Source organism: Myiozetetes cayanensis, unplaced genomic scaffold (genome assembly GCF_022539395.1).
Source record: "Myiozetetes cayanensis isolate MyiCay16 unplaced genomic scaffold, myiCay2020 scf19, whole genome shotgun sequence".
Lineage (NCBI taxonomy): Eukaryota > Metazoa > Chordata > Aves > Passeriformes > Tyrannidae > Myiozetetes > Myiozetetes cayanensis.
The window spans coordinates 4,797,007-5,085,364 of NW_026087400.1; the positions used below are offsets into that span (position 1 = coordinate 4,797,007).

The 288,358-nt window shown below is 44.8% G+C and overlaps 2 protein-coding genes and 2 long non-coding RNA genes across 6 annotated transcripts in view; 3 read left to right on the forward strand and 1 right to left on the reverse strand.

Moving 5' to 3' along the window:
• The first annotated feature begins 391 nt into the window (after positions 1-391).
• Positions 392-187,057, forward strand: LOC126639125 (uncharacterized). Of its 2 annotated transcripts, XR_007628754.1 has the most exons (6): positions 392-445; positions 49,657-49,734; positions 121,744-121,810; positions 166,563-166,765; positions 177,273-177,386; positions 186,669-187,057. It is a non-coding gene; the product is annotated as an uncharacterized LOC126639125 (long non-coding RNA). The 2 variants fall into 2 exon arrangements; XR_007628755.1 differs by lacking the exons at positions 392-445; positions 49,657-49,734 and adding an exon at positions 108,368-108,672.
• LOC126639128 (uncharacterized) lies at positions 143,960-146,749 on the forward strand. 2 transcript variants are annotated; one of them, XR_007628758.1, is made up of 3 exons: positions 143,960-144,094; positions 144,412-144,926; positions 146,588-146,749. It is a non-coding gene; the product is annotated as an uncharacterized LOC126639128 (long non-coding RNA). The 2 variants fall into 2 exon arrangements; XR_007628757.1 differs by having other exon boundaries at positions 144,819-144,926.
• A 43,822-nt stretch (positions 187,058-230,879) lies between the features above and the next one.
• BHLHE23 (basic helix-loop-helix family member e23) lies at positions 230,880-232,482 on the forward strand. The gene has a single exon (XM_050313668.1). The coding sequence runs from the start codon at positions 230,949-230,951 to the stop codon at positions 231,621-231,623; it is 675 nt and encodes a 224-aa protein (XP_050169625.1). The 5' UTR covers positions 230,880-230,948; the 3' UTR covers positions 231,624-232,482.
• Positions 232,483-271,692: 39,210 nt separating this feature from the next.
• SLC17A9 (solute carrier family 17 member 9) overlaps positions 271,693-288,358 on the reverse strand; it is a 19,315-nt gene continuing 2,649 nt past the window's right edge. Inside the window, exons 2-13 of the mRNA XM_050313653.1 lie at positions 282,565-282,762; positions 281,558-281,697; positions 280,823-280,922; positions 279,717-279,847; positions 278,805-278,901; positions 277,850-277,946; positions 275,848-275,935; positions 275,495-275,529; positions 274,795-274,910; positions 274,311-274,366; positions 273,779-273,808; positions 271,693-273,669 (exon numbers count right to left, since the gene is read on the reverse strand). Of these exons, the coding sequence (XP_050169610.1) occupies positions 273,506-273,669; positions 273,779-273,808; positions 274,311-274,366; positions 274,795-274,910; positions 275,495-275,529; positions 275,848-275,935; positions 277,850-277,946; positions 278,805-278,901; positions 279,717-279,847; positions 280,823-280,922; positions 281,558-281,697; positions 282,565-282,762 (1,252 nt within the window). The 3' untranslated portion in view covers positions 271,693-273,505. The remainder of the gene's footprint in view (positions 273,670-273,778; positions 273,809-274,310; positions 274,367-274,794; positions 274,911-275,494; positions 275,530-275,847; positions 275,936-277,849; positions 277,947-278,804; positions 278,902-279,716; positions 279,848-280,822; positions 280,923-281,557; positions 281,698-282,564; positions 282,763-288,358) is intronic.

The window sequence follows — 288,358 nt, forward strand, 5'->3', positions numbered from 1 at the left end:
TGCAAATCTGGACAAAAACAAAATGGTAATAAGGGTTGAATCCCTCACTGGTCAAAGCAGTGGGCAGCAACTGGTCTCTTTAACTCCCCCCACCCCCTCCTTCTCCCAAATCAGACCCCAAACAAGAGGAACTCTCCTCCTCTTTAACTTTATTTCCTTGATTAGCTCTAAAAAAATAATCACCCGAGAGGACTTCAGGGAAATTTTTTAGGGCCGTTTGAAAGGACAGGGCTCCTCTTCTGCAGGTGGTGAGGGGACGTGCCTCGCTGCGGGCAGGTAAGCACCGAGGGGCTTCTCTTTCTTAGCACGGGATTTCCGAGGCAGAAGCTGGGATGCAGCTCCGTAGGGCCCTTCCCATCGGCGCAGGCTGCACGTACGGATGCTCCGCAGAGACGCTCTTGCCTCCCTGCCTGCCCTCCCTCCAGATGTTGCATCATTTCGTGGGGTCAGTTCATTTTATAACACTGCTTGCAGCTTCCTCATCTCGGAGCCAATTAAACCCTCGCATTTGAAGGGGGGATGTGGGGGGAATTAATAATTACAGTGCTGTGCTTAAATACTGCTTGCCACTTGTTTAATGGGGATTCTGCAAAATATTGGTAAACGGCTCTGGAAAACCAAGGGCCATGGGAGGGGGTTCTGGCTGTGAACGGGCCCTGAATGCTGGGAAAGGGGGTGAGAGGGCTGGAGGCATCTGTGGCTGATGCTGTCCCCCACCATGGGTCCCCATGATTCCCTCCCTCCCCATTCCCACCCCTCCAGCTTTGCTTTCCCCTGCAAACCCCACTGCTCAGCCCAGCTGTGGATGTTCATTCTGGGTTGGGGAGGGAGCGCTCAGGGCTCCCCTCATCCCTCAGCAGAGCCCTCAACCTCTCAGGCCTGGCACCCCTGCCCTGCTCCCCGCTGCTTGTTTGAGGCACCCTGTGGCCATGCAGGGATCTGCCTCACAGAGCTGGAAAAGAGGAGCAAATGCCCCCACGGCACCGGTGGGTGCAGCCACAGCCCCTGTCCTACACATGCAGCACTGCCCGTGTGTTGGGGCAGCTTTGTAGCTCCATCTGTGTGGCTGTACTGAATGCACTGGGGTTTATTTATATATATAATATATAACATATAATATATAATGGGAGTGGCACATGTATCTGTATGCCCAGGCTGCGTGTGAGTTCATGCACCGTGTGTGCTGTGACGCCCTGCGTGCTCCACGTCCTCCCAGCCGTGTTTGTGCAACTTGCACCACTCACCCAGAGCCTGCAGTACAGATCTACTTTATGGAGATATTTCTCAGATCGTGCCTTTAAATTCCTACAGCTCCTGGGGGTTCTGAGCGGGGCTGGCTGAGCCGCTGTCCATCTGTCCAGATGCGTGTCCAGGACGTGTCTTGCCCTCAGAGGTGTTCGTAGCTGTGTTTCCCCATTTCATGTGTGAATTCTGGTGTTGTACTCTCGGCTTCCCCTGTAGAAGTTGAGCAGCAGTTTCAGCTGGGTCATTCCTGCACTCAGAAGTGGTGAAGGAGCAGGGGATGAGCCAGGGCTGAGCCAGAGGGCCCTGTTCCATGGGCTGGAACCTCCATCCAAACCCACACCCACTCCCTCAGGTATCTTCAACACCCTGTTTGGGGGAGCAGGCTGACATTAGGGAGTGCCCCCAGGTAGGCTATGGGAAGCCCTTTTGCTTATACAAAAAAAGGGAAACACACTGCATTTCTGATTTTTATTTAGGTTTTTTTTTGTGTCTAGGAAATATATTTATCCTGAGCCATTCCTAGGAATGTGCTCCAGACCGTGAAGGCTCTGGAGAGATTGTTTTACTCTAAGGAATGGGTGAAAAACATTATTGGCATTGTGAGTTTATCCCCCTCACTCACTGAATCAGTCCATCTCACTAGTAAAGGTCCCAGTAGAGGGGACAGGCACCTTCCTGTGCCTGATGCCACTCACCAAACAACTGCTGAGGGGACAAATACCCATTTGTGCTTTACTGGGCATCACTGTCATCCCCCTTTCCACGTTCTGTATTTACCAGAAGTGCTTTGAGAAGCAAAATACGTCTCCCACCCATCACAAGTTTCACCCCTTCCTTAAATATTTGCCCAAAACATACAAGACCCTAATGGAGGCAGGAGCCTGTCTGATCCAGGGGAGTTTCCCAAACACATCCAGCTCTTGTGAGCAGCCCAGCAGGATCCGTGCTGGCTCCCGGCGCTGCTCTGAGCCACTGCAGCAGCTCCTGAGCTGCAGCATCCTGTGCTGGGGCCACGGTGGGGAAAAACCACTGCAGATACCTGCAGATACCACCCTGGCAGGCATCTCTGCCTTGAGTTCCTCTGTGACAGGCATGACAATCCCCAAAATGAAGGCACCTCAGAGTTGATGGTGATGGGGTAAAACTCCTGTATCTTTGCTGCTGCAGCGTCACCTCAGTGTTTCCTCCAGCGGAGTTTTAGGGGGGCAGAACGTACGTTTAGTGTGCATTGAGCTGATGCTTTGTTGATATCTCAAACCATCAGCCCTGTCTGTTTGGGATTCTGGGTAGAGGTTTCTGTCTGGGGGCTTGGTTGTGCTAAGTTGGATGCTGTTGTTTCTAGAGGGAAAAGTGTGTATGTAAACACAAGCTCTGGTGGTGCAGGCAGGGCGGTGGGACACTGGGTGATACATGAGCCTGGGGGTTTGTCCCTCCTCCCCCCCGTGAAATGCGCTGATAATCTCACTTTAATGCTGAGATTTAAGGTGGGGGAATAATGCAAAATAATTCTTTGCACGGGGAGAGTTTGTATAATGGGAAATGCAAACTCCAGTATTCCTCGTTCAGACAAAACAAGACCATATTTAACAATGCCTTGTTAAAAATAAAGAGGATATCTATTAATGTAATAACTAAATTGCTATTATAGGCATCAAAGCACCCTGATGCTTTGAGGTAACTTTATTTCCATCAGTCTTTTTAAAGAGCGCAACATTAAAAAAAAAATAAAATTCTCCACCATCCCGCCTCACCCAAACGCTGCCATTTTACTCATTAATTTTGTAATTAATCAGTTAAGAAGTTCTGACTTATTGGATTAAAGGGACGGGAAAATGCAATTCCGCCCAGCCTCATTTTAATAGGCGATTGTGAAATTGCTCTTTTGAGTCTCCAGCCTCAGCTCCGCGCCGGGGTGAGGGGGCGGCTGCCGCGGGAGCCCCGGGGCCGGGGGGACCCTCGGGGGGACCGGGTGCTGCGCCCCCCTCTCCCTGCTCCGGGGATGCCTCGGGGTGAGCAGAGGGAAGGTGTTTTCTCCCCTTTGCAGCTGGGGAACAGCAGTCCGGGGAGGGGGAAACAAGGGGGTCTTCTGTCCCCGCGGTTCCCCCTCGCCACCCCTCCCAGTCCCACGCGACCGGCTCCGGGATGTCTCTGCCACCCCTCTCCGACACGGACACGGCCCTTGTCCCAAAGTACAGGGACAGAGACACTATTCACTGTCCGGCCTGTCTCTGCTCTTTCTGCTCTGTCTGTTCCTGCCCTGCCTATTCCCGCCTGTCCTTCCCTGCCCTTGCTCTGCACATTTCTGCCCTGCCTGTCCCTGCCCTGTCCTTGCTCTGCCTGTCCCTGTCCTGCCTGTTTCTGTCCTTGTCCTGCCTGTCCCTGCCTTGTTTGCTGCTGCCCTGGCTGTCCCAGCCTACACCGGCCCCTGCCCTGCTCCTGTCCCCTCCCCAGCCCCCAAATATCCTCTCCAGCTACAATCCTGTGCCCTCTCTGGTCCCCGGGGCAGTGGGGACAGCAGAAGGTGGATTTGGAAGGAGATCGGGTGCAGTTTGGGGTGGATAAACCGCAGAGCCCACCCAGCCATGGAGCATTTCGGGGAAGGAGGTGTCCTTCAAGGGGATCTGGCCTTTCCCCATCATCCATCCATCGAAGGGCACTTGGGCGTTTGCACGCCAGAGGCTTTTTCCTCTGAGTGGAACTGGCTGATGTGCCCTCAGAGTCACAGCCCTGGGTGTCACAGCCCGGTGACCCGCTCCGAGCTCTCTCCTCCCGAGCGCTCCGGGGCTGTCGGTTGTCGAAGGGAACGCAGCAGCCTCGGCTGCGGCCGCTCCCGGGTGAGTCCCTGCACAGCCCGAGCGCCGGGCAGAGGCAGGAGACAAGCGAAAAGAGCCAAGGATTTTTTTATTATTATTATTTTCCCCCCCCCACAATATACACTTTGCAATTAGACACGTCCAATGGATTATTTCTCTACCTCTGCCTTTGATCTTTTCAAAACCAGGCAGCTTTATAAATACCATTCCCTCTGTTTTCAGCCATTTTGCAGTTCTTGTACAATTAATGTGCCACAGTGATCCACTTCTTTTCCTCCTCTTCTTCCAGTTCTTTCCAGAACAAACAGGCACTCCTGTCCACCCTGCCCCAGTGAGGTTTACTAGAATAAAAAAAATACATATTTTGATGAAATTATGGTCAAAGTGTAACCCCAGTGCTCAAAAACTACTACACAAGATCCGTTAGCACCATTGATATGTAAACCCCACAAAACTTGCATTCAGAAATGGATGCTTTAAGCTAAATATTTAGTAAAGATTATTTTTCTAGCAGTGCAGCAAATCTCTGGAGTTTCTGCATCCGTTTTACACTTAAAAGAATTTGGTGCAAATGTAATCAGCACATTAAAGTGCATTGTAGGACAGGGATCAGGGAGGAAGTCGGTCCTACCTGTCTCCATGCCATCTACCAGGTGGCCTTGGAACAGTTCATTCATGTGCAATTCTGTGTTTGGATATTTTAATTATTACTATTGTTATTATTATTATTATCCCCTCTTTTCCCATTTTCATTGCCAAAATTCGCAGCCTCTCCCAAGGTACTCAGAGAAAATCTTCAGGGTAAGAGCACTTTCCTTGGCTTTGCTGCTAGAGATATAGCCCAGTGTCTCGAGAGCTGGACATGGTAGGGGATGGTGGGGAGATGGGTGGGGATCCACACCAGGCTCTCCTGGCCCGAGGGAAATTCTGCTTCTCATTTGGTGGAGGTAGCAAAAAGCAAAGGCAAGAGTTTTTCTAGGAGAGGAGATGGGGTGGGGTGTTTGGAGGTATTGAGTGGTTTCTGTCCAAGCCACTCTTTCCTTACATAAAAGTAAACCACAGTAAATGCTGTCCCTTCTCTTGCTCTGCACACAGACATGACAGGAAGGGAGAGCTGGGGAGGTGGCCATGGCAGGGAGCCCTTATAGGATCTGCCTGTGGAGATGTCAGGTCCAGGCTCAGCTCAGTGCCAGCAGGGAAAGATTAGTTGAATGTCACCCTCTTTGGCAGTCAAACCTTTCTTTATCACTTCCAGCCCTGCCTCTTACTCTGCTGGTTTTCTCCCACTGTGTCTCCCTGCCCATCTATGCCCTGCCTGTCCCCCTAAAGCATCTCTCTATTCTCCCTCGAAAAGAGACAAGCAGAGATCTTGTCTTGCCTCTTTCTCTTCTTGTTCTCTCTTCCCCTTGCATTGGTTCTCTGCTCCTCTTTTACTTCATTCTGGCAGTCCTTGTCCTCTCTCCCTCTGCAAACCCTTTCCATGAGCAAGCTACTCTCAGTGAGCATAGAGGTGAAAATCCAGCTGGAGACCATAAAATCCACTGGCTTGGTTCTTTCTACCCCTGAAGATCTTTCCTCAGTGAGACACAAGAGAGACAGGCATCATAAAGGCATTTTCTCACTCAGCCTAAGCCATGATTTTTAAGTCCTCAGGACAGAGACTATTTCAAATGGTCTATTTCATATGGCATGTGTTTGTGCAGATTCAGCAAAAGGCAGGGACCACACTATTATTTTCCCAGTATTTCCACTTCCCTGACTCCTACAGTGCCACTGTTTCATCTTTACTAGAGACACATACATTTTTACATCCCTCTTTTTCTTCCCATGCGTCTGTCTGGCTTGCTCTTCGGGGCTTATAGTTTAAGACATATTGTTTATTATTTATAGTATTAATAACAGGTATCATCCTGACACAGCAATTAAATAATTAGAGAACTCATTCTGGTTTGGTCAGCCAGAATGCCCCATATGGCAGGAATATACCTTATAACGAAGAGCTAAGCATGTACATAGCTGGGCACTAAGCATTGGGTTTAGCTTCCCATAAACTTAAATATGTGCATTTCTTACCCAGTCGGATCCTCCATAGACCCATAAAGCAAGCAGCACAGTGATCTGCTCTTAAGATGCTCTAAGAGCTTGGAGAAATTTGTTAAGAGTGCTACTTCTGTAGCCACTTGTTACCATGAATTGGTGATGAGATTCATTGTTTGCCTTTATATCCACTTCTCAGGGCTTTCCCAAGCCTGGTGTAGCCTCTCGTTGGAAACAGAGGCCATCCATTTGTGATACTGTTTTTTGTGAGATAGTGCCTGAAAGGATCGTAACCCTCACTCTCTGACAGCTGATCCATTGCAAAATGGTCCTCCTGCCACCCTCATCCACCCCCTCACCTGCCCAAAAGTCACCGTAACTGGGGCAGATGCCTGGGCCAACACACACCCCAGATGGTGCAGCACATGGATGTTAAACTCGGGAAGTAGTGGAGCCCAGCCTGCCTGAGAAAGCATCTCCCCACTCATCCATCCTTCACTGACTCCCCACTCGGCAGCAGATGTGATTTCATTATGGCACAAGGAGTTCCCAAGGCTCAGGGAGGCTGGCGGCGGCAGAGACCCTTCGCTGCATTGAATCACAGCCATTTGCAAATGCCAACTGGATTTTTCTCCCCCTCAAATCAAGAAGAGAGGCTGAAGATTGTGAGAAGAAAGCCAAAGATGTGGAGGGTCTGAAGGGTGTTTTCCATGCCTGAAGGTCTGCGTTAGGTTTAGCTGGGACACGCAAAGCTCTGAATTCCTGCACCCTCACCGCCCTTCTGATGAAGGGAGATGAGCTGAATTTTCAGCCTCTTCAGTTTGCTCCTTTCCCATGACGTGACAGTTCTAGTCCAGCAGAAAATTCATTATTTTGTGTCCTGATTTCATTCTTGGACTTTTTCTTCCCATCAGATTCTGTTTTCTCTGCATGTGTGATAATTCGCTTGCATATTAGCAGAGCCAAATCCTGCGTAGTGCAGAGCTGACCATGGCCATCACTCAGGAACCCTCAGAGTGAGGGGCTCAACGCAGGCACCGCTGAAAACAATATTAATAACTCCCTTTCACCTTGCTGCCACTTAGCTGAGATCATAGTTAGAGCCAACCTAAGGGTGAGATTAAAAACCTCACGTAAGTAAACGAAGATACCAATGAAGTCTGCAGAGCTTCTGCAAATCGGGGACAAAAGGTGACACCTGGGCCACTCCGATATCTCTGGGGTGTTTGATCCAAAGTCTGAAAGCTCCCAGACAAGCCACAAATGGAAAAGTGATGGTTATCCATACTTTAAACATCTTTTTCTGTCTTGGTGATATAAACCTTTAAAAGATTAAAAAATAAGTGATTCACTGGAGTCAGATTAAATAGTAAAAGGAAAGAGAAATTCACTCACAAAAAGGTGATTTCCCCCCCCCCCCCCTTCACTTTTGTTCTCCACTCTGTGTCTGAAGGACAAAGTTTACCCAGACTCCAAAGTTTAGTAAAACTTGACTTAGCTCTATGGAAGCCTAAAAATGTCAACTACACCTTCGTTTTTTAAAAAAGGGAAAACGTTATTTTGTTGTGTGTGATTTCAACAACTCTAATTTCTACACTTGAATACGCAACCCCAAATTTCAGTGAGGTGTCTGTTCCCAGAAAAGATCAAGACTTGAATATTTTTCAGAATTCTTCTGCAGGAATCTGTATGACCTCGTCAAACAGTTTTATAAGCCAGTGCTGGGAAAATGAAAACAAACTGTTGATGGCCTAGAACATGTATATAGAGAGAATCAGATAATACAGCTACAAGGTCATAAATACTTGGAATATTAAAATTAATAGCAGAGCTCTCAAGTTAATGAAAAGCCAGTCAGGCCAATAAGCATCTAAAAGAATGCATATGAACAAACATCCATCGGAGTTCATCGAAGGAAGGCTGTTTGCAGTTTTACCAGATTTTAGGGCCAGTTCCTGTTGGAGTGGGCAGTAAACAAGTGGATCAGATGGTTGTGGCACTGGCTGAGTCCAGCAACTGGTATCACTGGCCAAAGGCTGAGCATCCATGAAAAGCCAGAGATGCCGAACTCTCCTGCGGATCCAGCGTGTGTGTGGCTCTATTCAGACACCTGACAGCCTATGCACAGCCTCAGCTAATGGGTTGCATACAAAGGAGATATGAATATATGACAAAAGGGAGTCCAGCTCCAACCCTGAAGGCAGAGCTTGAAATCTCCTCTGCACAGTTAATATCCAGCGCTGGCCTAGGGGCTGGAACCTCTCTGCACAGAGTAAGTCTGAGTCTCTGGATTCAAGTAATAGCAGGTCAGTCAAGAATATCTCTCATCCCTGCTTTTATTTCTCTCCAGCCTCTCTGTGCATGTGTTTTTTATTCAACAAGAAAGCTCATGCCCAAATTCAGTATTCACCTCTGTGATGTGATGTCCACCTTGGCCACTCTGGGATCCATCTAGGGATGATCCGTGAGTCCCCCAGAGCACTGAATTTCACCCCCAGTACATGTGGGGAAGGGAAGAAGGCTGCAGTTTGCATTTTAAATCCTGAAAACATATTTTGAGGGCTCTGCTGCTGTCTGTTCTCTACTTTCTGAGAAAAATTCAGCTAAGGGAAGATTTTGGTAGAAACCCAAAACTGACATTCGCCTGCCTTTTCCAGGTAATGCATATGCATGCATGCAAAACTCAGGCATTGGTTGTTTCTGCCTCAGGATTAAAAGCTATGGCATGCACAGAAATAGAAGCCCATCTTTACAAAATTGCTTTTAAAAATTCCATATGCCAGTTGCATACTCTGCAAAGATGGAGAGCTTGAATAGTGGTATGGAGATGGAGCTGCCAGCCAGGAGCATGAGCAGTAAGCTCAGCTTTTCTGCAGGTCTGTTCTTTGTCTTTGGGTCATTTTTCCTTCCCCAGCCTGCTTTTCCATCTCTGAAATGGAAAAGGATAATGTGAAGTGTTTATTTGTGTCCCAGAATAGTCCTCAGCAGCAACACTTCGTTTGTGATCGTGAGATTGACCCCACATTTAACAAAATAACCTGAATTCCTATGAATGGACCTTTATGTTTGGCATGTACAAGAAATACAGGGGTGGCTCTGAAAGCTGCTGCTTAAAACCCAGTGGGTTTTAAAGGGGTAAATGGCACATGAGAGTACCAGGAGTTGTGTCAGATGATTTGTAGGAAATACAGAAAAAAAAAGTGAGGTTATTTTGGAAGAGAAATAAAAGTGCCCCAAAGCCCTCTGCAATTCAGCCCAAAGGCAGCCCTGGCTTTGGCTGTTGTTAGGAAAACAGCAAACCAAGTCCTGGTTGTTCTCCATCCCACTCTGAATGACTTCTGGGTAGAATAAATCTTTCCTGCTTTTAAAATAAATGAGAGAGCTTCACAATGCCAGGGCCATTTAAATTTACAGTGAAATAACGCCAGGAAATGATTCGGCCTCCAATTTGTATTCCCAGTGTTTTCCTCCAGCTGAGGAACACAAAGTTACGCTTTGCCTCGTGGCTTGGGGTGAGTGTCCAGCCCCGTGCCCCGCGAAGCTGATTTGAATGTAAAAGCAGAGAGCGAAGGAGCGGTCCGGAGCAGGGAATGGCACCTCGCTTTCCCGGGAAGCTGCGAAGGGAATGTCCTCACCGAGGTCGGACCCTGCGAGGGGTTTGTCCCTTCCCCTGGGCGCTGGATGGGGGAGCAGGGATGGGCGGCTGCTCCCATCTGCCTCCCCCGACGCTTTGTTTACCACAAAAGATGAACCTTCCCGGGAATGCTGCGAGCAGTGCTACGGAGCAGGGAGGATTCAGCAGCTGAAAGGTTTATGATTTTTATCAAACGCAATTGAAAAAAAAAAAAAAACAACGACAAACAAATCCAACCAAACAAGAAACAAGATCCCCGCCTGAACTAAACAAGCCACAGGAACCTTGCAGATAAAACACGAAATCATTTAGGTTGAATTTACAGTCAGGAGATTGGAAATAGTGGAATGGTTTTCTCTTGCCCTTCCCCGAGTGGTGTTGCAGTGTTTTGGAATATGCATTTTCCCTTTTTCCTGGCTTCTATCACAGAAAGGATTTCTTTGGGTTTGTTTCAGAAGGTCTGGGAATTGCCATTTTCTTTCCCTTCAAAGCTCCTATTGGAAATGTCAGGACCCTTCCTGTCAATTTTCCTGGCCATTCATTAATCCATTTGATTCAGTTTTGTTTGAAGGAAAACTGAGGTGTTCCCTCCTTATTTCTAGCAAAATTCTCCAGCCTGCTTTTGTAGCTGCTACAGCTTTATTTTTGAAAACTCGGCTTTTAATCTGAGAAAGCATTTTGAAGCAGCATGTTTTTAGCATGGAGATTTGCATTTGCTTTAAATTAGCTTTAAATGTGTTTGTGTGAGCCTTCTCATGGAAGTTTTCTATTTCCCAGAACTTTCATGATGTTTAAAGCCAATCAAAGGAGACGGTCTTAAGGAAGGGCGACAGAGAATAAATACCCTCTGTAGAAACAATTTGAAACAAGTTTAGTCTTTTTCAAAAGATTTCAGCTTTCTGAGATCTGGGTTGGAGCCTCCTTCTCCTGTGATTAACTGGGGCATCACTGTTGTCTCGATGGAAATATGAACTAGTGCCTTGTTGTTAAAATCTTTTGAAGTGAGTTTGGAGGATGAATGCCCAGACTCAAATTGCTAATGTGGGGCTGCACAATCCTGGAAAAAAATTAAAACTTGTGCTAGCAGGCAGCTAAGAGAGGGACTGCCTGCTCAGGATGGTCTTGGAGCAGAGATATGTGACTGGTACAGAAATGTGACCGCCTGTAAATCGAGCATGAGGTTATGATATTTTTTGCAATATTTATGTTTTCAGATTTGGAGAGCAAAAAAATAATGGTTTGAAGTTTTTGTGTCAATTGTGACCAGACTTAGAGATCCCCCAGGTTCCAGCAGGGTATGGTCTTATCCTTTGGGTAGATAAAATGGTAAATATAAAAGAGTGGCTAAGGAAGTGAAATGCACAAAATGAAAATGCAGATAAAACGTATTTTTCACTCTTTTCCCTCTCTCCTTCCTTGCTTTGGGATGGTTTGTATTTTATTTATGGATGTTGTACCAAACAGCCTCCTTTTTTTCCTCTAACAAAAAAACCAAACCAAACCAAACCAAAAAAATAACACCCCTAAAAGTCCACCAAAAAAATGAAACAGAAATTAGAGCTGATTTCAGCTAAGAAATCAACGTTTGAAAACTCAGCTGAACTTGCCCATTTCCCCTCCTGTCATTATTCTGCATAAGCTGGATCCATTTTCCCCCACTGCAATCAGCTGTGAAAGAGAACTTCCATCGATTTCAGTAGGAACAAGCTAGAACACGCTAGATTTAAATATTTGAATCCTCAGCTGTGCTACCCAGGCATGTCAATCTGTCTTAATACTTTATTTCAGGTTATTATATTAACAAAATTCAATGATATGCTATAACAAAATTGCATTACATGCTCTCTCTGTGTTTTGAGCTATCATACTCCATAAGCACTGGCATTCCTCCTCTGTGTGTGTGACTGTATGTGAGCTCTGCCTCTAAATACACTTTGAATATGTTACATTTTTAATTCTTCAAGGAAAAAAAATCCTGGAACAACAACCAACCAAACACACACATTTCTTAGATTGTGAAAACAGATTCTCTCGTGTTTGTGTCTCAAATCACCCAGAGAAAGAGCAAAAGCTCTGGGGTTGGATATAGGCTGTCAGACATCACAGCGAACACCACTAAGGGATCCTTCAGCCAAAAGAGAATCCAAATTAGTGACCTATATTGGGGATAAACTGGTCGTGCACCACAAACATGATTCTGCAATTGAAACCTTCCCTGGTACAAACACAATTGCTGCACAGTGTGTGCGTCGAGGCATACAAAGGAAAACAACTTCACTGGGAGAGTTAACTTTTTAAATCTAGTTCTGATGAAATGTGGGAAATACAAGCTGGAAGGTGCAGGGCAGCGTCAGGTCTTTACAGCCCTGAGATGCAGGCTCGGATGTTCGGCTGCAGGGGAGGGGAAGCAAGCAAGGGAACAAATACAAACCAGATCCAAATGTGAAGCTTAGTCTCTCCATTATTTAGAGACAGAGAGTCCATTCTGCGTGCCAGCCTCTCCCGGTGTTAGATACGTACCCCAGCTCAGAAATCCTCGTTTTCTAAACTTGGGCTAATTCTGCAGAGCGTGTTTTTGTTTTGGGTGCAGCTTGCCCCGGGCTTTGCTCGCCTCTGCTGGGGTGAATTCCAGCACCGGTGGGGCTGCTCTGACATCAGGAGCCTTTGCTGAGTCAGGTTGAGCTGCCGCCCCAACCTCGCAGCTCCGCATCTGCTGGGAAAGGGGGGAAAAAGTGCATTTTTAACTGTTTAATGCGCGAGGTTCAGCCTGCAGCGAGCGGCCGCGCTGCGATGGAGCCAGCACTGCCTGCGCCGGGGCTGCGTCCCCGAGCTGGGGACGGTCACTCAGAGCTGCCTCTCTGAGGCTTTCTTCTCCAACAGACCATTTAACCCTTTCAGCTTTCTGACAGCTGAATAAATAGGCAAATGAAGCAGGGCTTAATCTAGTGTCCACCCCCTCCAAAGGCCCTGCACTAAAGAACTTAAAGAACTAATTGCTTCTGTAGTGCTATTGCTGCCCTGCGACGGCTGAAAGCCTCCTGGAGGTTTGCCTTCGGTCTGTGCTCTCCGTGCCAGTCTGATTTTGTTAGAATTTACTATATTTCCATATTAAAACAGCCAGGCCGGAGGGGGGGAGAAAAAATGGAAGAAGAAAAGGAAAAGAAAAAGAGAGACTCATTAAAACTGCATCATGTCACCCGGCTGAACTTCCCATCCCTCCACTTCCCCGCTCAATCAGCAGCAAGGATAACAATTAGATGTGATAGCTATTCCTAATAGGCAGCAGTTAGCGCTCGCTGCTCCAGCTCTGGCTAGAGCAGGAGAACCCTGGATCATCCCCTGCGAGTTTACAGCTGATGAGGCTCCGACTGCCAAATAAACCTCTCCCGAGCAGGGCAGGAACCGTAGGGCTTTACCCCCTCCATCTTCCTGGCTCTGGATTCTCTTCCTGCTCAGCACAGCAGCATCACCGAGGCACAGCCCATCCCGAGGCCGGGCTGCAGCTCCCAATCCTGCCCCTGGAGCCCAGGGACCCCCGGCCAGGGCGGCAGCGGCGCTCAGCGTCACTCAGCCAGAAAATTTGGTATTAGGAGTGGGAGAAAAGGTCACCTTGGAGGATCACAGATAGAGAGTTAAAAAGAAAGGGGTTGGGAGTGGGAGAGAGGGGGTGGGAGGATGTGTGGGGAGGCTGAGGAGGGAAGGGGGGAAGGGGATGTAGGATTTCTAAGCAGGCCTGACCCGGGAGGATAAAATATCCTGTTTTCATTGGTTCAAATGAACCATTAGGGAGAGAGTAATTTGTTGACCTTTTTGCTGCCTTATCATGAGATGAACAGCCTTAACATGGACTTCACGTCTGCCTTAACCCCACCGTAAATCATAGAAGAATCGATTTTTTCTTTCTCCTTCTTTCCCCCCCCCACCCCAAAAAATATATAAATAAATAACAACAACCAGGAAACCAGCCTGTATTTTGAGATGATTTAGCAAAGCAAGGCCAGGTGGATATGTGTGCTGGTTAGGCTCTGGGGATGGCGTCACCTGGTTTCTTGTTTGTTTTTGTTCTCTTTTGGGTAAGCAAGTGGGAACCAGGGTTGTGGAAAGGCTCTGTTTCCTTTGGGAATTCAAACTGGAGGACGGTGATTTTCCTCTTATTTCCATCAGCCTGGCTTGGCAGTAGTTCCAGTGAAGTCAGTTTACACTCTCCTACAGCCAGTCTCCTTCCCCAGCTCCTGCAGATAGTCTGGCATGATTTTGGCCTAAGAGAGGCAGGACCGACATGAGGGTTTGGTTGAAATGACAGTTTTAGAGTTCACTGTGGACCTTCCATGCAAGGTTGCCATCTGTGCAAGGAAATGGAGCTCGCAGAGTTTGGAATATGTCAGCTTGCTGGGGGTGTACCCAGAGGCTGCTCGTCGCTGAGCCCAAACCAGGCTCAGATCCTGTGTGGGATTGACTTTCCTTGCTTTTCATTCTGAACCTTGATTTTCAAGCTCTGGAGGCTTCAGGACAGTTCGAACACCAACAACAGATACCCCCAATATATTAAAGCAGAACCAAACATTTCTAAAAAGCATTGGGAGTTGTCTGATTTGGCATAGGAAGAGCCCACCTGAAAGCTTGCCCTGTGTGCAGGATGGTTTTGGATTAGCAGTCCTAAGGTATCCTGTGTTTGCTGTGAAGTAGCTGCTGAGGATCAGACTGGATCCTGCCAGACAATTCCTGCCCTTGAGGAGATTCAGACTCACCTGCAGCTCCTCAGCCAGAGCTCCTGTCCAGCTGAGCCAATTCAGTGGTTCCAATCTGTCCGTAGTGTTTTGCACAACTCCACTCGTGATATTTTGTTGTCTCTCCCTGGCACAGCAGGCAAAAAATTCCACTTTCACACTGAAAAAAATTGACCAACTCCAAATAGAAAATTACTTGAAATTGCAGGTTAGCCAGGATTCTTTGCTTTGTGACGCAGGTATGTTTAGTGCTTCCATTGAGTCTCCCATTGTAGGAAATTTAGATATGGAGCAGAAGCATCTGGCCTTCAAAGAACTCTGAAATTGCCATGGGATGTTATGATAATGCTGCTTTTATGTGACTGATCTTTTCCATTTGTCCTTTGCTCTCTAGGTAACAGCTTGGAAAATGTCACCTTTTCGTAGGTAAAGAGAATGCTGTTCTGTGTAGGGTTTGTGATACCAACTTTTATTATAATCATTCCACTACATGAGATGCAGATCTTCGAGCAGCCAGCAAATTCTTGTCAAATGAACCCAAATCAGGAAGGTCAAATGTTCTCATGGAGAATGCGAGATAAGGGTGACTTCTGTGCCTGTTCTTGAATACGGCATCTTCTTTGATTGTTCAGAAAGATATTTAAAATTACTTCTAGCAGCAGGCTGGGTAACAATATACCCGTGTGTGCCAGGCTAAAAATAACCCTTGGAACTGCATTTGTACTACACTGTGAAGTATGTGATTGCTGGGAGAGATTTCAGAACTTACTTTCTTTTTCGCTTTCCGTCTTACATTAATTACACTTTCCATGCGTATCTTTAGCATGTTGGATGTCAGAATTTCTCCCTCAGTTGCATGATCACCTTGGGTTTTGGAAGGTGTTGTTAGATTTTCAGTGGTAGCATAGCTATTAGGAAGGAGGATTTAATTACACTGAGAGCTTAAAGAAGTTACTGTTAAAATAAATTCTAATGCAGAGAACAAACACATAACAATAGTGTTTTGTAAAACCCCATAGCAATGGCATAGGTCCTGTAGTTTAACCAAAAATCAATGAAAAATCAATTACAGAGCTCTATTTTAAGGCTTTTCCTATGCAGTGCTTGCAAAGTAAACTTTCCAACATGCTCTTATATGAGAGTAAAAAAGTATTAATAAATTCAGCTTCTAAACCAAAATAGAAAGTGAATGAAATGTGTGTTTAAAGTAAACAACAACAAACAAACAAACAAACCAACAATAAAGAAATTGCAGAGGAACTTAAGGGGGGGAAATCCCTTCTGAAAAGCTTTCTTTTCTGTTTTTAATTTATTTATTTGTTTAGAGCTGATAAAATCCTTGTATTAAGCTCTGAAGTAAGAGAGTGTTTGTGTGTGTGGTGGGGAAGGAGCAGGGGCTGGAGGGCTCCCTGATGACTTTGACCATCTCTATGATGATGTTTGATCTTCATCCCCATTCACACCCAGCTCCAAGCTCAGCTCATGTCTTCACTCTTCGCAGAGAATTCTCTGGGGTGGAAATTTGGGCTTTCCAAGTACCTTCCTAGGGCCTTTCATCCTTCTTCATGCAGTCCCAGTACACCAGGACTCCTGCTAAGGCACAGGGACATCCAGAGCTCAAGATATTGCCGTGGTAAAAGCCACCAACATTTCCAGGAATGTGTAGGTTGTAGGATCAAGGCTCTGGACATTTCTCCTCGTGGTGCAGATGAAATAGGAGGGACTCTGGATCTGTGCAAACATGGGGTATGATGGGGATGAGAACCTGTATGTCCCAAGTCCCAGGGTATTTTGTATCCCATCCCACTTGGTTGCTGTCCATGAAGCACAGACATCCCAAAAGAAATCAGGATGGAAGCTTTTGTAAAGATGCAGCTAAAGCTCTGAGGAAGCTGGGGCAGTTGGTGCCTTTGAAAGTTCTCCAGGCAGCATAATCCCCCCACATTTGTGTCTGTGTGCCTGCTGTCTACTCTTAACCCTCAGTGAGTGCACAAAGGTACTTCCTGTTGTGGGGGCAGTTTTTTTGCCTTTGTTCCCCCTGTATTTCTTAAACAAAATCTCAGTAACATGCCCATATAGGGAGAATTTTCTTTCCAGAAGGTTGTGAAATTCACTGTTGAGAATTTTTATTAAGCACCTTGAAATTTGGGCAGTAAATACAGACTGTAGCAGCCAAAAGAGAGCAGGAGGCAGTGCTTATAGGGCCAACAGGGATCTCTGGGAGTGTCCAAGGCAGGGGATGAGGTGTTGCTGTCTGCATTTGATCCTCAGCAAACTGAGGCATAAACTGTGGTGGCACAGGGAGAAACCCTAAATTGGGATGAAGGAAGGACTGGGAAGTTGTGGAGGAACCTGAGGTGCTGCAGGCTCTGCCACAGCCCCAAGCACTGCAGATGATCCATGATCCATGCCCAGCACCCACATCCACACAGCATCCACAATCCTTCCTGACAGGACTGCCTGGATCACAGGATCACCTTCCCTTCTGGACGTTAACAAATACCTGAAGCACAGCAGGTGGCTGCTCACACCTTTCTTCCTAAAACGGAGCTTAAAAAAAAAATGAATTCCAGATGTCACCAAAGAGGACAGTGAAGAGACTGGGACCCATCCACCCCCTTCCCAGTTTCCTGTATTTATCTGCCAGTGGAAAATGCTCAGAGGTGGCTGGCAGGAGCTATATTTCGATAACAAGAATGAAATGAACATGTGTACACAGTTGTTTTCCCTGACTGGGGTCTGTGTAGTTCTTCCGGAAGGTTAATAAATGGTATGCAAATCCTCTTAAATGGCCGTGTTTACACCAGAGCTTAGTGGCTCCAGCCATGTCCTCTACTTTTAACTCCCCAAGTTTTAGTGCAAAAAGAATTTGCTTCCCCACGCTCTTTAGAGCTCTCCCAGGTTTTGTCCGTGCTTTTGTTCAGCTATATCTGCTCTTGGGATCATAAAGGACATCGTCAGAGGAAACAAAAGAAAAAAAACAAAAGTTAAATTTGCCTTATTGAAAGAAAGAAAAAAAAAAGGAAAAAAAAAAAAAAAAAGAAAAAAAAAGAAGGAAAAAAAAAGATGTTTTGCTCAAAGACAGGAGGCTACTGTAGTGCAAAATGAATGATTAATAAGGATAAGAAAAACCTAGTTCAACAGGGCAAATTCTCAATAACAGCTCGTTTGATCATTGGCAGATTAGCTGCAAATGCAAAGTGTCTGTGCAGCACTGTGTTAACTCATGCTGCAAAGTGTTGGCTATTCCTTTAATGACAGCATCACCTTTCATTGTGCATTTATTTTAAAAATCTCTCCTTAAACGTTGGAGTGTTTGGATTTCTTTTTTTTTTTTTTTTTTTTTTTTGGCTTCTCCTGCCCTCAATGAATTTTACAACACGGGAATATGCTGTGAGTTGTGTCACCTCTGCGAATATTGCCGGGCTGGAGTTGTGTCTTTGGGGCAGAATCAGATTTCATAAGGTACAGGCTCAGCTTTGGCAACCACTGCCTTCTCCCTTGATTTCATTTTCTGGCAGCATTGATGCTGTCCTTGCGTAATTGTCCTGATGAGAACCAAGTACACCATAACAAGTGCATTTATTTGTTGCCATGAGGAGAGTGGTACAGCTTGGAGAAGCACACTGATTCAAGATCTCCTCTTGAGCAGTATAATCATTGCAAACAGAGGATCTGATTCATGAAGGTGCTTTTTAAAAATGTAGTTATTGCTCTTGCTGAGTGCCCAAAGGATCATTTGTTGTTTACAGATTGCATTTATTATTTGAGTTCGTGGTGGACATAGCAGTCTCTTCCTAATGGGCAGTGGTGCTTTGAGGGAAGGTCTAAGAAGCTTTCTGAGGTGATTGTGTGTTTGCAGTTTCCAAACCAGGGGATAGAGTCAGTGTCACCACCCCTGGCCTCGTATTTTCAAGGCCAAACAAACCTTGGTCTCCCACTCCCTTTTTTCACAGAAGGGTCTGTTTCCTCACATCATCCATGTAGCCCTTCTCTGAGACTCCTTCAGCTTCAGTTTACCTGGTTTAAACCTGCACTGCCACATCTGGGTTAATGTGGGACATGAACAAAACTACTGGCATCAAAAAGCAGGAGGTTTTGGCCAAGTAAAGGGGCAGAATCAGTGCAGAACAGGCGAATGAATTAGTGCTAAAATTGATATAGGGAGTTGTGCTGGGCTGGGAAAGGATCTACCCGTAATTCACAGTTGCCCCTGTCAGCAAGTCCTGGTGCACAGGAACACCGTGGATGCTGCTTGTCACGTCTTTTGCGGGCTACTGCAGCCTCACGGTGTCTCTCCCCACGTGCTGTGATAACAGGATAAGCAAGAGGCAATTTTCCTGATAACACATAAATGTTTGGTTTCTGCTCAAATTCCTAGCCTAAAGAAAAACACCGTTTGAGAAAGACTGGGTGAGCAGCAGTGCAAATGCTGTAAATACCAGTCCACGGCCGTGTTAATAGCGATTCCATTCTGCATTAGAATTTTTGTTTATCATCATCCAGAGTTTCCAAACAGCAAGGATTGTTTAGCACTAAAGTGCACTTTTTAACCATGCTCCCTGTTCTTTCCCTCCTCAAACATGTCTGACCAGCTCTCTTGGCAGTCCCGCTTTCTGTCGCATTGTAATTCTGGAGATCACACTGCTGAAGAGATAGAAACAAAGTCCTGTGTATAGGAATTTGATCATTTGAGTTGGTTTTAAGCTCATTTCAATTAACTTGGTACACTGCTGGAGATAAGCTGCCCCTGCCTGGAGTCACCTTTACTGATAGTCAGTAAAGGATGTGAGATACATGAAGTTCACCGTGGATTCAAATTTGTCACCAATAACTCCACGGCGATGAGAGGCTGATAATGCACACTCTGTCATTATCTTTAGCACTTTATATATATATTTGGCTTCCGTGGCAGAAATGTTCTCGTGGCTGTTGTAAGTGAAGCATCACCTGTGTAACAGATTTTTCTGACGCTTCCACTTGCTTCTCAAATTCAGAGGAAGAGGTGTGAGCGCGACGGGCTCCGAAGGTGGTGGGAAGACTGAGGAAGACACGGGAGGATTGAGGTAGCTATCAGAAGGTCTTGTGCAGACTGGAAGTGTTTTGCATTCCCCTCGTTTGCAGGTGGGACTGTATCACAAAAATCTGCTGGTAGGTGCACAACAGCACTACTGCCCTGTGGGGGACAGAGCTTGTCAAAGCCTTAGGAGCAGCAGTGCATCATCTGTGGCCTCTGGTACCTGCAGAAACCTTTTCCTGGCAGCCACCTGGGGCTGAAGAGACATCAGCATAGGCAACTCCACAGAACTCAAACCCACTGTGAACAAGGGTGTCAGGAGGTTCACGGATGTGCTGTTTCCCAAAGCTCGTTTGCAAGTCCCAAATAAAAGGTTGAAGTGCCTTACAGCCCAGCACAGCCTGATTCCTGCTGTTTAAAACCATTCTGTGAGGAACCTCTGCTACAGCACGTGTTAACCAGGCACAGGCCCCCAAGCATTGGCAATTTTAGAGATGATCTCTATTTTAGAGATCAAAGCTCGTGACAGGATGCAATTATGTTTAGCAGAGACAGGTGATCAGGGACTGAAACTTTGCATAGGAAAGACGGGCTTGGCATAGGAAATTTGGAGCAATGCTGAGACTTCTTCTTTAGCTGTTGGTCATCAGAGAACGAGTAATATCATTAAGATATTAACTGAGTACCCAGAGAGGGAACGTTCCTATAGGTTGTTCAGCTGTACTGTGCACACTGAGCTCTTGTTAAATTTCCCACCTCATTAAGGACTTGTTAAAACCAAAAATATTTTACCAAACTGCCAGAATTTGGTGAATGTGAGATTAATTTTTTTTCCTGGCACAATATTTTTGCTTTTGTTTGTTTGTTTGTTTTATTTATTTGAAAGAGAGTATAAAAATCCAGGTATGTGCTGTTTGTTTCCCTTGGACTGGTGTTTGTTTCAGTAGAAGGTGGCACAGATATTTGGATTTTCTGGCTTTCAAAGGAGCAGTGATAAGCAGGGCTGTTTTGAGCAGGGAGCAAGGAGTGTTGCTGGGCTCTGGGAAAAGCAGCTTTGCTTTCCCTGCAGCTGATGTGCTCTCTCTGTGGGGAGTGTAGCCCAGCTGTACAGAAACCATGAAAAAATGCTATGGATGGTGCCACTGAGTTTTGATGTGTATGTTCTGATCTCCCCCATGAAGCACTTTCACTGTGCCCTCTTCTGTGCATGTTTTCTGTGTTTCTCTGACACCAGACCAATGCTATTAACCGTTGGGTTCTCTCTGGTGAGGGATGGGGAGAGCGATCAATAACCAATATGTATTTCATAAACACTCGGCCAAGGTCAGTAAAACAAACACAGGGACGGATGCACAGTACCCTCTTGCTAAGTCCATGTGTCTCTAGGGGATATTCATTGCTATTGGGGTGCAGGTGTTATTTCTGCTTCTCTGTTTTAATTCAGTTGGTCCCTGAAGAATCCTTATGGGCTTTGGAGACCTTCTGGCTGCACCTTTTATCAGCTAACACTATCCATCTGTGGCATGGTGCTGGCCTTTCCTGTGACCTATCTTCTGTGTGACCTTGGTTTTGCCCCACCACTAATCTGTAAGAGTCAGTTCTGGCCCCTCAACTATTTAACCCTTCAGTATTGTAGATCTGATTGTTCTTGCAGTGCAGTGGAAGTAGAAAACCAGCTGTACAAGCAGCTCCTGCTGCTACAGAGATGTCCATAACCAAGGGGGGGCAGGTGGACACATTAAACTAATGAGTTTTGCTGGAGCATTTGGGTCAGTCATTGCAAAGAGCCACTGGAGGTCACTGGAAACACTGGGTGGGATGTTGGGTGCCCTTACCTGGGGGGGACCACTCTGGTTGAGTGGTGCAGCCAAATTTATAAAGTCAGTAAGAGGAGCTGTTGCTTTTCTCTGATCTTTGAACCAGGAGGTCTGAGTGCTTATGAAGCCAGAAGGTCACAACTCCATCTTTAATTGTTTTCATCATAAACTGTTCTTTAGAGAAATTGTTTGTGGGACTAGTTCACTGGGCGTTGGAATTGCCAAAATATGGATTGAATATTTGGATAAGTTTGGACATTTGAAAAACTGCCATCCTAAATAAGAGAGAGTGCATCTGCATGTTGGTGATTAGGCCCTGGTGCTGCTCTGCTCAGATTAAAAGCCCTGTTTCTCTCCCTGTCAAACACTGTAAGGAGGGAACTTCATCTCGGTAAACCATCCAGTTTAAGTATTTGAACACTAAGTGGAAGTTTCTGGTGATCAAAGTAATTTCCTTGAATAATGTATTCATACATAAACCTGAAAGAAATGTCATAATTGCAATAAGGTGTCTCTGGGGAGTTTGGTTATCATGATATAATCACATCCCTGGAGAGTGAGAGGCACGAGGCATAGCCTTGTGCTTAATAACACCCCAAGGGTGTGATTATCTCATAGCAATCGCACCCTCATTGTGCCATGTGGCCTCAAGAGCTGCAACGGGGATGGAAAGCCACAAAACCTAAATGGAGGCAACAAAAACATGGAGGCCTTGGGCATTTGGACACCAATCTCTGCATTCTTTTAGACAGAAAGGAAAAAAAAAGCTAGGAGCAGCATGACAAACAGCAGAGAGGGAAGCTCTTTCCTTGCAGAGCAAGAAAGAATGGGATGCAGTATCTGTCCTCAGCCATCTGCTGTGCCTTGTCCTGCCTTCCCTCTATTTTTTTTTTTTTTTTTTTTTTTAATCCACCAAGTTGAATTAACGTGGCGGGGCTCGTTCTGACGCAGCACAGATCTGACAGTGCGTTGGCAAAGTGGCACTGCCTGCAGTACCTGGGCACAGGAGGCAGATTGCTGCCTGCCACGGAGAGCAGGGAAGGACAACGCGGGAGGGAGGATGGGGGAGCGGAGAGGCTCTGCACAACCTCCCCCCTCCCCACATCCTCCTCTCTTCTCCCAGGCTCCTCCTGCTCCAGGGCAGTGGGAGAAGGGAGGGTGCGAGGCAGGTGGGCTGCTGCCTCGGGTGGTGGCCGTGCTGTTTGTGTAGGAGGCTCAGAAACACGGGGATCTTGCTCGTCTGGAAGTTGGATACAGAGGAGAGGCTTCCTTGCAACAGCTGACGGGGCTTAAAGTTGCATTATCTTCTGAGCAGCCTGTGTTGGTTTCCATGGGGTTTGTGATGAGAAGGAAGGGTGTTAACAAGGTATTCATTCCATGCCCTGCTGCAGATGCAGAGAGTGTTACCTTCGGACAGCACTGCCAAGCCTGTTCTGAACTGTCTCGCCTACGCAATGTGGATGGGACAACTGGGGGCAATATTAAATGAAAATCATGAGGGTTTGGTTGTGCTTAACCATAAGGGCAAGAGGAAAGAGGAATGAATTCCCAGCCCAGCCATATTGCTTTGGGGGGAGTCTACTCATGCTGCTTATGAAGGTGATTTCTGGGATCCATTCCCACATCTTTTCCTGAAATGGAGCCCTGTAGGAGTGCTGTGTTTATCAGCAAAAGGGACAGTTGGTAGATAGTTCTCCTAATTCTTGGGCACAGCCCATTTAATATCCAACTATTTTGACCCAGAGCTGTAGAATTTGACTGGGAACACACACTATTCATCAGGGAGAGTCAACATCTTGCTTCTTTGCATTTTTTTTTCTACCTGTGATTACAGGGAGCCACAGTTTGACTCTTTCTTGATAATGTAGGAATAAAGTGGCTGCCAGAAAAACAGGAGGTTTATAGCTTTACTCTTGCTCTCTCTGCCCCAGCTCAACATGCATAACCTTTATGTGCAAAAAAGAGGCACCTCCACTATTCACAGGATGCTGCAGGAAATATATCACATTTATAGCTGTTGAAAAAAAAAAAAAGGCTGTTGTTTAAATCTATTGTGTGCTCTCTAAGGTTTGCAAAATCAGAGTTGTTTGGAGAGAAACCATTTTTTTTTTTTTTAATACTGAAAGCTGGATGGTTGTTATGTATGTAGAGGGGAAAAAGAAGATATTTTACTGTGTTCTTTGTGGTTTCCAATAGCTTGTAGATGTGGGTAGGAAGGAAGAGAAGGGCCAAAATTCCAGCAGTGCCACAGTGCAGCATTTCTGGGCCATTTCTGACTGTGGCCCTAAGGGTTTTGTAGAAAATCATTGTTGTTTTCTGTAGCACAGTCCTTCCCTAACAGTGTGTCCTTTCATTGCTTTACTCTGCATTTAATGGCTGCAGAAGATGAGGGAGGGTTTTGGTAGCTGGGGAAGTGCTCTGTGAATCATCTGGGATGGCAAGTTTGTGTTTTTGAAGCCACACTGAGGACTGTTCTGGTGTTGGGGTCAGTCAGGACTTGTTTTGGGCACTTGAGTCAGAGAGGGGAGAAGTCCTTGAGCAGGGTGGCTGTGCTCTCCTCCACATCCTGAGTTTATACTTCACTGCCCTTCTCCATGACTCTGAGCTTGGGGAATTTATCAGACACTTCTCCTTAGTTTGTGAAACTTTTCACATATTTCACAGGGTTGACAAAATATTGGTGACAAACTCGGTGGAACCTCAGGATACCTGACCAGACCTCTCATGGTGGGCAGAGAAGTGTTTATATTATTTATCTTCTGAATAGCTGCTCCTGTATTCTGGGTACGAGGGAACATTATTTAGAGACTCTCTTTTAATCTGGCTTTGGGAAAAAAACCTCTGTGAAAAAAATCTAGTGAAAAATCCTGGTGAGAGAAGAGAATCGACTCAAACAAATTAGAGAGGTTGGGTGCTTATTGCCTAGTCAGCTTATTAGATTTCTTCTACAATGTTTTTGTTTTTTTTTTTAAATCCGAAAGCCCCAAGGTATAACTAGCATGCTTTATGTTTTTATAGAGTCTAGGCAATTTCCACAAATTGAAAAATCATTTTAAGCTTTCAGAACATGTCAGGATGATGAAATGAGTAAATTCTGTCTATTTTTTTGATGACATTTTCTCATTCTTGCACATGGTAGGCTTGTTTTTGTTTACTGTTAGATGATGTCAATGAGTCCTGAGATGGTTTGTTCACTGCTAAAATAACATGCATAGTTGATCTGAGGGGAAAAGTGCATGAGGATGCAGATCCAGCAGACAAGGGGAAGCGAGGGAATGGCTGGTCAGGCTGACCGCTCTTGACAATGTCTCTTTAAGAAAGCTCTGTACTCCCTTGCAATGTTAAAGTTGCTAAGGTAACTGTGCATTTTTTTAGAGCACAGCAAAGTAAATAGGTACATGACCTGTATAAATTCTCAGTGCATAAATTACTAGAGCCCTCAAGCTAGAGTAACTTATACACTTCCTTATTTCCAAATGACTTTTTGGCTTCTCTGCATGTCTAATGCACAAGAATCTGACGTGCACGGTTCACGCTGCAAAACATCCACGAGCAAACCTGGGGCACTGCTTTCCCCTGTGGTTTTGGTGCAAAGAGGAGCCACTAATGGGTTGTAATGGGCCCTCAGGGAGAGGGAGAGTGGCTGCATTGTCTTTGCCCCTCCAGACTTGCACCCCAGCGAGTCTCCCCAACTCATTTCTGTGTTGGGGGATGTAATTCCTTCTGTTGGTATCAACCTTGTGTGGGGTAGGCAAGGAAGCTTGGGCTTTCACTGGAATCCTGTGTCTCTGCCTGTGGCTTTACCTGATCATGTACTTGGGTGCAATTCAAGTAGCTGTTTGAAATAGGTTGGCTGGGTCTAGAAATGTAAGTTCAAGGTCCCCAGTGAGTCCTACAGGGGTCTAGTCTGCATCATCCCCAGCAGCCTTGTTCAGTGCCAGCTCTGCACGGTACCTCTGGTGTGCTCCTTGGGTTGCTGGAGGCCAGGCTGTCTTAGAAAACCTGAAGCTGAACAGCTCCTGCTTTGATGCCAAATTCTACAACCCACATCTTTGTCCTTTGTCCTCTTTTGCTATTGTATTTTTGCAGCATCCCTGAATGCAGAGTTGCTGGAGGGGATAACGCAGCTCAGTTAATTTTATGCCTGTGCACACTGTTGCTGTGTCTGCACACAAATTGTGTGCGTGGCTTCAGAGCAGTGCTGGATGTTTGGGTCCTGCTGCCTTATGATAAAAGGTGTCACGCTCCTGATGGAGGCTTCTCGTGCAGAAATGTCTGTGTGTACACCGGGTAACACATGTACAGTGATTTTTCAAGCTGTGTTTGGCCTACTGCACATATGCTGCAAAAATAGCTTGACCACTTGCAGCAAGACCCAAATACGCCGAGATGATCTGTGTGTGTCCAAGGGCTGTTTCTCTGGGATTCCTGGGTGCCCTCACAGCCAAAATTTTCATCCTCCATCCAGACACAACGTTCTGGAAGAGGGCACGGATCGGGGTGTCCAGGGGCAAGCAAGCCTTAGCTTGGTGGTACTTCCTGCTGGGATCAGTTCGGAGGAGATATAATCTTATTTCTGGAAATATCTGCCTGTGAACATCAGACTACCCACATGTGCCTAGCAACATCCAGAACAGCTCTGCGGTGAGGTCATGGACCACCGCGGGGAAGGCAGGACTGGCAGTGCCAGTTTCACAGGCTCCTTGTCAACAATACCATCTGCTGGATGGATCACTGCTTGGAAAGGGATGGCAGGACGTGGCATCTCACCATGACATGCAAGGCTTATTTCCATACTTACCTGTGCATGCAGAGGGGCCTCTGTGTAAAGAAATGCTTTGGCAAGGTGGCAGTGTACCCCCCCACCCTATTCCAGTTACTGGAGGTCTGGCTGGGACTGCTTGGATCTCCAAAGCTGAATCAACTTGTGCTGAAACAATCCCAGGGGACTTCAGGTTGAAGAAATACTTTAAATTGGTCCTTTCCTTTGGTTCCCGAGTCCTTTATTCTTTCTTAGCCAGAGAAGCATCTCTGGAGACTTCTCATATGGCACAGGAGGATGTGAGCAGCCCAGTGCTGGCAGACCTGAATGGTGTCTGAAGGCAGGGGACTTCTTGGGAGCCAGTTTGGAGGGCTGCCCCTCCCCAAGCACCAGAGCTCAATGTACGGGCAGGTTCACTCTTTCTCATGACACACAAGTCCCAAATCAGGTCTTTCATTCTCAGGCTACTGGTTTTCCTCACATACTGTGGTTTACAACCATAATGGTCACTGGGAGCACATCCCAGCAGAGAAGCTGGGAGAACAAGTTAGTCTAGACATTGAAGTAGAAACCAGTTTGGGAACAGAAGTTTGAAGGAAGTGCTGTGGGGAGAAGTTTGATACCACAACTGGACTGACTGAATGTTTGCTCACGTTGTACATTGTCTTGTTTTTTGAGAGAAAAAAGTTGATCTGAAAAAGTTCCACCTGCTGTAGCAGAGATGGAGCTGGTGAGTTCTGGTACAGTGCTGAGACTTAATGGAAAATACTGGAGAAGATCTGCAGAGATTTTTTTTTCAAGCAAACCAACAGGAGGTGGGAACGTTCCTTCCCTTAGCTCTCAAGGAGAGTTGCTGTCTTAAGGACTCCTTGCTGCAATGAGAAGTTATTTCCTTTCTTCAGGGCAGGAGCTTTGCAACCAGAATACTCTAAGCCAAGCAGGGAAACTCAGCAGTCGATGCTTTGTGTTCTCCCCAAACCCTCTGGGGCGGTTCCTGGTCCTGTGGTAGCACCCCTGGGGCTCCCACTGGTGGGGGGGTGGGTGACAAAGCTGTCCCTGGCTCTGTGCAGGCAGGGTTGGGGGTTGTGCAGATTTTTGGTGTGGGTGGTTTTTTTTTTTTTTAGACGGTGCACTATTTTCAGGAGGAGATGGACTGTGCTGGCGAGGGGCCAGAGGCAGCCCTCTCCTTGCCAGGAAGCCAGATGCATGGTCACATTGCCTGGCTCTCCCTGGCAAGGCTGGGAAAGCTTCAGCAGGTGTGATCAAACAGCATGCGGAGCCGCAGGTCCAGAGCAGGCTGCCTCCGAGGTACCACTAGACTTGTTGTCACGCCGAGAGAGCCCCTGGACAGCAAATATCGCCGCCTTAAACCAAAAAAAACCAAACCCCACCTCGGTGGGTGCTTCTCCTCCCTGGTGGGCCTGGTGCATCTTCCCCTGGGCTTTCACGCTACGGCTTTAAGGGATGGCTTTGGAGCAAGGAGCAGCAGCAGGATGAAAAGGCTCCTTCCCCTGCCCTCCTCCCCCGCCGGAGCCTTCCACCTCCTCAGCAATGTTGCGGAGAGAGCAGAGCCTCACAGTCAGCAGACTGCAGTGACAGATGGCAGGTCATAAGCCCTCTCGCTAATCTAACACTGGAAAAGAAAATAGGGCTGGGGGTGATTCAGCTGCTAGGCCTCAAAGCGAGGGGCTGACGGGATAGCATGCTCCTCTGACATGTCCTTGAAGGATGCTGCATCCCAGAGGACCGCGGGAACAAAAGTAAAGTGACGATGAAGCAAAAATCTGTTTGCAGAATAAGGCAAATTTTGCTAAAAATGGATAATGTGCTCAGAGTCATTCTGAGTAATTGGATTTCTATTAGCAAGATGCAAATATTACTAATAGAATTCTCTAGCAGGAATAATTTGTGCTCTGGATCCGAAGCTACCCGGGCATTGTCGCCTTCCCATCCTTAATTGTCCACTGACCAGAGCTGTCTGCACCCTAAATGTATTTATCTATCAACCTGTCTCTTTGTATGTGGGGATCTGAAAGCGAGCTGAATCCATTTAATTCAGCACAGCGTTCTGGAAACGTTCACGTGGCAAGAGGAATTTCTTGGCATTTATAAGCTACGACTCGCATTTAAAACTAATATATTTTATTTTCAAGGAAGAATCCAGGCTGCATTCTGAGCCGCCTGCTCCTCCTGGCAAGCACCCATCTTGCTGAAGTGGCAAAGCTTGTGACACTGTGTTGGAGGCCAATGTCAGAGGCTGTGGGTTGCCTCCATCCTACCATGAAATCGGTTTAAGGTCTGGAGATGAGTGTTACTGATTCGCAGGGAAAAACCTTGCAGGGGGCACAGGGGATGCTAATGCTGCCAATGCTTCTGGGCTGGATGATCCCAGTGAAACCAGTGGGGCTCTTTGCTATGGGAGGCCACTTGTTAGGAAAAAATCAGACCTTTAAATATCTGGGAGTAAGGACTGTGGGTGAGGTTTGCAGCTATAATGCCAAAATGGAGAGACCTGGATATTGAGGTCCTGTCAGCTGAATCTGCGGTGGAAGTCATGCCCTGGTATTGCTGCCCCTGCTCAGTCACTGCTGATGTCACCCTGAAAGAAAAAACAACCCCAAAAATTGGTTCGTTTTTAAAACTGATTCCTGAAGACAGTATATTTTAGGAATTTTTAAAATGAAAATGTCTTTTCAGTGGAACAAGCACCTGTACATGATGTTCTTCATATTTCCTGGGGAGGAAAACCTCCCACTTCTGAAAGCAGCTTTTGCAAAAAGTGTTAAGGGGTTTTTCAAGCAAGAGTTCAAGTTTTTTTTTAACTGAAATGTTACACTTGTTGCCCCAAAATATTTTGTTAAAAGTTTTTGGGCTTGAAAACATTTTAAAGTGATTGGAAATCACAAAGTTCTAAAAAATCATTTGGCTGGAGGAGAAACACTTGTGGGCTGGTACCACCAGTCTTGACATCAGTTCTGATTTTTAACTTAGTAACAAGCTTGAACTAGCAGACTGCAGGGTAAATTCTTCTGGTCGTTCCTGGCTCCTGTTGAGTTTCTGCTTGGAGGAGGAAGGAAAAAATAAAGACTTTAGAGAGAAGACACCTCCTTTTTGCACACTTCTGTATCCTGGTATATTGTTACAATGGGGGAAAAGGGACATGGAGAAGGAAAATTTCCTTGTGCGAGTGTACTGCTAGAAAATACCAGAACATAATACTGCAAAACAAAACATGATCTTGAAATCATATTGGCTCTTGAAACCCTTAGAAATAGTGCTGAAGTGGCCCAAGTTCATGGCATTTTTAAGGCCTCTCCTGAAGTTTGTCTTCATGCAGAGTTAAGCTTGATTGGCACAAAGAAAGTGATATTTAAAAAGTTCCAGGAAACTGGATGCTTCTATTTTGCTGATGTTGAAACAAAAACATAAATGTTGGCATGGAGGAAACAAAAGTCATGAGGCATGTGAGAGCAATATATCAGGAGGTCTAATGAGGTTTGTTTTGTCCTGGAAGTTAAACTCTGTGGGAAGTTCACCAAGCCAAAACTAGAGCAAGGAGTTACGAACTCTGCCAAGGACCAGACTCTGTAATTTGGGTGCAAATGAGTGGTGTGACCATCTGACCAGTGACTGACGTGACTGGAGGGAGAGGTCTAAGAGGGACACACTGTCTTCTCCTGGCTCCTGGAAGGCTTGCAAGTCGTGCAACCCCGTTTCATATCCGTGATCAATCCCTTCCAAGGATCCCACAGTATATTGCTAACGACCTGCTCATTGATCTGATGGGAAAGGTCCATTTAAAAGTACAAAACCCCCAACAGATGACTAAAGGCAACAATTCTCATAACTGCTTCTCAGAGAAGATTTAGCCTTTCTGAAATCCAATATAGATCAACCTTTGCACCAGGGAGCTATAGAATACAGGCCTTTACTAAACGCTCTGGCCTTTGCATCAGACTTTGATCTCTAAGAGGAGATACCTTAGAAAAGGGTTTCATTACCCTCTTTTTTTTTTGTCTAGACAGAGAGCAGTAAAGATGGTTGAGATGGTAAAGGAGGGATTTTTTTGCTCGGTAAAGACATGTTTGCAAGAAGGTATAATTTTTAGGAATAAATGTTATAAAGTAACATTTTCTTAATGTTAGTGAGGTGGGACAGGGTCTCACTGTGACCTGTTGTGCTGTTTGAGCTTCATAGGAGAGTGGGCACAAACTGTGTCCATCTGCTCAGAAATCCACAGGATTGGTTTCGGTTATGGCTTGTCTCATTCTTGGAAGATCAGATGCTTCCCACCATCATCACCACTGAAAATCTGATCTGGGAAAATAAGTGCAGATGCAGTAGATAAACCTGTACTCAGACATGCCCACCCTGCTGTTGAAATACCAAAATAAATAGGATAATATGTATAACTTTACTGGAAAACCAAGCAAATATAGAAGGGAGATGAGCAAAAAAAAAAGGGTATAAATGCCAGGTCCCACTTTTAGAGTCCTCTAGTGTAAGAGTAGCTGAGGTGCTGGAGAAAGAGCTGCTGCCTCCAGTTATGTGATGATAATAATAAGTAGTAGAAGTAGTGGCAGAGCTGAAGGCTGGAGCTCGAGCGGGGGAACTCTCCCTGTGTAAGTTAGCCTGTGTAATTCCCACAGCTCTCCTTATCTCCCCGTGCCTCTGGTTGGCATATCAGCCAGACAAAGAGCTTAACTCAACTTGGCATGGAGACTGGGGAAATTGTTTAAAATTTCCAGCAACCGGAACAATTAAGCAAGCTTTCGAACGAGGGAGAATAGTTGTTCCCCTTAGGATTCCTATCACCGAAGGATAACATTTCCAGGCTTTGTCCAGCAAGAGATGTCACTTCATTTACAGAGATCTTCACAATGTTGAGGTATATTGGATATTGGTTATTATATGAGAAAGACTATCAGGAGTCATCTCAGCTGGGCTAATTGTTCCCGGGTTTAGGGCCGATGGAATTTTAATTTAAGTGCTGGTGAAGTTTCCCAGAATTATAAAAGATGATGGAAAAGCCGTGGTTTTTAGGAGTAATAATAATATCCTGGATTCAGGGAACGTATGAAGATCTCAGCCAAATGCATCCTTGAATAAGAGAAATTCCTGAACTGGGACTTACTGCTGTCATCTGCCTCTTTTGGGATGGAAACAGGATGGGGAACAAGCATCTTCTGCAAGAGATGGTTGTGGCAAGGGCTTGATTCCCTAAGTCATGTTGACGTCACATTCTTCAGTGTTTGTTTTTATAGCTTGCAAGAACAAGAAGTGTTTGCCCTATTTTGTGTCACTGCTTTTTCTAGGGTGCTTCTCTTCCCTTCCACCCCTTTCCTTCCCTGAACCTGTGCTGAGGATGTGTCATGCCTTCACAACCCACTCCCTTTGGATGGGGAGGAGGGAAAGGGAGAGAGGGGTGGGGGGGTGGGAGGAGCAACGACTCTGTGGTGCTGTATAAATAGTTGCTTTATTATCATTAAAAAAAAAAAAATCGCACTCTAAAGATTATTAGGATCAAAACGCACCAAAGAAAATGTAAAACAAAATTAAAATGAAGTCAGTATTCACATTGTCAGCAGTTACTTTGTCACTGCAAAGCATCTCCTCAAAGGAATATTGTGCAGCACAGCAGCAGCCGAATGAAGCAAATGGCTCCGGCGTTTACTTAAAAGGGAAGTGCAGGGACATCTTCAAACCACAGTAATGGATCCCTGGGGTTTCTCTAAAGTCTGATAGTGGCACTGACATTTCCTGTGAAGTTGGAGGCTGGCAGGTTGTTAAAACTTCCCCCCCCTTTTTTTTTTTTTTTTTTTTTTTAACTGCATCAAGTGTTGCTGTAGTTTGTTGAACGTATAAAATCGCTTCTCCACCTCCTCCTTTAAAAAAAAAAAAAATCCAGATATCAATAAAGAACTTGAGAGAGGAAAACACTATAATTATAGCCAAAAAGCTGGCACAATGCCTGCTGTATAAACCCGTTATTTTGGTAGCATAGAATTCGGTACTGGAATAATTCTCTGGGTGGAAACTTGGCAAACATGATCTCAGCCTGTGAGCTAATCTTTTCTTTTTCCTCCTGTAATAACATTTTTTTCTTCTCTACAGATTTAGCCATTTTAAAATTGTGCATCCTATTACCGAGATTGTGTATGCACAAATGACCTATGTTATGGGTCTCTGGGGTGACGTGAATGTAGACAAGAGATCTGCATGTTAGATTAAAACCCCTTCGCTGGAAAATTGGTACCCTGTAGATTCAAATACAATTAGCCTTGATCTGAACTGCTGCCACGATGGGAGTTGGCTATGGCTGAGGGTGGGATGGGAGAAGAGGGGCCCAGGAGAGCCTGGGCAGTGTTTGGGATCAGGATTTTGGTTTGTTATGTGATGAGGAATGTTTCTGGTTCTGTCTCAGTCTTTGAGTAATTTGTGTACTAGAGTTTGCTGGCCTGGAGGGGCAAAAGCCTAAATATTTGCATGGGTTTGTGGATCCACATCCATTGTGAAATGGAGATGGTTTTATCTCCATAGCACTGTGAGAGGTGTCATGAGGTGTGCACAAAGACCAGGTTTTACAGTTAGCCCTTCTTTTTAAGAGAGCCGAGGCCACAGAACACCTCTGTGGAACTGTAAAGGAGCTCAGATAACACAGGGCTCTCACAACAATTTTTTTTCATTTTGACCTACATATTCAGTTTTTAGAGAACAGTGTGTTTGACTACACTTGCTGGTTCTGGGAGCTGCAGATGCCACGGGAACAGAGTGAGGCTTGGATTTAAATTCATGTCAGTCTGCCATAAACATCTTTCTAAAAGAACATAATAAGACCAAATCTATCACTGCTGTTGTCCCTTCATTGGAGTGCTTTGGTAGCAGAGACTATCCAATGTGTTGAGACTGCCTGTGTGGGAGCCCAGGGGGCAAAACTGGCCCAGTGGTGTTTCAGAACTGCAGGGTAATTAGTTCCACTTCCCTGCAGCAGAAGGGGGGACTGCAGCAGCCTTTGAAATCTTCTTTCCAGCAAGTGAGATGTGCAGTTTGCTGATGTGCTAATTCTCAGAGGAATCAGTCTCTTGAAGTGAGATTTTGTTTGGGGTCCTGGGACAAAGCAAAAGGTGCTGTTGGAGTTGAAGCATGTTGAGACCAGACGTGCTCTGTGGGTGCTGGTGCTTGCCTTGGGTGGGCAGCAACCTGCCTTTAGCTTTTAACCTTTCCACTTGGAGGCACAAATGTTTTCCTCCAGCCTAAGCCTGGGATTGACTTTGGGTTTTTTTGCTCCCAAGGTGGTGTTGAGTACAATTTGGAGCAGCCTGCAAGAAACAGGGCCCCTTGGTGGGTAGGTGTGAGCAGCATCGGTGCTACCAATCAACCCCCTGTCTCTTACCCTGCTCTGTATTATAGCTAAGTGTGATTCAGGATGAAGAACCAAACATGGAAAGGCACATATCTACTCAAGGGATGTGCTTAAAATATGGTGCTTTTTAGATAATATTGATTACTATGGCACTTCTTGATTAAATGATCCTTTGGCACTTTGTATCAGCCAGAGATTGTAACTCTTGAATCTTGCTGAGTGCTGAAGGCAAGGCTCTGTGTGCTTGGGCTGAAGCTGGTGGATAATCCATACTAGATTTTGAAGCAGGACCAGAAATTTAAGCAAGTTACCTGTTTGAGTTTTTCCTGGGCAGTTCTGACTGGTAAGGGAGAAAAGACTGCAAAGGAAAAGACAGCACTGAGGATTGTGGTGACACAGGAGTTACAAGGCAGATCCAAAGCATCAGTGAGACCACAGAAAAGCTGGTGTTCCTTCGGTGGTGGTCTTTGGGTCAGGCTGGCTCCTGCCCCCAAGATGTGACCACCAACTGAGTCCTGAGCTCAGCTTGGCCCCAAGGGAGCAGCCACTGAAAGGTATTTGAAAACACGAGGCAGATCATCTTGTGCCTGGGTGGAGTGGCCTCTGCAAGGATTCACGAATCATGTTAACCATGAAGTGTGCCACAAATATATCATTTTAGAAAACAAAAAAAAAAGAAAAGAGGGCTCAAGGAGCAGGCAACCTTGTGTGCTGCTTTCTTTTGCCTTTTTCAGAGTTTGTTTTTAGCCTTTGGAGAATTCCTGTTCACGCTACAAAATGTCTCGGGAGCAGGGAAGAGTGCATCATGAAAACAAAACCAGACCAGCTTCCCTTTGCAAACCCAAGTCTGGTCTTCCAGGAGGGGAAGGGGTTTTGGTGGGCTCTTGGTCCCTGGGAAATGGATTTACATCTTTCATCTCTGCTATCCCCACAGATAAGAAGGAAAAAAAAAAAATCCCAGCCCTCAAATATTTTATCTTGTTCTGCAGGACCCTAGCAGATCTCTCCCCAGGGACCATAAATTCTTTCCTGACTGTCACCACTGCTCCCAGACTCTGGTGAGGCACATTGGGAGAGTGAGCTTTGTTCCTCCACAGCACAGAGGACACGCCACAAATAATTTAAGGGACCATTTTTCTTGTTATATGACGTTAAATATTCTTTACTTAAAAAAAAAAAAAAAAATCCACACCACTTGGCATAAAGTAATACATCCAGTAGAAGGGCAGATGCTGTTTAATAAAAGACACAGCACTTGCCTCTGCTCTGTGTCCAACCTCCTGAATCTATTCCTTGGCAGGAGCAGCGAGCCAGCTTGCTCACACCTCGCTGTGAGGTGATGAGATGGGCCAAGAACAAGCTCTGTGCTGGGCCAAAACTTTTAAAGGACGTTGTTTGTATCTGCAATTCAGCTGCAGGAAAAAGGAAATTGTGGTTTCATTCCAGATAACTGGAAATATGTGGGGTTTTTCTAAACCCAACTTAAATTTGGGCATCTTCCCCATTATGCATTCAGGTCCCAAGTGATGTTTGTGCTGTGGGAGGCTGGGCTGCAGCCCTTCAGACTGTAGAGTCATGGAATCATTAAAGTTGGAAAAGACCTCTAAGATCACTAAGTCCAAACATCAAAGATCAAAGGATGTGTCCTCTGGGGCTTGTGCTGGTTTCTGTTTGGAGAGTATGAGTAAGTCTGGAGAGGGGACTCAATAGTAGTGGAGATCTGGTGGCTGGTGGGGAAAGTCCTCTTGCATGTAAAGAACTCTGACCAATAGACCAGTAAAAGAGCAAACTTAAAACTCCTCTGGGTCCAGAGACTCCACTGAGTCTCTGTGCAAGGGAGAAGCAGTTGGTAAACTGTCCTCAAATCACAATTACAGCAGAGAAAAGTAGATGTAAAAGGAAAAATCTGATTTCTGATTCACTGTCTCCCTTCCAGTTTTGGGGCAATGGTGGTAGTTTGTCTCTCCACTCTATTTCTTTCTTTTCTTTCCCTCATATAGAAACAGAATTGGAAAAAAAAAATACATAGGGAAATGGCAATCCCAAACCAACCCTTTTGAAAAGCTGTTCCTCTAACCTTTCTGTTTCTTTAATGGACTTTTTTAAGTTTGCCACCTGCTTATCTCATTCCTCCTTTGAGCCTGTGAAAGGCACCTTCACGTGTTTCTAAAACTTTACTCCAGTGCTAAGGTAAATATGCATTTTTCTGTGTGACTAGAGAGTTTTGGAAATGAGGCTTTAATGGACAAATCTTATGATTTCAAGGTAAAATAGGAGATATTTTCTTATAAATTTAACTACCGTATTGACACTTGATTTTATGGCTTTTTCTCCCCTTCATAATATATTCTGATTTCCTTGATGTTATCCTTGGGTTTTGCCTAACCCTTTATTTATAATTTCCAAGTAATTCAGCTTGGGTATCTGAACCTGTGTATTTGTGGAGAAGGACTGGATGATGACTTTCAGATTCCAAGTTTTGTTTGACAGTTTCTTATTCCTTGTAACAATTTCATTTCTAACAGCCAGGAAGCCAATTTTAGAGCAGCACAAAAAGAATTTCATAGGTGACATGAACACAGTCAATGCAAACCCATCTCTGCCCCTGTTATGTAAACACTGAAGCGTGCCCATAAATTTAACTATGACTGTTCCAAAGAGGTGCTGGTGCTGTTAGCAGGGCTGGGGCCTCAAAATTATCAAACTGCTGCTTTTTTACCTCATTTTCCCTCACTTTCAGATGAATTTTTAGGAATGACATGGTATGTGTTTGTGTGTTTTTAGACTTAGGTCCTAGTGTGTTTGATCTGGGTGCATTAGGCATCTGCCTTGCCTAGTTCCCATCTATACCATGTTAATTATATTGCTCTGCTCTGACATAATAAACACTGAGCGAGTTGTGAATAGATTATTTACGATGCCACCTGAACTCTAAGTAATTATAGCTGTGTAATTTAGCTTCCCCCCTATTTCATTTTATATATAAGGCAATATTTCAAAATATTCCAGCTCACATCTATCTTTAGTTCTGTGTTTGAATGAATAAATTGTGATTCTCTTTCAAAGGTAATATATCAGCAATGCCCTTAAGGGAGGGCGCTGTAGCTCTGTCAAGAACAATCCATAAACTAATTCACACATAAACAGAGACAATGGATACGTGGAATGAACACACACCTTCATTCACAGAAAATAATACAGTACTTACCTGTCTGGGTGTATTTAAGTCTAATTTTCTGCTGTCAAAGCACTAAAGGAAGGTATACAATATATCCCAACCTAATGGCTTTTAATACAGGACTTTTCTTGCAACTTAAGCTGTTGGGACAAAATTAGTATCAGGCAACAAATATCTTGCAGTAAACAAAATGAAAGTATTAATGTTTACAGCTGGAGGAGTAAAACTATTTCTGTGGCAGTGTTGTTTGAGGCTGAGTGTTGGTATTTGTTTATGGGCTGCAAAGATTCAACTTGAATACCTGCTACAGCAGCCTTGGTACTTGGGAAACCAGACCTTTGCATTATTTAACAGCTATTCAAGGAGGCAGAACAAGTGCTGCTGGAGCGTGAGAGACCCTGGCAAACCTGGTGTGAGCAGGGATGCTGGGGGACTCTGGGTGCTTCCTGGAGGATTAGCAATGCTTGGAAATTGCCAGCAGCACCTGAGGGTGCTGGTGTCTCTTCCACTTGGCTCTCACCGGTCAGCACAAGCACGTGTTGGAACATCTCAGCTCTGTTCCTTGCTCTGGCACTCAACAGCCATTGACTTTTGGACCACTGGCCCCGCCCTCCCTTTGCCTCAGTTTCCTCAAGTGTAAACCCTGTAAAATACCACTTGCTCTTCAAAGGGATGAGGCTACATTGCTCAGTGTTTGAACCAGGGCAGGTTGCCTCTCTAGAACAGGCTGAACAAGAAGCTGTACACTTAAATGATCTTTCATACTGATTTAGAAGTCAGAAAATCATACAAGCACAGAATGGTGTGGGTTGGAAGGGACCTCAAAAACCATCTTGTTCCAACTCCTGGTCATGGGCAAGGACACTTTCCACTATCCCAGGTTGCACCTGGCCTTGAAAACACTCCCAGGGATGGGGCAGCCACAGCTTCTCTGGGCAACCTGTGCCAGGGCCTCACCACCCTCACAGGGAAAAATGTCACCCTAATATCTAATCTAAACCTACTGTCTTTCAGTTTAAAGCCATTCCTCCCTTGTCTTGTCATTATGTGCCTGTGTTAAATCAAACTCCAATGTTTGCATTTTTGTTTTGCAAAGTGCTTTGAAATACTAAGGGCTTTTTGATACCAAAAGTAATGCAAATGCAGTGTATGTCTTGTTATACCCTTGAAAACCTGTCCAGTATGATTTTGCCCTCTTTTTATCTCCACAGAGCCTTGTGGGCTCATTCTTCTGGTTCTTTCACACAGAGCTCTTATTGGTGACAGTGGCCTTGAAAGGGTAGGCAGTGCCACTGGGCCCCTGTTCTGCAGGAGCCATCCCACCCATGGCTCCTGCAGCACCAAAGATGTGCACACATTTACGTCAATTAAAAGGTACTTAAGAGAGTCAGAATCTTTCTTTCTTTCTTTTTTTTTTCTTTTTTTTTCTTCTTTTTTTTTTTTTTTTAATTAAAAATGTCAGGATTCAAACTTTACATGGGATTTGTGACGGCTCCAATCCCCGGTTGGCATGTGTGAGGCGGCACCCAGGAGATTCGAGGTTTCCATGACATCATACGGTAACTGTGAGCCTAACAGTTAATTAAATACTATATCCATGTATTCTAGTTAATTGATGCTTCCTTTACATGGTTTATTGTGCTGCAAACTGGTATTGCTTCTGTCTCACTGAGCAAACACAGAGAGGGAGCGAGGGAAGGAGACGGTGGGATGCTCCCGCTGGCGGCTGGGGAGAGGGAGCTGTTGGCACGCCGTGCTGTGCCCAGGGGCATCCTCGAGGAGAGCCCAGCGTCACCTGCACGCCAGGGGTTTGAGGTGGCTCTGTGGGTCAGATGGAGATCTTTTATGAATGAGCTGAGCCGAGCCTTGGGAATGAATCGCAGGCACGAGCCAAGCTGTGCCTTTTTTTTCAGGCCCAGCTTTGTCTGGGGTTTCTGTGGTCCTGTTGGTGCAGGGGAGGGTGCTCTGGTCTATTTATGCAGTGCACAAATGTGGCATCGCCCCTCTGCTAATTGTCCTGCAGGAATGTGACTCTGCCCAGGCCAGAATCTGGGAAACAGCTGGGCCTCCTGCATGCTGGCCTTAAGGGAGGGGGAATACTGATGGTTTTGTTGAGTGAATAAAAGTATTTTAAGTCAGGAAATCCAACTTTATTGGGAAGTTGGTAACATAACATGATCTGGCAGCAGTCTCTGACCACTGACCTCCAGCAGCACACCTCGGTCTCCTGCAGCTTTCCTAAAGGGTGTTAAATCCCTCAAGTAAAAGCAAGCCCAGGTGGGCTGCTCTGGTGAGGCCACCTGCAGAAAAGGGCAGGGCACATCACCAGGCTTGCTTACAGAGGTGAACACAGTGTTAAATGATGTGCCCAGAGTGAGCATGACCTTGTCTGCTGACAATACAGCTGTGTTAGAGTGGAAGGATGATAAAAATTCATATTGCCCACAGAAATTCTGCCTGATATCTGCCCCTTTCCCCTGCCCTGCTCAGTTCCTGGTGGCAAAAGTCCAACTCTGCGTTATCTTGCTTGTGTACCTCAGGGTACACTCACCTTGAGTTCTCAAATACTGCTGCAAGGAGGAAAGAAAACATTTTTGTTTAAAGGATTTCAATCCAGAATGTAATTTCAGCAGCTTTTTACTAGGAGTTCATTTGGCTCATAGTCTCAGACTGTGACAGATTTTCTAGTCTCCTGATCTGACCTTCTGCAGCACTGGGGTGAATTTTTGTGCCTGTGTGTGGGAAGGAGAAGGGGATTTGTTCAATGCTGAAACAAGACTGAGAGCACTTAATTCATAGATGATGAAACAAACCCCATTTTTAGCTCAGGCTCCAGATGTGAAGCTCTAAGTCACATCTCTGTGCTGCTGTGCATTGTGGATCTGTGCTGATACTGATCCTAAAACATTGAGACGCTGTAAAGTTGGCACCAGGAACATCTCTTCACTTTAACTCCCAAGGAAAAGCTATTCTGGAGGTTTCAAATGAGAACATTTAAAGAAAGAATTGCCATATCCTGTATGCAAAACAAACACTGGCTGCCTTCTCTCCCTTCTTCTTTGTCCTCTGCCATTCTCACTTCTTCTTTCTCACCAAATGTATAATTTCTCTTCCAAAAGAAGCTGGGATGCTTCAAGTGTGATGAGAACCATTTCTAAGGAGGACCCTGTAAGGTTTCCATGTTTACTCTCTCGTGGCAGGTTCCAGGCTGAATTTTTTCAAGCTCACAGTTCTTGTCCACTTGCAACTCCATATTTCTGTTCATGTGAAGAAACCCTATGAGTGCCATCATCTCCAAAATGTTTGCTCTTTGGTGCTGGCCTGGCCTTCTTCCAAAAGGCAAAGTGGCCCCAGCCCTGTGAACAGACACTGTAGATGAAGCCAGTTCAGATGGAGGGAGAAATGAAAGACATTTACATACCATTTCAGTAATACCCCTCCAAATTGTCACCTCTCTGATCCTTCCACCATGCCAAGTGCTGCAATGGTGGTGCTCTTTGGGAAATGGTGCTGTCTTCTATTAAAGGTAGGTATTTTTTTCTGTAATTCTCTTTAGTGTTGCCTTTAGAGGCCCCTCTATGTGGCTCCTTTCACTTCTAATTACTGCACTAGGAGATTACAGTGTGGTGCTGGCGACAGAGAGAGAGAGGAAGGGGGAGGAATGGGATGGTGGAGAGGGAAAGATTTCTGTGGTAATTTGCATTTAAAGCTGGCACTCAGCATTATATCTCCCTGTTCACCCATTGTCTATAAACATTTTAGCTCTTCCTTCTGCCTCATCAGAATGAATTAAGCATTTTCATTGCACCACCAGCCTAATTAGAGTCATTTACTATGTTGACACAAAGGGTTTTTTTATGAGCATCTCAGCTTTAATACACTACAGCAACATTGGAAACCTCCGATCAAAAGGTAAATGTTTGGGGGTCAGAGATATTTTTCAACATTCTCCCAAGAACACAAACAACTTCCCCGTGAGGTGCCGTGCGTGTGCAGCCCTGCCGGGGCCGTGGCGAGCTCGTGCCGGTGCTCTCGTGCGCTGCTCCTGCCTCCCGGTTGCACTTGTTGAAAGGAGCTGGCTCAGCTCAGGGGTGGCCTCGCGTTCTGCAAGCGCCGAGAAACACAGAGGGTTTGGTGGGTGAGAGGCTGAAAGCAAAGGGCAGAGGCTTGGTCAGTGCCTGGAGGGAGCGCAGGGATCTACTCTGAGCCTGAAGGGTCTGGGCGAGTCGAGCGTACTTAGCTCGTGGTGGATCTCGGGGCTTCCTTGGAGCTGGGATCTCCACACGGGCAACCCGTGCACCAAACTGGGGAGGTTTTGGGTGGTCTTGCTGTTTTACAAGTACAGGATCAAGTGAGGCAAGGCACAGCCTCTCAGGATGTGAAGTCTTCTGTTTTTTGGGTGTCCACGTGCACACTAGGCACTGAAAAGAAGACTGTGTCCTTACTTAAAGCCGGAGCCTTTGACTCTCTCTGTGCCTGATTTTCAAACATTTTTGTGTCGGTGTAGGAAGGTTATGTCACTCACAACCAAACCCAAGAGAGCAGGAAATGGTTCCAGAGTTCTTCAGATGATGTAAGTGCTCTGTCACAACAGTGTCACCTTTGTTCTGGGTGAATTAGTCACACCTCACAAATCTGCCACAGATCTTAGGAATTTGTGTATGTTTACATAATTGCAAATATTTTCCGCTAGCTGTGCGAGTCATATTTACAAGTTTATAGTCCTTGGGTTCAGCTATGGAACCCTTTTACAAATTGCTGTGACATTTCACATCTTTATTGTGGCATATCTCTTCTTGGATTCCTTCTCTAAAGATGTATTTGCCCAAGGCAGGAAGGCCATCCTGTTGGTAAAGTAACCTGGATGTGCAGAGAAATCTTTGCTGTAGGTTTGATCCTCAAAGTTTTGAACAGGGAATGTCTCCAGGTGATCCGACTGTTCAGGTTTCTCACAGTCCTGAGTGTGAGGACATCTGAATAACCATCTTACCAGAAATTTTGCAGGTTGAGAAAGCTACCCTCATCCCATGAGCTGTCCAGCATGGCATCAAGCAAGGGATACCTACAAGATAGACCTACAAGTTGAGAATGTGAATGTATATATCTTTCTCTCCTCTTCATAAGAGCTGTTATTGTCTTACACAACGTGTACACCCCATTTCTTCCCCCGTGTTCCCATGTGTGTGCGTGTGTGTGTCTGTGTGCAGGCACACATAAGCTGGCCACAAGCTTCTTCTCTTTGGGGAAATTAAATACTTATTTCCATAATCCTGCCAGGCCTAGATAAAGCCCGATGCTTCCCCTGAACTCCTTAAACAAGTTGCTCTGCTTAGACATGTTTGTGTCCTGTGCTGCCCAGGTTAGAGCCAAATTTCAGCCGGACTGAACAGTTCCTACAATGCTGAAGAGCAGTAGGATGGTCTGGAGGAAAAGCCAGATCTTAGAAATGTATCCCTGGGATCACCAAAGCCTCAGGAATCTCTAGCCACGTCTGCATCTAGTAATTATTCTGCAGACTACAAGGAACAGTCAAGTGTTGCTTTAATTTACACATTTTCTGGCCTCTCTGCATTTGTTTCTTAGTCAGAGACTAATGGTTAGAACACTGGACTGGAACCCAGGAGACCTAATTTATTTCAGGCTATGCTACCAACCTGCTGGGGAGCTCTGACCGAGCCTTTCCTTTCCCTCTGCTGCTTCTTACCCTCCACAAAGCAGAGATAGCAGTGGTGAACTTGTTTGTAAAGTTTCTGATAAAATAGCACCAAGTGAGTTCAAATATTAATAATGTAGACCAGAGCTACGAAAAATTGATTTTAGGCACCAAATTATTAGAGGGCCCAGTTAGTTACCACATTATTTAAATGCCAGTAGTAGGGGGAGAAAATGTTTTTGGGTTTTTTAATTTGTTTTTAACCACTTTGCTAAATGCCTCGAATGTCCACAGACCCAAAACTCGGCACCAGGGTTAACGTGGCCAACAGCAGAGCATGGAGGAGAGGGAGAGAGGGAGCAGGGATGGGGGTTGGAGAGGAGGGGAAGGTGTTAGAGGGGGAATATTGGATGGGAAAATAGAGCAGAGTGGGCAGATTGGAGAGCGACAGATTGTGAAAGCGGGGGAGAGAGAGAGAGAGAGAGAGAGAGAGAGGGGAGAAGAGATCCTATTAGAAATACCATGTGTGTGCATGCAGCGAGGGCTGTGCACGCAGGGAGGAAGGGACGCGGCGTCTACTGTAATATTATTCAAGCAATCACATGAATCGCGCATTAGATAACTCTTCTGGTTGGTTACCACTGCGAGGGCTGCAAACGTGCTCTGCTTTAATCCCAGACACATCACGTTTTTAATCTCAAACGCATCAGGCTTTTCCTGAAGGGTTTTGAGGGTTTGTTTTTTTTGGTTTGTGGTTGGCTGTTTTTTTGGTTTTCTTTGAGAGTGGATAGACGTTCAGGAGTTCAGGATCTCTGCGGCTTTGGGGTGCTCCTGCTCCTGGGGTTGATTCACCATCGGGTCTCCGGGGCTGAACGAGGAGGAATTTACTCTGCCTGGGAAAATGGCTACTGCCCTGACACAATGTGCTGGAGGGGGAGTTTGGTGGGAAATAACCTCCTGGAAAATACGGTATTTCACAAGCGGATTAGGAAACCCCCAAAGCCTTCCTCCTAAACTGTTGAAAAATCAAACTTAAAGGGCCTGAGTTAAACAGGGGAAACGTAAGAAACATCGAAACAGGACTCAAAACCCTGTATTGACACCATCAGCCTTAATTTACCCCAGAGTGCAGAAATAAAAATTCATAGAGACATGATGAAAGGCTGAGAGTATCAGACAGGAATCCAGAGACTTAACCCTGAATTGACTGCTCCTGCAATGGGTTTGAGCTCAGAATACTTTCCATTTTGCAGATGTAGATTCCCAGTTTGTATTTTTGTGATTTTCTTTTCTTTTTATTGCTTATGGAATATGCTATATATCTTAGAACCAGGGTGGATGCAATTTACTATTATTTCTCTGTGTGTGTGTATGGATGTGCATATACACACACACATCTTTGAGCATTTTAATCTCAGCATCATTCCCAATATAAGCACAATAATAATGTCATTCTTGCTGTTGTGTAGATTTTGAGCTAAAATGCTTTTCGCAGCTTGGAGATGCAAATTTTACCCAAAATAACATTTTAATTAATAAATAAATAAATAAATAAATCATCCTTCAAGTAGAAAAAAAGAATTTGATTCAAATGGAAGGGGGATGAACAGAATTGGCAAATTGTGGGCAGGTGCTGGGCCAGCTTCCTCCATATGAATTTGTTAATGCGTCTTAATCCTGACCTGCAACACCCTGCCTGGCTTAATGCTGTGGCCTCTCGTGACCAGGAATTGCAGACTGCTGAGTTGTGTGGCACTGGGCTGGGTTTTTGTCTTTCTTTTTTCATTTTTTTCTTTGTGTTGTAGGTTGCTGACGACGTTTCATTTGTGACCTAGATAGAATTTGAATGGGACTCCCTAAATTTTTTGCAAGAACTGAATTATTCCCCTTTTCTTTGTGTGCATGCACATCTCTGCTTTCATATTGCCGCCTGTGAAGGGTTTTCCACTGCACAGAGGTGAAAATGTGTCATTTTGAAAAACAGCCCCCCTCATCTATATTTCTTTAGATTGAATGTGGTGACTTTAACATGCTCCCCCCTTCCTTTTCTTCTTTGTTGCTCTTTTAATTTGTAAACAGATAATTATTTGTTGTGGGTTTTTCCTCCAGATTTGGGTGAATGCAACGTGTTGCCCCACGGAGCTCAGTGTTGCTATGCAGATTTCTGATTTCGATGGCAGAAACGTAAAGCTCTGAAAGGAAGGGCGGCATCTCGGCAACGCACACACCAACCCGTGCCTGTGATTTCACCCTCCCACTGCAGGGTGAAACCTGGACAGCTCCCTGAGTCCAAACAGGTGCTGAATCCCTGGCTGAAAATGAGAAGCTTGGAAGTTGGGATAACGGCGTTAATAGAGGGGTGATGTGCACACAGCGAGTTCGCTGGGAAACGCCTTGTGGTGCTCCCAAAATGCAACCTGGGTAGCAAAGCATTGTAATTCCCAGTTTTTCGTAATTTAGTGGCATGCTGGAAAAGGAAGTATCAGTTTTTGTAACTATGTATCTATAAAAAAACATGTAAATACATGCATGATCCAGCAAAATAATAGAGAAACCAGTATGTCTGTGGAGTTTATACAATTGAAACTGATTATTTTTTAGTTTGCAGTTAAAAATAATGCAAACTTTCACCATGCAGTTATACCCTGTCTCATTTCATTCCTCTTTCACTATTTTTTCTCATTTTTTTGCTTGCAAGTAGCTGAATTGAACAAACAGGATTGAAGCCAGTCTTGTCCCTACCCCGCTGTACTCTCTGCCTTTCTCTGTATGTTTTTTCTTCAGTTGCTGACAAAGGCATGAGCCCAAATGCTGGGTGATTGTGGTCAGGTTTTCCACCTTTCCCATCAGATATATTACTTAGAACTATTAATAACTCCACTCCAGGAGAGTCACAACTGTCATGTCAATGCGTCTTTCCCTGTATACACAACACAAGAACCTTAGAGAGTGTTCAGAACAAGCCAAACATGGTGAAAATGAATGTATTTTCCCAGGCTGGGTTGTAAGGACTGAATCCACAAATGCAGATTTTTTTTTTTTTTTTTTGGCCAACAATTTTTCATTTATTTTTAATTTAATCACGTTTTAGTTTTCAGGCACATTCTGAAAAATGAGCTTTATAAAATATGCAGTCCTCTTCACAGTCTTATTACATCACTACTGCACTGGGAGAGACATCTCTCTAAATTGAAAACCATTTTTAATGAATTGTTGTTTTATTTTAGGATCCCTTTAGGTTTCCTAGAACATTCAGTCTGAGTTGTCCATCTGAAGGAATCCTGACCTAACAAATCAAAATAAAAAAACATATTCTGCAGTCCCTTGACCTGGCTCACATCAACCCCCTGTGTTATAAAACAAAGGGCTGTGGTGATGGGGGAAAATCCCACTGTGAAATAAAAAATCAGCATTATGGCTTAGCTGCAGATTTGGAATTAAATCGCTTGTGAGATTTAAAAATTTGATGGAAAACTGTGACCTTCTGGTTTACCTACAACTGTAGTAGAAGACAGTGACCCTAGAAGAACATGATTTATTGGTGAAATAAAGTGAGTGGTAAAATATGAGGAGGATGGGTTATTGTCAGTAAAAAGCATAAAGACAAGGAAAAAAAAATCTAAACATTAATTGCCAGTGAAGGAAATATAGAGGAGGAAAGAGGGAGATGATGGGGAGAACGAGAGCATCCCCAGTGGCAAAATGGTTAAAAGAGATGACTAAAATCCAGCAAAAAATCAAGCAGTCAAGTAGTTAATTGACTTTGCTTTAATCAGCCCAATGAATATTCATTAGTGTGCTGGTCCTAATCATGGGGGCCATGTTGTCCGCATTTAGCAAGCGCACGCTCAGCATCATGCATGCCTCAACAGCTTCCCTTCCTCTCCGCACTGACATTAAATTTAGAGGCTTTGCGCCTTCCCAGCTCGAAGGGAGCGGGATTGGCCCAGCTGCTCGCTCTGAGATGCCATAGCAACCCCTGGCTCGTTGCCTTGGAAACATTTTTTTTTTTTTTTTTTTTTTTTTTTTTTTTTTTTGTAAGGGCCTGAGCCAGTAATCCATAGGCTTAACGTAGGAAATATGTCTTTGTGGGGCATGTGTGTATGGATATATAGATGTGAGGGAGAGATTGAATGGGCGGAAAGGCGAGCGTGTCTTCTATTGTGCGACTTTAACGATGGGAATGGGGTGAGGGATCTCCTCCTCCACAGCTCAAGTGATGTTTTGGGTCGTGGGCTTTACGGTTTTTATTTTATTTTATTTTATTTGAATTAAAAATGCTTCAGCCGTCTCGGTTCGTTTCCAGACCCATCCGGAGGGAGGAGGAATATTTCTCTTTGCCGTGATGCTCCCCTGCCCACCCCGGAAAGAAGCAGCGACTGCTTTAAGGGCTATAGGACCCTATTATCCACATCAAGTTGAAGTTCCTCCTCCTGAAGGAGGTGGGTCTGGAAATGAGCTGCCCCATAAATCAATGGAGAAGTGCAGGCATGGAGCTGGAGTCACGGAGTAGTGAATGCGGCTGCTGCTCCTCACGTTCGCGGCTGCTCTTCCCTTCGTGCGAACAGGGGGAGGCTCCTGCTGGAGATTGGTTCAGCCAACACAACTCCAATCCCACTCCAGCCTGTTAATACTCCAGATGTTGCTGGGGAAAAATGATGATGTCCTGATCCTGGTATTTTAGGAGTAGCTTGTGTTTCCGCCTTCCTGAAAGCAAAATATGAAAAAAAAAAAAAAGCAACGAAGTCCCCAGCTGTGTCAGATGCAGCATTCCAAGCTTTAAATATAGAGTTTAAAAGAAGAGGAAAAAAAAAAAAATAAACCCACCTTAATATATTCAGAATGTCTGCAAGGAGTTTTGGAGCTGGGAAATCCAAATGGTTAATGCTGTCTGGTAAATAAAACTCATCCCTTAAAGCAAATACAAAAAAAGAGAAAGAAAAAAAAAAAAAGTCCTGACCCAGTGAGGCATCATCTCCAATGGAACAAAACAGCTGCAGGGAAAATGCGCAAAAACAACCCGTCCTCTTTGGGCTCGGGCTGTGCGCGTGAGAGGTGCCTTGTAAAACACTCAGTGCAAAGATGAAAGCTGCACAGGAATCCAGAAATAGTACTGCAGAAGATTAAGCAATAGGTGCTTTCAAAAAAGCATTAGTAATTTCCTAATATTCCCTTCTATCGTGCCTTTTTTTTTTTTTTTTTAATAGCTCTTAAGATAGAGCAGAAATGGCTACAAGAGAAAAACTAATTCAGAAGCTGTGAGAGAAATCGGGTTTGGTCTCTACGAGAGGGTTTTTTTTAATGTTTCTATTATCGTTATCTTAAATTATTCAAAAGTGTCATTTTGAGCTCACGGTGCAGGCACATGGTTTAATGAAAGCAGATGAAGAAGGATCCTCCTTATTGGAAAAAAAAAAAAAAGAAAAAGGGGATCATTGTCCCATCTTCTGCCACCTGCTATGGGAAAGGTCCTGCTGGTTCAGCACTGTGTCCTGGGGGGAACAGGCACAGGAGAAGGGGCTGATTTTTTTGGCCCATCAGGAAAATGTTCTGCAATGATGCTAAAAACATAGGGATATTCAGGGCTGGATTCCAGAATAGTTGTAGGGGAGCATAGGAAGGAACAAACTTTATTTCCCCTTGATTCCCATGTCCTGAATGGCACCAAAACTGCATTAGAGGTCTGTGTGTTTGGAGGGTGTAGGGCCTGGGATGGCATGTTGTGTGATGGCTGATGGTCCAGAGACCAGTTCTGGTCAATGTGGGAGGGAAATTGTTCCTCAACATCTGCATCTGTGCATAAGAAGATAAGGTTAATCAGCCTCCAGTTCTCTGTCAAACAGAGCTACTGTGGTTTTTCAACATTTTTAAGTGTGAAAGGAAGAAATCTGCCACCCACGACCAAATGTCAAGATTGAAGGCTGGTGGTTTGATCTCCAAGGTCTTCAGCAGTTCCCATCTGGCTCAGGCAGCCCTGTTGCCATCCTGAGCACTGCTCCTTGGGGGTCATGTCCAGCAGGAAAACATGAATATTTTGGGGGAAAGAGCAGTTTAGGATGGCTTTAAGGGGGTTGTTTGTTTGTGGTTTTTTTTGTTTGTTTGTTTTGTTTTAGGCTTGTGCCTGTTTTGGGTTTTTTTAAATGAAATGAAATTCACTAGTAATTATAGCTGCTAGAAGGGAGAGGAGAGAGAGGAATGATGAAATGCATGAATCAAAAAAGAGCTATGTTAAAGTGGCCTATCAGAGCTGCTGGTAAAGATCATTTTATCCCAAGAAGCATCGAGGCAGAAGGACTCATAGAATCTGGGAGTGGCAGAGCACTGATGTGAAACAAAGAGCTCCTGGGGAGGGAGTGAGGAAGAAAAGTAGGTTAAAAAAATATTTACAGTGAGTTTCCAGGGGAAAGTTTTAATCTTGATAGATCCATTTTTCTAAAAAAAAAAAAAAAAAAATTGTGTTGGGAAATTTCTAAAAAAGTATTTAAGAAGTCCAGACCAAAGCATGCTAGAAAAAATCCTTTATGTATCCCTACTAAGCAGTATTTATTAAAAAAAAATTCATAATGGGAATTGTTTTCTTTTTGTGATCATATTCTGTTGATTCAAATCTCTGAATGGAGTCTCTCTGCTTCCATCTGGTTAAATTTGAGAGCTGTGGGTGGTCCATTGAAAAGACATGATCAATTAATTTTAGATGGGGAATGTACAGTCAAACGCTGAGCATTGTGACACTGTCCCTTAGGCCAGCAGTGCTACGGGCTCGGTGTCTCCTCTTGGTGTTTTCCTTTGGTTTGAATCTAGTCTGTGCAGGTACAAATGACTGCAGGATGCAGGACAGGACTGTTCCTCTTGGAAATGAGCATGGAGGAGAAAAAAAAGGCAGTGAGTCCCCGCTCACAGGGGTGAGGAGCAGCTCAGGGGACCCAACTCTGCATTCAGAAATGGTGGAGTAATTTGCCACCATGTTGGTGGAAATGAGTGAGACTGCCCCGGTTTGTATGAAGGATTATCCTGCAGATCATGCTGATGGTACCTGGAAGTTCATCTTTTGTCAACCTTGTGTTGTTTTAATTGTTCAGCTGGGGAGCACAAACATGTATTGAGTTTGGTAATAAACTACCATGGTGAAAATGATGAGATGTCCCAGAGCAGTTCTGGGACAGCCTTGTTTTCAAATGTGGCAAAAGGCAAGGAAACAAGGAGCTGGAAGGAAAAGGACAGCTCTCTAAGTGAATGGAGATCTGAGTGCTGATGTTGTCCAGCAAAAATTTGAATATACTTGTGGTGAGTATTTTTTTATGAAGGTTAATCTGATCAGCTGTAATACTACAAAAAGTTGTTTTTAAAATGGTATGCTGATATAATTTCTTCTGCTTTGTTCTTACAGTGCTTTCCTTTTCTTTTTCTTAGCTACAAAAAGTCTTCCAGTGGAGCAGTCCCTGCTGGGGAACAAGAAACCTCCAAGCCCAACCACCCAACACAGGAAAGGTAAGCACTGCTTAATTTTTATTTTTCTTTCATTCTTAAGTTGTCAGTGATTCAGATTATTTTTTAAACGGATTCTGACCTTGGGGTACAGCAGTGTTGTGTCTGCTGAGCCACAGAGCCAGTGTGTGCAGAGAAATGTGCTTTTTGTATTAGGGGTGCAAAACCAGAGCAACATCCTTGCCCAGGTACACCCTGTAAGGTGTGCACACCACGTAGGGTGCAGGTTTGAGTGCTCCTTCCACACAAAGGCTGCTTAGAAAAGCACGAGGCATCATTGCTGGTACCATTTCACGCCTGGTGCCTTCACTAAAGCTGGAGGCAGAGCAGGCAGGGGGCTGGAGGTCAAGGGCCGGGCTCGGCTCGATGCATCAGGCAGCCTCCCTTCAAATCTTACCTGCCCGACCTGCGCTGCTTCTGCAGTGAGGCGGCGTGCAAACCAATCCCCCTCTGCGACTAAAGATGGAAAAATCCCTTCTTTTAAGCAATTGTGTCTCTTCTCATCTCTATTTTTGTCATTGGCTGACAGGGTGGGAAGAGAGAAGGAAAGGATGGGGAGGGAGGCACCAGCAAGAGGAAAATTACCGCCAAATCAGGCAATTGAAGGGAAAAGGGAGGAAAGGGAGAGAGGAGAAAACATGCCAGTTCCTGAGGCTGTCCCCTGCAAACAGAATTCAGGCTCCTTTACAGGTGATTGAGTCAGGATCATAAAGCCCAAACTTAAGCAGGTTTCTCTTCCAAGGAGGGCTCGTCCCCTGGCTCAATTCGGCAACATCAAGCTGATGTTGCTGCTTCTGAAAACACGGAGCCAGTGGTGGTTGGTGCAAGGCTGCTGCTCTGCTCAGTGTTTTATCCTAAACTCCTGGGGCATCAGTCAGGCAGTTGTTACTGTGCCTCCCAAGTGATGCCAATACCAGTTGCAAACAGGGTTCAGACTGGGAATAAGGAATTGGTCCCTCTGTGCCCAGCTGCCTTCCCTCAGCCATGGCATGCTCCAAGCAGAGGGGTAAAACCAAAGGTGTTACCTTCTGTTTGCAAGCCATGGCAGTGATGCAGGGATTTGTGTTGGGCCATTTCCAGCTGAAATGGAAGGAGGCACAGTGCTTGTCTTAGGTTAGTTGATTTAGGAGCTTGTCTGAATGTTGAGATTTAAGAGAAGGTCAGGGTTTGGCTTGGAAGGGCTGGCTTTATCAATGAGAGCCCAACTACCATTCAGCTGACTGCAAAGTCTTGAATCAGGAAGAATGCCTTGTGTTAAATTGTTTCTGCAGAACAATGACTTTGGAAAACAAAAAGGCAGTACCCAGAAAGAAAACCCCTACAAACAAAATAATATTTATTTCTGCCATGGCAGCTCTGTGAACTGAAAATGGGATGTTTTGTTTTGCTGGGCTGGTATGTAGGAAGTGATTGTATCCAGTTGCAGACAAAAATTACATCTGGGCCTTGGAAGGGGGAAGAGGAGGGTGGGAAGATCTATGTCTGCAGAATCACTGATGCAGGAAGATGCAAGTGCTGTGTTGTGTCTAGTTGCATCATGTGTGAATCCATCAGCGACTTAAAGAAACAGCAAACTCGGTGCAACCTTTTACTGTGGTTTTTCCATCTGCTCCCTGATCTGCTGGTGATGAATGTTCAGCTTTTCCATCTCCTACCCTCGAGATGTCCTTTGCAGGAACTCCTGGTGATTTTTCTTAGCTGAAAAAATACCCAGGAATGTCTGCAAACTTCTGTGAAAAATCCTTTGTCAAATCGTTACTGTGGACGCCGCACTATCGTTATATCGATGAAAAGTTACATTTGTTGATGATTTTGAGTAGGGTGTCTGTTAAAAATTTTCCTGTATTTTGACTTTAAATACTGGTAAAATAATAATTATGGGTGGAAAAAAGGCTTCTAGTTTGCAGCTTTGGGTGCAAGTGTGGGACTTGAGTCCATAATGTGCTGACTGTGAGGTCAAAGCTGCTCTGTGACATTGCTGATTGAGGTTAGTCTTGGGAAGAACTGTGCTTCCAGAACCCTCAAGTATGGCTTAATGTTTTACTCTAAACCCAGTCCTTCTCTTACATTGCTCAGTGAATCTCAGGAGAGCTGTCTGTCTCCACCAGGAATCTGTCAGCCTGCTACCAACAAGCTCTTATCCACATCTTGACCTGCTCAGGGACTGACCGTTTTCAGTTTTAGCCCAGTTTTTCTCAGGAAAGCAGTTCTGTGCCATACAAAGCAGTGTGTAGGTGTCTCTGTCTACCAGTTTCCATAATATTTTTCAAGCCTGTCAGCTAATTTCTCCCAGTTTTGACAGAGGTAGAAGTCTCAATGTTATTTAATTACTACAGGTTTTCCAGTATGGGTGGTGGGGGAGAGGGGAGACCTCATTGCCTACACCTCTATTAGACCCCAGAGCCCCCACCTCAGATCTCTACTTCAGCAGTGGGTATTCTGAAAAACCAAGCAGAAATGCCACTATTCATTTATTTGCTGTTTACTCCCTCACCCACTGAAGGATTTATTTTTTCAAATGAGCCATGGAGTGATGACCACCAAAGTGATGTTTCTGGGGAGCTTTGGCTCTGTTGTATGCTGGGCTGGTCTCAGCACATGGAGGTTGGTAAGTGTGTGGTAGGACTGGGTCAGAAACTTGGGTGCTTCTCTTCCTACCTGTCCCAGGACCTCCTTTCCCAGCACACCTTAATTTGTGATGATTACAAAAGACTTTTTTAATTGACATCTGTAATACAGTCTTAGTTACTGTGGGTTGTTTCAGTATTAGTTGCATTGGTACCATGTTGATTTTAGACATTCTACAGGAACACCTATGATTTCACTGACCCATAATGAAAGCAAGGATAGTCCTGACATGGTAGACCCCCCCCCAAAATGTTTGGCAATGACAGCTGGGGCCATGCTGCCTTTGCTCTGCAACAATTTCAGGAATCATACATTAACATGAGACAACAAAACACTGCAAACTGATGTTAGCCAAGCTTTGTGCTGCTGAACTTTAATGCCTGTGTGAGGAATGGCTCGGGTAAGACAAGAAAAAAGCTGAAAAACTGCTCACTGCTATCACAGAGATCCTGTAGCAGTTACACATCCACTCCATTGTGCCGTCATTTGTGCGCACGAGTATATTACTATAGAGGGGCTGTTGTATTAGCAAAGACTGTCCTCAATGGTGGTAATTTGGTTTTGTCATGGTAATACAGCCCCGATGCACTGCAGACACAAAAGTGAGTTCTGCATGGCTTGGCAAGGAGATTTTCACATGGCTGCTGGGCGAGTCCATTGGTTTCTCAGTGTTCCTAAACAGGAATGGGTCAATGGCAATTTTTAGGAAGGCAGATGCCCCTTGCTGAGCTTGTCTGACTATAAAGTGCTGCACAACACATGCAACGTACATAGCATCCTCAGCCCTCCGTGTAACTTGCAGACTGTTAAAAGTGCACAGCAGGAATGAGGACTCTTTTAATCCACTGAATTTGCTGTTTAGCATGACCTGAATAATCCGGTGGGGCTAACGTGATCTTCAGCACTAGCACTCGACTGCCTGTTATCCCCTTTGAAGCTGCAGGGTATCAAAAATATCTGACTGCTTTAGGACTTGGGTAGTGTCTGTGTGTAATTTGTTTTTCAGTGACATTGTTCCAGGCTCTGCTGTTCTCCATGCCAGTAAGTCTGTTTCTGTGTGAACTTTCAGATAGGATGGCTCTCGATCGTGCTACTTCTTCTATTGACCACAGCTGCCTGTTCATCATCACTTCCTTTATGTTTTCTCTTTGGTGGGAAATGAAAAGTAGAGGAGGGCAGAGCCAGTGTAGGAAAGCTAAAAATGTGTCAGTAACTGCCTAGCAGGAGGCAGACTCTTTCCTCCAGATTGCCGGATACATGAAGGTACAGCCTTGATTGGTGTAAATTGCCATAGATGAGAAACTATTTGTATTCATTCAAATTTATAGCATCTCTGTGGATGTTTAAATTCCTCCCCCTGTTCAGCAGCGCCATGATCAGCCACAGCACAGAACTGGTGGGATGATGCAGATGAAGAATTGGACCAAAATGTTTTTTCCCCATGGCTGGTGATCTCTCAGTGGTCAGCGTGTGGTTACACATTTCTACATGCAGTGTGGCTGAACATGTGTGTTCTTCCTCCCCAGTCTGCCTTAAAGAAATAATCATGTAGGAAAGGGAGGAATATTTTTGGGAAGGGTCTCCTGTTACTCCAGGATTCTGTCAGACTTGCAGTCTGCCCAATCCTTTCTGATCACCAATGTTAAGAGCTTCTCTGGGGTTATGAGAAAAGGCAAACTTTCAAACCTAGCATCCTTAAGAGGGCATCCAAATGCTGCACTGTACAAAGGAATTGAAATTAGCTCTAAATGCAGTTGGCTTTACCTGCTTTATGAAAAAGAGAAATATATTTTAAAAGGATATGTTTCATGTAATCATGCTGGGTTTATCAAGTGCAGAAAGATGTCTCCTAACAATACCCAGGAAGATTACAATTGTCAATCAGAGCAGAGGTCCTGTTCGTGCCTCTCTGCCTCCCTCTCCTGCCGCTCTGATTTTTCCAGGCATAGCAAGAGTGAACAAGGAGAAGAGTGTAAAGAAAACTATTTAACCATCAAAAGACAGTGCCAGCCAGGCATGGCACTGAATTTCAGCTCCTAAACCTGCCAATAATGAAGTTTTTAAAGGGAGAAATGTGCACAACAGCAAGAGTGGAAGCCATCCTGTGTGGTCCCATAAATGGTACATGCTCTCCTTCCGGGGCTCCACAAAAGCACAAGGGCTGCTGCAAAGTGGGCAAAGCCCTTCTGAAGGGCTCCTGGAGCTTTTCAGCTCATTGCAGGATCCTCAGAAGCCCTCAGCATCCTCCTCCTCTTGGCACGGCAGGGTCGATAAAATCAGATCAAGGCTTAGTATTTCTAAACAAAAGGGAGTGGTTAAATGGGCTTTTAAACACTGGAACCTGTCCAGCTCGTTGGGAGGCAGAGCCCGGAGAGGCGGGGGTGAGGAGAAGGCTCAAGGTGCCAAACTCGGAGTAGAGTGGCACTTGTGAGCAAAGTTGTTGGAAAGTCATTTTGTTGCTTGTGTTGCTCAGTGTGTGTGTGTGTGTGTGTGTGTGCAGAACAGATTGGCAGACGCCTGTGCCCACGAAGGCGGGCTGGGGGCCGGGGGGAGGCTGCTTTGGAAAGGTGCCAGTTGTTCCATGGGCTTTCTGCCATCAGGATTTTTTTCCTCCCCTTCCCTTCCTCCCCACCCCAGCCCCCGAACGCACACGAACAGGCTGGCAGGAAGAGCATGCTGAAAAGGATCTGACAGTTTGAACAACACTCGATGACTTAGTTTGTTTTCCCTGACTTTGCGCCAGCAAGCAGGTCTCTGGATGAAAGACTTTATTAGGCTTTTAGAGCCACTGACACAGGTCTTTCTTTGACCTGAGGTACTTGAGAAGAAATGAAAACAACGTGTAACTTTCATGGAGTTGAAAGACTGCCCAAATCGAAGAATACGGTTTACAAGGGATCCAAAGTATCACAAAACGCTTCCCAGGGTGAAGCGCGGCAGAGCGGAGCAGGGGGAGCGCCCATCCTGGGCAGAGGGAGAAGGCGTTCCGTGGCTGCCCGTGATGAGGAGCAAAGCTGATCCGGCTAATTAGGATGTGATGAGATGATCCCTTCCAGTGGAAGGTGCCATAACCAGTCATCAGCTTTCTGGGTGTCCAATGGAGGGGAGCGGTGGAAATCAGCACTCATTGCCAGGAGCCCGTCACCATGCTGGCACCCCGGCACTGCCTGGGCTGTGAGCTCAGCACTGCAGCTTCTGCTCCACCAGACCCGTGGTGAGAGCTGTGGAGGAAAAGCCACGCACTGTTAGCAGTGGTAGCATCCACAAGGAAAATGTAGGACACTTGGATCCTCCTCCACCTCCCGCAGCGATGCTGAATATTCTTAAAACGGTCAGAGCTGGTTCCGAATATTGCCTAAATTATCCCCTCTTCAATCCTCAGGGGTAGAGGGAGAATTTCTCATTAACTTTCTGTATGCCTCCTTCACTTCTCAAGGGGCTTGGTTGAGGGGTTTGAACAAGAAAACCAAGAATTAGGTTTTGCTTATAAAAAATAAAAATAAACAAGCCCCTTGGTAAGGAAAGAGAAAGCATCAGAGAAACGGCAGGTACTGAGGTAGGAATGGTGCAGTGGACCCCAGAAGTGAGCAACTTTGTGAAGGAGCCTCCCTCCACTTGGGAAAGTAATTAAAAAAAGGGGTGATTCATCCTTTTTTCTTTCTTAAGCCTCATAGAAGAAAAAAGATGGCAGGCCAGGTTTGTAGAACTGAAATAGTTTCTCAAAACTGGAGAACAGATGATTGAGAAACAAGTAATATGGTTGCTGGCTTATCGGTCTTGGAAAAGAATCACAGAAACTGAAACTGAATCTATTTAAGCCTCAGGAGACTGGGGAAGGAGTTTTCATGGTTGCAAGCCATGACTGAGAAGTTTTTCTGGAGCTCACTACAGGCCTGATCCCTCCTCAGACTGAAAATAAAATGCTACAGTCAGCAGAGGCCATGGTTCCAGAAGCTCTGGGATGGGCCAGAGTTGTCACACAAAGACGTCTTCCAGGAAAAATTTGGGGAACAGCCATGTTTTTCTTGCAGGACTAATAACACTTTCTGCTCTCTTAAATCCTTGCTCTGTGGATAGGTGTGAGGATTCTAAGGCCCCATTCAGATGTGCAGAATCATAGTGCCACAGAAAGCTTTGGGTTGGAAAGGGACCTTAAAGGTCACTTTGTTCCAACCCCCTTGCCACGGGCAGGGACACCTTCCACTAGATCAGGTTGCTCAAAGTCCCATCCAACCTCGGCCTTGGGCACTGCCAGGGATGGCGCTGTGGCTCTGGAAGTGCTTGGTGATACCTACTGGTCTGCAATACAGACCTGAAAGGTGCATCCAGGGCTTGCACCATGTCTCCCCTGAGCCCACAAATGTGTCATCTGTGTGGACATGCCTCACCAGAGGGGCTGGTGGCTCTCTGGGATCTGTGCCACATGAACTGTCTCTCCAGAGGTTTGATGTTCACAATGAACTTGTGGCCAGGAAGGCTGGAGGAAGCTGACACTGGCACGGAATTTGCTCCTGTCGCCTTTGTTTCACGTCCTGGTGCCACCGCTGTGCGTGAGCAGGAGCACAAGGACGTGTCTGTGTTTCTTGTTTCCTTTCTATAGGACTGAATGTTCTGAGCGATCATGTTATTGTATGTGTCTGATGAGCCATATGGAAGCTGTGAGGCTTCAGGAGTGTTTTGGGAATATAATGCCAAGAACTGATAATCTCAGCAGCTCTTCCTTCTTATTATCACATTGCTTTTGCTGCCATACCCACTTAGAGCTATTTACGCCCCTTCCCCGAGAAGCTGGTATTTCCCTGCCACATTTTTTGTTCTCCATGGGGTAGAAAGGCTTTGGGAAGTGCCATTTGAGGCTCATTGCTACACAGAAATGCTTTACAGAGCCCGTTCTGTTGTCAGGCTGCCTGCAAAGGGTTTATAGCATGAAATAGCTCAGCCTCTCTGATCGGGAGGATTCCGTTTCTGCAGTACTATTAGGCAGACAAAAGGTGAATTAGCCCCACTCTGTGAAACAGCCCTGACACGGGGTGGTGCTGCTCTGTCACCACCATTATTTCACAAACTGGTTTTCTACGGTCTTTGATTCCTACAAGGCAACTTGCAAAACACACAAAGGATCAGATTGTATCTCCTAGCGCTGGCCGCCGTCTCCTTCCTGTGGGACATCGGCGGCTGCTGCTTCCTCTATTTCCACACCTTTGCATCTCCCGACCTCCTTCCAGAAAACCCACTGGCAGTTGTTTAACAGTTTCACTAGCGAGTCAGGCAGTGGGCATTTTTCCATACTGTGTGTTTTTCTTCTCCTGTGTTCGAAGAGCCTGTTCTTCCCCTGCACCTGTGGAGCTTGTTAATCTCTGCAGAAGATTCAGTTCTTTGACTGCAATCCAAGCCGGCACCATCTGAGGCAAACTGCATCCTTCTGCCCTTTGAATGCTCCTGATCTTATCTTTGGTCTGGCTCAGCCCTGCACAGGCAAGGATGGATGACAAAGCTGGGGGATGGATCATACAAGAGGGGTGGACAATTTGAAAAATTGTAATACTCCCTGCTGTGCATCCAGCACCCAGGATGTGACGCTTGACCCAGGGATGAAGCTGGGGCTTCATCCACATGGCCTGTTAACATGGCTGTGTTGGACAGCCTCAAATAACAAGTCATGACCACCCCCCCATGTGGCAGATGAAGAACTAAGATACCCCAGGGGCAACAGCACCATCTCTTCCAAGGGTCCTTATCAGCATGAGGACTTCCATCCCTACTGTGTGACCAGGACATCTCAGTGGTGCAGCTCTTTCCAAGAGGTGGGTGGGTTGTTCAGTGTCTGCTGCAGCCACAGTTCAGTGTGGAGCAGTTCAGGACAATTTATGAATTGACTTTTTTTCATGTGAGAGGCAGGAAGTGTGAGACCCCTGCTAAAAGTTTGCCTCTCCTTGAATGAGTGAGTGCAACTTAACTAAATGGAAGAACTTTAATTACCATCCAGCTCTTGCAGGAGTGTCTAACCTGGCTTAAGAGGTCTTTGAATCCTTTTAGCACCTTGAGTTTTCTTAACCCCTGTGATATATTTTGTGATCCCTGCAGCCTCTGTGTGCTGCACTGGGGATAAACACCAGACAGTTTTAGCATTATGCATGTTACTCACCCAGCTCATCCCTCCATGGGCTGTTCATTTCCATATGAAACATTTCTTTAAATAGCAACAATCTCAGGGGCTGATTTTATTGTCTTTGCTGTGGCTCAGCTCATTCAGGGTGCCCTTTTGAACATTCTGACTTATTGTTTATTTGTGGTGGTTTTTTGTAGCCCCATAATGACTTCTTGCCCATCCACTTTTTATACCAGAAGTCTTGTTTTACAATCTGTTCCCAGACCTCTGCCACGTTCCTGCCAGTGGCATGTGTCTCTGAGCAAGGATCTTGCTCTAGCAAGAAAATCCCAGTCTTCACAGTCTGTCTCAGCTTCTCCAAAGGAATAAAAGGACACCTGCCTCACTGAGCCCCAAAGAGAAGAGGAAGGGAAATCCCATCCCAGTGCATGAGGTGGTGGGATCTCCATGGCATGCCCACACACCCCTTGGCAGAGGTGCCCCTGTGCCCCTGGGGCAGCCTTGGGGTGCTGGAAACCAAACCCTGCTGCTGAAGAGGACCAAGTGTAGCCAATGGGGGGAATAAAAGTAACTTCAGAAGCAACACATAGTATTTCCAGAGCAAGAAAGACAAGTCAGTGAAGCGGATATTTTATTTGAGTGCTTCTTGGTGTTTCTAAGAGGATTGGTTTAAGTAGGAAGGTTGGTAAACAAACAGGTTTGTTTTTTCATAGTTCCTTTGAATGCACACCTTATTTTTTTGATAATGAAGCTGCTTTGTCTCTGTGTCCCTATTTCAATTTCCTTTCAAATTTAAATTTCGCTTATAGGAAATAAATGCACCTGATTGTTTCCTAATAGCTTTTCTGTTAGTCCTGGCAAAGTTGTCCATATACACACACATATATTTTTTTTTCTTGGTGGTTCTTTTCCCCAAAACTATATGCGCTTCTGTGTTCCTTTAATGTCTTCCAGGAGATTTCCATTCCCCACATCAAGTCTCCCTAAATTGTCTCTTTAATCCCCAGGTTTTTAGTGCTTGGCAATGCTACTTCTTCTGAAGTGCTGTGATGGGAAGGTGGAGGGTTTTTTTCCCCCTCATTAGCTGCTTTTAACATTCACCTCCTTTGTTTGTGTATCTTCTTTAGATTCCCTTCCCTTTGTGGGCAGGGCTTTGCTCTTCTGAGGTGTTAATAAGCCTCTGGCAGAGACGACATCTGTGGCAGAGGACATTAAGTTCTGAAAAACATACTTCTTGTGTTATGAGGCCCGTTACCTCATCTGAGCAACAACTACAGCTTTTAAAGAGCAAGGACAAAGGAAACATTGGCTTAGGGCTGCTTCGTGGTTGGGTGGGGTTTTTTTTATATATCAAAACTCGAGCTCAAAGTGTTTATATGGGAGGGGGGGGGACGAGACTGCCGAGGGGAGGAACATTAGAGGAAAACTTGTGAAGGGGAAAGGAAAAAGAGAAGAGGCTATTTAAAAATACTGTGCATCGCTTAAACCAACACCTAGCGAAGGATAAAGGCTTTGCAGTGTGTATACGTGATCCATCCATCTGTTCATCCCTTTTATCCAATCCTATAGTCATGGGTATCATAAGAAGGAGTAAGAGCGGTTAAAGCTTCCCCATCACAGGCATGTCAGATGTTCCACACTGAACAAGATCAAACCAGGGATTTGCAGCCTGTGGGATGCAAAGAGATGTCATGGAGGGATAAGTGCTCTTCCCTTCCTATACTGACAAATGGGAGGGGATCGTTTTTAGCAAGGACAGGGAGGAGAGCACTGGCATCACCTGCACCCAGGGGGTGTTAGTGGCTGGATTACCAGCTCATTGCTACCAGGTGTAACTGTCCAAAAAGTTGCAATCCTGCACCAAGACTTCTGCCTCCTCTTTAACCTTATATCCTGATGTGATTTATCAGCTAAACATTTCAAGGCAAAAAGAGGGCTGGTGTAATTCAGACTTCAGGTGTTTGCTCTCTAAAATAATTTTGAATTAGAATCAAAAAAAGAGTTTTCTGTCCTTCTCCCATTCTACTGTCCTTTAAATTACCTTTGAACACTACTTTTGCAATATTTTCATTAATTTCCTGTTGTTCCCCAGGATGCTGTAATGCAAACACTACACAATGCTCTCCGGTGTGTGAAAGTCAGCCTGACATGACATTCCAGCTGACACATTCCAGTCTGTTTTTAAATGAAGGTATCAATTACTTAAGCTGCTAGCTGAGCACCCTTGTTGGCTATCAGATGGGTCTGCTGTAGCATTTTCATAGCTGTTGGTATCTTGAAAGCTGAATAAAGCAAAAAAGGTTCACTGCACAAGGTGCAATTCTCAATATTTCCATCTCCAGTTGCTGGTGCGTGGAAAAGGAGTCCTTGCCACAAACTGGGGGGACTCAGTGGTGGTGGTTTCATTGCTGTACCTGAACAGTTTCACGCCTGTGCCTTTACACAGCTCTCAGCAGCAGTGGGGGGCGGGATGCTGCTGCCTCGATGCTGCTCCTTCACCCCATCAAACCCCCTCCCATGCCCCGACCCACAGCGTGGGACCAACCTGGCAGCCCCCACCCCGCGTCCTTTTAGGCAGCAAATCCCTTCGCCTGGGGCCTGCCGCTGTCTCCCCAAGGACACCTTTCCTGAAGTATCTGTTCTCAGCTCCTGAAAGGCATCCAAACCCCTGTGTGAAAACTGAAATGAAAAACTGGCTGGCACACGTTTTCACGGCGGAGCGAGGTGACTTCTGTGCCTGCAGATTGACGGTATCGCTGCTGCTGGCATGACAAGTCTCTGCGTGTTGTAACCCTGGCACCAATCAGTGCCACGGATGCGAGCTAGCCTCCTCTTTCATTACTCTCAGTAGCTCCTTCCCTTCCCTGCTTAGGAAAAAGAGCTATTTATGGACCTGGACAAGGTGACCTCCATATGGCAGATTCTGCCACTCACCGTGGGGACTCGAGCGAGGCACATGCTCCTCGGGCAAGGCACAGAGACACCCGAGCAGTGGGCACAGGCAAATGTGTGTTGTTTTCAAAGCAGCAGAACATTTGGGGTTTTGGTTTTGGTGGTATTTTTTTCTGTTGTTGGGTTTTTGTTTGGTTGATTTGTTTGGGTTCTTTTTTTTTTTTCTTACAAAAACAAAAGAAAGAGTAAAAAAATAAAAATAATGACTCAGACAGCAAAGATTTCTGATTTCCTCCAAGCGTTTAAAGAAAGAAATGCATTCCTGCAGAATGTGTGTTTGTAATATTCTGAACCCTATCTGGAATATTATGGAAAAAAAGAAATATAAATGCCTGTCTATATATTTCCCCCCTGAAGGAGAAAACTGAATTCCTGTGCACAGATAGCTGCCTCTCTCCCTGTAGCACCAATCCCCACTTTATTCCTACCCGGGGGAACTGCACAAAAGCAGTTTTCATTGGGCAAATCTGTGCCAGTGTAAGCAAGGTGACCCAAATTTTTAAAGAAAAGGAGAGGCTGAGGGGAAGGGTGAAGAAGGAAGCGGAGCAGGAGGGAGGATGCAGAACCCCCGTGGATGTGGAGGGGGCTGTGCCGGGCGCACACGGGTCACATGAGGATGCGCTTCTGACTTCGATCTGTTTAATTTGATCAGGCATCAGAGGTGCTACACAGTGACCGAAGTCAGAGGAGAGGAGCTCTGTTCCCTGCAGCTTCAGACAAGTACAAGTGCAGATTACCACTGTCCTTTGCGTTCCACGTCCTAGAAAATGCAGGCGAGCCCGAGTGCCATTGTCCTCGTGCCAAATCTGCTATTTGACCTGAGTGCTGCAGCCCTACTGGTATAAACAGATTTACAGTGCTTTAGCCACCAGCCAGTATTTTTTTTTTTTCCCAAGTGCATCTAAATAACTGTCAGTATTGCAGTAACAACACTGCAATTTTAGTGAAGAATCACTCTTAATTATGTCAGATTCACTTGCAGTTCCACAGCCCTAATCTCTAGCTGGGGGACCCTCAGCTGCAGTATTTGCTGTGAAACCCTCTGAGTGTAGTAGAGGGCTTTCAACAGAAGCATTATGTGGTGAAAGATCCTAGTTGCACAAAATGGCTTTAAACACATATATATGTGAGCTGTGAGATGAAGAAGAGCCTGTTCTGTCCTGTGCACCGTTATCTCCCGTTGGATTTCCTCGAGGCGATGCAATTCTCTGTATGCAGCCTCTGAAGTGGAATGTGCTGTTTGGGCTGTTGCAGGACATGTGCAACACAACAGAAAGGCAAAAATCTTGCCTTGCTATTTGTGGCAATTTATATTTGGAGCTGCTTGAATAATTCATGGCAGGTCTTAAACCATTTCTTTTTATGTGATACTTATTCAAAGGTAATTTTTCTCATTATCTGACTATTTTTTGCTTATACATTTTTGATACATGGTAATGGAGATAAACCAGTCAGAATTGCCTCCTTTTAATGCTGAACAAGGAACTTTATTGCAATGAGCAAAACAATTGCAGCTCAACAGTTTGTGGTTTATTTGGTATGTGAAGAGATGTGGTGTAACATCATCTCCCTCCCTTTCTGCTCCTCACTAGAATGCTCGTCAAAAGCAAGTATCCTGCTCACAAATCCCTTCTCCAGGCAGTGATGGGAGAAAACAATGGATGTGTATTTGCAACCAGCAGCAGTCCAAAGCTATAGATGTGCTGAGTTTCATGATAAGCACCTTCTAAAAGTATTTCAGAGTTTGTTTCAAAGGATATTTTAAAATCTGTCTTCCTGTTGATGCCTAAGTTAATATTCTAAACGTGTTTACAAATCCTAATACCTGATTTTAAATGTGAGGAGGTATCTTAGGTTGTTATTTCGGCACTTTTTGTGCAGATGCATGTGAAAATCCACATTTCACCAATCACAACCATCATTCTGCTTTCCTGGTCATGTTCCTCCTAGCCAGGTTTAGTTTCCAGGAATGTTTACCCTGTTCTAGGTTCAGTAAAACAGCAAACAAGGCAGAGTCCCTTCCTGGGGGGCTGCAATCACTGTGGTTTATCAGCCTCCAAATGCAGATTCTAGATGCTTCATCAGAGTGCCCACATTTGGAAACTGTCCTGTAGGGACACAGTCCGATGTTTATGGAAAGGAGGAAAACAAAAACCTCCCTTTGACATCAGATTTTGCAGGCTTTGGAGCAGAGTTAAATGTCTTTCTCTTCACCATGTTTTTTCTGTTCTTTTTTTGAATTACCTTTCCCCTCCACCTGTGCCTTTCCCTCATCCCTCCCTTTTCAAAATCCAAGGTTGTCAGGTGGGAATGTGATTCTGCCTTCCAGACTGGACAGATTTGATCCACAGTGGGAATTTCTCATAGAGAATATCTGGGGGATGACAACTGTCCTGCATGACCTGCTGGCTGTCACATGCTTACATAATTTATTTTAGGGTGGTGTGGTGGGATGTTTTTTTTCATCAGGATTTATATCTAAAAGCACCTCTCCTAAGCTCTAGATGCTTGCAGTCTGCCAGTTCCAACCAGCCAAAAATATTTCACCTTCCTTGGCTTGTGGGCATTTTTGTATCTTTAAAAGTTAATCCAGCTCTAAGCTGGATTAATAATGGAACATCCCTTTAACCAAAGGCACGTAAGGTCGAGGCAGAGCTATGAGGATATTCCAGGCTGGTAACCACAGAAGTAATTTTTTTTTTTTTGTCCTATATAGGGCCAAAAATGATTTATGATTTATTTCAGCCGTATTTTTTTCCTGCTGGACTGAAGGAGAAGCAGAGGAGCGGGAGCAGGGGTAGGCTGAAGGAAGAACAGGCAATCTGAGAGGTCGGTGGTGGGGTGGGGTATTATTGGATGAGCAGGCACCTAAAGGCAAGAACAGAGACCAGAAAAGCACCAGCCTTCCAGTGAGGGAGACTCAGAGGGTGAGAGGAGCTCTGTGCACAGATTAGAGAGAGGCAGGCTGGCACGAGGATGCCTTTTGGAGCGGCAGCGAGCACACTCAAGCTGCGTTCGCGTGGTTCGTGTCGTCACCGGGGCACTTTGATGCGCTCGGCTCGCCCTGCAAATCCCGCCTGTCTGTCATTTATTCGGCAGCGTTATATAATGTGCTGTTAAGATCACTGACTGTGCACCCTCAGAGCGGCAAAATGCTTCTCCTTGTTACCCCCTGAATAAAGAAGGCACGCAGAGCTCTTCAGATGCTCCCCTCCTCCCGCTTTCGGTTCAGAGCCTTTAAAAATAAAATAAAAGAGGAAGTGGAGGGGCTGGTTTTTTTTGTTTCTATGCAGGGTTGTTTCATCAGCAGGTGTTTGTCTGGAGCCAGGTGAATTGCCCTGGGGTTGGAAGTGATGTGAGAGCCACATTGGGCCTTTGATCCCCAAAAATGTGGTGGCAGTTTTGGCTGCTTTTGTATTGGAGCAGTGTCCTGGTAAAGCACTCCCTGGGATTGGATCCAGCGGTACAGGCATTAAACCACGGGCTGCTGCTCCTGAAGGCAATAGGAAATTTAGGCAGCTAGAAATCTGTGGTTTGAAGGCTGCTATTTTTCCCTTGAATTATTATTCTCTTCCTTTTCTTCTCTTGAAGCCCAGAAATCAATGCTTTTCAAAGATCCCCAATGGATAGGTTTCTGAAGTGTTCTCTTTATTGTCTATTTTAGTGTTCCCCCCTCCACTCTCCCCCCATTTCTCCTGCTCTCTGACAAGAGTTTCTGGAGTGGTTGGAGCAGGGAGAACATTTTATCAGTGAGGGACATGAGGCAAAACCCCATGGTGCCTGTCCCAGAGTGGTTGTTGGGTGGGCTGTTCGCACCACCTGAGGCTGCATCTGGCCCTGAGATGGTGGGTGCTTTTGGGAATCTGGATGGACAGAGGACTTCAATTCAGTGGGCAGATGCAAAGCAGAACTCGGTTAGCCTTAGTCTTTTGGAGGAAAAGATTAATTTGGTCTTGCTTTCCCCACCCCAAACCATTTCATTCATTCTCTCTGAGTCTTCCTGGCAGAGCTTTCAGCTGTTTGGTGCTTTAGTAAGGCTGTAAAGATCAAATAATGTAAAAGAAACAGCATGTAAATTTCTTATATTGAGGGACTTGACCTTTCCTTCTCAGGGCTTCCAGGGGCCAGGACAGTGGCAGCTGGCTGAGGGTCCAGCTTTCCACCCCAATTCCACCAGCCCTCAGACTCTGCACTTTCATAGATCTCATTGTTTAAACTGCCAGAGTACAAAACTTGGATTTGAGCATAAAATACCTTATAGCTTGGACTTTTCTGAGGGAACTGTGCTTGAAACACACATAGGAGATATATTTATCTATCTATGTATAAATACATAGAGTTATTGCTGCTGAAGCAGGTTTATTGAACATCTCAGCATGTTTATCAGTGATGGATGAATGATTGATAATTTTCATACCCATTCCCCAAAATCCTACACCCAGTGTGTCAGGCAGCTCGGCCACGGTCAGAACCACACAGAGATCCCCTAACCAGACCAAATGCTTCTTTCATACCTATAAAAACCCGTGCTGTAAGATACATTAGCTGCAAACTCTTAACAGATGGGGCTGTAACAAGCTGTTACAGAGCATCTCCTCTGCGGTGGGGCTGCGCTGCTGAAATAGTGCCACGTGGCTGTCTGAGCCCTAACACAACTGAGACGAGCTGGAGGAGGAGGCTGTCATCTGTCTAGGTGTTGATGTCCTGCTCGTCACCGAGAGATCTAGTCAGGCAGCTGACCCCTCTGTTAAACTCACTCAGCTCCTCTGCATATTTACAGAGGCACCAACGCTGCGAGGGGAGTTTCCTCTTGTTAAACGTGTGCCTTTGGCGTCCCGAACATTTCACGAGTGATTTGGAGAGAGCACAGTGCAGGAGAGGTTTTCGGGCAGGCCAGGTGTATCTGTGGTACGTTAGAGCTGGTTCTGTGGAGGGTTTTTTCCCCCTCTCACCTCTTTAGGTGGTGGGGTCCCTCGGAGAGGGAATAAGACTTTACATGAGCAGTGACTGAGTTATCATGTTTTGCATGCACATATAGACCTGTGGTGTGGGGTGTGCACAGTTATGGGTGTGTGTATAAATATATCTATATATCTATCTATCTATATGCAGCAAAATGTATACAGACATATATAGGTGCCTTTGTATATCTGAATAATGAATAAATTTATTTAAATCCCTGTGGGTTCCTTCCAACTCAGCATGTTCTATGATTATGTGAAATTTAAGAGAGAAATCTCCCAGAAAAGGAAGCTCACCTACAACTTTTCAACTTGACAACATAACTGAAATAACAAACGTTAGAACTGCTTTTATACAGAGGTGACATATTTCATTAACCCTGTGCAACCCCTTGAAGCAATTCCCCTACTCTCCCTCTGACCTAGGAATGCACTCCCACCTACACTGTGTTGGAGAAGACAATAAATGTTTTTTCCTTATTTTTTTAGTATGTCTTGTCCTCAATCTTGGGTCGTTCCCCCCTGCCCCAAGCAGACTGGAGTTCTTCTGAAGCCTTGTAAATCACTGCTCCATAATCCCATAATGAAAAGCAGGATTACCTCCAGTGTAACACGTGCAGGACATGTCTTTGCATGGTGATCACACTGGGCTGGTTACCTGGACAGAGGTCTCAGCTGCCCTACACAGGAGGGGCACAGAGGCTTTCCCAGGTCCCTGCAGCACCTTCACCCCATGTGAGCTCCCTGTGTCCTGAAGCATTTCAGTCTAACATTTAATTAGGCAGCTTGCCCTCAAACTGCAGAAGGACCAGGAGAAAATTAAAATGCTGGCTAAAATCAGTTAACAAAAAAGATATTTTTTTTTTCCAACAAATCTATCCACAAGTCATCCTTGCATCATTCTTTAAAGGTGAAGATTTAATATTTAAAACTCAGCCCCAGCTGTTGGGTTTGGGTTCTGTTGTAAGAGTGAATTGAACTTGCTCTTCACTGCATTCAGAGCCAGTGCAGAAGCATCAGGCCCAGGAAATAAATGGGCCCCCTGTGCAACTTGTGAATAATTCAGGTGCCTCAAAATCACACAAGGGAATTTTATTTTTTTTTTAAATAACGCCTAATCAGCCCTTGGCACACAATGCCATGAGAGTTTAATGAGATTCCAAAAAGAGCCATCTCCAAACAGCTGCAGATTGAGCTCGTGTGTGTAAAATACATAATTTTGTGCCTGGGTATGTTTATGTGTATATACAAACACAAGAATGCAATAAAATAGTTGGGAAAAGTATTCTCATGAATGCTGTGAGAAAAAGGAGATTCAAATAAATTCACAACGACCCAGCTGATATGCCTTTTTAAAGTGATCTTCTGAATCTTCAAGATGTCCTTGTTTATTTTCTTTGATTGTGCTTTGATTTAAAATTCTAGGCTTATTAAATGCCATAAAAAGAAACATTTACATAATTTACAAGCTCTTTATATGAACATTTTAATAAAAGAACACACCTTTAAATCAAATCACAAAGGCATATGACATCTTTGAAGGAGAAACTTATATTCCCAAACACAATAAACATTCTTCTATTACTATGTTAATTTGGAAAACAGGTCATGGGAAATTAAATTGCTTAAAATAGGTCACCAATTATAACTCTGCATTCTATTAAAGCAAATGCATCTCTGAAATCTTTATTAGTTTATTTTAATTAAAGGCAGAAAAATATTCAGTGTAAAATTATTGCCATTTGTATGTTTTACATTGATACGGACACACATTTATTATGCAGTGTAAAATGCTGCACATCTTTTTCATTATGATGCTTGTATTGTTCTTAGTTACTTTACCCATAAAGAAAGTCTATAATAATGTTGTTTTAAACATAAAAGGAGGGGAGCCCAAATGAAGTAACAGTGCAAATTTAATTTGATCATTTATAAAAGGAAATGCAAAAGCAAACACTGCATATGAAAATAGTTACTGACCTCCTCAAAATTGTTATAGTGCTGGAAAGGCCTGAATTACATTTGTGTCCCATGTTTGTATGCAGTATTGCCGTTCATATTACCTTTCTAAATTAAGTACTTTGGGGTATATTCCCTGTTGATGTTCTCTCATAAATTCATTAATACCAATGGTAATTATTGCACAAGCCTATGGTGAGAGCTGGAATCTGCCCCACATGCCCTTATTTGCAAACACTGTTCCCAAGTCACAGTTAGAGCCTTGAACAGAGACTGAAGTGGTTATGAGTTGTGTGCCTCAATCTCCTGGGCTACACTGACGGCCCAGGTTTGGTGTGGGGCACACACACTTGGCCCTGCACAGGTTCTGTTAAGGCAGGCTGAGATATAATCTATTCTTCTAGGCTAAAAGAAGGTCCTAAAGTAGCTTTAGCATCACTAAATACCAGAACCATGTAAAGGAGAAGCTCAGCAGCAGTGTGAACGTGCACAGCCAAGATGGGAAGTTGCCTCTGTGCCTGTCCGGGCTTTGTCCCACCTCTTGTGCCACCAGAAATAAGGAATGTTAACTTTTCATGTATGTAAGAAGTGAAAATGTTAAACATGGGCAAACTGATAGGATGTCAGTAATGGTTTTTATTATGGAATACCAGGAGCACCTGTCTGGAGCTGCAGGAATCATGTTAAGGAACCATTCAAGAACATACCACAGCACTGCTTGAATCCACTCCATGTTCTTTCTCCTGTTGAACGTGCTTCCCCAGCCCAGCTGGAGAAGATCACTGTGGCTTCACAGAGCTGTATGGAAATGGTTTGCCCAGATGCCACAGAGGTGTTTAATGTTGTAACCTTTCCAAATCAGGATGGCAAGAGTCTTGAATGCTCCTAGTAATAAGCAAAGAGATATAAATGCCCTTTTACTTGTAAGCTGTTGGTTCAAATTCAGCCTCCTCTCGTGCTCACTGGTCTCTGGACCTGTGAGTCCTTTCCTTGCTTTCTGTGCTGTTTGTGAGCCCTTCTGCAAGGTCCCAGCCAGCTCGTGGGAGGGCAGGAGCTGGACATGGTCCTCTTTAAGGTAAGATCAAAACTGCACCTTCATCCTTCATCCTTCACTCAAATTCTTGGCTTCTACGAGAGGTTTTGTTGTTCAGTCTGTGCTGCAGACAGTTTTGCTGTTCAATCTTCTATGGAGACCTGCCAGGGCAAAGCAGAGCAGAGGAGTAGCTTTGGCTTCTTGCCAGTGGACTCACCTATAGATTTCTTGTGCAGAATTCTTTTTTTTTTTTTTTTTTCCTTCTCTTAGCTGCTCAAAGCACGTCCTTAAAAGAGGCTCAAGAGATCTTTAAGTCTAAACAATAAAAGACCTATTACTTACCTCAGAGACCAACAACAGCTCTCAAGGGTAAACCTGCATTAATTATGTATTTGAGCATTTGTATGTTATGCATTTAGACAGCACATGTGTTATTTACTGAAGGGCTGGTAATGGCTGGGAAGCGGTTGTGATGATCCAGGGTAAACAGGAATGTCTGAGGATTTGAGGTGAAGCAGAAACTGGGGATGGGGCACCAGGAATCTCTCCTCCCTCTCCTGGCTGAGTTGTGGCTGCTGTTGTTATTTTGCCAGCCTCAGGACCATGCAAACATGAATGGTGGTGACAGAAAGCCACATACTGTTGCTATTAAAGTCCTCAGATGGTTTTGTAGCCAGAATCTACCCTTTCAAACACAATAAGCTGTATTCAGTTTGGTGGCTGCAAAAGAAGGGAATGCTCGTTTATGTGTGAGCCCCTGGAAGATGAAGGGAGCTCTTGAGAATTCAGAGGTTTTCTTCCCTGTAACCAGGAATGTAGATTGCCTTTTTAAAGGCAAAATCCACTCAAAACATGTATAGTGCTCCCCTCTGAATGCAGTGCTGCCCCTCTGTAGGAACATCAGAATTTCACAAAGGAATACTCGATGTCTTCTTCAAGAGAGGAAGGAAAAGCAACCAGTGTTGAAAGCAATAGAAATTGAACATAAACATCAGCCTGGTGCCACCAGCTGTGCCACAAATCTGGATTCAGCAGAGACTCTCATGGAGAAACCATCCCTCTGCAAACCCAGGGGACCAGCTGCTGGGAATAACAGAATTGGGTTGGAAGGGACCTGGAAGAAAGGTGACTCTTGGTCAGTCCTTCCTCCCTCCCTTGCTTTTGCACTAAAAGGTGTTCCCAAAAGAGTTGCTTTCTTTCTGCATGACTGTGATTTTCATTTTCCCAATATTTATTCAAATGTAATGTTGTAAATATGAACCAGATGGTTTTATGAGGATAACTTTTATCAGTGACTATGTAGCTGTTATATCAGGTAGCAGGAAAATAAACAAGCAAATCTAAAAAAATTAAGATCCATCAAGTGCTTTTGTTGATTCTCTTATGGAATCAAATTTGCTGAAGCTTCATAAAAATGCATTATTACTTCTCTGAAATAGCATATTTGTGTTTCTTCCCACCTTTATTACAGATACAACTTAACAACTAAGTTACAATCATTATTGATCACATTTCTCTCTGTGGACTTTATACTCTTCCTACTGGTGCCAGTGGGTGTTTACAGGTTTTTTTGAGTTTTTACTCTGACACCTGAGGAATTTGCCCAGACATAAGAGGTCTTATATCACAAGGGTTGCTTCTATGATTTAAGCTTGCATGATTGGGTCCAAAGCTGGGATGTGTTCTTTAAAGTCCTAAATCAAAAAAATCTTTCCTTCAGAGAGGCACTGAAACATATATCAAAATGTCTCTACAACCATTGGGATTTAACTGTGCTTAAAAGTAAGAATCATCTCAAATATGGACAGATTTCAGTCTGTTCTTAAATGCTCCCCTGATCTGCAGTTTGGATCTGCTCAGTTTTATGCCAAACTTGTAAAAATTAATTTTGAACTATTTAACGACAAAATACAGTCAGACAAACACGTTCACCAAGTCTGCAGCCTCAATTTTAAATCTCTGCAGGAAGACTTGCGGGTTTTAGGTTGTTTTAACCTGAAGGGTATTGTTCTTGCATCTTAGTCTAGGTGCTTCAAAATGAAAAAGTTGAAATGATACAACTGTGCAAACAGCATTACTGTAATCTGCATAAAGATGGGTGCGGAAGAGCAGGGGTATTAGCAATTCATTAATATGCAATGAAGAGCTTATTTGCACTTTGTCTAAAAGTAACAGTAACTTCAGATTTTCTCTCATTTGCATAAATGATACAGCACAAGACTACACCACTCCAATAATAGTCCTTAATAGGATAATCATGCAAAGGTTTTATGTATAGGCTCCCGAACTGTCCATTTAGGCACATTTAAGTTAACACACAGTATACAATGAGGAGGACCACACTAAGGAATGTGCTAATTTACTGATTCCGGCTTCCCAGGCAGCATTTACAGGGGTCATTTTTCATGAACTACCCCAGTCACTTAAATCATAATATTTCATAATAAGCATCAAAGGCTACTGTACAGTGGGGATCATAAAAAGGCAACAAAGCTGCCCCGTGCTCATATTTGCCTTCAGCTTGGACCACTGCCTGGCTCGGGGAGCATCAGCCCTGGTTTTCAATCATGAGAATTTTAAACATATTTACAGCTTCTTAGCAGCAAAGCTCAACATATAATGGTGTCTACTAAACCTGCATTAATGACCAAAATGGTCTTCCCTAGAGGTGCACTTGCCCTCTAGAAGATAAATCCTCACCTCTAGTAGATAAACAGCTCCATCTTTGCTCACAACAAACCTGCTGCTGAGAGTTGCAGCACAGTTCTGGGAAAAGCAGCCTCTGAAAGCTGCTCCCCTGTGCTTCTCCAAAGAGATTTCTGTGGGTTTTTAACTTGTGCTCATAATCCTTCAGTGCCTTTTGGAATTGAACCTGCTGGGCTGCTGGGGCTGCCAGAACTGATCCCCTTCACCAAAATATTGAATCATTAAGTGTTTAAGCAAAACATGTTTAATTTTAATTTTAAACCTGTTCTTACACTGTTAGCTGACTTCACTTGGGGTTGCTAATTTGGTGAAAGCAGAGGCCACCCTTTTAAATGAGACCCTTTTAAATGAGACATTGGTAACTAAAGGAATCACAGGGATCTTTCCCAGTGCCCTTTCCCACGTGCATTTAAATGGTGACACTTGAAGGAGCCAGGCTGAAGGTGTTGCCTGTTGCAGATGCGAAGACAGTTGTGAAAAGCCTGTTCCAATAGTGTGGCAGCTCCATTGTCCCTCCTATCCTTCCCTTTCCTTGTCCAGAAATATTTCAGCTTCAGAGCTTGACCCTGAGCAATGATGGACACCCAGTAATGTCAGAGGCTTTGGAGCTGCTGATGGGCATGGTTACACCCTTCTACATAAGGTTTTTCTGTCAGAGAGGATTTTTACTGATACAAATCCATCGATTTCTGTGTGTCTGGCTGCTGAGTTTCATGTGAGAGCCTAATCAAGCCTGAATGTCTCTAACTTTCCTAATACCAGCAACCTCTCCGCAGATGAACTCTGCTCTGAAATATTCATTTTGGTGGCACATCTTAATTGCATAGCAATTATTTCTGAAGTTACTCTGAGAGCTTTGCTTTTGCTGCCGCTACATTTTCCATAGGCTCTTAGAGCATTCTTTAAATCAAATGGTGCTCAGATACCATGGTGATGGTTGACATTATTATGGGTCACCTCTTTCTTTTGGCCTCGGACAGCAATGGCTGACAATAGAAAAGCACATTTGCTGTTTCTGTGTCAGAGTTTGTGGGTGTTTTACAGTCCTCATGTGAGATGGTGGGTGCAGATTAAACTGTGGATTTTAAACCATAAAGCAGGGAGAACAGAAAAGTCATATGTGCAAATGCCATTAAGAGAGGCTCAGCTGATTTCTTGACACTGCCATCAGCATCCCTGACATCACGAATTCCAGTTACAGGGAAAACAGATTACGCTATTTTTGCAGGGGTGGAATAAGTATCTGCTGAGAAAGCAATGCGATTTTCTGCCTTGGCTTTGTGTGTGTGCAAGCACGTATGGGTGGGGAAGGGTTAGGTGTTCAAACCTTTTGCTTCCATAGCATAAACGTCTTGATTCAGTCTTGTAGAAAAAAACAGGGTCAGAAATTCAGCCTGCAAACATGATCTCACAGGGGTGTCTGTCAACTCATTTTTCAAAATAATATATGTATACGTATACACACACAAACACAGAGAGATGTTTCCCTTTGGACCCCAAGATTTTCATTACAACAGCCCTGGCCAAGCCCAGGAGATAAAACTGTAGAATGCTACAGTGTGGATGGATCTATAAACCGAAAAATCCTTATTAAAAAAAAAAAAAAAAAAAAATCTGAGTCAAAATTCTGATGATTTTATTTGACTGCGAATAGGGTTTGGAATTTGCAGCCTGAACCTTAGAGACCCCGAGCCTGAGAGCAACTGCTAAACTGGCTGCCCAGCAGCCAGTGACACTCCCGCACTGAATGTTTAAACACCCTCAAAACAGAATGAATTTTTCATCTATCACTTCAGCAAACAATCTGGCTCCTGTGTGCTGAGGGGATGAATAGCCACGCGTGTGGGATCTTAATGGAAAAAGACAGGAAAGCATGAAGTGATGCTTTCTAAAGCGCGTGCGAGGAGCCACCTCACTCGCCTTTCAGGAGTCACTTGTCAAGAACTGTGTTTTGCAACAGCACGACTTAATAAATTTTCCCTCTGCTGCCTTCTCTGGTGTTGTCTCCTGAGCCGACAAAGGGCTTTTTCTTGGCATAGTTTTAGGCTGTGGGGTTTTTCTGAGGGGAGGGTTGGAACCTCACACCTGGTTCTGAGAGGCCGTGACAATTTCTGCTGAGCTATCACCCCCCTGGCTTGTCTTTCGTGCAGTGCTGGAGGCTCTAATAGATCCCATAATCACACACTCTCCTGTCTGCAAGGCTGGAATGAAGGTGTCCAAAAGATGGACCATCTCCCAACTCCCTTCTGTTGCAGAAACACAGGCGAGAGGGAATATTTATAGAAACGAAAGCAGCTCTTTACAGTCCCCACCCCATTTCTCGCTTCCTTCTAATCTTTATTCTCCATGTTGGTGACTAAGTATCAGCTTGACTTACTATTTGTAGCACTCCAATTGCTTATAAAAATAGCAGTTTTCCTATTTATTCTTTTATTTTTTTTTCTATTTCCGTGTTATTTTTATGCTGTCACGGTTTTTAAATTTGTTTCCTCTTCAGAGCATGCCAAGTATTTAAAGAGAAACTGCTAGATCAATGTGACTCTTCAAGCCTGATTTGTTGCCCTGATTCAAAAATCCTACAAACACACACTGGTTTTTATTGCAGGAGATTTTGTCTTGGGATCAGTTATGGAGACTAAAAAGCAATGGAGCTTCTGATTGCTGATAATGCATTTAGAGGTAGGACTATTGTGCAATAATAAGAAAAAAAAAGAAGGAGAAGAAGAGGCAGGTATTCATGGAAAAAACCCATGTGGACTAGGATTGACAGAAAATGAGTTATTTGTACACAAAATTTTAGGGGACAAAAAACTTTAAAAACTTTATGCAAGAGTAATTCAGCTTTGCTTCAATTCACCCCACCTTTGCTCTTCAGGGGTTCTGAGAAAAACAAGGTCTTGGGATGAAAAATTTAGAAACTGAGATGCTGCGGATATTTTTCCAAAAGATTATTTCCTTTAGAAAAGCCCATATAGAAGAGATTGTAACCCCTTTAATTTCCGTGCCACCTCCCACTGAAGCAGATGTGTGGCTGATCCAGCCCCAGGCAGCAGTACCAGAGGTGAGAGTGCTGAAGTGCTGATTCTCTCACTCATGACGTCAAGGACAACAGCAGTTTTCATGGATTTATTGTGTAAAACAGTTCAAATATATAACTTTTTAATATTTTAATATTTCTTACTGAGTACAAAGAGGAGGAAGCAGAGACAGGAATCTCTGAGTGAAGCTGCAAGTCATGCCACTGGCTCAAAAAAAAAAAAAAGCATCTCTAAGACTCCAACCCGAAAAAATTCCAGATGTTTCGAGTTTCTTTTCTTTCCTTTGAGCCATTTTGCTTTGGGGTAGCTTTTGGAATAGTTTGTAAGGTCTAGGGAGCAACTTACCCTTTTTTAATAAAGCTGAGAGTCTCCCACAGCACATTTCCAAGAGCTGAAGTCTGTAGGGTATTGTGTAGTGATATTTTGCAAGAACATCTTGATCATCTTCAGAGTGCTTTGGCCTTACCTGTACTTTTTAAGTCTACATACACAGGTGCAGGAAGATGATCCCTCCATCATATTATAGTTGATTGCAAAATTGACCATGGAGAAGGCAAATAAAAGGGTTTTCAGGTGGAGTTGACATTGGCTGTGTTCTGCTTGTAAGTAGAGCAGGTCCACTCAGTGGAGACACCTTGTGCTGAAGTTTCTATTGTAGATGAAACTGCCCAGGGACAGAATTCCCACACCAGCAAGACTGGACTTTCTGGGAGCCCAGGGTAAGAGGAAATAGCAAGCCTTTAGTTCTATCCTCCTCCCCAAAGACCCACAAGTATTTAACAACATCTCAGTCCCTGGGACAACCTTAAACAACCCTGAAGCTTCCAAAGACAAGAATAGCTCAGAAACAACTTCTGTGTTTCCCTGAGAGTTTTGCTTTGGCAAGGACAGCACAAGCTCATGTAGTTGAAGGTGATGGAGAAGTAATCTCTGGAGAAGGTTCTTGGATTCAGTTCATGGGGGTTCAACCCCAGCTGATATCAACAGGACTTTGGTCCACTGAGGCCTCCCAAAGCCCAGTGAAGAATTTGCCCATTACAAAAATACTGTAGGACTGTGGTTTCATACCGACCTCCAGAGCAAAACCAAGTGAGAGAGGTGGGGCTGGAAGAAATACGTTGGTAAAGAGGGGATTTGAGCCCCAGAGAATGTGTGACTGGCAGTGCTGGTGGACACCAAAACAGCAACAGTGATTTATTTAATTACCAACAGCCTCTCTGGCTGCTCTACCTGATGTCTGTGGCTGCAAAGAGCTACTTGGAGCAGTAAAAGTTAATAACACGTGTGGCTGTGCAGGATGGGGTTGCTGGAGCAGCTTTTCTTGGGAAAGCTGGCTTTGATGCACATGTTTCTGACCTCACCATTTTAGTCTCAAGGTTTGGGAAACAATTAGTATATTAAAAGCACATGTGGCAAAAACGCGCCCAAAAACCCAAGCGTGAGGCATTTTAGTATTCCCCTTGTAATTTCATTTTTATGGTGTCACAAATGTAGGCTGAGAGCCTTTAATTGCAGGCAACGCACTGCAAAGCAAGGAGGGATATCCTTGGTATGTAATAGCTGGCCAGAATTAGGCAATAGCTTTGCCCCACCCGCAGCACCCTCGGTGATTTCCTACAGTACTCAGTACAGTCGTTGGTATGTGTGGTGCATTAGTTAAGTTAATTACAACAGCACAGAGATTCATTGCAAATTGTTCCTAGTTAAAACTGAAAATTCACTGGAACAAGGAGTGCTAATTATATTCCACTTGTTACTGCTGTGTCTAGTTAATATTCCAACAGCTGCTTTGGCAAGATAATGATGGCTCCAGCAGAAATTACTGAACAAATAGATTTTTAAATCAGTAACAACATATTTACCAGGGTTTTTTTTCCCCTCTTCATACACAAAGTTAAGCCCTGCCAGAGTTGAGCATTCATATTCACTGAAAAGTAGAGATAAAAAAAATCAACATTGCCATTATTGTGTTAATTTGGCACAATTAAAAAAAAAAAGCTAAGTTAAAAAATTATTGATAAATAAATGTTTCTAAATTCTTATAGGGATATAATGCTCTTCTCAGGGTCACAAAACCCAGTGTTGCATTTTAGTTGACCATACTCAGTTAATTGCCCAGCACTGCTAAAGACAGGATCAGAAACAGATCTTGCTCTTCCTCACAGCCTGAGTAATGAAGTTAAATGCTTGTGAGACCTTGTGAGGCAGAGAAACCCTTCCATTAAAGCTGCTGTGCTGGAGGCAGGAGCTGCCTGCTCTGCTGGGGAGGAGCAGCCGAGGTTCTTTGGGCTTTGCTTTGTGCACAAACATCTTAACCCACAGCCCACGTGGCACGGGGACACCCTCTTAGGCAAAAGTTTCAGCTTGCATCTACCACTGCGGCACTTGTGACCTGAAACAAATCACTTCTGTGTCTGAGGCAGGGTTTCAGGGCTGTTGGGTGTTGGCATCTCTGCCTGCACAGGAGCTCAGAGCCTCCTGCCACAGGACTTGGAGCCTGTCCCTGTGCTGCAGCCCGGACTGGCACTGCACCCACACAGTGATGCACAGCTGTGTTCAGCAGGACACGTGCACACCACCACCCAGCTTCTCTGCCTGCTCATACCCAGCACAGCTCACCTCGAAACTTTCCAGGGTTTTATCAGTGGGAAAGTGCCTACCTTACAAAGGCGCCACCACCTCTGTCCTGCCCTCTGAGCACCTGAGGCCCAGCAAGGTGGAGAGAACCACCTAACCTTGCCCTGAGGCATCACCTAACCAAGGGGAGAGCTCGGGTATTATCCCTCCTCCCACCTTGTGCACTTGTCCCTGCGTGTATGAAAAGATGCAGGACATTTTTAATGAGTCGTGAACAAGAAGTTCAGCTGGTGCTGAATGTTTAAAATCAGAGGCAAAACAAACATGCTCGAGTGTCTGGGGTTCTTTTTAATGGATAACACAGCTTCTGGTTTATTATTACTGCTATTACAGTTTGCAGCTGCAAAATGATCTGAAATTTCAATAGCAGCGTGCCTCTTCATGCTGCTACAAGAATGTATATGCTCCGTCGTATAAATCGACATGCACCTCTCATCCAACCAGGCTGGAGCTCCGGATCACACCATTTTATCATTCATCTCCCAAAAAGGGGAAGAGATACACTTTAACACCTCAGCTGACGAGGGGGAATGTTTAGCAGTGCTACCACTGTGAGAGCCGCTCCTTTCCGAGGGAGAGCGTGCAGCAGGGCTGCCTGGCTGGAATTGCTTCCATTTTCAATTAGAGAGAGGATTTTCTTCCCACTTAGTCATAACACCAGGATGTGTTAAATAAATTCACTCTGGGTTGTTCCTTGTCTGGCAAAAAATAATTTGTGAATCAAGGTGGGGGAAAAAAAATCTAGTTAGCAGCAATTGAACATACAAAGTGGGGTGACCAGTAACTCTCTGCTGCTGAGCCAACATTGATATATGTCCTGTGGTGTCTTATGGGAGGTTTCTAATTGCAATATGAGTTTTGCGTGGTAACCTACTGGGAGAAGGGGAGATGCAATTGCTTATCAGTTTATCATTACAACCTTTTATTAAGGTTGTTTTTAATTAAAATGGAGCAACAAATGTACACTCTTATCCCTATAAGCAATCTTATCTAGTGTGACTGCTGCTATATTAGTGAACTAAATCCTCCTGATTACATTGGATGTGATCTTATGAAGTATGACAGCTTTACATATTAATAATAGGAACTGTCTGAATAGGCTGTCTCATGACCCTCTTCTCTGTGGCTCTCCACCAGCACAGTTTTAATCTATTTATCTCAGTCCTTTCCCAAGATAAGCTGTCATGCTCTCACGAAAGTGCAGTTGCCCCCATTTCACAGCTGGGGAGTGGAAGCACGGAGTCCTGGGAAAGACCTGGGACCAAATCCCCAACTGCAGTGCTTTCACCCTTGGTCCCAGGAGATCCAGCTCAATCCCTCCCTTCTATAAAGGTGTGGAACAGTAGGAGCCTATTTTATTCTCCTCATGTAAAACTGAATCTCCTGGTGCTTCTGGCATCAAATTTCTACTTGCATGAGATGAGCAACTGCCTTTGTTTAGTCCCTTCTGCAGCACCAGGAGCAAGTGGGCTGTTCCTGGTGACTCGGCTGTGCAAAGGGACACCTAAAATGAGTGTGTAGGTGGCTGTGTGGGTCCAGGTATGCAACAGCTGAGATGACAAAATGGGAATAAAATAATGGGACTAAAGAGGTATATTATATACCCAAATTTACCATTACAAATATGGGGTTTGTATTATGTAGCTACAGGCTCTTTATTGAACTTTTACATGGGCAGATAGGGATAGGACAAGGGTGAATGATTTTAAACTAAAAGAGGAGAGATTTATATTGGATATCAGGAAGAAATTCTTCCTTGTGAGGGTGGGGAGGCCCTGGCACAGGTTGCTCAGAGAATTTGTGGCTGCCCCATCCCTGGAAGTGTTCAAGGCCAGGTTGGACTGAGCTTGGAGCAACCTGGGCTAGTGGAAAGTGTCCCTGCCCATGGCAGAGGGTTGGAACAACGTGGTCTTTAAGGCCCCTTCCAACACAAACCATTCTGTGATTCTGTGATTCTATGAACCATTTTTGACTAACACTGCTCTGACTGAGAAGAAAATGAAGCTCTGTGGCATAATGAGACTGATAAAAGATGGAGAGGGCTTTATTTACTACCTCATTTGCTTTCCTGCCTTCCTTCACTCTGAATTAGGATTCCCTTTAGGCCAAGGGTAACTGGAGGTGCTCTGCAGCCACTCAACTGCTATAAATCCATGCAACTCCATGGAAGTTGTGGAGCTGTAAGACCCACTCACTTCTACCTCGGCTTTACAGCAAAAAGCACATACTGCCCTACAGTTTCGAGTTAGTGGCCCAAATTCTGCTGCCTGCAGCACCAGTGCAGCATCCTGAAACTAGTGGAGCTGTTCCAGGTCTGCAGCAGTGTGGGATGGGGCTGTGTAATCCCACAGAGCTGGCTCTTCACATCTGTGCCTTTTATGACAAGCCAGCAGAATCCCTCCAGAGCCACTGGGTTTTTATGGTAGACAGGAAAATCAAAGCACTCTCAGTGGGTTAAATTTTAGGAAATCCAGAGATACAAATGAATGGAAAGGAGGCTTGGGATGTGTGATGCAGTTTAACTGTCATCGTGCCCTCAAATCAGAAATGCGGCTGGAAGAGATCTCTGACATCCTGGAGACCAACATCAAGCCAAAGAGAGTACCAGGCACTTACTGCTTCAGTGGTTGTGTCTAAATCAGAGTCTGGATGTCTCTTCCCACTCACAACTCCACATTATTGTATTGCAGCATTGTTCCATTAACGCTCTATTTCTGTCTCGTAGAAAGTTTGGGGGAGGTTGTGCTTTTTTAACACTTTCAGGTAATGGTACCTTGCTTTATAATCATAGAATCATAGAAGAATCAAGGTTGGAAGAGACCTTTAAGATCATCCAGTCCACCAGCACTGCCACTGTAACCACAAAACCACTAAACCATTTCACCCAGTGGCAGATCCAGATGCCTCTTAAACACCTCCAGGGATGGTGTCCCTTCACTGCATTTTAGAAAGACAGATCATTACTATTTTGACATTAATTCCATTTTGTTTTTTAAAACTTCACCTCCTTAACAGGAGTAACCTGCTTTAACTAATATTCTATTAGTCACAAGTAACTAAAACAAATAGCCTTATTTCCCTAGGAATTCCCTGGTTGTTACAATGACACTCCACACATTTATATAACTTTTATGATTCCTTTCAACTGGTCTTTGTAGGCTGCAACAGCTGAGCAGTGAGGTTTGCTTTCTGTGCAAGGAGAAAAGATGCATGAGGAAATGTGCCAGACAATCCAGAGGAGAAAAAATAAATCTATTCTCCTGGGAAGCTGGAAACACTGATGCCCAGTGGCTCATCCAGGTCTTGGTGGGAGGATTTGGTTGGTGCAACCTGACCATGGTTTTTTTAACCTACTCAAACCAATGATGTATCTGACAAGTTCCTGAAAACTTGGACATCTGGAAAGTGTAGCTAGTAATCAATATACGCTTCTAGAAATAATCCAGTTGTGGAAAAGTGGGTGCCAAATAAATCTGACAGTAAATCTTCTGTACTCTGATTTGAAAATATATGTCTACCCATATGGATAGGGGTAGGTCATTATAAATAATCAAGTTCAAATAGATGTTTTTAACACTTGGTATTAGTTGATTCAGAACTGAGGCTGTTTCCTTCCATGACACCTCCTCTGCTTTAACAAACAACCACTAGACAATTAATCTAAAGGGCCTCAGATGCCCTGGCCAAACCGCTGGCGTGAGTAATGGTTATGGCCCCACGTAATACACAAGGATCATAAACAGTTAATCTTCGCCAAAAGGGAGAGTGAAATATTGTTTGATATCATTTTTAATAAAGAGAATAAATTAGGCTTTAAATATCATAACGCATCTTTAAACGCTGGTTACAGCTCCTGCACGCGGGGTGAATTAGCAACTGAATGAGCGTGTCAGGGGTTATCGGCTGAATTATTACCTCCCAGTCCACTTTGCATTATGCTGACCATTGTGTCCATGGTAGCTTGCAAGCTGGCCACCTGCTTACGATGGCTGTGCAGATAACCAGCTTTGTCTGATGAATTAAAATGGTGGCTTTAATCTTGCCGTTAATTCCTGATTCCGCAAGTAACGTCGGCCCCGTGAGGGAGGAGCGCATTGGCTGCTCCTGTTTACGTGTTTATATTTTAGGTTTTGGTGGTGCCCAATCTCCCTGCCATGGCAAATTTAACTCTTCAGGTCTCTGGCCTGGAAATGCTATAGTTGTGGTGGATTATTATTCCCCATAAATCCAGTGTTGTCAAACAAAAAAGGAAGGGGTTAAAAAGAAATTCAGTGCACACGTCCCTTCCCTCTGGCTGTGCATCAGATTGAATTCTAAGAAAGATTGATGGTGGGCTTTAAAATTAATTGCAAGTACAATTGTTATTATTAATACACATGAATCTAATAATACTATGCAAGTGTTAGGAATAACTGTGCCATGAGAAGGTAAATCAGATGTAAATTCCAGGTTTGGTGCTGTTTATCCAGCAATGCCCACTTTTGTTATAGTGCTGCCTTCAGGAACATGAAATAGTCTTCAGAACCATTGATGCAATGAGGCTGATTATGTTGGGGTTTTAGGCAATCCATGAGAAACAACTCCTAGTGGTCCCCACAGCAGCAGTTGTGGAAAGCGATGCTGTCACTCCTTGCACGAGGCTGTGATTTGTCATACTCTGATCTATCCTACTGCTTTAGGATCTTCATAGACCCAGTGAGCAAACTGCCAGCACTGCCACAGGCGTGCAGTGCCTTGGTTTCCCTCTTTATACATCAGAGAGTACTTAATGATCTCACCTGGAAGATCAGAGGCCCATGAGCCGTATGCGAACAAACGTATATCTCAAACTAATTTGAAAACCAGCAAGATACTTCTCCCCTTCTTTTCTAAGCAGAGGGACAAACACTACTTGCAGACAGGCTGATGTACATCCAGAACATCCCTGTGGAAGCTGTTGGTAGTGTGATTCATTGGCATGACCATGTACAACGCACAGTACCATACAGAGCCCCAGAGTGGCTGAACCACCTCTGGATTCGGGAGCATTCCTGTCGTGCCCAAGCAGCATCTCTCAGTGTGAACACAACCATGCTGCTGCTGGGACTCAGGCTTGTGCTTCTGCACATCACCACTCTGTCCTGGTCACATACAAGACAGGGATCCCCTCACTTTCTCCAAATCCAGCATCCTCCCTTACATATCCTCTGAGAAAAAGCCCATGAGTGAGGGGTGACTCCACCATCATCCCAGTTGTACTGGCACTGAAGGCAAATCAGTTCCTGTATTTCTAATTCCTGCTGTTCACATGCCTTATTAATTATACCACCTAAAGTATATTTCCAGAAATATACATATTTCTCTTTGGAGAAGAATCCTACATTTTGCTCTCTATGGTTAAAAGAGGGGCAGAACTTGAGAAGATCAGGAAAAAAATAGAACCAGAACAGTTTTCTTTGTTGAGAATTATTTGATTTTTTTATTTTTGAGGGGGAGGGAGGAAATCCTAAACTTTGCATTTCAATGGATTTTTTTATTATTATAAATCCATCTGTGCTCACACACACACACAAGTCTTTTCTGTTCTGTGCAAGGCACAATTTAAGGCATCTTTCAGAAATAAAAGGCAGAACAAATGTTATTGTTATTCCCAATATACAGATGTTTATTCTTATCTTCCCCCCCCCCCTTCCTTTCTTTATTTTTATTACTGTCTTCTTGGTGACATCATAAGTAGGACTTGTCTCTTTATCGTCTTGCAAAGACTTTTGTTTGCTGGGACAGGAGCCTATTATGTCGTCACACGCTGGAACAGTAATAATCTCCCCCCTCACTTGGAAGTCTTCATAGAAGACAATGAAAGAAACCATATTGTTTTCTGCTGGCACTAAATAAAGGAAGCAAGGGAATCTGAAGGGGGGAAAATTACCCAAGAGAAGCAGTCGCTCTGGCATTTTGCTTTCTAAATTAATGTTTGGGGTAAAGAGAGAGAGGGTTTCCACACTTAACAGACAAGGAAGGACATCTTAATTACTAGGTCAGACACCAGGCTGAGTGGCACGTCAGGTGAGAGGACCTGATCCTGGAAGGAGCTGGGCACACTTGGGGAATGATCTTTCTCCCTTACCTTGCTGTATCCAGCTGCTACGGTTTGCCTTCAGCACAAGGTGACATTTTGTAGTCTGAGTTTGTGCTGCCCCAAATATCCAGGTGCTGAAGCACTTGAACTGCTCCAGTGCTGGCCCATCCTCTCTAGCTGTGCTGTACCTCCTTGCAGCTGGATGAGTGGGCTTTCAGGCATGTGGAGGTTCCTCTTGTCGCTGTGCAAATCCTTTCCTGGAGCAACAGAGTTGGCACAACCTTGCCCTTTGCTTTTCTCTCTAGAGCCAGTATCCAAGGGAACATCTGAAATAGAGTTTGCCTGTTCCTTTCTCAGGGTCACAGACACATACTTTCACCAGAATCTAATTTTATTTTTATTACAGGACCTAAACATTCTCTCCAGGTTCTGGGATGTTCTCCTTTGTGACTTTCCTTGAAGCATTAAGGGAAGGTTCAAACCTCCAGGGTAGGAACAAGCCCCATAAGATGTACCAGCTCCAAAGGGCAATGTCCACCTAGACTTATTACCCTACAAAGGAGATGCATGTGTAAGTTATGATGATGAGCATCTGGGTATCTTCTAGCCTGCTCCACCTTCTCCTCTTTCCCTTTGGTTAGGCAGAGATGATTTCTTTAGAAAACAGGGTGATGCAGCAGAAGGAGAAGATTTTGAATAGGCAGGGTTTTGCCTTCATGTGGGCAAATAGACCAGAACTACTGAAACAAAAGCAATTCTTCTTTTTCTTTTTTTTTTTTCTCCTCTTCCTCTATATATTGGGAGACAAGCAGCTAATCCCCTTACTTACTGTAACATTGTGCAGCAAAGAAGGCAATATAATAATATCATATGGGAATTCAGTGTTCTTCACACCCCGGCTGCCTCTTTGGGAGTTGCCGTGTCTAATGTGTTATCCCTTTTTATCTCTGATTTTCAGACATATTGAAGTGCTTGAAAGGAAAGATAATGCATACAAAATAAATGTACATTAAACTAATACAATGGCACAAGAGTGAGCCTTGTATCTCGTTTAATTAAATAAAAGCCAGAGGAAGAAAATTGCTTGTATGGGGCCAAAGTTTCTAGGATAGGCTTTGCTCCAGCTGGAGAGACCTTGTCGTGGGTCGGGCACCAGCTGGGAAGGAGAGAGATCTGTTCTCTCTTTCTGTTCCTGCCATCGACCTGCTCTATGACCTTACCTCTCCTCTTTGTTTTCTCTCTACAGCTAAAAATATCAGCTCAACTGAAAAGCAGCTTTTGCTTCTTTTTCTTTTGGAGCATGGTTGGGCCATTGGACCTCAAAGCTCTCTGCTTCCATATAAATGAAATTTCCTTGTTTCCCCAAGTCTGGGGCTGTTGCATGGGGCAAACTGACAGTGCTGGTGTTCTCCTCAGTCACAGAGTGGTGCCAGCCCCTTCACTGCCAGCCTGGTTCAAAAGGGAGACCTGTCCATGGCCTACAGACCCCAGAGCATTATTTATTTTATTTTTAAATCCAATGAATCGCTCATATGTGTAGATTGTATTGAAAGTATCCTGCTAGACAGCCCTATCAGCACTGAAACTCATCCCTCTAAGAAAAGTGATCCCAGAGTCATTTTTAAGGTGCAGTCTCAAGTGAGGTAGCACCCTGTCCATGAGCAGATTAAGATTTTCCATTCAGGTAAATATTTTCCAGTAAGATTGCTGTGTCTATTCCTGTATCAAATATGGTTTTCATGAATAACTCTTAGAAAAAAACACCTTAGGAAGGTAATCTCTTCTGAACTTAACTCTGCTGAGGCTGTGACCATGAGCAGATGGAAACCTTACAACTCAGAGCATGTTGTGTGGTTTGAATAGAGTCAGAGTGCATAGTGCTGGCTGGGAGAAGATGGTCACAGATGCTTATCCAGAAGCAAAGCTGAATGGAATGAGGCCTCACCCTTTATTAATGAATTGCATTCCTCCTCTCCCTCCCCTCCTCCCCAACAAGCAACATTTTTCATCCTCTTCATGCCTCCAGCCTGCATTCTGAACACCTTTCTCAAGGGACTGGCTTTCACTTGCAGCACTGGGCAGCTATCTCTCTCCTGTGGTGCCACTGCTTCAGCCTGGTCCCTACCCCAGTGTTCAGAAATTCTGCTTCTCCTGGCAGTGCTATGGGAAAGGCACTATTCCTTCAAATGCAGAAAAGACAGAAATCCTTGTGCCATTTCAGTAAAGCCCTCCCTGAGAAGGCACAGCAGGAATGTCCTGCTCTGCCATGTCAGAAGCTGAAAAGTTGTCGAAGAAGTGATAAACCCCACACAGGGAGAAAAAGGCATTCTGAGATAAGAGAATTTGGTCACAAAGCCCAGTGATATCAAACTATGGATGCTTTAGTAATCTGTGAGCGGTGTGTTCACCAGGTGTCTCTGTGTACATGCCACAGGTTTGCCCCTTCAGCATGTAAAGCCCACTCATTGCTTTGTACCTGCCCACACATCACAACTGCTGACAGCAGAAGTGACCCAAATCACTCTTAAAACAAGACCTTTATGGTTGGTGGAACAAGTACAAAAGTAATTCATTGACTTTTGGACATATTTCATTTTAAAAGAAGTCTGCATACCCTGTCTGAACACTGCCAGGTCTTGTTAATTCTCTGCAGTATCCATACAGGTTTGCAGCTTCAGGCATTTGTGTTCTAGGTCAGACCTGCAGAGCAGTCTAGCTCCAGAGCTGGTGCATTTATAATAATCTGATTTTTTTCAGAGGAATTCCTGGCATCCAACACAATCCTAGTGAAGTGCCCACTGTGTAACCAGCACCCAGCCTGCTGAGTGCTGCTGGAAAGCTGGACCTGCTGACACACACCACATTTATTTGAACACCTGGTGGTCTGATGACTCTCAATTTTCATAAAGACTTTCTGGCATTCCATCAGTGTCCTCACCCATTTTGGTTTTTCAGTTTACAAACCATGCATCTCCTTTACAAACCATCCAAACTCCTTCTGTTTGTAAAACCTGCCCCTCAGAGAGAAGTTCTTATAGACAAGAAGGTCCTGGGTCAAAACACCTTGAAATGCTATATGTTTGCCAGACAGAAAGTTAAAAGGTATTTTGGATTCTGAATAGATAGCAGGTGCTTTACTGGGCCTTTGCAGAAAGTGTTGTATTTAGTTTGACTGAGGTTTGAGATATATTTGTCTTTTTTGAAGTGGTTCAGTCACTCGTTTCTGTCAACTACCAACTGTGTCCTTAATTCCACTGAAGTAGAAAAGATGTTGCTAAGATCAGCTTTTGGTCTGTATCATTAAAGCTTTTTTAAAAGCAATTAAATTGCACACTATTGTGCAAAAAGGTGTAGAGCAGAAATCACCCTGTAGTGTTGTCGAGGCAGAATGATTAATGAGTACCGTTTCCTTCCCTCTGCCTCTTTAAAGTGGTGCTGCCTTTTGAAAGGGTGGGTTTTAGGCTGAAAAAAAAAAAAATGTTGTTGAAGGTCTCAGTGCTGGCAGTGGTATTAGCATCTTGTTAAATTGCCAAAAATGTTTCAGCCAGGCTCTCCTTTTTAATTGTTTTCTGGCCAGCAGAGACCTGAGTGTGAGGTGCAAGGTTTATGCCTGTTGGGTGGTGGACGTGTGGGGAGATGCAAATCTGCAAATCCCACCTAGGAGATGCCACTTCCCTCCCCTGTCACCAGATATTATACCCAGATCTCACTGGAGTCACCAGAAGGTTGACATGAGGGTAAGACCAGATGCTTTGCAGACCTCGTGCCTCTTTTCTCCTCAGATATGGAATTTCTTAGTGAAATTTAGCTCATATGAGCAAACTATGCATGTTAAAATATTGGCGAAGATAAATCATAGATCAGGGAGACCACAATTTCCCAAGCTCACTTAAAACTTGCTGCCTTGAGTTCTCTAGTTTTGCCTTAGAAACCAAAACTCACTTTTCTTGCAAGCTCCATATTCCATTCTCACGTTCAGATCAGTGGGTAAGTCCAGATCCGAGCCCAAATAAATAATCTCTGTTCTTGTAGATTTGATCCAGTGGAGACTGTGACATTTAACTTTTCCTTATGGTAACTAAGGAGACTCCCACAAGCTGATGTCCTACCAACTGCCTTTTGTGCTCGCACAGAGACAGCCTTGGCTCTGGGATAAGAACATTCCACCCTCGTCTTCAACTTCAGAGCCAGCTTGGGTGGCTTTCAGGGCAGCGCGTGGTTTCCAGATGCGTCTGTTCTAATCTGAACAGTGAGTAGGGACTGACATTTGTTTTTAAATTGGGTGTTTGTAGAAAAGAAGAGCAGAAAAATCGCTGTCCAGATCTAGCTCTGGAGAAGAGCTGCAACCTCCTTGTACCTCAGATCAATCCCACCTGGAAGCAGCGGTGTTTTTCTGCTCCCGCTTCTTTTCAGGAAGCCAATTTGTGGGTAAATTATGCACTGGGATCAGGACATAACCCTTGGCTACTGTTTCTGACATTTATCCTCTCCCAGATCAAGTGATGCTACGTGAAGACATTAACTTTCCCCAGCTGTCTATTACCAGTCCCGGGGGTAGGAGTGATGGTATGTGCACTCCCTAATCCACTTTGGGCAGAATCAGCCAGGTTAGTTTAGACCTTCAGTGACTGCAGGTAGGAGATGGATGACCTTATGGAGCTGATTAGGGAGCACTTGCAGGCTCCAGGCTGTTGGCATTAAGGAAGGAAAAGCTGGAGGCTTGTAAAGTCTTCCATCAGTTCTGCAGTTTGCAGAGAAATGTCTTTTTATGCTCTTAACTTACACTCTCATCTACTTGGGAAACTTTCTTCCTTGAGGACAAGGTGGCACATGGAGCCTGGTGCTGACTTGGTGATCACTGTGATAGCCAACATCTGTAAACTGGGGAATGGGGAAAACTCCCAGCAGCGAGAGCTTCTCAGAATCATTTTACCTTCTCTCTCTTTTGATTTTGTTCTCTAAATTAGAGATGTATCTCAAGGGCGGTCTCTGAAATAGCCGTGAGGATGAAGCTTTTTGTATGTGAAGCATAGAAGGAACTATCAGGAGAAGGGTATCAGGGATTAAAGTCGTGTTAATGACAGATATTTCACTGTGGATGGTGGTGGGTAAAAAAGCTATTCATGGGAGAGCAAGGAAACACAAAGTATCTAACTATTAGTGAAAGATCAAAGGAAAACCAAAAGCTTTAGAGAGGAAAATCTGTGTCTAGAAATGATGTGTGGACCTGTGGATGAAGGCTGGCCTCCAGAGGTAAATGTGCAGGAGATGATGGGGATCATCAAAACCTGGGGAGAGATATCAAAAAAGATGGGAGAAAGCACTGCCAGTTAATGGTAGAGATTCATGGGTCTGTTATGAAACGCATTGACCTTATGAACCCCCTTTCTCTTTTCCCAGCACCTCCTTTGCCCTTCCCCTCAATGTCCTTTCGTTGTTAAAAATGCGTGTTCCTGTCCTCAATTTCATATATGGGAACACAGTGACAATCAGTCCCATTAGTCTCTGGAGCCCTGAAGGCATGGGCTGAAGGTCTGAACAGTAAGCAGAGAGTGCTTGTCTGTCCTTTGTCCAGACCACAGCCACCACTGCAATCCTAGACACACACAGTCCTCGAGCAGCAGCTCTGCCCTGGATTTCCTCAGGCTCTTGCTTAGTTTCTGGCCATAAAGAAGGTAAAAAACCCACCCTGAAATACATCCCAGTGTGGGAGATTCATGGAACAGTGGAGGGATGCCAGCCCAGGAGCTGTTATCCCCTGCCCACCTCTCCATTTGAGGATGCCTTTCCCAAATGTCAGAGTGGTTGACAGTCCTGAAGAATAAGGGGCAGAGGAGGTGTTTCCTGTCAGAAAAAGGCAGAACAGAAAAATATGAGAACAATTTCATAATGGCAAGAAGTAGGAGGAAGGCAGGAATAAGGAGAGGCCTAGGATCTCCCAGAGACCCAGGAAAGCACAGCAGAAAATTCTCCTCCAGCTGCCTCCCTTCAGGCAGGTAAAATATAGGGAATCTCCTATTACAACACGTGGTTTTGAATTGCCTGTTGAGTAAACTGTGGTTTTCCATCAGCATTACTCTACTGGTAGCTATCACTCATAACACAAATATACAAAATAAATTAATTAAAAAAAAAAACCCTCATAATGATTTTTCCCTGCTTAAGTTTTCAATTACATCAGCTATCTCATACTCATTAGAAAGACATGAGCCCATATTCATTAAATGCAAAACTAACTTTCCAACAGCAAAAAGGCTTGGGTGAAGAGGGTAATGATTTAATTTTCTTCATTTCAGAGAATTACATCTCTTATCCTGGGGCAATACGTCTGTAAATGCAGACTAAGTGCTGTTTCAGTCTCAGTTTCAATTCCTAATTTGGTGAAGCTACTTGGTAGGAAAGCCTGAGAAAGGTCTAGGCAACCATTTTGCCTTTTAAATTCCACCAAAGCAAACTAAATGTGAAAATTTTGGATGAATCCAGACGATATTCTAAAATATTATCCATTTTCAAAAATGTATTTGCCTACATTCACCCATATTTATCCCTACAAATAGTAGCCTAGGTTTGTAAAAAACTCTTCTCTGCCTGAAAATTCATAGAGATATCTCCTTCAACATTCAGAACTTGTGACATGTAGCTGCTGTTAAAGACATTCAAGAGCTTTTAAAAATCACAGTATGAGCATGTGTACCCTCGAGTGCCCAGATATTTTTTTAAATTGCAGTAAAAATCCATTTCTGAGTGTGTGGATGTGGTTAGTCACTGTCTGTTGGAGAGGAAAGGACTTCTGCTGCAAGCAAAACTTTTAAAACTGTAACAAGGATTGCTTGAACTTGCTTGAACTTGCCTAAGTACATCAGGTATTTAATTCTCTTGGGTTTTTCAGTGTAAACTACATTTAGATCTGTGAGACTTTAAAAAAAAAAAATCTCATGTTGGATGCAAAATGTAGCAATGAATTTCAGATATGTATCTATCTTTATGGAAAAACAGCAATTCAAACCAAAACAACATTTGCTGTGTGCTTGATATTTTGTCCAGTACATGGGAGCAAATGTGAGCTGCTTCTCCACTGCATCCCTGTGTGAGGCATCTTGGCTGGAGCAAACAGGGAGGGTGTTTTTCAGTTCCAGTGGAGTCACTCTGAGGTGACCGAGGTGAAAGTGCTCATCCAGTGCACCAAGGAGAAATGTCAAAAGCATCTGCTCATTTTGCCTTTGATAAATCTTGCCCCAAGTCTCGAGCATGAATCCCTGTCTTCTGGATGTCAGTGGAGCCAAGTCCCTCAGACCTGACGTGAGAAATTATTTTAAAAGAAAAAACAAAGAAACAAATTTCATAAATGCACATCTCTAATAACTCAAATGTGTTATAAAACCGATTTGCTGTTTGACTAAAAAAAACAAAAAAAACCCAAAAACAAACAAAAAGAAACAAACAAAACACCACAAAAACAAACAAACAAAACCAAACCAAACCAAAAACAAACAAAACCAAAAAAACCAAAACAAAACACAAAAAAAAAAAAAAAAAGAGTTAATTGCTAAAAAGTGCACTTCATTACACACAGCATTTTTTATCATCATGGACATTCAAGGTATAGAAAAGTACTTCTGGGACCACTGGCCTGACCTGTTTGACTCCTGCATTGTGGTCACATAGGAGGACTGAACAATTGTGCACCTAGAAAATATGGTTTTATCAGTAACCACTGATAAAACAGATGCAGGATACACTCACAAAGTGTTGGCCATGCCCCAGAGTCCCAGAATTTATTACCTACATGAAATGTGTGCCTCTCCTGTATTTAGTCATGACACATCTTTGGTGTTTAATCATGAGATAACTTTGGTGTTTAGTCAGGAGATATTTTTGATAAGTCAAAACCAGAGGAGATAGATTAGTTGCTTATTGGATAACCCTGTTTTTTTAACACTACTTACACCCATACACATCTTCAGCACATTTTCTAGAAACTGTGGTGAAAATGTTCCCAGTTTATAAAAGGCCTCTGAAGCAGTGCTGGACATGCCTTGGCTCAGCTGTGTGCAGTCCTTCAAAACCCCCTGAGCGTCTTCCCTCCTTGTGTGTCCTCAGAGTTAAAGCCCTGACCTTTCTATTTGTCTATTGCTTACTACAGCTGGCCAAGTTGCTGGTAAAATCCAGAATTTCCAAAATTCTTGCTGGTTTTAGATATGTTTCCATTTATTTCTTCAAATACATGCATGATTTTTCATAACATAGTTCAGAAGGTTTGCTGATTTTTTATAGACTGAATCAAATCATGAGCTCAAATTAAAAGTTTTAATGGAAATACCACAATTGTTTCAGTGAGAAAAATGTGGCCAGTGCTGAAAAGCCGTTTGTGTTCAAACAAAAAATCTTTCCTTAGAGCAGCTCCTCAGATCAGGCTCTTCCCACCTGACCTCTCCCTGCAGCTCTCCAATTTTTTTCCATTCCCTGTCCAAACTAATGAAACAGCTGCATTTTTATCAACTGCTCTTTCCACCTCAGAAACGGCTGCATTTCACTGGAGGGAAAAGCAATTTTTATACACAGTGCCACCGACAGAGCCTTGTGATGGGGGGCACCACAGCAACACAGGCTTGGGACAGAAGCTCAGGCTGTATTTCAACGTCCCTCTATATTGCAGTAACATTCTGAACAACATCTAAGTGCAGATATTACTTTCAAGCCAAGTTTTTCTCCCTTGAAGTTTTCCACTCTTGTTTAATAAAAGCAGCAGCGCTGGGTTTCTCGTGTCTCTGTTGCTGGTGGTGGCTACAGGGCTCTGCAGGCAGAGCCAGCGAGGGAGCAAAATGTTCTGAGCAGCAGCTCAAAAGAGATGTGAGTTTTCCTCTAAAATCTGGGTCCACGTTAATGCATAAAGATCAGCTCCAGTTCCAAAATAGCTGCACGGGGCTTTGTGAAAGCCGGCAAGCACCGGCTGTGAAGTCAGAGCCCAGCATGGACCGAGTTAGGGAGGGGCATGAGGAGCATTTGATCACTTGGCCTCTTTCTTATGTTTTCCATGAAGATAAAATACCCTCATTCCACTCTGAGCTCATCGCAGGGCAAACCAAGCTGGGCAACCAGGGCAGGATTTGCTTCGTTTTGATGAAACCTTTGCAAGCAGGAGAATTAAAACCCTGTCCACATCCCTAGTGATTGTCCCAGCCTCCATACTTCAATGCTGTTAAACCTGCAACCTGTGGGCCAAACCAGGCAGGTTCTGTGCAGAGATGGCCTCTCCAAAGCAGAGAAGAACACCACTCAAGGAGGGTAAACTAATATTTTGAGGTTGCTTTTTGGCAGGATCATGTTCAGTTTTGGGGGTCAGATTCTGCGTTTCAGCAAAGTGCCCAGGTTTGGTTCTCTGGGAGGAAGGGCGGGGTGGGAGGATTTGCTGAATGAAGAATGTTGTCCCAGTGGGGATGAGGAGGAAGGATGACCCAAAGGGCAGAGAAATAGCTCAGGGCTCACCTCCCTGCTCTGTCACAGCCTCCCCAATGGCCTCATCTCCCTAAAGGGAGAGTATTAGAAAGGATACTAAAGGGTGTATTGGAATACACCTCCCTGAAAGGTTTTGGTGGAGGAACCACAGCTGATGTCTTTTGGGCTGTCTGCTCTTCCCAACAAAATTAAATTACTTAAGTTTGCAGACCAGAGTCCGCCTAAAAGTCTGCCAAAGAGCCACCTCCAGAATGGTGGGAGTTTAGGGAATTGGGTTTTGTGGAAGTTGTATAACAAGTGAGTCATGTCCATCCCTCCCAAGGGAAGAGACTAATATGGGTCTGGGTGATGGCAGCAACTGCAGCTCAAACACTTGACCTCAGGTCATGGTGACAGACACAGGACCGTTTTGTGCTCTTCATTCTAACAAGGACAGCCACCACCTTCCTTTCCCAAGCACAAGCTGTTCTCCCAAACCGTTTTGCAAACCTCCTCCTCTCCCTCATGTAGCCTCATATGTTACTGAGCATGGAAGTTCTGCAGCTCCCCCAAACGTCTCCAGATTTCTGTGGGAGAGGACATGGGTGTAGCAGGGAGGGAGGGACAGAGGAAGGACCATTAGCCACAATTCAGATATCATTTCCAGCCTCTTGCTGGCAGTATCCCGTGACTTCCACATCAAAGAAATCTTGACATAACCTTGGAATAGAGTCAAGTGAGAAATCCCAGGGCAGCCCATGAACACTGTGGAGAAGGATGGGGTGGAGGGGAGGATGGGGGATGCAGCCTCACCTCTCCCTGCTGGAGATGTTTATCCTGGGTTTGAGAAAAGAAATAGGGTTGGCAAGGTGGGAAAGCAGCAGTAGTAACTTCTTTAAAAGTTATTTCATGCGATTGAGGGCAGTCGGTTGTTGTTTATTGTAGCCAAAAGTATAAAGTGAATTCTGGCATACAGGCCTGGAACTAGAGGATGGGATATTTCTCTTCGCTAGAAACAAAGCCTTATGTCTGCAGAAACATTCCTTTTCTCTGTGTGCTGGCTGTAAATCTCAGCAGAAGTAGTGCAAATTGGGAATGAGCAGTGGCAAGTTTGCTGCGTTTTGGAATTAAGTTCATATTTCAATTGTGCTTATTTTGGATTATTACTGTTCAATAGAGCAGGGAGGAGGCAGGATTTGCAGGGAAATCCTGCAGGACCAGAGAAAAACAGCTTCCAAATGACTGCCAAAGCCTGAATTAGTGCTACTTAATTCCAGTTAACTTCATTTCCTTCATCAGGATGACTCCTGAGCTAACTTTTAAATAACGCCTGAGATATTTGATAATATAAATTGTGAGTCCTGGATTTTGCAAGTGACAGCAAACAGGAAAGCTGCCATCTGACTCTGGAAACCCAAAGGGTATCCCCAGATGTCAGCTGGACCCCGCAGTGCTGCATTTGCCAGCAGCCGCAGGGTATCCCAAATTAACGCCACGACACAAACACGGGAGCCATGTGAACATTTTGCATTGTCACATTGAGCTGGTTTTGGAGAAACATCTTTCTTTCAGGCTCACCCAAAGTCTCAACACTCTACGTGATCTTAGGGACAATGACTTTTCTGTCAAAAATAAACTTTGCTCTCGAAATAATTAGCACATCATCCGCTGGAAGTAAGCCTCGTCTGGAGTGAAAGAATGGAGTTATGTGGGTTATTTTTAACTAGCACAACAATATAAGCTAGAGGTAAAAAAAAAGTCGCTTAAATTATTTACACTATTTACACTATTCTCCTGAACAGCATCTTCAAAAACATTTTTTTAAAGAATGGCATTATTAATTGAGGGGGTTTTTTGAAGAGGATTATTTGAAGTTTTTGGAGAGGTGGTTAAAAACTGAAAATGACCTCAAAACATATCACAGAATTGCTTGTGGTTTGACTGGGTTTCAGATCATGTGTGGAGTCTGGACCACTGTAAGTGCCTTCCTGGGGTGGGCGAGCTTCTCCTCACGAGAGCAGATCCAGGGCAGTCAGACTTCAATAATGTGGGGAATCAGCCATCTGGCCCCAAACAAATCAACTTACAGCCGGATCCCCAGCCCTCCATGGGTGTCATTTTACTCCTGTGAGTAGCCCAAACACGTTTCCTCTTGTGTGGAGGAAGATGCTGCACACAGGAGGGGTTCACATGGGAAATCCCTTGGAAGCTGGGTGAGGGACAGTGCTGAACCAGGCAGCGCTTCACACCGTGGCTGATACCCATCAGCAGGGTCTGGAGGCTTCAGCACGAGGTTTGCTGGTGAAAACAGTAATTTCAAAACCTAAACCTCTTTCCCTCGGTTTATAAACCCCAAATTCCCGACATATCCCTGGGATGAATGTTGGCTTTTTTTTTGGGGGGGGGGGCGAGGGGCACCTCCACCTGTGCCCCTCCCCTTCGCAGCAAAGGACGAGGGAGGTGGGGAGACATCAGGCCCGAGCTCTGTGCCGAAGCCTGACCCTTTGTTTCGGCGGTGTCTCTGTTGGTGACAGATGGTGATGCTGTCCTGGTGAATTTGTTACCTTCTCGATGACATGCAATATGTCTGCATCCTGACAGTGAGAGGAGAGACTCCAGCTGTCCCTCCAGTAATTGACAGCAAGGAGCTGTTTTCACTTTTGACAGAGCTAAGAAGCATTAGCATCATATTGGCTACTAGGAGGGGTTTTATTATTATGTTTATCATCTGAGAAAAGTCATTGTGATGTGGGACTGGGTGGGTTTTTTTTACTGCTTTGCTCCTCGCCTTGCAAACTGTCGCATGCTCCAGCGGAAAAGAAAGGGAAGGAAATGGGGGCTCCAGCCACCTTGCCCCCAGACTAGCCCTGCTCCTCTCACACTGATGGAAGTGACAAAATCCCACCTCCTTTCTTCAGAAGCAGTGGGGGAGGCGGGAGAGGAAGGATTATTTTAGGATAATGAAAGTGCTGAAAGTGGGTCGCTGAGGTTAGTCGGGAAGAGGTCCTGTCTTGCTTCTTGCACGCCTGAAGTCACTGCTCACTGAAGGAGTTTGGGTCAGATCCTCTGCTCTTTGGAACAGAAAGAAAATAACCTTAGTTTTCTGTGGGTTTTAGACTCTACTGCCTGGCATTCCAGATGATTTATGTCCAGTCTTCTTCCCTTTCACTCTTCCCAGCTCACACACTTACCCCTCAGTAGCAATAAAGGGCACCTCTCCTGTACCCTCGTGGACTTTGTAGCAGTCTTCACTCTATAATCAGCCCTTAACAAGATTGGGGGAGTAAAATCAACTCCGAGCACATAAGTCACACAGACATCCATACAACAAAGATTCCTCCCTAAATTAGATTCAAGCTGACCTAAAACAAAGGTTGGGTCTCATTGCAGATCTAGCAACAGCAAAGCTACTGAGACAAGCAGTTGCTTCAGGAAGAGCTGGATATTTCCCCTTGGTCCTACCAGCTGTAGTTCTCTGAGTGAAAAGCACAACCTGGCACAAGGCTGAAATTATATGAGAGGAAATGCTTCTCCTTGGAGCAGGGTGTGAGCACAGACAATGCACACACACAGGCACCTGTAGCAGGTGAGGCAGTCATGGATGCTGCTGCTCCATGAACAAGTTTACCTCTGCAGGAGGAACCCAAACTTCAGCTATTTCCTGTCACAGAACATTTGTTCAGTTCTCTTTTCAAACTATATCAAGGCTGGGCCTGATATTTGAATATTATAATCCCACTATTTTCACTGTACATGTGCATTTGGAAATTCCCAGATTAAAATCTCCAAAGTGACCTCTGTGAATTTCTGCAGAATAAAAAAGCAGCATGAAAAAAGAAAAAATGCAGGTTCTACCAGGTTTATAAAAATCCTTAGAAGTTTATGAAAATATAATTCCAAATACTTCTATAAGGAAAGATCATGTCCACAACCACGTCCTCTGTGAAAACAAACCCACAAAGTAAAAAATGCCAGAACTATTTGTCAACTCTGATTTTTTATCATTCCAGGCATTTTAACAATGGTTACTACAATACTTTGCCAGTTTCTCCAAATGAGGATTGATTTTTAAGTCTTACTGAATACCTTTGTTGAAAGGTCCTTTTCCCAGACAGCTTTAAATATGCAAGGATAGCACTCTGCTGCGAGGCTGTTTGTGCTGACTAAATTCAGAACTTATCGATCTGAAAGCATGGCACTGATCTCAGAAATTAGCTGGCTTGGGAACAGCATCAAACTCCTAAACTCGTATTGGTGTTGACACGAGTGCGTGACAAAACCCAAGCCAACTGAGCGCTGTGCAAAAAAAACCAATTGCTGGTCCTGGTCTGGGGCCAAAAGCTTGACTCATGCCTTGGACCACAGTTTGGAGGAGGCCTTTTCATTCAGTAATTCCTGAGATCCAAAGCTTGATGTGAAAGAAAAGCAAATATCCTTGCGTGTGCACTTGGGTTGAGGGCCCGGAACCAGGATCCACCCAGGGATGCAGAGCCCCTGGAAAACCTGCTGGTTTAAGAGTGAAGTAGATGGATGCCATGGAAGCCCCAGGCTGTCTGTTACGTGCCTTTATGAGCTGGTATTAAATTATTCCTATTTCTTTCAATATGCACTGCACCATCCTGGTTCCAGTGGAGAAAGACAGTGAGGGAGAGAGCGCGGGACCGAGAGCAAGGGGGGAATCCACTGCGTAACCAGTATTTGTCAGAAATGGGAGTAATTGCTGCTCTTTGGTGTGATTTATTGAGGTAACAAAGGTTAATAACAATGCCACTCAGTCGGTTTATTCTATTCATTTTCATGTCATTACAACGTATCAGGCACGGTGCACGTTGCAGCTGGGGTAAGGATTGTGTCGCTCCCGGAGAGATGCTCCTGTCTTCCTCCTGACCACCAAAGCCCCTTGCCAGGGTGGGCCGGGGGCTTGGAGCCAAGCTGGAGCATGTCCACACAGGGTGGGCATCACAGGCGACAAAGGACTCACTCTTTGCATCTCCCAGGCCTGAAATTTCAGACAAATTAGAGAGGAGTCATCCCCAGGAGAAGTTAACGCAGGACCAACATATCAGAGCAATGCTTGGCTGGAAGCGTGTAGGAGTGAGGGGCAAGGGTGGGCAGTGAGGGGGTGGAAAGCAGCCTGTGACAGCAGATATCCCCATGGGATGCCTGAGGGATGGACAGGGCTTCTGTGGGAAGAGGTGCATAATGCAAAGGAGCCGTCTGTCATGCAAATGTAGAGGCAAGGAGAATATTCCTGGGTGAGCTCCACGATGGCTCTAGGGGATTGGGGAAGGCTTTATAGTGGGATGCTGCTGCTCCAGCCCCTGGGGCTCTGCTGGGGAAGCCTTTTGCAAGGGGAGCAAGAGGACGGGCAGGAAGGAGAGCAGAGCAGGTTGGGATTACTTTGTTGTTTTGTTTGGGATCTGCCAAAAGCCTAAAACGACAGCTGAGAATTCTGGAAGTGAAGGAGGCTGGCATTTCAAACTAAAGAGGTTCCTTGTCTGTTGATGAGGCTGTCACAACCAAACCCTCACCTGGCTGCCCCTTCCTACATGAATTTGTATCTGTGGTGTAGGGATATAAAACATGCTCCATGCTGAGCCTTCATTTATCAGCAGCTTTCACTGAAAATTTCTTTTTCCCACAGTCTTATATTGCAAACAGCTACTTTAGCTATCTCAGTACCTTCTCTGGGCTTGTAGAATTCGTCAAGACTTGGAAATTTAGTGGCAATGATATTCCCTGCTCTTCAGGAATCCAGGTTTGCTGCTGAGTTGTGTGCAAAGTACTGCAGGAGATGCAAAGGCCCACAGTTTCCAGAGTGGCTCAACAACCACAGCTCCCTGCAGACCAAAGCATTTCCCCAAATCGTTCAGCGCTGCAAGAAATCCATCAGACCCTTTTTCTCCAACACTGAGTACCAGTGTCCACACGTGTTTCATCTGCACACACAACCATACTGATCTCCTCTCATGGGCTAAGCCCGGATCCAGAAGCCAAGCTTCACTTAACCTGCACCCAAACATTCCCAGCCTTTAAACCCCCGGTCTCGGCTCCCCCACACGAACGGTGCAGGAGCTGTTCTTTGTGTTGAGAGAGGGTTAAAGAAAACCCAACATCTTGCTGCAGATCATCCCTCCCTTCCACCCACTTCGGCGCTGGCAGTCTCGCTCCGTTCTTTCATCCAAGTGGGCATCAGCACCAGCCCCATATTCATGAGTGTCAAGAGGTGTTGATGCGTACGGCAGTCGGCTGCTTTTGCCCACCCCGGAGACTAAATGCCTCGCACCTCCACTCGGCTGCTGGGACTTGGCTGGCTTTCAGGTTTTAATTTTTGGAAGGACTTTGAAATTTTTCCAGCTCTCTCGCCGCTGTTTTTCACCGCTTGCTCAGGGAGGTACCTGGGCTGCTTTGTTCTCGGAAATGCATTGATAAATTAGCAGTCGCAAGCTGCGGTAAATGCCAGTTTTTCACGTGCTTTGACCAATCTCAGCTCCTGTTCTAAGGTATGAGATGGACAGCAAAGGACAGCAGTGCCTCAAAGTGCTGCTGAATTGTCCACCTAAGTGCTCCTGCTACAGTTTAGGGCAGAGAATGTGGATACAGTTAGACAGAAAATAGAAGAGAGAAAGACCACTATGGTCAGAGTCCTAATGCTGATGGTGGAGCATCCAGCTCACATGTCATCTCAGACCCCAGTTGTCCAAGAGAGGTGTTTTCACTCAGAAATCTGCCTACTGCAAGATTCCAGAAGGGTCCTACGGCAGCTTTTGGTATTGAAAGAATTTTCGGTGTGGGTGAAAATTTCTTCAGACATTTTTTTAATACTTTGAAAGTCCTTGGTGTTTTCTGACCTTCTGGGGACAGGTTGTTGGAGTGCATGTTTGGTGATATCTCACAGACATGACAACAGCCCATGGAGGAATATTGGAGCTAGTTAACACTGCCTGGCTTGGGAGCAGAATGGTGAGAGCTGCATGGAGAGCCAGAACTCAACCAGGACTAGTTTGGCATATAGCCCAGTAAAGAGATCTGTGCTTTTACAGGTATCTGAGCTCATTTCAATCTTCCCTTTAGTAGGGAAGTAAAAAATGTCTCTGTCCCCCTCCAGGTCCTGTAGCCATTGTGTTTGAAGGCCTTGGGCTGGAGCAGGATGAGTCCTGCTGACCCAAGCTCAGCTCAGGAATCGCTGGGTTCCTCTAGGCCCTCCCCCATCTTGTAACATCAAGGTCTTTCTTCTCTGTAGCAAGGTTAGGCTCTATATGTCTTAACCATATGCCCCAAGTGAGGAATTCATTAGCATTCATTATGCATTCATAAGGAACAAATGGGCAGAGGAGTGGGAGGTATTGCAATTCGTCTCAGCTGCTCCTTCACACCCAGCGTGGAGGGAGGGGCACCCGCTGTGTGGGCACTGGGCCCCCGCCAGCCACGCTCCTGCCTGCACCACTGACCACTGCTGACCACGCCTGCACCACCCCTGCACCACTGACCACTGCTGAGCACTGCTGAGCACCTCTACACCACTGACCATCACTTACCCCACTGACCACCCCTGCACCACTGACCACTGCTGAGCACCCCTGCACCACTGACCATCACTTACCCCACTGACCACCCCTGCACCACTGACCACCCCTGCACCACTGACCATCACTTACCCCACTGACCACCCCTGCACCACTGACCATCACTTACCCCACTGACCACCCCTGCACCACTGACCAGTGCTGACCACACCTGGCCACCCCTGCAGCACTGACCACCCTTCCATGCCCGCCCTTCCACGCTCTCCTCACGCCATCAGCTGATTTACAGGTTCTCAGCTGACAAGCCCCACCCGCCTGCGTGAGTTCCCCGTCGGTTCATTTAACTCTACAACATAAGCTGATTACAGAGGGAAATGGCTGAAGCATAAATCTGGCTTCTTTCTTTTATTTTTTTTCCTCTCTTTTTTTTTTTCCCCCTCCTTGGTGGTAGCAGCTCGTTTCCCTCCCCTGATTCACTTTCATTTGTTCCCTGTGCAGGGAGGCCAAGTCAGACAGATACAGGCACTGCCATCCCACAGGTCCCAAGACACCCCTGCATGGAGGAAAGAAAAGGAAATCTTGATGATGTTAAACAGCAGCTAACGTTTTTCACTATTCAGAGACACAGGGAGCAAGCTGGCTCAATCCTTAACTGTAATTAGCATCTGGGTGAGAGTCTGGGTCAAAACAAAGCAAAATACCTTGTCACAGGGTTATGTCCCAGGACACAGGTCGTGGTGCTGGAGAGTCCATTATTCAGCTCTTGGCTCCCACCAGTGCAAAGTACTATAACAAGAGCAGTTGTGTTTTTGTTTTTGTTTTTTTTTTCATCCCTTCTTTTCACTTACAAATGACCAAAAGGTTTCAGGCTACCTGTGAGAGTGTATCTTGAAGACACAGGTAATAGGCAGGAGAGTGGTGAAAAGAGCTTTGATCCGTGTCTAAGGAGCTCCAGGACTGGGTCCAGCACCTCGCTGGCAGGTCTCCCTTAAAAGTGATAGGAATACCCACCCATCACGGGAGGAACTGTCTGAAGGGAAAGATGGCTTCAAAAAAACCTCCTAAAGAGAAACACAATATCTCTGTCCATGGCCTTCCAGCTTGACTGGGAGGTTTTTGAACGTACCTGGGCTTTGGCTTGTCATTTGAGAGTAACAGGGCTTCATTTCAGTCTCCTTTGACAAAGCCCAGCCCCTGGAGCAGGAAAACACTGCTAAAGCTGCCACCTGCTACTCTGACAACTTTTTCACTAAATCTACTGAGCAAAACTAGAAATCCAACCCAGGGAAAAATTTGTAAGACTCGTCTGATGCGTTCAGAGCTAAATTCCCGCTGTCTTTGGTACCCGAGCATCACCTGGAAACCTTCGATGGTGAAAGACGGCTCTTTGCTACAGCAGTTCCCGTGCTTTGCTGTGCTGCTGGGAAGCCCGACTTGCCTCCTGGTGGAAGGTCTCATTACAGCAAGGATGCTTTCCTGCTCCAGGAGCTTTCGGAAAGAGCAGGGCGTGAGCTGCGAACGCCTTTAGAGGAGCCTGACAGTGGGGTGGGTGCCTGGCACGGTGCTGCAGCACAGCCAAGAAGCCACTGCATGGCCCAGCTCCATGCACAGCACCACGGCACTGTGGGCTGCTGGAATGAGGTGTCCCTGCCACGTATTCCAGCACAGGAATCTCCTAACACAGCAGAGCCCGAAGCAAACAAAATTAAAGACCCCACAGCCCTGGAAAGTAGTGTGTGTCTGCAGTTCTGCAGTTCTCCCCACAGCTCTCCTTTGGACAACAGAATATGATATAATATCTCTTAAAACAGGAAAAAAAAAAAAAAAGAAAAAAAAATTACTTCTGTGGTTTTTATCCTGCTGAGTGAGGGCAGTACCAAGCCCAAAGTTTCTGAGGAAGTCTGTGTTAGTGCAGCTCAGTGCCCAGCTAAACTTACAGGTGCCTCATATGAAGGTTCACACAATGTTCAAAGAGGTGGGAGGACTCTGAAGTCTATTTTTTTTTAGGTGGTCAGAACAGAGGTTTTCCTTCCTTAGTCACAGGCAGAGCTGTACACTCATCTTCCCATCCTGCTTGTTGGTGATTCCCCTCTGCTTGCCACTCTCTCCTTGCAGTTAAGTCCTCTTCTTTTTGGGATGTTTTTTGGTTTATTTGTTTGGGGCTTTTTTGTTTTGTTTTGGTTTGGTTTGGTTGTGGTTTGGGGTGGTTTTGTTTTTGCTTTTTGTTTTTGTTTTTGTTTTTTTAACCAAACAAACTAAATCTTCTTCCTGAAGGGAAATTTAAATGTTTGGTAGTCACCAACTATCATATCAATAAAGCTCTGAGGTAAGTCCACAGCTCTGGCTGTCTACCTCTGCCTCTCCATCCCTGAAAGGGCAGCAAGGCAGGGAACAGGCGTTTGCCATGCACGGAGCGGAGCCACTCTCCAAACAAACACCAAATCAGAGCAGTGTGGCCCCTCATTAGCAGTCAAACATCAAGGACCTTCATGCAGCAAAATTAACTATTTTTTGTAGGATGTTTAACAAAAGAAGAGATACTAATGAGGTTAGTTAAAGGGTGGCCCTCTTTCATTAGCTCTGCTGGGCTAAGTCTGCCAGTGAGGAACTATCAAGAAGATTGCTTTTTTTAATTACTCTGTTAATTGATATAAAACAAAAAGGACGCAGATTAGTTGCATGCAATTAGCAAATTAATTCTTGGCAATTACAGACTTAATAATGGAGTACTTTTGCTGCTGTGTGTTGGATTCTGTGGCCTATATTCATTGCCTGTATGAGCTGAATAATTTCTTTTTATTTTTTTTTTGAAGAGGAACAAGAGTTAAATATAGACATACACACATTTCTTTGGAATTCTCTCAATAGCCTGATGAGGAGGATAAAGTGCATTTTTCACCTTTGACACAGCAGTGCCTCGTAGTATCTGTACTGGCTTGTTAACACTGAAGCCTAAGGTGTTGCAGCACTGCCTTTTTGCCTAATTCTGACTCCTGTGCTTGTGAGCTCAGTGAGACAAGTCAGGCACAGGTTTCAGTTTCTTTCTGAATGGGGCCAATGGGCAGGAATATTGGAAATCAGGTCCTTAGGGTCTGTCCTCAAACTAGGACTCTTCCCAGGCTGCAGCACTCTGGCAGATCAAGTAGGCTGAAAAATACCCCAATTCTCCTTGAAAAGTCACAGTTTTGGGGTGGTTGCTACTGAATGATTCCAGCAGAACAATGACAGTGGCAAATTCCCTTTGAGATTCACGGCTGTCACCTGCAGGGGGATGCTCTTCCCTCTCTTGGACTCAGTGGGAGGAGGAGCTGGAGAGCTGGTGGACAGCAAGGCCTCCGGTTGTTCCTCAGGTGTGCAGGATATTGGGATGGAGAGGCAATGGTATACCCCTCTACAAGGAGTGAATCACCACAGGGAGGAAATGCCTCACTGTGCTTGACTCCAGACTGAATGAATTTGATGTTATTTACCATTCAGCCTGAATGACCCCTCTGCAAAACCACCTGGCAGGTTACAGTGTTTTGGAAGAGGAGGAGAAAACTAAAGAGGTGGGAACACCTCCTCTGAAATCTGCCCTAGTTCAGAGGAGCAGGGCATTTCCATGATCCACGGTGGCTGCAAGCCTGTTATCCATGCACACAAGACTCTCCTCAGTCCTCAGTTTTCCTCCCACCCTCTGCTCTGCTTTTTTCTCCACCTGTGCCTTTTCTTGCCACGTGAACTTGCAGAGAAGACAATGGTCACGTCTGTTGCTTTGATCATATTGCTTTCCAATATTTTTATTTTTCTCAGGACTGAGCCCATGTGTTTTTGCAGACTGGTTACAGGCAAGGAGGGACTAGGGAGGAGGAAGAGTCCCACCCACACACATAGGGAGAAGCATATACACATGGAAATGCTGAATCTAGAGAAGTTCAGAGGAGAAGAATGATTTTCTCACTGGCTTTAGTCTCCTGGGGCTCCTCATTCTGATCCGTATTTGGAGAGCACCTAGCATAGCAAAGGGCCATGACGGAGGCTCCTGCTTCTTTTTCTCAGTCAAATCAGGATTAGCATTAGGAATCCTTTTTTTAGGTTGGGAAATGTCAGTGAGGCTGTCTGTGCAGCACAGGCTACAGGGAGGCAGTGAACAAAGAAGTTTACATCCAGTGTGATTGATTTGCACACTGAAAGAGCAGCTGCATGTTCCGTGTTTCTCACTGACTCCGATCTTTCCTGGGTGTATCATCAAATGAAGTTCCTATGGTCAGTTGTCAAAGATTCAAAAATGTTGGGAGATCATGTTCTGCTGGCTAATTGCTTTGATTCCATATATTGAAATAGTGAAAATAGTCACTGAAAGCATTATTTGTGCATCTATTTCTACCTGTACAAGCCCTTGTCTCGTGAATAAGGGGGAGAATGAGACCCTTTGCAGAGAAAGGGCACTGGGGTATGTGAGCAATGGGAAGGCATGGGGAATTTCTCATGGGAACAAACAGCCTTGCAGGGTTTCACTGTGAGAACATGAGGCTTTCTGCAGCCATGTGTCTCCCTTCAGCTATTTCAGAGCTTCCCAGGTTGAAATCTGCCTTTAAATCCCTATTTTCAAAATTTTCAATTTCATTATTACCTTTTTGCTCATATTAACAGTGGTTTTTTTCCTTTAACATTTTGCTGTTAGCTGCTGTGAGGAGCTTTTTGCCAAGAATATGGAATTTCCATGTATACAAACCAGCTTGTTTCCATCTGATTTCTTCTGAAAACCTTTTGACTACCTTTTAAATGTAAAAATATTGGACCTGCCATAAGTGACTCTCAGGCAAGCGAGAAGATCATCCGATACATCCAGTGTTTTGCTTCACATGAGTTCTCAGTATTGACAAGGAGGAAGAAACCTGCAAAGGGAATAGATCAGACTTGCTCTTAAAGATCTCTTAAAGAAGAAAATAACCCAGCAGCCAATAATTAGATTGTTTTCTTCCAGCACCCAGGCCCAGAGTTTATTTGCAAAGCAGTTTCTCAAAGAGTGGTTTAGCAATGAATTTCTGATTAGTTTGGGCACTAGGAATGGGCTGAAGCACTTGCACAGATGCAGTGGTTGGGAAGTGTCAGCACAAGGATGTGCATGCAGCCTGGGGATCAGATCCTCCTTTATTCCCTGCTCCAGCCAGTCTGTCTAACCTGCAGCAGACTGTGAACCTCATTGTAGAACCCCAGATCAGAGACTTTTAAAGTCCCATAAGAACTCTCCACTGAAAATTCAGCTCTTGATCAAGGTACAGGGAGAGCACAGGCAGGATTGAGCTGGGACCTGGCCCCAAATGTTCTCATGGAAGTGGCTTCAGGCAGAGCCACCAGTGCCACCCAGTAAGTCTGTCCTCCCTTCGCAGCCCTAATGTCTTTTCCCCTCCACATGGAATTTCAGACAGACTTTGGAGGCTGCTGGTAGAGCCTGCAGAGGAGACAACCATGCAGGAAGGCAGCTTGCTGCCTCATGCTTTAATTTGGTGGTGTTTTCCCTTTCCTCCTCTCACTTGCCTTTATTGCCCAACAAAGCCCATCTATTGTTCAGGATATATTCCTTCCCATGTATCCAAGATTTTCAAGGGGAGTTAGTCCATGTAACTACCCTCTTTTCACCACTATTCCTTTCCTGCAAAACATTTGCCTTGCCTTAAATTTTTTTTTCCTTACATGAGACATCTTGTTTATTTTTCCCCCCCGTCTTTGCTCCCCCCTTGGTGCGGCTGCTTCTCCTGATGGTGCTGCGTTGCTGGTTGCCAGAGAAATGTTTTTCTTTCACATTTATTGTAATTTATTGATCCCCCCCCACCCTTATGGGCTCAGAACCTTTTGCTTCTACCAAATGAGGCACAAGGCATTAACAGCGTACTATATACAAACTTATAGTTAAATTAAAATAAGGCGTGTTCACGTCAAACACAGACAGTTAGAACATGAGAAGACCTGAGCCACCAAACAGAAGCCAGCAGCATTTTCTGTCTGACTTCTCCCTCTCTTCCCCCACACTGGGGACATTTTTTCTCACTCTTCTGAGGGGTTTCTGCCTCCCCTGCTACCTGGTTCCATAGCCAATAATCCTACCTGCTCCGCTCTCCATGTGGAAATGGGTTGTGATTTGTTGGATTCAATCACTGCTTCCTCTCCAGAGGCTCTGGGCAAGAAAGCCATGAGCACTAACTTCAAGGAGTTTGCACCATCTCGTCTGTGCCTGATGTAACTCCCTCCTGGCCAAGGCTCACAGTCCTGAGGGAGAACTGTAATTGTTACTTTCAGGGAATCTCTACAGAACTGGAGAGGTTTCCTTCCCCTCCATTCCTTTCTCACTGTACCATGGAGCCATACCCTTCTTTCCCTGACCTCTTTGATTTCCACCCCCTCTTGCAAAGGACAATCCCCCCACATTCCAAGGTGGTGCAGGAGGGTACAGTCTTCTCCATCACAGTTATTTTGGTCTTGGTTATCTGAGATTATGTTCTCCCACAGATCCCACTGGCTTCAGAGTTGCATGGGTTGAGATCTTACAAATCTAGATTTTTGGGGACTAACTTGTGCTAAATCTGCCCCCTGAGTGTCTCTTCTGAGCTTTCAGAGACCCCGCTCATAGGAGCCATGGCACGTGGACTGGACAGTAACTTACTATAATGTACAATATGCTTGGCATTAATTTAAATGAGAAATGCAAAGTTTACTCAAGGATTTCTGTGGATGGTATCACCTTTCTACCCAGCTGCCAACCTGCAGATCCCTTTTACCACTCTCCCTTCTCACCTCCAGTCTCTTGACACATCATCTATATGTGCAGCAAGAAAGAAATTTCATCTGTTAGTGCCCAATGATGTTTAGGGGCAATGTTTAAAACTTCTGTGAGTAGTTTTGGACTTTTTAAGCTAAGAAAAATCCCTGTGGAACAGAGCACTACTCTGAGGCTGGGTCTCCTCAGCACTGTCATAGTAACAATTATTTTTATGTTGTTTTTTCTGGATTTTTTTTTTCCCTGACTGCAGCAGGACTAAAAAATAAAAACAAAACCACAAGCCAACGTTTGAAGTATCAGCATCTTTTCTGCAGATTTATTTTTTCGTCTACACAAACCTTCAGAGACAGAAAGAAGCATTTGCCAGCTCATAAAGATATACATTAGTCTTCATAAGCATAGGTTCAAGAAGTTGGATCCTCCAAGTTTTTCTTACACCTACGACCATATTTCATCAATAAATTTGCTATCTAGACAGTACACAAACCTAAAATTGGACCAGCAGCTGACAGCCGGGGGACTGAGCTGGGGACTGTCAGAGCTGGCAGTGTTTGCTAATTGAGTTAAAAGAAAGACATCCCTTTTCTCTAACTGGGAGAGTCTGACACATTTTCTGGGGTCAGGGAAACTGGGACCCCTCCCTTAAAAAAAAAAAAACACTTGCCAAAGGGTCCCTTTGTAAGCAGCAAGACAGGCTTGGATGCAGGTATCCGAAAGCCTGCCTGGTTCAGACTGTGTTGTTTGCTTTTTCACAGTCAATAGGCAATCGTACATGACAACAAAATATTGGATCTCGCCTGCAGCGCCGTATAGCCTTTTTCTTTAATGTGCCAGCACTGAGAAAGAAACTTCCACAAGTTGTGGAAATCACTGCTGGTCGAACGAAAACTTCGCTGTAGCATGAAATGCGAAGTGGCACCTTGGATGCGGCTAATGGAGCTATCGTGGTCCTAAAAGTAACTCTCAGGGCACCTCAGAGGGATTCGTTTCTTCCCTTTCAGCCTCCCTGTCTTGCAGGGGACGTTTTTCATTGCTCGTCTCTCGGTCCCCCTTCGGGCTCGTTGTTAATCATCAGGCGCCGGGACTTCCAGGCATGTAGGAGTGTGCTTGGAGGGAGCTTGGACAATGCATCACTTCAGGTGAGGGTAATTCTGAGCTCATTATGACCTTGAAAATGCTGTGGATAAAAATACCGTGCGGGAGGGTTTGGGGATCTGTTTTTGGAAGGAGAGTTCAGCTCAGGCAAGATATTGGGAGTGCTGGAGCAGGCACTGCGGGCTGGCAGGGCCGAGGTGAGGACACACAGGGGTCAGTCCAGCACAGGGCAGCCTCTGCCTCTGAGCCCAGTGCAGGGGATGGAGTCCAGCCACAGTCCCACATCCAGTCCAAACTGGTCCAACAGCAGTGGATGTGGCGTGATGAACTCACAAACCATCTTCAATATGCCAGAAGCCCTTTTGTAAAGAGAAGAACCTGATTGTGGAAATGGAAGCGGAAACATCATTACATTTTCAGAGTAATGAGCTTGGCCCCCACTCTGTAGCTAATTAAAATTGTGGAAGTCTTATTTCAGCTGTAATCAACCTAAATCTTAGCTACTAGCATAGCAAATATTTTTTTTCGGTGTGTGTGGCTTTGCTTTTATGTTGATAAGTGAGTAGGGGAGGAGACAGCGTGTTTTCCTCCATGGCAGGAGCTGCTTTGAGCTTATTCCTTGACTGTGCAGGTGATGTAATTCCTACAGGGGCAAACACAGCCCTTTTGTGCTTATTTAGGTACAGTTACCAAACTCAGAGGTATTTCAGTGCTCTGGGGTTTCAGCCTGATTTAGGATGAGCACGTGCATTAAACATAATAATCAAAAAGGTAGAAAAACAGGTAACTCATCTCTCTTGAGCTTCAAAAGTGAATTGGTTCAAATTTTAGGTACATTGTTTCTTACTTCACTGGTGCTACCTGCTGTCCCCAGCTGAGCCACATTAATGCAGAGACTGAGATCCCCTTCCCAGCATTTCTAAACGGATGGAGGAATCCTCCTGAGGGACATGCGAGGTGAAGATGTGTAAGAAAAACCTCAATTTAGTATTCTAATAAGAATTAGCATCCCTATTTCTTTAACAGCTTTGCAATATCAGGCGTGAAGCACAAAGGGATCTTCTCCCTAGCTCAGGGGCGCGACACACTCTGTGGACCAGGCACAGCAGAAGTGCCGTGGTCTTCCCCCACTCTCAGCAAATTATGGTTTTTCCTCTTCAAAAGCTCTTGATTTTATTTATGTCATGAAATATGGAGTTGTGGGAAAAAAATCCCCACCTCTCAGAAAGCTGCAGTACTGGCAGGAGGGCAGATGCTGTGTGTGCTAATAGGGAAAAGACAGAGAGGCATTTTTCTCCTTGCTTATTTTGAGGGGCTGGGGCGGGGGGGGGAGGAAGAAAGGCACGTTCAAAGCACTGAGCACACAAACGTGTGCACACACAAACCCTCCAGCCTCTGCACATGTATTCACCAGGGGTTCAAATTAAACTCCAAATCGTGCAACCGTGATCTGTACAGATTAGAAGCGGACTTAGATTGCAATTAAGTCAAGGGAAGTCAAGAGCTTAGATAACGATTATCATTTTTTCCTATTTGGAAGAACCAATTGGAAAAAAAAAAAAAAAAAGAAGGGAAATAAAAAGAAGATTAAAATACAGTATATCTGTGCACATGCACTAATAAATTGTCATTAAACAGTTCCATCCTCATTGTACGAATGGAGATACTATGAAATATTTGTAATTAGCAACACAATTTATTAAAGCTGCCCTATCTTGGCTTGGTGCTGTTTCACAATCAAATGCAGTTTGGGATTTTGCAGCCAACCATTTTTTAATCACTGGAGCACTTCATTTTTAGTAAATCCAACCCTAATTTTTGTTATCCCCTGCTGGGCTTTACTTGAAAAAAAAAGAAAAGTTTAATTTGGTTGAGATCCCCTCAAAATCATCTCTGCTTAATGCCTCCCAGCCTTCTGCAGTCTGTCTGCCTGTTTTGTACAAAACACACACGCAAGCAGTAATCAGCAACTATACCCCAGCCTTGCATTAAATGTCAGTTTTGTGCTTTGAGATTTTTCCTGGGCTTTTGAAAAGGGTGTAGCAGGATGCAGCCCACATTAGGGAAAAAAAAAAAAAAAAAAAAGAGAGAGATACAGCAGAAAAATAGTGTTCATTATCGGGGAGAAGTAAGTAAATGATAAGAGATGATTTAGAGATCCGGAAAATGTAAAATGCATGATGCAAACGTTCAGAAATGGACTGCTCCTAGACTATTAGGAGTTGAAGGTCATGCCACGTGTCATTGGAAAGGTAATTTTCTCTAGATTTTGAAATAGGATCTCAGATTTGACCTATGCCCCCCGTGTCAAGAACATCTGGGCATCCTTAATACATCTATTCCTTTCCCTTTTTTCCTTATCCCTTTGTTCCCAAAGCTGGAGGACAGTCTCTGGTTTGGAAGAATGAGAAAAACAATGGCCAAATTTCAGTTTTAACCTTGTCATGGACTTGTCTGAGACCCTGGACAAGTCATTTCATGCCTTTTGGTTCCCCCTTGTCAGTAAGATGGATTTGGTATAGAAATGCTCAGATAGCTCATGCTTAGGTCTCAGTACTTGATTAATTAATGTTCATAAGTTATTTTGTGATCCTTATATGAAATAAGTTATTCACAGCACATTCAGATGTGGTTTATCAGGTTTGAGAATGAGATTTGTTTTCCATAAATAAGATATTCTTTATCCATATAAATAGGCATCTAAGTGTGATCCCACAGGGCACAAAATTGTATGAATAATTTGAAATACTTTTATCAGATACTTTTCATTACCTTTGGAAAGAGATTTAAAATGCCCTTCTCTTAAATCTTCTTCTCATAGTGAGCTCAGCCAGAAATACAGGTGTTTAGTGCATCCAGAAGCCAAAATACCCAAAAATAAAATTTCCTTTGGAAAATACAGGTGCCTATGTGCTTCCTTTTTTCTCATCTTTAGACTGGGAAAAGTGAGATTTAACTATAGAGACCAAAGAGAGGAAGGAGAAAGAGAAGCAGAAAAGCTTCCAGACAGTTCCTGCAGACAATATTGTGAGACAACCTCTCCATGCAGGTCACAGTTTCTGTTCTGTGCAAAAATCCGAGTCTCAGCATACTTAGCTTCCTGATTTCCAATGAAATCTTCAAAAACTAGAGGCCAAAGTTGCTCCAAGGCTCAAATTAAAATCCTTCACCTTCAAAAAAAAGCTCAGTTCACACTATTAGCAATGCTGCAATGTAAGGAGGGAGAACATCCATAAAATAAATGTTTTCCCAAGGGCAACAGCAGTGTTTGGAGAGGGGGGAGCTCACTCCGCTGGTACTGGGCATTTGCACTGTTATTGCTGAATGAAGTCAGAGACTAAAATCAGACCTAAAACCATCAGTGCTTCAAATCTGCTTTACCATCAGCCTGTTCTGGGTCCTGTCTGAAGAAGCATAAGCCTGGAGAGTGCTGAAGCAGAACCTCTGCTCCTCCAGGATGCTCTTCCCAACAGCCCCGTGGCAGCCACTGGGCTCCTCTGCTCAGCTGCTGCCCCTTCAGTTCTCCTTTCTGTTTATCTTCTCCTCGTGAATGGAGCCCAGATAATCAGCTAGATGGCCAGGATGCTTGTCAGAAAACATACAAAAGGATTTAAATCCCTTTCCCTCCTTCAGGAAAGCTTTTCCCTGCAGTGGGAAAAGGGTTCATGATTCTGACTGTGGAAGAGAGCGGAGGGATCCACACTCAGGGGCAGAGCAGCGCTTTGCAGACCTGGACTTGGGGTTCATGTCCAATTCTCAGCTAAACATCCTGTCTAAGGTGAACTTAAAAAACAAAGTCATCTTGCAAATGGTTCCCCCAGCAGGTTGAGACATGCTGTTGAGGATAATGTGAACTCCCTGCAGTCTCAGAGAGACAGGGAGAAAGCAGCTTATTTCCATATCTTAATTAAAATTTCCATTAATCCCATCTGAGGCCTCATAACTTCAAAAACTTGGACAAAAACCCCCAACACTTATTTCTGATAAATATTTTAGACTAATTGTTCTGAGGTAGCAGACATCTCTGGCTGGTGAATATCAACGAGCCGTGGGTCCCGCCGACTATTTAATGGGAACCGCGAGGGTTTTGTTTGTTTGTCCTCTGAAAATTACTGAACACCTCAAGTGCCAAAGATAGGAGACACTCAGAGCAAATGCACTGGGCTGAGCAGGGCAGCTGCAGATCATGCAGGATTGTTTGGAGGCTGCTTTTGTGTCTTGCAGGCACCTTCCTGCAGGCTCAGAGCCCTGGTGCTTCCAGAACCAGCCAGGTAAAGGAGCTGCTGGCTCAGGACAACATCTCTTAATGATGCTCTGTGCTGTGTCTTTATGCCCTAACTCAGCAGGGCATTTGTGTAAAGAGTGGTGAGAATCAGGGGCTTAAAAGCAAAACACACAGTTTCCCCAGCCAAACACTGTGCCTAGAGGAATTGTGTTTTGAAGGGAGACGTGGATCTGTGGTATGAATCAAGATAGAAATACCCATATCAGGGCAGAAGCTGAACATTTGGGGTGTGACCTGTCACTGTCTTCCTCTTCTGCCCATCCCAGGGGCCATGGGCTGCTAGTTTTCCTTAGATGCAAAGACTCCACGAGGGATGGAAAAGCCACTGCTCTATTGAGCATTTTTCAGGAACCCAGATGAGAGCATGACTTTTCCCTCTAAGGAGCATTTCTCCACTTCTAAACCAGGATCACAAGCAATGCTTAATCACCTTCTGCCTTACTTCTACCAACCTTTCCATCTTCCCATAGCTCCTGCAGCTTTTCCAGCAGTGACCAAAAAAATTTTCCTAAAGAAACAGAAGAAGGAGCACAATTAATGGTAGTTTCAGCCACCTGCCTGGCCACTGGAGATGGCTGAGAAATAGCAGCAAGGTTTAGAATGGGTAAAAGAGAAAACATGATAAAGGGTTTTCCTTTGCCATTTAAAATCAGGTTTCTGCCCCATTAGAAGACTTAGACTGGGTTGGAGGGAAGGAGTGGTGGTGTTGGTGCTTTCCATCAAAATGAAATCTAACATTTTGAATATTTTTTTAATTATTATTCAGTGCCCCCAAGTAACGAATTGAAAGCACTGGCTGGGGTTTGCCTTACAGCAGGACCCTGCAGCCACCACACTTAAGGCAGGCCTATAATTGGAGCCTAATGAGGTAAAGCATCTCTTTGCTCACCTTCAGGAATGCAAAATCTCTGTGTGCTTGAGGGCCTCACCCAAGACCCAAACCTGCAGCTGGGCTGTCACCTTCAAGGATACCCATCTTTGAGGAAGAGTATTTTTCTGGTCCCCTCTTTGCCAGGGGGTGGGAACAGAAGGAATACATTTTCCTCTGGCAGCGGAAACTGGAAAGCTGCAAGTGAGGAGGAGACCGAGAGTCACTGTTCACCGCACTTGTGCCACCACGGGCACTGCAGCAAGTTGTCACTTCTGTGACAGTCAGAGGAGATTCACAGAAAGACAACTACTCCAGCAATTCAAAGAGATTCAAAGTGTGAGTGAAGTGGGCAAGATGAGTAGAGGGCTTGAAGGCAGAGCTAGCAGCAGCCTGAGGGATGATCACCAGGGTCTTGACTGTCCCTTTGCATAGTGCTAAGCCAAAGCCCATCTCTTACATCCTCCCTTCCCCCTCTGCTCACTTTTGTTGCTCCCCAAAAGTGGGACACTGGTTTGGGGTAAAGAAGTACTGATTTAGGCTTTGTGTGTTGGAAATAGGTTTGGGGATTGCACAGAAGTCTTAATCAGCTGTATTGGGCTTGGACTCTTTCCCCCATACAATTCAGCCTTGCAGACAGCTTAACAAATGAATGTAATGATCTTTCAGTTAATTTTAAATGCTATTAATTTAATCCATTGAAAGAAGCATTTATTACTATTTGCATGTATACAGTAGTAAGCAAAATGTATTCAGGTTTCTTTTGGGCACCTGAGGGAATCTGGGGATGCACAGAGAGGGATCTGCATCCATGTTTGATGGCTTCTCAGGCACAAGGGTGAGAAATAACCCAGGCAACAAAGATGAAGGTGAAATCTGCAGGGGAAGGGATGGGGTGGAAAACAGAGCAGGTCATCCAGATCTTCTGCTGGGGCAAGGCTGGGGATTTGTGTGCAGGCTCCTGTACAGCCCAGCTGTCAGGGTATGGAAATGGGAAAGGGAAGAGCTCCTCTCTGGCTTTGCACTTATCATGTAAGTGGCAGCCAAGGAGAGGAGCAGCCATAATTAAACCATGATGCTGAACCCTGGTGTCCCGGAGGTAACATCCTCGAAACGAACTGAACATTGAGAACAGCAAACTGCAAGGGACATAGTGACAGGTTCTCCGTGGTCGTAGATCACCTCTGAGTGACAGAAAATTGGACATAGATCACAAGGAAGGCAGGAGAGAGCACTGGGGAGGGGGGAGGAAGGGGAGAAAACAACCATTCCTAAAACGAGCCTAAAATCTGCCTGGTTGCTAGGGGAAGTGGGACTCCTAGTAAGTAATTTCAATTTGTACCTATATTTATAACAGTATGAAGATACGTTTTATAATCTGTGTAATAAAGAACCTCATCAGCAACTTCTCAAAGAAACTTGTTATTACGGAGAATGACACTCTAATTGCCTCCAGACATTTAGCTTGTCTAGTGAGTGAAGTAACCTGATAAGCTATTGAGCTATTAAGTGATGTAGAATCAATTAATGTAGTTAGATAAGAAAGTAATACCCTACCTGGGTTAACTAAGTAGTATGTGTCAAACGAGTCACTATTAATTCAGGTCCTGAACAGCATAGCAGACTTGTATAATTCCCAGTAAACTTCATGAAATTAAGGAGGTTATATCTTGACCAAAGGAAACTGTTTTTTTCAAAGATCTTTAATGGGGAAAAAAATAGAGACAAATACAGAATGCATTACCAGGCTCATTTTTTTTTTTTCAACAATATTTTCCATACCTTAAAGGCATAAATTACTGAATAGCAGTGCTGCAGAGATGGTTAAATTGTAGGGCTGACTCTCCTGAGATTTGGAAAGAGAGAGAGAGAAATGGGGAAAACTGTATAGGAATGCACACAGGGCCCAGACTACAGGGTGTGTCGTTGCTTGTGTCACCTCCTGCACGTGCAGGCTCACACACAGCAGTGGAGAGCAGCACACACTGAACCATTAGTGCCTCAATATCCTCTCAGTTCAGCAGCAGACCAGGCTTGCACGGCATGGGGAAGCCAGGCTGTGAGTAGAGCTGACGTGGGGACAAGGTGACAGATGGGGAAGGGTCGTGGTGCCTTGTGTAGATACAAGCAAGAAATGTGTGAGGACCGAGTTCTAGTTCCAGTTAATTTTGTCCCTGTCTGATCTAGCTTCGGGTGTGATTATCTGGAGTGTGTTAGAGCAGAGGAGAACGGGTGAGAAATTATCATCCTGTCTGTCTCGCCACTGCTGCAGGTTTCCTCTCCTGATATATTGTCTCTGTAGTTGGGGAGTGCAGAGGGAGGTTAATGAATCTTAAAACATTTGTAAGTGGCACAGTGTAGCTCCAAGCAAGCTGGGGTATGTGGGAAAGCGAGTGTGAGTCCCCAGGTCTGCGTTGCTGTGCTAATGTGCTGCTCAACAAGAGCTAATTAGCCCTACCTGGGAGCACAGAGCACCAGGGGACACGGTGGCACTGCCAGCTCCAGGGCTGGCTGTGCTGCCTCCAGCACCGCTGGCTCCACAGCTCTGTTTTAGGGCTTTCATTCCATCTCCTCAAGTTTTTGGAAAGGGATGTTTTCAGCTATAAAATTGCAATCATCTGGGTATTGCTGTCGGGGTTGTTCTCATCCATGTATTCAGCTGTCTGGTTATGTCCAGTATTTTATATATTCAAAACCATAGAATCATAGAATATCCTGAGTTGGAAGGGACCAACAGGGTTATGTGTCCTGCTGCAGTATTTGGAACCCCCTGGAGTGTATAGGCCAGGGTTTAAGACTGAGTCCAGGAACATTTTGAGCTTTCTCCTAAGATTAGGTCCCTCATGGAAAGAGGGTTGTTGAATGACTCAAAGCAATGTGTCAGAGGTGGGGGAACACCTCCAGGTCCTCATGGGTCAGCTGACAATTGTATAAGCTGCTGTGCTTTGGTAACAAATTTTCTTAACACTCTTCAGAAATCCTTGGAATGGCTGTTTGCAACTTTTGGAAACTCACAATCCTTTGGAAATCTGGGCTTGTAGGGGAAATGGTAAAGTCCTGCTGGAAGCTTTATTGCATATTACATTGTGGATCATCTACGACAGAAGAATATTTAGGGGAAAAAATATTAACACCCCTAAAATGTCTTTTTCCCAGCCCATTAAACATGGTGTAACCATATGGAAAACTTGGTATTTCTTTTGTAAAGGACCACAGCATTCCCTATGGACAACAGGGCAGCAATAAAAGACCAATCAGCTGAGTGAAATGCAGAAAAATAAATATATCAAGAGTGAAGGTTTTAGTGCTTCATCTCGAGCATTTAGATGTGGTACAGGATTGGAAATTTTGTTTCTGATCTTCTTTAAACAAGAACAACTCAGAGCCATCTGAACTGATTTGCTTAATGTGCTGTTCAGCATTCACAGCGTAAATTGAATTGTTAGCCTCTCTGTCTGTGCATTTGAATGTTTTGATTCTAATATTACCAGCAGAGCAACCTTCCCTAACTGAATTGTTCTCACAAGTAATGTTGATGCTTTGCACTCCCACTCAATTGATGTCATTGGGGCTACTGACAAGAAGGTGCCTGTTAGAGTGAACAGGTTGAGACCGTGTAAGAGTGGAAAATAAGAAAGATATCATTTTTCATCAGTGCCCTGTATTTCATAAATTCTTATTTTGTCGATTTCTGGTTACTCACTTCCTGCGCTTCTGACAGGGATGGGCTTGCAGATGCTTTACCCAGAGCTAATGCTGCTGAGGGGCTGGTTGGGATGTGTGGATCTTCCCACATGTGTAGAATGTGTAGATGTGTAGAAAGGCCCATCAGGAAGCCTTTGCAGTTCATCATCTGCCCCATGACACTTGTGTGTCTGCACAGTCTTTGTGTCCAATACTGGGAGAAAACTCATATCACACCGTGACAGCTGGTGCAGATTGTCCACAGTGCGGGAAATGAGCATATTGTGGGGTGGCTGAGCTTCTCCCAAGTCATCTCTGGGCCCATATGGACTCACTGTAGGTAAATACCTATTTCAATACAATGGACTCGAAATCACAGAGAAACATGCAGCAGATTGACAGCTGGGGAATTCTGGAGAGTAGTTGAAGGCAGGAGTTGTTTGGGAAGTCTGAAGCTGCAAGACCTTGTGGGGCTGGTGTTTCAGTGCTGCTGTGGGGAAAGACATTTCCAAGTGTGTCTCTGGTGCAAACATTAGCACACAGCTGGTGCCTGGGTCTCTGTAAGTTGGATTTTGGTAGCAAACCAGAAAGCCTGCAGCAGAGACCATCAGGGACCAGATGAGGTGGAGAAGTGACAGTGCAACCGTGTCCACCAAAAGGAGGGAATCTGCAAAAGGTGTAGAAAACAGAGTGGAAGACTGGATATAGAATTTGGGATATAACAGAAGTGAATTTGTCACTGCTAGATCTCAGCAGAGTCTCAGAGGCCCATGAATGGAGAGGCAAGACTGCTCTGGGATCCTTCGTGTGTGAGTAACTGTTGTGACCTGCGTGGTTTTCAGTCCTTGACAGGGTTTGATGCTTCATACGTAGGCAGTTGCCAGCGGAAATTTTGCTTACACCGCAATTTTCCATTTGCTGATGGATTTCAGACAGATGAGTGCAAACTGTTCTCTCTGCAACTCACGAGATAATTTTACAGTCAGTGTGAACACTGCGAACCTTCTAATTTTAATTTTTTTTTTCTCTTAATAACAGTTTGGCAAATCAAAGTGTCTATTTAGTTAGGCAGGAAAAACACCTAGGAACCATAAAAAAAAATACACAGGCATAAAGCTGGACTCCAAGCTGGCTGTGTCTCAGATTAGATATTCTCAGTGATTAGAGGTATTGACCATTTTCCATTTTATCTTGTCTGCATTGAAACAGAAGTGTTGAAGATGATTTTAGAGGGAAGGGACTAACACACACACACATACAGTTCCTAAGTACTTCTATTTACACAAATTCCTTTGCCATATTTTTCATCATGTTAGGGCAATGGTCATGAAGGTAAATTCAGAAACCTGGGCACTACTGAGAAGTCAAATGGGGCTGAAAAAATGAGAAAGTGAATATTTGTTGTTTGTACGGTAGAAGTTAAGGAGACATGAGTGCATTTCTTGCCTTTCAAATAATTTCTATTTTAAGCCAAGAACTCTGATGGTGGGACAGCAAGTAAGAGGTAAGGATTTTCTCAGAGAATAAATTTTAATTAGTTCAAAAAAAAAGGTAATTTTTGAGACATTCACCCAGATTGGTTTATCTACAATAAATAATAGAAATAAACTCTCCCTCTCTACTTCTGTCTTGCACATATACGAGCACACGCAAGCCCAGGTTAGCAAAACCACACTTTCTTTTGTTCTCTTTGTTCCCTTTGTTCACCGTGCAGTAATGAAAAATGACAGCCATATTTATTGTAACATTCCTCCAGGAATGCAGAGATAATTACCTGCCCTTAGCATGGGAGAGGAGAACGAGCATGAGCTCCATCTCCTTCCAGCTCCCTGGAATCCAACCGATGCACTGGCACGGAATGTGAAGCGGAGGATGTCGGGAGCAGAGGAGATCTGCTGCCTTGTGTGGTTGTTTTTAGGGTTCATGTTTTTGTCTGTTGCAAAACAGACAGCTGAGGAGAGCTCAAACATCTCTGTTAAAAGGGGATTGGTTTGAATGCCACCTGCATTTTCACTCATTTCTTAAGGAAAGACCTCTGTGTGTTCATTTAAAATAGGCTTGACTTTATTGGTAATACCACTGTTTTCATGAGGACTTTCTCAGGGTCTGCCTTCAACCCTGGCAATTTTTGGAGTGTTTCTGCTTTCTATTAAAGAAAACCCAAACTTCATCCAGTGTGCTTTTAAGAGGATTTGTGTAGTTTTTGAAAAGCACTACCTTAACAGGCATTGAAACTGAAAACCTCTAATCTAACAAAATAAAATAGTCATTTTGCTGCTGTAAGAGTATTTGTGAGCTGGTTCCTGTTCACCCTCCTGGTGTGTGTGTGTGTTGGTGCTGAGCTACAGCCTGGGCATAGGAATCAGAGAATAGTTTGGCTGAAAACCAGAATACTTTGGTTGGAAAGGACCTTAAAGCTCATCTCATTCCAAGCCCGCTGCCATGGGCAGGGACACCTTCCACTAGACCAGGTTGCTCCAAGCCCCATCCAGCCTGGCCTTGGACACTTCCAGGTGTGGGGAAGCAGACGTGCTTCCCTTCTCAGCCTGTGGGTGGACGAGCTCTCCCTGTGGTGGGAGCCCTGGGGTCAGGAGGGCTCCCCTTCCCTCCCTGCCTCTACTTGTTTGGGAAAACCCCCCTGGATGAGCATGTCCCCATATCTTAGACTCAGTGCAGAAAATTGTGGGAAACTATTGCTTTTACTCTTTTGCTCAGTGAGAACAACCCATCTCAGTGAGATCCGTTCAGGTGCCTCCTGTGGCTTTTTATGATTATCTTCTATTTGTTCAGGTATAATGGAAATTCAAAATTTGGCGGATGAAGGATGAATTGGTTGGTGCTATCATGATGGGTTAGTAATTGAAAAATAATAGAAAATATTATATAATGTTATATTATATTTTATTATATTAATCAAAGTACCCAAGTGTTTAAGGAACCTGATTCTCTTTATCCTTCCTCTCCCCTTTTTCTCTCTAGCCCCAGGAAGTACTTCTGTTCCTACAGCTCATATTTTCAAGTTTTTAAATAAGTGTTTAATGGGTTTTATAAAAACACCTGAGCAGGTTAGATAGGTTAGAATTCCCACTGATTTCACTGACCTCTCTGTAGATGGAATACAGGCTCCTATATCACACAAGCTTATTTGAAAATATTAAAGTGTGCTGGAAAATATTAGTCCTATTAGATTTGTGATTTAAATTCTGGGAGGCACCATCAGAGTTAGACTGGTGCATAGAAATATAAATAAAAATAAAAACATATATGTGTGTTAGTACCTGCCGCAGTGTGTGTGTGTGTAGTCTTTATTGGTGACTAAAAACCCAGTGCCTGCTCTTTGGTTTTCCATTTTAGCTGGCCTATTATCAGAGATTTCTGGAGTGTGAGTTTCATAAGTAGAGGTTATCATACATTGCAGGCCATCTCTCCTGCTGGGGAGCAAAATGAAGGTTTGATAATGAGATCGCCCAAAGGCAGATAAGAGCTCCAGCTTGCTGAACAGTCCCTCAAGGTTTCCTGTGATGGCAAAAAGGAGGGAATGCAATTTATTATCCTCCTCTCCTTGTACCTTCCCATTGTTTGAGAAGTCAAAGCAACAAACTACACGGGTTCAAAATAAATAAATTAATAACCAGAGCAGTGGTGTGGTGTTGTTTTGCTCTGAGGAAGAAGGTCTGTGATTTGCTCTAACACCGTGAAGGAAGTCTCTGAACTCCAAATCCTGAAATTCCATTTAAAGGACAGGCTCTCTCCCCCTCTCCTCCCACCTTCTCCCTGCGAGGATGGATATTCTAAAATTGAGTCAAGTGCTTTATCTCGATAGAGGGTGGAGGGTGGCCCTGTAACTGCTGCTGATAACCTCCCCATCTCCAATTCTGTTTGCTCTTCTTTCATGCTAAATGCTGCAAAGTGTGTTACAGTGAAGAGAAAGGTCAGATTTGAGCCGTAAAACACGGAAGATTCAGCGCTGATGTTGCCACATCATTAAGTCACAGCATCTTCATGCTTATGTTTTCTAGCACATATGGTATATAAAATCACCTAGTGTTTCACAACCCTCTTAAATAATTAGGCACAACAGGGTTTGCTGGGTGACCACCTGGATAAAGTCAAAACAGTGGCATCTGCATCAACCAGATGGGAGTCTGCTCTTCGCTGCCATCAGGAAATGGACAGCCAACTTCCACTCGAGTGAACCAAAAGCTACCTTCTTCCAGATAAGAAAGGGAAAGGACAGTGCAGGAGAGAGCAGTAAATGTGTCTTCCTTCAATTTTCAGGTTCCTGAGTCTCTACTGAAACCAAAAAGAGGAGATCCTGTTCCCCAGCTGGAGAAGCAGCAGGGAGGTAAGTTGAATTTGTACGTCATCAGCAAACCACATACCTAGGAATGACATTTTGAAGGCAGGTTGAGCAAAGGTTTATATTTTTATTTGGTTTTGTCATGTAAAAAAAAAAAAAGGAAGTGGGAGAGAGAGAATATTAGCAATTTAGCATGAGGCTCCATTAGATCAAATCAGTGCCAGTGATAGTCACTTATTTCCTCCATTTCATAATGATTTACTCTATAAATTAATGTCTGCCTATTTAAACACCCTCAGTGATTCAGCACTGGGTACCATGGCAATATGTGACAGGGACTAGGGCTGAACCCACCAGTCATATGGCTCTCAGTGCTGTCATTATGTGTGCTGGTAATGGGGGGCTATGTGGGAACACAGACAGATATTATGCAAACATATACTGACTTAAGTATCAATCTGTCACTGGAGTAACTCATGGTAATGGCTCCACCAAAGTCATTACAGAGGAATATGCATTACAGCATGTTAAACATCTATCATGGGTGGAGGTTCAGAGAAGCCATGAGGAAGATGTAAGAAAGTACCCACATCCAGATCTGGAAAGTGCTCAGATATAAGGTTTTTAGTTCAGCAAAGCCCTAAAAGAACATATATTTTTCTTCCCCTTTGCACTCCAAAAAGATGAATCTGAAAAAAAAAAAAGTCTCACAGCTTAAAGAATAAAATAAAAAAAAATCCTCTTGATCTTGTATGTGTGAAGCACAAGCAAGTTAACTGCAGCAGTTCAGTTCCAATCTCTCTTTCACAAACACAGACACAAATAGCGTTTGATGGCGGGAAAGCCTCAGCCTGGCTGTACTATACAGCAGGTTTAGGATGTGATCCCTTCTCTTGTCACCCTTAGAAGTCACTCAGCCTAATTTTGTTGTACAGAAGATGGAGGAGGAGGAGGTAACCTCTGTGTCCCTCTCCCTAACACACCTGGGTTATGAATGTATTAACACATCCATAACCCAGATCAGTCCTTTCTCTGATATAAATCAGCCTGGACACTCAGCACCACAAGCATTCATTTCCCAGTTTTGCATTGGTCTTTCTCTTTCCTGATGAGCAAGATCCTATTCAGGTCCAGAAGGGGTGAGGTACCTCTTGGATAATGCCAGTGACTTAGGATAAGCTCTTTCCCTACCCTGCATGCTTCGGTTGCTTTTCAAGGAGCGCCGCTGCAGGACTGGCTCAGCGATCAAAGGCGGGCAGAGCGTCTGGCATGGGCAGGGGGATATTTCATTGCTCAGTGCAGACTTGGCTGTTTTGCTAGCACAATATACATCCTTCAGCCAATCCAATGGATTAGAAAAGCACTCTGTTTAAAGGTTAAATAGTTGATACTGCATCAACATGTATGGGAGGTGACACACAAATCCAAAGTGATCCGCGGCGGTTGGCTCGGTCTCCAGCCAGCTCGGTGCTGTAGCCAAGGGTAAATGCAAGTGCACAGATTTCTAAAGGGGGTTTACCCACCGCTTACTGCTCAGTTTGGGCACTCAGTGGTGCATTTACTCACTTTTTTGTGTGTGGTAAAGCAGTACTGATACAGCTCACAGCATCCTCAAGCAGTTGTATAGAGGGTCAGGGAAGTGGCTTAATAGACTGAAGGTGCCTGAATGCAGTGTTACAGTAAGTAACCGACTCTCATAAAAAGAGAGACTGGTAAAAGGAAAAGCCCAGGGAACAAACACTGGATCTGTTGTGCTGTTACCATTTAACCTGCATTCACTGCCAATTGAAATGCACTTTACATTACTTCAGTCAGATACTTCAAAGGAAATCCTGGAGATGGGAGCACTTAAGCAAGAGCACTTCTGGTGGTAATGTGTGTATTTGAAAGCCTGGCAATTGGGAAGGTTGTGAATGCCGCGGCGTATCCAAATATAGCTGTGGCTTGTTATATGTAAACGGCAAGACTCATTCTGATATTCCTGCTCCTATTCTGCCCTTCCTTCCCGCAAAACAGCGTGATTCCTCCATCTGTCAGCATCTCCAGTATTTGTGTTTGCACGTAACAATGTTCGCCTGGGCACATTATTCCACACAGCGGCTCGGTGAGAAGAGTTGATGCAGTACCAGGTTATAAAAAGCCCAGAGGAGACATCTGAGGGAAGTATTGCTGCTGCTGCAGTACTGCCTCATCCTTACAGGCCTGCAGGGGAAGGCAGCAGGGGCAGACAAAGCCATGCACAAAGCTGAGGGCAGGCAGAGTGGGTGCAGGGTTGGTGCCAACTTTGGGCTTGTTGGGTTAAGTATAACCAAGATCATTGGGAAAAGCTGTAAAACTAAAGCAGGTGAAACCCTGGAGGCTCCTCAGCTCAATGTAGGTAAATCCCCCTGAGTGAGAGCATCCCCATGGAAGTGCAATGTGGTTTGAGAGGTCTGGGTGTTGAGTCCATACAGCTCCACCACGTCCTGCAATGTGATTTGTGGGGTGTTTCACCCTCAGACCTCGTGCCCTGACTCCTGCACCAGGACTGAAGAGCAGCAGTATCTGCACCTGTAACTAACAGGCTCTTGCACAGTTTGCTGGGACACAGCCTTTCCCAGTTCCCACTGCACACTGGTGCCTGCTGAGACTGGAGCACATGTGAGGTGTGTAGGGAAAGGGGCAAGATGGTAGCTTTTCCGATTATCTTTCCTGGAGAATTGCTATTGCTTCTTTACCTTCTGCATCTGGGTGCAATCTAGCCTCTGTCTTCATTGTTGTGGTGGATGAGTTTAAAAGACAAATTCCTTTTCAGTGCTTGGCAAGAAACATCTTTTTATGGTGTGGGTTCATAAAAAGTATCTGAGAATACCTGGCTGTAGAATAAGGGAGTGTGATCTCCTGGAGCTGGGGAGAAGAGCCACAGCTGCTCTCTTTCCCTCAACACAAATGGCAAGACTGTGAGAACACACTGACCTTTATTCAGCACAATCAAATGCCATGCAAATAAATAGCTAATTCTTTTTAACAGCATTGCTGCTTTTATCTCCCTGTGGCCAAAGCCAGGTAAAATTCCCCTTTGCTGACCTGACTGTGTGTTGACACATTAAGGGCTGTGGCATGCAAAGGAAAGGTCCTGTTTGCTCCATCCCTTCTCTGTCCCTGAGAAAAGATGTTTTTTCTTTCCTCCAGATTCATACATTGGACAGGCAGCTGAAGGGCTGGCACTGGTGCCTTTCCAAAAGGCAAGGAGCAGGAAAGGTGGGAGGAAAGGTTGTGTACCACCACAGTGTCTGGTAATGGTTCCCTCTTTGCAGCAGGAAAATCAGAGGAGTGACTGTCCTGACAACACACACAACAAACCTCATGCAAGTAAGGGATGTAATCAGAGAGCAGCATCACTTTAAATTTACTTCTAGCAGTCTGGCAGCTCCACCTCCTATGAATTTTTTCTTGACTTGCAAAGGCAGTTGCAAAGACTCTGGTCCAGTATCTGGCAATACTGTCTGTGGGGCTTGAAAGTATAATGACATCTATTTTATGCCATTCACATGCTCATCCATAGGGCTGAAATCTTCCTCTTCTGGGAAAAGCCTGCCCCATCCCACATTTCACGCTGATGTCCCAGGCTGGAGTATGATCAGCCTGTGGGTATGGCACAGCTCCAAGCTGCTCAGGTGGTTCTCTAGAGATTTTAGCTGCTAAAAATAAAATTAAAAAAGACTCTTCTGAGCATGTGCAAATAGTAATTTCACAAATGCATTTAGCACGGCCAAATTTGAACAGATTTTTATGGGAACTTCAAAAGGCATATTCCCAGCATAAAATTCTTCCACATCCCCCTGTAATAGTCAAAAATTGAACAGAGCAGATTGCTATTCATTCTTCCTCTTTTTTTTCCCCCTCATAAACCTCTAATCTCTATTACTTGATTTTTTTCAAAATTCCCCATCAGTAAATTTCGGTCCAAACCATAAAGTCCCAATCAAAACAGCTATAAAGGCATGTCTAGTTTTAAGGCTGTTGTCTCCAAAGACCTGGGTAATGTCCCCACTTCTACTCCCCTCACAGAGTTCCTACACGAGGTTCTGACATTTTTGGAGCCATTGATAGGTGCCAGCTGCTCACCCTGGGGTGACACTCTGGTCTTAGAGGGGTGCTGAGCTCCAGGCAGTGTAACAGAACTCAGGGCATGAGACACCCAGCTCTGCATCATCGAGTACTGCAATGAGTGCATTTTAGTGAACTTTCTGTTTGTGACTCAACACTTTCCTCTGTAAAGTGGCAATAATGTCACCCTCCCCCTAAATTAATGCTAAATTGATGAATTCAACAGACAAGACTGAGAGGAAGTTAGTCATTGCCTCCAGAGCAGTGTTTGAGCAGCTTCCTGGAATTAAAATAGAGAATAAATCTTCCTTAAAGGAGCTCTGTGCTTCGTGCATGTGGACATTTTGGAAATATATTTAAGAGCCCTGTGATGAGATGTACAGTTCTTGTCAAGTCCTTTCCTGTCCCAAGAAGTCTGGGATCCCAGTCTTCAAGGTCTGTACTGCTGAGCCCTTCCTGGCATCACCCAAGCCCATGTTTATCCTCTCTGCAATGGAAACCTGGCTGTTTCCTGCTCTCTGGGGTGGCATCCCACAGTCAGTCTGGTTTTCCCCCACTCCCACTTGCTTGTTGAGCCCTGAATACACTCTGCTGATCCATCACAGCCAGCTGGATCCTGACCTGAAGTCCTCCTGATTTAAAGGTGAAAACAATGATGTAAAACATCTTTAGGGCGATCAGGGCTATGATGCAAGTTCATATTTTCGAGTTAAACTTAATGAATAAAAATGCTGGTTCACCAGCCAAAGAGAACTCAGGAAACTAGATATTTTTGGAAATGACAATCTACTGGAAAAAAAACCAAATTCCTTTGTAGAGATTTATTCCTACCTCACAAGCAAAGTAGCTTTGTCACCACTTTATGTATCATTTCAACAGATAAACCTATTAATTATTTATAGCATGCTCAAGAGTAAACACAGACTGCAGGGAGGAAGCCAAGGCTTTTTAAAGTTCAGCTGGTACCCAAAAATCCTGGGAGTGTCATAGAAAGGGCCACAATACAGACAAGAATTTGTGTTCATTTTCACTTTTGTCACCAGTTTATAGTTAAAGACACTTTTTTAGTCCATAGTGTGACATCCCATGCTCAAAGTAAGAGATGCAGCAGTGTGTTTCTCCCTTGGCAGCATCGTCTCTTGACTTTGTTAGCAACCAGCAGGGACAAGTCTATGGGCAAAATACCTCCTTGTTCTCATCTCCAAACCCCCAAAACTCTTGAATCGATTTTGTTTCTAGTATAATAAAATAAAATTAATGCTTCAAGTAGGAAACGTCTGAGGGCAAGTTTCAGCTCAGAGTACTTTATTATGACTGAGTTTTAATCCTCGGTGCATAAGAGGGATTATGCCGAGAACACTGACATCACCTTAAATATAGCAGCATGAATATGCCACTGTAATAAATCTTTTCAGCTTTTAATTTCAATTCAAGAAAAATGTTGGTCAAAAATATCTTCTTTCCCAGTAACCTTCCTCTGTCTCAGAAGTGCCCAAACTCACAGGCACCATCTGACCCAGTCTTGTCAGTCAGGAGGTGCCATCTCCACCACAAAGCTCAAAAAAGTCTCCTGCAGATCCAGACAGAGCAGAAAAATGCCAGTTTCACCTGTTGCAATCAGCATTTGGGGAGGGGGTGATAAATCATCTTGTTTAGCTGTAACAAAAAAAAAGACTGACCAGCAAAATCTGAGCTCCCACCAGGAAAATTTGCCCTTTACAACTCTTTTTTTGGGGGGGGAGACAGAGTGAAGGTGGAGGTGGGCTCAGTGCTCCGCAGGAATTTGTTCCCACAGCTCAGGAGGAGGATTGAACACAGCAAAGTATCCAGGAAGGAGAAATTTGATTTATGAGTGAAGCATTGGCAGATGTCTTAAAAGGTCCCCTGGGAGTTTGTAATACCCTGGAAGAGCTGAGAGTAATAAAATGGAATAAAATCAATGACAGAGACAAATTTCTATCCCAACCATCACCCCAGCACCGCGAGCGCTGCCGCTGGCGGGCAGAAGAGACTCTGCATCAGGGTCTGAGTGTTTTCTCCCCTCAAAGACAAGAAGCTGGGGATGGCCCAGCTCAAATTGAGGTCTGATGACCTTCACCAAGAGGACATGTGCTTCACTGGGTATCAGAAACATCCTGAGCATTCCAGTATTCCCCAGCACTCTCATGACTTCCCAGGGAATTTGTCTCTTTGTCTTTCAGATTATCGTGGGAGTGTAGATTTATTCGGGGGTTTGCATGGTGACTGCAGTAAAAATAATATCTACTTTCCTTGCAGAAACATCAGATGCTGAAAAACTGAACTACAAGTAACACAATTTTGTGCTTGAGGAGTATTTGCTGGTTGTGTTTTATGAATTGGCATTACAGTTGTCATCAAAGGAGTGCTAGAGAGCCAGTTACTACGGCACAGACAAATCACCAGTTTGGGCCTGCAAGTGATGTACCAGTCGTATCCTCTCTGGCAGGAGATGTGGAATGTTACAGCACTCATTTTCCTAGGGGGGGGAAAACATCCCAGCTATGGTATCATCCATCTTTTCCTGCATGTGGAGTATTATCACCAAGTGTCGATGGCAGCACCTGACACTTCCAGACTGTCCTGATAACCCACCTCCCGTCCAAGATGCGTGCAAGGCAAACACGTGGAGCAGCACCACTGATCACTGCTGTGGCAGCCAGTGCTAGTGGTACAGATCCATGGGAAAGCACAACCCACAGCATTTGAGGGTGAATGTGTGCAAACCAGCACTTAAATCAGACCACTGGAGCTGCAGCAGCCACCACAAACCAAAAATAAGTGTGTCTTTACACTTTTGGCCAACACTAGCACTAGCTGGAGTAACAGCTGCAGCAGCCTGTTGGGAGCTGAGAATAGAGTTAGATTCTCTGGTTTGGAGCAGAGTGGACTGAATGCAAACCCCCCTTTGCAATTCTGGGGTCCTGCTAAGTTTTTTATGGGTGGGTTGATCAGCATTGTGCTGTTACATATGTTTTTCAAAAGGGTCTACCCTGGGCTGTTACCTACACATTGAGGGAAAAATGACTTTTTGCATTATAATTCCTAGTTTGAAATGAACATAGCAGTCATTTAAAACAGGCTTAGTTTAGAGCTGGTGAAATCTTTGGTTCAGCCTGATCTGTCTGCTTTAAGGCTGTCAAACTGAAAGGAATTAAAATGCAGAGAAAATGATTTAGAAAAGAAAATGCAACTTTGCAATTTAACTTTGCTACAGGGATGAAGTTTTAAGAAATGATTAGCAATTTGGGTGTCTTTCGTCTTGGGAGCCCGAGGTTGGACTCATTAAAGAGAAACAATTTTCAGAAAATATTGAACACTCACCTTTGGAAAAGCCATTTTCTGCAGGTAGCTAAATATGGGTCCTAAACTCAGCAGTTTGTTTGAAAGGCTCAGCTTAGCCATAAATTAAAAAATAATGAAAATAGTAGACACAGAGCAGTGCTAAAACAGGACGTGGCCAATTTTCCTCAGTAATGAGGACAGAGACCATGAGGTCTCCAAGATCTTGGGACTTGTTGCTGCTATTTGTGAAATAATGAAAATTGGAGGACCTCTGTTTGTATTTTTAAAGGGATCTGACTGGTTGACTTCCTTTCAAAATGGTAATTTTAATGATAAAGTTGGGACTTTGCTGCTTTAATAAAGATGAGTTAGGGAATTTAAGGCCTTAGATGTGCATCTCATCTTTTAATTTAAATTTAAATAAATAAATAGTCAGGAATAGAAACAGAGTGATCTGATGTCACTTCCAGAGCTAAATAAAATGCTGAACCTAACTGAAACCCACTGATGGTGAAAAAGAAGTGAGGAGTTCAAAATTAATCCCATTATTGTGCTCTAAAACATTAATAAGTACAGAGGTTTGGGCAAATCCTGTTATTTTAATATTATCCTTCCTCCTAAATATTCCATAGCTGATTTTTATTTCTTCTAATAAATAGTCACTTTAGAAGAAAGATAAACTGCCTATTAGTGCCATTCAGAATCACACAACCTGCAGGGTCTGGCAATGGAAAATTTTTGAGGGATCTGCAGGAATTAGCAGCGGCAGCAAAGGAGGGAAGAGGAATCCCTGTGCGTGAGTGGCCCTTCAGGCTGGGTCATCCCACGGCTGTGCAGCCCCAGCACCAGGCCACACAGTACTGCAGGAGGATAATATTGCTTTTGCAAGATGATAATATCATGCTGATCAATTCAGAGCCCCAGCAGACCACATCCTATAATCCCCGTGCAGGCAGAATAATAACAGCACTTCGCGAGTAGTCCCATTCATTCCAGTGGGACTCTCTTGTAATCAATATATTTGTTTCCAAATTATAGTGTTATTGGTCCAACTTGATCTTTATTCCTGTGAACCAATTGCATGTGCAGAAGGCCTGGAAACGATGCCACAGAGAGGGCTGCTCTCGTCCCACTCCCATTGTTCCAGGACTCCCGTCCTCGGAGTTATTGTTCGAGCTGCCAGTTATCTCCGAGTGCTCCAAGCAGATGTTGGGGGGAGGGGGCAATTTTTTTTTTTTTTTTTTAATGAAGTTTGCCTCTTTAAGGACCAGCCCCGACAAGAGATTAATTCTGTTTGCTCTCCCCTGAACTGTGTTTTGTCTCTTTAAGTTGGAAAAATATTTAGAGAGGAAAAATGAGTATTCTTGCTGTTCAAAATTTGCCCGTGGAAATTCATTACTGACTTCAAAGGGAGCCCTAAATTTGCTGATAGTCAATAAGGGGCAATCCTGCTTTCACTACAGTCAGTGTAGCTGTTCTTGTGGGGTTTTATGGGTGCTGAATTTGGATGCAGAGTCTTCCACAATGAGGTGCTTCCATTCTTTGAGCATCCACCCAAGTTCAGCATTTATTTTTGTCTGTATTGGAACAAAACCAAAGAATTTGGGGCCAGTTTTTGAAGAAATATGATTGGATCAAAATATAAATATATTCTCATAAAAATACTTTTTAAAAGAAAAAATATGTGTTTGTTTTCAAGTCAAAACCTGGTTATCATAAGAAGGTTTCCTAGATTTGGGAGTGTTGGATTATCTTAATAAATAGAAGTGACTTCTGGGCCATAACCTGATCTCTGGGGTGGTTTTCCTAGTCACAAGAGAGGCAAGGTTTAAGCTCCTTGTGAAGAGGAGTTTTTCACTCTATATCATGGGTTTGGTGATCCACTCAACCCCAAATCAAGTGATGGGGTATGACAGTTCTCTGTTTCCTGCTCTCTATCATGTGCACATGAGAAATAAGCAGGGAAGCCCACAGGAAAGCTGGTTGATGTGGATTTGTCTCCATGGTGTGTTTTACACTTAAATCATAGAATCATAGAATTACAGAATGGTTTGGGTTGGAAGAGAGCTTGAAGATTAACCTTTTCCAACTGTCTTCCATGGGCAGAGACACCTTCCACTAGACCAGGTTGTTTAAATCCCTGTCCAACCTGGTCTTGAACAATTCCAGAAATGGGATGCCCAATAATGATTCATCCTGTTTTGGTGACATCTCATGAACAAAACAATGTCAGTGCAGGTGAAAGTGTAGAGCACCTCAGTGAATGAAGCCTATGGGATCCACGTGGAGAGCTCATACCCCTGGAAGTTCACATCCCGCCCAAAGTTGGCTTAGCTCCACCCTAACCTTATTGCTGGATATTTTACCAGCAAGAGAACAAAATGAAAAATAATCCATGCCATGCCTTGATCGGGGATTAGAAATGTTAACTGGCCAGTGCCTTTTCCTGCAGGGGCACGCAGCCCCTACACCTTTAATTAGGGTAGCCCGTGGTACTTGCCACAAAGCTGATAAGTAATAAATAGCTGCCTTTGTCACATGCGAGTTCAGCATTGTGAAACGGCACACGGACGGCTTTAAAAAGCCTTTGATTAAACCCAGCACTACAGTAAATCTACAAACACAGAGGAAAGAAAAGAAGCTATTTAGTCTGTGCCAGTTCCCGGCATTAAGTATGCAAATTTCTCGGTGTCTTCAGCTCCCAAGAACAGCAGGCGCTGAATGCAGCAGCAGCAGCAAGCGGCACGACATCATTCATTTCAATCATTAAAACAAAAGCGGGATAAATCGCTACCTAATTTGTAAAATATGCTTATCATATAGGCTCTTTGGTCTTTAAGAAAAGCACCAGCTGAATGAGAATCACTGAATTATTTTGGAAAAAAAAAAAATCATAGAATCAATTCCGGTTTTCCCCCTTCTCCCAGTGATTGTTCTTTTCTTTCTTTTTCTTTTCTTTCTCCTTTCCCTTTCCCTTTCCCAGTTTCAGGTGAACCCTATCTGTAGCCTTCCCTCAAGCTTTCACCCTAGGCTACAGGAACACCATGGCCTTTTCCCCTGAACATGCACAACTTGACATTGCCTAGATCTGTCTTATCTCTCCCTCTTTCCAAAACCAAAAGTAAGGTAGCACCAACCACAGCCCAGCCTGGAGCTCTGTACTGGGCATCACCCATCACTGCACTGCCACCATCCTGTCCAGCAGCCCCCACTGCCACCCTTGTGCAGTTGTTCAGCAATCTCCATTCTTGCCTGCATGGGAAAATGTATATCCAGACAGTTCATCTTGCAGCCTGCCTGGAGCTGCCTGCCCATGGATCCCAGCTGGGTGGTTCATCACCCCTGCACAGAGCCACAAGCTCTCTCTGGCCTCTCTCCCTGATCCCGAGTGCTCAGCTCAGACCCCATCACTCCTTACAAAGAGAAGCAGTGAGGATTACTGGAACCAAGGGAACATCACCACTGGATCCCTAGGAAGGTTAAATTCTACCCCATCTGAATGAGTGGTGGCCTGCAGGTAACTTGTTTTCCTGTGGCTACTTGGGGTGCAGAGGATGCAAAGTGAGACTGCCCCTATAACGCGTCACTGCCTACGTGGCTCCTCTGCCTGGGCTCCACCACGTGTGTGTGATGAGAAACGGGGCCAACAACCCTGCTCTTGTATGAAAAGTGTCCTTTGATGCTTTCCCAGCTGTTCAGCCATTCAGCTGTTCCAGGATAGTGCCTCTGGCAGTACAGCTCCCCGCTGTGGCTATGCTGAGGCGTCAGCAGATGGAGCATATCGTGGTTATTGAAGCTGGATACAGTGGCTGTCAGCAGCCTTACATTGCCTGGCATATGCAAATAGATCCCAGGCATCTGGTTGTGTCTTGGGCTGGCCACACTGAAAAATGTTAAAAGAAAACCTCTTGATTTGGGAGCTCTGCTGGCTGTGGATGTTACTCTGCAGTAGCCAGCACGTGATTCATGATGTGGTAGAGAAGAAGGGAGGGAAGGAGGAGTTTTCAAAGGGAGTGGATGTAGAACTGGCCGTGCAAAATGCACTCCTGACAGGTGACCTGGGTGCTGCTGGGCCTGGATGGGTGTGACAGCACAGCCACAGGTGGGTGCAGCACCAGCAGGGTGCTGCAGTACCCAGAGACTGTTATTGGAACAGGGATTCAAATGAAATAAGACAAGAGGCAAAAACTGATGCACAGGAAGTTCCATCTGAATATGAGGAAGAACTTCTTTACTGTGAGCACTGGAACAGATTGCCCAGAGAAGGTGTGGAGTCTCCCTCACTGGAGATATTCCAGATCCCTCTGGACACATCCCAGAGCTATGTGCCCTGGGATGACCCTGCTTGAGCAGGGAGGTTGGACCAGATGACCCACTGTGGTCCCTTCTAACATGTGATTCTGTGATTCTGTGAAATGCTTGATGTGCCTCAGATGCTTGTGTCACATTTTACTTCACTTTGGTATCATAGAACCATGGAATATCATGAGTTGGAAGGGACCCACAAGGATCAAGTCCAACTCCTGGCCCTGTGCTGGACAATCCTAGAACCCCTGCTCATCACTGGCAGGACACTCAAGAAAGGGAAATTAAATGTTAGCTTATCTCCACTGTTCTTCAGGATGGCCATGTGTCACCCAGTCAGTCAGCAGATGAACAGCTGAGTGCATGAAAAATCCAGCCCAAAGTGGTGCAGTTTCCATCTGACAGTAAAGTCATGGAGCTCAAGTTCTGTGAGCTTCTACAACCACATTTAATGACTGTCCAGTTGAGTCTGAGAAAGAATTTTCAGCCTCATTTTTGCCTCTAGGATGGTGACTCTTACCAGTGATGCATTGAACAGCACTGAAATGTTCTTGCATTAAACAGCATCATTGTAAACCACCTAAAAAAACCAACTTGATGCCAAAGTATTGCACTCAGATACAGATAAGGGACCACTGAGGTTAAATGTGATGTACAGGTATTGCAGGTGTCAGTGCCACAACTGGGCAGATGCAGCCAAGTATAACCCCACTCTTTATCCATGGGACAAGTTGAGAAAACAATGTTTTCTTTCCTCCCCAGCAGTGTCTGGCATGACAGAACAGCCACCCAGAGAGTTTTCTTTCCTTCTCCTCTGGAGATGGAACATGTTCTCCTCTCCTCCCATCTGCTGTCCTTTGTCCTGACTCTGTGGGTGCTGTGAGAGGAACCTCAGCATCCCAACACACTGTGCAGCCAAGGGATGTCTCAGGCTCTGGTGTGGCACATCAGATCTCCCCTCCTCAGCCCTGCAGTCTCCTGGTTCTCTCTGCAATGCAAACGCCTTTCCCAGCTACTGCCTGCTCCTGTGCTTCATCCTTGGCTCCTTTTGCAACATCAGAGGCACATAAAATGGGGAAAGGGAGAGAAATAACATCCTGAATACTGTGCCTTCTAATTAGGCTGGCAGTGATCAAACAGCTTCTCAGGAGCACACAGTGTGAGGCTTTTTGGCACGGGGCTTTCCAGCCATGCTGGTTATTGCTAGAGGAAAAGTAAGTTCCATCCTTGTGGAAGATCCTGTGGTCTCCTGGGGTCACCAGAGCAGCTTTAACTGATCCAGAAAGACCTGGGGGAAAAAAAAGGTGAAATCCAGATTCCTTCCCTGCCTTTGGTTACAGTGTCCTCACCGTAAAGGGACTTGTAGAAACTTCAGCAGCACAAGCTGTTCCTGCGATGTTGTATAAATATGTTTTATGTATAAATATGCATTTGAATCCGTGTTTGGACTCAAACCTGTCTGTTCATCCAGCTGTCGAGTAACCTCTGCAAACAGCAGGGTCCTTCGTGACAGATTGAAACCGAGAAAACCGCTGCCTGTTCTGCAAAACATATTTAATTTGTTAAAGAGATGGGAACTTTGTTGAATTAATAAGATGTGCTAGAGAAGGGAGCCACTCTCCAAAGAGCTGAATCCTGGTTACAAGTGCAGTTTGCAGCTTGCTGGTAATCCTGCAATTAAAGCTACAGTACCAGCGTATCACAAAAATGGGATTTGCATAATTTGAAATTTGAGGAAAATCTCTAAATACTTTAATTTTGATAGAAACTGTTTCCACTGCTGACATGTGTCTACACCTATAATTTCAGTTGATAAATTGCTGTAATTTCTCCTCCATTTCATGTTCTTTCTAACATTAATTGTCAGTTGTAGAGTAAAACAGTAGAAAGAGAGAGAGAGAGAGAGAGGGAGAGAATAATGTCATTGTGCTTTTGTGGTGTGAATAGCCTTCCGAGGAATGATTATCTTCCACACAGATGCAAACAAAAAAAAAAAAATAGAGAGAGAGAGAGACCTCTTGGTTTGCACAAAACTACTGTGATGGGCATGAATGTCTTGCTGTGAGATAGGGAAACCAGGAGTTAAAGCCAGGTAAATGTGCCTGGGAGTGGATGTGGCCATTTCCCAGGCTGCTGGAAGGAAAGAGGGACCTTCTGTGGATGTGGAGCCACAGAAGGTGCCTGGTGATGCACAGCTGGGTAGGAGGAGGCCTGAGCTGCAGGATTCCAGGGATTGAATCTTCTGTGTCAGCAGTCTCTGGCCAAAAGCAAGACCCTCTCAGAGCCATCAGCTGTGAGGGCCTCACCTGTCTGGGTTTTCCAGAAGGGGGTTGCCCAGATCGGGAGGGATAAAGGCAAGCAGTGAATCTCTGTGGGAAGCAGCCTTACAGCACCTCCTCCACCAAGGGTCTGCTCCCCATCCCACCTCCCCAAATGCCACTTTTCAAGCTACTTTTAAATAAAATACCCTTTCAAGCAGAGGGCTAGTGGTACTAAATTATTCTATTAATTTATTATTCATGATGAAAAATTATTCTAATAAACGGTGAAAAATTATTCTAATAACATTCTATCCTATTAATATTCTGCAGCCGAGCAGTTAAACTCACTTCCTGTGGCTGCTCCCCTCCTTAGCACTGATCTATTTCTTACAGAGTTTATTGAAATTAAAATCTGCTTCTTTGGAAATGTGCTGCATTTAACAAAACCAGTGGGGGGAGATGAGCTGTGAACTAGAAGAGAATCAGGCACTGATTTTTCCCTTGTGCTGACAGAGCAGGGGGATGCCCGTCCTGGTGGGAGCTGGGCTAATCCAAACTGCAGTCAGGGATGGCCCAGCCCGGGTCATTTGGGTGCTGTCACCCCACAGACCATTAACTGAGCATTCAGTGTTGTTAATCCAGTGTCTCCCTTCATTTTTGTGCCTTTCCCTTGGATGGAGCCCTGCAAGCTCCATTCCTGCACCTACCCCAGAACCCTGAGTTCATGGCTCTTCTCACCAGTTCCTCGCTGCAGAAACCCCCCGAAAGCCCATGGAGCTGCACTGCCAGAACCTGGACATCACCTCCGTGGGAACAAGTGCAGCCTGTAGCCAAATCAAGGACAAGGCTGGGGACCCTGCTGTCACCCAGACCCCAGGGCTAGTCCAGGCAGCATCGTGCTGCCCCTCCTCCTGCAGCTTCCCATGCACTGGCACCACGCGCCTGCCAGGCTTCCTGCCAGAGATATTTTCCTAATGGTTCCTCTGCCTGCTCTGCTCACAGCCCTCCTTGCCTGCCAGCTGGCTGGTGTGGTCCTGGGCCCTTGCAGGCAGCTGGGGAGGTTTCATGGGTATGCAGGGCTCGGGAGCCCTGTGTACAGGTGGCAGAGTATCCCCAGTGCCCAGCGCGAGGTCCCTGGGAGCTCACTGCTCCCCAGCAGGACCTAGGGAACTTTCTGAGTTCCCACTCAGAGCAAACAGATGTGGAAGGCTGGGACAGGGGAGTTCCTGGTCCCCAGAGCTTGCAAGTCCACAGCGCTGTCAGAGATGCACTGAGGAAGTGTCCTACAGATACAGAACCATTGCAAAGAGGTGTCCCAGGGTTTCTCTTGCAGCTCAACGCAGCATTTGAGTGATTCTGGAGAGCAGGCTGCAGATGAGCAGGTGCCACTGGGCGCTTCTGAACCTGGCTGTCCAGCCACTCAGGTCATGTATCATCTGGCTTTGCTTCCCCAGTCATCAGTACAACTTAGAGGAAAAAAAGGTCTAACTTTCCAGAGGAAAGTCTATGGATCTGTTGGCAATAGCTGTTGCTTTCCCCAAAGCTTCCCTGCCCATCCTTGGTTTTGTCTGCACCTGCCTGCTCCATGGCTGAGCCAGATCATCTTCTGACCTTTCCTTTGTCCCTACTTTTTTTCTGATTGTCTCCACAAGCCTAATAACTCCTTGCACATATATATCAGCTCCTTCCTGCACCTCCCCACCTAGCACAGGTAGTTAAGCCAATCACACGGCAAATTAGATGCACAGGTGTGTGTTAAATGTTCTGGTGACTCTAAGTCCTAATCAAAAAGCTAACCTCCAGGTGACATTATTGCAGCTTTAACAAGTAGAGTGCCTCAGTAAAAGGACTTCATCTCAAAGGACTTTCACTGAAACCATCTTCTTCTTTGTGTGTTCCTCCCTCTCAGCGTGGGTAATTAAAGGACCAGACACAGCTCAGAAGATTCCTTAGCTTTTGTGTTTGAGGATATCTTTCACTCTATTTTTTCCCCTCTTCTCTGATGGCATGTTAGATCAAGCCATTAAGCAACATCCTCTGTTTCTCCTGAGAATATTCATCAATAATAATGAATAGTACTTGCTCCAGGGCTGCCCCCTCCTTGCCCAGGAATATCACTGGTACATGATACAACCCTGTTGGAATAACTCTGGCATTTGTTTTTATTTCTGAGATTCATTTAATGTGTAATAGTTTTTTCTCTCTGGGACTGTGGAGGCCCTGCTTTGTTCTGGGTTTGGAAGCTGACAGTCAGCTGAAGCTGAGAGTTTATCTGATCCAGTGGGGAAAAGGGGTTTACATCAAAGTAATGCACAAGTGGAAACTCCCTAATCCCGATTGACTGCGGTGCTGTACGACTGCCTCACCTTAATTACACATGGACTCAGCTCCATTGATGCATTTCCCTTTTTACCCCAGTACAATATACTTATTTTGCCTGTTTGCATGACAGCAGAACAAAATCAAAACATTTTAAACAAAAATTCTTGATATTGGGTTATCTTTCCCAGTCACAGAGGCGGGCACTGTGAAGCTGTAAAGGGATTTCTCTGGGTGCTTGTCCAGCTCCTGTTCAACAGATGATGGATAAAACCTCAAAATAATCACTCAGAGAGTAAAGGATTGGATTCAGGAGGTGTGGAGAGTGCTCTGGAATCAGGAATAGAAGCATACATCTAGAGCCTCTCTGAGCACCAGCGAAGTTTGTCCTGCTCTCACTCTGTGCACACCAAGCTTTTTCATCCTGGTTGGTTTTTAGATCCAGTCAGACTCTGAGTGATGTAAATCTTGCTTTGCACCCTTCCTGCATCCTTGTTGCATAAGGGGTTTTCAAGGAAGCAAATCCATCAGTTACACAAAGCAAAATTATTGCAGGCAGTAACTTAAGCTCCATTTTCCTCATACTGCTTATTTCGTCTTTCTCCAAAAAAGTTAATCAGGAAGTTTAATTCAGCGATGTTGGTGAAGTCATTCAGCATGTGCAGCCTCCTGGTGCTATCCCGCTTCATCACCAGGATGATCCACATTACTGACAGACTGGAAGGCACAAGGGGTGCAACCACTGCCTCAAACTGAACCCAAACCTGCCTGTCCATTTAACTAATAAGCTCGTGTTTCCTGAGCTCTGCGTTATCCCAGTCCCTGTTTGCCCACAGCGTTCACAGCACGAGCTGCTGCTTTGCAGTCACCTGTGCTTGCTGCGAACAAGCCACTCCACCGCCCCCGGCCTCGCTCGGTGACTGGGATCAGGCACTTTGGGCTCCCTGGGCTTTTCTTAGATTGCTGTTTTGGCACGATTCTTTTTTCTTTTAGTTTTTTCTTTTTTTTTTTTTTTTTTTTTTGCAAGCACGGTTTTTTCAACTTTTGCGAGGTGAACGCTCGTCCCCGAGCCGATTATCACAGCGGTGAAGGGCAGACCCCTGCTTTGTGCCAGCGACTCCCCGGCTGCTCTCGAGGGCCCCTGCGCATCCCTCCTCGCTGCGGCGCTTTCATGGTGCTCTTGATGTGGGGATGTTTATCTTCCTACCCATTGGTGCATCTCTCAGCTAAAGTGCTTTTACTCAGATTGTGAAACCCACTGTAGTCTTGTCTTTGTTAAGAAGATAAGCTGCAGCAGGAAAGCAGCAGCAGCAGCAGCAAGAAAAAATTCCTCTGGTGTGTTCTATCTTTTTCTCCCAAGGAGTATCACACAACTAGGACAGCCACTGTAATGCTAATAGACAAATCAAAACTCCGAGGAGCAAAATAGAAACATCCGACTATATTTAATAAGGGGGGTTTGTGTGTGTTTGAAAGCTCACAAAAAAAAATCTAGATATTAAATTGATGTCCTGGCACTTGTGCAGTGTAATGGGCAGATTCAATTAAGAGAAGAAAATATGTCCAGCCTGTAGTGTGGGCTAAGCAGCAATAAAAAAGCAAATCAATTTTTCAGGAGTTTCAAAGCCTGGTGCAGATTTCCAGAAGGCAGAAGCCAAAAATATATTTATTAAAAAAGACCCTAGGGGCTCAACAGTGTCATTTTAACCCAACTACCGCACCTTCAATATGATGAAGTGTCACGATATTTTGAGAAATACTTTGTAAATAATCCATTTATATGTATAGATATAACATGTTCTATGTGTATAAATAAATGCGTGTGCTTCTGTTGCATATATACAATGCCTTTGATTATTTGAAGGAGGTGCAAGAGTAAAAATACAGCTTGATACAGATCAAGCTAAGTTATATTCATTTGTATTCTCAGACACCCAGTGTAACAGTAGGGTGGGGTTTTCCATGTGGCATTAAATTAGGGAACTGAATATGTTTATATGAATATATATGTGTGAGTGTATATACCTGTCTCTATGTAGATGAATGTGTGCACACACATACATGTAAATATGCATGTTGATGGTTTATTTGCAGAATATTCCAGATATAACTCTACCAAAATTCTTGGTTTGAGGTTCTTAGGCTGAAATCAGAGTTTATCCAGCCATCCCAGTGCAGAACCAAGAATGGAAGCTCAGACTTCCACAATTCCCTCCAGTTCAAACACAATAACCTTTAAAAATCAAAGGGTGTGAAAGTTCCTACCCCCTCTTTATTTTTTAATCCTACCCAAAGCAGAGTTATGACACATTGAAATCAATCGCAGAGCTCCTGGATGAATAGAATAAGGACTTCCATAAAAAAAAAAAAATATATATATATATATTTTAAGGAATCCATTTGAGTTTTTGGTCACTCATTGTCTGGATCAAATCTAGAAATCAAGAATAGCAAATCCTGCTGCCAACCATGAACTCAACCTGCTTCAAGGCCCTCAAGGAAGGTGTCCATGGTGGGAGGGTTGGAATGAGATGAGTCTCACAGTCCTTTCCAGCCCAAACCATTCCAGGATTCTATGATTCTGTTGCATCAACAGGGAGGCTCTGACACTCAGCCTGCTTCTCACATTTGCATGAGGGATTTTTACTGTCTCTTTTCTTCCCCTCTTTGTTTTTCCACCACCGTTGTTGACAAAAAACAGGTGATCATAAAATGTTTCCCTGTGTTCAGGCAGCAAACCAAGAAAAAATAATTTTCTCTTGTTACACTGAGCCACAGATTTATTTCCCCGAAGAAACCCATGCGTGACTGCAAAGATAAAATAAATTAAAAAAAAAAAAAGAAAAGAAAAGAGGAGTAAGCAGCATGGTGGTGATGATTAAGATGCCCTTCCAAGAAATAAGTAAATAACCCCAAGCTCCCAGTAAGTCCAGGTAGGTCACACCACACCCTGTGTCATTTCACGGCCTCTCTGTGTAATCAGGATGGGAAAGAGCTCGGCAGAGTGAGGACCTCCCATTTCAAACCCCCAGTGCTAGAGACAATATACACCCAGCTGGCAGGATGGATGTGGTTTTTATTTAAAACACAGACAAACATGCACACAGAGAGGGAAAGAAACCCTGCAAAGCCAAATTTGCTTCTAAATCTATTTACATTTGGCGAGGCTTAAGATCACCTTGAACCATCTTTGCTATTTCTGTTCCTTTTTCCTTTGAAGTTGCAAGTTCTATGTAAGCTCTTCAGAAAAAAAAAAAAGAAAAAATTAAAAAAAAAAAAAGAGAAAAAAGAAAGAGAGAGAGAAAGGGAAAGAAGAAAAAAAAAGAAGTGTGTAGAGACGCCATTTGTGATATGTATTTTTTAATAATGACATTTTAAAAGGTTGAAATGTTGTGGCGTCTTTTGCAAAGTTATGCCATTTAAACAAGATAACATGGCATTTTACCATTAAAGACAAGACCCTCTTTTTCACTCGTACCTTTGAACAGCTTATCATTTTGCAATAATATCCTTCAGCTATATAGCTCTGTTCTTTTTCAAATGGAGGACATCTCTTCTAATTGTGCTTATGATACCAATTAGCATTGGGGTTTTCTGCTTTTATCAATAAACAGCCTTTCTTAAGAGCACCATGACTGTCCTAAATATTTTCTTCTCCTATATGGGATTCAGGAAAAAATTATAATTAATTCTTCTTTCAGTGAAAAAGCAAAGCTATTTTTAAATTGCATGCCTGATAGAATTAACAAAGTGTTAGACAATTAACAGTCTTTCTTTTTGTTGTTGTTGTTGTTGTTCTTTAAAACGCAGATTCAGTTTAATACTGTTTTCCCCTTCATCCTTTTCTCGTGTCCTAATTGTTAGCTAAGTAGTGTCAGGGCTGTGTGTTATCGGCCCAGGCAGGTGTCAAGTTTAATATTATTAAAGATGCAATTACTCCTTTCTCAAGCACAGCTTGTCAGTTTAGCTCATCGATGTATATATCAATACAATTTTAAACGAAAAAAAAAATAAAATCTCTGTTTCCCATCCATAATTATCTCCTTGGTATCTTGCCCCTTATTTTGGAAATGTCTCTCTAACCTCAGTACACGGGAGTCCTGGGAACACAATGAGCTGTGACAGTCTGAGTGAGCTGCACAATCATATTCCTCAACTTAGAATCATAAAATCACTTAGGTTGGGAAAGACCCTTCAAATCACCCTAAAAAACAACCAAGGATGGTTGTTGTCTCTGAGGATGCTCTATGGGGCCACTTTGAACAAGGGCACCCATGAAAGCTTGGGGAGCTGACGGATTCCTTGGCATTAGGCCTGCATCATGTAAGGGTGCTGGGAAAGTTGTAAGGGAAAATGTTGATTTATGGTGCCAACACCCATAAAGGAGATCTGAATGCAGGGCTGGGAGTTCATGTGCTGCCAAGCAGAGCTCCAAGTATCTGCTCTGGAAGCATCACAGGGGGAAACCCTTTGAGTTATGTGGAGCCAGTGGCTGAATTTCTCCTCCCCCATCCTTGGAGAGCTGATGGGTTCAAAATGCCACTGTCCCCAATTGCACCTTTTGGATCTGGGTTTTTCTCCAATCACCATTGCAGCTACTGTCCCAGAGAATGTGCTGGATGGATGGTTTAGTCACTAAAAATCGGACTCAACATTAATCAAAACTGTTCGCTAAATATGGCTTGAATTAATGAATCATTTTAACTAGCAAAGGTGGAAACACTGAAATAGGATTTTTTTTGTTAATAACTCCTTAAATAATATGCTTGCAAAATTTCAAACTCATGTTTTCTTTTAAGCTCTGGATAAATCTTATTTCAAAGAAGGGTTTGGGAATCAGACATTTCATTTTGGACTGAACATACTCTGTTTGACCCAGAATGAAGTACAGATGCACACAGCCCTGCAATTTGGCCACCATTCAAAAAATCAATTATTCTCAAAGCTTACACTGTGCCCCTTGAGGGAAATTGTTCTCTGACCACTCCTGGACAGATGAACCATGTCCTAAAGGGTATATAAGCCATGAGCAGGTAACAGTTTAACAGATCAAGTTATGGTATTCGCACATCTTCATCCAGCATCAGCACACCAAAGTTATTTTCACTCTGACACTTTCTTATTAGTCTACACTCTGTTCTTTTTCAAGATGAGTGCCCAGAATATCCACAGCCCATATTTATTACCATCCCAACTTCCATCTTGCAGATTCATTTCATCACGAGGATGATGCTCATTGCCAGGTCAGCTGCCATTTACTCTGGAAATGTGCAGATATTCTTTGCTATGGGACCTAATCTGCAGGCCAAGAGCTTCTGAGCAAACACAGATGAGAGTTCTCCAGTTCAGAAAAAAATATAAAATGTAACAGGCTATTTTCATGGAATCCTAGAATGGTTTGGGTTGCAAGGGACCTTATTTTTCATCTCATTCCAACCCCCTGTCATGGTCAGGGACACCTTCCACTAGACCAAATTGATCAAAACCCCATCCAACCTGGTCCTGAACACTTCCAGGGATGGGATATGTACAGGAAATATGTGCTCCTTTACTGTTTTGTCTGAGAACATCATGATCAAAAAGCATTTCCAGCAACGGAAACTTTGAAAATAATCCACCAAATATGTGGAAAAAACCACTAATGTCCCTCCCCAAGCTCTTTCTGCTTCCCAGTGATAAAATTCAAGGCTAAAAACCTTCCCCAGCCCAACGCTGATTCAGCACGTCGTTCCCTCCACCCTGACATTGCCACAACAGGGGCCACGATTTCAGTGGCACGTCTGGAATTCAGCTCATCCTCTTGGCCGTGATGCTCATCAGCCGGTTGCTTCCGTGCTGGGAGCAGAGCAGAGCAGGAAGAGAAGGGCTCAGTTTTAGGATCATGACTCAGTTATTTCCAGGCATCCTTGTTTAGGGGCAGTGTTTCCCTGCTCGGGTGGGTCACACGTGTCCTCTCCGGGTGTGCCGGTGGCTGCGCAGGTTCAGGTCTCTCTCCCGGAGGATGCTCCGGCTGCCTGCTCGGCAGTGCACGGCTGGAGACTGACAACTAATGGTTAGTTTGCAAATAGCTGCATGAGAGATCAGAGAATAACGTGTGAGGGGTGGGGAAAGAAGGGAGGAAGGGAAATGACTGGTAGTGCTTAAAGGAAATTGATCCCTGTTTAATGTTTCTTTAGTTTGATATTCGTTCTCAGAAATGGGGTTCTTAGTGCAGAGTTTTGCTCATGGGGTGTCAGGGTCAGGCAGGGTAGTAGAAACTGTGACTGTAATTAAAAGGACCTTATGGTCATCTCAAACTTAACTTCTCCAAGCTTAATTCTCTTCTCAACCCAGGACAAATCAGAAATAGCTTCATTTCCATTAATACAGATGCAGAGATGCTGCAGGAAAAGCTCCTATAGGTACCACGGTCTGGCCACCTACATCTGCAGATGGCAGTGGGGAGTCTTCAGTGGAAAAGACTGTAAAATGGGAGTTCTGGGAGAGCATAGGTGATTTTGGGAAGACAAGGCTGGAGGAACTGTGTGTGTGTGTGCTGGTAACAGACTTTGTGTCCAGGAAGAGTAACAGAAAGGTTACAAAAAGGGGGACCTGCTGCCAGGAGACCCTCCAAGCTTCTGCATTGAAGGTTGAGAATGACAGCTCTGTGAGTGCTGCAGGGAGGAACATGAAGGAGGAGGCTGCTACGAGACACTTTCCATTTTGTGGGAGCTACCTGGGAGCTACCTGGCTACATCTTTTCCTCACCTTTGAGATTTGCCACCTGTGAATTTTAGCTCTGAAATTTGCTGTCAGGATACCGTTGTGCTTCTGCTCCGCTGGAAGACCCTTTGCGTCATATTGGCAATAGCATCTGATTGTTGCACTTTGATATCACTGAATAGGTAATCAGACCACTCTTTATTTTAGCCTGAGGATATGTCTTTGATTTGTAGAGGCTGGCCATTTCTTATCTGAGTTTGAAAATGGGATTATTTAAATGTGTATTGATGTTTTTCATGTGGTCTAACTGTGCAGTTCAACATGGTAATTCAACTCGTAGCTATACCAGATTGTTATCTAATCTGATAAGATATGAACAGCACAAAGCCAAGATGATGAAACAATCGGGATTGTTGACTCACTGGGGTCCTGCTAAATCCAGTCTGCTTTCATACTTAATTATCCTGTCAAGTTCCTCGAATCTTAGCTCCTCCAGCACTGCGGTGGAGAACGGTGGTAGTGACACCACTTGGTGAATACATAAGTTGATCGAAATAATTTCAGCAGATACAATGACTATTTATGCCTCAACTGTGATATGAAAAGCTACTGATTCAAATACCCTAGACTGCAAAATTGTCCCTCTTAGCATTTCTAGGTTCACTGAAGGCTGTTATTAAAGGCCTCTGGAAGTTAATGCTTTTTCTAACATGAGCTGCCTCCTGACTGTCTCATACCAGAGGGGGAAAAGAGCAAGTGAAAATTAAGGCTTTCTAATGTTCTCCCTAAACTGGTCTTTACCAGCTCCCTACAGCAGGCACTGTACATGACCCTTAAAACAGTTGGGCATCGACAGCCCATTCCTCCTGATGTTACTTACTTCAAATTTTATTCTTATTATGACTGCAACTTTTATTGAAAGATAATGAATCTGTATTAATTAGATATAAAAGATAAATTTTAAAGCCTACCACCACTATTTGAAAATAACTCATGTTTTCACTTATTTTCTTGATTGTCTATAGGAGTAATCATGAGAGCAAGAGTTGTATCACAAGAGGTAATGGCAGAGGTAATGATGTCTATAGCAGATTAAAATAGGTATTTCAGGTATTCAAGAAAAATAACATAAAGGATCAAGCAGAAGAAGCTGAAATATTTTAATGGTCTGAATTAAAATCATACTCCTGTAAGTTTTACAAGGGTCTTGTCTTTGCTGTTAATTTGAGGTCAGCATTTTGCTCTTAGTCAGTATTAAGCTGTAGAGTAATCTGTGTATGAAGGACACCCACTGATGATGATGTTTTAAGTATTCAGAGAAGGAAAAAAAGGGCCCATAAGTGTTCAGAGAAATCCCAAAGATCAAAATATCACTGTGTCAAGCATCTTCAGCTGATTAACTCACTGGCAGATTCACCTGCGGATGTATCTGAAGCAATCGTTAAGAGCTTTGTTATGGTGTAGAGCAGCCAGTCAAGCATCCTTGTATTTAAAATCGACTCTAAAAAATATCCAGATATTGAAAGATGCTGCTTTATCTACTCAGTGTGTTTTAAAAGGAGAGCCACTGCTTTGATTAAAACCATTATCAACTGTGAGACTCAGTGATTTAGATCAAAGCCATTAATGTCCCCTTTGAGAGGCAGCACCAGGTAAAAATACCCAATTTTCAGATCACTGAGCACCTTGCAGTGAAGGAAGGGCCATGGAAACTTCTGGCCATGAAAACTTCTGGCCATGAATGGTACAGGAGCCTCAATCCACCAGATTTTCATGTGGGTCCTCTTGAAAATTGTAGTTATTAGGTTTAAATTAATTATGCTATTTTCTGTTGAAATTGCAGAGTGCTGTGTGGGAGAGCCTTGTCCAGCCCCAGTGCACACAGAGTGATGGGAGGTCCTGCCCTGGACTTTCAGAAAGGCTGTAATTAGCATGGAAAGGAAAGACCAACTGTTGTTTGAAAATGTTAGTGCTAAAGGTCTCCTTTAAGCTGGTTTCTGTAGTAGAAGCCTGTATCTCTCGTATAAACTGAAGAAAAAAAAATTGTTGCTTTTCTGCTCTGTTTTATTTCTCCCCTGCTGTGGGGATCTGGGCCTTTCAGAGGCTCTTAGAGGTGCGTTTGAGCCTGCCCTCCCACTCAGCCCCCTCCCTGCCTCTATCCATACCATTTCCATGGAGCTGTGATGCCACGAGCCTTTCCCAACCCCTGCTGCTATCTCTGTCCCACCCGCTCCTCAGTCCCACTTCATCCTTCCACTGAGGCACTCCACCAGTGAAGGATGCAGCACAGATCCAAACCAGTCTCAGGGGGAAATCAATGGAGATTGATCAACAACTGCTCTGTGAAAGAATAAGGTGATGGGAAACCCCCCTGCCTGGGCACACACACTGAAGCTCTGAGTGACCCCTCTGCTTGGGATGCCACCACTGGTGGGACCCCAACCTTGTGTTTGTCCATAGAGCTATAACTGGCTTCATCACCACAGACAGACAGACAGACAGACAGACAGCAGAGCAGACTGATGCAGCAGCTGCAAAGAAGGTGCTTTCTCCATGCTGTCTCCAGGGATTAGAGCCTGAGAAACCCAGTTCTGTGCACATACATGACAGGGTTTCAGAGCTGGGTAAGCAAAGGTGTGTGAGGGGATGGGGTTAGAGTTGTGTTTTTCTCTGCTTGTCCAGATTCTTTGCTTTTCAAAACCAGGGGTTGATCAGGGCAGGACCCACGTTCATAATTGATGTAATAGAACTCTGTAAGCTCATACCCCTGGGGCATCCATCCCTTACACCTTCCCACTGGCAGACAGATGCAGAGCATCACACCTTGGGGTCCACATTAGTGTTTGGGCTGAGCAACCCTTGCTCATTTGGGACAGCATTGAGTATTTATTTACTTTTTGTAAGTATAAACCCTCTCCTCGTCAGATTCATCTTCCACTCCAAGAGCTCCTTTGTGTGGCTGCCACCTCCTCGGGGCTGCTGTCACATTTTCCCTGTGCACGTGGACCTGGTGGTGACCCTCATTCCCAGCCACACCTGGGTTTGCTGATGAGGTTCAGAATGCCTTAAAATAGGTTAATTTGTAGGAAAGTGACAGAAATAAATTGCTGGCACTTTTGTGTGCTGATAAGTTTAACCTTTTTTTTTCCCTGAGCAGCTAAATTGCCAATCATCCGGAAACACACTGGAGTTCACCCGTTACATAAAGGAAGCTGTTAGTCTCATTTAAAACAATATTGACCTTTTTCCTGTCCTTTCCATTTTGACTAAATTACAGGGTACATTTTTTGAGATGTGGCTTTTGTCTGACTGTAACCAGGTGACCCTGATTTTTCCTCCTTTTTTTTTTTTTTTTCTCACTTACAGCTTTCAACCTTTCCTTTCTACTTCCAACACATTTCTTAGTTTAACCACTGGGATTTTCAAATCCAGAGACATTTAAAAAAGAGTTTGCATGATGCATATATTTTCCAGTTCACCTGGAAACTACAGAAAGCTGAGCTGGTGCACCCTGAAATACATGGTGTGGGAGTAGCAAGGGGCACGATGAAAATGATTGCAAAGTATCTCTGTTCTCCCAGATTCAGATCAGAGAGTGTGTATGAGCTTTCAGTTTCACTCAAAATTAATTGTAGATGCAGCATTACCAATAGATTTTCTTCTGGGAGAGAAAACACTCCTGCCAGCAAAGAATTGGGGTTTTTCCTTGTATTTCCCTTTAAATCAGGCTGTGAGTACATGCAGCTCCTTGAGAAAACCAACGTGAGGGTTTTGAGGTTCTGAGAGGCTTTTCTTCCTGCACAGAAACATTTTTTAGCTCATTTGGGGCCTTGGGCTGAGCCTCCAGTGTCAGCTTCTGAGCACATCGGAGTGAATAGCAGAATGCAAGAGTGAAGCTCGAGCTGTGTTTATTGGACCCAAGATCTCTAATAGCAGTGTGGCCTTACAGATATATTCTACTATGTTTCCTTCATTATTTCCTGAAGAAACACAAAGAGACAAAGTCTCCCTGCTCCACCTTCCTTCCTTCCTGGTCGGTGCCCAGTGACCACTTGACATCAACAGTATTTCCCCAGAAGGAGTTGAAGCCTCAGCTGGGGTAGATCCCTTCATCTCCGTCAGCTGAGAATCTGAAGCATCCCTGAAGTAAATTCATGAATGTGCTTATGGCATTTGTCTCTTGCATTAATTTTTCCTAGACAAAACCTAAAAATATTCCCATGTACGTTCTGCTGGCTCTTGGCTCATATAGAAATGTGTCTTCTAATGCCAAACTGAAATTAATACAGACATTACAGGCATTTGTGTAATTCAGACGTATGGTGGTTCTTTATATTATTTTTTCTGAAGCACTGAAGTGTGGGTTTTTTCCCCAGTTGGTCCTATTTTAATAGTTCCAGGGTTTTTTTGAAGGAATCCTGAGATGTAGGAAGCTTTAGAAAGGTTTAGGATTCCCTGGCAAAGGAGGCATTGATGCTTCCATTAAACTTAGAAAATACAGGCCTCTTGTGTGTGAGCATTTATCCCACAGGTTTGATGCCACAATACTGAGAGGCCAAAGAGAACTTGTCTTCCAGCTTTAACCCCATCTCTTCAATATTTGATTAATCTGAATCAGTGACATTGAAAATGGCTTGAAATATTTAATCATCTAACAGACATTCAGAGACTAGAGTGCCTTTCAAATCACACTGCCAACAGAGAAAATCATTTTTTCAATTGCTTACTGGTACAATGTTCAACCCATCTGGGAAAATATTTGGGTTGCATTGCAGGGATTTGATTGACTCTCCTGCCAATACCAAAATTTTAATAAGCTACAAAGGGACAAATTATTCCAACCACCACCTCTATGTTTTGTGGCGAGGCTTTGGGAGGGGAGGGAGATGCTTTGCACTCGACTGCAGGTGCGGCTGTGGCTGCGGCGGCTACGTGGGCTGCAGGCAAACAAGTTCCTGGGGTTAACCAGCATGTGCTCCTGCAGTGTGTCCCTGCCTCTGCCTCTCCTCCTTGCCTTCCCGGGAGATGGGCAGCCCAAACCCTCCTCTGAGGGACAGAAGCATTGCATTTTCCCTTTGGGCTGGCAGACCTGCAAAGATGCTGCCTCGCCAAAGGTTTGGGGGCTTTTTTTTAATTCTAGTAATGCTGGTGGAGCAATTTCTTATCTTTCAGTTCTACTTTAGAGCATAGGATTCAAATATCCCTTTAGAAGCAGTCGGTGCACTGATGTGCACACTGGACTTACACAGTGACAGGAATAAAATGGCCCTCCCTGCAAGCTCTGCAGCCTTGAGGCTGCCTGGTTTTGCTCAGCATTCGTGTGTGCCTCCGTGTAAAATTGCCCCGCACAATTATTCAATCTCATGGCAACTATTCAGTTTGCAAAGCAAAAATAATCATGTGATTACCCTGTAATTAGCTGATAGTTACTAATCAATTACATCTGCAGAGTTTGCCTTCCATTGAGGAGGTGTGTGGTGGTGGTTCATGGGTGAAACTCGGTGCCTGCCCTGAGCAGTTTACAGACCTCCAGCCTGGGTTTGCTCTATGGATGAGCAGGTGCTGTGTTTGGAGGAAGAAATATGGGACTAAACTATCTGAGTTTAATGACAGGAGTTTAATGTGTTGGAGGGGTGTGGGCAGGACGGGCCTCATCTTGTTATGGAGGGATTTATGGTGAACAGGTTGGCTGCAAAAACATGTTTGAAAGAAGCCTGAGTAAAGAAAGCAAATGCATTATTCCCAAAGCCTTTCCTGTGGTCACCTGTCTTCTCCAGGCTTAGCACAGCCAGGGCTGCTTCATTCACCAGGGTGGTTTGATACCCTGCAGTAAAGGCAAGCACAAAGTAATGTGTGTTCTGCAGGTATTTATTTACCTTGATATTCCTGGAGAGATGAGCATTATAGTCCACAAAAAGTAAATATTCATGTGTGTTGACAGTGCAGGTTTGCTTCTCTGGCATGTGGCTGTAAGTGAGGCACTGGGATACCTGTCCCCTCCCTGACAGTGTCCAGGCCTGGAATATTTGCAATTGGTGAGAAAAGAGAATTAGAAAATAACTTTGAATAATCACAAAAATCTGTCTGAGTCCTTCATCTCTGGACACACCCTCAGAAAACTCTCCTAGAACATCCATGGCTGGAGTGGAATGTTCATTCAGTGCACAGAGGAAGGGATGATTTTGCAATACAGGGAGCAGTGCTGGGAAAACTGAAGGGAGAAGTGAAGCTGTCGGCAGGTTTGAAGAACAGTTTGATAAATATTTCTGCTGTGAAAGAAGGAAGTAAGACATGACAAGAATAGAGATGTGTCCGTGAGAAGTTAGACAGGAATTCAAAGGGATTTGAACTTGATGCTGCAGGAGAGAAGCTTATTTTTGAAAGAGAAGGAGGGAGAGAATGAAAATACTATGGAAGAGGGAGAGGGACAAACCCTGAGGTTATAAATCAGGAAGACCCATGCTCGAGGGACCAAGAGGAGGGGAGGTTTAAGGACCTTTGGGCAGAAAAACGTGTAGTCGGGTGCAAAAACATGTCACCTGCTCAGCCAGTCGTGAAGCCTGGCAAGACTGCACCGTGGTCCCTCTGCTCTGGTCCTGGGTGGCCGCTGCCAACTCCGAGGACCCCGGTCCGGCTGGGACAAACCTCACTGCTGGGAAGTGGGGCTGGATGCGGGCACCCCATCCCCTCACACCTGCACAGCACGGGCAGAATCCTTCCTCCTCACCAGCCCCTGCCTCCCTCCCTCCCTCTCCATCAGCCGAGCCTCCTGTTAAGAAAGATCCCGACGCCACCATTAAAAAACGCCCTGCGCCGATTGCAAATTCATTGTTCGCTAAAAGCTAATCCAGGCGCGGGTAAACACAATGGCCCCTTTTTTTCCCCCCAGCCTGACGTTTCATTTACACAAGAGCTGGAGCTGCCGCACCGGCGCTGCCACGCAGCCGTCAAGCATTGATTGTGCTATTCAGCGGGATGGCTCAATAATTACAGCCCCGGATCTCCAAACCCAACCAAAGAGCAGGCTTACCACCGCCAGCCTTTGTCACTAATTGTCCTTCAGGATACTTGAGATGAATTACCGTGGCTTACATTTTCCTGGTTTTCCTTTCCCTTCTATTGGGTTAATATAAAGAGAAATATTTCCACTTAGCGAAGCTGGACGGATCAGACAAGTGTAGCATTGACTGTTGACAGCACTTCATAAGAAAACCCTCTGACTGCAAACTGTCTCATTGATATGTTCAACTTGACACATGGGATTGATTTTTGATTGTTTTACAAAGCTCGCCTGTGCATGTTTTCATTATCAAGGCTGGGCAGTTTTCATACCAACACTTAGAAAATGTTAGAGCTATTAATATAATTTGATATCATCTATACTGCATCTAATTGTAACAAGTAACCCAACAAATTAAGCCTCTTTCACCAAAGCTCTCCAAAATGGATTGCACTCCTGATTATTCTCTTAGTTTGTTTTGTTTGGGGATGCATGATAGAGCAGCAAAATTATTTTAGCCCAAACTTTTTAATCCTGCTTGTTTTGAAGACAGAATTAGGGCTGAAAGCTTTAAATTCAAGACAGGCAAATGCAATCAGCGCCGAATCCATGCTTATTCCAAACAACTTCATCAGGACCTGGATCAGCTCCCACTCAGACTGTGTCGAGCTGCAGCTCGGGAGGTGATGGCACGCACAGGGAAAGGACATTGTCAAACATTCCCTGCACACATGGACAGGCAGGATTGATCCCTGTCTTTCATTTATTAACTCTGCAGTCCCTAACTGTCCCTGTAGTCACCCTGCAATCCCATTCCCTCTGCCTCCAGGCCCTCATCCACCCTTCCCCTTGCTCTTTCCCATCTTTCTCTGCTACATCCTCACAAGCCTCCCTGATCCTCCAGAAAGTACAGAAAGGAGCTGTGATATTCCTTGTTCTTTCCCATACAATCATTGTGCCCCTGCTGATGGGAGTCTTTGCACAGCAGTGGCCTGGAGCCAATCCGAACTACCCCTGAAATTTAGGAAGAACTTTCCTGCCTCCTAGGACAGATTGAAGCCACGGGTTATGGTTGAGTACCGTGACTGCTGTGGGTAGCTGGCCCACGTAGGGAATAAGCTCCTTCTGCTAGTCCTGTTTAGCAGTTACCCTTCAGAAAAAACCTGCCTGCACTGCCTTTGCCTTTTTTTAAATGCCATATGTAAAAGGGAGGAACGAAACCATCTAAGCTGAATTTTAGAAGCAGGAGGCCCACAGTCCATATGTAAAACTGTTGCAGGTTTTGCTCCCGCGTTCGTGTTATCCATGTATGCAGCCGGTGGGATCACCCACTCGGGAGCCCAGCAGCACACGCTGACCAGGCAGCCTAGATTTCACAAGACTGTCCTTTTTTTTTTTCCCCTCAAAAAAAAAAAAAAAATTCCATCACCTCCCCCTCCCCCCAGCTTTTTTCCCCAATAATTAATATTTTTCTGTGCACACATCATTTTTCTGAACCCGAGGTACGATTGCTTCAGTCGCCATCAGCTGGGCAGGGTCTGGGAATATCCACTCCTGAACAAATGCACATCTTTGTTTTCTTTTCATAAGAAAGCGTGGCCCTAAACAGTGTGTAAACACTCTCCTGCGACTGTGCACCCTCTTCATAACCCCTTCCACTCGAACAAAGTGATTGTCTGAACTGAAATCGCTTCACTGAGATGATTAAATTAGTTCCTACGTGCCAGAGATGTACAGAGGTCTTGACATTTATATTTGGGTATTAGAGTCTGACATTCAAATGTATTCCTGTTTGAAAACAGTGTAATTTAAAAAGTAGCATAAAATCCATTAGTGTAATAGGGAGAGAGGGCGATGCTTTAATTTGGGGGGGGGCTGTGCAAAATGATCATTTCCAGGGGCTGCAGCAAGGGCAGAGCTGTGCTGGCTGGGCTGGTACAGGCAGGGGGGATGTGCTCCCCCAGCATCCCCAGACACACCAACACCCCAAATATCACACCCACAGAACCGTGGATAAAACCAGCCGTGGGCTGCACATGACTGAGATGTCTCGAAACCACGGTGGGTTTATTTTGACAGGATACAATCCACTATTTCTTCCTGCAGCTTGAAGCACACCTGTGGCTGGGATGTCAAACCAACGTCTCCAAAAAGGCAAAACAAACAAATAGTGCCATTCTCAGGGACCCTAGCAAGTGAAAAGTTGCCATACATGTGCAGGCAGCTTATCCCAAATTCACCCTGCACCCCTATAAAGAGAATCTGACCCAACATTAAGTGTTGTATTATGTGATATGGATGTATAGGATGTTGGTTGCCAATAGTTAGGATTCAAAATTATATGGTCTTTTTAGTATCTTTGGCCCAATGCTACACTTATTTAACAGGTTTATTAGAGTCCTCCATCAGAATCCAAATCCCATTTTTTCATCATGGCTTGGATACCCAAGCAGAGTCTCTTTTGCCTGGAAATAGGATTTTTAACTTTAACATAAGCAGTTTTGCCACTTTTCAATGTTATTTAGAGTGAGTGAATACAAATGACATTATTCAATTTGCAGAAGTGGTTTCATTCATGAGGTGATATTAACATCTGGTACCTAAAGGAAACACTGTTCACCAACTAAAATAAAAAAACAGTCTGATAAATTCCTGAGAGCAAATTCCCCTGCTGCACTAACAGTGAAGCAGCCCAGTAGCTTCATTCTTTTTCATCAGAACACAACTCTCTGTTGGGATTAATGTGTTTTTCCCAGGACATCCCTCAAACGTAGGGAGGGAGAAAAGAATTTTAAGGTCTGGGCTGGAGCACACGAGCATTGTAAGGAAGAAGGAGCCTGTGAAAAACGTGTTTGCCCGTGTTTTGCTGGTGTGTGTCTGCACATATTTATTATTCTCATCTGCAATATTGATGACCAAGGACCGATCTCGCTGCACATGCGTCTTCCTCCCCTTCTCCTGACTTGCGCAGCTGAGAAACGCTGGGATTTTTTTATTGCTGTTTTCTCTTTGAGCAGTGAGCAAAACGCCCTGATGGCAATGCAAATTCATTTTTTCAGGTGAAAAGAAAAAAAAATATATATATAATAAAATAAAACCAGTAGAGGAATCAGGGCAGGGGCCACTGCAATCAATAGCGACCAGAGCTGGAAGACATTGTTCTGGCTGTTGGGAGCAGGTCAGGAGAGTGGGATATATCCTGAATGTTAAATATGAGGATTTTATTATGCAGGGGAACCCTCATTTTAAAGCAAAGGGATAAAACCACGTTCAGGATCAAGATGAGCCTTCAAAATAGTGAAAATTGCTCACACAGCTCGGATGGCAGGTATCTCTGCTTTGGAAAAACAACTCTTAATTAATTGGGGAAAAATTGGCACAGGAATAAGTGTGAATATACAAATGTATACACGGGTGTGAGTACATATACATAATACACTTATTTATTATGCACGTGCTGGGGTGTGTGTGAGTGTGTGTACGTATGATAAGAATAATGAGATATAACAAAAATGAGGGGACAATTATTCTGATCTTTTGTAACCCATCTAGGCTGGGCAAATTATCATTTTGAGCAGTCTGAAAACAGAAAACTAAGCATAATAGACATTAGGGAGGCATATTTAAAAAATGAATTAAGGAATAAAATGCACAGAGACGGAATGCCATGTTTTGTTATGTCATTCCCTGCCTGCCTTTCTTCAGGAGAGAGATTTCAAATTAAATTCAAAGACTGTACTCTTAAATAAACAATGAAAATTGAAAATAAGCTTCCTTGTTAAAATATATATATCTATTTCCTCTCCCCTTTTTTTTTTTTCCAAAGCAATGCAGTAGTGTGCAACGGTACCAAAAACAAAAAAAGGAAAAGGAGGGCATTAGGTATTAGGATTCCAAACGGGATAGTACATCTTTAATGATACATATGATAATTAAAGAATACAATAAACACAATTAGCATATGTTTTAAACAGTTTATTAGTGAAGCTTACCATAAAATCAGAATATTTAGAGCTCCAGGGTTTGTTGGGATAACAGCTTCTAATCCTTAGAGTCATAAAATCCCTGGCTTGGAAGAAATGGGCATCTTTAAAATGATTGAATCAGCAGGCCTCGAGTGAAAACACACAAATTAGCAAACTCCAGCAGTTGGGCACCGTGCGATGCTGCAGCGCACCGAGGTGAAGTCATCGCTGCCACTGCCCCAGCAGCTCTGATGGAGCTCAGCAGGGATGTGGTGCTGCGGTGGACATCGAGGAGATAATGACTTTAACTCCTTCTAGGCCAGGGATACCCAAAAATATAAAACAATAATAATAATAATAAATATTTTAAAAATCCGCCTTTATTTTGCAAATAATCATCACGGGGAGAAACAGATGCCTGAATAAGTGATGGGTATGAGGGAGGTCATGGGCTTGCAAATCGCAGGGGGGGGTGCTGGTTTTGGACTGCCCTTCCTCCCTCCTTCCCAGCCCTCAGCATTCCTGCAAGGCTCTGCAGGGCCATGGAGGGGCAGAGGGTGGGTGGCTCCCACCCAGAGTGATGCAGGAGAGCTGGGACCCAGAGGACTCACTGCAGGAACAATTGGGAGTTTAAAACTAGAATAATCCCATTCTCCAGTCCGAACGGGGCTCTGGCCACTCTCACACAGCAGACAAATAACACTCTCAACAGTGGCACTTTTTATTTCCTGCCCTTGCCTTTTTTCTTTTTCCAATGTCCATATTCCCCCTTTATCTCTTCTTTTCTTTCTTTCTTTCTTACTAAAGATGGTTTTTTTCTTTTTTTTGCTAATGATTAACATATAAGCTCTTTACATTCATCTCCCTACTGTAGAGATAATTTCTCCCCTCTTTTGTTATTTGTTTGTTTGGAGGGGGTGAAGATGGGTTTAATCCTGCAGTTGGGAAATTTTAGGTTTCTTTCGAGCAGCAGGGAAGGCTTCGGATGAGAGTCAGTGTGGGCTGAAAGGAATGAAGCTCTGCAGAGGTTTTTTGAAGGGAAGGGGCAAATTGTCAACTTTATAATGATTCCTCATCAGCCATGATGACTTCCCAGCTCTGCAGCAAGGGAGAAGAATAGCAGTCGAGCGGTGTTTGAATACATTCTTATGGGGAAAATTGGAGTGTTTGGATCCCGAAATTAAGTCTGGAGGCAGCCAAACCTCTCCATAAAAATGGGAGCTTCTCTTGAGTGAAGGCATTTCACGTTTGCTCAGCTCCTGGTCTAATCTGAAGGAATTCAGTGCAGTGTGAGCATTTGGCTTTTCCTGCTGCATGGCAGAACTGGTGGGCACGGCGCTGCTCTGCCTTCAAGTGCTGCCTGCTAATTTGGGTGGCTGGGAACAAATTCTTCTGAGACGTCTTAAACATGCAAAGAATACTGAAAACACCCTGTCTGTTTGCATGTGTGGAGACAGCACCTTGCTTTACATTTATCCCATGCTTTGAATTTGTGCTGATATTATTTTCCTTAACTCTTGCCCGAGATGTCAGGTCCAGGAGGTGGAAACACCGTGTAGTAGAAATGCAAATGCACAGTGCAAGCCATGCTTTGCCCCATAGATATTTGTCTATTTTTGCCCCATATTAGTCTAGAGACAAAAGGCACGAGCTGGAGGAGAAATGAAGGTCCAAAAAGATGAAGTGACTTCTCCAAGGTCAAACAGCAGGACGGTGGCAAAGGCAGGAATATAAACATGAATTATATTGTCACTCTGCTAGAGGAAAAGGTTGAAACGCAGCTCATTTTTTTCCTGTAGTTTAGACTCAGCTTGACATATTTGACCTCTATTCATCTGGCCAAGGTCCTGGGAAAGAAATATGAAAAATAGGATTCCCTGTCTGCTCTGGGGAAAGACATGAAGGTAAAGTGACGTGTGTCATGGGTTAACTCCACAACACTGGAGTTTAAGCCAAGCCAAGGAGTGAGTCAGGGTCTGGTTAACTGGTTTTTCTATTGACTTCTTTGGGTTTGAGTTATATGTAAAGGGATAAAGAAATTTGGCCCAGCAACCTGGGAGGAAGGGAGGGGATGTAGCAGCACCCATTTTTTAACTGTGGTGTTTCAGCACTGACATTCCCGCACTAGTTCCTTGCTGTCCGTGCTCTCCAGACACCAGACTCAGCACAGTACAGCGGGGTCCAGTCACAAGACCTGAATTTTAGCTCCATCTCCAGTTTTTAGCAGAGAATTCAGCATCCAGTGGAGCATTCACAGCAAACTGACAGGGAGGGACAGAGAAAAAACCACTTGGCATTTCCTCAGCCTGCACAACCCTCACCCAGGGCTTGCCCTTAGCTGGAGGAAGGCCCTGCAGACCTCCAGCCCTGCCTTGGCTTTACACACTCCTTTTGGGGAGGAGTTTATCAGCTGGGAGGTGTAACAATGGATGCAACCTTCTGATTATGGACTGGAAAGCTACCCTTTTTCATCCAGGTGTAAGCATTAACGCATTTTATTCTCCTTAACCAACCAAACACGTGGTACAAGAATCTTTGCATTTTGAATTTAAGGTCAATATAGCATATGCAGAATATTTTCCTATTCATTTTCCCTTAGCATTTTGTATTTATTACTGAGAAACTCAGAAATACCAGATACTGAATGCAGTTAAAAAACAATTCTACACTGAATATTTGACTAAGACATGACTTTAAACTGTGTTAGTTATTTTTATAGGTATTCTAAAAATAATACCATAGTCTTTATTACCTAACCCATATCACACAGAATTTGACATTTGAATGCTGAGGGCTCATATGTATGTTAAAACAGTGAGAAAATATGCACAGAAAAATTTCAAGGCTTCTGTAAAATAAAAATAAAAACCCCGGAAATGTATTATGAGCCCCAACTACATTGCAAATTGAAAAACTGACAGTGGTGAGCAGCCTATACACAAGCATTTATCAGCCTGGGTCCTCTGCACAGGCTCTATCAGAGATTAATGTCTCTCAGCTAAGAAAGTGCTATAAAAAAAACAAGGGATGCAGCTGATAAAATTAATGAAACAAATCATTGTTGTAAACCATTTGGTGAGGTGTGAATTTGAAAACTAGTTTCCTAATATTTGTAAAATAAACAGAAATTAATATCCATTAATATTATCATAATTATCTTAACTGAGAATGTTGAACTGTTGCCTGTTTTGTTCTTTTCAACTGCAGCATCTCACTGCAACTGTTTTTGTGGCTGAGGAATAATCTGCTTGTGTTTGCTGTAATGACACAGGAAATAAAATGCAGTAAAAGGAGTAAAATCTGAATTCCCTCCTCAGCAAAGAATATTTCCACAATCCATATATTTTTGGTAGCTTTCCTATATAAGATGCATTATTTCCTAGACCCATTTTCACTGCCACCTTGAGTCAGGCTCACAGGAGGAAATAATTCTGCTTAATACAAAAACTTTTCCCCCAAATCTTAAAATGGTGCTGAGTGATCCTAAATTTCCTGAAGCCTCGGGGGGTGATGCAGCTGCTGTGGTGGCCTCCCCATGGGATGGGCCCTTCTCACAGCCTTTTCTACCTAGTCCAGGCACTCCAAAGGCAAATTCCAGAACTTCACATCTCTATGCTTATCTGCCTTTCAGACCACCTAAAATAGGAAAAATGCCACATTTCACACAAGAAATGGCTTATTTTTAGTTCGGGAGATACCACAGCAGCTTGCTGGTGAAACCAGGCACTATGTGGACTGAAGTTAAAACACCAACACTTCACAAATTGAAACCACAGACAGAAAAAGAGGGAATTTACTCTTTTAATCAGCAAAGCAACGTGACACACATTCACATCCCGTTAGTTTGTAGGGTTGCCATTTGCCAAATGCAAACAATGTGGTGCCAGATGGTGCTGATGGGTGAAGGGGCAAGAGTGTTCAGGCATCCTGGAGGCAGGACAGGCCAAATCCATCCCTTGGAGTTCAGACATCTCGGTGCTAACATCAGGAAGGAGCAGCTTTATCAGGAGGAAGCCTCAGCAGCAAGATGGGAGAGTTTAACTTTGGCTCCCATAAGACTTGAGCTCTAATTTGCAGTTTGTTCGGTCCCACGTTAGTGTTTGCAAGCCTGCCCACATAGGGAGGGAACATATGTTTTAGATGAGATCCTTTCTTTGAAGATGTGTTTTTGAAGCAAAAAGAAACATTAAAGATTTTCTTCGCAAATATGTCCTTTTAAAAGCCTTTCCTTGTCTATCTCCTGCAGACATGAGTTAGTGTCTGTCCACCACATCACCATTAATGGTTGTGTAAAGTGTCCATCAGGTTTGCTCCAGAGGGACTGGAATTATGGGGATAACTGTCTTTTCAACCCATTGGCTCAGCACGTTCATTAATTTGGCTTTAATAAAAATATTTCATCCAACCTGGGGGGGAAAAAAAAATATGTTTTACCTCAGTATTTCCTAACCACTTCTATTATTACTGTAGAGATCTCAAATGTTGTTTGGAGACAAAAAATCTCTGAAACAGTTCGCTTTGGAAGTGTGGAAGTGAAACTTTTTTTAGCCCCTTTTCCAGCCTGCCACGTTGCCATATTTACCACAGTGCTAACAGTTGTCAGAGATTATCTGGCTGAGTCACAGCTTTTATGGGCTCCACTCTGGTCCTAGAGACGTGGAGCAGCTCCTCTGCAGCCCAAGGTTTATGTTGGCATAAGCCAGATCAGAATTCGCCCTTCTGTTTACCATTTAGCTGAATCACCCCATCACAGACCAACTGTCATCTGTCACTCCATACTTTTAATGGTACATTGCACTGATGTTGTCTATTTTTTTTTCCCCTTCCCAGCAGCCCTGTCACTCTGGTACGTGCTAATCTCTTCTTCCAGGCTTCTGTTGCATCTCTTAATGAAGATGCCACTGCGATTTAGGGGGTTTTTTTATAAAAAAAGAAATATGGTAAGAGAGACTTTGTGGAGCTGGAGGCAGAATCAGATTTGCCCTGTAACTCAGACTGCAGACTAAACAGATCTTGGTCTTTTGGAAGCGCATCCCTAGATGTGTTTTATCCATCCAGATCCAGGCAGGGTGTTATCTGGGGAGCAGAGGAGGAACCCCCTCCTCTCCTCAGCCAGAGCTCTCCGACTAAGTGCGTTGCGGAGAATTAATTAATTTTAAAATTACATTCTGCTCTCAATGCCAGGGCCTCGCTGCAGCTCTGTGTTGCTACGGCCAGTGGACCAGAAATCTTTTCCCAGTGCTTGTTTTCCTTGCTGATTAACCCTTGCAGTGACAAAGGACACGCGTGGCCCTGGCAGGAGCCTCCACTCTGGTCCCACTGCCCATCCCCAGGCAGGGAGGTGAAAGATGAACCACTTACCCTTTTAGTGTTGTGATGAACAAAAAGGGGAGAGCAATGCCTTGCAAAAGGAGGTTTGGCTGTGGGAGGAACTGCCCACTCAGGGCAGTAAAAAATATTTCAATATCTTAATGTTGTTTCCTGCCTTCCCAGAGGACTCTGTGGGTGTGGAGGGAATTAAAGATGCAACAATCTTCAGTGGGTTTTTCTACCTGTTTGTATATGGTTAGAATGGTCATCTAATAATTTCATCCTTTTATTATTATTATTATTATTATTTTTGCAAAGATCTACAAAAAATTCTGAGGGTTGCTTATGGCCTTTCCAAAATCACCCACGTGTATGATAAACAAGCATTAACACTGCACAGTGAATTTAGTGTGAAGTAGCACTCAGCCATTGTGGGTAGTGCCTGTGAATATGAACCCATTTGGGGGTCCCCACATTTTTTTGTCCCTGCAAAATGCAAGTTGACAACTCACGGTTCTGATGACTCCAAGTTCAGGGTGAAAATTGTTTCACTGCTTTGATTGCTGTACAGAGACATAGAGTGTACAGAACTTGTAGAGGTCCATCTGGTAAGAGAAATAATACTGTGTCATTGCATAATATGTGTCTGGGTGTGCATGTATTTCTCTGTGCTCCTTCTTTGTCATGATTCCTCAGTTTAATTTAAATATGTGTTTCACTTCTCTCCATATTTCAGGTTTATTACAGAGTATGAAAATCAGGAAGCTTTTTGTTCACTTCATACATCTCTTCCAACAAAGCCAGACATCCAAACCCGGCACAGACTCCAGAGTGATTATTGTTACACATGATCTATGGAGCAGATAAATTACAGCTTGATTTTTATAAGGTATATTGAGCCTGCAGGCTTTGGCAGAAACAAAAACAAAACAAAATACAAAACCTTGGTTTAACTAGTAATTTGAGGAAATATGACAAACCTGACATGGAAGTCACAGAGCAAATAAATATGCACATCCATCATTTTGTAAAATAATGCCTTTGCTAGAGAGACCTCTGCTTGCTGCAGTCTGCAGTGTAAAATTTCTTCGTGGTTTACTAGTCTCAAATCCTGCTACATGGAGAATCAAGTTAGTTATAGCTGAAAGAAACAATTTATGTGTAAGAAAAACAGTGTTGTACAGTAAAATAGTGCAAATATCAATCTGTGTGAGTCAAAACTAAGCTGGTTTTAGGACATATTATAATATTCCTGCAACATTTAGAAGTGTTTTTCTTTGTAATATGATTGCTAAAATACCAGAATATTTGCTTTTATTGTAAAATAATCTTGTTCCTAGTAATAAAATCACCTGGTGGTTATTGCAGATAGAAAATCCAACTTCATACAAAATACAACAAAAGGCAGTTTCAGACTCATCTTCTGAGCACAATAGTTTTGTTGGTGCACTGGAAAGGAATTATGCACATAATTCTCACTTTAGGAATCAGCTTTTGGTGCCTACCCTTTTTTTGTAGCTTGCCAATATTTGGAAGTTTTTGTGTGAAACTGAAAAACACCATCAGTGCCCTTTGCATGGGATCTGCCTCTCAAAGAGCCCCATCCCTGCAGAGTCAGGGAGCTGCAGTTGTCACTGACAGTGAGTTCACAGCACAGCAAAATGTACCTGCTCAAAGAGGAGGCTGTAGGATGGACACCAACAGGGATGTTACCTTTGACACTGGGAGGAGGGCTGTACTCAGAGCTTAAGGGTTAAATCTAACAATTCATGTCAAACTGCTTCTGGATAAAGCACTGAACAGAAATAAAATGTTCCACTCCTAAAGAAGTGCCTTCATCAAAACCACAATCCTTTTCGTGCTCCATTCATGATCCAGTGAGTCCTTAAGTTTTTCTTCATTTCCAGGGATGCTTCTTGAAGACACAGGATGGAGAGGAGCCAGGTCAGCACCACAAGTGTCCAAAATACCCACAGCCTACAGAAGAGGGTGTTGCCCCATGCAGGGAGGTGGGTCTGGGTCCTCCCAGACTCACAAGACCTGGATCTCCAGCGGCTCTTAGACAAGTCTCAGCAGACAGTACCTGGAAGAGAGTGGAAGAGCCTCTGTGTGCAAGTCCTCAATGGATCAGATGTACAAAGCACAAATTGAGTGGCTCAGCCTCATCAAAACTGCTGTAAATCTGAGTATATGCAGAATTACTGCTGCAGGTATCAGAGAGTTCTAACACCCAAAGCTGGAGTGCCAAAGCCGAAAGGATTTCAGGTAAATGGATAAGGAAGAAGGGCTGAAGTCCCTTTTGAGGTGTTGTCTCCTTTATTACACCTGATCCACACAGCCTGGGTGGGAGGTCTGCAGGAAACTGTCTAAGCTGGGCCATGAATCTCTTGTGTTCCACTCTTAACCACAAGTTCATCCAACATACACAGCAAAGGCAGTGGTCATAAAAATGGGTCTAAGTTTGACCTCTAGTTTTGTAAGTTTTGGTTCATAAGTATCATCTTGTTTTGGTCTGATCCTGCAGTTCTTGGTAAGGCAAACCTTACTTGAGCCACATGCAATACAGCTTATATGAAGAGTCCATCATCTACTCCACCGTGTCTTCCCAGTTGCATCTTGCAATTTAAAAGCCAAATGCATGTTCACTGCTCTTAGCATTGCAAAGCCAAAATGACTGGTTTGTGCTTCATCCATAAAATTGCCAGCTAAATATTCATTCTAGAATCATTACTCCAGGTGTTTGTCAAGGAAGATGTACAAAGCAGCCAGAACATGTTTAGCATTTCATATACCAGGCTGAGCTGCGGGAGTGACAGGTTGAAAAATCTTGTTTGGACTCATAGACTGAAACCATTTAATATAGAAGTCACTGGTGGACTATAAATATGGAAAGCCAATGTGCCATATTTTTGTTGAATCCTCATTCTGCATGTCTTTTAAACATATTAAAACTTCACAGGGGCTGTAGAACTTAAACTCACCGATTTTTGGCTTTGAACATCTACAGTTCTTCAGTGGGTGAACCTTCAGAAGCCCAAATGCCTGCACAATATACAATTTATTGGAACATGCACTGATATTAACTGACCCCACAAAAGCCAACTGTGTTCGTTTAGGTTAGGAATTATTCAATTTGTTCACATAATCTCAGCAATTACATGTTCATCTTTTTGAAATATCAGACCTATGCTGTGATTTAAGTAGTATCTGATTTTTTTACTTAACCTCAGAGATATTAATCTTTATTAAAGGGGATGAGAGGCAAAGAGGGGGAAGAGATGCCGGTGACAGATACTCTGACAGCTTGGAAAAATCATTTATAAAGTGAACATCAGTAAACATTAAGAGTGACATATTGATATCAGCAGCAAGTAAATGGATGGCTGAGCCAGGATGAGGTATTACACCTTAAATTCTGGCAACCATTTTTTTTTTTTCCCAAGGTTGATCTTTTATATTTTTTAAAGAGAAATTTACTGTTATGCCTCCTGCTTCCCCCATGGTAAGATGCCAGAAACTTGACTGAGATTTACTTAAAGTGACAGCAATGCCCCATTTTGTCCAAGAAAGATGATTACTAAATGTCACGTCTATCTACTCTCATGTGGATCACCTATTTGACATGTTCATGCCTAAGCTTCATAGCAGTTTGCAACATGTTTTCTGGTGCTCTGAGGCAACTGGAAATCTTTTGTGGTGAAAGGGTGAGCTGGCCAAAGGCAGCTCATTAAAATAAATAAATAATGCAGTTGGGATTCGTTGCTCTCCATCCCAAGGGCATCAGGCCAGAAGAAGGCATAAAAAGTCCTTACAAAACCAGACCAAGAGCTTATGTTTCTGGTCAGGCCATTGCTGGTGGGGTACCCTTGCCATCTCAGCTGAAGTTGAAACACACCAAAAAGAAAACATTGGTGTTTAAAGAGAGAAAATGACGTCGTACAGTTTAGTCTTTTGAGAAATCTATGAAGTGGCACAATCTGAACCAGAGAAGACAGTGGGTTCTCCCACTTGGCTGCAGGGCCCCACTTTGCTGGAGGGGGAGATGTGAAAGCCAGCAGGGTGCAAAGGAATCATCAGAGTCATGAGCACAAGCTCCTGAGAGGGGGAGTCCATTTAAATCTCCTTCGCTGAGCCTCGGAAGTGACCCAAGGAGAGCAAAATGGAAAGCAAGGTAGAAAGGCTTTTTGCACAAAATGGAACAGTAGTCTTGAATAATTAATGGATTTTTACCTTCTTTGCCATTTTAACTCATCTTTCTTAGTAGTTATTGCCTTCCAGCCCAGAAATGTGTCTGTAGATTAATTCATGCATGTTTTGGAGACCATAATGCAGCAGCCAGAAGAGTCCAGAATTAAGATGTCTACTGGAGAGGCAACCTCCCACCAGACTCTGCTTTCTTCAGCATTCCCCACCCTCTGGAGTGAGGGAATGCTCTCACACAAGAGCCAGGTTCTGGCACCCCATTAGCAAAGCAAAGAGCTCTTTTTTCCATCCTCTTTTAAAAATTTTTACCCATCCTGTTCAAATGCAAAAGTTGATAATAACAGAAAGGGTTTCAGTTCTGAATGAAGGGACATAAACACATGGAATGGGAATGATACACCTTTGTTCTGTTCCAGTAGCAGAGATTCAGCCATCCTGTGCAGGTCACCATATATTTATGAACTTTGAGGTGAAAATACTGCAGTCATGAAATACAGCAACAATATTGAGTCATGGCTTATCCTGTTGACTTCCCTGTGCCATCAGCATAGTCATAACCCCAGTCATGTTTGTGTGATCAACCAATCTAAGGGCAGCTCTATGAAATTTCAAGCTTTTTCTTGCAGATATTCCCTTCCACGCCCAGTTTCCATCTCCCACATGAGCACTCACCTCCGTCACAGCTTAACTCCAGGCAAACATGCAGGAGCAACAAAACCAGCTCTAAATATATCCCATGTAATAAGAAAAGAGGGGCTTTTTTTTTTAAGCATATGGTGGAAGATTAAAGCCATTCTAAATGAAAGTGGAGTGTGTTACTGGGTACAAGATTTCTAAATAGGTGGCACATGTCAGCAGGCATTACAAGAGTGTCTTTAGGTGAGCCTTTGATATGGGCTGCTGAATAGTTCAGTCAGATAGATGCAACCACGCCAGAGTTTCACAGCCTTGATTTGTTTTGCAGCTAAGATAAATCTGAATAGAACAGACTTAAATTACCTGTGATTTTTCTGTCTTTAAAAGGACACATAAAAGCTCACAAATCACTGTGCTCCCTGGGAAAAAAAAGGGAAAGGGGGGGAAAGAAAGGCAACCAGGAAAACCATGAAAGATTCATTTTAATGGAATCCAGGTTTAGCTGTTTCATATTTAATAATGTTTAATATTTCATTTACTACTGGGGACTCACCTTTTTCAGAAGAATGTAAGATTCCAGGCACTATTGTGCATTAAGATTTTATGTCTGACTGTAGCAATATTGTAAGGGTTGGCATTGGAGCTGCCTGAGCCTGATGCAGAGAGCCTGGAAGCAACAAGGTTTCTTTCTTTTTTTCCTACAGCCAAAATAGGAGCCGAAGCCCCAGAAAGCGGTGGGGTATAGCTGTGAATCCTAGCAACAGGCGGAGAGAGAACTGTACGTTTCTTCACGTCCTCCAAGTGTTGGTGCCTTCTGTTACATCATTTACAGGAAGCAACAGAGACCCTGGAAAGGCCCTTCTTGCCGATGCATCAAGAAAGGGCAGGGTTTTTTCCAGTGGGATGGGTGAGTTATTATGGTTTTGGGGGGGAAAAACAAAGCAACACCCCAGAGTTCATTTGTTGTTGCTGTTGCACTTCCCTTCATCACACAGCCCTGCCCATTGGCGTGGGGTGTTTTCAATTTTCTGTGCTTTTAATCTTTTCTAAGCCCCTCCCAGCGATAATGTGGGGTTTTCTTTTTAAGTGAATGATGAAAATTTACACTCAAAAGTGTGAGCATAGGGTTCTGCCAGAAAAATCCATAATTCTGTGGCCTACAATGAAATCATGGGCGCTAAAAGCTACCACCCATGTTCTGCAGAAAGGGAACTGAAACTGGAGCACATATTTCCTGGAAGAGGAGGCTCCTTTAAAATATGTAGCAGGTCTTGTCTTCCCAATACTAAACCAGCTTTTCTTCCTAGAGAGCCTGCCAATAGAGTTTGACCTCTCTCTGTGGATATTCTTCAGAGCCTGAAGCACTCAGTCTAATACTGTTCCCCAGCACCATCCTTGGAAGGTGGTTTTCAGACAACTGATTTCCATGAGCCTGGGATAAAGAGCAAGATGGGTTTCCAGATTCCTTGATCCCACCACCCTGTTCAGAAATGTGCCATTTCCCATTTTGTTAATTTTTGCCACCGTTTTTCCCACTGGGAGAATCTTGCAGGCTCTTTGGAGCTTTGCCTGGATGTAAATTGTGGGAAGAGGGGCATGCAGAAGAGCTGGGATGGAGGGCATTTCATGGTGTAACAGAGCCTGCTGCTTTTGTTAAAAGATTAATTTTTTGGTAGGTAGCACCAGTGGGTTGTTGCCTCAGCCTGGACCAGCTGCTGCAAAGATGAAGCACAGCCCCAGACAGAAAGTTGCAGCAGAAGAGAAGGATTTGGCTCCCAGCTCACAGCAAAGGGTCCTATGAGACCTTCTGTCTTAGGGGCCTGTTCAAAATGCACCCCCTTCCTGGAGCTGCCACCTTCAAGATTTTATAAAAAGATTTCTTGCTAGGAGAGGGCAAGCTTTTTTTTTTCCTTTTTTTTTTTTTTCCCCCCCTAACAATTTCGGTTTCAGATCTCATTGAAGGGCTCTGGCATTTGCATAACTTCCCACGGAAACTGAATCAATGTTTGACATCATGGAACAGAATCTCAGGCGTGATTTAGCATTAGTAAGCCACCAGTCATCAGCATACTGTCATTCCCCTATAGCTGACATCTTAATAGAGTCAGCCCCATGCAAACACATGTTCACCAGCAGAAAATTCTTATGCTCTGGCCATGCACAAGATTTTTAACATGGGCTTGCACAAAAGAACATCCAAAGGACTGTGGTCCAATCTGTTCCATTTTCAGGGCTCAAAATGCATTTTCCTTCTAGGTAAGAAGGGAATTTTAAGTCCTCTTAAATAATTGAAGATACTACTGATACAATCAAAAGTCAAGCTCCCCAAGATGAAAATGTCTAGATGATGAATAAGTTAATGGAACTAAAATCCCAGTCGTGGCTGATTAGGGGACCAGGAGAGTTTATCAGAGATGGGAATGTACAAGCCCAGTCACAGCCTGACCTTGTAACGAATGAGAGCTGAAAAGCAATTAATTGAGAAATTATCAGGGAAAAGCGAAGTTGTATGGTTGGTTAGGTAAAGCAATATGTCAATGGGCCAGGGATTGATTTGGCTGGAATACCTCAAGGTCTCTGTTCTGATGATTCAGGACTTGAAGGAACTGGTCCGAGCCAAGCAATAAAAATAAAGCAGGGTCAGGAGAGGGAGTCATCAGTCAGCACAGTGGATCAGTGTTCATGTATTATTTAGCTGGTAGTTAAGGGAAGTTATCAAACAAGAGCAGTCTTTAAACTCAAGGTTTTTTCCCTAGTGGAGGGGAAATGAAGGGAATGAAAAGAAAATGTTCTGTTGTGCCAGTACTCACTGTCCTCAGCTCAAACACTGAGCTTGGGAGCTGAACCTTGGGAGCAAGAGCTGCCAGGGCTGTGTGTTCGTGGTGAGGGATGGTCAGTCAGTCTTGCTGGTGGGCATCATTTTTTGCTGAGATATTTTCTTCCCTCCTGCTGCCAACAGGCTGCAAAGAGCTTTTGTCCCCATCTCCAGCAGATACCAGTACCACTCCCAGACCACAAAATTAACAGTGAACTTCTGCCCCCTTCCATCTTGATTATATCAACTCATCCACACACATAACTTCCCACATCTGACACATTTGGGAAGCTCTTGCTGAGACCAAGGACTTGAGCACATTGATCTGAACTGGAAAACACGTCTGGAAACACAGCTCTCCTTCACAAGGTGCTTTAGAATCTGAGTATGGAACAACCTAAATGAGAATGTAGTCTCCTGTAGCTCAGGAGAACAGCAAAGCAAAGGCAAACAGCAAAACAAATTATATTTAAAGTCTTCTAGAAAGATCAGTGGGTTGGGTGAGAGTAGCTGTGTCTTTGCTTGTCTTGTGACAGTTCACTAAATAACACTAAACTATGTCTCTCTCTCGCTGAAGACAGGAGAAAACCCCCGCAGAACCAGACAGCACATGTTTGGTGGCAGGATCAGGGCCTCAGACACCACAAACTGTTCCTTTTTGGGATCAAAATCCTGAGATGTTGCAGAAAATTTAGGCTGGAGGTTGGTTGGAAAACTACAGCTAGCTTTCCCACCAGGACAATACTTTAAGTTCTGGGGGCTTTTTTGAGAAAAGGTTTCTAAATATTTCAGATTTGATGCGGTGTCTTTTTGTCGTTTCCTTGACAAAACCTAAATGACAGCCGCCCATGTGGCTGAAAATAGGGACGTCACCAACATCACAGCTACAGTGGGGCAAGAGACACAGCTCTGGCAGATAAATATAAAATCTCCAGTGATGCAGACACAGGGTGGGTGATTTAATGTTAAGGCTGAGGAGTGTTGTATGGAGGTAATAAAATAAAGATTATAGCTCAGAGAGAAACTTGTGTGTTCCATCACAGCAGAGATGAGTTGTGCTGGGCTCTGCTTTTTGTGCTGTGAGGAATGAGAAGTTCCATGTGGACATGGTTTGGTTGTGAATGTCTTGTGAAGGGGGACCCCAAATGGGGAGTTGAAGGAATGGAAAGAAACTAAAGTGTTCCCCATTTTCCTTGCTGAGACAGGTCTCTGACTTCAGGGAACAGTCAGAATCCAAGAATGACAGAGACAGGGAGCTAAAAATCCCACTGATCAAAATTAGAATAAAGTTGTGATTTTAGCTTCTTATATTTCAATTCGTAATAAATACAAGAAACTCCAATATTTCACTGCAAATAGCCATTGCTGATGCAAGCAGAGATTTTTAGAAGGAAATTCCAGCAGCAACTTGAAGATAAAGGAACGACTTTATCCCACTGCCTATGGACATATCTCGACACATTTCTGGGACTCACAGCATGTCACGCTCCATGTAATGCATTTTCTATTTGTCCTGACCTGAGAGCTTTGCATTCAAGAATCAGATCCCCCAGGTGAATTCATCAGGAGGAATAATAACCAATGCACAGGCTTGGAGCTGCAGGGCCAGTAGATCCATCCTGCAGTTGTCACTGTGCTGAATTTCAGGGTAACACAAATGCAACCTCCTTTGCTTAAGGACCAGGACACAGCAAAATTTTTCCAACCTATTTTACTGAAATGAAAGGGAAAAGGTCCCTTTTGTGAGATTGCATCATTCCTCTCTCCTGAGGCTGAGCTGCTGCACAGTCTCAGCACAGCATCTGAGAGTTTAGGAGGTGGTGGTGGAGGTGCTGGCACGTCCCGGCTCTAATCCCGTATAATCACCTTATGATAATTATCAAAGCTGATTCCGAATGAATCCTCTTTGGAGCAGGTCCTTGGTTGGCCCTCAGCTCTGCAAGGTGCACCAGGTACCACTTACACAAACAGAGCCATCCCCAGTAAAATCAGTGAAATCCAGAATGTGACCTTACATTGCATGGAACAGTTAGCTGGATATTACCACTGAGATATAATGAAGTTTTATTGTGCTGTTAGGAATCAGGAAAACATTTTTTTGGAGCATCTTGCTCCACAAGAGGTGTGCTGGGCTGCGCTCTGATCTAACACATATGGGGGAAATTCATAGATTTGGCCTCTTTAATTTCTTTATTGTTTTCAATGACAGTAGAAGTCTTTCAGTAGAAAGGCTGCCATGAGTTAGGTTGTCATGACGTGGAAGGGCAGGAAAGTGCTCAGCCTGGAGTCTGACATAGTTTCCATTATAAATTAAATAAGAAAGATCATCAAAGGTTCACACCAGTAGTAGACTGGCATGTACTTTCATGTGCATGATGTGACCCAGGGTGGGAGGCATGCTCAGGTACTACTGATCCATATCCAGGACTCAGAAGAAGTGTGATGTGTTCCCAGCTCTCCTATATATTTCTTAAATAGGTTCAGACAAGCCACTCAACTCCTCTTTTTCCTTCAAGTCTTGTGGAACCATCATATTTTCATTCCTGGCATCTGCCAAAGCCCCGATGAGGGGTGGAATGACAGTCCCAGGCACCACTGGAGTGGGGTGTCTAGGACCACTGGTGTATTTCCCCTCTATATTTGCAACAGAAAACCAATTTGTATTTGTGATTCTCTGAGGAGAAGGAAATCACTTAAGCAGGTAGGTTCTAGGTGTCTAAGTTTCAAAACATTGTGTGCTAGCCTCAAATAGAGCTTTGTAAGAGATACAGGCTTTGTTACATCTCCACATCTCCCGTTTGGGCTGCTTGCTGTTGTTGCAAAGGGTTAACAGCCACTGCAAAACATTTCTAGGATGAAGTGCTAAGATTTAGTGTACTGAATTAATTCTTAAATTAGAACAGAGGATTTGCACATGATTTCTAAGGGAAATTATCTTCTGGGTAAAATTAATACAGGAGATGTTTCAACATCTGGGATGGCATTATTATGAGCAATGATTACCCAGACATTGCCAAAAGAAAGAGATCACAGTAAACTCTTTCTTTTCCTAACCAAAATAAGCTCCTCACCCTGAAGGAAAGAGACTGTTTGCAGAGCCCTGGCTTACTTAGACATGCACAAGGAGAATTCTACTTGAAAAAAAAAAAATAAAGAAAAAACTGCATTCTTTGCTAATGGACAGTTGGAAAACAGAACTGCAGACAAGGAAGGTTCCCTTTCAGGTGGGCTCTGGGCGTCTGGCTGCTTCCCTGGCCTCTGAGCTCCTCATCAAAAATAGGTGCCTAATGTGGTGCTACAGCTGTCCAGGTGTTTAATGTTTGGAGGTTAAAGAGGAAACACACTGGCAGATGTGACCTGGAAAACCTCCAAGAGGGATGTCGGTCCCTCCGCCCCCCACTCAGAGACCACAAAACCCATCCGAATGCCTCATCCTTCCTCCAGCCTTTAGAGGGACGGCTTTTCCCTGCCGAAATTTTAAATAGGTCAGGGAGCAAAGCCGAAGCAAGGCCTGCGTCAAAGCAATCACACCCCAGGAGGAGCTTATAAATATTTATTTTCCTTCGGAGTATTTCATTTTGTCAGGGAAAGAGGAGGGCGCTTGAGTGGGAAAAGAAGACCAGTGGCACCCGGCCCCCGCTCCTTTCCGTAGGGAAAAACGACGATGTTTAATTTAAAAGGGCATAAATATAAGAGAAATGCCTCTTTACTTTCATGTTAGTGGCTGGCTATTAAATTACATCACAAGTGCTACGTGTGGGACCGGGCAAGTGCACGGTTATTTCTGTCTTCTAAACCGGAGTGCAAGTCTCAGCGTAATTACTTTGGATCCAAGTGTAATTACCAACTGATCTGCAGGAACATACACAGCAGTGACATCCATTCAAGGCAGCGTTAGAGCCTGGTGATAACACAGCATCATTAACACAGCTTAGCACTTCCCTTCGTGGCTACAGGCCACGGTTTTCCTCGGGAAAGGGCTCAGGGTTTGTCGGCCGAGGCCGGGGATCTCCTCGGGAGTCACCTGAGATCCTGCCCCCGGCCATCGCGGCTGCGTGTGCAGGATGTGTGAGCAAATCAGTGCAGACAATAGCAGATATGATATCCTAATCAGGGGAAATTAAGCTGGAGCAGACTTTTTTCCAAGATGTGCCTCATTGTTTTGGTATTTCTGCAACCTGTCCCTTTTTTTTTTTTTTTTTCCCAAAGTATTGAAAGCCATGAGAAGGAGGGTGTTGAGTTCCTCTGTCACTCCTGAGGTCAATATTTTTTGTTCAGCTTTCTCTGTTTTACTCTGCTTTACTGTGACAGCATCATGCTCAGATTTTGGAATATTTTCTCTTGAGTTCACACCTCATCTGTCTCCTTTCAGAAGACAGCGGGTATGGGGATTTTCTTTTCTTTATTCTTTTATCTTTTTTTTTTTTTTTTCCCAAGGCTGCAAGCATCACAGTAAACAACCCATTTATTCTGATGGTCTTGAAAGCTTTCTCTACACCTCCAAGAAGGTCAGAGAAATGCTTCAGAAAGAGAAAAGGAGGAAAAAAAATCCTCCTTTCTTTTGAAAATTGCCTGGTTTGTTACCACACATTGCTAGTGCTGTGGTGCTCCAAAGACAATGCAACAGACCAGTGCAGAAATGAAGACACTTTAAAGAAAAATAAAATGCATTTATTTTGAAAGTTGGTGTTTTCAGGTATCTTCCTCATAAATACAAACAAATGAAAAGATGACAAAACACAACTTGACATAATTTCTCCTAAGAAGTAAGGACCCTAAAATTATACAAATAAGCAAGAAAATATCTCCCAGCTCCTGTGAGTAACAATATATTTACTCACAGCTCAGGGTCAGTGATGGTGAAGTGAGATTGACAGGATAACTAACCCCTGGAGGAGTTTTTCCATTTTGGGCAGTCCTGCTAAGCCATGCTTGCTGCTTTGAATGAGCTCAGTAGCACAGAGATATCTTTTTTTTTTTTCCCCTGATTTTGCTTATGTGCTGGTTTTATCCGAGCAGCTCCGCAGATGTCAGCGAGGCACGTTTTGTTTTCAGTTCCATCAGCGTAAATCACAACTGATCCAGTGAACTCAGAGACACCCACTTTGCAGGGAGATCTGTGACACTTTGAGTTTGGTGCCACGGTATTGTGACAGCTTAAAGCCCCTCCATGAAGAAACAAAGTCAGGCTCAGCACTGTCCTGAAACACATTACAAAGCATGTTTGTTATTGCACAGAAGACAGCATTTGCCTTGGCTGTGAAAAAGAAACCCAGATCTGTAACAGCTAAGATTTCATCTCTATCATTTATCCAATGAGCTTCCCAATCCTCTTGCACAGATACCCTGCTGCTAACATAGCAGTCAAGATCAGAGCACTTAATCAATCATTCACTGAGGACAAATATGCGTAATCTAAATTAGAACAAACCGAGGCATATTTTATATGACAGCCGTGCAGATTTTTAAGAAAAAGCATTGGCAAGAAAATTGCCTGAAAACAAAATTGTCTTGTGTTTATGCTTAAAGTGGTAGATTTCCTAAAAGCTTCAGTGGCACTGGGTAGCCTTAAATATACAGGGGCAAATTCTGCTCTCGCTGTTCCCACTTCCACATTTTCATCAATGAACAGGGGATTCATTTGGCCCCTCTGGCTCTAAAGCAGAAAGCCTGCTGCAGACCTCAATATGATGTAGAGTCCTTCTTAAAAACCTTTCATATTTTATGATCACTGTCGATTCTCTTATGATCAGTGTTGGTTCAGGCTCTCATGAATCAAAAATCAGCTCGTAGCACGCATCTTAGAGCAACCTATTTGTCTGCAGGTAGCAAAGGGAAGTGGTGCTTTGAAGAATAAACCCCTCTGCCTTCAGAACAAAGCACAGCCTGCATGGGAGGCTGGAGCAACTTAGACCTTCTATTCAGGCTCCGCTCTGGGCATGCTGGGTGGCCTTGTGTTCTCCCATTTTCCTCTGGGTGAGATATTATTTATCCATGATAATAAAATACAGGATTCTTCGACTACAACTGATGGTTTAATCTATTGTGTCAACTTGCACAAGCTCACTTGGAAAAAAAAAAAATCAGAGGCAATAAAAGGAGTAAAAAATGAAGCATCTTTAACTGAAGCCATACAACTTTCATCCTAGGTCAGACCCATGTTGCCCTGACTCTGCAGGTGGGATCTCCAGAGAGGAGCATCCCAGAGATGGCCTTTGAGAGTAGACAACAGCTCCTGCATGGTCCACAGTGCCTATCAGGCTTGGAGACCCTTCAGCTTTGGGTACAAACCCAGCAAGCAGCAGGAAGGTTTGAGACCAGCCAAGCCACTCACAGGGCAGGCAGCACTGATTTCTGAAAGGAGGAGTTCTGAGAAAACACTGGAAGTATCTGTGCAAACAATGCCTTTCCCACATCCCTCTGCATGTCAGGCTCTAAAGAGCTGCTCTATCCTAGTTCTGCCTCTGCTTCTCCAGAATGAGAAAATTCTCCCACAGAATCTCACACATCACCAAAACCCCCCATGGGGACTGGATTTCAGTTTGTTGACACATCACAGAACTTTTAAACACGCATCTCAGCCCCTGTATGAAAGCAGCTCTGATCCAGAGTGCAGCAGGGCTCATTTGCTCCCCTCTGGCTTGGTTTTGGAGGGACCTGTGAGGTTTTCCAGGGACAACTGTCAGGAAGTTGATTTCTTCTCCCAAGCAGCTTGCTGAGGTGAGACATTGCCATCAGGGCTGCTGGCATGGGCAGGTTTGATCAGTCTTTAGGGAGATGTTGGTAGAATCAATGACCTGATATTGCAAGTAAAGGCAATGCTGAATACCCCAGAAATGTCTGCGAAAAGCAATAGCAAGAACTTTTTGGAAAACTTTATCTTGGGTGTCCAAGCAGGAATTTGTATGCCTACTTGCTCATTTTTGAAGCCAGAGGTCATATATGCATCTTACTAGGATCTCTAACTAGGAGGAATAAGTCTCAGCCTCAAAGATCAGAGCTGAACATGAAGCTTCTTTATGCTTAAGGACAAGACAGAGCCTTCATTTTGGATGAAGTCCGTCTCTGTTGAGAGAAGGCCTTGCTTCTCAGAAAGGGACAGTTAACCCCAGAGTGCAGACACTTTCCTTTTAGCACAGCCACGCTCTGTGAAGTGCCAAAATCCTGTCTCAGGTTGTCTCCAATAAATGAAAGAACCCCTGCCCCTTCCCATCCAAACCCAGATATGTTTTCAAGTGCTGACTTCTTCATTGTTTGCATCAGTTTCAGGTTGCCAGCTCCTGACAGCTCCAATCTGCCCAAACCTGCATGGCCCAAGCAACTGCCACGGTTGAGTCACGATTTGGAGCAGTTGGAGTGATATGGTTGACATCACTTCTTGGATTCACCAGCCGTATTATTTGGTAGATTTATTGGGTACCACTAGTACCACAAGGCCAAACTGACACCACCTCCTTGGAAAAAGAAATCCCCACATCCCTGTCAGCTTTGGGGCTTTGCCTTTTTTATATCCCTCATTTTGTAGAGCATTTATGCAGGCTGGACATAATTACCCAAAGCAGAGTGAAAAAAAAGACTCTGCAGGTATCAGTGACCTGGGAGCAGGGCTCCCACTTTTCATCACCGATACAGTTTCCAAGAAACACTTTGAATTACATTTTAAACTTAGATGTTTAGTTATTCCACCACAAATCCCTGCTAAAGTGCATCAATGCGTGGCCTGGCTAATTCTTTTAACTTCATTTTTTTGTTTTTAACTTCTTATGTTTTGATTCAGTCACTTGACTGGAAGGCTGCTGTGTGAAGGTGCACAAGGGTGGACTGGAGCATCTAAATGGAGGCCCCCCAAACATGAGCATTTTCCTCTTAACCTTCCAGCACCAATGGGAATAATAATTCCTCGCAGGGCTGTTGCACAGTTTGATTCATTAAGGCTTATGAAGTGCTTTTAGCTCCGGCACTGGAAGGTTCTGTGCAAGTTATTTTGGACTGCTCAGGTGTTAGGAGAAGAGGCACTGCAGAAAGAATACAAATAAATCAAGAGAAACTGCCCCTTCCCTCCATCCAGCCCCTGCCCCCCACTGTTCTCCATCACTGTTGGTGTCAAACAGTTAATTTACAAGCCCAGCACTTTACAAAACCCCTGGAGCACCAATTGTCCCTTTCTCATGCGACATCAGCTCCTCCAAACAGCCAGCTGAGTCCCTGAGGGTCAGCCTGCTCCTGCCCTTCCCAAGGCAACTTCAACCCCTGTCCAAAACTGCCTGGGTACTTATTTTGGAACAAGTCAGATCCAGCATCATCCCCTTGCAGCCAGATGCACTGGAATAAGCCCGGGGTTCCAAAATGTACCATGTGCCTGGCCCAGGAGGCAATATTCAACTGGGAAAGGTGACTCAGATATCCCACCCAACCCACCACCCACAAGGGCAGCATCCCCACACTCAGGAGCAGGGACTGCTCAGCCTGGCAGGACAAACCAGGAGAGCGATAGGTAAAGGAACAGGCTCATTGCTGGGGAAGGTAAAAGGCGGTGGATCTTTCACATGGCTTTTTTTTTTTTTTCCCTCCCTCGCTCCATCTCCCTCCCCTCCTCCAGTCTGTTGCACAGGAGCTGTCGGCCATGCTGTTCCAGTTCAGGGGCTCCTGCAACAGAAAAGATCAGCTGTTGGAGAACCCATGGAAAGCCCTGGGGGAGAGCCATGGCCGCAAGGTAATCAGCAGGCAAAGTTATTACCATTATGCTGCTAATTAATTCCCAGCTCATTACGTTTCCTGTGGCTAATTTGTACTCGCCGCTGATTTGATTAAACTCATCTCTATGCTAATAAATGTGTTTTCCATTTGTTTTAGCGACTGTAGGAAGAGAGCCCGGTATTTACATATTTTGACGTTTATCAAATAAAACGCGGCGCCTGAATTAATTCTGCTCTGATTTATAAGTGGAGGGGGGAGGAAGGGGAGAAAGGGGATGCTGAGGGTCAGGCGTGCATGGCGTGTGCGTGGCGGTGTTTGGCAGTGGGGGCTGCGCCGACGGGAGATGCTCCCGGGCATTCCATCCTCACCTGCCCCATCCTGCACAGGGATGGCTCCTGCAACCTCCTTGGCTGCTCCCCTTCCATTTGTTTCCCCTTCCCAACTAAGTTTTGAGGCACACGGGGCTTTGATTTGTAGGAACATCGCACGGTTCACCGACACCTCGTCAGGTGGATTTTTCTTTGTCTCTCAGAAATTGCTCTAAATGAAGATTAGATTTACACTGCAGCACCTCATTATAAGCAGTGACTGTGTTTCCCAGTTCCGTTTGTCAGGATTCGCTACAGTGATATCAGAGGGTTTGAATTTCTAATGAGACAGGGAGGAACAGACACCTTGCCATGCACACAGATATATTTTAGGGACATAGATGTAAGGTAGGTTAGAGAGGTAAATTTTACCTTTCTACCCCTGGTAAATGGCAGGGCAGAAAGCTCTGTCTGGCCCTTGAGCATCTGCCTTTTAAACCCGAGACTAACTCCTCAGGGCAGACCTTCAGCAAGTGAAACTACATTCAAAACAGTCCTGGTTTTCTGCAATTAACTGCTGCAGTATTAGTCTCCTCTTCATTTGGGGAAATCCTAACAGAAAAAATACTCTGAGAGTGTAAGTCAGTCAGATCTGTGCTTTTCATCACTAAGGGCTTGTGAAATCCAGCCTTTCTTTTTCCTAAGATAACTGGTAATTGTCACCAAGCACATCCCCTATCTCTTCATGTGTGTTCACGTGTGCCATATTCAGCTGGTTCATACAGGCCAGACCCTTGCATGGCTTGGGGAGGGCTGGGATGGGGGCAAGGCAGGGAAATGCTCCTCTTCTGGGGCTGGAAAAGGCACACCGGCTCAGCAGGGATGCCTGGGAGCCCAGGACATGTCTGACACCTCCCAGTCCTGCTCCCTGGTTTCATCTGGAAGTTTGGCTCAACCCAAGAGGATTTGCTTTCCCTCTGCATGCTCATTTTGGGCTGGATTTTCTGGTTTCTCTCCCAGGTGCTTCATGCTCGCAGTCACACCAGTGGCCCCAGGGCAGCCCGCAGTTTTCATTCACACTCCCAGTAAGTTTCTCAGCAAAGAGGGGCCCCAACGATGCCACTTCTCACTCTGGCAGTGAGACACCTTCCACTGCTGCTGCTTCACCCCAGGCAATCTGAAACAGCTTCGTTGCTTAAGTAACAATTAACAGCCCTGTCTTTTGGGAGTGCTTCTGGTGCACAGTGCATCCCCTACTCCGGAGCCTGCGTATTCCTGCCGTGTTACCTAAACCGTGGGTGTCCCCTGGCTCCTGCCCACCCCTCAGCATTCTGTGTGGAAGGGTCATGGTGGGCTGCACCGTGCTGCCAGCCCACCCCAGGCTTGGCCACAGCCATGGTGATGTTTTCTCTCCTCTTTCCCTTGCTCTGAGGCCGCACAGCCACACCTGGATGCGGGGAATGGAAGTGTCCCCCTGGCAATGCAGCACCCAGCAATGCAGGTCCCCCAGCAGGGTTGGTCCAGCTGTGCTGCCAGACCGTGGCAGGAAATCCCTGGGCTGTTTTTAAAATCAGGTCCTCTGCAGAGAGGAGTTGGAGAAGCCCTGTCTAGCCTGATGCTGGGCTCAGGCCTGGGCGATGGGGCCACCCCTGACCCTGAGCACCACCTTGGCTGCACACCCAGAGTCCTAGAGCTGCAGCACTGCCCCAGTACCACTACAGCAACCAGCTGAGCAGTGCAGTGGTGGATTGCTGGAATTTTCTCTTCCTATAAAACCTTTTAAGCCTTTGCAAAAGCGGGAAGTATTACCGACAAAAAACCCGCCTTGTTTCGTGTTAGCAGTCAGAGGTGGGACAATGGCCACACGCTGCATGGTATCAGTGTCACAAAGAACGGAACCAAAAGGCTGCAGCTCAGGACAAATAAAAGTAACATTGATTCCTTTTTATTTTTCCTCTCTTTTTTTTCTTTTTTTCTTTTTTTTTTTTTTTTTTCTCCAGCTAGTATCAATACATTAAACAACCACGCTGGAAAAGTGAAATTGATTCAAGGCCTTCAGTGCTCCCTGCCAAAAAAGCCTCCTGCAAGGATCTATTCTGTATTGAATTACAGTCTGGAAAAGTTCAATAGGTTATTGTACAAACAGAGAGCAAAAGCCCGTCAACAATGGAGCCAAAGTGATTGTGCAGCTCCTTTGTGCTTGCCAGCCCCGTGCCCCTCACAAGCTCGGATGTTAAATCAGTTTAATTAAAATGGTGGGCTTCAAATGCCTCGCATTTTTTTAGTGCATCTCCCTGCGTAAAGACATGTAGGCTGAGGTTTAAAGCCGCCTGCCTGCACTGACAGGTCCTCCATCCCTTTCCTGGGCCCTAAATCACAGCGGATTTTTACAGCTGCTGAGCACTTTGGGCAGATGCTGGGTCTGAGCAGCACTAGCAGCCTCAGCCCATCCAGAGCAGCTCCATGCTCCCTGCAGCCTGTCCTGCCAGCAGAGGCAGCCCTAGGGATCATCACATCTCCCTTTACAGAAAGTGGTGGTGGTACCTCTGAGTGGAAACACACTTTGGGTGAGCCCCTGTGATTACCCTTTGGCCAGGCCCTGTCCTTGCAGGTTGGAGCTGTGCTTTGTGCTCTATAAATGTACTGGACTTGGCTGTGGGACCCTCCAGCTCTGGTGTCCTCCCTGGAGGGACTGGGTGCCCCCCAGAAAGCAGCAGGGTGAGGTCCCCGATGCTGCAGCAGGTTTGTCATGGGTCTCACTGCAGGGTCTCCTCCAAGCAGGAGGGAGACACTCTTGAGTTACATCAGGGTTTCTAAATCCCCCTCTCCATCTCTAATTAAGATTCAAATTGAGTATAGAAATCATGTGTAAGTAAGATGCTAATTATTAAAGTCATTGATCTCCTAGACAATAAAGGAGCCTCGCGTTTCTGGCCTGCCCATGTTTTGAGGCAGCTCTGAGTCCTCACAGTCATAAACATCTGGGATATCCGGAATCCACACTGGAGAAGTGTGTAAATGATTGATTTTGTGGAGAGGTAAAGCCTCCATCTTGCTCTGAACAAAACCTCTTTACCCCAGCCCCAGCTGACCCCAGCCACATGTCTGTCTCTCTTGATAGCTCTGCTCCCTGTAATGACATACAACAAATTTTGGTCCCCCCCACCTCACTGGACACCTGGTGATGCCCCTGTCCATGCTGCACCAGTGCATTTATTTTCTCATTGGAGTAAGCAGGATTTACTACTTGGTGCATTTACTGGCTTCTTCTCAGCTGGTGTCCTTGCCATGATGTCTGTCCATCCTCTCCACTCCATAGCTGTCCCCTCTGTCACAGTGAAGGAGGGCAGCAGAGCTGGCCAGCTGCAGCAGCAGGGTTGAGCAGGTTTGCTCATGAGCCACATAGCAAACCCACTGGGCAGGATGCATCAAATATCCTTCCCTTGTCCCCGAAGTGGACAACCTTCACAGCTGAATATCCTACATAGGAGTCATGGGGCTTGGGGGAAAGGTGCTCTTCCTTTGCAAAAATATGTGAAAGAATGGCTGGAAAATTACAGGGATTAAAAATTACGTGGAAAGCAGAGTGGAAAACCAGTGTGGGGCCAGGCTGGAAGGTGGGGGCAAAGCCTCACCATGGGAGGATGAAGGTGGCTGGTGCTTTAGTGGCTGCAGCAAAGGCAGGCTCACAGGAAAGAAAAGGCTTGGGCTGCAGAAGAGAGGGATGCTAGCCTGGAAACACAGAGTGCAGTACCACACTGCACCAAAAAGCTGGAATTAACATCAAAGCAATCCTGGAGCAAATGAGATTACGGCATGCATGTTAATGAGGCAGCAGCGCTAATCAGCCAGGATGCCTCGCTGGGAGGGCTGCAGTGCCAACTTGTGATTTTTGTTGTCAGGCTGGACCCAGTTTCCATTTGGAGTGAAGATTTTGTTTGGTTTTAAAAGCATCAGTATTTTTGTGGGGTTTCAGGCAATCTCAGATTTGATTTGATTTCTTCAAGTAGATGTCTGGCCCTCCAGGGTACACAGAAGAACTCGGAAATGGGATTGAAGTGGTCCCCAGGGCCAAACTGAGAACCACTCCAAAGCCAAGAAGCAGATGAAAGTTGCCCAAAATGTATTTTACTCTGTTTTAAAACGTCATTATTTTTAAGCCAATCTCACCAGTTTGCACAGTTGAGTGCACGGCTTTGCACACAAAAGGCAGTGTATTTGTGTGCCAAGGTTTCCTAAGGAATATGAAGCCACTCAAGAGGTGAGGGGTTCAGCTCTGCTCACACTTGCAGCAGGTTTTTTCCCAGTGCCACAATGCTGATGTCACAGTTATACTTCTCCACTGAGCTCCAAAATTGGAGCTTTCTAAAGTCAAGGGCCCTCAAAAAAGCACTTGGTTGGGAGATGTGCAGCTTCAGGCAAAAAGCTGTAAAAGGGGCAGCCCCTCCCCAGGGAGGCTTAGCTGGGCTGGGGAAAAGGATGGCAGGAAGGTAAGGGTAAGAAGGGAATCTTGAAGAAGGAAGGAATTGAGATAAGGAAAGGCAGATAAGCTGCTCACAAGAATTAAAAGGGCAGGACCCACAGCAGAGGACGGGCTGTGGTGAGCTCTATCTCTGCCTGAAACCTGGGGTGCTCCCAGAGGCCAGAGAACAGATTCATCTTGGTCAGAGAAACTTTCAAGCAGGGTCAGGAAAATGGGAACCTTTCTGAGGCTTTTCATCTGTCTCTGTAGCAAAATGACCCCATGGGAGACAGAGAAAGGTGGAGAAACAGCCACACCAGGGTATGGGAATGCTGCAGCATGTGCTGTGAGGGTTCAAACCACTCCAGGGATCAGCCCAAGCCTTTTCAAGGTCCCTCTTGAGCCCTTTTTATGGAAAATGCCTTTCTGATCAACTCCTTCTGCAAGGAAACGAGACTCGTTTTGATCTGTTTTTCAAACAGCCTTTCTTCTTGATTGGAGAAATTGGCTTAAATGAGTCTCTCTCCTTTTTCCTAAGCAAGGCTGCAATTTATTTCTGCTTCCTTCTCCTTTCACCAATAATCTCATTTGCTGAAATTGTGAATAAAACAGAATTTGAGACATCTGAGTGTTTACAGAGCAGAACAACATGTTTTATGTTTGGGTTTGCCAGGCAAACATGTCTCTTCTGCAGGTGGCTCTGAGCAAGGTGCAACAGTGGCTGCCAGGAGAGCTGATTCTCAGTTCCCAGCTCTTGTCCAGCCCTGAGAAAACATCTTCTCTGTTTTTGCTTCATGGAGAGCAATGATGTGGCTCAGACCATGGGTACCTTTCCTGCCTTACTGCAGAGGAGCTGCAGATACCAAGTGCATGGATCTGATCAGAGCAGTGGAGCAGTGGAGAAATGGGGGAGTAACCAGACAGGCCTGAGAAGGTGCAGATGTACCTCCCTTCTGCCACAGATTTCCATGGCTGGGAAAAGAAGCTGTTCAGCAGCGCTTTCCATGCCAGGGAAATCATTAACAAATTAATCATTTACTAATTAAACGGCATGATTCCCGTGTAAAGGGAGTGTGATTATCCTCTTTTATAAGTCAGGAAACTAAATGGCCTTCCTGATTTTAGACCAAATTTGCCCTTCCTACAACCCCACAGCTTTGCTCTGTGGCCAAAGAAGGTTCTTTAAAGCACCCACCTCTGCTCACCAGGGAGAGAAACCACCCTGACATGCACCACGTCAGGCACCACTGCTGCCTGATGGCTGTTCCCAGGCTCCTGCTGGAAAGTGCTGGAGGCTTGGCTGGAGTATTTTTTGCATGACCTTTCCATATATGGAAATATATGGATGCTGGAGGGTTGGAAGACCCAGGCAAGGAGGTGTGGCTGCATCCTTGCTGGGCATCCCAAAGGCTTGCTGGGTGCACTCACACCCTGCACCAGCCTTCCAGATGAACCTCGGTCTGCAAAAATTATCCAGAGTCAGGAGAAGTGAGCATAATGAGACCCAAAGCCTGATCTTCTTTTCACTCTTCTGATTTTATTTGGATCACGTATGTGAAATTAAACCCCTGCTTTATCCCAAATGACAGCCTCTGGCAACAGGCTTCATCTGCGGCGTATGAGAATACATTTATTTAAACAGTGAGAAGGAGTGAAATTGGGAAGGCAGAGCAGTGGCAGCACTGTTCATGAAGCCCATGGAATGACCTTCCTCACTGCAGGTTGGAATCAAGTCTCTGGGATGCAGTGAAAGAAAATCTATAGTTAAATGCCAAATTATTGCATTGCAGGAACGTTTGTCCTTGCTAAGACCTCTCGTACCATCCCTACCAAAGGACCTTCCACTGAAGTGCTCAGATAAAGCAGAAACTCCCCAGAAATAAAGCCAAAATTTTCCTCCTTCCTTCATGATCCCGAGGAGTCCGGCTCACAATGCTGACACAGCGCCTCAGCCCGAGCCCTGTGCACCTCCATGGGGTTGTCACAGGTATTTACTTTTGCTAAGTGCAGCTCATTATTATTGCCTCCTCTGGAGCTGTAGAGCGATGAAAACTAATTCCCCACGGCCTTGCCCAATAACTTTTGGAACAGTATATTTTCCAGTTCTCTTTGCTTTGTGTTCTGGTTTCACACACTCAATCAAGTGCGGGTGTCACACGGTGAAGTGGCCCCGCCTGCCGCAGAGAGAAAAGCCTGCTGGACTTTGCTGGGCGGTTGTTTGCTTTGTGTTGTATACACAGAACAAAAATTAATTCAGGAGCAGCCAGGAAAAAAACCCCATTGAGATTAGGAGCACAGAGATATAATGGTCTGGAAACCGAAGCCTTGCTGACTCCAGGAAAGTAGGCAACATCTAAGACGGTTCGTTTCCCCATCATAACTCAATACAAATAAAGGGAAGAAGGTGGATGGAAATGGAGTAAATTATTTCGCTGCCTAAAGCGACAGATGAGCAAAAACAACTGGGCTGGCTTCTCCAGGCTTTCAACACTTTTGCATGCCTTAAAAGATACCACATTCAGCCACCTGCTACTGAACTTGGTGGTGGCTGTCCATCCAAAGGTTACAACAACCAGGCAGTCCAGTATGGTTTCCCAGCTTGATTTCCTCAGCAGGATTTTGTAGGGATAAGGTGGCACAGGGGTGATGTCAAAGAGCCTTCTCACCCATTCACTGCTCCTGGGAAAATAAGGAAGCTTTTATCCTTTGGGCACAGTGGCAGAACACAGTTTGAGTTGCTCATTAGGGACCAGATTTGTCTGTTGCTCCTTTCAGAGGCTCCTGCCTGCTGCCCAGTGCCTGTGCACACCCAAGACAAGCCCTATTTTTCTAAGTCATAGCACATCTCTAATTCAAACACAAAGTGAAAGGATGCTGGAAAGCCACTGGCCTTTATGGTTTATTAAGCATCTTGTGCAGGCACAATTTTAGATGGGATTTTTTTAGACTTGACCATTTCAACCTTATGTTGCACCTCACAAAGCCCACCAAGCCACTGCCTCTCCTGCAAAGAGATGGAAGAACTATGGGGGACATCCCACCTTCGTTACTGAAAGATTCCATGATTCTGTTTTTTTAAATAACAGTCATATTTATAAACAGCTCTTTATTAAACCGTCCAAACATATCATCTGCACTGGAGGATGTAAGGGCTGACACCAGACAAAACCATCAGATTGCTCTGAGAAAATGCACTGGCTTGTCTTGACAATTTAGGACTCTGTGGAATACCCTGTTCATATTTGCTGTTGATTTTAAGACTGAAATTTGCAGTATGAAAACAGACATGTCCAAGAAAACATTGCTCAGCTTAAACTTAAAAGGACAGAGATGCAAGATTACAGCAGAGAGATGCAGCTCCTGGCTCCCAGCCCTTTCTTAGGAACCAGCTTTCACTTTGCCTTGGGCTTTTGGTCTATCAGCATCTAATGAAAGATGACAGTGCAGGCTCCCTTAGGGGCTAACGTGGGCAATTTCAGTTCTGGCATTTTAATTTATCTGTAACCAGCAGTTTTCAAAAGGGTAGAGCTAAAAAAGAACTTGGCTTGGTCACACACACACACAGACAAAAAGGGGGGAGTTGTGACATAAAATGCATGAGGAGGTTTGCTTGAGTTTAACTCCTTGGGCTCCTGTGATGCCACACTGGAGCCTGGAGCCCTGGCTGTGTCTCTTGGCATGATGGTTGGACACTGTTAACCCTATGCAGCTGGTTTCTCTTTAGGTGAAGTGGATTCCTCCATGGTTTATGGCTGTTGGTTTTAGTGCTGGGCACATCTACAATATTCCTGACAGTTAAGGTCTCGACTTTTCCCATTTATTAATCCCTAAAGTTTCATTCAGACACTGTAATGGCAGGAGGTTAGCTCAGGATCAGTAGCAGCCATAAATCCAGAATTAAAGGCTGTGGGTTGGTCTCCAAGTCACCCTGTGGTGCTTGGGTGCTGGGGGGGTCAGAGCCTGCTGCGGGCAGACACGAGCACTCACACGCTCACCACACGTGTGCCGCTGCCCCTGCGGCACCCTGGGCTGCCATGGATGCCCTGCCCGTGCCCCAGGGAGATGGGAGCAGCTCAGCCCTCACTCTGGACTTCCCATGGCATTTTTCTAGCTGTGTTTCCTGAGATCCCACGTGCCTGGGTGTGCAGAACTGAGGGTTATCGTGGCAAGCTCGGTGCTGACGCAGCCGGGGCTGCAGAGCCGCTGGTGAGAGCGCGTGGCACCGGCTCACATCCGAACCTCATCAGGAGCTTTTGACTCCATCTATTTGTTCCCTGGCTTGTTCCATCACACCCTCCAGGCACCTGGTGAACCTCTGGGCACCCAATAGTACCAGTGAGCTCCTGAAGGATGGATCCAACCCAGCCCCTGCCTGACCAGCGTTGGGGTTGCAAAAAAAGACTTCATTCGGGATCGAATGGGTTAAATCTTTTAAAATTTATTTATTTAATTATTTATTTTACTTCTTTTCAGGGAAGAATTTCACTTTGCTTTTTTTTTTTTTTTTTCCTCTCCCTGCTGCCTCCAGAGGACCAGGCAATTCCAGGCACAACTCTAGCAGATGGTTTTGGTGATGGAAAGCACAAGGGGATCGCTCCCAGGAGCTGCTCAGGCAGTTAAGTCAAAAATGAACTGATGCATGTAGTGAGCCACGGCCCTGGCCCAGCCGACTCCAGGCACTTCCCTCTGTACAAGCAGCCTGTGCTGCCCCCATTTCTACACCCAGCTTTCTCTGCCTCTAATCAGAAAATCTTCTGGAAGGGGGGATTGAGCTTTTCTCTTTCCTGAGCTCTCTGAGCCAGCTTGTGTCAGAGAAAACAGAATGTGAACCCCAGTTCAGCCATACCTCTGCTGATCCTGCCCACCACAGCATTGCCCTGACACCCCACACCGATGAAAACCTGATCATGCTGGAGACCAGGAGATTATTTTTTTTAATGTTTACACATTGTAATGTAAAACCTTCACCTTTTGTCCACAGTAAATATTGCCAAAGTTGTGAAGTAAGAAAAGCAAATCCATATTTTGTCAATATTAGCCCGATAAACAAAATTTGAGAATTAAATGCATTCTGTGTTTAGCAAATGAAAATTAATTTCTGTTATGTGAGAACTGACTTTCTTAACAACATTTCCCTTCCTTTAGTGAAATAATCTAGAGGTATATTAGGAACTACAAACATTTTTCAGGAAAACTATACATAATTTATAGAGAAGCAGATCTGAATTAGCTATAGCATTGCCCTGAGCTTTCCTACAGTCCATAGGTCTGGATCTCAGCTGTGCACATGGATCTGCTCTCTCTCTCTAATGAAAACCTCTCCCAGAAACAGTTAAACACAAGAAACCAGAAATGATCCATAAATTAGGCCTGGCTATAGGTTCAAAATCATAAGTTATGGCCTATTGACCTCATACTCTGAGGGGAAATCAGAAGCATTTTTCTAAAGAGCCACCACCGGAGGAAGGGAGGTTTAATATATGGCACGGCAGAGCCCTGCTGCAAATAAATACAGTGCTGCATAACTGCAGGGAAAATCAATACATAGCATGGTGGTTAAAATAAGGATATGCACATTGAGGGTTTAGGTTTATACGTGGGAATGGTTGCTGCCCTAGAAGCAGAGGAAGATTTTTTCCTGCATTAAGACCCCTAAATATGACAGAGACAATGGCTCCTCCACTGCCCCTTTTGCAAGGAGCAACTTTCAGCTATTGTCTTCCTCAGAGCAGCTATCTGGAGTGGTCATTATTAGCATAATTAATAAGTGCAGTTTGCTCATTTGAAAAATCCCGGCGACATTCGCCGCTCAGGCGTCGTGTCAGCGCAAGACACAAAAAATCGCTGTGACAACTGTTTTGCAAGTTCAGGTTTTACTGACGAGCACCACAAAGAGATGAAGCCCAGAGCAAGTCCCTTTTCACTTTAATATTTAAACCTCTTTTAAGAGGACATCAATATTAACTCCCGTAATTGATGCTGACAGGTGACTGTCTGACCATAAAAAAGACAAGTAATAAAATTAAAAAAAAAAAAAGTAATAATAACAACCCTGATGTGCTGGTCAGTGCAGTGAAGGATGGTGGGATGAGGGATTGAAGTCTCCTGCATCCCTGATCTCTCGAAGTGGACCTGGTGATGCACCCAGGAATGGATGGGACCCTTTGGCCTCAGCTGATTTCGTTCCCCCAGGTAAAGCCCTGATTCTCCTGGAGGAGAAACCCATCCTTGCTCAACCTCAAGACCAGCCAATGCTTTTAATAAACAAATACCAATTGTAGCTAGTTAACCTCAGGATTTCCAGCATTAAAGAGATTTCCCACAGGAACCAGGCAGCACTAGAGGAATGGATAAAAGCAAAGTTCATGGGAAAGAGCACACAGCCCTTTGCAAATCCCGACTTGAGGGGAAAATACCCTGACTGTGAGATAGGTTCCAAAAATAGTGATTTATTGGACAGAGCTTTCTGATTTTCATTGATCCTGTTCTGAGAAAAGGCTGCATTGTTTCTTTTAAAATCTGGGCTAAAAGTACTCAAAATTTGGAACAATGTGAAACCAAGTTTTAATGTAAAGTGTTACATGACCTGAGTATGGTTATTATTGTTGCTCCACCTATAATCCAACCAGAAGGAATTGCTACATAGATCCTCTCCATTTATTTAAATGGAGATATATAATTTTGCTGCATTTGAGTTCTATGCAGAATATGTCAAAACTAAAAACAAAACTAGAGAGATAATGCGGTTATTAAAGCTGATAAAAGTATTTTGAATTGTGACTTCTTTTTTTTTAACTTTTGTAAATTGAAGGCAGGCAAACAGCTAAAATATCTTGTACACATTAAAAAACAGAACAGTGTTCACTACAGGGGAAAATATTTCATGAATAGAAAATTGGGATATCTAAAAGGAGAGGTTTAATAGAAAAATTATAGGTGACAATACTTCACTTTTTCTCCCAATCAGTTGAATGGCTGCATAGATAGAAATTTTTCTGAATAAACCCAAAGTATTCCAGTTAAGCCATTTCAGGTGCTTCCACTCTTACACTCATCCTTAAATGCAAACCAGTAAAATTCCTTTTCAGCACCCCTCTCCCAGCAAACAGCTCCTGCTCCGTAGGTGTTTAACAAGGATATCCCATCCAGTCCTTTTATTTATATCCTTTGTGGTTTTCCTCTGTACTCTGGGGTTCTCTGGGCATTTTTTCCTCCTTCCAGAGGAAGATGCACAACAGAAGAACTGAGCTTAAAGAGACAATAAAATGTCCTAACCGCTGCCGTGCGGCGGGGAGCAGGATACAGATTTAGTGCTAACAACAGAAAACAGGAGAGCTTTGTAGCAATTAAAGCTGAGCAAAACCCACCGAATGCTGGAGAAAATAAAAGGAGGGGGAGGGAAATCATTGTAGTATTATGAGTCTTAAAAAAAAAAAAAAATCAATATTCTTATTGTTCCCTGCAACAGTCTCACAAGGAGGGAAGAGCTGTGCCCAAGACTCTGACTGGATGCAAAATAAAAGATTAGTAATTAGATCCTTATCAAAAATGGCACTGGGAAGCCTTTGTTTAAAAGGCCTACTTGAACCAAAGCTATCCTGACTGATTACCGCTGTTAGGATTTGAAACTACTAGTATTTATGTGTGTGTGTGTGTATATATATATGTATATATATATATATGTATACACTGTTAGTATTTAAAGAAAGATGACCACTGCCATGAGCTAGCTGGTAGCAAACAAGTGTGCTTTAAATAATCATATTAGTTTCTACAACAAATAATACTAAATTAAAACTGTATTTGTGTGCACTTGTCTGTGTGTGTGTATGCACACATGTGTGACAGGTTTCATGCCAAGGAAAAAGGCTGCTGGTGAAAATTTGATGATGATGGAGTTTTTCTTTCCCATCCTGGCATCACAAATAAACTAGCCTGTGTACTGCACACTGCTGCTCTGTACAGTAATGCTTTTGTTACCACTATGGCTCTTACTTAAGCATCTGACTACAGTAATTGTTTTATACATTAACTATACTCCCTGATGGTTGCTCTATTATCTTCTTTTCCAAAATGGTGCTTGCAGATATTAGCAGCTTGATTACTCATTTTATTAACAATTTCAACACTGTGTCAGGGTTGATTTGGGAAGCAGGGTGGTACTGTGGGTCACAAGGATGTGATGGTGGGCTTGAGTTTCTGTGATGCTTTGGTGCTTCACAGCAGCTCCGAAGCCTTGAGGAGACTCAGTTTTGGTCCGAGTTGCAGGTTGACAATCCATATGATGGAGACACTTGGCTGCAGAGAAGCATTTGCATTCAGCTGCCATCAGGTCCAAAGCTGGGCAAAAGTGATTTGTGAAAAACAGGCATGGAAATGATGGATTAGCAAGGGGAGAAGGAAGCACCAAATCGCTGCAAGGCAACGACACGGCTCTTGTACACACTGTGTGTATGTGTGTGTGTGTGTGTGTGTGCACATCTCTGGGAGGGAGCTGAGGAGATCAGGACCAAATCTTATGTGTCTATGCACTAATGCCTTTTGGACATGAGCCATTTCCAGTGGGAAGTGGAAGGGATCAGGCCCTGGAAGGGGCAGGCGAGGTTTCTGCAGCGCAGAGCGTTCCCTTGCCTTTGCGCACGCGTCACTTCTGTCACCGAAAGGAAAACCAGAGGCTGATGCCAGTTATTAAATATCTTCATTATAAGGGCATTCCTTCCAGCTGACTTTCAATTTTGTTGTATCTAGAGGCCCTGTGTTAATAACTGCGTGCTAAGGACAAGTGTTCTTAAAAAACACTGACTATTGAAATCCTTATAAATAATATGCAGCTTCCTGCTCCTGATTGATAGATATATTGTACAGCTGAGCCGCCATAAAGGCAATAAATACACGTACTGTTATGGGTCATGAGTCTCAAAATTAAATCGAATGCAGAAATTGAGTCTTGACAGAATCTGAAGGGATAATGTCTTAGCTTCTCCAATTACGCAGTTCAACATTTGGATAAATCATATGAAAGTAAGTATTTAGCCCCATTTTTCATAATCACTATTAATGAGAACAAAATGGGAGCTGAGGGCAGAGGGAGAGAGTTCTGACAAGATAAATAGCATATGGGGTGTGTTGTCAGCCACAGAAAATCAAGGCTGTTTAAACCCCCTAAACAGCAGGAAGGAAAAATACAGTTAAAAAAAAAAGTAGGAAGAATAGTGGTCATGTGTTATTATCAGCGACAGTCTCTGTGTCAGGGCTTTTGAGATCTGCCTCCCAAACAACACTTAGGGCACAGAAGCATCACCTAGAGCTGCCCAGAATGGTGTGAATGACTGATACCCAGAGCACACAATTTAAATATTACCTGTTTGCACTCTGTAAAAAGCACTTAAAATATTGCTAAAAAAAGCTTCATTTAAAAAAACACAGATTCTCCCTAGCCCACAGACTGGTCCCTGTGGGTCCAGGACAGGTGTCTGTAAACACCTTCAGTAGCCACCTATTTGTGCCAGGGCAATAAAACCACCAGAAATAGCTTCCCTCGCACAGGGTTTTCTCCAGCTTTCATGCCGGGACACGCGCAGGATGTTCAGGGCTTAAAGCAAGGAGGGGAAGGTATAAATTCCGTAGTCATTTTCTATCATCTTCTCTGTCTTCCCTGCTTTTCAAGTTGAAATCACTTTAAGCATCTGAGGCAGAATTATTCTTAGAGAGTCTCTCATGAAATTAGATGTCTCTGAATTGAATTCATTTCCACTCCATTTTGTCAGCTGCTAACGCAGCGAGAGCCAGATCCTGCTCGAATTGGCTTTGAGACCTGGTCCCTGTTTCTTGAGGGGGGGAAGTTGGAAGTTGAGGCTTCACACTTGTGCCGAGTTTTCCCCCCATCGTGAGTTCCTGCCCTGCATTTTGGATTCTTAGGGAGCATCCGTTGCTCTTGATGGGATGCAGCCAGTGGCTGAGCCCTGATGTTAGAAATCCTAATGACTCACTAGGAGCCAAATTATATCAGAATATTCCTACCATATAAAGTACAGGGCCACCTTTTGGCACTGAATTCGAGCTCCAATATCCCCACCAAAGTCCACAGCAGTCTGTGCTGGGAGCCACACGTGCATATTCTCTGCTGCTCCGAAAATGAGCGCTGTGCTGTAAACCTCTGCATTAAGCCATAAATATCCCAGCAATCCAGGGGCAAAGGGACCATTTTGATATCTCATGCAACATTAGCAGCTCACAGATTAAGCACGTGGGGCCTGGGAGATTATCTCCTTGAATCAATATAAAGCAGGGAAGCAAACAAACAGCTGGCCGGGTTCCCCAAAATAAAAGCGTTTGATTGTGGCAAGCTTCAAAGCAACTGGTTGACACGAAATAGGCTGGGTGCCCTCCCCTGCTGTGCCTGAGGAGCAGAGGGTAGCAGGGAAATAAATAAACATATAAAAATTACCGCTTACTCCTCCCCCCGCCGACAAAGCACCTCCCAGAGAAAACCAGGGAAGCAAGGAAAACCGCCCCAGAACATATGGCGGAATCAAGCACAGGATCCCCCGTGGGTTTGGGTTGTACAAGTAAATATTAATCTGGGGGGGATACTGGGGGCTGAGATCAAAAGAGCTGCTCCCGTTTCTATAGGGAAAAGGAGCGCTTTGATGTCACGGCGTCTTCCCTGCGCCACCTAATGAACTGCAGTTGTGACACAGTGACATCCTGCAAGGTTTGAAAGCACTTAGCACAATGACACATCTTTGGGGCTCGCTGCTCTCTCCTTCCAGCAGCCTCCTTTGCCAGGGGGAAGGGTTCTGCTGGCAAGGGTGGAATAGTGGTGGAGGAGGCACAGAGGGCTTTGGGGAGCCAGAGGTGAGAGCTTCTCCCTTGATTACACACAGGGACAGCTAAAGGGGACTCACCCCATCTCATGCCAGACCAGGAAGGATCAGGTAGGGATGCAAACAGAGTATTCCTATAGGGAAGTATCTTGGCAGGGTATGCACCAGGCAGGGGGTAAGAGAGCCCATGGCCCCCCACCATCCAAGGCTGGCAGGACCAGAGTCATCCTTGTGCTGCACTTTATGCCCTCCATCCTACAGCACCCAGCTGGAGTCACAGCATCCTCGAGGGATAATGGACATGAAAAGAGTTTCAGGAAGATACAGAGTTAGGGGCAGAATGAGCTTCTTGCCTGGGTCCCACAGAGGCAGAACCTCCTCTTATTCACTTCAGGCCAAGGGAATACCCAGCAGGTAGAAAAAAACACCTCACACAGGCTTTCAACCTGGTCTTGGCCAAACAAAGTGCCTGAATATTTCACCCAGGCTCCCCAGAGAAAACCACTGAATCAAAACCCTGTGTCCCCACCCCAGACACAGCAGGGAAGAGCAGGGAATACCCTGCATGGGATGGGCACAGTTGCCTAAGCCCCCATCCTGGATGGTGCGGGCCCTGGGGAGGAAACCAGAGGGAATGAAAATAAAATAAACCCTAATAAACTGTGCAGTGAAACTCTCAGGGTAGCCAAGCAGGGAAGAAAGAGGTGAAAGTGGGAAGAAGAGATGGTTTTGTTAAGAAGGGTGACTTAATGGAGGGGACAGGGGTTGGTCTTTGGCTTTCAGGTTGACTTGCTGTTGCCTAGAGGGTGTGGGATGGTTTATTGGTCTTTACTGGGAGAATCTCCTTACCCAGCCCACGGCTCCTGGCAAGGAAAAAAGAGCCCAGTAGGTCCCAGGCAACACCACCAGTCAGGGCTGCACACAGAGCTCTGCCAGCACAGGGTTAAACCCAGTTAATCCCAGGGATTTAGTCTGGATTAACCCAGGGAATTGAGAGCAGAGTTTGGGCCTATGTAAAAGGGTCGGGTCAGGATTTCAATGGCAGAGGAAACCCAACAGCATCACCCACTCAGGGGTTCACAGAGCTGGGTAAGAGAGTTGCTGAGGCAAGGTAGGAAATGTAATAGAGAAAGAGAGAGCTGCTGAACCAGGCAGGGAAACGAAACTTTATTCAGTTATCTGCTTTACTTATTTCATAGGGAGGAAATCCATCTCTTCCTTGGACTTGTTTGTGCTGTAAAAGCTCTGTGTTGTCATGAGGCAAAGAAACTCTCAGAGAGAATAAAAAGAGTGAGGCTGAGCCTCAACCTGCCTTAAAATGCTGCACCCGAGCAGGGAGAATAAAACTAGGAATTAGGGAAAAGGCCCCCACGGCTTTTCCAAGGAAAAAGTGTGGTCTGATGGCTCTTCACCAAGATACTGGGATTAGGAAGGCATTAATGGGAATGACAACTTGATGGGTTTCAGCAAAGCATCATGACACTGTGACATCCCCTTTCCAAAAAATACCATATTTGGGTGTGTGCACAAGGAAATAAATGTATGTTGGCACAGTGGGAAAGCCTGTGAGGACTTGAAGTGTCTTTGGAAAAGCAGGAAGGGGGGACTGAGCTGTCCCAGGGAGGGTGACAGAAATGCACCTGCATGACTTCATCAACTCCAAGGTGCAGAGAGGAGTTTGCAATAGGGCTCAGGCATCCCAAGACCCCTCTGCCCCCTGAATCAAGGGGAGAAAGGCAGGATGGTTCTCAGCACTCGTCCACCCCTATGGGGCACAGCTTGTGCAGCAAGGGAAGGGATCAGTCACACCACTTCTTTTACAGGAGAAACTGCACAGAACAGACCAGGCCTGGATGCAGCTTTCAGAAGCTGCATGTAGAAATATTCAGTAAAAATATTGATGATAATAATAATAATAACAATAACAATAATAATAATGCAGTGGGAAAAAGCTCTTCTTGAGCAGATCATGGAGGCAAATCAATGCCAACTTTGGTGTAGCCCTGGGGTGGGTGACTCCATGCAAGGTCCCGCTGTGGTGCTGTGGTGGCCAGGACAGGGTGTCAGCACCCACGGGCAGGCCAAAGGACCACCCATCACCCTCCTGCACCCCTGTGGGGGGAAAGCACTGAGATGAGAAGTGATAAACAACCTGGAGAAATGTTTTTTGGTGTGAATTAAAGGTCTCACCAGCCTACAGCAAGATGCCCCTTCCACAGCACTGAGGCTCCAGTCTAGGGCAGGTTTCCCTTCAGAGATGCCATTCCCCAAATCCCACTCAGACTCAGCTAAGCTGCATTTCATTATTTTTTTCCCCCAAATCACCCTTATGCAGATTCCACCCTCTGCTGCTTAACCTCTGCAGTACCAGCACCCGAAAAATATCTTTAAGGGCTTCAGGAGGTTTTTTGGTTGTGTAGAAATCCTAAAACTTTGAGACGTGACACAGCTCCTTAGTGAGACTGTAGGGAAATTTGCTTCAAAAACCTGGCACAGAGGTCTGGGTGCCTTACCAGCCATTTTCCCCATCTTTTTCTTCTCACAAAGCCTATGTGGGTTGCATTAAAGAAGTGCTGTTTGTAGAGCATTAAGGGTGTTGTACCAGTCTGCATTAAGAATGTAGATGTTTACTGCAATTTTCCTTAGCTCACTGCTATATTTCACTAATAAAGTGTGAATTAACCCACAGCCAGTGTATTCAGGAACACCTTTAAGTAACTCACAATTATTTCATGTTTGATTTGGGCTGGCAGCAGATGTGTCTGTTCCCTGAGCTGGGTAGAGGGACGGAGCAGGGGGACACTTATCTTCCTGTGAGCTTCCCTGGCTGTCACATGATGAACACCCCCATGCCTAAATTAAGGTAGGGATGGTTGAACTAAAAGTTCAAAATCCGCATGCAAGAGGAAGTTCAGAAATGCTGCAAAGCAGGTTGCATCATCAGATCCTGCTGAGCCAATGATGCAAGGCTGTTTCAGAAATCCTGAACATGATTTAGGCTTCCCCCTGGGGATAGGAGTCCTGAATGGGAATCCTGTCCATAACTCCTGCTTTGCTGCATGGATAACATGGGGAAATGCAGTCAGCCAGCCCTGAGTGACAGTCCTTCCACTGCTCTGACCATGACATGCAGACACTCGGGGCTGCTCCTGGTGTGGGGCAGAACAACCCGCTGCTTTCAGGTGACACAGGTGGGATGTGGGTGCACATGCAACTCTGTGCAGCTCCAGGCCCTGGCATGGTGATTCACTGTGCAGGGCAGCCTGGAAGGGATGCTGTGTGTTGGCAGGGAGCTCAGCTCTGGAAAAGGGTGTGCTGTACACTGACCGTACCCTGCCTGTACCCATCCTGTACCCATTCTGCATCCCTCCTATTTATACTCATCCTTCATCCATCCTGCACCCATCCTGCATCCATCCTACACCAATCCTGCAACCACACTGCACCCATACTGCACCCTGCCCTCATCCTCCCTTGCCCATCCTGGATCCTTCCTGCACCCTGACTGCACCAATCTCTCACTCATCGCATACCCATCCTGCATCCATCCTGTATCTGTCCTGCACCCTGCCCGCACCCGTCCCGTCCCCATCCCACACTAATCCCGTATCGATCCGTTCCCATCCCATCCCATCCCATCCCATCCCATCCCATCCCATCCCATCCCATCCCATCCCATTCCCTCACTCCCCGTCCCTCCCGGGCGGGTGCTGCCCCCTGCCGGCGCCGCCCGCCCCTGCACCCTCCCTGCCGCGGTTGCCGCGGTAACGGCGGGAGGGGGGACAGGGGGGACCGATCCCGGCTCCAGCGGGAACATCCCGCTGCCGGGACCCCTCTGGAGCTGGAGCAGCCGCCGGGGGTCCCGGGGCAGCCCCAAAGCGAGCGGAGCCAGGACGGAGAGAGGAGCAGCCCGGGGAGCGGGCGGGTAGAGCCCTCCCCGCCGCCGGCTCTGCTGAGCGCGTTATTCGGGAAGCAGATTCCAGGTTTCCATTCTGTACTGGGTATTACCTTAACAACGGGCCGGGACAGCGGCAGTGCCGGCAGGCATGGAAATATCCCCTCTTCCAAACCTCCCCGCTTCCAATTATTCCCTCTTTCAAACACCATGCCCTCTTCCAAATATCCTCGCTTCCAATATCCCCGTTTCCAAATATCCCCGCTTCCAAATACCATCACCGCTCCCACGTGCTCTGCCCGCAGCTGCTGCTCCCCCCGTGCGGTTTTTCCAAGCTCCCCACCCCCTCCCCCAACCCCCCCAAATGACCAGCCTGGGATTTCCCCTCCTGGCTCCTCCGCAGTGTCCTGCTTCCCGGTGGGAAGTGCCCCGTGTGCTCCAGCGAGCTCTGGCCCGTCCCCTCGCCCAAAGCGGGGGTACCTGCCACCAGCATCCCCCCTTCCCGCTGTCTGATTAGGATTCTCCTCGCATCCCGGAGGAGGAGGGCTGGGCATCCCGGCATGCACCCGCCCAAAATTGCAGCCCGTTGCTGTGCTGCAGCGGCCATCTGGTTGGGAAACAACAGGCCAAGCGGTTCCAGCATCACGTCCGCCAGCAGAGAAGGGGGATGCAGAAATGCCGGGGAGAAGGAACGCGGTTGGCGTGGTGGGATGCGCGGGATGGGAGCGGTGGTTCCAGTGAGGCCACAGCCCTGCTCCGCGAGTCCCGACCCCCCTCCCCGATGGCAGGTTTCTGCCGGGAGAAAGTTCCCTGCTCCCGTCTCTCACTGCACAGAAGCATTACGGTTTGCAAGGATTTCCCCCTCATAAATTAGTATCTTCCAGCTGTTTCCTTCCACATAAAATCTCTTCTATTTCTTCTCTTATTGCTTTATATAAACAAACATGAGAGCGGCTCCTTCTAAATAAAGTTATTTGTCTACGTAAATTAATATATCATATTCTCTCCTGAAATATAGAGAGCTATTTGTCTCCAGAGAAATCATGTTGAGTGACATAGTATAACCCTATTCATTTGCATATGCAGATATGTCTAATTATTCAACTTGCAATTAAAGGCTTGTGTGTCAGCAAATGAGACTAATTAGAATCATAGAATCATGGAATCGTTTAGGTTGGAAAAGCCCTCCAAGATCATCAAGTCCAACTGTTCCCCCAGCACTGCCAAGCCCACCACTAAACCATGTCCCCAAGTGTCACATCTTTTAAATCCCCCCAGGGATAGTGATTCCACCACTGCCCTGGGCAGCCTGTGCCAGGGCTGGATACCCATTTCAGTGAAGTAATTTTCCCTAATATCCAATCTAAACCTTCCCCTGGGGAATTTGAGGCTGTTTCCTCTTGTCCTGTTGCTTGTTACCTGGGAGAAGAGACCGCCCCCCACCCGGCTACAACCTCCTTCGTGGTGGTTGTAGAGACCAGTAAGGTCTGACATTATAAGCAAGAGTAACATGAGAGAGATGTTTAAATGATGATCCCCAAAATTTTTAATAGCCCTTTTTCCCAGTTACCTGAAGGAAGGCAGAGAGACACCTTCCATGAGCATCAGACCCACTTTTAACACTGTAAAGGTTGAAAAAGAAAGAGTTCAAGCTCTTCTCTCACTGCTGACTTCCTCAGGAGCCACCTCACGTGCCACATCTCCGCAGTGTGACAAGTGGCCATCACCACACCAGCCCAGGTGCCTGCAGGGCCTGTGTTCCTCCCTCCTGTAATTGCCCCAGTTTACTCATCCAGCTCAAAATCAGAAGCGAATCCTGGAATTGACTGAATTAGAGACAAAACTATTTGGATTTGGGAATTGTTAAAACAATACTTTGGGGCTTTTTCTTCAAGGATTCTGGCTAGATTTGATAGATTGTGTTGGGAAACAATCCTCAGGTTGTTCATCGGATTGTTATTCACAGAGTGATATGAATAACATTTATCATGGTCACTCAGGACAATGTTTTCACAGCATGCACATTGCAAATCGAAATAAATGCATTTTCAGGTAACAAGTTTATTTTCAAAACTGTATCAGTTCTGGTGGAGCCACGGACAATTTTTCACTGGCATAATGCAGAGTTAAAAGGGGGAGTTATATCTAAGAAAAGTCAAAGTTATCTCATTTTTTTTAATTTTCAAAACAACACCTCAGGTAGACACTTGAGCCACAATCCAGGAGCACAAACTGCTTCTCATTTCTGATGACGACCTTCCAATGAGAGAAATTATTCTCTAGATGTGCCTTGATTAAATTTGAAAATAAAATGGGATTTAAAATTAAAGAAAGGGAAATGAAACAGTATCATCAGTACAAAACAGTGGCTTGTTCTGTTGTTTTTCTTTCCGTGAGAGGAAAATAAGAAGAAAGAAAATTAATTTCTAATTAATCCAAATATGTGTTAAATTTTTTTTATTTATCTGTTGGATGGAGAGAGAAACACTGAAGGTAAAAAAAAATCTCTCTCCAGAAGCAGCTTTCTGAAAACATGTTTTATAATCATCATTCTTTGTTTTCTATCTGTTCTGTTATGTCAAGCGTGAAAAAGCAGCAGTACAAAATTGTAGGAGCACTTTCTAGGTCCACAAATCTGGGTGCAAGAATTCAGGATCTGCAGCTTTTCGAGAGACTCAAGATCCCTCTTAGGAGCCCAGACAAGAGCTACATTTTCACGGGAACTCAAACTCATTTGCTCTAACCATGATGCTTAAAGGCATCTTTCAAAGTCCAGCAGCTCTGGGCACTCAGGGGCTTGAAATGTCCTTTTTGTTCTGTTTCTTTATTATCCAGTTTAGTGGGATCTCATCCATCACTCGGGCTCTTAATGCTTTTACAGTAATAGCTGGCCTTTTCCCTCTTTAACACATCTACTGTAAATTGAAATGATCAGGCCACAAACAGGGCTGTTGGTCCTGGCCTGGCTCCTGTTGCCTCCTGCATCAGGCATCTGGCTGAAACACACAGGGGTTAAATCATTTTTAGCATCCAGGGATCGCTGACAGGAGTAAATAAGTATTATATAACCTTCCCCAAAAAGCATGACAAAATAATAAAGGGAAAATGAGGTTAAGTGAAACCATTTCAATAATGTTATAGGCCTGCTTTCAATCAATGAACGCTGGGAAATTCAATGTCTTCAGAGGCTGTGATTTCATTTGAGCTCCCTCCACTGCTGAACTTCTCTTCACAAAGCAATGAGTTAAAGACTTAGCAGCATATTCCTAATACATCTAAAATGTACTTTTTGTGTTTAATATTCGCTGGAATGGTTGACTTTGCTGGGTTCAGTTATCGATGAGGAATAATAGTTTTCAGTTTCATTGAAGCATAAGATATAATTCCATTATCTTTCTTTTCTTTTTTCTTTTTTTTTTTTTTTGATAAAATAATCTGGAAGAAGTGGAGCAAAATGGGACAAGAAATGATTCTATAGACCCTGTTAATTGTGTATCCATCATATAAAATAGCAATAATAGCATAATAATTTTTCATTAAATAGGGGCACGGGAATATTTGCAATCTCATATTGTCAAGTAAGAAATGGCTTTGAAAAAACCCACTTACTCTATTTCCATAATGCTAACTAATTTTGGAGCAATTAACACTAAATTTAGGTGCCTAATAAGTAGGAATTTGACAGTTTTGCAGTTCTGAATAAATCTGTGCCTTGCTCTATACACATTAAGCTCAAATTCAGCCCTTGTAAGTTGAGGGACTTAAAAGTTAAGACACCTGCCCTAAATTAGGCACCTGAACTAGCAGTATAGTTCAGGGACAGGGACCTCAGACTTGTACTTTGCCACCAAGCTGCTCTGTTTTCCAGCCCATATCTGGCTGCAGAACAATTGCATCACCATATTTTAAATGAATATAATTGAAAGAGGTGCCATCCTATTCTGCCTGCAGGGAACAGCCTTTGAGCATTGATCTTAATTTCAGGTGGGTCAGGGTGGAAATGAACTAACTCCAGGAAATTACCAATATTTCATCTGAAATGCAAAGCTCCTGATGCCCAGGAAAGTATTCAGAGAGCAGGTTCAGAGAGCAGCAGGACTCTACAGTGAGGTGGAGCTTTTCTCTCAGCCTGCTTTCCTGTGAAATACACCACTTTTGAAGGTGGTCTCAATTATCACCAGTGTACTGGGTAACTCAGAGATACCTCAGCTTTTTCCTGTGTGAGTTTATCCCACGTGTCTGTCAAGGAATGCCGTGCCTCATGTAATGGGAAAATCCCCTTGCAGACACAGAGAGTTGTTTTCTCATTCAGACAAAACCCAGCAGTGTGTTAGGTTTCAGCAAAGCAGACCCATCCTGCAGAATGCAGAACAAGAAGGTTTGATCCTTGCAGAGGTCCAGCATTAGGAAGGGAAAGGGTGGCATGTGGAAAACACAGACCATTTGATAAAGAGCATGAGAAGACAGAAAGAAGCTGCTGCTGCTGCTGCTGCAGCTTTAAATTAAAATGCTGCATCAGCCAGTCCCTCAGGACGTGATAGAAATCTAATTAGTCAGACAATCTGGCACCAAATGTCCTAATTTCCCCAATCCATGTGGGATTTGTGTATTCTCTTATTCACTGCAGTTCTAAATTTCAACCTGAGCCTTTCTAACCCCTCTCTTTTTTCAGAGCAGACATGGGACTCCAGAGAAGGTGATCCCTATCAAAACCTAATTGTTTTTCATAAACCTTTAATTAATTAGACTCGGGCTCATGAAAGACACTTAAAATATTAACAATTTGTTTGGAGACAAGTGCTGGGTGAGGATTGCTGCAGCGTGGTATTTTCATAAGAAACCCAAATGTAATTAATGTGGGTGGGCTCGGTGTGGGGTCCGGAGGTGGCTGAGCTGGGAGTCCTCCCCAAAAGGCACTGGGAGCAGCACAAGGAGCGTGACTGGGCTGGGCCATGGCCACAAGGATGGATGCAGCATGGACACTCTGATTCCAAGGGTTAAGGGCAGGAGCAGCCTCGGAGTGGTGGGTTTTAAGAAAAGCTCCCACAGGGCACCAGAGTCCCCCCAGGGTGGCTATAGAGGGCACACTGAGGACAGCAGACTTGTGAGGCAATTAACCCTGTCCTAGGGGACCACCAGCTCCTGGAGCAAGGTGCTGAATTCCCCTGGCACCCTTGGAGAGTGAGGATGCTGGCTCACACAGGATTAAGCCATTCGGGAGTAACAGATTTGAATTTTTTTTCCTTTTTTTTTTTTTTTTCAGAGCGGCTATGACCTGTCATGTCAAAGCTTTTTATTAAAGTCTCTTAATCCCCAGATTATCACCACAATAGTTCCACAGGCCCATTCCAGATAAGGCAGGGCCCATTGTGGAGATGCACATTGGTGGAGTTTTAATCTGCGAATTATTGGCATGCAGGACCATGAGGGGCTGCTTTGCTGTGTTGCCCGTTGCGTCAAGGGGAATTGAATATTTATAAAGGCGACTTCAAATGGGCCATGCACTGTATTCCTCCCACATATGTGCAATCCCCATGTGGCAGAGGGGCCCTGCTGAAAGAAGAAAAACCTGCCGTGCCACCATGACACACACGTGGAAGCCACACAGCCTGCACGGAGAGAAGGTGAGCAGGGATAGGGGAAGGGGCTGTCCCCTCCTCCAAACACCCCGTTTCCAAACACAGAATACATGATTTGATTTTTTTTAACAGAGAAATGATGAAAGTGGAAAGGCAGAGTTGATGATGGAAACTCCATTTCTTTCTTGAATACCGGGGGAGGACAGCAAACAGATAAAGTCCCTGACAGGGATCCTTCGCTGACACAAAATATGCCATGTGGAGCGAAGGCTTATGCTGTATACAAAACTAATTAGCAGTTACCTTCTAGATTCAAGAACAACTCAAGCATCTGTTTCCCTGAAGCGTTTTTAAAAAAAGACATGGCCCTCTTTAAAATAGCCTGACAGATTTTAAAATGTCACCTCTTGGGTCTGGGGGCTCCCAAAGGAGGTGCTGGTGAGCCCAGGAGAGACCACCCCCTCTGCAAGGTGTTCCCAGGCTCCCAGTGAGCTGCAGGGTGAAGCAGGAGGTCCCCCTTGTTTCCCTGGAGGTGTTTGTACAAATACCTTGTTGCCAAAGGCATCAAACAAAAATTAACATGGAAATGCTGCATAAACAGGCATCGGTTGGGAGCACTGCAAGTCTGAGTGGGTTGGGCTCAGCAACAGGGGGAGCAAAGCCCACGGCACTGAGCTGAACCTCTCCAGCTGCACGAGGGAGGCAGGGTGTGCATGTGTGTACAGATATATATACACACACACACATATATATGTGTATATTCTGCAGATGACCAGCTCCTTCAGGTCTCCCAGCACAGATGCTGCTGCACAAGCACTCGAAGAGTGCCACGACCACTCATAAAGATCCCCCTCCTGAGATCCCAGCTCTGGGTCAGGCTGCAGCATCTGTCAGGGCAGATCAGTCTCAGCCCTCAGCAGCAACCTGAGACCTTCCCTGTCAGCAGATAAGGCTGAGGATAGCCCAGGACATGGCTTGGTTCTCAGTGTGTTATCTCCTGGTGCTCGCCAGGCGAGGATGTCGCTCAGTCGCTGGGGATCTGGCTCGGGATCTGCAGACTTGGACTCAGCTCCAGCTCTGCCACAGCCTTCCCATATGACCTTGGGCCAGCTGCTTAGGTTTCCTCCATACCTGTTTCCCATCTGTCAGAAAATGACTGGGTATATTAAAGGGTTCCTGCGAAGATAAGTAAACTGTGAGGCCATTATTAGCCATTACACTGATAGGGCCCAAATGTTCCTATTTTCTGTAACAGCTCAAGAACTTAAGCAGGCACTAAAAGGCTTTGGGAAAATAAAGCTTTGCCTTTCTGGGGTCCTCTCTCAAAGGAGGTCGGTGTGGCTTCCTCTAGAGCCAGCTCTTCATGCATTTTATGAAATTGCAATGCCCTTATTTTCCCTAACAGCCTCCGTTCCAGCCTGTGAAATGGCCCCCGATAGCCTTTGGCTCATGGAAACCTTCCAATGTGCTTAATACTACCTGCAATGTCTGTATTAATCATAATGCACAGGTGCCAGAGCCTCTGGAGGGAAGGAGAAGGGAAAGAGGCCGGGTAATTTATCGCTATACAACCCCAGCAGGAGCAGTTGCATTAGTCCAAAAATTACTTTGCTTTCTGGTTCCCAAAGTTCTTGGGAGTATAAAACAGGAGAGAGGGTTATCTGTGAATCATCTGACATCTCCAAAGCTTTTGGCTACAACCTTTTGGTGACTTGTGGAAAAAAAAATTATAAATATAGTGCGGGTGTGGGGGAAGTGACTAATTGAGAGCAGTAATTAAACACGGCTCCCAAAAAAAGCTGAGCGTGTTTCTTCAGCCACCAGCACCCTGAGTGAGGGGTGGGAATGTCACCAGGATTTGCCAGGGATCAGTTACTGCAGAGAAACAGTGTAAGGGCAATCAGTACCCAGCAGGATGAAACAGAGCACTTTCACATGATGCATTCAGTGCACAGGCAAAATGCTGGGGCTGGGTATGTTCAGGCCTGGGCAGTGGAGCTGACACAGGCTCTTGTTGTTGCCCTGTTTGGAGGAAGCCAAAATAAAGGAGGGTTTAGTGCTGTGAGGAAATGTAAGGCAAGGACTAACACCAGCAGGCAAAGTCAGAGCATCAAGGGTTCACCTGGGCCACTGGATTTGCAAGCAAGGCCAACCAGCTTCCCCCAGACATGCAAGCGCACTAAATAAAACCAGTACCCAGCCTGGAAAACTTCTGCTCCAGCCAACAATATTTGCAGGATAAAACACCCGCATCAATATATCCTGTGTGCCAAACAGAACCGTTTGTCTCCACTTCTTCCCCCTCTGGTTCCATTAATAAAGGCAGCCCAAGACACGCTGAGCGCATTTCCCTCCAGAAATCTCCCCAAACTTGGTGACATTTGGAAGCACACAAGGCAGCTGCACCGTGAGATAAAGTTAAATGATGTATTCGGGAGCGGCTCGGTTCGGAAGGTTGCATCTTTCACAGGAGCCTGGCGCCAAAATCCGCGCTGTGTTCCTTAAACGTGGAATAACTCTCCCTCCCGGATTACATGTATTGATGAACACGCTTGAAAGACGGCCGGATTTCTGTATAGCACAGTGCTTTCGTTTCCTGACACATGGATCCATCTGCCAACATCACGGACCTAATTAGTGCTCTCTTATTTCCATTCACCGGCGAGCAAGCATGTGGCATCTTTCCACGAGCCCATAAATCCTCTCTCGACGCAGACATGCACCATATTGCGATGGGTGGGATAGAACCCCGGTGAAACTGGCAGTTGCAGTTGCCTTTCCATTGAGGATTAGTGTCATGATAGCCAAAACAAGAGAGACCATCATCCAAAACACAGCCTGGCACAGCAAGGCTGGGGATGTGGTTCTGAGTTTCCCAGCCCTCAGCCACCGTGTCCCCATCCCCTAAGGGTCACACACACACTGCTCCTGGGTCAGTACAGTTGTTTGCAGGGCCATTGTCGAGACTGGATTTGTGTAATGGTTAAGAAAATCCAGAAGAGAGACTTAGTCATAAAGACAGATGAGATTTGTGCTATATTAATATAATATTGCAAATGTAAGAGCCAGGAGAAAGAAATGGCAGGCACAGGATGAACCCTGGAGATCCAGCTCTGAGAAGGGAGGGTTAGGAAGACCCTTAAGGAAAACACAAAGGGAGCAGAGGCCCACCTGCCTTCAAGTCTCCTCCAAAGAGAACAACACATATCCCCTCCCAGACCTGGCCAGCCCTGCAGGTCAGAAATATTGTGTGAATATGCACTCGAGGTTATTGTTCTTCCCATGCTGGGGAGAGTTATTTGGAGTCTCCTGCTGGTGTTAAATTAAATTACCCATATAAGTAGCACCGGAGGTGATGGACAATAGATCCCACTGCTTTGCAAGCAGGCTGCTACAATGGGCTGAAAGGTAGAGCTAATGTAACATGCCCTAAGAGGCACCTATTTAAGTTACATCTCATCAGACTTCCTCCTGGTGTATGTTACTTTAGAGCCCTTCCCTCTACAGTGATATCCAGCTTCTGCTGAGTAAGAGCCAAACCTACCAAACACAAAACGACTTAGTAGCAAAGGGCCTTAATTATTCTTACAGTATTATTTCTGGGTTTCCACCACTTTTTCTAAAAATCCATTTGAGTGTCTCCATATTCAAATTTCTAACATTTTCAAATATTGCTTCTTATATATAGATAAAAATGCCTGCTCAACAATTGCTTTTTTTTTTTTCTTAAATATCCATCTTACTTTGCAAGGTTACTCCCTACTGTTCCTTTCTGACATTAAAACAAGAAGTTAAAACAAGTGAGAGAATGAATTTTCCCTCAGGGAAGCTAACAAAATTCACATCCCAGCAAGCAGCATCTCAGGGACCAGTGATGCCAGACACGTACATATGATGTAAAAGGCTTGAAATTAGGAATATATATAGTGTTCAAAAAATAGCAACAGCAAAAGGCTTGGCAGTTCTGTGTTTAACAGGGGCATGGGTGTCATTACTGGATTAGTACCAACAAAATAAAAGCACAGATAGGATGAGAGTTAGAACTGGAGGCTTATATTTTTTAAAACCAGAATCTCTCTAAGCCAAATTAACCCCTGATGTAAGCCCACTAAAATTGGTGGTGCTACCAGGCAACCAAAGATAACCTGGCTCTTTTGCTTTGTTTTCTACTTATTTTAGAGGAGAAAATAAGTATTAGAGGAGGCTGTTTTTATGCTGCTGGCTGAGAGAGAGAGAGTGAGGACTAATAGTCAAGGCTGTAAAGTGCTGCATTGCTGTGAAGTATGTAATTCAGATCCTTTTTTGTGTTTCTGGGGATGTCCCCTGACCTGGCTACAAGAAAAAAGGTGAAGTGCAGCCCAGAACTTGCAGTGATGTAAAAAATTAGGAAAAAAAAGACAAGAAAATGAAACAACAAAAACCTATCAGAGAGTGTGAAATTCACCTGGATCCCTCCTAAGGGTTTGCACATTTGTGTGATTAGAGTCATATTTATAGGAAAATCTTGTCACTGCTCCTCACACTCAGTGGGGCTGTAGAACACGTCACTGCTGCTCTCAGTTTCTGGGAGAGCTGCTGGAAACAGGAGAACGTGGGCAGGAGGGACAGAGCCTGTGGTGCAGGGGGGTCGCCCAGCCCAGGTCCTGCCTCTGCACAGGCCCAGGCTGTGGGGTTTGGTCACAGGGACATGACAGTGTCCAGGTGCCAAGGGGTTGCTCAAGGGGCACTTTGCTGGAACAACACAAGCCAAAACCCTTTTGGATGCCACTCCAGAGGCTTTGCTCACCATCAGAGGAGGGAACTGGTAAAGGGGAACACTCTTATTTTGCCTCTGGCCGTGATGTGCAGTGCCAAAGCACTGCCAGGGCCCAGGGAAGCATCCCCTTTCTTACCTAAAGGATCCTGAATAATGTACAAGAGCAGGATTTCCTCCTGGCTTCATCCTGTAAGAAAACAGCTGGCATTAAAAGTAACAAACAAACAAGCAAACAAAGGCTCCATTAAAACCTGACATCCTCAATAGCAGGACCTTGCTCAGTTGTCAACTTAAAAATCCCAGTGATCTCCAAAAGATCTATAAAATAGAGTAATTGTAATTGCTGCAACCAGTGACAGCCCAAACACCTTGTGTGCTGCTCAAGGAACAAGTGGTCACATGAATAAAGAGGAGAGGGAGATAGATAGAACCACAGGAATTGGGAGAAGAGGTAAAGAGGCAAAACGAAAGAGAAGAACCCAAGTCTGTGCTGTCAGTCTTTTTCTGCTCATCTAAATTGATATTTGATTTTAGAGCATATCATAACACACCATTGACACATCTATTTTTCTCGCAGGGCTGTCCAGTTTTATACATTTCAGGTTGCCAATGCTGCACTGTGAAACCTCACCCAATCCATTTTTCCCAGGAGGAGCTCCTCAGGCAAAAATGGGGATATTTCTCTTTCCAGTTGTCATAGGAATGTGTTAGGCAGTTTATATATATATATATATACATTAAAAAAAAAAAAAAAAGACATGCAGAAAACAGACAGAGCCCTGAACCAAAGATAAAAGCCTAAACAAGTGCAGTGAAGTGTAAGGTTAAATGGAGAGAGAGGGAAAAGCCATTAGGGACAGCAGAGCTTTGGAAAAGTGTAGGAGTAATTCTTAAGGAGAAAGGGGTGGTGAGGTATATCTAAAAGACAAAGAAACAGAAATCAGAAAAACATGGAAAGCTGTTGTTGGAGCTCAAGACAATACCAATTACTTTGCTCAGGCAAAATTGACTCTGGCAGAGATGTCTGGTCTGAAGCAGGATGGTATTTCTGACTGTATACTCCTTTCAAGCCCTGGCTGCCTGAACACAAACAGAAGCAACGTTGTCACCACAAAAATAATAAAACAGCAATCGTTCTGTTGGCTTGTCACATATTACAGCTAATTATTTAATTACTCCAATTTAAAATTTTACTAGATTCAGCATCAAAGCATAAAAATCCAGTGATTGCAGTGTCAGAAAGGAATAATATAATTAACGTATTTAGTAGTAACATATTAAACTGTTGATTGCACTGCATTAATCAGCAGAGATGATGTGATACATGGAAGCTGTATGAAGTACATGCCTGTATGGGACTGGGCTGTCTTCCTCCCCATCCCACCACTTACACATCCGTGGGGTGGGAGGTGCTGATGGAGGAGGGGAAGAGGAGAGAGGCAAACCCATTTCTCCTGCAAGTGTCTGTGGAGGCAAGCTGGAGATGAGCTGATGGCATCACCACAGAGGCACATGCTGAGCACAAGGCTCTGCACCATCTCCACAACCAGGCCCAAAGCACAGATGACAAATCTGGGGACACATCTGACATTGTCCCAGGGAAGAGCCCCTGAAGCTGCTCAGGTTTACACAGACTTGAACCCACAGACCTCAGCTTCACACTGTTTCTCCCACAGAGACACATACTCCAGACTGAAGCATTTAAATTAATCAAGTTTTAATTTCCAGAGTTACTCACAACACACCAAATTCAGGAGCAGCTGGGGAGTCGAATTCTTGAGGCCCTTTATTTTTATAGTGCTTTCCAAATTAGGCTAGCTGGTCACCAGGCAATTAGAAGTAGAGAAATTGTTTCTGCCTGACATAACCAAACACCATTTATTTTTCCCTCCATGGCTCCAGAGCCAGGCAGCCAACAGAGGGAGCAGGAATTCCCGAGCAGTGCCACATGCCTGGGCTCTGCCATCCCCTCAGCTGTTTGATTGCTGATCATGCTGGCACACAAACCAGGAGGCAGTAAAAGGTGCCAGCCTTGGAGGAATAATGTGCTCTGAACTCCTTTCTCTTGCAATAGGACACAGCTCAGCTCTTCTTTGAAGGACTCTACTCCAAATGTGAGCCGTGACCTGAAAATATGAAAATAAACCAAGATACCAGTAAAGACAAGGCCAGTCTGGAAAGAAGGCTGTGAAACAGCAAGAGAGGATAAGGGTTTATATTTTTGATCTTAAGCCCTTCCACAGAATAATTCCCTGGTCAAAAAGGAAAAAGATATTAGGTGAAAAAATATTCTGTGAGACACACAGGCAAAACCAGACATACATGTCTAGTAATTACAAATCGCACCAATTCATTTTTTCCAGATTAGTTTCTGCCTGAAAGGAAACATTGTATATTCCCTTCTCTCCCCCAGAAAGCACAGGGGCTGTTTGCCTTTCTTATGGGACAAGTCACGTTCTTCAGCCTCCTACAAACCCATGCCCACAGCAGAAATGCTCCCTGCACCCATCCGATTTCCAGACCCACATCTATCCATGTGCACTTTGCTCTCCAGCCATGCCTGGGATAGCTACGTAAGTGGATTTTTATGGTAGACCTGTTTCTCTATCCCACCTGAAAATGCCATTCTATTACAGCTTTATCTAAAAGCTGTAGATTTTCGTTAGTGTTCACATCACAGCCAGGTTTGAGCTTCCCAGTGTGCTGCTTTTTTCAGGGACGAGCTGAGATGCTGAACAAACTTTGCAGGGTTTCACAACAGCAAGTGAGGGATGCACATGGACAGCAGAGGGGCACATCCAGCTGATCCCAGCTGCTAAATTCCAGGCTGCCCCAGCTGCCTGTGGCTTCTTATCCACACATAAATGAGGCATTGTTGCAAGACCAGCGCAAACTGTATTCTTCAAATTAAAAGAAATAATTTATTTAGGTTTTTTTTTTTCCTCACCAAATAACAGAACTCAAATATATTATTTGAAAAATTACATTTTCGTTTTCCACCTCACTGCGTCCAATGATTGTGGTGTGATTATTAAACACTTCATAAATAATAATGTGACATTTTTAGATTGTGTGTCTGATTAAGCAGCCATTCTTCTCTCCCTGACTGCAGCCGTGGACAGATGAGATTGCTGCAGACACAGCAATCTTTGTGGCTCCTTCCCTGGGGATCAGGGATCAGAAGTCACCCCGTAACCCAATTAAATCCAAGCAGATATGAGCTGATCACTTCTGGCCAGCTCCAAAATTCACATCCATGGATGGGGCATCTTGGCATGAACTTCTCTGAACGGCAGCTCTGACCCATGAGCAGAGCTCAGTGCATTTTCTAGGGAGGATATTTTATATAATGAGTCACTTTCTCTGCAGTGGGTAATGATTTTACTCAATTATGGTTCAGTATTAAGAAGCCTGCTCTAAGAGCAAGCAAGCAGTTCCAGATGAAGACAGAACTAAATCCAGGGAACTGAAATATAAGAGAAGACAGGTTTCATCCAAAAGCAAATAAGTGAACCTGAGAGATAAATACTCTCTCGATGAGGGCTCAGAGTCCTTTGAGGATCAGCGTGTCACGGAGACCCTCCTCAAAGAGTTTACTATCCCTTTTCACAGGGAAAAAAAATTTAGTAAAGAAATTTATTAAATAAAGAGCCAAAATCCAATGTCTTTTATCCCTTGGTTATTCCAGTGCCTGAGATGCAGCTGTGCCTCTCAGAGCTGTCATACAGAGCAGTGCAGATGTCAGTGAAAGGGACTATCTCCCAACCCAAATTTTCTCTTTTTTTCCTGAGCACAATCACCATTTCAGAAAAAAATGACCAAAGAAAGCAGCCCCTCTCTGTAAACCCTCCCAGCCATCTGTCTGGATATTACTGACCTTTAATATTATGCAGGCGGGAGGTGGAAAGGACGGGATAAGGAGTTGGGGGGTGGGGGGTTGGGAAGAGGTGTGGAAAAATGTCATCGCTGTAACAATGACTTATTGCATTTGGATAATGTCTCTTCTTGTCCTGCTGCTAACATGGTAATCTCTCTCCACCTACTGCATGTCAATAATGCAATAACCTGCTCCCCGCCTGCACCAATAACACAACAGCCGCTCTCCGCTTTCAGCGGCACTGATGAATTCTAGAATTGCAACAGCTCAGATGGTCCATGCTAGCACGTCCCTGCCTCCCACCCTCATTACATTTTAATTTCACTTTAAAGACAGTTGCTATCAGCATTGTTTGGCTACAGCTTCTGTAAAATAAGCTCAGGCTGTGTTTGAACTCAGGAGGCTCCTCGGCTCAGCGCAGGTGTCGTTGTGTTTACTATCGGTGTGTTTGTGTATTCTCAATTGAAAAATTAAGGCAAGATTTGCCAAAGACTTAACTGGCCAACAGCTGAAGGTATTCTCCAAAGAAGCTGCCCTGAGCTCAGCACTTCTGAAAAACTGTTACTCATCCTTCAGAGTATGGATGGCAGGTCAGATGCTCAGCTCACTGTCCCCACTGCAACCTTCAGATCTGTGCCAGTTACATCAATCCATCAGTTATTGATTAATCAGTGTTGGTTTAAAGCATAAACATACACAAGTGCTCTCCACAGACAGGTTAAGTAAAACTGATGTAATAACAACAGCTAAAAAATAGTTAAAGCTAACGTGACAGGATGGAAAAAAATATCTGAAAGCATAATCAAGTATGGTTAATATCAGAGAGCATATGGCAAAAAGATCTTGTAAGAGAATCCTTAATACTGCAGTAGGCCTCACACACTGATTAATATCACCTACTCTGTATAGTCTAGTATGGATGGATTCAAGAAGAAGCTGATAATTTTCAGAAATGCTGCTCCCTGTAATGATAGAAGATGAGGTTTTGTGAGTTATGTTGAGAATTATTGGCAAAGGTTAGGTGATTTCCCACTGGTGCTGGAGGGAAAACATTGCTTGCAAATTACCAGCATTTGTCAGTACTAATATCACATCCCCCAGCAACCTCAACTGTCAACATTAATAGGTGTCTTTACAGCAAAAAGGGGTGACAATAGTCAGGCTTGATCAGACCTTGAAATGAGAAGAGGAGCATGATATAGAGAATAAAGACATGGAAATGTGCTTGCAGTGGCTCTTGCCTTAGCTCCCAACATCCCACCCGTAGCTGTGTGGGTGGCACTACTTACCACGCTCTGCCAATTATCACATTTGCTCCCCTGTTCACTCTCTTCCCTCTCTCTCATTCTCTGGTTAGGTTTTGTTAAACCTCTTCCATCCTGTCTCTTTCCAGTGACTGCTCTGCTTTCTCCTCTGTATCATTAGCCCAGTGTTTCTTTTTCCTAGAAGCAAATGCAAGACGCTTTTCCAAGAAATAGACACAAGATGCAAGGCAGGAAAGGTTTTCTGGTGCCTGGGTACTGTCAGGCCTTGGTTATTCTCCTGCCAGTCTCTTGTACAGCCCTTGGGCTGGGAGTGTCCTGGATCCCACGGGCTCCCACTGCTCCCCAGGAGGGGAGGTTGGTGATATGGGCCCTAGCCAATCTTCTAGTAACTTCTCTCCCACCTGGGCAGCAGCAACTCTATCTCTACCTTGTGGTATCTTACCCTCTATGTAAACCTTGAAAGCTTTCAGTATTCCTTAAATGGAAGGGTTTGGATGACTCTGGGAGGCAGCCCAACACACAGCCATGCTCACCTGGTCTGGGAGTGCAGAGCCTCAACAGCCTCCTCAGATAAAACCAACACAGACAGAGGTCTGTGCCCCTGGCAGGACAGGAATCATCACTGGCGCTCAGCAATTAATTAGTGTTTTGTTCAGGAGTTGCTGAGGTATTTTCCCTCCTTGCTTTCCCTCTGTACATGTCATGGGAAAGGACCTGACAGCACTTGAAATTCATCTCTGGTGACCTGTCTGTCTTTCAAGCAGGCAAAATAAACCATGACTTCACACTCTACATCTTCATCCTCCAGGCTGCACGGCCCATGCAGCTGGGGATACGGATCAGCTTTGTCCCTAAGTTAACGCACAGGCTGATGTGTGGTTTGGTACCCTAACCCAGGAGAATATGTAAAACACAGACATCTGCTCTCCTGAGCCTTTCAGCACCAGAGGTAGCCTTAATTTAGGTCGGCCACAACCAGAGATAAAAATCATTTCCATTCGGCTCCTCCTTCTGTCAAACTGAATACAATATAGTTCACTTCTTCACCTCGCCTGGCCCCCGGGTGATTAACGTCAGCAAATGCAATCAGCCCGTGGCCACGTCGCTGCTCTCCATTAATGCAAAACGGGGGGAGGGCCCTGTGTGCTATCAGCACAAAAAGAGAGCCTCACCTTTTAATATGGTCATTCCTCACAGGGCTGCTGGTGATAAAAGCAGCCGTCAAAGCAGATGGACAGCCCAGCCCTAGGCAGAGATAGGAGATTTCTGCTGATTTCTCAGGGAAAGAGAAAGGAAAGCGCTCAGTAAGCACCGCACACATCCTCAGCGGTGACCACTCGTGGCATGGTCACAGCCTTTCCCATCCTAACTCCACTCTGTGTGTGTTGCTGCAATCTCTCCTGCTGCCACCCCCTCCCTGCTCCAACACGGCTGCTCCCTCTGGAGCACCAGCTGAGTTTCCCAAGCAGGTCCCACTGCAGATCCTGCTAAGGGGTATAGCCCTTGGAAAAGGCAGAGAAAAAGGTCGCTGCTGGCACATGGTGCCCAGGAATGCTGCTAAATTTTGTGGTCTGGCTCATTTGAACATCCTACTTTTCCTGGAGGCAGGGTTATTAGTACTTCAGACATATTTTGAAGCAGGTTTTCCCACTATTGCAGATGGTTAATACACCATGAAATGCAGAATCAAAGGTCCAGACCAATTTCCCCCCCTTCCCACAAGCAGTTAAATGCCAGGCTGACCATGTGGCATTCCTTGTCACATAGAATCATAGAATGACCTGGGTTGGAAGGGACCTTAAAGCTCATCCAGTTCCAAACCCCCTGCCATGGGCAGGGACACTTCCATTAGACAGTTGCTCAGAGCTGCATCCAATCTGGCCTTGAACCTTTCCAGGGATTGGGCAGCCACAACTTCTCTGGGCAACCTGTGCCAGTCTCTGCTCAGACAACTTCAAGTGCAGATGCAAATACTGATTCTGCCACAACCTGCATCTGAAGGCCCAAACCGCCATCAACGACAAAAAGCTTCTATCTGAGGAGTGTTTGGTTCTTGGATTGTGAAAACCCCTGATGTTGTCACTGAGCTACGAAAATTAGAAAAAGTGCCAGGTTTAATGCTAAATATCTCAATCTAACCCTGTTTGTGATACTACAGTTTTGTGACACAAGCCACCCACACAAGCACACATCCAGATAATCTAAGAACTAATGATTGTGTCTTTAACAACCTCATTCACCCTCTATAAAATGGGATACAAGTTTGGCTGCCCTTGGGACTGGACTGTGGGTGTCTCCATGCAGCAGTATGGCTTGGAAAACTGTGCACATTTTGAAGACTTTTTTCCTTTAAACTATTTTCTATGATCCAAAGAGTTGTTGTTTTAAGGCAGATGAATTCATTATTCTCCTCAGATAACATTAAATGCTCAAATACATTTTTTTTTCCTTCTCCTTTCTTTTCCTACACCATCCTCTTCGGCAAATAGGACTCCCAAGTCCCTTCTGATCACTGATAACATGGGCTTTCATACCCTCTCAGAACAAGTGAAATTTCTTTGACGTCTTAACTTTGCACAAATAGATTTTAATGAGGGAATATCACCTTGCCTTGAGCTAACTCTCTTCCTTTGCTCTTCCAAGGCTTTTGTAGTCACTTCCTTACAACTTACAGAACATTAAAGTTCAGCAAAGTGTTTGAACACCGCACACCATTTCCCCAGGAACTTTGTTTATTCCCTACAGACTGTCACAGGAGGGACACGCTTTCAAAGATAGGATGTAAATCAGGCAAAGGAAGAACATCTTCTGCAACCCTCCATTGTCCTGGCATGGTCTCTCCTGTCCTCCTGTGGGGGTTGCATGCAAAAGCACCTCCCACTGGGTGACAAACAGGGTGATGTTACTAATATAAATAAGGCTCTGATGTCATGGTGGTCACAAGGGCTGTGAAAAGCCTGAAGTGTAACTTGTGTAACAGGCACTTGTCAAAGGTATTGGGAGAGCACAATAAATGTGGAAGAGAATATCTAGGTACTTGCCAGAGGATGTATCAGTTCATGTTCAAACTTCACAGACTTAATGAAGACAACAGCCAGAGAGGACATCAGCCTCTAAGTTCTGAAATTGGAAGAGGACACGAATCCGGAGTTAGGAAATATTGATCCCATTGTCAAATTCCTCTCCATGCTCTTCCCAAAGCAGAGACAACACTCTGAGAAGCCAGACATTTCCCATGCTGTCATTTCAAGAAATGTTCCCGGCCCAGAGAGACACCAAGGGATGGACTTTTCCCAGAAGAGTTGCCCTCTGGGGTGGAGCAAAGTGTCCCTGTGAAATGTGGCACAGCACTGAGATCCTGGGCAGACGTTCACTGAACCCATGAGTGGGATTCAGCTGTGCCCCTGCAAACTCTTCCCTTTGCTGATAATTTCCTGTAATTAAACCATATGTAAGACTCTTTCACTCTGTCAGAAGCAGAGACCTTCTGCTGCCCATATGCCACAAAGACAAATGAAGGGCAAAGCTCCCATGAAGAAGGCAAACTTTAGCTTCTTGACTAAAGAACAGTAAAGACACCTTCCAAAACTGTGTCTGCTGATGCTCAGATGTTTTGATACAGAAGATCCACAGTGAGGCACAAGGAGTCCCCAAGAACAGTTAAGAAACAGCAGGTGACCACAGGCTCTGCATTTCCAGCTCCCCTACAGTAGGAACGGGGTGTTATCAGCATCAGGCTTTATCCCTGACACGGGTTAGTTTGCTCAGGGCCTGTACTGTGCTAGGGCTGGCTCTGTCCCCAGCTTTTCACCTGTGAGGAAAGGGGACAGCAGCTGTGGGAAGCTGGGAAACAGCCAGACCCTTCTCAGCGGTGCCCACTGAAGGACAAGAGGCAATGGGGACAAACTGGAGCACAGGAAATTCTGTTGAAATGTGTGACAAAAGCAATTGCTGTGAGGGTGAAGTACAGGAACCAGTTGCTCAGAAGGGTTGTGAGGACAAGGTGGCCCAAGGAGGGCTGGACTAGATGATCTCCAAAAGTCTCTGGCACCTCAACCATTCTGTGAGTCTGGGAGGTGAAGTCATGGTGCTACAGAGTATGAAGGAAGGAGCCTGAATTCTGAGCAATTCAAACTGTCAAAACTGAGATTATTCCAATTTCTAAAATACCAGAGGAAGGGGAGTTCTCATTTTACAGGCAATTTTTTTCTGCAGACTTGCCAGACAGGAGAGACGAATGTCTGCTGTTGTTGATCTAACTGCACTTCAACAAGTGCAACAACAAAAATCTAAATAAGCTCAAACCTTTCATGGAAGCTATGGTAAATTGTTAGTTGATGTGTTTTTTTTAAATTGTATATATATAAATAAGGACAAGAACCTAGAGTTTAGTGCAATAGAAAAAGAAAGCTGATTCAGCAGAACAAGGCATAGTCATAAAAGATTTATTACGCTTTATCAGCAATATCCACAGTCTTTCTGTGATTAGAGTTGCATTGTGTGTAATTATCTTATAGAAATTCTGCTCTTTGATGTGCTTTATCCACCATGCTGAAATACACTTCAATTCTAGTGGGTTGTCATGGTTGACTGAAATTTACATTAATTCCTTTGGGTCTGCGGGGCCAGCCTGGTCTGTCACCAGCAAACTCTTCATAAATATTCATTTTTATATATATATATATATAATTTTGTAATGTGACAGTCCTAGGCACTGTGGCCCCTCAAAAAATAAGGGAAAACAGAGAGTCTTGACTTCCCAAGAGTGATCCTGCATTGGCATTTCATAGTCCAGCCTTTCCTCCCTTTTACCACAAATTTGAGAATGATTGAAATGTTTACAGCAATTTGCAAGCAGAGGTTCCACTCAGCTTTTAATTTAAAACATCCAAGCAAATTGAGGAAATTATTTCATCTCAGTTCATTAAGCCTGATTTTTCTCAATCAGAAAAATGTTCTCTTTTTGTTTTGCTTTTTAAAGTTCACTGATTTCTTCCTTGCCCCCTCTGCCCATCAATGGCTGCTATCAGCCAGAAGAACTACAGGTGTTTGCAGGTCAACCTGTGTAAGATGCAAATGCTTAAAACTACCTTGGTTGTGTACCTGATTGTGCTTTTGTGGATTTCAGCATGGGGGCAGCAATCACCTTCAATGGGAGCAGAATCAATTTTCCTAATAATGCTCAGCACCATGCAGGAAGGGGAAAAGAAACCTGGAGAGCAATGGGGGACAGAGGTTTACTGGGTTTGTGGTTTTTTATAAGCAGAGCTTATTTTTCTCCAGTGTCTCCATTGTTTTCTCCAATGTTTCTCCTTCTCAAATGGAAGCTCTTCTCATTAGTTATGTCCAAGTAATATTCAGAATTGTAGATCTGTGCCACTTCAAGCAGCAAATACAGTTAAAGCGGATGTAGAAGATATAATTGTGTCTCTTTTGCATAAATCTCACCTCTGTCAGCTCTCTACAGGTGTTGTTCCGTGGATACAATGTGCTTTGCAATTCAGAATCTGATATCATAAGAGATAGAACTTTAAAACTTTTTCTTTTAAATTCAGAGGTAGAAAAGGGCACTGACCTAATGAGCAGAATCCATCATTACAAACTGAAAGGCCAGGCCACCAGTGGGTCTGGTCACTTCCCAGACCTAGAGAAGTCATAAGAAGTCAGCAAGTGTTGTCCACGGAAATCAAACTGTGCCATCAAAGGCCAGTCCTTGTTTCTGCAGGAGCCTCTCTCATTCCCTTCAGCAGCACCAGAGGTGGATGCCCATTTGCACCACTTGGCCAGGCTTCTTATCCTAGAGTGTGATTCTCCATCACCAGTGGAACTCCAGCACCTTCCAGTTATGCAGCTTTGGAGCTTATTCCGTGGTCTAACCTCACCATCTGGAACATTTGCCCAACCTTTTCCTCTTAACTGCAGGGAACACTTCATCATCTACCCATTGATTTCTAAGGTGTACATTGAATTAGATTGGATTTGAGTCAGTTCAAGCAGGGAATAACATCCTCCATTACCAACTTGACCTGATCCTCACCTCTTTCCAGCCAGCCCTTCTGTGTTCATTAAGTTCTTCTTTTCAGCTCTTCCTTTGACAGGTTTCCTGAGCAACACAAAATCATCAGGACCCAGTTAATTAGTTGGTGGCGATGGTGGTGTTGCTCACAAGATCTTGACTTGCTTGTGGGATGGAGGAATTATAAATCACATTTCCTAACCCTTCATCCTTGCTGCTTGTCAAAGAGGTGAGGGCTGAGGGATGGAAAAGCCATGAATGGGAGTGGGTTTGAGGAGGATGGACATAACTGTGCAGGCAGGTTTATGGAGAGCAGACTCCAGCAAAACCCTCTGTGCCGTGAGAGGAGAGATGAAATCAATCCATTTGAGTAAGAATTGAAACAAGTTAAGAGCTGTATGCTTATTAGCTCCTCACAGCCAAATAATCTGCCATTGAAAGCGGGCAGGGGAGAATATCAGAATGACTGTAAATAAACACAGATTGGTTTAATAGTATCAGAAACTCTTTTGAAGGCAGCTGTGTAGCTTAGAGCAGGTGGGTGCAACTCAACAGGGAGGCCTATCTCTAGGTGGGGACTTTGTTTAAGAGAAAAAAAAAGGGGGGGGGGAGGGAGAAATTGAAATTCTGTTGTCAAGTAACATCACGCTTTAATTTCATGCCACATTATGACAATCTGGTCTGTGAGGCACTCCCAGTGTGTGGCTGCAGAGCTGCTGTGTTATAGCTTGGGCTTGCAAAGCTGATAGGCCTGGGAGACCTGCAGCCCTCAGCTAATTGTAAACCCGATTAAGCAGCAGTGTGAAGAAGTTTGATTAATTCAATCTATCTCCATGCATCAAGACCAGAACCAGACGTGGCACGAGCCCCAAATCTTTGGAGTATCAAGGTCTTTGTTCTTCATGTTTAAAATGGAAATAATAATAAAAAAGAATTAAAATGAAGTGTAAGAAAGTAATGAAATTATAGCATTATGACACGAAGAAACATAAGTGACAATTCTACTTTCCTTACTAGAAAATCTCCAACCTTTCTGCCTTTAAAAAAATAATGCATAAAAAACATTTCAATTAGCATCTTTATGTGCTTACCCAGATAAATTACCATACTAATAAACTTCTGATAGACTTTCAGGGGCTGCTTAACCAAGGGCTTCTGATCCTGCTGAATTCATGGTCTCTTGGACAGGATGGATTTGGACTTGATTAATTTTAGTTTTTTCAATTGCAAAGAAACTGACAATTGCTCTCTTCTGAGTGCATGGGAGACCGGGAAAGAGGATGAAAGATGGACTATTCCTGCTAACTTGGCTGTCCTGGCTGAGCTTTGGGACACCACAGCACTGCACTCTGCACAGAGCAGTGCAATTTTGTGCCATTCCCCAGCAACACATTCAATTCTCATACATGACTGATAAATGCTTATGATGCTGCCTTTCACATCCCGAAATACTGGGAGATTGGTGAACAGTATATCCAACTTATGAAGTCATGTGTTTGAAGAGCAATTTTGACCAAGAAAAGTGTGCATATTCTTAAGGGACATTTTTTACTTTGTGTGTTTCTGTTTGGAGACAACTGCAGCTGCACACGTTGGAATTACTTGGGCCTTTTTCCCCACTAGGCAGGATCTTCAGACTTCATATGTTTCCAAGGAACTGAGGGATTTTTTCCATGCTCAATTTGCAGAGAAAAGAGATATAGCTAGTCAAGTTGCTCTTAGCTGTTTCTTTTAGTGTCTTGCTACACACAGAAGCTAATGGAGGAAATTGTTTAAGAGAGAATGAGACTCATTTCTGTGTCTCATAAGGGATCTGCACATGTGCCTAAAGCTCCCTTTCCCTCTGTTACAGCCCACTTCATGTGCATTCACTTAGTCCCTACTGTATTGTGTGTTAATGGTGTGACTTGTAATGACACCAGTGACAGAGCCACACAAAGAGTAATATTAGATTATTTCTGTTATTCATCAGTATCACGGTTGGACAGAATCCTCTTAAATCTACCTAAAGTGGCTCCCCATGGATGATAGTGCTACCACCAAAAAATAATATATTATGCATACATGTACAGCTTCTCTGCTACCCACCAGCTGCTCTTTGTGTACCATTATAAAATACCTGCATGACCCTCCTAAACTGAATGAGATTTGATGGCAGAAGCTGAGCAACTGCAGTACTCAGAAGCCTAAAATATTTCAGAAGCCTTCTCCCTCCTCTTCCTTTTCTCCCCCACCAGCAAACGTAGAGGACTTCCCAGGCCCCACCACACTCCTGGAATGCATTCTCTCAAAAAAACCCACTGAACCTCAAATTATTATTCCATGGTGAGAAAAGCAGTGAACAGTGGAAAATGACAGTTTACCCAAATGGAGGTGAAAATGCACTTTCTGCTGTACTTAAAAGAAATAACAGCTTTCAGCAAAGATCTAAATCCTAGCAACAAGCACTACATAAATGTAAAAAGGTCATCTCTTTGTTAGAGAAAGGTTACTTTGCTGAACACATGCTTTAAAAAAAAAAATAATCTACTAAAGGAAGTTAAGCTTGGTAACATTTCTGTTGTATTTGCACATGGAGAGAGCAGACCTGTGCACTTCCTTTCAGGGCAAGAATGTGAAGGACGGTTGGTTATAATGAACAATTTTATTCTTTGAGAGATTCAAGGAAGAGAACCTAAGATGTGTTTCAAACTAACGGCCATTTAAAAACAGAATTTGGGCTCTGCTGAGCAAAGCCCTCGATGTCAGCTATGAATTCACCTGGATGGCAGTAGAGAGGGACCTTACCTGCCCTGCTGGGAATGGCCAGAACGGTGGGTGCTCCTGCACCCCTGATGCAATCATGCAACTTGGTGCTTTGCCCTTCTTCTCCTCGGCTACAAAAATGCTTGGGGTAAAACTCTGGTTCCTGTAAAGAACACAGCAAACCCCTCTTTGCCTTCAAAAGAGAGAGGGGACCCCAAAGTTTAGGAGATGGCAGGCTCCAAGCCAAGAACTTCCTGTTTGAACAGTCAGGCAAGGGGTATGGAGAGAAACAAAGGCACAGAGGGCTGATCTGCATAAATCCTTATTAAGCAGGAAAGTACATAAGAATATGTTTAATTTTACTCCTAGTCAATAAAGTAAGAGGCTCTGCAAGCCAGATTGGGTAAGCTGCTGTTCAGAAAGAATCATCACAAGAAACAGAGAGAAATAAGATGATGAAGCCAAATGTTGAGGGGAGAAAGGAGGGAATACATAGCAGCAAGTCTGTCAGAAATGCCCAGAAAGTCTCAGTCCTACAAAGGGCACAAAAGAGAATACAAGAAGTTATGGGCTGCATGAAACAAGGACTCCAAAACACTTGAGTCTGATGCAGAAGGAGGCTGGTGGAGAAAAAATGTCCACAAGGTTTATTATCCTGGTCTAGATCCATTAATTCTTATGTGATTCAGTACAACACCATCTTCCCTTGATCAAGGTCCACCTCCAAGAGAGCAAGTGTTTAGAAATGACCATGTCTAAACAGACACATAAAACAATGGCCTGGGCTTTTTCTCTAGGTGTCCTCTTGCCTTTGGGTGACATTGCCCTACTGAAATCCTGTTGACTTTTACTACGAGCAAGGATTAGATTGTCTTCTGTGGAAATACAAAGAGTTACCTTCAGAGCCATTAAAAGAAAGAGGAGAGAAATCTCTGGTCAATAAGAAGCTAAGCCTAGGAAAATAAAAATGCAATTCTCTGTCACCTTGGAAAGATCAACATCATTTGTCATGTGGTGTTTATTCAGCAGAACAACAACTGCATTTGTGCTTTTAAAGGGAAATGAAAGGGGAAAGTAGCAGGAGGGGGGTATGAGGGAGATCTGAGCACAGGAATGTACTGCCACTCCAGCCTGCTATCATTAAACCACATCAGAACTTCATAATCATGGTGTTTAATTAAACAACAGAGGCATGGGTTTATGCATTAATAATGAGGCCTAGCACTTTAGCATGTCAGGCTAAATACAGTTTTAAATTAATAATGTAGCACCGCAGCATTAGTGAGAAAATGAAATCTTATTAACAACTTAATAAAGTCCCTTATTTGCTAAAGTTCCAGCTCTCAGGGAACAGCATTATAGCAAAGCATTTGCGTCCCTTAAGGGGGCAGATGGGAGGAGGTGCTGCTTTCTCACACCCTCCATAATTCCATTATATATAGATCACATAGTCACTAAATACTGCCTGGTGTCTGCCAAATGATGCCGTATGTTGCTTCTAAACCTGGGTGTGACATGCTGGGTAATCTGCACACACTTTTTTTATTCACCACGGGAGGACATCGACTCCCTTGTTCCTGGTGCTGTCCCATCTTACCAGGCAGCACTGGAGAGCAAGCATGGGAGAAAGCACTATCCACCTTATCAGAGCTTTGCAATCCTTTGTGTACGATCCTCGCATGGCCCAGGACTGCAAACACTGCTGTTTTGAAGATGAGGAGCTGAAGCACAGGCAGCAGCTGAGAGCATGAGGAATAGCAGAAAGCAATTGATTTACTGTGGCTTTCAGGGTTACCAGCCATCAGCTGATCCCTCATAACTGTCTCTATAACATTCTTGGACCACTCTTCAATTCAGGGTGTTTTATTTTCGGAACAGACTGAGAGTGCACATGATGAGGTACTCCAGCTCTGCTGACAGGAGCCACTCGTTAAGCCACAGAAGCTCTAGGACTTTAAAACCAGGGTTTCACAAGCTTTTAGATTCTTGATTCCCACTGATTTCATGGACCTGGATTACCTCAGGCACAAAGTGAAAGTGAAGTAAAACACTAAAGATTGGAGCCTCATCTGCTCAGGCCTACAGCAAAACCTGAAGCTCAGGGCCAGGTTTCCACTTGTCCAGGTGTTTGACCCAAATTTATCTACCAAATTCCCTTAAACCCAGAGAAACTGTTCTTTTTCCCCTCCTCTACTGGAGGCCGGTATCTCTGCCACCCAAGTGACAGACCTGTCTCCACAGGCTTGAAAGTTCCATCTGAGCTCCTTTGCAGAGGAAACAAAGAACAGGCTGCAGAACCATAATGAAATGAGTAATGTGGGGGCAAGATCCAAAGTCAGTGAGCTGACTTGAAATAGCTGAGCACCAAGGCCATGGAGAACTGACAGCAGCAAAGCCACAACCGGCCATGGCCACGAAATTTGAGAGATCATTAAAAAAGATGAATAGAGCCAGCAGCAGACAACAGGAGTTGGACGTGAGATTCTCACTGTGCCTTTTTTAAACTCAGGGTCCAGCTCTCTGGAATGAGGAGGCAGATGGGGCAGAATGATCCCTGCAGTTCTAACAGCAGAGCTCAAAGTGGGGAGCAGATCTCCTTGCAAAGCCTGTGTGCATTGAGAGCCCTGCTCTTCATGCAAACTTGCCTGTCCCTTCACCTGCTCCTTCAGAGACCCAGGGATGTGGGTTTCACTTGGAAACCACAGAGTTCATGGCAAGTAGCAGCTTGTGCACTCTTTGTGCAAACGAAAAGTCTAGGGCATAAAAATCACCTTGGTGTGCCTTGTCTTCCATCTCCTCTGTTAAATAATAAATAGAAACCTAATGGAACTGAGTATGACTGCAGGATGCAGTGTAAGTGAAGCCAGAGTAGACCTGCATGTTCCCCCTTACTTCATCATCAGTGAGTAAATGGGTCACTGGTGAATGAGACCTAAGTAAATCTCCATCCTTTTTATTCTGCCTTTATTCTCAACCTACTGCAAGGGGATGTGGCTCAAACTCACATACCCCTGCTACAAAACACTAAACAGAAATATTACAAATGATCTTATCAAAACCCCTTATGATTCTACTCTGAGCTCAAGAAAACTTCAGGAAACGAAGTTTTTCATTCCAGAAATCCTTCATTTGGTTTTTAATTGTGCAATGGGTTGTCTTGGGATCTGGTCTTTTTCTCCCCCTTTTTTTTTAATTTTCTATTTATTAATATTTAATCTCTGTACAGTGCAGAAGAAAATCATTTCTGCAATAACATCAGAATGGGAGGGTTAGAAATCAATAGCCAAGCTCTCACAAGACACATTCAATCCCTTCTTAATCCATTTTCGACTGCTCCCTTGCCTTATTAGAACAACCAAGTTTTCCCTCACTTGGGATGGAATATTCACATTGCAGGAGAGAACTGAAAGATCCCAGAGAATCAGAAACCTCCTGAAAAGCAGGAAAGAGAACGAAGCCTTTGTGTTTGGGGCAGAAGCCTAGACATCATCCTGTACCCAGATTTCTATTCTAAAAACCTTCTGATAGAAAGCCTGGCCCCATTTCTGTGTCTCATGACACATCCTGCATCCACTGGCAGACCTGACCCACTGGAACATCTTTCCCTTTTAGTTTTTCTTCAAGGCTAGATGTCACATTCAGATCTTTCAAGCTTCTCAAGCATCACCTTCTCTTCTCATGGGTCAGTTCTGCAGAGGTGTAAGAGCCAAAGAGAGCACTCGATGGGAGAAGCCACTGTCTGAGAAAGTCAGTGAGCAGAAGAATCCCCTGCACCTCTTTGGTGCCCCTAAGACTTGAGGATGTGCCAACATGGACTGGTTATTATACTTGAGCACAGAAACCAAAGCCAGCCTGACCATGCAGATCCCACCAGCCACAACATGACTACACAGTCCTTCAGCTCCTAAACAGTCAACTCCTTCTTCTGCATCCTACAGCTTCCATCAACACTTTCTTCTTGGCAAACCAGGCAGCTGTGTATTGGTGTCATGCAGCCCCCATGCCAGGAGAGGACCACAGCCCAGCTAACTCCTTTGCTTTGGCTGGGAAAGGGATCCCATCTGCTCCTTGCTCCCAGCTGCAGAGTGACCACAATGAACATTGATTTCATAAGAGAGTGGTGAAGAACATTCAACCTTTTTTTTCTGGGTTATGAAAGGACTGTGCCTGGCACCTGGTTTTATCCCATTAAAGGAAGGCAACATCTTTGTACTCTAAGGGAGAAGCTGTGCTACCTGTTGCTTTCTCTTCAGCTGCATGTTCTGGAATATAACCCCAAATAAGAGTATCCAAACTCTCCCTGAAAATGCCTGTTTCCTTTCTCCTCTCTGTGCACCCTTTCCCTCAGAAGAAGCAGTGGTGAGGGCTGTTCAGGTAGCACAGGGTGCAGTCAAAGCTAAGGGTCCTCCGCACATTTCTGGCTTCCATAAAGAACTTTGTCCTAGTGCCAAAGGGCTGGCAGTCTCAGGGGAATGGGGAGGAAGAATAGGAGAAGAAGACTGGGATTTGAGAGAAGCAAGAATTGTACATCCAGTTTCAACATCCAGTATCCCATCTGCAAGCTTGAAGTGGAGCTGTATGAGAAAGAGAGGATGATGCCCCCTTGTTCTTGTAAGGGGCAGAGGCTTGCTGCGGCCCTGTGCCCAAGCAGCACATCCGAGGCTGCTGGAGGGACACTCCTCCCCACCCCGAGAGCTGTGCGAACCCCTCCCCTGTACCTGCGGGCAGGGGCTGCTTCCCCAGCTCCATCCGAGTCACCGCCTGTCTCCGAGCCCGGCTGATGCAAAAAGAGACTTTGCCAGCAGAGGGAACTGCAGACCAGACAATCGCTCCTTTCCTGCTGAAACACTCACCGAATCCCGTAGCTACTCTGAGTCTCTTCTCTCCTGCCTGGAATAGAGATGTTTCAGGCACCTCTGCCAGTGCTTTCCACCACCTTGCTGCTGGTTGATTTGGTTATTGAGGACTGTGTGTGTATGGGGACTGCTAAAGAAATCAATTCAAACAAGAAACCAATTGAAAACCCTCTGTTTACTGGATTAAAAAAGAAAAAAAAATCTGCAAATTCCTATACCTATCTTCTTGCTGCCATCTAGTGAAGGAGAAAAAGTATGACTGAGTGACATCAGCAGAGCAAAACCTATCCTAGAGGCTTGTACTTGTTTAACAAACCCTTACTTCGAATAAGCTGCTTTAAAATAACCTTCGAAGTTGCAAGAAGGTCTTTTCCTTCCCTTGTGGAAGCCTTCTTCATAAAGTGTGCTCATAGCTCTATGAATGGACAGCTGCTGGTGCAGGCTTTTCTTCATCATCACTTGTCTGAAGAACAGCCCAATACTGACCATTCTGTTGTGCTGAAACTCTTCAGGCTGCTCTTGAAAGCTGGAGGAGCTGTGGCAGAATCAGACAGTTGTAGAAGCCTTTTATATTAGCATAAATACACAGTTAGTATAGGAGGATCTTAAGCATAGACTCTACAAGCTCACCTAATCTCTCAGGCGGGTTTTGTAATCAGAATCAAACTCCTTGTTAGGACCTGAGTGAGCTTCAGGTAGGACTGAGAACAGAGGTCTTATATCCAGAATCCTGTGCCTTAGCCCAAGATAGAATAAAAATGGTGTGTTCCTGCATCACTGAGGGATTTTCGGGAGGAAAGTCTCAGGTGTGTGATAGACAAGTGATGGACAAGAAGTCAGCAGTTAGTCACTAACACTTCAGCAGCTCCAGCGCTTCTTGCTCTCCTGTCATGTTTCCAGGTGACAGCCACGACCTCTGGCTGGTTCAGACCTGGGTGTTTGGCCACACACCTGCCAGACTGAGCTCTGCCTGCTTTCCCTGCCTCGAGTTTCTGCTTCTACCTACCGACCATTTTCAAATAGCCAGAACCGGCACAGCATTGCCACAGCTTGTGGGGGTTTTTTTCTACCTGCTTTTTCTTGCTGATTTACTATTATTACACCTGAGAGAAGAAGAAGTATTCACTCACCACTTCCAGCAGTTCCAGTGAACTTCCAGTAAAGTAACTCTGCTCATCCCACCATCCTTTTTACTCAGTGGAACATGATCCGTTCGCACATTCTGATACTTTAGCGCCTCTCCACTTTCCACTCTCCTTGTGTTTTCCCGGATGAAAGATCCAAAGCCTGCCGATCCTGCAGCAGTGAGAGCTGACACCGGAGCCAGGCTGCATTTACGGGGCAGGCATCCAAATCACGGGTGTGGGATTGCAACCTGAGACCCGTAAGAGCTCACGGGTCTTATTGTGCCCGTCAGCCTGGTGGGTTACTTCTGAATTTGCAGCGCTTTACCCACCTGTGCCTCGACTCCGAGGAGGCGGGCGGTGCCGGGGGGTGCCCGCTGCCCTGCGGTGGTCGCTAGATGTCAGCACGGGACCGCCAGCCCGGCCCCGGGGAGGACACAGACCCCGTCCGAACAAACCCGCACCGACCCCTGCTCTCTCTTAAACCTCCTCCCTCCTGTTCTGTTCAAGGGGTTTTGTTTGGTTCTACTTTCAATATCCAAATGTGGCTGATAGGCACGGAGACGTGCATCTCTCGATTGCCCCCTCATCTTTTCTGATGGAACCAACTGAGTTGGTCCCTCAGTCAAAAATGCTGTTATCCAGCAAACTAACTGAAGTTTTTAAATGAACCTGACAGTCTTTGCAACTATTTTTCTTACACATTTCAATAATGCTTCCACCCCAAACCCTGAGGTCGTTAACTACATGTGATAGATAACACGTAGATCTGAGAAAGCTTTTTGCTTTGTAGCTTCATCCCATCGCATTCCAGCCCTCTGGATATTCAGGCAGTGAGCACTGACACTGGGAGATTCCTGGTTTGGTTCAGGTGCATGGCTTTAGAACTACAGCTGAAATTGAAGAAAACACATCATTATTTCAATTTTCTCCCCCTCTTTGTATCAAAACCGAAATAAATTGTAGTCAAGCTCTTGCTGTAGTAACAGGTGCTAAACCTCCAAATTTACTTTTTTCCTGTGGAAGGATGAGTGCATTCTCCAAGCTGCAGCTGAACCTGGGAGCTGTAATCCTGAAACAGCCCCTGCAGCAAATGTTGGTCAGTGTAGCCTTGCCAGGCTGTGCTGCTCGTGCTTTGCTCTCTGGACATGGCTCAGCAAGTGTTTTCCTTTGTAGACAATTTTGTCCTGTCAAGCTAACAGAACCCCCTCGAATGTATGGAGCCAGATGCAGGGAGTGAAGTAATCAAATTATTATTTGTAAAATGTTTGTGACATGAAAGAGTCTTAGTCAAGGTATGGGTCCTACCTCAAGGATCTTAGTTACAGTAACCATTATAATTGCAGTGATGATGGTCTGCTATTAATTGTTAAATGCTCACAACAAGTTTTGAATATGTAAAACACTGAAAGAAATAAATCCCACTTTGAAGCTGGCAGATACTCTACAACATAGGATAAATTTATATTCCTACTGCATATGTCCATTTTTCCCCAAAGCATTTGGAAGAGGTTTTATATTCTGCCATGTTCTTCCACATGAGTCACTCCCTTCTGCTATTTTTTTGTCTTTTATTTTTTTGTTCTAGTCCAGCACATCAAAATCTAAATTCCTGTTTCTCAGTTTTCAGTGAGAAATTGGGTTTTCAAACATATTTTCAAAGATGCCTATTCACAGTTGAAATGAAAGGACGAAGTCCAAAGCAAATTCTTTCATGTGCATTTTTTTGGTAGCACATTAAACCTGCCTTGATTTAAGATTCATTCAGGCTGCAAATGATTTTTCTCAGCTCTGCATTTTGGAATTACATATAAAGCAGCAAATCCTTCTGCTCTGTTCTCCTGTAGCTAATATACCTCCCAAGCTGCCCTTCAGTGCTGAAATAACCATTGAGGAACTCATCTATTTAATAAACCACAGGAGAGCCTGTGTGAAAAGTGTTTACTTCTAATTTTCAGCCCACTTACATGCACATGACATTTTTAGAAGGCTGGCAATACTTTGCAGCATGTGATTATAACAACCGGGATTCCTGAAAGTTTGTAGCACCACTAGTCCTTCTCATTGCAAGATGTTAGCACATTACAAAAGGAGTAAATCATTTCTAGCAGGGGATAATCCTGCTTTTAACAGTTCCTCTGTGTCTTTCTCACTGGAATGATTTATGCCAGTGATAATATCCTGATACTTCCTCCCATTTGTCTGTTATTACTTGGAGTGTGGGACTGACTCCAGAGATTAGAAGTCATGCTCTGCTCACCTGTATTTGAAAGTCACAAGGAATATATAGAGTGTCACCATGAATATATAGAGTGTCACCATGAATATATAGATTGATCTGTCCCAGGAGCAGTTAAGTGCTTCAATTGTCATAAAACAATTAAGTGACTAAAACCAGTAATTGGTCTTCATGGTCGGATAAGCCCGATAAGGGGAGCAAAAGAGAGACATGACCATATTGTAACATTCAAACACTGGAGGTGAGATAAGAGAAGAGTGGTGAAAAGTATGATGGACAAACGTTGTGCACACTCTGATGCCAGGCTCGGACAGAGCTACAGGAACACAACCTTCCAGAAGTACATTCACAGAGCAGGGGAACATCCTCATTGCAGGCAGCAGCTCTACAAGCACAGAGGGTGAATGTGTCACTGCACATCTCAGAGCTCTTGGCTCTGATGTGAAGAAGGAAGAGAGACAAGCTCGTCATTTCACGTTAGTGCACGGCACAGAGGGAGGTGATGGGAAGAGGACAAGATAACCATGCTCACAGAGGGCCTGAGAAAAACAGAACACATTCTGGAAAAAGCCTCCTGTCACTTTAACACCCAAGCTATTCACTACAGCAGATATCCTACCAGGTGCATCTGCATCAACTGGTTGCATCTGCCTGTAGGCAATGTCCACCTTCTTGCATCCATGTGTCACTGCACAGGATTCATCCCATCCTTTCTGAACAGACAGTTGAGGGGCTTGGACCAGGCACACGTCATGCTTGTGGACAGCCTGGAATGCCCTTGTACTATCTGTAAAACATATCTCAGTAACATGAAGCAGTCTGCAAAGTGTAGGGGAAAAAAAAGAAACTGGGACCTCTTTCTGTTGCAATTAAAGATTAGGCTCTTGTCATCACCTCAGTCCAGGAATAAGGGACAAAGCATCCTAATTATCCTTCTCCATGAAGCTCTCGCCTTTGCCAGTGGCTGCCTCAGATACTCCTTGAGGTTCCTCTGTGGACCAGACACCACCAGTCACAGTGATGATTCCTCACACCCTGCAGGCCCTGCTGTGGTTTCCTATCCAAGTAACCAATAACTCAGTTATTGGTACCCACAGCTGGGTAGAGGGTCCCTCCAGAGCTGGACTGGACCATCGCAGATCAAACCTTTTCCTGGCACATGGAAGAGGGGAACAATGTGAGCCTCTGAAGAAAATGGGAATAGACAGGGCCTCTGCCTTGGAAATCTCCCTGCACAACAGGTGCCTCCTCTCTCATCCCACCTAAACCACGACGGCCAGGTCGCAAGTCGTGCCCACAGCTGCCAACACCATGAGTGCCCCTGGTGCTTCCATCATCCAGGGGAGAAGGGAAGGGAAGGGAAGGGAAGGGAAGGGAAGGGAAGGAAGGAAGGGAAGGGAAGGGAAGGGAAGGGAAGGGAAGGGAAGGGAAGGGAAGGGAAAGGCGGCTGCCCTCCGATTGGCGGCGGGGTGTCCCCGCGGTCCCTCTAGGAGATATAAGTGCGGCGGGGCCGTTCCGTGCTCACTGCCCGCCCCCAGCCCGGGCGCAGCGCCGAGCGGAGCGGCGGGGCCGCCTTCTCCTCCTGCTCCTCCTGCTCAGCGCCCAGACAGCGGAGCGCGGTTCCCCGGCGATGGCCGAGCTCAAGTCGCTGGGCAGCGAGGCGTACCTGGCGCTGGCCCCGGGCTACGGCCCCTCGGCGTTCGCCTACGGGGCGGTGCGCGGTGGCTCCGAGGGCCCGCGGGGCGCGTACCCGGGGGGCGGCGGAGCGGACTTCCATCCCGGGGCGCTGGGCAAGTCGGCGGAGAGCAGCGGCGAGCAGAGCGGCGACGAGGAGGACGGCTTCGAGCCGGGGGTGAAGGGCGGCGCGGGCTTCGAGCGAGAGGGGAAGCTGAAGGGGGGAGCCCTGGGCAAGAAGCCCAAGGAGCAGCGCTCGCTGCGGCTCAGCATCAACGCGCGGGAGCGGCGGCGGATGCACGACCTGAACGACGCCCTGGACGGGCTGCGCTCCGTCATCCCCTACGCGCACAGCCCCTCGGTGCGGAAACTCTCCAAAATCGCCACGCTGCTCCTGGCCAAGAACTACATCCTCATGCAGGCGCAGGCCCTGGAGGAGATGCGGCGGCTGGTGGCCTACCTGAACCAGGGCCAGGCGCTGAGCGCCCCGCTGCCCGCCACCCTCAACCCCTTCGGACAGTCGCCCGTCTACCCCTTCGGCGGCGCGGCCGTGCCCGGCTGCCCCGAGAAATGCACTGCCTTCACAGGAGCCGCCTCCGCCCTCTGCAAACACTGTAACGACAAGCCTTGACTTCTGCCTTCTTCGGGCTTTCCCTTTATTTTGTTCTTTTTTTAATTTTTTTTTTTTTTTTAGTTCTGTGCACTTTTCTTTCCACTGCCATCATCCTTGGCTTCCTTCCATCAGTTAATCCTGGGTTTTCTTTTTTGTTTGCTTCTCTTAAATAACCCCTCTCCCCATTTGGAAATATTTGGCAGTTCACGTGGACTCCCAAAACACCCACTTTCTACTTCGTGTAGTTCCACCCCACATGCAACTCTTCATCTGTTATTTCCTTCCCAGCCTGTCAGTGGACTGTGAGCTTAATGTTGCTTTTCCACTTGCTCTGAGCTACAAAGTTTCTGAGCAGTTTTGAGACAAAACTATAGAAAAACAGAGAGGGGGAGAGATCTGGAAATGGAAACCTCAGTGAGTCTGTTTTGGCATGATCAACCTGTGTTAAAAATACATCAGAAGGAGGGCGGGGAAGCAAAATCCAGGTGCAAACTATGCAGTGTTTCAGATTCCTGAGCGGGTGGGGGTCCTATGTAGACAACTGGGGTTGGACTGCACCTGCAAATCCAAATGAAAATCATTTGGTAAGCGTATGGGAGGGGGGAAGTTCAGTGCTCTTGATAAAACTGTTGATGCTTCAAAGTAAGATGCTTTTCTTTCCCTTTTTTTTTTTTTTTTTTTCACTTAAAAAATTAACCCGTTCTTGGACTGAGAGGAACCTGTGATTGTATGCTAATGCTTGCTGTTTGCCTGTTTCTCAGCTTGGTTAAGTTTTCCAGATGATTTTCCAAAGTCGTTGCTCATCATGATGAACAAAGCAAAAAGTCACTTAACATATTTATTTGTATTTATAATAAATAAAAGACATGAATAACCACTTTCTCTGTCCTACATGTCTCTAAAACCAGCTGGCAGTCAAAGCAAAACTCCTGCTGAAGTCAGGTAAAGCAGAGATGGATGCAGCAGGAGCAGCTGTGTGAAGTTTAGGAGAATGATAGGAATACTTGGAAAAAGCTTGTGGATGTTCAGCTCTGCATCAGCAGGGGTTTGGATTTTTTTTTTTTTCATGAATTGTGAGCACACAAAAAAATGTTGCTGGTGTCTGACATGTAGAGTTAAGCAGGTAGAGATTTTGCTTGTGTATTTTGACACTTGCTGGGGGATGCTGAAAGTGGTGTTTAACCAGGGTTGTTGTAGCAGCAAGCTTAGCTCTGAGGACACCCGTGGAAAACCTGGCAGGGAAGGAAATCATTTAAAGACTCTCTTCTTATCCCTTTGGCTTGGTTTTCTGTTAAATTTTCAGCTTGACCCTAAACCCACTTGTGGGGTTTGGGCCACTTAATATCATAACTAAACTAATAATCTCTTGCCAATATTGACCGTGTTCGTACAAGTTACACTTGCTGGCTGAGTTTTTGGTGTTGCTTGTGTTGGGTTTACTTTGGTATTTCTGGTTGATGGTGTTCAATGCTTTGGTGCCTTGTATGCTTCACTAGTCATTATACTATAATAATAGTAATAATAATAATAATAATAATAATAGAGGTGCATCCAGTGCTTTCTGTTCGGGTGGGAATACCCACCCAATGTCAGAGCAACCATGTAAACTGGTACAGTCGCAGCCTCAGGGGCTCGAGCTGTCCGTGGCCATTTGTGTTAGGAGTGGGGTGTAACTATTTAGGGTTATTAAACCAATTTCCATGCCTGTCGCTAGTGTTATGCTAATTTGAAAAGGACTCCCATCCTTCTAAAGCTGCTTGTCCATGGCACTTAATTTTAATTAATACATTTCCAAAAGACTTTTTGTGTTTGGAGAATGAAGTGTGTGATTAAGCCTCATTCATAAAGACATATGTTTAAAACTGGTCCCTGCTCGTTTCCATTTTTATGTCTTTACTTTCTCCTCTTTTTTTTCCTTAATTACAGAATAGGTTTACAGAACAGTTTATCTCTGGTACCTTTTTTCCATGAAACAAAATCTCGAACGTGCTCTTAAAAGGCATCTGATGAAGCGAAAGCCGACCAAAACCACTACTGAAGCAAAAATGACTGGAAACTGCAGATCAGCAAAGGTCATTTGAAATTTTGCAGACTGAGTTGTTGCTAGATAATATTTTGGAAAAAAAAAAAACAAACAAAACAAACCTGTCACCTAAACAGAGAATCATGATTTTTAAGTAGATGTATGTTGCTTCTGATTCAAATTAGAGAAGATTGAGCAGTTGAGAATATTTAAATGAAGATTAATTAAAGTGCTCATTTTTCACCAAAACTAAAATAGTTGGAGAATAAAGTATTTAACAGCTTAATATTTAATCGGAGTTTGGTTTGGTTAAAGATTTAACACTAATAATAATGGAATTTATAATTGCTGCTTTCTCAAATAATTATCACCAAAAAAAAAGGCAGCTCACTAATTTCAGAGCCTAAAAATGTCTTCATAGTCTTAGAGATGAGCTATTTTTGGAACGAGGGGTTTAGTACAGTGATTGTTTTAAATCTCTTCCTTTAATTTACATCAGTAAAATCTTGCTCATCCTACCATACCTACCCAGAATACTAGAAAATCCACCTTTGGAGAGTCCTTGAAATATTCAGAAGGTTCTTCAAGAACCCACTTGGAATCAATCAATCTCAGGAGACTAAATATGGAATTTCTAATACAGAAGATAAAACCTGCATTAAAAAAAAAAATCCACACAGGAAAAATAGCAAGCTTAAGTATTTAAGAGCTGTTAAAAAGCCAGGTATTAAAAACAAGTGTAGAATTTGTCAAAGCAATACTAGAAGAACTTGTAAATGATTATTAAAATTGACCTCGAAGTACAGCAGTTTTAATTCAAAAGGAAAAAGATCAATTATAACTTTTCCTGCAACAAGCAATAGTAAGCTAAAATGAAGTTGACTAACTTCTCAGTTAATCTGAAAGTTCAGTCCTGTGAGTTGCTTCTCTCCACCATGGACTTGTAGGATTTGAACTCACACAGAGGTGAAGCCCAGAGCGAGCCCTTCGCATTTCCTGTGACAGGAAGGCATCTATTCCGAGGTGATTTACGCTGAGCTGCTGCTAAAACTGCTTCCAAGTGAATGCCTAATACCACTGAAAAGATGATTTTGTTGGGAGGGGATAAACGAGCTATTGCATTTGTGTGTGAAGCGTCGGTGCTAACCTTGCAGATGTGCGTGGTTATCCTGAGGATGAGCTCCTGTAACTTGTCATCTGTTTTTCCCCCTCTCCGGCATACAAGAAACAAATCAACTTATTTTGTGTACCATGTAAGGTTTTAGGTGTCTGCCTCAATTTGGTATTTCAGAGAATCTAAGGGGAGGACTTCAAAAAAGCTGAAGAATTTTTTTTTTTCCTGCTCAGGTGTTCTTGCTATGATACCTGCTTCTTTTTTCCCCAAGAAGGATTTGTTGTGTTTGCTCAGGTGAAACTGAAATACAGATCGTGTGTTCTAATGTGTTTATTATCCTGGTATGTTCATAATTTGAAGAAAACATAATGCCAACTTTTAATTAAATGTAATATATTGTTTTCTAACCTCACTTAGTATTTCTTTGAACTTCAAGACTGATCAGCACGAGATGTCACAAAGAGGAAATGCTGCCCTGATGTCTGTTGGTTTTTTTAAGTTGTGTAATTCTGGTCACTAACCAAAGCAAAGGTTTTTCTTAACCAATATGTATAACCTTATTAATAGGGAATTTTGGAAAGTGCTGTCAGCTTGCACTGCATCAGTAAAGATTTAACATTAGCAGTCTTGAGCCTGCAAGGTAAAATGTTGTTTAACCAAATACAGGGGAGCAACAGGTTTGAAGATGGAGGGCCCAGAAGGCAGCTGTCTACTTCAGATACCAGCAAAAAGTTAAATCAGTTGGAGTTCCTGGAAGGAAGCCATGAAAATCATGCAATTTTCCTTGTCCTTTGGTTCATTTTTCTGATTTTCTGATGTGCTGTCACAATATCTGAATATTGCTGCATGCTGAGCTTGTTTCTGAGACTTTAGGAAATGATTGCTCATTGTTCTCAGATCACTTTTTGGTATCGTTCTTTACATCCCCATTTCTGCAATTTCCATTTCAAAAGAGCAGTTGACACTTTACAAGAGGGAAGTGAAGGTAGGGTCCAAATCCTGATGCTGTTTTACTAACTGGCAGCGTTCCTGGTGATGCTGGAGACAGCGAGGTGGGGCCTGACACTGCGGAGCACAGTGGTGGTTTCTAAACCCAACATAATGTACCTTTAAGAGGTTCCCGAGGCCCAGAAAAAGGTGTATAAGCTTTATCCCTTTGCTGTCTTAGCCTCTTAGCACGTGTAAAGCACTGGGCACCGTGGATAAAGACCTCACTAAAAAGCTTTCGTGGTCCTTCAGCCCAAACCTGCTCGTTTCCAGCTCAGCAGCGAGAGTCGCGGCGCGAGGTTGAGTCCTTGCACCCGGCAGGTTTCCAGCCCAGTTTGCAACAGCTGGAATTATTTAGCTCACGGTTTAGGTGAGCAAAACCAGGCATTCCACGTTGCATTCTATAGTGTGTGTTCAACTGCATTACTTGGGTGAACTCTTGAAAATGAGTGTCAGACCTTGTAGCGTTACTTATATTTATTTATTTTACCTGTGGTTGTTGCCTGCCAGGTGAATTGTCAGCAGAGAAATCGTTGCTCTGATTTGAAGAGGTGAAAGTGCTTCTAAAGAATATTAGAACACACCATCTAATATTTTCAATTTTCAAAACTGCTTCTCTTTTGTTTTCTGTCGTTTGATAGAATTTTGATTAGTATTGCACAGTGGAAAAGTTGGGGTTTTTTTTGTTGTTTTCACTAATCCTGATTAAGGCTAGAAAAGACTCTTGATTACAGTAATTTTAATAATGTAAATTTGTTTGTGATATGTCTTTAGTCTTTAATCCCCTTTGGCATTCCATTCAAAAGGAGATGAAAAATTCAGGGATTTGTAACATTTAAATCAGTCATTCCATGAATGTTTCTCAGACGGTTTTTATTCTACCTGAAATAAAAAATACCTAATGGGTATGTAACATATTTTGTGATCAAATTCAAAATACATCTGTGTGGGGTTTTTTTGAAAAGTATTTTTTTTGGTGGAAAAATAGCTTAGTATCAATCATTTTCTCTTTACAATAAAGTATATGTACTTAAGAGAAAATGGAACCAATTAGCAAAACAAATAATATGTTTGAAGTCTTTGCCGTTCATTCATATGTTCTGAAGTATGATTTCCACTGTAAATTTTATATAATCTTTCCATAGTCTAAATTCACATTAAATCTTTTAGCCATGGCCTGAAATTTTTGTTTCTATTTATTTTTATAAATATAGACAGATTTAAAATGATCCAGTTATTTTTTTTAATAGCCTTACCTTCACTTAACAATAGTAAAATTTGAGTTAATATTTATTCCTGAAATACTAAACAGCTTTGACAGTCACCCTCATACTTCTTTAGGACCAAATAGATTAATCTTAAGTATTAGCATTAAAATAAACTAATTTATAGACATATTTGGCCAAGCTGTTTCAGGGGAAGAATAAAGGGTTCTTTTTTTACTATATTTAAAGCAGTGAAATTTGTAGAACAAAGACTTGCAGAAGACAGACCACAAGTACTTAAGGTCTTACATGAGGGAGAAGGAGAGCAGGCTGGTTTTCAAACTCCTTGCCCTAGTGAAACAGTTAATATATATATATACATATATATATTTAATTATTTAACAGCTTATTTTATTTTTTAAGTCTTTCATGTCATCAGTAATTCATGTTCATTAAAACCTGCTTTTTTAATGCCATTTGTATTCATTTAATTTATGTCTTCCCATGCTAACCCTAATGTTGTTTCTGTTTATGTGAATCAATATGGAATTGTACTACGAACATAACCCAACCTTCCTCAGCTACCAATGGTGTGTGGGGGAAAAAACCACAAAACACTATCTGCTCTTTTGCCTTAAGTATTTCAAAGGGAAAAACATGGCCAAGCAAAAAAAAAAACATCACCCCAGTTTTTCCTCCAAGCCCACTTTTGTCTAAAGTAATGAGGCCATAGTCAGTTGGCTCCGAAGAGCGTCGTGATTTGGTGTGACGTACAGTGAATCATTGCAGATCCATTCGGACTGCATTCGTTATTTTAATGAGACGGAGGCAAATCTGTTTTTTGGCCGCAAACCTTAAGATGCAAGCATAATGCGAAATGGTTGTTGATTGCCACAAGGCAACTGACATTATAGATTTTTATCGCCATCATTATGCGCTTTAAAACTCGCCACAGCCCAAGATATTTAGCCCCTTCCCTCTCCTCCTGCAGATGACAGGGAAGCTACAATGCTGACATTTAAAAGCGAAGAGCTCATCTGTTTAATTTCTGTGCTTGTTAAAACCTTACGTTGCATCCTCTGGTCTGCACTTCTTTTTTTTTTTTCTTTTTTTTTTTTTTTTTTTAATTCACACTTTTCCAGAGGAGGAGGAGGAAAACCCCCACTGCAGCACGGTCACCCAAAAAAGGTCACATTCAGTTGGGCGACAGCAGTACTAGGTCCCCACCAGCCTTTGCTTGATGCAGTATAAGAAATGACAATGAGGCGGGCAAATCTGTGCCCAAACAGTAATCACAATAATGGTGTTCATCAGAATTTACTAGTGCTGAACTTTTCCGTGGTCTGGAGTAATGTTTCCTGTTCCGTGCTACCAGTAAGGGATTTATTGTTCTTGTATTTGCCTTCAAGCAAAGGGCACCCAATTGATTACTGAAGGAAAAAAAAGCTTTCAAAATTGGGTTATACTGGTGAATGTGGTTCTGTGTGTGGGTATGTTTATGGGTGTAAAATGCACATCCACTTGCATATGTTGATGCCTTATGTATAGTGTCTTCACATATATTGCACCTGTGCCCATGCATGAATGGGTGATTCTATAATTTGTTAACCCTATGTGTCTTTTTTCCATCATTTTTTGGTGGCTTTACCGGCCTGGTTTCATGTTTTCATGAAACTTTGTACAAGGTTGTTCGACTGCGGCACAGAAAGTGTCATTGCGTGAAAACCACTGGCCTCCTGAAAAATTGCCTTGACCTGCTCAAGCCAACAAACCTATGAATAATATTTTCCATATTTTTCTTTTACCCTTAATAAAAAGAAGTGATGTTTTGGGACAGGGCATGGTGTTGGTTTCCCGTTCTGCCATCGGCAGCTTTGCGATAAAGGACGACAGAGAACGGGCATATCTTTGCTTTTCCCGGTTTCCCAAATGCATCCACCTGATTTTTATTGATTTGCTAAAAGTAAATCTCATGTCTTGCGCTCTTCACACAGATGTCACAAAGAAATCCTTATGCCTTCCATTTGAGAATTACGTTAAGTATTTTTTTATCTCCTGGCAGCTTCAGTGTAAAGCAAACTCTGCAGCTGACAGCCATAGTGGGTGCACTCAGTGTTTACAGCAGAACTGAGGCTGTAGGGGAAAAAGATGAAAATCTCTTGCAAAATGTTAAAATGGCTGCTGACTTGGAGGCCTCTGGCTCAGTTTTACATTCTTTCCAATGTCCAAGAAAATACAATTTTATTTCTAACAAGTTTTCTCCCCTTGGCTTTTTCTCTCTTGTGCCTCAGTCAGTTTCCTGGAAGATTTGAGGACAGAAAACACTTTAGTTACAGGAGCTCTGTTACTCCTAACAGTCCTTCTTGCAATTGGATGTGGCACTGTATAGAATAATCTTGATCCTGGGAGATGGCACAACATAGATGAGCTTATTCCTCTCTGACTTGACTCCTCTTTCCAGTGTTTACTTGTAGCAGTTCACAAATGCCCTTTCTTTGGGGGTAAGAAATGCACAAAGAGCACCTCTTCTCAAATGTTCCTCTCTATTTGGGAACCATCTTTCATTTTATTTCATCAAAAGCAAAACCAAAATCCCTTCTCAGGTAAGGGCTTTTCCTTTTCTTTTTGCTTTCAACTGCTTGTTGGAGTTCTCATCCTTGCAAATTCTCTCCCCTCTAAATGCTTCTGCCCTTGGTCAGACCCTGATCCAGCTTCCAAACAGACTGGTCCCTATACAAATATGTAAGAAATTAATTCTTGACCGTGTTGAGTGTGCATCTCTGAAGATATTTACTTTGTTGTAGTTTTAGAGTTAAATCAAATTTGGAAGCGGCATCTGATCATTTCAGTGAGATTCTGTTGCTTTTGACTTCCTTCTCCAGTTGCCTTGCCCTGAGGCACAGAGAAGATCAAGGCATTTGCCCATGGACACACACTGACTGGAGTGGCTCACCGGATTTGAATTCAGATGATCTCAGTTCCCTGCTTTCTTAAATAAGATGCACATTACTCTGCCTCCCCAGCAGCATCTGCACTGACATTTTCTCTCTCTCTCCTCACGCTTGGGGTCCCTGGAAAGATCGAGCCTCTATTGTGGCAGTGGTGTCACCCAAGTCACCTCCTGGTTCCTTCTGGAGCAGTGACAGCCAATGGAAAAGGAGGTGCAGCTACATCTTGGCTATTTTCTAAGTCTCCTGCTGCTACAATAGCCCGAGGCTACTTGAACCTACCCTGGGGACCAGCCAGTCCCCAGCTGCTCCGGAGTGGAGGAGCATAAAGGTGGCTTCAAGCCATCTTTGTTCTCCAATCCTCGTCTTGTGCTGAGCGCGGTCAAGTCACAGGGGAGAATCTGGGCCAGAGTTTATGAAATGCTTTGCTACAGCAACATGCCCTCGCTGCCAAACGCAGCTTTCTGGTTCTCTGAGCTCCTGTCTCCTGCCCTTCGCTTCTGCCCTGCAACGGGGGAGGCGGCAGAGGCTCCAACCAGGATCGTGGCTCTGTGAAAGCACCACTCTGTAACATGAAGTGTCATCGCAGGGCTGTCCTTTGCTGCTTTCTCTGTGTCCCTGTCACCGTTTGAGCCACGGGCTCCTGCCTCAGAGTCCTGCACAAAGCTCATAACCCCAGGAAGGAAGTAGGACTGATACGCGCTGGGAGGAGGAGGAGGTGCTATCACTGGATGAACAATTCCTTTTCTTCTCTTTGTAAGGAAAATAGGCACTTCTAATGGGGATTTTTTTTTTTATCTGTATAGTCACATCCCTACTTGGCCTTAGGTTTTGAACCAGCTCCAGTGTGCTCTCACTCAGCCTGAGGTGGTTATACTTACACACCTGTAATTCCCTTCCCAGTCTGACACCCAGCTTTAGGTTTTCATGCCATGGAGTTAATCCACTTCTGACACTAATTTCTCACCAGTATGACTTTCCTAACTTCAGAGACTATTCTCATTTTCAAATCAAACAAATGCCAGCCACATTAAATTGACTTTTTGTGATTAGCATTACTTGGGCAGTCAGATTCTGGCATTCTATTTCTATTCCCTGTCCCTTCCCTTGATTTCCTGTGTAACACCCAACACACACACATTTCTGCTGGCTGAAACACTCTTGATGGCTGGTTTTGGTTGTCTGGAATGAAAGAACTATTTTCACCTATCCAATGACATGAGGAGTGCTCTGGTTAAAAGGACACAACCCAGGTGACCAGGTTAAGGCATTAAAAAGGTATTTTATTCAACCCAGATGAAAAGGTGTGTCTCTGCTCATTTGCACAGCAGTGTAATTCCCATCAGGTCCTGCAATAGTAGTAACACTTGTATTTTTCACTTTAATTTAATGAAGTGATTCATCCTGGCAGTGATGTGAGGGGTATCTGCTCAGACAGGAATGCCCCAGAACCACTCCCATCATGGCCAAGGCTGATATTTTTTCGTCACAAATCTTCTGATGACTCTCTAATGACTTCCAATCGGTTTGCTACACTGACCTATGATTCATTCACCACATTATTCCAGCTGCTGGCCTGAAACGCTCTCTTTGAGTCAGAAGTAAAGTTTATTCTGATCTAGATTTTCATTCAGATGTGGTTTTACACAGAGTTTGGGGTTTCATTTGGTCCATCTGTTAAAATTCAGGATACCCCAAATTTGGAAACATGGGATAATGGAGTTTAACCAAAACATGAAAAACAAAAACCCAATGTGGCCGTTAATTTTGAGATAAAATCATTAATAACTTGGGATGGACTGGAGAAGCTCAGTTCACATAAACTTGGTCATCACAATTCAGCAATTTTGATTTCTAGTATCTGCCTAAATAGCCATGGATGGAGCAGACAGAGTGTCTTAATTCATTCAGCAGTTGAGGAGTGGAAATTACATGTCTTTCCTCTTCATTTTCTCTGTGAAAATCTTTTAACTAATTTATGGAGTAGTTAATCTGGTCTCGCATGTGTGTGGGTAAATGAGCATGTCATGTGTCTTCGTGTGCAGGAGAAAAAATTATTTCCTGATGGCAAGATAATGGAAACATATTGGGGGTGAGAGAAGGGTTTCATTAGAAAAGCACAGCTTCACGACTACGATCCTTGCATACGAATCATGACTCATCTGCTCCACAGTGGAAAAAAAAGAAAATCACTGGGAGTCAGATTATTGTACCTAACTCAACATCTAAAAGTCAGACAACTAATTAAGCCTGGGCTGTCTCCATCCTGAGGAATAATAGATAACAGCTTCCCAAGGGTAATTCATGTCACTGTAGGATAGGTGGACAAGTCGCCTTCTGGGGATGCTTATCTCTTGACATTGACTGCAGAAGCTACACAGATAGCTCAGAATAGATGCCTGGTTTTCAGGCACAGGAACACAGTGAGAGAAACCCCTGCCTTACAGTCCAGTGCTAGAATTAGGACTTAAAATGAGAGCTTAAAAGGTTGCTGTTTCCTAGCTGATAGAATAACCTGGCCCAAATAAGAAGCAGCCAGAATAACCCAAGGCAATGTGAAATTAAAAGCAGCTTTCATTAAAGCTGCCAAGGGAAAGTGTTTATAACTGTGGGAAACATGTCTGGTCACTAAATAATATGGGATGATAACAATGAAAGAGAAAAATGAAAAGGGGCACATGGAGGAAATTATGCTGACAAATCTCAGAGTGAGGGTCTGAAAGCTGAAGGTTGTGGACAATGTCTGCTTTCAGGACATGTAATGTTACTCCAGATCAGAGCCTCTTTCAGAGGCCCACTGGAAAGACCTATTAAGTTATGGAATCCTAGATTAGTTTAGGTTGGAAAAGCCCTCCAATATCATCAAGTCCAGCCGTTAACCCAGCACTGCCAAACCCACCACTAAACCATGTCCCAAATGCCACATCCACGTGTCTTTTAAATTCCTCTAAGGATGGGAACTCCACCACTGCACTGAGCAGCCTGTTCCAGTGCTGGACAACCCTTTCAGTGAGGAAATTTTTTGCAATATCCAATCTAAACCTCTCCTGGTACAACTTGAGGCTGCCCCCCAGGCACACTGAATTTATCAGAAGATCTCTGAATGACGTAATATTTGTACTTCTCTGTTGCCCAGGAGCTGTGAGTTGAACGTGGTGATGTTACTTACTGTAAGAAGACGGTGCTCAGACACGCTGCAAAAAAATCAGCCAGGATGAACCTATTGAAAAGTCCCAATTCCACAGTTATACACTGGAAAAAAAAGCACTGCACATACAAGGGGGCATTTTGCACCCAGGAACACGGTAAATAGTAATGCACTTCTGAAATGCATGGTATGGCACTGCATTGTACACTTCCATCAAATAAATACCATGTGGAAGTGGCCTGATGCAGTGTGTTATTTGTCCTGATATATTCTGGAGCTTCAGCGGACAAATATTAACGAGGCTGTGAAGTTGTCACTCTTTGCAAAGGCTACTCAAAGGTTGTGGATTTAATAGCTACAACTCTAAAATGCAGCAGTGCTTTTAAAGCTTTTCTTTTCCCTGGGTGGAGCCTTCACAGACACCCAGAAGGTTTTTTAATTGATGTCCATAACTCTTCCATGGTTAAAGTAGGGCAGCAGGGAGGGCACCAGACCACAGTTACATCATGATTTACTACCATGGTTTGACAACAGTGTTCCATACATATCTACTGGAAAATACTCTTAATTTGCCCTCAAACACAGCAAGTCTGCCATCCAGGATATCCACAAATTCTGAAATTCAGTGATGGAGCAAGGGTGGGGAGAGTCATCACATTTAACCCGTGACTGCCACATTTTTCATCCCTACAAGGACATTAGATGCAATAAAACGAGTCCTGGTGGAAGTGTGTGTCTCCCTGAAGTGGGCAAACGACAGGTTAAGAGAAAGCAAATGAAAGGTAAGATTAATAGCATTTATCATGGCAGATAGACTAGCAGTTTGCTAATTAAAGATGTTAGAACATAGAAGCAGCCAAGGATCAGTGGCTTTTAATGAGGATGTTGTAGGGTGATTTAGGTCTAATTTTCTGCTTAATAAGGCTGGTTTAAAAAGTAATTTTGTTGGGATGTGACTCTCCTAAACCTGTTCATTATCAGTGATGGGACTTCACTTCAACACTCCAGGAAATGTTGTGTTTAATTAATATTGTGTCGGCAAGTGGATATGCTGACAGATGAGAAAAAAATTGATGAAGAACTTTCAAGGACATTGACTTCATTACACAGCTTCATTATAGCCTGAATAACTGGCTAAATATGTCGTTGGAAAGATAATGTGCCACTTTTAACTCTTTTCTGCATGTTGTTCATGCAAGTAAGCAGAGTATTTTTTCAAAATAGCCACTATTGGGAAAAAAGCAACATCAAGGGATCGGTTCTACAACATTTTCTTGTTGATCCATTCCCTTTACAATATTTCTAACTGATGGTGCTCTATGTAAAGCAAAATACTGTAGATTATTTACATTAACTTATCAACCTTTTTACTTGGGCAGAATAAGACATTCTTCACCACTGGGTAATTTTGCACAGAGCTCCTGAGACAAGAGTAGAAATTAATTTAAAAGATTTATATTTCTCTGAACAAAACAACATCCTGAAGTATATTGATGGGTTGATCAGTGCCTCAGGATGATATAGATGTAGATGTAGTTATATAGATATCTTGTATACACACATACACTTAGCTTTATGCATTTGGGCTTACTGAAGCAAAATTTAATGCCCCAGAAAGTCCTAAATATTGTGCTTCTACACAGAGAGGGATCAAATTTAGCTGAATGGATCACAACTGGGTTGCATATTGGCAGGGATCACTTCCTGCTGTGAGAGCTGAGGAGACAGGTCCTTACTGGCACATGAACCAGGAATGTTTTTAGTATCTGCCATGCAAAAAACTTGGTACCTGGAAGGAATCTCACACTTATCTTTTCCTCTCAGCTCAGAAGAGCTACACAGCAATCCTTATTCCCCACCAACACCCGTTTTAGATCTGACTTACTGGGTAGTGTGTTTGGATCCTGAACTGGCAGCTGCTGCTTCTGCAGCATCCTTTAACCTTTTGATGATTTTATCTGCAAACAGACTCACCTTTCCCCTGGCTAAGGTTAAGCCATGAGATAATCACCCTATGAAACAACTGAATAAAAAATTATACTCTACCAATTCAATCAATTTTTGGCCACTGTAGTAGTTCTCGGTTGTTTGCAGACCACCCTCTGCCACCTCACTGAACTTTCAACCAGGAAACTAAGTAAGGATAATCTGCTTCAGATTAGATGGCGTAACTCAAGTGTGACCTCAGAGACTTTGGGTTGGGGTCCTCTGATCTGTCTTATAAAGCATCCAAAAGGTCTCTTACAAGCTGCTAGAGAAAAACAGGTTGAGCAGCAAACACTGGCTATCCCTGGGTTTCAGTTGCCCTTTCTTTGAGAAATATGGCTGTTTAAAGAATAAAAGAAAGAAAAACAGAGATCAACCTGTGAGGCTGAAAGCAGAAGAGGAAAAAAAAAATTGTTTTCAATCTTAATCATTAGGACTATTAGCCAAGAGAAGAGGCCCAGGCAAGGGAAAGAGAAGAGGCGCTGACTGGAGGCGACAGCTGGAGTTTATCTGATGCGTCAGTTCTCTTTAACACCTCCATTCTGTGGCTGCTGTCACCTTCGGATGAGGGTTTTACAGGATGGGATTCAGGAGAGCATTCTGCCATACCAGCCCTGTTACACACCGGAGAGCTTTGTCCCCATCACGGTGTTTTCATTCACATTCCCCTTTTCCGTAGCTACAGGGAGACCCCCACACCGGAGCATGTCTGTGTGACACTCACCCAACACCTCTGAGCTTTGCCCCTGTGCCAGCACCCATTAATAATGACTCACTATTTTTTTTTACCCTCGGTAATATGAAGGTAGCACTGAGCCCAACTGCTCAGTGAAAGAGGAGCAGGCAGCGTCCTGTCATCGCCACAAAGCTGAACCCGCTCCAGCACCTTATGCCTGCAGAAACTCGGTGAGATATCCTGGGTTTGGAAAAGATGTCGATCTCTCCCCAGGTTGGCTGCGTTGACACAATCTCCCTAATGGGTAATTGCAGGATTAGAACCTCAGAGTTCAAATATCACAGGGGGACATCTGTCAGTGGAGCAAACCACTGCCCAGCAGTGGAACGATGCTCTGAGACACTCGCATGGATCAGCCCGTGGGAAAGGAGGTGCCTGGGGCGTGTAACGCTGGCTGAGCCTGTTAAACATGCAGATCCCAAGGAAGTGACTGTAGCTGTCCACTTACAGGCTCAGCTGGCCCATCTTGTATGTGAGTGTGGGGAGATGGTGTGCAGAGCTCACACGTGTCGTGTACATATCACCCGTGTCACGTGTGCCTTGGGAGAGCAGGGACCTTGTTCCACAGTGGTAGCTCATCTTCAGCCTTTTAGGTGGCACGACAAGGGTTACATGTCTGGTGTGGAGTGCCAGCCTTTCCCCAGGTGTAACCTTCACCTGCACAGTGTGCAGCTTTCTTCTACCTCCCACTTCATTGCTGGTGAAAAACCTGCCTCCTTCCACTTCTGGCTGCCTGATGCCTGTTGCAGCCAAAGAAGAGACCAGATTTGTTTGGAAACAAATGATTTATGGCAGAGAATGTTATTGCTGGGCCAGCTAAGAAATAAATCCAAAAGCTTTTTTAGATCCTGTTAAACTCAACATGGGTTGAGATCTACTGGAAACTTTAGCTCTCTCCATGTGGGCATGTATGAGGATAAAGATGTTTAAAATTGGGATAAATGTGATGTGGGCAGCTTTGCTTGGGACAGGAAGACCCAACTGTCTGGATGCCCTACCATGGGCACCATGCTCCAGCTCAGATGTGAGATTCTTGTTTTGGGGACTGTTGTCCTCTGTCTGACAGGCAGGAAACTCAGGGTTTTATTCTTCTTTGGCTTTTCTTATTCCTGAGCTCTGTGTCTAATTGTTCCCTGGCAAAGGGGCTAATTAATTCATATGCAGGGCAATTAAAACACATTGGATGTGATCAGTTTTGCAGCACTGACAATGAGGTGCTACAGAAAGCAGCCTGGACAGGGAAAAAGCACTTTTCCACTTGTCTTCTGATCTTGCTGCAAATGGAGCTGAATCCCCAGGGTGTGGGGCATGTTCAGACTGAGCTCAGACAACTCTGAGGTTGAGGCAGCCACATTTTTGGAGATGAGCTGCTCAGTTCATCCCCTTTCCTGCCCTGGGATTGACAGGGGAAGCTTAATTTAGTTACTGAAATCGGTATCTTATCTGTGGGGCCAGAGAGTGAGAGACCCCAACCTCTCTGCTGGGCACTTACTGTTGCACTGACAGTGTCTTGGGTCATCTCTGACACCCTGGTACATTGATATCACTGTGCCATCCCACAGGGAGGAGCTGACACGCCCAGGGACAGGGAGGAGTTCAGTGACAGGGTAGGGCATCATCTCCCAACTGGCTGGATCACATAGGGATGAAAAGCTGGAAGCAAAGGGTGGCAACAATCCAGGTGTGTCAGCAGCACATGTATGTTGGCAGCACATACACTGGTTCACAAGAGGAGCCTCTTGCTCACTCCTGTGGTTTCTGGAGTATCTCAACTGAGCATTCACCTTCAGGGCTGAAGCAGAGAGTCCCTCAGCACGCCCTTTATAAATATTCAGGTGAAATTTTGAAATGAAGATACCATTAGAAATTTGGCTCTTTGTAGGCTGTTGTATAATCCATTACAATGCACAATTATGTAATTGTCACATATCCAAGATTTTAGTCTTTTGCAACATGCCAAAATCAAAAGTGTGCTCTTATTAACATCTCAAATGTACTAAGTGTTTGGTAAATACTGGAAGATACATTTCTTGCCCCAGAGAACATGCAGTCTGAAAAATTAATATTGATTCTAGACAAATCAATGTTTGCTTACTAAAATCATGTGCTGAATACTTTATAAGCAACCACCCAGCTGCAGGGATGTTGCAGTCTCTGTCTTTCTGCAATGCCATGAAACACAGTGTGAGTCTGTATGCAAGGCTTCACCTTCCCCTGCAGCTTTAAAATTGTGGCAATAATGTTATTTAACAACATCTCCCGTCAGAAGGAGTGAAGGTAAAGAAAAATCAGACTTTTTTTCTGCAGATCCCCAATGGGTTTCTCTTAGGCAAGGCCCATGTGCATTAATACAAATCATATTTTATGTTACTCACAGGACATAGAGATAATCAGAAAGCTATCTTCATAAACAGAGGGTTATTCATAATCCCTCACATGGCATTTCAATTATCAGTCTGATGACGATGTGACATTATGGATGAGGTTGTGATTAAATTTTCTTGTGTAATGACCCTAAGTAAATCTTTGCAATTTTCATTTTGCAGAGATTTAATATAGATTGGTGGCCTGTTGTTTGGCCCCTGTTTAATCCAAAATCGCTCATTAAATTGGGACCAGTAAACATCTGATGATTGCATTTCATGGACTGAGCTATGAATTTAACATATTAAATCTACATTCCAGATGGATATAAGCATCTGTTCTCATTATGGTTATTGGTGTTAATCTGAAACCCTGACCTGTTTCTCCTAACATTACTCATATTAAATTCCATCCCAAATTCTAACATATATTGGCATGAGGGCAGAAGATGGCTAAAATACCTTCACGTGCATGTAATCTGGGGGAAGATTAACAGCAGAAATTAGGGGAAAAATGACATGAACTTCTTGTTCTCAGAAGGTGGCTTTCACTGCTGCAGCATGTGAAACAACTGCTTTTGTTTTCAAGCATTGAAAAAAAAAACCCTTGAAAAACCCCTGTAGTCAATTCTATTTGACCACGTACTTGCTAACCACCAGGCTTGAGCTGTATCCTTTACAGAGCAGCACAGCCCTGATTTGTAAATCTGATTTGTCACTAAATCTCGTCAGAGTTGGACCCAGCATCTTACAAGCACTTGCCTGGCAGCAGCCAGGCTCCTCTGCTCCAGAAACACTCCGCTCAAAGTCAAATTAATCGGTGACTTCCAAAGACCATTAGGAAGAAGATATGTGTTCCAGGGCTGCTGAGAGCTTCTCCACACTGAATGATTCATGTTTATTGCAGCCAGGGCATTTATTTATTAGATTGCTCAGTGTAATGGGAAATTTAAAATGACACACATTGTATTACAGGGAGCCTTAGCAAAATATTATCTCCCTGTTATTGTAAATCAAACAATTCTCAATGTCAGCTCAGATCACCTTTGCTCAGCAAAAGTTTTTTCCAGAGGGTTTGTATAGTTCCTTAGATACATGTTTTGCTTTACTTTCAGCAAGCATGCCCTCTTCCCAGGGTGATGTCTGAGACAGCAGAGCTTGGTGCTGCAGACTGGGTTAGGATCCTGACTGCAATCCTGAGCTTACCTGGGCCTTCACACCCAGGTCCTGTGCATAAAGGATCAGACAATTCAGCCCCACAGTAAAAAAAGGATGAGCCAGAATGGTGGGTATAGGTATTGCCTTGAAAAAGAGGAAAACAGTCAATATTTTAAGGGAGACAAATAAATCTGTTCTATGTACCTTGTACTAAGAGGCACAAACCCTTCTCGACACTTGCAGAGCAGGGGGGCAGGAAGGATCCAACCTCTGGAGTGGTGAGAGAGGGAAAAAGAGCCAGGAAAACTGTAAATAAAGGAAAAGTCTGGGTGAATACTAGTAAAGCTGGGCTGAAGTAAAAAATGTGAGCTAAGCCCATCAATGGGGTTTGCCCTCCTGTAGCACCTTGCCTTGGTCAAGGCTCTCTGAATGCAGACCATGAGTGACTGTAGAAGGAAAGAGCTTTGTGGAGTGTCTAAGCATCAGATATTCACCTGCCACATATAAACACTGTCCCTGCAGGACAAAGTGCTGGAAAATGCACCAGAGGTCTGGTTATTGGTTAAAAAGCGAGACACAGCATTTCCTGATGTCTGTGCTGGGCAGTCACTCACCTGTCAAATTTCCCTGTGATTTTAGCAGGCTGAAAAGTGCAGAAACACAAATGTATTATTTCTAACATGAATGGAAGTTTGTGCATGAAATAAGGGAAAAGGAGACTTAAACATGTACTAGAGTGCATCATCTACACACAGAAAACTCTGGTGCAGCCTCCTGTACCCACTTTATAAAGGGGAAAAAAATCTGATGTCTGAAATACCATCTCAAAGACCACAGAAAGGAAGTGGAGGGAAAGAACTGCAGGGTCCAGTGGGGGAAAATGCCTACTAAGGTGTGTGTTCACCACCACTAGTGGTTGTAACAGAAGGACAAAAAAAACCCTCCATCCCTGTCATTGGTAATTAAGGCTGCATCACTCAGGGCAGAGCTCTGTGTGTGTGTGCAATGAGGCTAATTAGCACCAGAGCACTGCCTGACTGAAAGAGTTTGGTGCAGGAGAGCACACAGAGGGGCTCACCAGCGAGGCTGGATGCACTTCAGTCCCAGCAGTTTGACCTGGGCTCCCTGTCCCGGTTCAGAGGTGGCCAAAGGGGTTGGTACCACTCAGCAGCAGCTGCTGGTGTTGGGAAGATGGCAGTGGGTGCACAAGTGATCAACCCAAATGCATTTTTTCTCCAAAATGTTTATTTTTATATCCAGGTGTCATTGTACCAGTTTTTTTGTCAGGTTGGTCTCAGGATGTGTTGTCAGCAGCAGTTTGGGTGTGTGGGCATCAGGAGTCACCAGCTCAGCAGCTTGGGGGAGTGGGAAGCAGCCAGGGAGAGGGGTCCTGGAGGAGTTCTCTGGCAGAGGGGATCACAGGGAGTGTGTGTGCACAGACTGCCTGGGCTCAGCCACAAGATGAGGTGGTGCTTCTTTGGGTCATTCTTGTGGAAGATGTTTCTTTCCAGAGAAGGGAATTGGAACTAGATGAGCTTTGAGATCCCTTCTGACCTAAACCATCCTGTGATTCTTACAATTCCATGATACAATTCTATCTATCGGTGCCCCCACTGGCTGCAGCCCATGGCCACAGCACTGTGTGCATGCAGGAGCAGACACACAGCCATAGATCTCTCTCATCACCAAGAGACTTCCACAGCCCAACTGTGGAACAAGTGGACCTAGAGGTCCAGTGGACCCAGAGAAAACCAGAACTAAAAATACCCTCCCCAAGAACAGATTCACACCATTTTAAGAAGAGGAAGAAACTCTCTGTGACAAGGAGAGCAATTTCTTCCAGCCTCCAGAATAAGGATTTTTTAAGAGCAGATAATGCTGAATGCTGATGCCAGGGGAACTATCCTGTAGCTGCCAGCACAACGGCCCAAAGATTTTAATTGCTTGTTAACTACCATTGTTGCACAGAAGTTAGCCAAGCTGAAGCCGTCTGACATAAATCACATGTATCAGCCCAATAAATCTCCTCTCCAAGTGACAGCTTTGCAGACAGCAGTGAATTAGAGCGGCCGATGCACAGACCTGTACGTACAACTGCCGCCTGCAAACCGGTGACAGATCTGTTGAGACCAAAACACTTGGCATTCTGCTAATGTCTGTCATTATCATGATTGATACAGCCCCTCTATCACACTCTGCAGTTGTCTGCATTTGCAAAGCTTTATTAAATTACCGCGTCTCCCAACTGTTATCCGGCATCAGTACAAGGAAATGACCAGGAGCAGTCAGGGACAACTCGAGGTTTTTCGGCTCTGAAGACCTGGGGAGGTGAAAGGGATGAGAGCTGAGAGTTTGCTGACTCTTCTCTACCTAAAAAAACTGAGGGCAGGGTTATCTTTGTGTTTGAGGACAGGAGCTGACACTGTCCCCACGCTGAGTAGTGGCGGGGCTGCTCCTGATAAAAGAAACGGGTTATTCTGCCACTCAGTGCTTGGCAGGACCAGGGGACTTTCTGCTTCCCTCAGTGTATCATAATTATCAAGGTTGAAGGATTTATTTTGTGAGCCCTGGTGCTCTCGGGGCCGGGGTTATCTTAATGACTCTCCTGCAAGTGTTCCCCTTGACCTACCTTCAGTGCAAGCCCCAGGAACAGGTGCCATTACAATATATTCCGCCCCACTGAAAGTCCTGCCTTCGTGGAGACTTTAGGAGGAAGAATATACAGATATATTGTTTCTATAAATCCCCTGATATTATCTTTTATCGGTAGTAATAAATGTCCATATTAATTAACTTAATGGTTTTAACTGCAGTAATGACTTTGTATTAAACGAGTGTGCTTTCATGTCCCACATAAAAGCTGCAATAATAAAACTCATCTAACAGTATTTTTTTCAACTTCTATTATGCTGAAACAAAGCAAACCCTTTGCTGGAATATTCCAGCCACCAAAGGCAGCAGATGAATCAACCTTGATGTAAATCATAGCCATTTTAAGATGGAAGTATATTCAAATTTGGAAGGTTTTGAGCTTTTAGAATAAAAACCAAATGAGACAATCACTTTTTTTCCCCCTGTATTTGCTAATAAACAAGTGAATCTGGTTTTCAGTCTTTCATCTGTTGCTGTGAACATTATGGGTGTTCCCATAAATATTTGAGAAAAATTCATGGCTTTTTGCAATCATTTTGAAATAGATGTCAGTGCCAGAGGAGGTGTTGGCTACCAGTAAGGGAGTAGGGAATACTGTGTACTTGTGAGAGTAGCAAGAGAATATCAAAAACATACCCTCAAATTTTCATTTGCATCCTCCAGGCTGAAGTATTTTTGCATTATATGTGAAATCATATAACTAGAATGGTGGAAAATGGTGATTGTCTGTAGCCAGGGCAATGATGGAGGGAAAAAAAGCTTATCTCCATAAATTGACATCTGTGAATGGTTGTTCTTGGTTCTACCAGAGCTATGTCTGAGCCAATTTAGTCATTGCTTTTGCTGTGGATTTAAACCAGCATGACTGTCTTCACCATCTGTGTGAACTGGCCCCATTTTGTAACTGACTGTTACCAGTGCTTTTACCAGCTCTAAAACACGTGGGCAGATGTGTTTGTTTAGGGCTCCTAAACCCTCCTGAGAAAGCCCCTGACCTCTCCTGACATCCCAACACAGCCTACAGGATTCCTTTCAAGCAATCCTTTACCTGCTTCTGAAATTGCAGATAAAACCTCTAAATTAGAGCATCTTAACACATCAAAAGTGCTGCTTTCCAGATAGTTTATCTCTTCTCTGGGAGATAAAAAGGCAATGCACCATGGGAAGAGGTCCACAAACGGAACCCAGCATCCATCCACGAGGACTTCCTTCACGTCTGAGCTGCACTGGAGGATGACTGAGGCTGTGGGCAGGACTGAATTTGCACCATAACAGCAATGGATATTTGTAAATTAATTTTTTCCCCCTAAGCTGCTTCACCCTTTCTAACAGAAGCCCATTGCTGACACAAGCTGGTTAAAACAGAAGCGGAAGCCAAGCTCTCAGCCAGGGCACAGTGAAAGCTTTCTAGTCTGGTCCATAATCCCAGGTTTTCAAAAGTGCAAATTAATCCCTAAAGTCTTTTCCAGGAAGAAATTGCTAGATTGAATTTGCCCTTACAAGTGACAAAGTGAACTGAGAGGCAGCTCCCAGCCCTTTGCATGGTCACCAAAAATCAGATCCTATCCTCCTGCTCTCACCAGTGAGCCAACCTGCTCTCCACGTCATGGGTTTCCTCCTGGAATTCCAATTTAGAAAGTCCTAATCACTGTGTGTAGGGAGGATACTTGCCAATGTTTATGGTGCAGAAAGTAGCAAGGAATTCTTGGCTGGTTAAGATAGTTCTGAGGTTCTCTGGGCAGCTTCGAGCAAATTCATACTGACTGCAGAGCACCTTCCTGAGAAAAAGGTCAGGAAACATTCAGGCTCTTGATAACTTCTTCAGGTCTTTACACTTTTTGACCCCAAGAGCTGTAGCTGTGGTTGCAGCTGTTTGAGGATTTAAGCCATGGTTGGGCTCTGCAGGTGGGGGCAGTGGAGCTGTGCTGGGGGACATTCCTCCAAAGCCAGATCCACAGCCAGGCTGTGCTGGCATGCCAGAGCCCTGCATGATGGCTCCCTCTGGGAGTGCTGGTTATCCTGCAAGCTTTATGTAAATATTTTTAAGTGGCACATCTGTCTGAATTACCGCCGTGCCCTCCTGGATTGCTAATTGTAGGTTTTAATTCAGCTCTCATGACCAGTTTACATAAATTAGGGAGCTGGCAGTAAGCAAGCTTTGAGGAGATGGGGTATGGACTCTGTGAGGGCTGATTTTTTCTCTCTGAAATGCTTCTCCCAAGCCAATGCTTTTTCCCTTAGTTTGAATCATTCTGTGGGGAAAAGAGAGAGTAATTTAGCTCTGCCTGTGGAAGGGACACAGCACTGTTCTGTCTTCACCCCGGTGCTGGTGTGCTCAGATCACACCATTAGTCTAATGGACTTTAATTGGCTATATAAAAAGAAAAAGATTTGGCATATAATTTCTGTGCCATAGCCATTTGGCAGGAGTCAGGGACAGGGCATCTCAGCATGGCTCTGCTGGCTCACCGAGAGGAGACTCTGGCTGACACAGGTACAGAGTGCATGTTCCCCAGGCAATCCATGCTGGATCCAGGATGTGCCAACCAACAGGTTGTTAAATAATCAGTAAAAGTCTTTCAGCCCTTTTTCAGCTGCACAGGCTGCAGAGTTGGTGTTCCCAAACCAGCTCTGTCAGCCAGTACTCTGGTCCAATACACAGCCCCATCCCCTCTGCCAAAGGCACTGTCCACAAAGGCTTTGAACTCACCATTTGTTTTGCTGGCTCTTGCCCGTGCTGGCAGCATTAACACTCACTCATCATGCACATGCTTGATGTGGCAAACCTGAAACTCCAAAATGTTTGCCCCCATTTCCAGCAGCCACCAAGCCAGACCCACCAAAATTCATTTCCTTAATGTGAGGAGGAACTGCTGCCTGCTTGGGAGCAGAGGTTTGCTCAACAGAGGGGTTTGAGAGGGATGTGGAAATATCCCTCCCTGCAGCCCAAATCTCAAATTCTTGGGAACCAGACTTCACCAGGGAGGATTTGTATGCTGCCAGTATCTTTGAGGTACCACATGCCTGGGATGGATGCAAAGTGTGCTTCATCATAGCCTGGTTCTCGAGGAAAATATCTAAGCCCTTTTATTAGATGACAGCTGAGCTCTCATACCTGAGTGGGGGAATGGCCTTATAATATAAAGTAGTGCCCAAAATGCAAGCAAAGATTGGAATACCAGGTTCAGAACAAGCCATCTGATCACGTGCCTTACTACCAGCAGCAGAGCACACAGAAAACTCGTGAGCTGCAATAGGACATTGAGTTCCCAGTTTGCACCTGCTATAGTTTAAACCTCAAGCACAGATTAATCAAGCAGGTCAGCCTTCACTTTCTCCACACTCTGGCCTAAGGACTGGAATGTCTTCAGCTGATATGCTTATCCATGTAATCCCCTGTCTTCTGTCTGAAATTAATCTGCTCAAGAGCCATTTTCCCTCCGTCACATCCTCCTGTTCACCCAAGCAATCATGCATTTAACACCACACAACCACTGACACAACTTATGAAGCCCCTTAACCATCAAAACATGCAGGATTTCTCCCAAAGCCTATCAAAGGTCCCTTGCTTGCATAGAAACTGTCTTGCAACTGTAGACAGGAAAGCCAGCTTCCTTTGGCAGCATGTGCTTGCAAACAAAGTATTGCTGCCTTCAAGCAGCATTGTCTGCTGGAGGATTAAAATCAGTGCCTTTCCAATAAATATGTGTATTCTACAAGTGAATAAGAGACAGTTTTTTATTATTGTCTGCCTCTTGCTGTCTTGAATCTCTCCTTTCCTGGGATGTTTAACAGCTTAAAAACAAGACTTACAGAAATAATCACCAAAGATGTCCTAGTAGAAATTCCTCTGTGTCAGCCAAGATGGATGTGCAGTCATCCAACCATAAACTGTGCAAGACCATGGTGCTGCACCTATGAATAAATCCATCTGCCACCTGGCATCTCCCACCATCAACACTGCAATAGTTACTGCCCCAGTAGAACCAGCTTTGCAAGAAAAACAGAGGAATATATGATTAAGCCCCAATTATTTTATGTGTGGCTCTTTAGAAACATTAGTGGTCAGGAAAGAAGGGCTCAGAAATGGGTTTGGATTGAAAGGAGGAAAAAATACAAGAAGAGCAGGCTGGAAATCTGTTGAGATAGTCAATCTGTTGAGATACACACATGCTTAAACTGAAATTATCTAATTAACTAAAATAGTTGCTGCAAATGTATTTTGTGCTGTGACTTTTTTTGTCCCAATTAGACACTTCAGAGCTTCTAGATGGTTGAAGAATAAGAGGAATATGGTACCTCCTTAAAAAATATCAACCCAGACAAGCAAAGCTAAATAAAAATGTGGAATTTAGAGTGTCATTCCCTCTGTCCTGTCTGAGATGAGACTGCAGCTCCTCAGGGCACCAGGCGATGCCTGTGTGCTTGCTTTTCCCATCTGTAAAATGCCTCCCACGTGTTGGACCTTCTGGTTTAGTGAGAACATCCTGATCCCTATCCTTGCTGCCACTCTGTGTTTTCTCACAACTCAGGCTGAGCCTTAAAACCCAATATTGTCTTAAATCCCAGGAGCCAAACCAAGCTCTGATGTGATGGATTTGAACATGACCACAGCTAGGTGAATTTTTGACCCTTTCTTCCCAAAGACACTGAGAAAGATGAATTTCAACCACTTTGGTCACAATTCAGACTCATCCAGCCTGGTCCAGAGCTCATTAAAGCTGGAAGGAGTCTTTCCATCACTCCAGCAGATGCTGGAGCCACCCTCCTGCCATGTGTGTTGCAAGCGGGTGCCACTGATGCTGAAGCACGACCGTGGTACATCACTGCATCCAGACTTTCCAGAACAAAAGCTTGAGGATTTTTTTTCCTCTGGCTGGCTGGCTGATACTTTTTATGGAATCACCCAAGGGTCAGGTTGTAGTTCTGTAATTGTACAGGGCTGTCATCCTCATAAATATTTAACACCGCTTCCAAGTGAAACTGCAGCTCCTTTTATTGCACAAAGCGATGGATATCCCAGCTGAAACCATTCTGCTTCCTTGCTGGTGCCTGCTGAAAAGTGACTGTGGTTCAAAATATTTATCAATGCTTTGTTGTATTGGGAGAATGCTCAGTGACAGATGGACACTCTCTTTAAAACCTCAACGTATGCAAATCTCCATACAAAAGAGCCCAGGATGTTTTTAATATCGCACACTTTGCCTCAGGACATGTTTTTAAATCCCCACTTACCAAGGGGCCTGGCTTTTTATCAGTCAAACGCCTTAAGCACTATGTCAATGTGGACATCTGGCCGCGTGTTTAAAAAATTTTTTATTTGCTAAAATATTTAGTGATGTGACAGGGGTTTTAACTGGGGACATCAGGTCTAATGGCATATGTTTCAACCCAACTGCTCAGAGAGGGAAAAATTAACGAGGTAGTTGTTTGGGGCAGTTTAGCATTTGGTGTGTAGTGAGCCAAAAAAAAGGGAAGGTACAAGACCAGAACCAGGCATTATTCTGGACCAGTTCAGGGCTGTAAGGGATTGGGGTTAAATACACTGAAATAATAGCTCATTTGGATTATTCTGATTCCTCTCCATCACTTTGACATGCAAGAGAAATTCTCCTAGGGATGTGTGTGGGTTTTAAGAGCTTCTTCCTCCTTTTCAGGTAGAGTTTGGCCAAGGAGATCGGCTTGAACTGTTCCCGTGTGGGAGCCTGAGCAGCAGGGACAAGGAGTTTGGAACTGGTGGGAATGGGTGGGAGATGATTACCAACGAGTAAATGAATGAAAAATAACAGACAGAAAGGTGTCATGAGTCTTTCAGGTTTCTTACAAACCTTTTGCACTTAACACTGAGCCACTCAGCAGTGACAATTCCCATCCAACACCATCTGGAGAGCGAGTCTCCAAACTCCTCGCAGGTTTTGGTGCTCCATCAGCACCCAGACCACGAAAAGCAACTGTGATCCCAGCAGTACCAGCCATCAACCTTGCTTTCATCCCAGCTATTCCTGGCAAGTGTTTCTTGAGGGACATTGTCAAGCAGGGAATGGAACAGAAGGTGTTGAACAGAACCAGCCCCGTGAGGTCGGAGATGCCAGGGCTGCTCCTCCGGAGCAGGGCGTGCCAATGCAACGCCCCAGCCTGGTGCCAGAAGCCCTCTTGCTTCCAGAGCAGCCATCTCTTAGCTTTAAAAATTAGATATGCCAAAGTGATTCCCAGCCTACTGTGCACGGATGTGCCATGGTGTGTGTTTTAAAAGCAGGAGCCTCAGCTAATTGTTACTCTCCCGCTCGAGCTGTTCTGCTCTCAATTAACACCCCTATCATTAGGAAGTTACCACATGTGAATTGAAACATGAGGCATGTTTGCCTTCTGCATGGGCAACCAGGCAGCCTGAATTGCTTAGAGAAATCCAGGCTTCTTCACCTCAGTGCTGATGCTAAGTCCAAGGATGGTCATTTCATGCTGCCTGTAACCATTTTGTGTTGCTGTCACCTCAGAAGGAGCTGGTGTGACACTGCTGCTCGTGAAGGAGGAAAGCACTGTGGGTCATGTCACTGCTGTCCTGTTTTGTGGTGGAAGGCAAAAGTTTCCTTTAACTTCATTCAAGGAGGAAAAATCAACCAAAAGAGCCAACCCAGTGTCTGACCCTTTGTCTTGTGTATCTGTGGTACCTGTATTTTATGTCACTGCAATATTCATGTTTACATTTGATTAACATAGACCCCCTGGGGTTTAATGGTGTAGCTGCAGGTATGCCAGTGTGTGCAGAGTTCCAGGTCAGTATGTTCAAATAAACTTTCTCTTGAAACAGCATCTGGCTTTTGTGCTGGCTGGTGAATTTTGCATCACTCCAGTTTTCTCTGGGAAAATGAATGAGAAAATAAATTTGGTGGAAGAGCCGTGGATTACAATGCAGTGTGATGATGTAGGGCTAATGAACAGTGAAATCTGCGAATTTCAGCTCCTTTATGCAGAAAACACCAAACTGTGCTGAAGCCAAGCCCCACCCATGTTGGTGTCCTGTCTCTGCCCAAGGTCCCACAACCCCCAGAATGCTGATATGATAAAGTCAGGTAGTAGGAAATGGCTGTGCAGCCTGAACACAGCACCGCCAGAAATAGGTTTGAATCCTGAAGCACAAGGTTCTTCTCTCATCCAAAGTGCTCCTTATTGTGATCACTGAGGGGAAAAAGCTGATTTAAATGGAGTTTATTAACACTGCTTCTGCCTGGGAGGTGCACAGATGTTACAGTAAACCTAAAAGGTCTGACAGGAGATACCTGGACCCTTCTCTAACACTTGTGAGGGTAGGAAAGGGAGGGTTTCTGCAGCGATGAACCAGCAGATGACAATTGTCTGCAGATCTGGCCCTGCTCCATGTGGCCCCTGTGGTGCTCCAGTCACCTCCTGGCTTTTGCGCCAGGACTTCTGAGGACTTCCCAGTTCTGCATCTGCTCTTCTCTTGGAGGAAGAGGTTTTGACTTTATGCCTTTTCACTTCTGGAAAGAGACAAAATGTCATGGCAAGATCCAAGGCATATCAAAGGAGTGAGACACTGTGGTAGGCACCAAGATTTGCAGCTTATTTTCCAAACGAGAAGGTGATATAGTTCTCCTAGAGGTAAAGCTTTTCAGCAAACCTCTAAATTACTTCTCTTTTTTTTTTTTTTTTTGATAAAAAGTTCTCTTTCTCCAGCACACATTACTTTCTTTGTGTCATGTGCTTGTCTTTGCTGCGTTCCTCCTGAGAGCAGTTGGTCACTCCAGTTCTATGAAGTATTAATACCCCACCAGTGATATTTATGTACCCAGATCTTTTTTCTTTTTCCTTTTTTTTTTTTTTACCTTTAGATGTTCAACAGCATGAATATTCTTATTTTTTATTTAAAACTAATTTGGAGTTCTCGCTCTCTAAGGGGTTTCTAATCACCAAAAAGTGCCCGAGGCTCAAACTGATTGACAGGAAAACGTTGTGGCTTCTGAAAAGTAAATTGGCTATTGACAGAGCAGTATACAAAGGAAAATGCTAAATGCTTATTATTTATGAGCTATTAGGGAAAATGTTATTAGCATCTGTTTCCCACATGGGCAAAAACACCTGTCAGACATCAGGAAACTATAAAACGATGCACAGTTAATAGTTACTTTGTTTAAAAAGTCATTAAAATTGAATGTCAGCTAAAACTTAGGAAAACATTATTCTTCAAAAGACTTTTAATCTTGCTGTTCAAAAACAAAACAAAACAAAATAGAAAAGACCTTGCCACATTTTAATTTCTGGCAGCAGAAAGGAAGAAGGCGTTTGATTTGAAAGTGATGAGGCGACTTGTGGTACACAACAAACAGGGCAGGAAAAAAAAAGAAAGGCAGAGGAAGAAAGGCCCAGGTTGGGTCCCTCCTGGAGCTTTGAGGCAGAGGGAGGGCAGAGCAAGGTCGAGCATTTACAAGGGGTTTCAGGGTGTTGTGGGGGTGTTTGGATTTCACTTAAACCTGTAAATAGGGGAGGTCTGTCTTTCTTACAATCAGAGAATCACAGAACTAGACCAGGTAGCTCCAAGAGTTTCACAGTAATGGAGAATAGGTTTAGATTAGCTATTAGGAAGAAATTCTTCCCTGTGAGGGTGGGGAGGCCCTGGCACAGGTTGCCCAGAGAAGCTGTGGCTGCCCCATCCCTGGAAGTGTTCAAGGCCAGGTTGGTCAGAGCTTGGAGCAACCTGGGATAGTGGAAGATGTCTCTGCCCATGGCAAGGGGGTGGAGCTGGATGAGCTTTAAGGTCCTTTCCAACCCAAACCATCCTATAATTTCTCTGATCATCAGCCCCAAATCACACTTGCCTTGAGACAGACCCAAACTCTGCCCAGGGTGTGTCACATCCAGGTTGGACTTCCTTGCTGTGTCTGCAAATATAAAGGAAAATTGTGGCCAAGATGTCTCAGACCCCTTTCCCCCTGCCATCTAAACAGGGATCTGACTGGATTTTTATGAGTTGCAATTTGTTTACATAGAGAGCTGTCTTCCTTCTAAAAATTCATATATGACTTTTCAAGCAGCCGTATTCAGGAGGCAAAGCTGCTCTCCACCTTTATACAGAGATGAGCACAGCACCAGCATTTTAGCAGCAATCCTGGTAAAAGACAAAGGCTTTTTTTAACACACAGTGTGATGGCACCCTCCCTTCCAGATTGGTCAGAACGTTAGCATAGGTTGTGAAACCAAACCCAGGGGGTCTTGAAGGGATGTAGGGCCTAAAGGTGAAAACAGCCTAAAAAGTGCTGTTCTAAGTGTCTGAGCAGGTGTAACAGCAAAATGTACTCACAGAAGCCTTAGTAGTGAGCAGAAACATGGTCCATCTTCCCAACATTGCACAAACACCCTGCTGTTGTTTCCAAGGAAATAAATAATTTCTGTCTGTACAATTTATATTCCCTTCTAGACAGGAATTTCATACCTGGAATTTTACTTTGGTAAATAGCAGAAGAAAAAACCAGATAATTTTTCAAATAACCCCTCACCCCAAAATCACCCTTGTTTTTCCCCACAGTGAATGAAATTTTACTAAGCCAGGACACAAGGACAAACCCAGTCTGACACCAGTAAAAGTGTCAAAGAAATATAATATAAAATATTGCTTGTCCATTTAAATTATTTAATGTTATTAACATTAATTACCATACTTGGATACCCTGAGTGATTCACACGTTTTCCCTCCCTCAACTTCTCCTCCAAAGCTGAACTCTGATTTTCAGCATCCGCTTGTTTTCTCCATGGATTTCCTCAGAGCAGCAGAAGGGATTTGGCAGATGGTATCTCACCATCCCAGTCCACTCTGCTCCAAACAGTATTTCCTCTTCATCTCCTTCTTTTTGCTCCACAGACACCAAGGCTCAGTTTGGTGCCTCTGTGTGTGTGTCCCAGTTTCCAGCTATCACATCCATGGTGGGGTCTGGAAGGGTTTGGTTTGTGCCAAGACCCAGGGTGGGCTCAATTACTGCTGCTGGGTATCAGGGACTCCCAGATCTCTGCATCCACTCTGAGGAGGCTAAAGAGGTGCTGGAGGAGTTCAGTGCTGTGGTGCAAGAAGAGGGTCATATTTTAGCATGAATAGCAGTGTAAATTATCTTCACCTGGTGACACTATTGGCTTTTATGACTCAGTTTTATCACAGTTTCTTCTGCAGCTCATAAATTGAGACAACGTTTGATCTTCCCAAGGGAAACAGCATCGGCACTACGTGAAGGATGGAGGGACCAGCTCCTGGTGGGGTTGGCCATCCCCAGGACAGGCTGGGAATGTAACAAGGTAAAGGATACCTCACTCCAGACCTTCTGGAAATGACCAGCTGGGGAGGCAGAAGATGCTCTTAGTTCACTATTAAATTCATTTCTGATGCAGGTAGAAGTCATTATTGCTCTGTTGACATTTCAGCAGCGCAGGGCAAAGCAGGGACTTCCCAACCAACATCATTAACCAGGAGAGGCAGATGTGCTTCCCAAAAACTGTGTTGGCCTGATCCAGACCCCAGGTGCCTTTGTGAAAATGTGGGGCTGTTTCTTGCCTTTCCCACCTTCTCTTCAAGCACTCCCAGCAGCAGAGACCACCTCTACCTTGCCCAATCCCCCAGGAAAGAGCCCTCCTGGGTGGGGACTTCAATATCAGGCTGGAGCTGCCTTTGATGTGCCATTTTCTCTTTGAAATGCAATGCCTCACTCATCTAATCCTCATCACATTTGGGAAGCTTCTCTTCAGTCTTTCAGATCAGGGTGTCAGGGGAGTCGAGTTTATTTTTGAAAGGGGCCAGTTTGAAGTTTCTTGTTTTTAATACATGAATGCTTTTTAGATCAAAATGTAAAGTAACCCTTTTGGTGGGTGATTCTGGTTTTATTGTTTTGTGGGGTTTGAAGTTTTTTTTCGCTTGGGACTGTAAATAGCTCTCAGGCACCTTGGATTTGTTTTCCTAAACTTTCCCCTGATGCTCATTGTGCAGTCCACATATTTCAAACCTCCCAATTACCTTTCCCAGCATATGCATGGGATCATTCCAAAAAGAGCTGTGCTTAGAGCCAACAGAAACCAACACTGTGCCCATCCAGTCCCAGGGAGGAAATCCTAATCAGTGGAACACGCGAAAAACAGTCTAACATAATTTATTGCATTTGGTTCATGGAAATTATCCTCTTCAGCTCCTGTGAATGTCTCAGGAGTAACAGGGACTTTCTTCCTGAGGATGGGAGCTGTGCTTGAGCTGCTCCAAAATCCCCCATACCTGCATTTTCCCTCAGTCAGACACAAACACAGCTGCTGAGTAGACCACTGTGCAGGGCAGCTTCCAGTGACAGCCTGGGTGCCAAAATGGGGTTTTCATGGACCAAGCTTTACACACAGATACTACAAAGCCAGTGGCTGCTCCTCACCCATCCTTGGTCCAGGACCCACGCTCCAGGCAGGGCAGTGCCAGGAATTTAACTTTGAAACGACTTGCACTCAGCCTGGTTTTCCCCACACTAACCTTTCCTCCTCCCAGTTCTGAAAGTTAGAAACATCTTTTGTATTCCAGAGGCCAAAGGGCCAAACTTGCCTTTAATTAAAATGCATATTCTTTAATTAAAAGCCCCATAACACATGAAGGGCATTCATTGAAATACGATGTGTGACATAGTCATTACCCTGCTGTTAATTACTAATTAATGAAGCTATTTCAATTAATAGCTTCCCCACTGTCACTCTGGCTTTGACAGGGCTCCGTGCTGAGAAGCTGTAGTGGAATCACAGGCGATCGTAACTCCTGGAACGGCACCAAAAGGCATCAGCTGAATATTCATGTCGGACGACGTTAACACTTTTCAATTAAACATAATAAAGTAAAAGCTCCGTCAAAAGTGTATATCAAACACGCATCAGCCTTTCCCTCTCCCCCTCTTCTCTTCCAGCTTGTCAAAAATAACTAGAGAGAAGTAGGAGGGAATAAAAAATAAAAAAGTGGGGCCTTTTCTTTCCTTTTGACACTTCAGGCTGGAGCATCGTTTATCAAGCAAGAGGTGCTGCTGCGCAGGGGGAGGATTTACAATGAGTCCAGGTGAGCATTTGTGCTCACAGGCATCTCTTTTCTCTCCTAGGGCTGAGTATGGCATTGCTCTCCTGTTTTCTCTCCCTTTCCTACACCGAAACTCCAGCGGGGAGTTGGGAGAGACCCCCCGGGTGCTTCTCAGCCCTGTGCAAATATCTGGGAGCTGAGGAGCAACGTGTTTCCCTTCCATGGTTAAAGGAATCACTTCCCAAGTGCAGGTTTTCATCACAGAGCTGCGTCTCCAAGCAGGCTGCTGGTAGGGGCTGGTGTAAGGAGCAGCGTGGAAAAAAAAAGCTGATTTGCAATTGAGAAGTTATATCAGACCCAAAAACTGCGGAGCTGCGCTGTGCTCTCTAGGGCGCCATCTGGTTGAAGTTTTTCCATTCAAAACACTTGGAAAACGAACCCAAGAGAAATTCCTGTGGAGTCTACCCATATTGAACCTCAAGTGCTTTGTTTTGAGAGCTGTTCTTTTGGGGCAGAACTTGGGGAGGGGGAGCAATCTTTTCTAGAGAAAACATTATTTACAGAAAGGTAGAAATTGGGAGAAAAGGAAGACTTTGCCCAACTCTCCCTACTGTTTAGGTACTCAGAGATATAGGGAAATCTCATATGACATGTTATAGAAAGCAAAAAAAGACAGTGACTTGCTGTGGGCACAGGGAAGGGAGATTTCTGTGATTCCTGAAGGATAAAGGAAGAAAACGAGAGGGGTTGCAAAGAGATGTCTCAATCCATGTCTCAACTTGAAGTTTCTGTCTGAAGCCGAGCAAGATAATGCTCATTGCATTGCCTGTTGGCAGTGCACTGCTGAGGCATGAGCTCACACTCATCATGTGATGGGACTAATAAATAAATCATGTGGTTTGTGCTTATTCTTTGTGTCAGATCATGTTTCTGCATTTCAGTGTCCCAAATAGAGCAGTGGCACACGAGGCAGTGTCCTTACTGCCCAGTGCTGAGCATCAGCTGGAAAAATTATTCTTCCACTTTCCTGGGGGCTCTAAGAGAATGCAAATCTATTTGTTATGTTTGTGGTTTGTTCCAAATTCTTGCTCTGCTCTCTCTGGACTATCTACCAAGGGTAGTGTCACCTGGAGGCCCTGGGTAGACAAACATCATTCCTGGGAGCCAGATAAAAGCGGGGAGATAAGGAGGGGTAAGATGTACTCACCACTGGGACTTTCCCATACTGACCACCTTCCCACTCACAGCACAGTCCCAGCCTCCTGGCCAGCTCTGTGCTTCTTCAGAGTTAAAATCCCCCATTCCCACCTCCTGCTCTGAATGCTGGTATCCATCTCAGGCAAGTGGAACTCCATCTTTCCTTCTATGCTGACCCTTCAGCAGCTGCCAGCTCCTCCTGCCCCCCTATACCACGCCAGGCAGTGTCCCTGTTTCCTTCCCCAAGCTTAAGACATGTAGATGATTTCCTTTCATGCTTCATGGTTTCCTGCTCTGGTCTTAGACTGAAACTGGAAACAAAAATCCAGATCTTGAAACTAAGAATTCCAGACTCAGAAAAGTGTGATTACAACACTCAGTGCCTTCCTCAGTTTTGGGGGGCAGTATGAAAACGAAGACCCTTTCCTTCACTGCTTTCTTTTATCCTCCCTGATAACACCTGATTTTTTGATTCCTTTCTTCTTTTCTTTTGACCATCAGCAGACTGAGCCCTGCTAAAGCCAAGTGTGAGGGCAGCCCAGCTGATCTGGCCGAGCACCACTGAGGACTCACCACTGTTTGCTCAGCTGGTTGACTTCTAAAGGCTGGTCTCCAAGGTCTCAATTAGGGTTCAGGGCTGACTCGCCTCCACCTCTCCTGGGAAGAGGTTTTGCCTCTTCTGCTCAATTATACACAGCGTCTCCTCCAAGTGCAAGAGAGACAAGGAAGGTGGGAGCTTTAGCTCTGCTTTAGTTGTTACCTCTGAAGGATAATTCAGAGATGTGCATTGCTAGAAAGGCTTCACTTTTATAATGTGATAGGCCCTTGATCTGCTGTGTTTGTGCAGGGCATGGAAGCCAAATTAATTAATTGGACAGGCCCTCATTTTGTTTGGATGCTGTGCCCCTCTCTCAGAGGGTGCTGCTGGTGGCAAATGAAGCTGCATAGAGATTTGTCCCTGATTACCTGGTGCTGGAGTGACTTCTGTGTCTGCCTGGCATGTGTCTGGTTTTATTCTTCATTAATGGCAGAATGAAGAAAAGGTAGAATTCACAAAAATCACCCTTCAAATATCTACATGGGGGATGGTGGTGATACAAAAGATATCGAAGCTCAAACACCAGTGCTGAGAACTTCTTCTGTCTATCCCCTGATGTTCATGAGGCTCCTTTTTGCCTGTAAAAGAAAAAAAAATGTTTCAGGGTATGTTGAGAGAAGTATTGGTTGAGATCGGAGCTGCCCTTCCCTGGAAATATTAATCCACCAAACACGGATGAATCTCCTGGAATAATCCTCTCTAATGCACGTTCAGGAAATCAATTCAGTGCTTTATTCTTTAATCCAGAAATCTCCAAGGAGGAGGAGGAGGAGGAGGAGGGAGAGAATGAACAGACACCATCAGAAGAGGATAAAAAATTGACGCTGGGTTTAAGGAAAAGAGAAAAAACCTTTTCTTTGCTGAGAGCACTGAGACATTCTGGCAGCGGTAAAGGTTCACCTGCAAACACCAAAGCCCTGAGCAATGCCAAAATATTTCATTTCTTACTCATGCTCTCGTTTTTGGCTCTGTAAAACCCACCAGTAATACTCCAAATTGACTGCCTTGGTGTTGCACTCACAAGCCAGATTTTTGTGTGTCTGCTCCATGTGTGCTTTGACTGCAACACTCAGACACCCACAGAGGCAGGTCTCAGCCAGAACTACCTTGGCAGATTTGGCATTCAATCGCCTGTGTGACAGCATATCTGCTTTTGGAACAGCAGTGAATGGTTCAGTTTCCCTCCTGAACAGCTTTAGCCATATCATTTAAACCTGTGGGTAATACATCTTAATGATGTTATTGCAGGGGTGTTCTCCCTCCTAAACCCTCTAAAATACAGCTGTTTCCAGGCATGCTTATCTGTTAGCTCTTGCAAACAGTTCCCATTTTTCAGCCTCAATTTAATAGGAAATGTTTCCAAAACCTGCCAGTACGGGTTTGTCCATCTCAAGGTTCTGCTTCTGGTTTTGGATTTCAGTGATTTTTACCCTAACTTGAATGAAAATTACACAGTGTATTTCTGAAAATATTGGAATGATCTGAGGGTGCTGAGAGAGAGCACTTGATACCTAAGAGGGCTCAAAGGACAAAGAGTCACATCTAGAGCTGCAAAAAGCTAAAGCATTTTACTTAGCTCATCACAGACTCATGAGCCAGGGAAAAAAATCTGATTTGGAGGTGAATCAAAATTTCCCCTTAGTTTTAATACCTCAATATGCATCATTTATGTAAGAAATTAGCTAAATTTGAATTTTGTACTCCCAGCTGTCCCCAGGCACAAAATCCCCAGAGAACAGGTACCACTCTGAAAGGGTCTATCGTGATCCCTGGGTTCAAACCTCGTGTCCAGGTGTAGAACAGCCCATCTCCTGCCAGCACGGGCTCTCCTGGAAGGACAGCCCAGGGCTGTGCAAACATTTCTTGGGTCACCACTTTGTTGCAGTGAGTGTCCTACTTACAGTGTGCTGTAAAATGAGATTGCAAGGATGGAGGTTTACGCTGAGCTCTCCTGGCCCAGGTGGCTCCTGCAGTGAAAACTGCAGCCTCCAGACCTTTACAAAGCACAGTTGTGCCCCAGGTGGGCTGAAATAAAATGAAATAAGAGATCATGATAAATTACACATCTGAAGACCTTCACTCTGATATCTGTTTATGCTTTTGTTGATAATACTTCTTGTTCAGGGGGTTTATTTTGCTAAAGAACCGGTGTCTGGAGTGCAGGATAAGAGAGCACATCCTCCCTCCCCCATGAGCATGGGGACATGTGGGGGCCTTGGATGCTCCCCTAAACCTGCTAAATGAGCTTTTGGAGAGTGTCTGGGACAGGGTTGAAGCAGGGAAGATGCTGGAGGAGGCAGAGCAGACCTGCAGGCACTGAGGACCAGCTTGGTCACAGCAGCAAAACCACACCAAGGTGACCAGGAAATTTGTGACACCAGGTTTATGGGCACAGGCCATCCCTTGTCTCATGTGGGGCAAAATTAGAGCAAAAACAGAAAGGCTCCCGTGACCAGCCAGGGTTCACACCAGCTCTGGGCATCTGAATGGCTGAGGATGGGACTCATGAAAGCATCCACCTCACCTGTAACTCACACAGGAGAGTTTGTAAATGAGTGGGTTTGTCTGAAACTTGGTAGGGGAAAAAAAACAACATGAAAGGAATTTAACAGCTGCAATGAGCCTCAGTGGTTGCACAGGAAAATCCCCTGTCACCCACAAACAGTTTGCCTTTAATGAGAATGCAGGACATGCACGAGTAGGTTGCTAATTCTTTGTGTTAAGTCCTCCTGATAATTGCTACATGTGTACCTTTCCATTGTCTTCCATGGAAGTGGGATTGCAATTTTTTTTTCCTTTGGAGCTGAAATTAAACACAATTTATTAGAGAATAATGAATGTCAAAGTTGCAGGAGATCATGCCCAGCACTGTGTTGGGAGGAACAGGAGCAAGTCACCAGTAAATTGGGAGTTGTACAGAGCAGGGGAAAGCAATTTGGGAAGGGATTCAAGGGATCAGCCGAAGCTTTTCTGGCAGCTACTTCCTCAGTCAAATCATTAATTTTTGTTAATCCTTTGCAAAAATCTGGTGATTTGGGAACAAAATTTTACAGTGTTTCAGTCCTGCTTTAAGAGGCCAAATCCAATTACTGGATAATGGGACTTTGGCCTCTCAGGAGCAGAGACACTCAGGAAGATGTGGGTTTATATATGGGGGTTTCCTCTTATTTCATTATTGGCTTAAAACCTGTCCCACCCTTAATTCTGCACCAGGAACTGTGTCAGCAGGAGCTACACCAGTCTGGAAACCAAATGGAGCACAAAACCCCTGTCACCATCCCTGCAGCTGATGGTCATACTTGTGCTTTTGGGCTATTCCTGTGACTCTGTGCCCATGGAGCTGCTGCAGGGCCGTTGGATGGGGCAGGTTGGCCCAAGGTGAAGCCTGCAGAGCCCCAGGGATCCCCCTGCTCAGAGACACCCCCAAAAACTGCACTGCAGGAGGATCAGTACTTTTTGGAGGTGCTTTGGTAGAGGGGAAAACCTCTTTTTTAAACCCATGTTATGTAAGACTGTTTTTCATCTGGTTTTCAGACTACTTGCTTTGAGGACAGTTACAAACAAACCCAGGAAAATTATTTTGAAGAAAGAAACCAAGTAGGGAATAAGAAAGTGGAGAGCACTTAGAGCTGCTGGTGGGAGCCTGATGCCCTGGGCTGCAACTGCCTGCCACTGCCCCCCTCACTCCCTTTTCTAATTACAAGCAGCCAAACTGTAAAGACCTTAATGGACATCTTAATTATTGCATTAAAGTTTGAAATGGAAAATTCCTCATTACATGCCACGCAGTAGGTCACGGCTGCAATAAACGCTGATATTTTGCTTGTTACAGGACTGGGTGCCCTTTGCAGAACTGGTGTCTTTGGGGCATGTCCCGGCCCTGGGGAGCTGCCAGGTGGATGTTAGATCAGGTCTCTGCTGTGAGAGCATCTGCTTGTGTTTTCCAGGCAAAACTAGCAGCAAGGAGTGCTCTTTGCCATTCCTTTTTTTCCTCCAAATAGTGGTATTTTTCTCCTGTGCTTTGCTTTCCATCTGCTTGAATGTGTTTATTGATTTAGTGTTATGCAAACTGCAATAAAACAGTATCCTTCTAATGGTCTCCAGCCAGCTATGGAATATTTCCCAAACAATTTAAGTACAAAACCACCCCCAGCAGCAACACAATGTACCTTTAAGCCCAGTCACAGATTCCCAGATCCTTTTGCACTGTGCCTGTCCCTTCTTGCTCTGGGCAGGCTGGAAAAGCTCAGGTCCAACCTATGACACAGACAATTTAAGGAATGTGGCAGAAAGAAAAGCTCCAACTAACCTAAAGGACCTAAAAGGTCAAAACAGCTCCGGTGTGTATGTCAGAGGTTGTTTATACCTTTATAAGAGGAGCAAAAGGACAGGAAAGTTTGAGGATGACACCCAAACTCTAAATCATCTTCAGCATCGTTTTCATACCACCAAGTTTCACATTGGTTTGGTTTTTTTCTGAGATATTATCTTGATTACATGACCCTACAGATGAGATGTTAAAATTCCTTTTGGTGGCTATTTCTCATTCTAAACTGTCTCCCCACCACTACCTGTACAATTGCCATGTGAGGGGTGAAAGTGAATGCTGGGACAGCAGATCCTGGGACTCCCCAGGGCAGCTCTGGTGGTGAGAGCCAGCAGCCAGGGCTGCTCCTCGGCAGGGTCAGGCTTTGCCAGCTGTGCCCATCGTTCCAGCTGTGCCAGCCGAACCATCCACATCAGCCACACTACCCGTGCCAGCTGTGCCAGGGCCAGGCACGGCAGCTCTTGCCGGCCAGGAGCTGCCACATCCCAAATCTCACAGCTCCCTCTGTTGGCATCTGCTCGAACCTATCAGTGTGGATGTGGAAAAAAAAAAAAAAAATTGGCAATTTTTTTTCTTTTTAGCACGGTCTCCACGTGGAAGGTGATCTGCCTGCGGGGTATATCCCACCTAACCCAAGAATCACTTCGTTTGTATTGCTGCTCTCAAGTGATATTGGATCATGGGTGGTGTACTGACCACAGCTCTGCTGAAGGCAGCTTTTCAGTCATTTCTCCAAAAGCAGTGAGAAGATGTGCTCAGGGTCTGATGTAGAGGGGAGGATGCTGTGAGAAACTCCCAGCCCAGATACTCTCCCAGCACAGCTCCCCCTAAGGAATTAATCACATCAAATATACTTGTCTGTCCCTTACTGATCACACAAATTAACACCTCTGCAGTCAAAGGAAAACCACAGCATGCAAATGATTCTCTGCCTTTATTTTTTTTTTTTTAGGTACTTCTGTAACAAAAACTCAGACCATAAGCTTTGGCAAGGTGGCTTAAACAAACAACACTACAGGTCTGCAAAATGGTTTCAGCACGTCATCAGCGAGGTATGAGGATAATGACACATAAGCTCAAGTCAAATATTTAACCTGTGAGCCAGTTACAGAGACAGACAACCAGGACAGCCCACTGGAGTGTTAGCTGAATTTACAGAGAGGGCACAGCCAGCCATGCTGATTTTCCTTTGAAGATCTCAATTCCAAATTTCCCAGCTGGCAGAGCCAAGGGGTGGCCGAGCCGCCTGGTTCAGATTCGAGCGATTTAAACTCATCAGCTCTTTCACAAGAAATGTTGCAATCAGCAAAGAAAACTAGGATTGACTCCTTGTGCTCCTGAGCTGCAACACTGAACAACCAGGGAAGACACTAAAAAATACCACAAAACCCCTTTTTTTTCTTTGTTTTATGTGTCACTACAGAAAAGGCCATGCAAGCAATCTGCTCAGACTGGACAAAGGACAAGCTGGCAGAGACGTCTGCACAGCCCAGGGCCTCTTTGGCAAGCCTGGCTGAGTTTGCTCTGAGTGTTACCCACTGATTTTAAGACTTCCCACCAGCCTTCCTGGTCCTGCCTCTGCAGCACTGCAACAGCCCAGATACAGGGTGGTACCTATGGCAGCAAACAACCTTTTAGAGAAAAAAAAAGCACAGAAGGAGAAAAAAATTACTTTCTTATCTCTCTGTCCCCAATCAGGTCACATTGATTTTTTATTCTCTTGAGAAGACATCAAGCAGTTGCACCTTTATATCTTAATATGCCCAGTAAGTGGCTCAGCTCAGTTTAATGATACCCACTGGTGTCTCTGCAATCAAAAGGCTGTCACTATTCCCACTACAAATGCACCTAGTCAGAAATTTAACCTGGCTCCAACAGGTCTTCCAAGAAGAAATCTGGCCAAAACAAAAGGTGAAGAAGGAGATTATTGGGATTCTTCTATGGACAAGGAACCTGAACCTACAGCTTTCCTGCACTGCAAAGTCCTTGGGAAATCTGCTCCCTGGTCTGAGATGAATTTTTCTGGTAAACATTGGAGAAATCAAAGAGAACCTTTCAGCCTCAAGCAAGAGGCAAGAGGAACAGCAATGAATTGCTATGATATGAAATGTCACATTTAAAATTGATCCTAACAAAACTAAATACTGGAGGCTGGTAGATACTCCCTTCGAGAAACAGTGTGGGATGTGGTGGGAGTACCACTCAAAATCAGCATGCAGAATCAGGCCTCAAGTACATAAAATATAGAATTTGGTGCTTACATTTTAAAATATTTATAAATAACTTAAGACATTCAGGCTCAGAGGTGTCCACAGCCGAGGTGTCCCCTCTGGCACGGGGAACCTCAGGGATCCACATCCCTATGGATCCCCAGTGCAGAAGTTTGGTTTATGCTCAACATAGGAACAAAACCTGCCCATATGAGGCTCTTTGGAAAGTCTCCCTCGGCCCTTTGAGAGCACATGGAGGACACATCTATCCCAGCAGAACACATTTAGGGGTGTAGATCTACAGCACACAATGGGACTGGTTCTTCCCATACATTCACAGCATCTGGCAAAGCAGCTCCTGGGGAACTCCTCAGCTGTTTCTGCACCACGAGGTGAGCCCAGCTAAGCCTCACCCTGGGGGATGGCAGATCAGCTCTGCTCTCATGGTGAAGCTGATCTGCCTGGGCTCAGGGCTGGGGTGAAGCCACCCAGGGGGAGGAGGGACACCTTGAGCTCTGTCCTGGAGCAATGAGAGGCTTGCCTTGGAGTGCTCTGCTCTGCAGCCTCCCATCAGGACTGACACAGCCCCTGGATCCACTGCAGACATCCAGCCAGACATTCCCTGGTAGGAAGCCTGGAATTCACCTCACAACCCTTGTGCACCTGGCTGGTACCCACCGAGCAGGCTGCAAAACGAAGGCACAGGAGGGGGGTTAAGGTCAGAGGTACATTCGTTGGGATGATCCCTGTCAGGCAGTTCAGAGGACAGGTGTGGCACAGCAGCCCAGAGATGGATGAACAGAGGACAGCAGAGCAGGGGGGACCTGCTCCTGCACAGAGAAGCAGCTCCCCCTCAGCAGGGCATGAAACCACAGCAGCCTTGGGAGACAGATCAGGTAACCTCCTTTGGCCACATGGATTTTTGTCCCCCAAGAAACAAACTGGGACAAACTGGTCCCACAGACCATATCCTCACTGGAGATGTTGAAACTGGATGGCTCTGCAAGCCACCAGCTACGCCCTGAGCAAAAAATAAACTCTAAATTTCTTTTCTGTCGTGGGTTCCATCCAGACCCACTATGCACTTGGTTTCAACGTATTTTTTCCCGTTAAAACACCTAAAAAAAAAAAAAAAAAAAAAAAAAGGAAACTGTTCTTTGGCACTTGAGCAACACAGACGTGACACTCTCCTGTCCTTTGGCTGCTTGCTGGGCTCGTCTCTAGAGATCCACGTACGCAGAGTCTGTGTCCACCCTCTGGGCCTCTCCAAACAGGAGGAACACACAGAGCCCAACGCTGTTAACAGCAGCCACCAGGTTGAAAACAGAAATCCAGGAGCCAGTCGTTTCAATCAGGTAACCAGCCAGGTACACACAAATGACACCTGTGACGGAAGAGAAGAGAAAAGCATGCAAAGGCTCTGGGGCTGGATCCTGCCCTCTGCAGGGAGAGGGGCTCTCTGGGAAAGGGTGAGCTGCAGGAAGGTACTTTACCTAGGAGGGCTCCACCTGTGTTTGCAACCCCTGGAAGGAAAAGAAAGAAGTGGTGTGTTCAAAACCCATGGACGTGAGCAGCTTCATCCCGGCTCCCACCAACCCCCAGTCTGCACATCTGGCAAAATGCCTTGCTGATCTCAGAATCACAGGATGGTTTGGGTTGGGAGGGACCTTAAAGCTCATCTCATTCCAAATCCCTGCCATGGGCAGGGACACCTTCCATCATCCCAGGTTGCTCCAAGCCCTGTCCAACCTGGTCTTGGACACTTCCAGGGATGGGGCAGCCACAGCTTCTCTGGGCAGCTGACAGAGACCACTGACATGCAGCATCGTCCCACCCCTGGGTGCAGGTTGAAAGGCACGTTGGTGCCATTTTACCTGCCCCCAGCACTGGCAGGTTTATTGCAGAAGGAAGCTGAAGCTGCACACATGGGGTAGACATTGCCCAGAGCCACTCTTGCTTAAACCTTGACCATGTCCCACCCATAGATGCCACCTCTCCAGCATGGAAAGCCCACAGAACCCTTACCAAACAGCAAGCCAGCACACGAGGGGGCCAGGTCCTGCACATTTACTGAAATGCCACTGGTGAGAAACAGAGAGGGATTAAAAAATGGCTGTTTGAATGGAACACACCTATTTCTTCATCATTTACACAAAGAAACACAAGGAAAGGTCCTGGACAAGAAATGGCACAAGGAGCAGAAGCTGAGAGTGAAGCAGTACAGATGAGTATAAGAAGGGAAACAATTCAACTCAAAGCTTTCAGAAGGGTCAAAATGCTTCACCTTTCTAATTCTGGCTGGTCCAAGCCCTTTCCCACACTAGAGGTTTGCTGGATCATTTCCACCCCAGCAGGCACTAAAATCCACCAGCTTCACACACAACGCTCAGGCAAGTGCCAGTTCTTGCTCTGACGGTCGGGATGGAGGCAGCCTCCTTCAAGACCCCAAAATGCCAAGTGTGAGATGAGAGCAAAGGGCCACAGCTACTGTCCCCATCATTCTCCTTACCTGTGGTTGAAGGTCTGGAGTCCAACAGAGGCAGAGGCAAACACTATTGCTTTGCAAAAACTGGAGGTCTGGCCCAGACACAGAGCAAAAATGCTTGAGACGCCAGAGCCAATGACCTGGAAAAAAAGGCAGAATTAACCACCACAGCACATTTTCTGTAAGGAAGAAAGCAAATCCTGTCACGAACAAACTGTTCCCTTTTCCAGTGCAAAAGCTCATGTGCACCAGGTGCTTCTCAAGCCTTTTTTCCCCCCGGTGTCCTGCCCTTCTGTGTCAGACGTCTGTCCAGATGGATGTGATGCTGCAGAGCAAAGGATACACTGTGTTCTCACCCAGCATTTCCATTTTTGTTCACCCTTGTATTGCTACTTCCTTGGTATCTAAGGGGTCATTCATGGTGATAGGGTGACAACTGGGAGACAAAGATTGGCCTTTACCTGTCAAAGAAAACCCCTTCAGAGCACTCACTGTGCTCAGTGTTACCATTGGTCCATTGTTAACAGAGGTCCACGCTCTGTTCCTCAGCCAGGGTTTTCCTGTGGATTTCCTTTCCCACGCACACTGATCACCAATCAGTCTCCAAAGCCAGAAAACCTTCCCTCTTTCCACCTATGACCCCCAGCCCAGCTCCATACGAGCAGATGTAAGCAGAGCTGAGAAGGTAACTCAGGTGTCTCTCCTGTGGCTTCAGCTCTCTTACCTGCATGAACTTACGAATGGTGATGGTTCTGTACCCTGAAAGAGAAAGGGAGAGTTGGAGTTAAGCACAGCTCACCAGGTCCTCCTTGTTCTCCAGCCAGGAGACCACAGGGTAAGTGGATTTCAGATGCCTGGATTTCATCTCCATGTGGATATTATGACTGAGATCAAAGGGAGCCCCAAACACATGGACGGGATTTTGACACTGGAGTATTTATTCTGCTGTGGTACCAGCACCTCACATTCCCTATTTGCTGGGTCTTCTCCCTACCAACAGGCCCATCTCCTCCCACACACATCCTCTCTCCAAACCCCATAAAATGAGAGCTCATGAAAAGTCAGAAGGGCTCTTACCTTGACTGATTAAATGATCAGACAGAAATCCACTGAATAAGCTTGCTGGAATTGCAACCAGCCAGGGGACTACATTAAACACCCAACCCTGAAACGGAGCAAAAATCGAGAGGTTTGTCAGAGCTGAGTTTGTTTGCAAGTATTTTATTTGATAGTCCATAGTATCTGTAGAAAAGGGGGGGGAAATGAAGCAATTGGGGCTTGTTGCAGCATCTGCACCCCATTTGCAGAGCCAAATCCGCACCATGCCCCTCTCCAAGGTCTACAAGGGGGCAGGTGCATCACAGGGCAGTAGCATTTGTAGGTCTGTTGTCTTTCCTTCTGCCCTGGTGACTCTTCATCCAGGGGAGAGGCAGAAAGTTCTGAGAAAGAGGGATTAAATGTGGCAAAGTTTACTGCTCAGCACGCTGATGTGGCGGAGAGCCAGAGAGCCTGGGAAGCTCGCTGTGGGTTTCCTGTGGGTCACCAGAAAAACAGAATTTCCAACAGCTCCAACCTCATTAGCAGCGTTACTGTGAGGCTGAGGGAGTGTAGCTGGATTTTCTAATGGCAGGATTAGGTAACATTATGGGTAGTAACATACTTTGGCCTATTTTCAATTAAGTGAGCTTGCTCCAGCTGTAATCACAGCCGATTACTGGTCAGCTGGATTACAGCTGCTCAGGGGCACTTCGGTGCCCAGATCCCACAAGGAGCTGAAATCACTGTGGGTTGGGCTGGGCTTCACCTCAGCTCCTTTGAACCTACTCATCCATGCATCCATCCATCGTCCCCTGCATGTCCCCATTTACTCAGAGTCCATCACCCCGTGGAGGCATCTCCCCTTCCTGCCTGGCTTTGGAATGTGTGGGAGGGCTGAATAATCTCGGGTTTGAATAATATTGTTTCAGCTGCTCCTGCAAGTCATACCAGGGTCCATTTGCATCTTTCCATGCCTTTGAAATTTGGGTCTTGGTGGCTTTTGAGAATGTTACCCCACGGGGTGTGTGGGGATGTCAGCTAACACCAACTGGGCTTGCTCAACGTGACAATCCAAATGCACCTTGCCCCATCCCTCAGCCCATTGCCCTGATCCAAACCCTCCATCAGCTCCACCCAAGTGGGCTGGAGGCAGCTGCCCAGACAGAGGTGGGGCAGCTCACCTGCAGAAAGGGACTTTGGCCAGCAGGTGACACAGGTTTCCCACATTAGGGATTATTGTCCATCCTTTAAGACCAGGCATCCTCACACCGTGTTTTAAAACACACGAAGTGATTCTCAGCTGCAGACACACTATATAGAACATCTTACATAAGGGCACCATGATATAATGCTTAACAGATGGTAAATTACTGCTGCACAAGCACATTACTCGAGGTGCACAGATCTTGTCACAACAATATGTTTGCCGGTTTAATACACGATTTTAATATAAATATCAAGTATGTCATAAAGAGCTTTACATGTGTAATATGAAAAGGCATTCATAAGCAGCTCTGGAAATGGTAAAAACCTAACAGAGCCATTGTGGAAAAGAGTCTGTGAGTTTCTGAGAACAAGATGAAAATACCAGCTCTCAGATCAGATAAAGTATCGCCTGGCTTTCTGAAAAATGGGAACATCATTCGTGCTAAGGAGAGAGAAGCTTTTGTAGTATTTTCCAAGCACACAGTATTAATGGTAATGTTAATTTTAGCAGGCAGGTCTGAGCTGTACAATGTCAGTCCAGTTAAAGACCCTGTGAAAAATCATGAGTGAATGGTGGTTATTTGCAACAGCAGAACGTCATGAGCTCTGTGCCATTTGAAAACTGTAGTTTTCTCAGAAGAAAAGCAGTCTAAAACCCAAATATAACCTGCACTTTCCTGCCTGGGAAGTGCCCCAGCTCTGCCTCCCCTCAGCATCCCTAAACAAACAACTAGAAACCATCATCTTCCTCCCTAACCACCCTGCTTTGGCAGGTACCCAGCACGACCCCCTCTGAACAGAGAGCAGCAATGCCTGTGCCTCAGAGCCAACCTACCTTTGACTCGGGAAAAGTTTCCTTAAAGAAAGTTGGCAGCCAGGAGAGGAGAGTGAAGAACGTGCTGGCTGTGGAGAGCTGAGCGATGATGACAGCCCTGAAAACACACAGCGGAGAGGAAACAATCAGGAGCGACAGGTCACACGGGGTGGGAAACGGGCGCTCGAGCAACCCAGTATTTCAGTTCCCGGTTTATAAAGAAATCTCTCACAGCACTGAAATTGCTTCCTGAGATTTTTCTCACAGATATCAACTCCTTTTGGATTTCTCCCCTTTGCAGCAACGCTGGTTCCCTCGCTGTCCCATTGCACTGGGCTCAGGCAAGGTTAACTGCAGTGGTAATTATGCCAGTGCATTTCCCACCAGTCCCTTCCAGTGCTACTGGAGTGCTCCTGCTCCAAGAGGTGTTGTTTGGGGTTTTCTAGGGCTTTGTTATCAGTTCTATTTTTATTCAAGGCAGGAATGCGCCTATTGCCCTGCATCTTAAAACAGCACTTGGGAACATGCTTGGAGGAGCTTCAATACCCATTGCAGTATCCCAAAGGAAAAATGGCCATTAAAAAGATGTTTGCCAGCAATAAGAACACAGCCTGAGCCACACAGTGCCCCAGAGCAGCACTTCTTAGGAGCCCATTACAAGCAGCGTTTCTAACAAGAAGAGAATATCAGTCTGGAGGAGCACATGACTCATCCAGGGGGAACAGCCTGGGAAGGAGAAAGATTTGCCAGGAACATTCAAGCCTGCCAGTCCTCTGGACAGAAAATAAACCACCTTTTGCCAAGCTTACCTTTTTAGTTCTTTACTGATACAGAAGGAATTAGGAAAATTGGTTGTTTCCCAAATATATAAATAAGCGGACAAAAAACACAGAGGCAGAAGAAATAAGCCCAGACAGGACAAGAAGGAGGGTGCTTCCCAGCCCAGCTGATGCTCGAGGCCACTGCAGCTCCCTACCATATCGGTGCCTTCCTAAACAGCTGCTTCCAGGGGACTTTGGTCTGCTTGGGTATCGAGAGGCCTCTCGTTAAATAGTCTATGGGGATGATGAGTTCTGCAGGGAAGAAAACAGCCAAAGGAAAGCTCTGATCAGTAACTGCCTGTGCAGCTGGAGGCAGCCCTGGGACACTGCTATGCTTTACTACCTTTAATCTCCTTCTTTTGTGGTCTTGTTTTTTGGCTCTGCCACCATTGAATGCTCAAGAAAACACCTTGTAACATTGACCAAAATTTTTCCGCTGTGTCCACACGTTTTCCCACTCAGCCACTTTCACCCATTTGCATCCCTTGTAATAATTAAATGAAAATCCCATGGGCAGGGACCACATTTGAATTCTGAGCAGCACCAGACACACACCCAGCTCCCGATGAGCTTGGCTTCTACATGCCATGCTCACACTAATAATGCTGTAGCCAGGTGTCATGGTTTGTCCATATGCAGAATTACTCCCAGACAGTTATTTCAGAAGAGATATTCTGGATTAACTGGTTTTTAAAAGCTCTATGTGTAGATGCTCTTAGTTGTGAATAAGTATCTTGTCCTGCTTTAGCTTAATCCACTTTGAAGATCATGCTCTGTTTTGTGTTTTCACTGGTGCTTAAGAGTACTGAGGAGCCAGATCAGGGATGTAATCCAGCGTGGGACTTGAAACAGGAAATCAGCATTGAAAGAGCTCAAAACCTCATTTCTGGGTGGGGGGTCTTGGGTGAGACACAGTGTGAGTTACAGAAGACCTGAGCAAAAGGTCTTTGTGCAAAACCAGGCATGATCTTGGAAACACAGAGGATTTGGAGAAAATTACAATGAGGAATCCCTCAGTTCCCAAAGCCTTGGGAGCACTGGCCACCCCAGGGGTGTCTGGGATTTACCTTTCTCACTCAGAAGGTACTTGCAGGTGCAGTAAACCCAGAGCAAAGTGAGCAAACCGGAGAAGTAGAAAACACTTTCCCAGCCATACCAGTCCAGGAGGAGGGATCCTGCACCACCAATCACCAGTGTCCTGCAAGGGAAACCACTTGGATTTAATGGTCTGGCCAAGAGTGTCCAGATTGTGCACACTGATGGGAGATGCTCCCTGGGGTTAATGCTGAGTGTCACAAAGCCACAGAATCACAGGATGGTTTGGGTGGGAGGGACCTTAAAGATCATCTCATTGCACCTCCTTGCAATAGGCAGGGACACCTTCCACTAGACCAAGTTACTCCAAGCCCTGTCCAGTGTGGCCTTGAACACTTGCAGGGATGGGGAAGCCACAGCTTCTCTGGAAAACCAGGGCTCACTGCCAGGGCTCACTGTCCTCACAGGAAGAATTTCTCACTCGCTGCATGTGGAGGTGCTGCCCACCTGCCCAGTCCCCCTGTGACTCTGAAACCTGCCCTGTTCCCTGAGTGGCATCTCAGGTCAGATCCTCACTGGGCAGGAGAAACCCCTGAGGGTCTCACCCTCACCTGCCCTATCTTGGACATCGAGGAAAGAAAAGGAGGTTGCTGGTGTGCAGTATCTCAGAGAATGCACAAAACAGCAAAAAAAATTAGCACACTGGAAAACTAAGTGATTAAACACAGTAATATTTCTATTTGGCTTTTAAGAAATCCTCCTATTTAGAAAGAAAATTCTGATGGAGACCAGCAGGGAAGGGGCAGTTCTGTTCTCCCCACCTATCAGAGTGAACAGGTGACCAGTCTCAGGCTGACCCTTTGCTCTTCCTACTGAATCAGGCTGTTTCCCATAGTAATTAAATATTGCAAACACTCTTCAAAGTCTGGTTTGAAAAGAAAGAGAAAACAATACATAAATCCTTGACAGGCACGACAGCAACTGCCTGAGGCTTCCTCAGCTGCAGCCGGTGTCCTTGAGGACCCGGGAATACACATGTACTTTGGGCTGTGAGTTTTGCCTCCAACTATTTAATGGCATTTCATCACATATGATGCCCAGAGACTGTCACTCGCTGCTCAAAAGCCTTTCAACTTACCCAAACTGCGAGCCAGTCCCCACTGTGCTGTAGGTGAAGGCTCGCTCGCTCTCCCGGACCCTCTGGGACAGCAGGCTGGCCAAGGATGGGAAATACACCCCTGAAAGCAACGGGAGCAAGGCAGGGAGCAGTCAGGATTGTCAGCAAACAAAAGCAAATTTAAAAGATCCAGAAGGAGAACACTGAGATAAAGCAGCAAAACCTTTGGTGCATTCAAAACAGGGATATAAAATAAACTAAGTGGACCCATCGCCACGAAAGATTTGTTTGTGCCTTCTCTGAAATCCCCCATTCCACAATCACTGCAACTGCTACTGTAAATCCATCAGTGTCAAGGCACCTCCTCAGTGCTGTAGCTTGACAACAGGGAAGGAAAATCATCCCAAATTATCCAAAAGTTTTGGCAAGGGCCAATTTTCCCCAAACACTTTGAAGGAGTTTGAAAATGTGGAAAATCAAAAAGCACTAGTGATGATTTCCAAAGCCAGCAGCCCCTGTCTGGCAGAGAGATTTCTACAGGGGAATGACTTGTCAGTGACTTTCTCTAGAAATGTCACTGTTTTTTCCCATGGAAGTGCTGGATGTGGAGGCAGCTTTGAGGCAGAGAATTGCTCAGACACACGGGGGAAGGGTTCATTCGCTGCAAACCACAGGATTTGAATCTGAATGTACTGCACATGAATCCTTGTGCAAGGAAGCCCCCAGGCACACACAGACACAGGACAGGGGTCTCACCTTGCAGCAACCCCATGAGGAAGCGGGAGGAGGTCATAAAAACGAGATGGGCAGAAGTGATGTGGGTCAGCATCGGGGTGAGGACTGTGAGGAACCCCCAGGCTGATGCTGAGAGGAGGAGGACTTTCTCACCTCCTATTCTGGAAGACAGAAAACACCTTATCAAAGGCGGGAGGGCAAAAGGGCAAAGTGCTCCAGTCAAGACTCAAGTGCCCTTTCCAGTTTAGCCAGTTTTTACAAACAACTGTTGGGTCAAACCTGTTCTTCTCTTACATGTCTTTAGCCCTTGACAAGGAGTTCTGATCTCCTCCCTTCTCTCCTCCTGCCAGCACTGCCTGTCCAACTCCAGCACACACCAATCCCAGAGACCCAACAGCACTGACACACTTGAGTCTCTGATGGTGATGGAGAAGCCCAAGTGCTGCCACTATTCTGCTTCTCTTAACCAGTGACGGTGTTTTACATCTGCCCTTTTGCATCATTTCTGCCTCTCAACATTCAGGTTTTTGCTTGGAAACCATTCAGGACCATAACTAAATAGCACAGTGCACTGCACAGGTAATGCACAGAGTGTGCAGATCAAATGAAAAAAAAAAGCTGCATTCAGAATCTTAGAATCAATGGATGGTTTCAGTTGGAAGGGACCTTAAAGACCATCTCATCCCAACCCCTCTGTCATGGGCAGATACTCCTTCCACTAGACCAGGTTGCTCCAAGCCCCATCCAACCCAGCCTTGAACTCCTCCAGGGATGGGGCATCCATGGCTTCTAATTGGACAGTCTGAACTACCCATGTCCCCTCTCAATCAGTGCTACAGACCCTGAGTGAGGTTGGCAGAGAAACCTCAACCCCTTTCAGAGCAACCTGCACTGCCCCACAAAGCTTTTCCCCATGGACATGCTTCACTTTTCCACCCCCCCCCCCACTGTCCCAGGGTGAAACTTGGCACAGCCATTGCTAACTGTCTTCAAAAAACAGAGGAAAACACGAGAATAATTTCCAGTACTGATCACTGATGTGCCCTCCGATGATCTGTGTCAAGCAGTAGCCCCAGAAGAAGCTGCTGAGCACGACGCCGGACTCCTTCTTGTCCCAGTCGAAGTAGGAGCTGAGGGCGACGGCGCAGATGGGCACGGTGACACGGGCACAGTACAGCAGGCACGTCCCCAGCAGCAGCATCACCGTCCACACACGGGACTCGGGCCTGTGAGGGTGGAGAGGAGGATGGGGAAAGGGCAGCTGGGATGCTGTGCCTGGTAGGGCCACGCACAGAGAGGACTCGCGGGTCGGGTTGGTTTGCTCGCAAGCCACGACTGTCTTGGTAAAGTGAAGGTCAGTGCAACCCCCCCCAGGGCACAAGGGCTCTGATACAGAGAGTATCCCACCTGGTGGCTTTTGGGAATGATGCTAACTTCAGCCCAAACAATATTTGACACCAGTAGCAAAATGTCTGTCCGTAGGCTGCAAGGTGGAAGGGGCTGCCTGGACACCACTGGCTGTGGATGGAGGGAAAGGTGGGGAGGAACCTGGTTTGTTTGCTTTTTTTTCCCCAAAAAAGAAACTGTCCTTTAAAAGATAAGGGTAACAAAGGAAAGGTCAGGGCCTGAGGTTGGAAGCATTTGCATGAGATGCACCACCTTGATAGCAAATGTTTATTTGGCATTCCTACCCAATTCCCAAGGGAGGTGGGGTGTGTGCTACCCTTCCTAAATAGGAAAGAAATTGAGGAATTCTTTAGAGAGAACAACATATGATGGGGCTGAAGAGCTCATAGAGAGGAGCAAAATAATTTAGCCTGGCCTGATAAGAAGTTTTAGGTAATATGAACCATAATATGTTAACAGAATATGTTGTTTGATGCATGAGTACTCAGCCCCAAGAAAAGTGCTTCTGCAGGAGATACAGGCTGGAAATAAGTGGGAAGGCAATTTTCTCCTGCTCCAAGTCAGTGGTGTGCTTGTGGAGTAAAGAAACACATTTTGCTGCAAACATCAGGCCCAGGTGTAGGTGAATCCCTCTGCCTTCCCTCAGCCCAGCTCGTGTCACTCTGGGTCCCCCTTTGCCCATGAATTGTGGGCAAACTTAGTAAGAACACACACCATGGGTACTATTTGTATTTGGTTATTTCTATGCCCAGAGGCCAGAGCACAAAGCACTGAGCAAACAGACTCTCTCTGCTCCAGAGAGGGATGAGGAATTCACTGTACCAGGGCAGTAACCTCTGGGCTTTCCACCCTGCTAAACACACCCACCATCCGTGTGGGAAACAACCTGGGTCACCTTTTATAGCGAATGGAGCGTTTATTCCTCTGTACTGGAATTATGATAAATGTAGGTTAATCCCACACAGCTCAAACCCATTTATAAAAGTGTCAAACGGGCCGTCACGGGGGGAGGCGAAGGAACAATGAAAAGCAGAACACGGCAGGCAGGTGAACCCGCTGGAGGTGGATTTATTGCTGTTTCCTGACAAGGCTGATAAGCAGCTCAGTGCCAGCCTCTGGCAGGAGGGACTGCAAAGGTTTCAGTTGGTGTTTTGAGGGTTGGAACCACTGTTGCTGTGCACGCACATGAGGGCACAAAATAACACAGGAACTGGAAAGCCTCACGCATTTCTGCTGGAGGAATAAGTAACCAGGGGTTGACCTGCCTCTGCCACTTGAACAGGCTGATGAATGCTCTCAGAGTCCCTCCTGGGCTTACCCTGAGAGGGAGATATCTCCACTCATATCTTCATTTGCTGCAAAACCTAAGGTGATCTGGGTTTTGATAACCTGCCCCAGCCAGCTCAAGGAGCAGTGGCTCTACCAACTCCTGCTTGCTACAAAAAAGCCACAGGGAAGCCAAAGGCTCCTGGATACCGTGTCCAGGTCAGACCAAACCCAGCAGGACAATCCGGGCAGGAGTTTTGGGGTATAAATCCCCCATCAGAGGCAGAGGGCAGGTGTGGGATCACCAGCCACGGAAAACGTTATGGAGAGCCCTCAGGGATGAGATGCTTGCAGGTACAAGCAACAGACTCGTGCCTGCCCTGCCCAAATGGGTTGCTGCCAGTGCAGGGCCATAATCTCTCCTGTTATCTCCAGTGGCACAGCACTGATAAATCTGAGCTATTGAACCTGCAACAACCGAGGTGACAGAGCAAAGCGCAGCAGCCAGTGATGTGTGGAGGTATTTTCTATTATTGAGGCACCAAGACAGTTTTCTAAACTGAGCTTTTCCCCTGCAGCAAAGAGAGACCTTTATGAGCTTTCACTGGAGTGGGGCTGAGCTCTGCCTCTCCAGTCACTCCGCTGTGTTCAGAATAACCCCCAGTTATCCTGGCAAGCACAGCAGCATTTTAATGGGATATCAGATCGACAGTTCTTCCTTGTCCCCAAACTCTGTATGGCTGTGCAAGTTGTAAGTTTGACCTGAGCAGCTCAGCTACCCTCTACTCCACCTCTCTTTATAGTAATGCCACAGTCTGTTCCCTCCAGAGAGTGTTTGCAAATGGGAAAAGCAAAACCCACACCCAGTAAAGTCAGTGTCCCGGAAAGGGCAGGGTGGGGGAGCACAGTTTGGTCCTAAGGGATTGAACCCCAAAAGAGATGAGCAGGGCAGCTCTGGCTTCAGGGCAGAGGGACAGGAGGGCGTGCTGTGAGGTTGCAGCTTCCAAGTAGAGATGTTCTCTCAAGAAGCCTCCTCTCCAGCTGATGTTTTGAAAGAACTTCAGAGAATATTTTTCTCTTGACTTTTATTCTTTCTCCAAAGCACTAAGTAAGTCTGTGGGTATATGACACAACCTCAGTGTTCTCTTTGGCTACTACTCCATTCTATATTCTTTTCCTGTATGTTTAAATGCATCAGTAGAGACATGCTCAAATCAAGTGGGAACTATAACAACATTTTCAGACTACCACTTCCTCCACAGGTAGCATATCCAGCTAGGAAAACCCACGGAAATAATGAGAGTGTCAAATGTAATCAGTCGCTGCCCACACCCACCTGAAAGCATGGCAGGAATGATTTCTCTGCAAGGACAATGACATGCTTGCATCAGAGGAAGGAGCTTTGTAAATACATTTTCTCCTAATTATAGTTATCACAGAGGCTGCCGATGAGTCAGTGTTCTGCTCAGTGCAAAACAACAACAGCAAAGGTTACAGGAGGAACCTGGACTAGCACAAAGGGAGGAATTAAAACTCTCCTTCAAAAACTAAGGAATAATGACAAATGAAACAAAAGTTTTTGTGGGTGACACCAGCCATCTGAGAAGCAGAGCTTCGCTTTGTGTTAACAAATTAAATTTGATGGGTCCCCTGATGACGGAGGGAGAGATAAACTGTGCTGGAAATAACCACCCTGAGTCAGAGCAAAGCACATCTGAACCTATGGCAGTCACAGCCACTGTTGTCCTGTCTCACCAGCCACAGGGACAGACTGAACACCTCCCCACAGCCAGTCCTGGCCAAGCCCTGGCTACACATGACAGACACCCCATGAGAGGGGCCAGCCCTCCAGACCATCAGCAGGTGAATCACTGGAGCATGTCTGGAGCCACCTAACTGACTTCACTGGGTGCTGTGTGACAGCAGCAGCTCCTCATTGCCCAGTCTGTGCCCTCCTGACCTGCCATCCCCTTCTGCTCACAAGAGACAGGCACTGCAGGTGCCTCCCCTTCTCACCTCACCCAGACCCTCTTCACAAGCGAAGCAGCGATGCAGCCAGAACACACTTCCTATTTCACGAACCTCCACCCACCACCCAGACAGTCTACAATTAGCTCAAGCCCTAATGACTCTTCCTGGGGGCCCTGCCCGATGTTCCTTGGTTCTCCTCCTCCAAATACAGCCCCAGGCACTGAGTAGTCATGGCTCTGCTTCGAAGCATCCACTGATTTCCCTGGGACCCAGCTCCCACCAACCTAATGGGTCCCCTGCCCAGGGCATGGTGGTTAGGGTGGATTTTCAAAGATGCCTGAGATTCCCAGAGGGACGAAACCAAGCCAAGCCATCCAGCAGTGGAAGGAGAGCCGGCAGCACAGGCTATCTTTATTTGCAGTGCGTTTTCCTGCTGCAGGAATTTCTCCAGTAGATGCCACAGAGCAAATATTTATTCAACTTTATTTCTCTTGACTCGCCTCCCTCCTTTCCCCCAGTGTGCAGGGCTGTTGGCAGACACTGCAGGTCACTGTTGAGATGGACTTGCTGGAGCTCAGGCAATCAATTAGATCACAGTTCAGCCCCCTCCAAGGCACGAGTCTGGACCGCTGGGTATTTTCAGGTGGTAAGAGAGCTGTGTTAGACAGCAAGACTACGAACTGTCTGTCCCAGCAACAGCTCTTGGCCAGAAGCCATCTCCAGTGTTTGTGGGCGTTTTCCATAACTGGAAGAAGAATTGGGAGCTGCAGCTCCTGATCTGCATTAGATGGGCTCAGGTATTGGCAGCAAAGCATTAACACCCACCTCTCTACCTCAGCTCCCCTCTCTGAAAAGGGATAAAAATAGTTCTGTGGGAGATGCATGACAAGTACATCCCTGGAGTCACCTCCACTGCCCCCAGCCCTCTTGCCCATCCCAGCCACCAGTCACTAGACCCTGCAAAAACCCCAGAGTAGGATGGGGATGAGCTCCCAGCCACGCCACCAGCTCCAAACCCCAGACACCCAGCAACCCAAGCATGAGGCCACCTCCAGGGGAACGTCCCCAGGACACACAGCCAGTGCCTGTGGGTTCCCAGTGCCTGTGTGGTCACCTGTCACACCACAGCATGGGAACGCTTCCCTCCTCATCAGCCATTCCCAGCTCCATGGGATCTTCACCCTTCAAAACCCTTTTCTCCAGCTTACCTGCCTATGGTTTTAATTTACAGTGACCTCCAACACAACCAGGACTGACTGACACAGCACAAACACAGGAGCAGCCCTGCACACTCCTATGTGGTAATACCTAGGTAGTTGTTTTTAACCCAGTTTGAGAGTCCTCTCACTCTTTGTTTTTCTCGACAGCAACTTCTCCTTCCCTTGAAAATCTAACATGCTTGTCAGGAGAGAGGTTTTCCCCCCCTCCTCGAGTTTATTTTGTCATGCTGCAGACTGGCTCCGAGCTAATGATTTGTCGCTGTCAAAAGGAGCTTTGGGGTTTAGAGGAGGTTTGGTTGTTGGTTTGGTTTTTTTTTTTCCCAATCCAGCTAGCAGCCAACAAGAGCAGCACAGAGGACACAGGGCTTTTTTTCCTGGGAAAGCTGCTGGCTTCCTGTCCGCCTCCTGTGCTCAAGCTCCCTCCTCAGAGCCACAGATGGCAACAAAGTGGTGTTCAGCAAGAGAGCTCTGGGTTTATTCCCTCTCTTCATTTCTTGCTTTCGGCAAAAGCAAAGATGAAATTAGATTTCATCAGCTCATATGAGCTGGAAATAGTTGTTGAGTCCAGGTGGAGGTGGTGAGAAAACATAATAATAAAGCACAGGCGTGCTTTGCACACTGATCTGAGGACATACATGGATCAGCCAGGAATGAAATGCGTGTCCTGCTTACATTTTCCCACGTGAAAAAAGTTCTCATCAAGGTCAAGATTAAAACCAGGGGGAGGAACTTGTACAACAAAAATCCCAACCACCAAAAAAACCCCCGCCCAGCTAAAGCTGCAACATCATGTTGACAAAAGATCAGAGCAGAGAACTCAGAAAAAACAACGTGACCGTTGTCTCCGGGCAAAGAGCAGGTCAGGCGACTGGAGATCAGCCTGTGGCCCATGGTGAGACTCCTTTTATCTCTGGAGCTTAAAGAAACTGCTATAATCACCCCTTGTCTTCAGGTATAG

Excerpts from the sequence above, each read along its gene's own strand:
- BHLHE23 (XM_050313668.1), top strand. The coding sequence starts at position 230,949 with ATGGCCGAGCTCAAGTCGCTGGGCAGCGAGGCGTACCTGGCGCTGGCC.